This window comes from Pongo pygmaeus, chromosome 1, assembly GCF_028885625.2.
Source record: "Pongo pygmaeus isolate AG05252 chromosome 1, NHGRI_mPonPyg2-v2.0_pri, whole genome shotgun sequence".
NCBI lineage: Eukaryota > Metazoa > Chordata > Mammalia > Primates > Hominidae > Pongo > Pongo pygmaeus.
Window position 1 is genome coordinate 79,914,290 of NC_072373.2, and position 244,807 is coordinate 80,159,096.

General features: G+C 35.4%; 2 protein-coding genes across 5 annotated transcripts in view; one reads left to right on the forward strand and one right to left on the reverse strand.

Moving 5' to 3' along the window:
• NTMT2 (N-terminal Xaa-Pro-Lys N-methyltransferase 2) overlaps positions 1-20,009 on the reverse strand; it is a 21,686-nt gene extending 1,677 nt beyond the window's left edge. Inside the window, 2 exon segments of the mRNA XM_054454926.1 lie at positions 5,212-5,387; positions 19,856-20,009. Coding sequence (XP_054310901.1) covers positions 5,212-5,387; positions 19,856-20,009 — 330 coding nt within the window.
• Positions 20,010-70,125: 50,116 nt separating this feature from the next.
• Positions 70,126-235,478, forward strand: KIFAP3 (kinesin associated protein 3). Of its 4 annotated transcripts, none has more exons than XM_054495339.1 (20): positions 70,126-70,324; positions 101,812-101,943; positions 110,287-110,441; positions 117,861-117,916; positions 118,717-118,858; positions 121,609-121,708; positions 122,665-122,789; positions 125,211-125,309; positions 132,587-132,765; positions 140,460-140,622; positions 164,975-165,075; positions 172,100-172,208; positions 173,404-173,516; positions 173,922-174,087; positions 174,698-174,823; positions 178,554-178,652; positions 184,279-184,364; positions 195,641-195,830; positions 202,765-202,864; positions 235,025-235,478. In XM_054495339.1, the coding sequence occupies exons 1-20, from the start codon at positions 70,248-70,250 to the stop codon at positions 235,128-235,130; spliced, it is 2,424 nt and encodes an 807-aa protein (XP_054351314.1). In that variant the 5' UTR covers positions 70,126-70,247; the 3' UTR covers positions 235,131-235,478. The 4 variants fall into 4 exon arrangements, 3 of the variants coding, with proteins under 3 accessions (XP_054351314.1, XP_054351322.1, XP_054351330.1); XM_054495347.2 differs by lacking the exon at positions 70,126-70,324 and adding an exon at positions 82,466-82,811; XM_054495355.2 differs by lacking the exon at positions 70,126-70,324 and adding an exon at positions 82,868-82,958.
• Positions 235,479-244,807: the final 9,329 nt, after the last annotated feature.

The following is a 244,807-nucleotide window of genomic DNA, read 5'->3' on the forward strand; positions in this document are numbered from 1 at the left end:
ATCCAAAAAAAAGAATTATAAATGAGATTTAAAAAAATAATATCTTAGGTTTAAACACTTGGTAATTTTCTCCAAAAAAAAAAATGAGCCATTGCTAGCCCTATGAAGATAAAACTTTAATGACTAAATTTGAGACAAATCCACAGGTAAATGGTTCTACACTACAGATTATTGCCTTGTAAGCAAAAAAGAACAAAATAGTGAGAACCTTTCTGAGTTTTAAAATTAAAGATTCATTCAATGGAAACATTTCAGTTTGGAATACTTGAATTTTATCTTTTCTAGGCAAATTTTGAAGGCTCTGAATTATCTACTCCTCTTAGGTGGATGGTAAGTTTGAGAACCTGAGGTGAACAATGCTAACTGTTCCATTCTCAGGCCAGAATTTTATTGCAAATACAGCCCTGATGGCACACAGCAAGTTCACATGGATAAAGGGTAGTTTCGGCAAAGTTTCCTTGTGTCTTTTAGTGCTAAACATTGTTTTCTGGGTTTTTTTGGTACCAGAAACGACATGATTTATTGGGCATAAAACTCTAAAACTATTTTTTAAGTAGGTCTGTGCATTAAATTAACTGGGAGTGAGGGGATGGCAAGGTGGTGGAGATAGGGAGAAATCAGCCTATGCAAACTTTCTCAAACTTGCTTCCGTAAAATTTAAAAAACTTTTCTGATTTATGAAGATTCAGCTGGTCTAAATTATTTGGTCGTAATTGGGATGGCCGCTGAAGCGGTTTTGTGCTAGAAATTATAGTAACAAGATACTTGAAGTTGCCAATCAAGATCTTAAGGGAAAAGCCTACTCTTGATTTCTCAGGAACTAAGAATAAAAAAAAAAAAATTGGCTAAGGATCAAAGGTAAAATACAAACAGAGGGAAACATCAGAAAAGCAGCTTTCCAGTCCACCCAAATGGCCTTCGTTATGCTAGAAAAGTACAATGAAGAACAAAAAGTGGAGGAATTGTAACTTCTTTCCAAATGGAATAATAATAGCCACAAATATTATTTTTACACAGCAAGCTCTTAGCTATAGTAATTATAATAAGAAAACTCCACAATATAGATTATTATCCTCATTTTGGAGATGAGAAAACTCAGATTTCTAATATTTCATAGCTAATGGCAGAATTAGAATTCGAACAGGAACGGTCTGAATCCAAAGACAGTTCTACATTAGGGATGTCACCTGTGATTCCCTTGGTAATATCTGTCTAATTCTATGTTAAAAAAGAATTATAAGGCTTCATTTAGACTCAGCAGAAAAGAGATCTATGATTGATTAGTGATGTCTGCCTCAAGCATGAGAAGGGGAAGTGGTAATATACTGCCATGTGTTTGCCATTTTTACTTACACTATGCCACATGTCACATTCAAATATAATTTAGACTAAACTAATTCAGAAAAAGGCCTAGGCATGAATGCTGTGAAAGAAGCATCTTCTAAGTAAATTCATAACAAAAAGATGGGCAGTATATGGAGAAATTATGTCATTATTAGAAATGACTTTACTAAAAATGTGTATGCTCAATAAGAGAGTCTCATTTCAAATTTTTCTTATTATTACTTGGCCTTAAAAGCCTCTATTGGTCATGCTGCTCCCATTAGTGTAGTAAGTGGTTTCAGAAGTAGAATCCTGGAACAATAAAGCACCATGAACTTTATTGGACACCATGGCTGCCTGAAACTGTGATTTTATTGAAATCTGATGCCCTTGAATGTATATGTCTAGAACCACATGCAATGTGTGATTTCAAAACAAGACGGTCTTTTTTTTTTTTTTTTTTTTTGAGATAGAGTCTCACTCTGTCACCCAGCCTGGAGTGCAGTGGCACGATCTCAGCTCACTGCAACCTCCACCTCCCGGGTTCAAGTGATTCTCCTGTCTCAGCATTCTGAGTAGCTCAGATTACAGGTGTGCACTATCACACACCACTGATTTTTGTATTTTTAGTAGAAATGGGGTTTTACCATGTTGGCCAGCCTGGTCTGGAACTCCTGACCTCAGGTGATCCACCCACCTCAGCCTCCCAAAGTGATGGGATTACAGGTGTGAGCCCATTTCGTTATTTTGATTTTCATTTATTATGCCATGTTTATACTTATGAATCCATATAAACTAGTAAAACACTATTAGGAATTTCAGTTTAGTTTTGATTCTGCCTATGTATTTTGTTTTGAAGAACATTATTTTAGGTTTATCCAGTGGAGTTAAAAAACTAAAATGAAAGGACCTCATGTCACTGTATAAAAACTATAAAATATAACAAGTTAGTAGACCCAGATTTTTTAGCTATCCAATCTCTGAGAAATGTCAAAAAATAAATACTATCAAAAAATACTGATTGCTTTTTATGAATTACTACTTTCTCCCACTAGAAAGCTAAAACAGGAAAGTTATCAACTATGGCATTGACATCATCTTGGTATCATTTGTTTATTTGCTAAAGTAAATACATTTGCAACTAGTTTAAACACCTTTTCCCACTGTCTCATGTCATTAAGTGTTGAAAGGAAAACAAAACTTTAAATTAAACAATCTTCTTTTCACAGTTGACACAAGAATAAGTCGTGTCAGATACTCATATTCCCTAACTGTTTGTATCTTGACCTGAATACTAATCTAGTAGATTACAGTATGAAGGTCAAAGTACCAAAATATCAGTCCTTAAAAAGGACTGCATTTGTACTTAGAAGTCACAGCTTTACAATGAGCCTTGTGTACTAAGAAGGACTCCTTATATTTGTTTCAAAGGAGCAGGCTGCCTCTTTTCCAACATAAATATGCTAGCGCAAGACTGTTTCCTTTCCCAGGTCTGTGGGCGTGCTTATGGGCTCTGTCTGACCAGCATCCCTGTGGTCAGCTTGGCATTCCACACGGAGTGACAAGACAGCTGGATTACTAACTAAGCTTCTGAAATACTTTGGGATCAAAGTCGGCCTCACCACGAGGCAAGCAGGAGGGATTGCTTTCAGCCAGACTGGAGGAGAGTCGAGTTCTATGGTCCACCAAAAAAGTAAATGAATAAATAAATAAATAAATAAATAAAGCAGGGATTTTTCAGTTTCATGAGACAAATGGAAAAAATATGTCATGGTTAAGAGCAGAGAGTTTGGTGTTAGGCAGACCTGGCTGGGCTTAATTCGCCGTTCTGTCTTTTACCAGCTATGTAATCTTGACGACTTATTTAACCTCTTCAAGCCTCAGTTTCCACAACTATAAAAACAGAGCTAATAATAGCACTTACCTCCAAGAATTGGCATGAAGAGTAAATGAGACAACGCTTCTAAAGTGCTTAGCAGATTGACTCTTTCAGAACCAGCATTCAGTGAAACCAGTCAGCAGCACTGATTTAGAAATACTCCAAGTTAACCTAACCTATAAATATCCACGGTCTTCATCCCTAGACTCTCTAGTCTTTTATGGCTGAAGCTGATGTCCAGACACTTTGGCCCCAGTAAATACATCATCCTGATCACATTTTTATCTACTGTCAGGCTCTGGACTCACACACTGGTTGCTCCGGGAAGATTGGATTTGAAGTGAACCTCACCTCAACACTAGAGATATTAATGTTTTGCTACTACATCGGTTGATGGCCTAACCCCACGGCCTAATGTTTATGTTTCCTTTATCAGAATAAAATGGGCACCAAATCTCAAACCAATGACTTTGTAATGTATTGGAACAAAACGTGTTACCGATTAGAACTGTGCATCTTTAATAGAACTAACAGCAGCTTTATCTTGGGGGTTAAGTCTTTTCTGTTGTTGCTTTGTTTTGTTTGTTGTTTTGTTTGTTTGTTTGTTTTTTTGAGACGGAGTCTCGCTGTGCCACTCAGGCTGGAATGCAGTGGCACGATCCCAGCTCACTGCAACCTCCGCCTCCTGGGTTCAAGCGATTCTTCTGCCTCAGCCTCCCCAGTAGCTGGGACTACAGGCGCGCAACACCACGCCCGGCTAATTTTTGTATTTTTAGTAGAGACAGGGTTTCACCATATTGGCCGGGCTGGTGTCGAACTCTGACCTCGTGATTCACCCACCTCAGCCTCACAAAGTGCTGGGATTACAGGCATGAGCCACCACACCCAGCCTTTCTTGGGGATTAAGTCTTTTCTAACAACTAAATGAAGTTCCTTAAAATACAATGAATACATTATATGAAAGCCTGTTAGTAGTAGTAATAGCAATAAATTAGATTTATTGGGTACTAATTTTGTGCACTAAAGCAGGTACCTGACATGTATTATCTTGTTTGATCTCCACATTATCCTGTGAAGTAGCTTCTATTGTCATGCCCTAGTCACAAGAGAGAAAACTGACACTTGGTGCATTTAAGTAACAAGCTCAAAGTTGCTTATACATTAAGCAGAAGAACCATGATAGACATAAAGCCCAAAATTTTGACCCCTACAATATACTGTCTGTCTTCATATGACATGACGGTAAGGAAGTAATAGGGGTTGACCCAATGCAGGACTAAAAAAGGATACCAATCTTTCAAAGTAAAATCAAAACTATGTATAAAATAGTATAAAAATATTCTACCTTCATTGTTTTTAAACAGAATATAATCATGTATTTCCTTCTAACATTTTTTTTTTTTTTAGATGGAGTCTCGCTCTGTCGCCCAGGCTGGAGTGCAGTGGCGCAATCTCGGCTCATTGCAAGCTGTGCCTCCCAGGTTCACGCCATTCTCCTGCCTCAGCCTCCCAAGTAGCTGGGACTACAGGCGCCCACCACCACGCCCAGCTAATTTTTTGTATTTTTAGTAGAGACGGGGTTTGACTGTGTTAGCCAGGCCAACATCTCATTTTTATTACAGGGAATCAATAAGTCAACCCAAGATCCCAAAAGGCATGATCTGTCATCAATCATTTGGGTATGAAATGTTTATGAGACTCTAAAAGAGATGTCTTCTTTATTCCCAAATTTTATATCAACACTGCTAATTCACCTTCCTCTGAAGCATGTAAGATTAGTTGGCGATAGGAGAGTGAAATGCCAAGTGGGAGGATAAACCAATGTTATTATATTTATCATATCAAAAATGGCTCATCCTTTCTGAACATCTTAAAATAGGCTTGCAGGCGGCAGAACTCTTGGCTGGGTCATATGGCTTAGTCGTGACTTCAATAACAACACAGAGGCATGCGAGCTCAATATTTGCAAGGACTTTGCCTTCTCATCAAGGTGCAGTTGAATAACTCACCCCAACAAATTTCCTAAGAAATTTCTGAGAGGCCTGGATGTCTGGGCTGGACAGTTCAATGAAATTTCCCATCATACCCTCTTCTGTGGCTGGTACTTCTTGCTAGAAAAGTTTAGCTCTGGCATAGAACTGCATCTTGCCATTGATGACTTGGCTTGTTAAAGCATACAATTTCACTGCAAATGAAACATTATTAATAGTTATTAATAAGATTAAAAAAAGCTCAGCTTTATGCATTGCATTTCCTTTTAAAAGCCTGTGAATCTGTGCTGTGGAAAAAAGAGCACTGGTTTGAAGTCAAAAGATTTGGGTTTGAGTTTTGGCTCCATGGTTTACGTGCTATGTAATGCTGGGAAAACGTCTTAACTCCTCTGATCTTCAGAGATCGCATCTATGGATTATAATCATGTGGCATTTTCATGACTTAATAACTCTATAGTTGAATAAACTCATAGCTATATCACTGTATTAAAATTTTTAACAGTGTTAGCTACAATAATGTAAAGAATGTCATCAATTTTGCAGTGAGTTTTATCTCTGAGTTCCAAATGTTTTCTGAGAATTTTCTCATTAAGCTTATAATAAAGTTTAATGAAAAAATTACTTCTAATCGCAAGGTAGGGGTAACAGTTTTTTTATCTTTTTCAAGCAACACATATCCAAATATGTCTTCATACCAATATTACAGAAATGTGCTTGAACTCTACATTGTGAAAATAAAATAATAAAGGAGACATAATATTTATTGTGCAGCCATTCTGTCCTAGGTAGTGTGCCAGGCACATTCACATATACTTTGTCATTCATTATTTTCAAAAATGTATAAGAAAAATATGTGTTCCAACTTCTGAGGAATAAATGAGAGTACATGTAAGTGTACTAAAATTCACCCATGCAGATATAAAATATTTTCATCATAAGACATTCATGATAAAATGATAGATAGTAGATTAAAGGATGGAACTTCTGGTTCAAGATTATAGGCTGAGTACATGCATTTGTCTTCTCTCCCTCCCAATATTCCCTAAGAATTATCTTAAAACACTAAACCCATAATAGTGAGGAAAATGAGAGGGTATCACTGACGGATTCATGATTCCAATAAATTTCTGGACAATAAAAAGCAGATGGAACAAAGCTAAAGAATTTGCAGGCCAAAATATTTGCAAGAGTAAACTACATTCCAGACTTAGAATCAACAGGAAGGCAAATGTACAAATGAGAATGGAAGCCAAAAAAAAAAAAAAAAAACAGAGCATAAATCAAAACTCTGTCCAGAGAACAACCAGGTAAGAGGACAAGTGCACCCTCCTAAAAGCAGCAGACAGCAGAGCTGTAATCCTAGAAAGGGAAAATGTGTCTGTTGTCTTAAAAAAGAATAAATAGACAAATTGCCTAGGAAGAGCTAGACCAGTTAGCATTAAAATGTTAGAACACTACTCATTTTCACATATAGAAGTCTCCAAGTACTGTCACTTACTCCCACTCATCAGAGTCTGGTAAAATCTACCTGCACATGTAGGGCTTTTTGTCTTCCTCTCTACTTAGGGGACAAGTACAAAACAAAAGAAACCTTATCTATTGCCTAGAATTATTTACCTTGTTTTTTGTTTCTAAATGTGGATAAATGATCTCCAAACACATGAGATGCCTGAAAAACAAAGATTGAGACAAATAGTCAGAATTGACCTCAAAGAAAACAAAAATAATTCAGGAAATGGATGAGAATTTAAGCCAAAACAAAATGAAAAACTCATTAATCTTTGAAGAGATATGAGAACAGGCACATCCTGTTCTTGGAATCTTAAAGATAAGATTCCAAGAAAATTATAATTAAAAGAAAAATAAAGAATTCTTAGAAATTAAAGTTTTGATAACCAAAAACTTTAAGATATAAAGTTGAGTAAATTTCCAGGACATACAACAAAAAGATAGATATGCAAAACAGAAATAAGAAGACTAGACTTATATAAGCAATTCAGAAGGCCCAAGATCAAGCTAATTAGAATTCTAGAAAACTAATAAAATGAAGGGAAGAAAATTATTAAAGAAAGTAACAGAAGAAAATTCCCTGAAGCTGAAAGAGATTGTAAGATCTAACAAAGTGCTGAGGTGCATAGATTTTTTTTTTAAAGCCACATTTGAGCACATCTTTAAGAAATTTCAAAACAGAAAGAGTAGTAAGAAGATATAAAAGTCATTTAGAGAAGGAAGAGTGGTTGACCTTCAAATAGGGTTGCCAGATTTAGGGAAAAAAGAAATACACAACACACAGATTTGAACTTCAGACAAATAATGAATAACTTATTGGTATGAGTATGCCTGAAATATTGCACATTCCAGGGTAAATACTCACACTAAAAATTATTTGTTGATTATGTTAAAATTAAACTTAGCTGGCATCATGTATTTTATTTGGCAACTCTATGTTCAAAAGACTAGAATCAGGCTTATATCACAGATCTCATCAGAAACACTAGAAAACAATGGCACAGTGCCACCAATATTCTAAGATCAAATTTTTGGAAACTAAACTTAATATCCAGTCAAATTATCAAAGAATATTTACCTCCTATAGATTCATTCTTCAGAAGTTTCTTGAAGCTATATTCCAGCCCAATGAGGATTACAATCAAGAGAAGATGCATGAGGAAAGATGATGTAATTAACCAGGAATCCAATGAAAAGAAATCCCAAAATGACAGATATGTATCAGATCTGGAAAGAAATTAGTTTATATTACAATACAAAATATAGACTTCAAAAATAATATCTTTAAGTAGAATAAGCTAGATCCAAGGCAATGGAGTAGGCAAGAAGCAAGGAGATATTAGAAATATTCTAAGGAGGACATACTTTTAATCTAAACCACCAAAAATAAAAGATAATTGAAAGCTCCAAGAAAAATATACAATGGTTCAAAATGTTATGATCAGGGAATGAAACAAGCCAAAATGTGACATAAATTTGAGCAGAAGAAATCAAAGAGAAAAATACCTATTTCACTTTAACTAAGAGCATTTTTCGTCAGATAACCCCAAGACTGAGACATTGGATAGTGTTCAGAATTGAACAATTACATAATTCCAAATTTTGATTCTGAAAGTTAAAAATCCAAAAAACACTACTTGTATTACTATGACTATGTTCCATCTATGGAGTTACATCAGCATTTTCCAACTTGGAGACACTGGAGCCAGTGTTTGTACCCTGAATCACCATGAATTTGCTGAAAGGGATAACGAGAACAAGAATCAGTTTCTATGTAGTACATCATTTTCTGGAGGCCACCAACATTATTTATATCCTCCATACACATTAACTATTATACATAGATTATTATTTCAAAAATACAAATCTTTTAAAAGTTTAAATAAATACATAGAAGCTTTTTTGCTATTTTATACACAAATTAGCCACTGATTGAGAAAATACATTAAAAGGATGGTCCTTATGTTCAAAAACATTGAGAACTATGGACCAACACCAATCTCCCTTCCCTAGCACTTGGTAAAGTGTTGCATACACAGCAAGTGACTTAATAAGTGCTTATAAATTCAACAGGGATGACAAAAACCAGGCATCACCAATAATATTACTGTTCCAAATTCTTCTGGATGTCTCAGAAAATCAGGCTAGGAACTCACAGCTCACAGAGGCTGACCAGGGTTGGATGCTACTCTAGGATTATTGGCAAGCCATAGCCCAGGGCTCTCTTGATCCAACCAAAGCAGCAAAGCAGCCACACTCATCATCACCTGCTTAAGTCAACTGGTTTGTGCAGTCTATTAAAACCCTTAATCTAGAAATAGGAATGTTCCATTATGCCAGCAACATTTAGATCATAAGTGAATGCCAATCTCAGCAGGCATCATACTCAATAGGTGGGCTTTTATGGTTATAGGCTTGAGTTCTCATTTTCACCTAATTGACAGCAGCATTTCACTAAAAAAAAAAAAAAAGATATATGAGGTGTCATGTTCGGCCCCAGGTTCTCCCCTCCTGTAAGCTTCTGCAATTGTGCATATTGACTCAGATAAGTAAATCAGTCACCAGCACATGGCTTTTTACTATAGAAATATATATACTGGCAAATTAAAGAATTGCAATGTCTCTGTAAAACTTGGGGTAGTTCAAGACAAAAACTAGACACTATTTGTTTTTTATTTAATGTAGTATTTATTTATTGATCTACATTATTAGTTGAATTCCCAAGGACCTTCCACTGTTTACTTGTGGTGAAAAGAAAAATAGAATACAAGTTTGTTTACTCTGAGGAGAATAAAGATGAAATTTCTAGGAAAGGTTAATATCCAAGAGAGTTTACATTGAAAGACAGTTCATTCATGATTCAGTTATTAAGCCCCAATACAACATTCAGGAAATAAACATAAAGCTCAATCTCTCTCATGGAGATTGCACCCTAGCATGGAGGAGTTAAGTCATACAGCTGCATGTCCAAAGAATAGTACCAAAAAATGCCTTGGGTACGCAGCAGATGCCTGCAAGTAGCAGCAAGAAGATTCCATAAGACCTTAACCATGAAGGATACTTTTTACTTGGGTTAGCAAAAAATGAGCAGGAAAGAAATGTCACATGGCATGAATTATCTGGATAAAACTCAGAATTTTCAAATGCCTCCTTGAGAAAATCTTTTGCAGGTAGCAAAACAATTTTGTGGCTTAAGGTCTCAACTTCTGACTCTAAGAAGCAAATAAGTAAGTTTACCTTGAGGCAATGTGCCATTTGATGACTTTTGCTGTCTTTCAATATAAAAATATGGAGAAAAACAGAATACTCACTCAAAATCTTAATCTAGACCTGAAAGGAAATATTGATCCAGTATCAGAGATAGGGACAACAAGTCAAGACAATATTATCCAAGTTGGCAATAAAATGAAGACTTTCTGACAAACAGGAAATTTTGTTGATAGCTAAGTGCTTATGTCTGCTGAGTATCCTCTTTTCTTTCTTCTTTTTTCAAGTGGTTGAATATAGCTCTTTTAAAATGCCTCTTTATTCCAGCTATTAGAACTGTTTGTCAATTAAAAAGTGATCTAAAATTCTTCAGAAGATATATAAGCTAGGTTTAGACACTAATTTTGAAATGAGTTGAGTCTGATAATATTTGATCAAATTAGCCCTTTGTAACAGAAAAAAAAAAAAAAGCCCAATTAGGAGATGCCCCTATGAAAAGTAAGACCTTCCATAAAAGAGATTTGCAGATGAGTACTTCTCAATTTAGCCATTAAAGAAGTAATGGTAAAATAGGAAAAAAGGAAGGAAGGAGGGAAGAGAGGGAAGAAAGAAAAAGAAAAAGAGAGAGGAAGGAAAAAGTTGGAGTAAGACATCCCTGGATTTGTTTGCCAGCTCTGACACTAATTAGTTTTATGACCTTGAATAGCCTCAGCTATTGTTATTGTTAGCCTCAGCTTCTTCCTCTATAAAGAGGTAATGATACCTGTGTTAGGCTGTTCTTGTGTTACTATAAAGAAACACCTGAGACTGAGTAATTTATAAAGAAAAGAGGTGTTTAATTGGCTTACGGTTCTGCAGACTGTACAAGAAGCATGGTGCTGGCATCTGCTAAGCTTCTGAGGAGGTCTTAGGGAGTTTTTACTCATGGCAGAAAGTGAAGCCAGAGCAGGCATGTCACATGGCAGAGCAGGAGCAAGGGGAGGGGTGGGGTGTCACACACTTTTAAACAACCAGATCTCATAAGAACTCACTCACAGGACAGCACCAAGCCATGAGGGACTTATCCCTATGACCCAAACACCTCCCACCAGGCCCTACTTCTAACATTGGGGATTATATTTTAACATGAGATTTGGATGGGACAAATATCCAAACCATATGATCCTGCCCTGGCCCTCCAAATCTCTTGTCCTTCTCACGTTTCAAATTCCCTTCTCAATAGTCCCCCAAAGTCTTAACTCATTCCAGCATTAACTCAGAAGTCCCAAGTCTCAAGTCGCAAGTCTCATCTGGAGATGAGTTCCTCCACCTACAGCCCCATAAAATCAAAACAAGTTATTTACTTCCATGATACAATGGGGATACAGGTATTGGGTAAACATTCCCATTCCATTCCAAAAGGGAGAAATAGGCCAAAGGAAAGGGGTTAAAAGTCCCTCACGAGCTTGAACCCCAGCCAGCAGGGCAGTCCTTAAATCTTAAAGCTCCAAAATAATCCTTGACTCCATGCCCCTCATTTGGGCACACTGAGGTGTGGGCTTCCAAGGTCTTAGGCAGCTCCCCTCCTGGGCTAGTCCATACTGAGGTTTTAAACTGTAGGTGGGTCTGCCATTCTCAGGTCTGGAGGCAGTTGACCCCCTTCTGATAGCTCCACTAGGCAGTGCCCCCAGTGGGGACTCTGTGTGGGACTTCCAACCCCACATTTCTCCTCCACACTAGTAAAGGTTATCTCAGTGTGGGGGCTCCACTTTTGCAACAGGCTTCTGCTTGAGTGCCCAGGACTGCCCATACATCCTCTGAAATCCAGAGGCTTGGCAGCCTCCACCACTCTTGCACTCTTTGCACCCACAGGCTTAACACCATGTGGAAGCCAACAGGCTTACAACTTCTGCCCTTCAGAGCAGATGTCTCAGCTGTACTTGGGCCCCTTTGAGCCACAGCCGGAGCTGGAGTGGGATATGGAGAACAGTGCTCTGAGGCTACACAGGGTAGCAGGGCCCTGGGCCTGGTCCCCTGAAACCAGTTTTCCTACACTACTGGGTCTGTGATGAGAGGGGCTGTCTCTTAGATCTCTGAAATGCCTTCCAGACCTTTTCCCCATCATCTTGGCTATTAGCACGTGGCTCACTTTTAGTCATGCAAATCTCTCTAGCAAGTGGTTGTTCCACAATCTGCTTTAATTCTTACTCTGAAAAAGCTTTCTTTGCCACATGGCTAGGCTGCAAATTTTCAACTTTTATGCTGTGCTTCACCTTTAAATGTAACTTCCAACTTTAAGTCATTTCTTGCTTCCAAATTTTGGTTAAGCTGTTAGAAGCAGGCAGGCCACATCTTGCATGTTTTGCTGTTTAGAAATTTCTTCCGCCAGATATGCTAAGTCATCACTCTTAAGTTCAATCTTCCAGAGATCCCTAGGTCATGGATACAATGCAACTAAGCTCTTTGCTAAAGCATAACAAGGGTGACCTTTGCTCCACCTCCCAATAAGTTTCTTATTTCCATCTGAGATCTCAGCAATCTGGCCTCACTGTCCATGTCACTATCAGCATTTTGATCACAATGATTTAACAACTCTAAGAAGTTCCAAACTTTTCCTCATCATCTTGTCTTCTGAGCCTTCCAAATTCTTCCAACCTCTTCCCATTACCCAGTTCCAAAGTCAATTCCACATTTTCAAGTATCAGATGCTTCCACATGTCAGGCATTTCAGGAGCAACACTCTACTCATCAGTACCAATTGTCTATGTTAGACCATTCTTGCATTGCTATAAAGAAATACCTAAGACTGCTTAATTTATAAAACAAAGAGGTTTAATTGACTAATAGTTCTGCAGGCTGTAAAAGAAGCATGGCACTGGCATCTGCTCAGCTTCTGGGGAGGCCTTAGGGAGCTTTTACTCATAGCTAAAAGTGAAGCAAGAACAAGCACATCACATGGCAAGAGTGGGAGTAAAAGGTGGGGTGAAGTGCCACACAATTTTAAACAACCAGCTCTCACGAGAACTCACTCATTATTTTAAGGACAGCACCAAGGCATGAGGGATCCATCTTCATGACCCAAACACCTCCTACCTGGCCCCACCTCCAACATTGGGGATTACATTTCAACATGAGATTTGGGTGAGACAAATATCCCAAATATATCAAAATCTATCGTACAACTTGTTGAGATTATTAAATGAGATAATGCATGTGAAAACATCTAGTATGGTGTTTGGTTTAGAGTAGAAGCTCAATAAATATTACCCTCCTCATTATATTTTTCATCAACAATGGTGGTGGGGGGGATTTATCAGTGTTTCAGGTGAAATCCAAGGTTTAAATGTGCCAGGATACTAGAAAGCTGTCATTACCAAGTCTCTGAATTGCCCAGAGGAACCCTCTAGGTTTTATTTGCTCCCTATAGGCTTTAGGTATCTGATGTTTCTTATCTCTAAAATAGGGCACTGCCTATTCTGAAAGTTGTGTGGGATTTTTTTCTTTTCAACTGGGGGCTAGTTTAGTGTTTCCTGCTTCTAAATTGGGGAAAGACAATCTGCTTTCTCAAATTCAGCAAGAGATCTATCCCCTACCTACTTGCTGAGTGCCCTTCTACCTCTATTCTTTCTTGAACTCTCTATCTGACCTACTATCAGATCTGAGAAGGCCAGAAGTCAAGTGGAGATACTGAAGACAGATTTTTCATGATGAGATTTGACTCAGCAGTCCCCATGCTTCCTTTGCACCTCTGTAGAATTGTATAGTGGTCTCTATCACTTTAATACCACATTTTTAAAAAGCATTTGTGTAGGTCTCTCTCCTACACTAAACTCTTCAGGATAAGGCTATATCTTATTTTTTTGTAAACCTAGCACTTAATGTTATGCTAACTTCTTGATGGGTCTTCTTTGAATGTTCATTGAATAAAAGCTAGCTTTTTGTTCTTTAAATAATATGTGGGTACAAGAAAGAGCTGAATGGTTATAGGGATTAACTGACATAAGCACACATAAGTCATAACTTTGGTATCATTTATGAAATACCTGTCCTCCCAATTAGGCATACTCAAATAATTAAAAAATAGTAACTAATTGATCAAATATATTTATATGTAATACTTATGCAAAACATTTATATCAAACTGAATATGTAAGATAAACATTATATATCCATTCTACAGAAGAAGAAACCAAGGCATTAAGAGATTAACTAAATTGCCCAAGGTTAAGCAGCTAGAGAGTGATATATCTGGGACTTGAACCTAGGTCTATTTAAGTAGAAAACCTATAGATCATCCCTCTCATACTCTGCACCTAAAAATATATCTGCTAAATAAAAAAGAAAATTATATTTTCTTCATTGCTTGAAAGAGAAAAATGGTCTTGCAGCATTTGTATTGCACAGGTAATGATAAACATTTGAAAATGTATCATTGGACAACGAGTTGTGCAGCAATGCCTATCACAGGAATGAAATAAATTTTTAAAATACCAATAGCTGTATGGTGAGTTTTATTCTGGAAGTTCCAAGTTCTTTTTAGGAAATGTTGTTATTAACTCTGGCTTTTAACTTTGATGGCAAAGGGGTAGCTAAACAATCTATGTCTTTGCCATCAAAGTTAAAAGCCAGAGTTAATTTCCTCCTCAGAGACTGATTCTTCTGAAAAGCGACCAACACAAGAGAGGATACCTCCTATGTGCCAGGCATTATGCTAGGTACTTTCAAGTCACCTCTTCACATTGTCTCTTTTAACTATCACAATGATTATATAAGACTAGAATTGTAATCATCATTTTATAGATGAGCAAGAGAATCTGAGAGACTTGGTAACTTCATATCACATAGAAAAGAAATGTCATAGCCAGGTCCTAGCACATGCCTATTCAAATGCAAAGCTTCTGGTCTTTCTGTTAAACCACACAGAACCATTGTTCTACACATGAAGTTGGGCTAAGCCTTTAACAATGTCTAGGAGTAATAGACTTTTGCTCAATAATATAATTAATGAATGTTCATTGACTTCTATGTGTTCAGAAATGTGGATAGCACTAGAAGAATCATTGAGTGTTAAGTTATTCCTCAATGATTGTTACTAAACATGGAGATGTTGGGACAACATCTCCAGTTGGGCCCTTTGAGCACTGGTATACACACTGGAGATTTCCACTGACTTGTTTTCCTGTTCTATTTCCTATTTGTTCATGAATAGCCACTTTTGGAAAATTTGTTCACACCAAGCTTCTAACAGAAATTTGGTTGGCATAACTAGATTATTTAAACCTATTTACTGGCCTGCCTATCTTGATTATCTCAACAGAAAGCGAATGCTCTTCATAGGTTTTGTTTGTTCTCTATTCCTGTTAAATCATAAAATATGGTAAAACTTATATTGCTGCCCACATTAGTTAAGTTTTCATTTACATTGTATTATGTAGTAGTTTAAAAAATATCATGGAGTTAGATCACCTGGGTTCTAATCCTGCTACTCCACTCACCACCACAAGATCTCTGGCAAGTTACTTAACTCATCTAGGTATCAGTTCTTCAAACATAATATGGGGAAAATAACAGCACACCTAATAGAGATGTTATAAAAATGAACTGAGATAATATATGCAAAACACTGAGAACAATGATAGGCTTGTTCTGACTTCTTTCTGAAGATCCGTTATGTTCAACAGCATAGCTGAGTCTTCCATTGGAGATTTTTAGTATGTATGTCTTTGCTATTCCATGAATCTCTGAAGCTTGCCAAGGATGTTCCAGCAAATTTCCCCATGACTGAATGTCACCACATAGTGTGCTGGAGTGAGACTGGCTGCCTAATCTAGGCAGTTGGAGGGAGGAAGGAAGGAAAGAAGGGATCAAAGAGTCTGGTTAGTCACCGTTCTTTCCATATAATTACCCCAAACAACAAACTTTCTGTGCAGACCCTACAGGAGAAGTTCCTAGCCTTTTTGAAAGAAGGGCTTTATTTTCATTTCTATGAAGGCTTGAAATTATCAAGAGTAGAAGAAGCTGAGTCTAAAACACCTCAGCAGAGCTGGAGAGGAAGCATCTCTTCTGGCTAAGTTTTATTTCCAAACTGAAAAACATAATTATACTCACTGCAGCCTGAAAACTCTCATATTTTGAATTAAGTTTATCGTTTTTGGTAATGCCTGTTCTAGAGAGAGCTACGTGGTGACTTTAAAAGAGGCCTGGCTCAGAGGAAGGAAATAAAGAAACTAATATTTACTGAGGAGGACTATTTCACATATATACCAACATTTAATCCTTCAATCAACTCTGCTGTAGTTTTAAGAAAAAATATACTCAGAGGCTTTAGTAACTTGCAGAGGTTAGTTTTCTAGTAGTAGCAGTGCAAAAATTTAAATTCAGAACTTTGCTGATCTACAATTAATTATTAGTAAGAGGCCATTTAATTCATTTAACAAATATTTTTTGTGTTTTTCCTATGTGCCGGGAACCATGGTAAATGCTGAATAGATACAAAAGAGGAAAAAATAGGCGAGTCTTTACTCTCATGGGAATGAGAGTCCAATAGGGGAACTAATACATGCAATTGCATTCCATAAATATAAGTTATAATCTCCTGGGACAAAAATCAAAGTTTAAATGAGTGAATCAAGGATTAAGGGAAGCCTTCTAATTGAATAAAAGTCACACTGGCAGATAAGACTTGCATGCAGATTCGTTTCTGAACATTTGGCTTCTGCCATTAGAGGAAAAAGCTGCAAAAAATCTGAGTATTCACAGAACTAGTAGCCTGATTTCCCTGCACCCTTAGTTAAAAGGATTAGTACATAGTTATTTGTAGATTTGCATCCATTGTCACATTATAAAATCCTGAGGAATGGAAACTGTCTTATTAATATTTGAATCCTTTCTAATGCACAGTTCTTTGACAATAATGAAATTCCATAAATGTCTCTTACATTGAATATGACTGAATTGATCAGAAATAAGCATTGTCTGGTATTTTTATCTCCAAAATACAATATTTTTCCCTGTGGCAGAAACATTTTCTAGTGAACAAATATGTATGTGCTCCCTTCATATTGCCCAGCATTCTTGTAGTTCTGGACAATGAATTCTAAGCAGATGTAATAGATGTCCTTTGGGGCTGAAGTTTTTAAGAGATAGTAGACAAAACTTTGGCTGCCCTATTTGCTTGCCTGGTGACTAGTGATGTTCCAGCTGGCAAAGCCTCTATCATCCTGGATCCCTGAATGCCTGTGTGGAATATAGCCTCCCCTTGATGACTCCAATAATGCATGTTGAAAATGATGTAGCAAGAGAAAAAAATATTTTTTATGTATTCAGCTATCAAGATTCCAGAGTTAATTTGTTATTGCAGCATATCCCAGTCCATGTTGACTAACATAGCCCTACACTTCTATCATCAAAGAGGTACTGTGGATGAGGCTAGCTCTGTGACTCTCAGGCAAACTAATGTCCAGGTCAAATCATCAGGGTCCGAGAAAATAAGCAATGCCCATTTATGGAAAACTGCAAATAAGTAAAATGAAGGCAATGTTGGCTTGGGATAGACTAATGGTTTTCAAACTGTGTTTATGGAACCCCACAGGTATTAGAGAAGTGCCTCTGGACGGGCGGATCACTAGGTCAGGAGATCGAGACCATCCTGGCTAACACGGTGAAACCCCGTCTCTACTAAAAATACAAAAAAAAAAAAAATAGCCGGGCATGGTAGCGGGGGCCTGTAGTCCCAGCTACTCAGGAGGCTGAGGCAGGAGAATGGAGTGAACCTGGGAGATGGAGCTTTCAGTGAGCCGAGATCGCACCACTGCACTCCAGCCTGGGTGACAGAGTGAGACTCCACCTCAAAAAAAAAAAAAAAAAAAAAAAAAGGAGTGCCTCAGGAGACAGTGGTAAGTCTAAGAGAATAGACCAAGGAAAGGGCCCTGCCCCCAGTCCTATGCAGACAAGTTTCCCTTTTTCGAACATCACACTCTGGGGACTGTTGTGGGGTGGGGGAAGGGGGAGAGATAGCATCAGGAGATATACCTAAAGCTAAAGGACTTGTTAATGGGTACAGCACACCAGCATGGCACATGTATACATATGTAACTAACCTACACATTGTGCACATATACCCTAAAACTTAAAGTATAATAATAATAAAATAAAATAAAGTTTCCCTTTTTCCTGTATTTTACATTGGGCGTTAGTGGAATATTTTGTCAAAAACTTTGCCTTTTGATAATAATGTTTTTTTAAAAGGTCGAAAATCATTGGTAAAACATTAGCATATTTACAAAGGAGAAAAACACGAAATCACAATGATTTTATTGGACAAAAAAAAGGGATTGAGACCAAATATAAATTATAGTCCATTTGTGCCAAATTAATTTTCATCTGCTTTTCAGAAGAGACTATTGTATTCAACTTTTTAATTCATCTTCAGCTGCCTTCAAAGGTGACTTCTTTTTCTCTCTAGTAAATATTTTTAAAGTTTGACAGTCATCTGCCTGTTAGTGACTCTCTTCTCAGCTGTTGTAATTGATACCTTTCTCCAGTCTAATAAAACCAAGGCTACCAAGCTACGCTTATTGAGGTATGGCCTGAAGAGTGTCTCCAGAAAAGCAATGCTTTGCCAGTATATGAAGTGACTAGAACATCATCACCTTCCAATTAAACTGCTCTTTTTTTTTTCCTTTTGGATATAGATGAGATGTATTATACGTCCTAAAAGAATTACTCATGGGCAGTGTGATCTACCAAAAAAAAAGCCCTGGACTTTGGTCTTTGCTTTGATATTACTCTATCTAGATTAAATATCATCATCTCTGAATTTTATTTCCCTCCTTTGAAAAAGTAAAATGAAAGGAAGAAGGAGGGAAGATAGGTGGAAAAAAATAATGATAACTTACCCTATCTATTTCATAGTGTGACTATGAGAATCAAATAAAGTCATAGATGATAAAAAGTTTTAGAAGGAAGTTATATAAATATGAGATGAAGGTATTTGTATGTTAGAATTGAAGATCCCTCATAAATGGATTTACAAAAAGAGGTTTTGGTAGGCTGCTAACATTCGGTTGCTTGAATGCAATACAAAGAATTGTGTAGCTGCTTCGACAGCTGGAAACCCTGACCACATCAAGTGCACAATGGGGCTTTCAAACGACCTTAAGAAAACAGACTGGGCTGATACATAGCCTTCTTGCTTTCATTGGGGGAAGATATAAATCAAAGGGAGGAGGGTACTTTACTCTTTAATGGTAAGTTAGTTCCTCTTCAGTGCTGTTTAGGGTGCCCTGAAGTAACTACTTTCACAGAGGCTGAAAAAAGTAGAGTAGGCAAACCAGATAAGCTTTTCGTTGCTCTATTGTCCAATTCTCTGAAAACTAGAGGAGATAACAAAAATGGAGACAGACTACTGACTTCTTAATATTCAAAAACCAAGCTAAAATCTTCTTTTTTTAGGCTCTCTGACTATTCTTGTGATTCAAGAAGACCGCAGAGGATTATAAGTGTGTACACAAGCACAGACACAGAAACATGCATACATAACCCAAGCACATTTTGACCTATCATTATTTAGTCTTTCTTTTTAATTCTTACTCAATGCATTAATGCATTAAAACTCTCATCTTTGAATTGTCAAATTTGCCCAATAACAATTTTTTGTAAATATTAAACATGTCTGAGTTTCTACAAGCCTGATACTCACGCAACAGACACCCAGAGAAGCAAATCACAGTGCCTGAGGGTGCATGGAATCCCAAAATAAAGTCCTGAGTCTATTTTAGGCACTTAATCTTTGTATTCTCCATAAAAGAATTCCACTGAAACATTTCAGCCCAGTGACATTGGTTGTGGAGGGTTTTTTTTGTCTGAAAAGTGTCCTTGTTTTAAATTCTCTTCTAGAAGCCCCATGACCTCATGCAATCCCATCAGTCATTTCTTGTTTCTTATCTAGTAGCTCTGACTCACTTACCCAGGGGAATTTTTTCCAGCAGGTAGAGATAGCTCTGAAAGAAGTCATTGCGAATGGCTTTGTGAAGGATAAAAGACATGCTATGTCTACAGAGTTCATCGTCGGTCTTCTGCCAGCGGGATCTAAAGGCAAAATGGGCACCCAGGTGGGCCATGACAAAGGGGGATAATAATGATTCCTACAGAGAAAGGAAGCTTGCCTTGCTGTTTCTTTGAATTAGCCTTCTCTTTCTAAATGAACTTGAGACTGTCATTTTAAACCAGTCCCCTCTCCATCTATATCAGGACAGGCTGTCATGGGGTGTGGGGAGGAGGGGCAGCACACAGTGGGAGGGGAGGGCAGCCTCTTGGCACATCCCCCCATCTGATTGCTTGGGTGACACCACTCCAAGCCAGCAGGTGCTAAGTAAGGATGAAAACTGGCTGAGAGAGATCCTGCTTCATCCAGGAAAAAGCACGCCTCTCTCCTTTAGCCACCACTTCAAACAGGCAAGAGCACAGACTGCTAACACCCTGAATATTTGCCTTAATTTGATTTCTAAATTGGAATAGCCTAATTTCCATTTCAAAGAGTTGTGAATATTTTGCAAGAGATCTTGTTCCCTGATTTCCATCACTCCTCATAGAACACTGAATCCTCAAATTACAAGGACCCTTCAAAGTCATCTTAGCCACCCATGCTCCTTTCATCAGCACAATTTCTCCCAAATAATTTCATAGAAATGTGTATGTGTTTCCTATTTTGAAGGAACTTCAAGAGATGCAATTATTTCAAAGCTTGTTTTGATGTTAAATATCCTTCTCTGTCAGCAAACTCTTCCATCTAGCTTGCTGTAAACAACAACTATTCATGTAAGCCTGTTTCTTCCTCTCTGCCTACCATGAATATGATTTTCCTCTTAAGTACATTTGTTTTCTGTACTGGGTATCTTCTGATTGTCCCTCCGGATCCACTCTCCACTCTTCACACATTACTATGTGTTCCCCAGGAGGCTGACCTACATCAGTGGACTCCATTGCCCTCTAGCTCCTAGTTGGCTTTAGCCAAAAGATAGTGCCAGGAGGAGACTGGAGGAAAGTAAGGTCAAGGTATTTATTCCCTTGGCACCTTCTCTGTGGAAATGCCATGAGCTGACCATATCCTTTAATAAAAGGTCATACATCTGACTGGAGTCTTCTCATACAAATATCCTCTCCTGGTTCTGTTCATTTCTCCTTCACCTGACTGCTTGAGGCCCAGGGGCAGTGATGCACCAGGTGACAAGCCCGATTCCTTGTAATTTTCCTATACTTGCCCACATATTTGTAAATAGTCCCTTTATTAAACCAGTTCTAATTCCCAATTTGTGAATTCCATCTGTTCCCTACAGGGACCGTGACTACTGTTTTCCTCCCCTTATGTTCCTAACAGGAAAATGTGTAAGATCTCAATACACTATTGGCCCTATGCCCTGTGTACCCACAGACCCCCTGCCCGTACATATACACATGCTAATATACACAAATGCACACATTATGGTAGGCAACCTCTAATGTGACCCCTGTCTTAGTTCAGGCTGCTCTAACATATTACCAAAGACTATGTGGCTTAAACAACAAACATTTATTTCTCACAGTTCTGGAAGCTGTGAAGTCAAAGATCAAGGTGCTGGCAGATCCCATGTCTAGTGAGGGCCCTCTGTCTGGTTTGCAGATTGCCCTCTTCTCATTGTGTGCTCACATGGCAGAGAGCGAAATCAAGCTCTTGTGTCTTTTCTTATAAGGGGACTTATCCCCTTCATAACGGCTCCACCCTCATGACCTAATTATCTCCCAAAGGCCCCCATCTCCAAATCCCAACACATTAGGGCTTAGAATTCCAACATAAAAATTTTGATGGAACACAAACATTCAGTCCACAGCAGTCCATAAGAATCCCCATCTTCTTTCTTCCTGGTATTCACCTCTTCCTGCAATCCTCTTTTTTTGAGTATAGGCTGGACTGCTATTATGCACTGGAACCCTTGCAGGTATCCACATGTGCCACACAGGACTGAACCACAACTAATCTGAGTCTTGGCAGAATGCCTTGTGATCCTCCTGAAACACAAGATGATAAGTGGTTTGTGAAGCTATCTCCCACTCATTTCCCTGTATCCCCTAAGAGACTTGCATGGCACAGTTTCTTTTTCTTTCTTTTTTTTTTTTTTTAACTTTAAGTTCTGTGATACAAGTGCAGAATGTGCAGGTTTGTTACATAGGTATGCACGTTCCATGGTGGTTTGCTGCACCCATCAACCCATCACCTACATTAGGTATTTCTCCTAATGCTATCCCTCCCCTAGCCCCCCACCCCCTGACAGACCCCAGTGTGTGATGTTCCCCTCCCTGTGTCCATGTGTTCTCATTGAGTCAACTCCCACTTGTGAGTGAGAACATGCGGTGTTTGGTTTCCTGTTCCTGTGTTAGTTTGCTGAGAATTATGGTTTCCAGCTTTATCCATGTTCCTGCAAAGGACGTGAACTCATCCATTTTTATGGCTGCATGGTATTCCATGGTGTATATGTGCCACATTTTCTTTATCCAGTCTATCATTGATGGGCATTTGGGTTGCTTCCAAGTCTTTGCTATTGTGAACAGTGCTGCAATAAACATAAGTGTGCATTTGTCTTGCATGGGACAGTTTCTTACCACTTCCCAGATACTGATGAAATATGAGGCTTTCTACAAGGTATGGCATCAGGCTACAAAACCACTTAGCTCCAGTCTAGAATTGCATCTTAGTAATGGAGTATCCTGCAACTCCTATGGGCAGTCATTCAGCCCCTTTTGTTTTACTATCATAATTTTGGGTGCATAGGACAGGGATGCATCTACCTGGCATCTTTGGCTACTCTTTATTTCACTCTCTATGGAAATAACAAACTGCCTGAATCTAAAAATAACTCACTGTATCTTAACTGGCTGAATCAGACCTTAGCCTTGTCCTTATCTTGTGTGCTTGAAAACATCTGCTACTCCTCTTCCCCATAAATATGAATGAATCTCAGAAACACAATGTTGTGTGAAAAGCAAATTGCAAAAATATATTTACTGTATATTTCTAGGCATATAAAGTTCAAACACACACTAAACTAAGCAGTATGATTTTAGGGGAAGAGTAAATTCAATGATCAGTACAGGGATCAATCCTGAGAGATAAGGAGAGGATACATCCGGAATGGAATGCCACGGAACTTTGATAGTATTGGCAATGTTTAAATCTTCAGCTAAGCTGTGGGTGCAAATATATTCACCTTATTAGCTTTTTGTACATTAAGATAGTTGTTTGTATGAAATAGTCATGCAAGTGAAGGCAAATGGCCAAATGTCATTTATACGAGACCTCCTAGAGCAGTGCTCATTAAATAAAATGCACAGAAACAGAGTCAGTAGCAGGCATACAATTTCCCATTATCCATTCATTCTACAGCAGGGCACAGCCACCTGTCAGAGCTGGATGTTATATACTGGGTGAGACACCCTGACCCTTGGGTTGGGGATATCTTAAGCTGCATGATTAGGGAAGCAGCTGCTCACGTTCTGGCTTGATGAAGGACCAGGACAAAATGACTATATGACATTGCAGAACCTTGATTTCAGCTTAATTTTTTGACTTGGGGGTAACACCAGCTCTTCCTCTGCCATAATCTGAAAGCTGTGGTCTTAGTTAGGTGGTTGCAGCTATATGATGTAGTAAGTTTGCTGCAGGATTTGCCTGATCATTGTTCATAATTGGGAAGCCACAGCCCTACCCTGTGCATGCCTGAGGCCCGGGGTTCAAGCTTGTGGTTGGCTAGAATTGACTGCCTTAAAAACTGGGCCATAGCAGTGTACATGGAACTTTTAAGAATTCAATTCCTTTTCTGGGTGTCAGCCTTTAGAAGATGCGTTAAGAAAGCTAATCTTTACATCTAGAAATAACTCACAATAATATAAAAATTAATATTTTGTAAGCTGCAAACTATGATCTTGTTGTAAGACCTGTAAATCAGAAATTTTTTACTCACCTGTTTAAAACCCTTCAATGATTCCACGTTGCATATCAAATATGTGACACAACAGTTTTCTCATCCTTTTCTGCCCTTCCACCATCACAACTTATATACTAGGGTAATAATTATTACCCTAGTAGAGAGAGCTTGTATTTGCAAAGATCTTGGAAAAGGCAAAAAAGAAAGAAGAAAAAGGAAAAGAAAGAATAATAAATAAAAAGAAAGAAAGAGAAGAGAGAGAAAGAGAAAGGAAGGAAGGAAGACCGAAAAGAGAAGAAAAGAGGGAGAGAGGAAGGAAGGAAGAAAAGAAGAAAGGAAGAAAGGAAAGAAGGAAGGAAAGAAGGAAAGAAGGAAGGAAGGAAGGAAGGAAGGAAGGAAGGAAGGAAAGAAGGAAGGAAGGAAGGAAGGAAGGAAGGAAGGAAAGAAGGAAAGAAGGAAGGAAGGAAGGGAGGTTGAGGTCTTCCACTTCTTTAATTCACTTATTAAAGACTAGGCTCAGATAAAAATTCTGGCAAGAGTCATTCAAGACTGGAAAGTGAGATAAAGATTTCCAGGCAAGGCTATATTTATCTATAACTTGCATTATCCGAGCATTTTTTTTCTTTCCTAGAGAACACTTTTCTTTTAAGGAATTGTGGTGTGCCTGCTTTTTAACTCAGCAAATGATTGAGCCACTCTCACACATGGTAGAGTTCCATTAGACTCAATGAAAAATAAAATGTTATTTTCTTGCTGAGACAATGACACTAACTTGCCAATTATCCCAGCACCATTTGTTGAGAAGGGTGTCCTTTCCCCATTTTATGTTTTTGTTTGCTTTGTCAAAGATCAGTTGGCTACATGTATTTGGATTTATTTCTGGGTTCTTTATTCTGTTCCCTTGGTCCATGTGCCTATTTTTATACCAGTACCATGCTGTTTTGGTGATTATGGCCTTGTGTGATGCCTTCAGATTTGTTATTTTTGCTTAGTTTTGCTTCGGCTATGTGAACTCTTTTTTGGTTCTATTATATGGTCTATCTTGGAGAATGTTCCATGAGCTGATGAATAGAATGTACATTCTGCAGTTGTTGGATACAGTTTAAATCCATTGTTTCTTTGTTGACTCAGTGGAGTTTTCCTAGGATAAATTTTCCCCATCTTGAGTATCCCCTCTCCCATCTCTAGAGATAGAGATCACATTTTATTGGTAAAATTATACAAAAAGTTGGAAAAGCAACACACATTAGTCAAAGACTACACTGCTCTTACCGCCCTCAGTCATTAGGAACCACAGAAAAGCCAACAGCATTCTCAAGACCAAATTGGCTAACCCATCTGAAAAATTGGACTTTCCATGGCCAAAAGTGCTTTCCATTGCTCTTATGACTCTTACACCTTCACCTCTACATAAGGTATTCACTTTTGAAATTATCATGGGAAGACCCATGAGGATGCCTTATGCATCTCAGCTAGTGTGGGGCTCTAACTTGACTTAATCTGACATCTTTAGATACATCAAAGATCAATAAAAACTATATACTCAATCCTATCACCAACAATTCAAGGTTTCCCTCCCCTTATAACTTCCTGATTGTCCCTTTATAAGTAAGCAATCTGGTATTCTAAAAACACTACCATCAGAAAACTAATCTTGAGCCCAGAAGGAAGTGACCTTATACTGTTTTACTCATTGCTAACATTGCTATCAAATATGTGCTATTCAACATTGGGTTCATGTTTCACAACTAAAGAAATAAAAAAGCTATTTAGACTAGAAAAGTATTCCAACTGGAGACCTCAAACTGAGGTTCTACTGAGAGCCTCCAGAAGCAGATGTAGATTTTTGAGAGGATAAAAGAATGCCTTTTCTTTACTCGAACAAGAGGAGGGACTGACAAGACACCATCCCACTTTACCAAACTTTAATAGGCACCTCTGAGTCTTCTAATCAATGAGGTCCAAATTTTGGCTTCTCTGTCTGTCTCTGTAGAGTCCAGTTTCAGCAAAAATTTTGTTAAGTTAGTGTAGAGAGAATCCTTACCCTCAGTATCTGGTTGCCTTCTATATCTGACCAAATTTTGCATCCTCCACCTTCAGGATCTTATCACAGTGGCCTGTCTCCACCAAGAATCCTGTCAAGTCAGTTGAGCCAGAATCTCCTCTTACCCTTGATGCTTCCTTCAGAGTAATTTTCCATCCACTGCCTCACATCCTGCTTCTTAGCTATAAATTCCCATTTGCCCAGCTGTATTTGGAATTGAGCCCAGTTCTATACTCCGGTCTCTTTTTCCCTATTGCAATAGTCTTGAACCAAAATCCGGTTTTACCACTTTAACTACTGTAGGCTCTGATTTTTCTTTGACAGTAGTTTATCTCCAGGATCTTCAGGGATGAACTTCTACCTTGGCTAAAAACAACTGACATTTTTGTTAATGACCTTAAGAAGATATAGACCAAAGGTTTCTATAATTGGTAGCTAAAACAAGGCTGAAACAAAAGTAATATGTTGATAGTTGAATCAGGATGACCCCAACCTACTACCCAGGATGATAGATTTAGGAGGCTAAAATAATAGGCCAAACTTAGCCAAATTAAATTTATGATAAAATCATCAAAATACATTCCTGGACCGAGTGTGGTGGCTTATGCCTATAATCCCAGCACTTTGGGAGGCCGAGGAGGGTGGATCACAAGGTCAGGAATTCGAGACCAGCCTGGCCAACATAGTAAAATCCCGTCTCTACTAAAAATACAAAAACTAAGTGGGCATGGTGGCAGGCACCTGTAGTCCCAGCTACTCGGGTGGGTGAGTCAGGAGAATCACTTGAACCCAGGAGGCAGAGGTTGCAGTGAGCCAAGATCGTGCCACTGCACTCCAGCTTGGGCGACACAGCGACACTTCAACTCAAAAAGAAAAAATAAAGTAAAAATAAAAAACAAAGTATATTGCCATGTGTAGGTTTTGGTAAAAATCATTATCAAGAATACAAATGAGTAATTCTTGCTTAATAAACTTAATGTGCATTTGTGACAAAGTGGGCATTTAAGTAGACTTTCAGCTTAGCATGAAAGAGCAGTATGAAAAATAGTGCAAACAGGCTTTACCAACAGGCTCATACAGACCACCAGGCCTCACTTCACCCTACATGGGTCCAACTACATAGGGAGTGTTTGCCTGTTTCTTTATCTTTTTTTTTTTTAAAAAAAAAAAAAAAGCAGACACTCAATCAAGCGATATACTGTAACCCCCTCCTAGACCTCTTGGAAACCTTTGGAAGCCATTTGTCTATGTGCAGTAAACTTATATTTAACTGTGCTTTGGAGAGTTCAAATTGGTAGATCCACTTCTTATTTCCAACACCTGCTATTCTATCATTATTTATTGTATTCAAGAAAGCTGCCTATAGAATGGAAAAAATGATTAAAAATCTGTAATACTACCCATAAAGTAGCAAGAAAGTCTTATTTTAGTTTAAAAAAAAGTTATATTTTCTATCTTAAATTATTTCTGTGAGGCTCTTCTGTGGGAGTGGGAAAAAATACCTTTAATTGTGCAAGCTGCCCCAGGCATGGGAAACCAGACATGAAATGGTTGAGATGGCCAAAGGTTGTCACTGGGGACTAGGGATTAGAACCTGGTCAAAGCAGCAAATAAAAAAAATTTTAAAAGCTCTTAAAAGAACCTGACAAGGGAAGCTTAAATCTTATTTTAAAGGGTTGGGTTGTACTAGGCCTTGAAAAATTCAATCCTCTGGAGGACTATATCTCACTAAGAAAGCTCCACATAAGTTTATCATGTATCCCACACTTAGACATTGGGCCTTGGAGACCACTAGGATAATATTTCCTCTGGATTAGCACTGAAGCTTGGAAGTGACATTTGTACGAGGCATACTTTAAACTCCAGGGCTTTTCTGATTATAAAATGATAATTCTGAGGGGAAAAAAGTGCTTACTGCAGAGGGAAGTTGCCATGATTTATGTCTTGGACAATCTTCTTTTTTCACACAGAACAACTTATCAGGCCAAGTATGTTTTGTGTTTCCTTTTGTTTCTAACCACAGTTGTCTCGATTGATGTTAGGGTTGAGTATATTTGTTTTAGTGTGTTTTTATTTTTCCTGTTCAACCATGTCCACATGAACGATTATATAAATTTTTGTCACTAGTGACATCAGCAACTAAGTTGCACACATAGCACAGAAACGTTACTAGGAAATGCCAGCTTTAGGCAAGGGTAACCTCTGGAACTTCACCGACTCATCCTTCTCTGCAGAGACTCAATGGGCCACTCAAGCTCTGGCTCTCAGGCTCTGGCTCACTGATGAAAGCCAGACAATGATGAAGTGAGGCTGAAAAGCTGTCCCTCGTTTACTCTTGGTGCATCTATCAAGATCTCTGGATCATTATGACATCTCCTATCATTCCAGTTATAAAGGGTGCTTCAAATGAATTAAATATCTAGTGACAGCCAAACTCATAAACTACTTGACTCCCTTGGGTCATTTTTTCAGGCTGATTTTAATAGTACTTTGGCAGGTATGTGTGTTTTGTGCAGTTGTGAACATTGGCTTGTTTAGGGGACATAATTTAGAATAGCTCATCTCTATATTTGCATTTATACACATCTATTCAGGGTATCTGGATAATAAGCATAACAGACTTACATTTGAAGCCAAATGAAGCCTACTAACTTTTGTTCCACTTCATAACTATAGGCTGGATTCCTAATTGACTCATCTCTTTTACAAATCCATGAAACCTGCCAGTAGCTGGACTGGGTAACAGATTATGGCTGAATAACAGCAAATCCATCATCTCTGATAGGAAAACAACTAGATTTACTGACTAGGCCAGCAGAATGATCATTATACAGAGAATTCATTCCTCTCAAAACTAAAATGAATCTTGAAACCAAGTGTCATAAGCCAAATATCAGAAGACAATAAATTTTTTTACACCTCTACATATTCTCTGGAATAAAGACAAGAAGTCTAGTGTGAAAAAAATTCCTGGCTTCATTTTGCTCATCCACTGTGGCCTCATCCTGTTTTTCATTTTGCCTTCACTCATTTCTTATTCCCATCCTCATCTCCTACACTTCTTTTACCTAGACCTTGTAAGTTTTTACTGATGCCTGAAAGTCATAGTCAGTTCTTGAGTTGTATGAAAGTTCTGTACACTCGGAGCAGTTTTATGAAATTTTACAAAAGTTTATATATATTTTTAGAACGTATACGGAATGTAAAAGGACAGACACATTTTTAGAAAACAGTGAAAACTGCTGGTTCTTAGAGCTGTAAAACTCTGAAACTACATTTCAAGTCAGCATTAACCAATGTGACACCAGAATAATATAAGATTAATATTCTGCTTTGATGATAGAAATAAAAATTCCGTATTTGAAGAACTACATAAAGCAGTTGTTAAGAACAAGAAGAAGACCAATAGAAGAGTGGGTATGCAAATAAGCTATGACTTTATAGAATTTAGTGCATAGCATCTGAGGGAGAAGGGCCAACCCTAAAGCTTAGTACAATTACAAGGGGAATTATGCAATTATGCTTGAATTAGATCTAATATATAATAAAAGTTGATGCCTAAACAGACTACTTTATAACTATGAATTTATTTTTAAATCACCCATGATCCAGACACTGCACTAGACAACAGAGACCAAATCGAGAAAAAAAAGCTAGTCTCATTCCCTTATCCTCATGAAGCTTACAGTCCAGTGGGAGCAATACAAATTAGCCAGATAACACATGTATGTGTAAGTATGTGTCTCTACAGTAAGTACTAAGGAGTGGAGGTGCATAATGCTGAGAGAGCCTATCAAAGGTGGACAGAATTAAGTTGGAGGAAACTGCCCTGCGAAATTGACCCTTCAGCTGAGATCTGAGAAATACGCAGGAGTTAACTAGAAGCATAATTGAAGTGAAAAAAGGCTACTCCTCCACTACATATGATAGTGTTGCTGTTTTTTAAAGAGGTAATTCATTGACTTAATGGCTGTTAATACTAGGATGAAAAGATGCTAAAGAAAGCAGTATGAATGGACAATGCCTTTTTCTTTCATCTTTGCTCCCCAAGAAATCAAAGGGCTCCCCAAGAAATCAAAGGGCTCCCCAAGAAATCAAAGGGCTCCTCAAGAAATCAAAAGGCTCAAGCCTCTTGGCAGACTATTTCCACTTGCATTCTCTCCCCTTTTAGAATGTGGCTTTGCTCCTGTAGTTAATGAAGAGAGACAGAGAGAGAGAGAGAGAAAAGAGCATTCCAAGAAGAGAGAATAGCTTATGTGAAAACTTTATGGCTCAGGCAAGAAGCAATCCATGCAGGGCTTTATAGACCATATCAAAGAATTCTGTCTTAATCCTAAAAACATAGAAGGCCACTTAGGGTATCTTAAACAGAGTGGAGGAGGGGTGGAGAGGGGGCTGACATCACCAGGTTAACATCTCGGAAGTATTATTCTATCTACATTGTGAAAAACAGATGGAGGCAGTAAAATGATGAAAAGTTTGATTGTGCAAGTAACCTTTGCCCCAGAAATATTACTAAAATAAAGTTTCTCTGTCATATTACATGGAAGAATAATATAATAATCACTTTTCAGTTTATTCATTCAAACATTTATTGTGCACTGTGTGCTGCTTTGGGCACTGGGGCAACATTCATGACAAAATAGACAAAGATCTCTGCCCTTCTAGAGTTTACATAATAGACAAGGTATAAACATAAACAATACAGTTAGTTGAAAGCTAAGTGCTACATAAAAAGAAAAAACAAATCAGGATAAGGGGAAATTGGAGTGAGAAGAGAAGATGGCATGTCATTTTAAACAAGATAATAAAAATAGTCCTCTTGAGAAGGTATGTTTTAAGCAGACTTGAAAGAAGTGAAGGTGTTCATCTTCCAGGTGTCTGGGTGAGGAGCCTTCCGACCGAGGAGCAGCCAGTTCCAAGTGTCAAAGGTGGTAACATATCACACATGTTCACGCAACAGCTGGGAGGACAGTGTGCCTAGAGCAGAGTAAACATGGGGGAGGAAACTAGAGATGAGACCAGAGAAATAACAGGGCTCACAGCATGTGAGGCCTTTAAGAACATTGTAAGGGCATGAGAGGTACCGTAATCAAGGTGGGGAGTCATTATGAGGTTGGGAGTGGAGAAGTGGCATGATCTGATTTCTTTTTCAAAAAGTTCACCCTGCTGCTGTGTTAAGAATGGCCAATAGTAAGGCAAGAGTGGCAGCAGGGAATTAGGAGGTTTCTGCAGTAATGCATCTGTGAATGACAATTCAGATCATCAGCACTTAAATGACAGCAGTGGCGGCTAGAAGACAATAGAGAAAAATTTTCAAAATTCTGAGGAAAAAAATGATTTCAATACTAAAATGCTAGCACTCAGCCAAACGATTGTAGAGTATGTGAAGAATAATGACATTTTTCAACATGAGGAAGGCCCGAAAAATTACCTCCTGTGCACCATTTCAGAGGAAAATTCTGAAGAATGTGCTACACGAGAAAGAGAGTGTAAACCAAGAGGGAGATTAATGAGAGTATAAATTCCAAATAAGACAAAATACCTATAATTTTGTTTCAGTAAAGCACACAGCAGGGTCATGGATTATTTTTCTTTTTTTCTTTTTTTTAATTTTATTATTATTATACTTTAAGTTTTAGGGTACATGTGTACAATGTGCAGGTTAGTTACATATGTATACATGTGCCATGCTGGTGTGCTGCACTCGTTAACTCGTCATTTAGCATTAGGTATATCTCCTAAAGCTATCCCTCCCCCCTCCCCCCACCCCACAACAGTCCCCAGTCCCCAGAGTGTGATGTTCCCCTTCCTGTGTCCATGTGTTCTGATTGTTCAATTCCCATCTATGAGTGAGAACGTGCGGTGTTTGGTTTTTTGTTCTTGTGATAGTTTACTGAGAACGATGATTTCCAGTTTCATCTATGTCCCTACAAAGGACATGAACTCATCATTTTTTATGGCTGCATAGTATTGCATGGTGTATATGTGCCACATTTTCTTAATCCAGTCTATCATTGTTGGACATTTGGGTTGGTTCCAAGTCTGCTATTGTGAATAGTGCCACAATAAACATACGTGTGCATGTGTCTTTATAGCAGCATGATTTATAGTCCTTTGGGTATATACCCAGTGATATGATGGCTGGGTCAAATGGTATTTCTAGTTCTAGGTCCCTGAGGAATCGCCACACTGACTTCCACAAGGGTTCAACTAGTTACAGTCCCACCAACGGTGTAAAAGTGTTCCTATTTCTCCACATCCTCTCCAGCACCTGTTGTTTCCTGACTTTTTAATGATTGCCATTCTAACTGGTGTGAGATGGTATCTCATTGTGGTTTTGATTTGCATTTCTCTGATGGCCAGTGAAGATGAGCATCTTTTCATGTGTCTTTTGGCTGCTGCATAAATGTCTTCTTTTGAGAAGTGTCTATTCATATCCTTCGCCCACTTTTTGATGGGGTTGTTTGTTTTTCTCTTATAAATTTGTTTGAGTTCATTGTAGATCCTGGATATTAGCCCTTTGTCAGATGAGTAGGTTGCAAAAATTTTCTCCCAATTTGTAGGTTGCCTGTTCACTCTGATGGTAGTTTCTTTTGCTGTGCAGAAGCTCTTGAGTTTAATTAGATCCCATTTGTCAATTTTGGCTTTTGTTGCCATTGCTTTTGGTGTTTTAGACATGAAATCCTTGCCCATGCCTATGTCCTGAATGGTAATGCCTAGGTTTTCTTCTAGGGTTTTTATGGTTTTAGGTCTAACATGTAAGTCTTTAATCCATCTTGAATTAATTTTTGTATAAGGTGTAAGGAAGGGATCCAGTTTCAGCTTTCTACATATGGCTAGCCAGTTTTCCCAGCACCATTTATTAAATAGGGAATCCTTTCCCCATTGCTTGTTTTTCTCAGGTTTGTCAAAGATCAGATAGTTGTAGATATGTGGCGTTATTTCTGAGGGCTCTGTTGTGTTCCCTTGATCTATATCTCTGTTTTGGTACCAGTACCATGCTGTTTTGGTTACTGTAGCCTTGTAGTATAGTTTGAAGTCAGGTAGCGTGATGCCTCTGGCTTTGTTCTTTTGGCTTAGGATTGACTTGGCGATGTGGGCTCTTTTTTGGTTCCATATGAACTTTAAGGTAATTTTTTCCAATTCTGTGAAGAAAGTCATTGGTAGCTTGATGGGGATGGCATTGAATCTATAAATTACCTTGGGCAGTATGGCCATTTTCATGATATTGGTTCTTCCTACCCATGAGCATGGAATGTTCTTCCATTTGTTTGTATCCTCTTTTATTTCATTGAGCAGTGGTTTGTAGTTCCCTTGAAGAGGTCCTTCACGTCCCTTGTAAGTTGGATTCCTAGGTATTTTATTCTCTTTGAAGCAATTGTGAATGGGAGTTCACTCATGATTTGGCTCTCTGTTTGTCTGCTATTAGTGTATAAGAATGCTTGTGATTTTTGTACATCGATTTTGTATCCTGAGACTTTGCTGAAGTTGCTTATCAGCTTAAGGAGATTTTGGGCTGAGACGATGGGGTTTTCTAGATATACAATCATATCATCTGCAAACAGGGAAAATTTGACTTCCTCTTTTCCTAATTGAATACCCTTTATTTCCTTCTCCTGCCTAATTGCTCTGGCCAGAACTTCTAACACTATGTTGAATAGGAGTAGTGAGAGAGGGCATCCCTGTCTTGTGCCGGTTTTCAAAGGGAATGCTTCCAGTTTTTGCCCATTCAGTATGATATTGGCTGTGGGTTTGTCATAGATAGCTCTTATTATTTTGAGATATGTCCCATCAGTACTTAATTTATTGAGAGTTTTTAGCATGAAGAGTTGTTGAATTTTGTCAAAGGCCTTTTCTGCATCTATTGAGATAATCATGTGGTTTTTCTCTTTGGTTCTGTTTATATGCTGGATTACATTTATTGATTTGTGTATATTGAACCAGCCTTGCATCCCAGGAATGAAGCCCATTTGATCATGGTGGATAAGCTTTTTAATGTGCTGCTGGATTCGGTTTGCCAGTATTTTATTGAGGATTTTTGCATCAATGTTCATCAAGGATATTGGTCTAAAATTCTCTTTTTTGGTTGTGTCTCTGCCCGGCTTTGGTATCAGGATGATGCTGGCTTCATAAAATGAGTTAGGGAGGATTCCCTCTTTTTCTATTGATTGGAATAGTTTCAGAAGGAATGGTACCAGTTCCTCCTTGTACCTCTGGTAGAATTTGGCTGTGAATCCGTCTGGTCCTGGACTCTTTTCGGTTGGTAAGCTATTGATTATTGCCACAATTTCAGAGCCTGTTATTGGTCTATTCAGAGAGTCAATGTCTTCCTGGTTTAGTCTTGGGAGGGTGTATGTGTCGAGAAATTTAACCATTTCTTCCAGATTTTCTAGTTTATTTGTGTAGAGGTGTTTGTAGTATTCTCTGATGGTAGTTTGTATTTCTGTGGGATCGGTGGTGATATCCCCTTTATGATTTTTTATTGCGTCTATTCGATTCTTCTCTCTTTTCTTCTTTATTAGTCTTGCTAGCAGTCTATCAATTTTGTTGATCCTTTCAAAAAACCAGCTCCTGGATTCATTAATTTTTTGAAGGGTTTTTGTATCTCTGTTTCCTTCAGTTCTGCTCTGATTTTAGTTATTTCTTGCCTTCTGCTAGCTTTTGAATGTGTTTACTCTTGCTTTTCTAGTTCTTTTAATTGTGATGTTAGGGTGTCAATTTTGGATCTTTCCTGCTTTCTCTTGTGGGCATTTAGTGCTATAAATTTCCCTCTACACACTGCTTTGAATGTGTTCCAAAGATTCTGGTATGTTGTGTCTTTGTTCTCGTCATTCATAATACTTTTCTAGCTCTACAAACCAACCTCAGAAAAATACATCCATTTGAATTTTATTGTCAGTGCAACAAATTATTATGACAACCAGTCTGATCTGCAAATTTTATGAAGTAACCTATTATATTTCATAGGTCATAGCAACAAATTCTAATGTTTAGGTGTCAAAAATGTTTCTTTGCACAAATAATACTTCTAAGAACACTTTTAAACAAAGAACATATTAGGTAAATATATCTTTAAATAAATCTTAAGCCTGGACAGGAGAATAAAATTGATACTTTTCTAAACTTTTTCAAATCACTTTTGAGAAAGTTTTATGATGCAGAAGACTATCTGCTTTATGCAAGAAATGACAAAATATTTTCCCTCTTGATTTTTCTCAGATTTCTTTCACCAGCTCTTAGGAAGGCCTGAAATGTTTAAGGCTGAGAATTGGAATTCCATTAGCACTGAGAAAAAAAATAGCAGACCCCTGAAGCCCAAAGCTTATACTATGAAAATTAAAGGGTGGAATGTGATTAAAAATGGACTATTGCACATGTAGTATTTTGAATCTACAGGATCCAAGAAAATAGGGAATGCATCTTAAAAATATTTAAAATCCCCAGGATGTTAGTGAAAAGAAATCTCCATAATGGCAGCATGCAGCATTTCTAGAAAATCACCAATCCAGCAAAAGGATGGTGGTCTCTAAGAAGGGCCATGTAGATAACCTGATATTTTGAATATAGCAGGTAGAGATTAGCAGAGTGGAGGAATGTATTTATGATAGATAAGTAGAAAATTAAGGAACCAAAGAGGAGGTATTCATTGATTTCTGGAAAAACCAAAAGTTATAAAGAATAAAAAATGTAATTTCTATAACTACATGGCACAGCTATAAATACTGTTCATATAATCATAATATTACAAATAATATGAATTTAACAAAAATTGTGATATAACATCTTGAAAAAATGGGAGAAGTGATGTGGGGATAGCAGGCAGGGGTGTAAGAAACCTAAATCTTCATTATTCCTACCAAGATGTCAATAAAACCTAAAACTATGTCTTGTCAACATCTGCTGACAAGAATGTCAATAGAACTTAAAACTGAAAAATATCCAGAAATAGCCATAGAAGCCTATTATTTAGAAATAAGCAGGTAAATGCAGAAAAATAAAACAGCTAAAAAAGTTGCCTGTGGAGAGCAGGAATCAGAAATGGGGTGGGTGGGATATGGCAGAGAACCAATGAACTTTTCATCACCATTTTCTCTACCATTGGAATCTGTCTGATCTCAGGGTGTAAGACAGTAGAAGCAAAATAAGGGCTGTACGGAGGCAACTATACATTTCGCCATTGTAACAAAAATAGGACTGGAAAGGAAATTAGTAGAGTAGGACATGCAAGTACTTAAAGGCCTTACTTCTATTCCTTTTCCATGAAGCTTCATGGAAACAGGCAGGTTGGAAGCAAGGCAGGGTAAGGAGCAGGCAATGCTACTTCCAGGTGTAGCCAACTATTCTGGGCTCCAAGGCATTCTTAGTCTTACTGGTGACCTACCTCTTTGACTCTACACAGTCCTTGGCTGAAACCTGAATCAACAGACTTTTTCGTTCTCCTTGATGTTGACCTATGCAGTTCCTGATCTCCGCTAAATAATTCACCTCAGTTGTCCTGTGTTCTGATTTTCTGTGGTCCTCTCCTTGCCTTAACAACTTGACTCTTATCTTTAATGTTCCTAACTTTGTCCTGGAAATTTAATCTGATTCTCTGCATTCTTGATTTTCTTCCAGTTTGCTGCATCTGTTACCTATATCACAGGCCAGCCTGGTAACCTAACCTTGATCTTTGGTTGCCCCATTTGATTGAGGGTTTGGTTTAGCCCTCATGATACTATTTCTGATTGATGCTACCATATGGTCAATCTTTTCTCCTGACAGTAGTGTCACTTTGCCAGTATTGGCGAGTTACTGCTTAAAAGTAATAGTAGCCAAACTGTGTTTATGCAGCTAAAATATGAGACTGGACAAATTAGATCAGGCATTGGTAATAAAGGAATTAACATATGCTCTTGGCATAAGAAAATCACAGTTGAATACCCTTAGACCCAAACAGAGCCCCTCCTCGATTCCTGACACCCCTACTCCAGAGTCAATAAAGAGATTTTCAGAGAAGAAAAGGAGTCCAAAGGAAAGGTTGGAAAGGTCATATAGAGACTTCAGCTCGCAGAGGAGTTTTCTGAGTTTGCCTTAGAGTTAGAAAGCATAACCCTCAGAACTCCCTCTGTGCCTGTAAACCTAACTTCATGTTGGAATTTTAGAAACAAAGAATATTCAGGACTCTGGGTAGCTTCACAGCCTCTTTATATATCAGCACCATCACAAAGTGGATGAAATCATTCTTGTCTGATCAAATTTCAGTAGATTAATATTGATATACTCATATTTTACTTTAAGGATCATTTGGCCCGGCGCGGTGCACTTTGGGAGGCTGAGGCAGGCAGATCACGAGGTCAGGAGATCGAGACCATCCTGGCTAACATGGTGAAACCCTGTCTCTACTAAAAATACAAAAAAATTAGCTGGGTGTGGTGGCGGGTGCCTGTAATCCCAGCTACTTGGGAGGCTGAAGCAGGAGAATGGCGTGAACCTGGGAAGCGCAGCTTGCTGTGAGCCGAGATTGCACCACTGCACTCCAGCCTGGGCGACAGAGCCAGACTCCATCTCAAAAAAAAAAAAAAAAGGATCCTTTGTTGGCTCTCTCTGCCCCATTTTGTTCAATAACCTTTAAGCAAATGAGTTAAGAAAGATCAAGAAAAGTAAAGAGGTGTGAAAAGCAGCATTTAATAATACACTGGATGCAGGGGAAGGAGACATGCATAATTGCTTGTTCCTCTTTAGACAGCCTTTCTCATTCCTTCTCAAGAAAACAACAGAGAAGGGACCAAAAAGGAGTAAACACAATAGTAAATACTTATTAAATATCCAGTAGGTCTTTGTACATATTAATTCAATTCATTCTTATACCAACCCAATGAGATGGATGGTATTATCTCATATGATGAGTGAGGAAAGTGAGATTCTGAGGGATTAAGCAATTTGTCCAAGGTCATCAGCTACTAGTTGAGAAGATGGGACACAAAACAAAGAATATGCAGTGGCAGAGAACATGGTCCTAACTTCAAAGACATGTAGCCTTCCCAGCAATACTGGAAATGGAAGGAGATGATAATTGTTTTACACCATTAGTGGACACAGGATTTAAATTGTATCATTCACATCGAAAAAAGAAATTATCTCCCTCCCTTTATCCTTCAGCTGGGACTTCAAAATGCCTCCCAGGAAAAAAAGTGAGAATTTCAATTCAATTCAACAAATATTTTCTTCAGTGCCTATTAATACCAGGCTCTGCACTAGGATTTGGGATATATAACAGTGAGTGGAGACAGGCATAATGCTTGGCTTCAAGAAAGCTGCAGACATTTTAAAAGTAAAAGTATGATAACTCATAAACAGGAAATGGAAGCAAAACGCTGTGGAAGGCAAAAGCAAAAGCATCTTATGATCTAAAACTCAGGGGAGCCCTTACCTAGGAAATAAAAGTTGAGGTAAAATTTAAATGGTAAGTATGAGTTAACAAGATAAGGGCTTAATTCTGATGTCACAAGGTAACTCAATGAACTAATATTGAAGAGTGACAAGCTTCTCTCAAGAAACAGTACATATGACTGTTTTATCTTTGACAGAATAGCCAGAGAGAAAGGCAGCTACCCCAGCCATGGGAAAGAAGAAAAACAGCTGAAGTTTTAATAAACTTCTAAAGGCTGCATGTAGAATGGCATGACAGTATCGGAATCCTGAGAGCCTTGGATACGGAAGAGTCTGTAGCGTTCATCAGCTCTTTCATGGTCCTTAAATGAGAGCTCATGAGAAAGATTGAAAGCAGGGCAAAACCACTGAGAGAGACACCTACAGGTATATGGGGCATGCCTAAGCCTTAGGACAGGGCAAGGAGAACTGAGAGAAACTCCTCTGTGCTCTAGACCCTGCAGTGACTAAGACAGCAGTTGTCTGCCACTGGGAGAGGAAGAGGATTGCTAAGAGCGATTCCTTCTGAGGCTTATGAAAGCAAGGGTTGCTTAAGTCTGAGGGCAAAGACAGAAAACCCAGTGGAATTCCCCTCCCTCTTCTTTATCCCACATACATTCCACCAAGCACGAGGTAACAGCAGCCTGATGCTGAGGAAAGTGAAGGAGCACTGAGAGAGAGACAGAGGAATACCTTAATAATTATGAGTCCAGAGCAAGCAAACTGAAATATATGTCTGGCACTCCAGGCCTTACGGGAAGTACAATACAGCAACAATGCACCACTTGAAATACATGAAGCCAGTCTGTGGGGGCATGGACATAATTTAAGCCATCACAAAACCCAAACCCAGTTCAATCACAAACCAGTTTAATTTAATCATGTAACTAATGACTTCACAGAAGAGAAGTATATTTTTCAGAAAGTAAATATTATTTACCTCCTTACCTACTATACTTACTCAAAGTATCCTGCAGTCAAACAATAATTATAAGATTCATTCCAAAAAATAAGAAAATATGACCCATTATGAAATGATAAAATGGAATAAATTCAGAGATAGACTAAATGTTAGAATTATCAGACAGGGACTTTAAAGTAATTATAATTTTAAAATGTTTTTTAAATATAATGAAAAAATGGACAATCGACATGAAAAGATGGGGAATTTTAACAGAGATGAATATTGTATAAAAGTAAAATGAACAATCTAAAAATTAAAAACCCATGATATTGGATTATAGATAATATGTTCAGTAAGTTTATCAGTAAATTGGACACAGCAGAGAAAAGAATCATAGAAGAAACTCAGAAGGATGTACTGGTGAATTCTACCAAATATTTAAAGAAGAAATAATACTAAGATTTTATAAATATTTCAGAAATAGAGGAAATACTTAACAGTCTGAGGAATACTGTTATAATAAGTAATAAAGAAATACTTAACAGCTATTTTTTATGAGGTTAACATTCTCCTGATACTAAAGCCGTACAAAGAAAAAAAAAAAAGAAAACTGCAGACCAATATACTTTATGAATATAGATGCAAAAATCCTTAACAAAATGTTAGCAAATTAAATCCAGTAATACATAAAAAGCATACCAAACCGTAACTAATTGAATTTGGCACCAAAATACAAAGTTTACCTAACATTTGAAAGTTACTCAAAATAACTCACCACATTATATAATTAAAGAAGAAAAATCTTATAATCATTTCAATAGATATAGAAAACATATTCCACATATTTATGATAGAAACTTATAGCACACAAATACTAGAAGGAAACTCCTGCAAAATATTTGTAATGCATCTACAAAATATTTACAGTTAATAGCATATTTAATAGTGAGTGCTTTCTAAGAAAAAACAAAAACGTCCACTCCAATCATTTTCTTTTATTTATTTATTTTATTATTATTATACTTTAAGTTTTAGGGTACATGTGCACAATGTGCAGGTTAGTTACATATGTATACATGTGCCATGCTGGTGTGCTGCACCCATTAACTTGCCATTTAGCATTAGGTATATCTCCTAATGCTATGCCTCCCCCCTCCCCCCAAACCCACAACAGTCCCCAGAGTGTGATGTTCCCCTTCCTGTGTCCATGTGTTCTCATTGTTCAGTTCCCACCTGTGAGTGAGAATATGCGGTGTTTGGTTTTTTGTCCTTGCGATAGTTTACTGAGAATGATGATTTCCAATTTCATCCATGTCCCTACAAAGGACATGAACTCATCATTTTTTATGGCTGCATACCATTCCATGGTGTATATGTGCCACATTTTCTTAATCCAGTCTATCACTGTTGGACATTTGGGTTGGTTCCAAGTCTTTGCTATTGTGAATAGTGCTGCAATAAACATATGTGTGCATGTGTCTTTATAGCAGCATGATTTATAGTCCTTTGGGTATATACCCAGTAATGGGATGGCTGGGTCAAATGGTATTTCTAGTTCTAGATCCCTGAGGAATCACTACACTGACTTCCACAAGGGTTTAACTAGTTCACAGTCCCACCAACAGTGTAGAAGTGTTCTATTTCTCCACATCCTCTCCAGCACCTGTTGTTTCCTGACTTTTTAATGATTGCCATTCTAACTGGTGTGAGATGGTATCTCATTGTGGTTTTGATTTGCATTTCTCTGATGGCCAGTGAAGATGAGCATTTTTTCGTGTGTCTTTTGGCTGCATAAATATCTTCTTTTGAGAAGTGTCTGTTCATATCCTTTGCCCACTTTTTGATGGGGTTGTTTGTTTTTTTCTTATAAATTTGTTTGAGTTCATTGTAGATTCTGGATATTAGCCCTTTGTCAGATGAGTAGGTTGCAAAAATTTTCTCCCAATTTGTAGGTTGCCTGTTCACTCTGATGGTAGTTTCTTTTGCTGTGCAGAAGCTCTTGAGTTTAATTAGATCCCATTTGTCAATTTTGGCTTTTGTTGCCATTGCTTTTGGTGTTTTAGACATGAAGTCCTTGCCCATGCCTATGTCCTGAATGGTAATGCCTAGGTTTTCTTCTAGGGTTTTTATGGTTTTAGGTCTAACATTTAAGTCTTTAATCCATCTTGAATCAATTTTTGTATAAGGTGTAAGGAAGGGATCCAGTTTCAGCTTTCTACATATGGCTAGCCAGTTTTCCCAGCACCATTTATTAAATAGGGAATCCTTTCCCCATTGCTTGTTTTTCTCAGGTTTGTCAAAGATCAGATAGTTGTAGACATGTGGCGTTATTCTGAGGGCTCTGTTCCGTTCCATTGATCTATATCTCTGTTTTGGTACCAGTACCATGCTGTTTTGGTTATTGTAGCCTTGTAGTGTAGTTTGAAGTCAGGTAGAGTGATGCCTCTGGCTTTGTTCTTTTGGCTTAGGATTGACTTGGCGATGCAGGCTTTTTTTTGGTTCCATATGAACTTTAAGGTTGTTTTTTCCAATTCTGTGAAGAAAGTCATTGACCAAAGCCTGGCAGAGACACAACCAAAAAAGAATTTTAGACCAATATCCTTGATGAACATTGATGCAAAAATCCTCAATAAAATACTGGCAAACCGAATCCAGCAGTACATCAAAAAGCTTATCCACCGTGATCAAGTGGGCTTCATCCCTGGGATGCAAGGCTGGTTCAATATACGCAAATCAATAAATGTAATCCAGCATATAAACAGAACCAAAGAGAAAAACCACATGATTATCTCAATAGATGCAGAAAAGGCCTTTGACAAAATTCAACAACTCTTCATGCTAAAAACTCTCAATAAATTAAGTACTGATGGGACATATCTCAAAATAATAAGAGCTGTCTATGAGAAACCCACAGCCAATATCATACTGAATGGGCAATCATTTTCACTGAAATTTATACTAGAGATCCTAGCTTGTACAAAAGAGAAAAAAATCATAGAAATTGGGAAAAAGTGATGTCATCTTTATTTGCAAATGACATAATTCTTTATGTAAAGCCTCCTAAGGTATCTATAAGAAAACTACTGGACTTAATATATGATTTTAACAATGTATGCTATAAAATCAGTATATAAAAATCAATAGCATTTCTATTACATACAGTAGCAATTAGAAAAAAAGAGTTAAAAATACCATTTACAATAGCATCAAGAAACATAAATTCTTGGGGATAAATTTAACAATTTATTTAAAGATGTTATAATACCGCTTAACTAAAAAGTATAAAACATTGCTGAAAGAAATTAAACTAGACTTAAATAAATGAAGCAATACTAAATAAAACAAAGCTATCAATCAATTCCCTCCTCCCTACCATATTGATTCAGATTCAACACAATCTCAATCAAAATTCCAGCTCCCAGCAGGCTTTTAAATATACATTGACAAAGTGATTAGAACATACATATGAAAATCACAAAGGATCTAAAATAGCCAAAACGATCTTCAAAACAAAGAATAACATTGGAGAACTCATACTACCTTATTTGAAAACTTTTTTAAAGCTACAGTAATCAAAAGAGTGTGCCACTGGTGAAAGGATAGATAGAAAATAGAACAGAAGAGAGAGTCCTGAAATGGATCCACACATGTACGGTCAAGTTATTTTTACAAACGCACTGAAACAATTCAACTGGGACTGAAAAATGTCTTCAACAAATGGAGCTAGAATAACTGGATAATCATATGAGCAAAAAACCTTGACTCCACCATTTCCTACAATGCACAAAAATTAATGAGATTCATCATAGAACTAAATAGAAAAGCTAAAACCATCAAGTTTCTAGAAAAAACAGCAGAAGAAAGTATCTTTATGACTTTTGTAGGCAAAGATTGCTTGGAGTGGACAAAGAAAGCATGAATTACAAAGAGAAGAAGTAATAAATTGGGATTCATCAAATTTTTAAAACCTTCTGCTCATTGAAAAATTCCAGTAAGTAAATGAAAAGGCAAGCCATAGACTGAAGAAAATATTCATATATATATATATCTGCAAAAGAATTACATCTAAAATATATGAAAAACACAACTCTATAACAAAACAAAAACAACAAAAAAATGATTAAAAGACTTGAGCAGACACTTAACTGAAGATATACAAGTGGTATATAGCACATAAGAAAGTCTTCAACATCATTAGTGATTAGAGAAATGCAAATTACAACCACAATAAGATTGTGGTTCTTATACAAGAATGGCAAAAATAAAAACAGTTTACAACATCAAATATTAGAGAAGCTTACTAGCAACTGGAATCTAATACATTATTGTTGAGAATGCAAAATGATACAATTTCTTCAGAAAACTGGTGTTTCTTAAAAGGTTAAATATGTATCTACCATGTAACACATCAATTCAATTCATGGGTACTTAACTAAGAAAAATGAAAGCGTATGTCCAAAAAACCCTTGTTTATAGAAATTCAGTTTCTAATAGGCACAAAATGGATATGGTATATTGAAAGGAATATTATTCAGCAATAAAAAGGGACAAAGTAATGATACATGCAACAACATGGATAATTTTCACATTTTTCTGTGTGAAAGAATCCCTCATACAAAAACTACATACTGTTTGATCCTACTTATAAGAAAGTCTAGGATAGACAAAATGAATTTATGGTGGTAGAAATCAGATCAGATTATAGGGAGGAAACTGATTGGGAAGGCGCACAAAGGAACTTTCTGAGGTGATGATGAAACTGTTCTGTCTTGATGCAGGTGTGACTTATGTGAAACCATTAATCAAAACCGATTGAATGGTACACTTAAGATTGGAGCATATATTTGTATTATACCTCAAAAAATTAAAAGATCACCCCCAAACCTCCATACATTTGGAAACTAAATAGCTTGTTTCTAACCACATTGTGGGTTCACCAATAAGTCATTTTGAAAATTAGAACATTTTAGGATTAAGCAACAACAGAGTCACTTTGAGACAAACCTAAAGCAATACGGCATGCAATCCCTCATTTGTGATTCTGAATTAGCAAAAGCTCTGAAAAACAATTTTTAGAAAATTTGACATGAAACCCTGACTCAATCTTATATGAGAAAAACTATAGTCTTTATTGTCTTAATGTAAGGATTGGTGCAAAAGTTATTACGGTTTTTGCCATTACTTTGTAATTACTTTGTAATGGCAAAAACCGCAATAACTTTTGCACCAACCCAATATATGGACAGAGTATTGGCACAGATACCATGGGAGATTTTTATAATATAGAGTTTATAAACCATATTGCCACTCTAAAATCTAAAATCAGTGAATTCTGAAACACATTTGACACCAAGGGTTTCGGATGATGGATTGTGATCCATGTAATGAATAATCTTAATTAGATACATTGCTAAAAATGGTTGAAAAATAATGAACTAAACATTCTACATATAACGGCGGAAAATATAAAGATAAAAACAGAAATTAATGTAATAAAAAACAAAGAAACAATAGAAAGAACCTTAGAATTAACAACTGATACTTTTAAAAGATTAATAAAATTGTCAAATTCCTGGAAATACTGATAAAGAAAAAACAGAAGTTGCAAATAGTACATCAAGAATAAAAAATGGGGCAAAACCACAGAGGCAATAGAGAATCTAAAATTTATATTTTGTGTCAATAATTTTGAAAACTTAGACAAAGGGACATATTAGAAAAATAAACACAAAAAATAAAGAAAAAACAGAAAACCTAAATATTCATTTTAACTGATCTTTTTTCTTGTCTTACTGCGTGAATGAATAGATGTTTTGATAAGAGATATCCTGGTATTTTAAAAGGGAAAGCTTTTTAAGTGGTTCTGTTAGTATTCTCCAGAAAAACAGAATGAATAGATGTGTGTGTATGTGTGTGTGTATGTGTGTGTGTGTGTGTGTGTAAGTAAAAAGAGGTGATTTTAATGAAATGACTCACATGATTATGGAGACTGGCAAGCCCAAAATCTGGAAGGCAGGCCAGCAGGCTGGAGACCCAATGAAGAGCCAATGCTACAGTTCAATTTTGAAGGCTGTCAGCAGAACTCCCTCTTGGTCAGGTCGGTCTTTCATTCTATTCAGGCCTTTCACTGTTTGGACAAGGCTCACTCACATTACAGAGATAATCTGCTTTACTCAAGTCCACCAATTTAAATGTTAATCTCATTGAAAAACGCTCAGACAGAAACCTTCAGGATAATGTTGGACCATCTATCTGGGCACCATGGCGCAGCCAAATTGACACATAAAATTAAGCATCACAGTTAACTTAGCAGGATTATGAAAGAGTGACATTATTTAATGTATTTTATCGAGATGATTCTGGTTATTGATTGAAAATAGACTATATGGTGAGAATTGCAGACTCAGGGACACCAGAGAAGAAACTACTGCATTAATTCATATAAAAGATAATGGAGGCTTGAGCCATTTTTAGCATTTTTAGTATTTTTAGCAGTGGGGTAGCGAGAGTTCATTAGATTCCAGATATAGTTTGAAGGTAAAACTCATGGGATTTCTTAACAGAGTGAATGTGGGATATTAAAAAAAAAGAAGAAAGAAAAGAAAGTAATCAAGAACAGTGTCAAGGCTCAGGGACCAAACTACTGGGAAAGCTGAGTTTCCCTCAGCTAACATAAAAAGCTGTTGGTAGAGCAGGTTTGGAGGAAACCTCAGGAGTTTAAGATGTCAGACATACAAATGGAGATGTTAAGTGAAATAAGCCAGGTACAGAAAGACAAACATCACATATTCTCACTTATCTGTGGGAGCTAAGAATTAAAATAATTGAACTCATGGAGATAGAGAGGAGAAGGATGGTTACCAGAGGCTGGGAAGGGTAGACAGAGTCGGGGTGGAAGGTTGCTGGGGAAGAGGGGACGGTTAATGGGTTCAAAAAATAGTCAGAAAGAATAAATAAGGCCGAGTATTTGCTAGCATAACAGGGTGACTATAGTAAAAATTAATTTAATTGTTTAATTAAAAATAACTAAAAGAGTATAATTGGATTGTTGTAAACCAAAAGGATAAATGCTTAAGGTGATGGACACCCTATGTACCCTGATGTGATTATTACTCTATAGTAAAAATTAATTTAATTGTTCAATTAAAAATAACTAAAAGAGTGTAATTGGATTGTTGTAGACCAAAAGGATAAATGCTTAAGGTGATGGATACCCTATGTACCCTGATGTGATTATTACTCATTGCATACCTGCATCAAAATATCTCATGTAACTCATATATATGGTACGTGTGTGTGTGTGTGTATATATATATATCTATCTACTTTGTGCTCACAAAAAATAAAAATTTGAAATGTTTTGAAAAAGAAGAGGAGATGTTGAGGAAGCAATTGGCTTCATAATTCTGGAGTTTAGAGGAAGCTTAGAGATATGAATTTAGGAGTTAGTAGCATACTAATGGAATTTAAATCCCCAAGACTATTTGAAATTTAAAGAACTGAATTTAGATAGAGAAAAATAATCAAATAACCAAGGACCCTGATCACTCCAAAATTAAGAAGTCAAAATATCAATATTTTTTCAGATTTGATAAATAATTTTAATAAAATTAAATTTTTATTGGAAATACATTTTTTTCTTTTAAGTTCAGGGGTATATGTGCATGTGTTTTATGGGTAAACTCATGTCATGGGAGTTTGTTGTACAGATGATTTCATCACTCAGACATTAAGCCTAGTACCCATTAGTTAGTTTTTCTGATCCTCTTCCTTCTCACACCCTCCGTTCTGAGTTAGGCCCCACTGTCTGTTGATGCCTTTTTGTGTTTGTGTCATTTAGTTCCCACTTATAAATGAGAACATGCAGTATTTGGTTTTCTGTTCCTGAGTTAGTTTGTTAAGAATAATGGCCAGCAGCTTCATCCATGTACTTGCGAAGAACAGGATCTCATTCTTTTTTATGGCTCCATGGTGTATGTGTACCACATTTTCTTTATACAGGCTATCATTAATGGGCATTTAGGTTGATTCCATGTTTTTGCTCTTGTGAATAGTGCTGCAATGAACATACACATACGTGTGTCTTTATGGCAGAATGATTTATATTCCTTTGGGTATACACCTAGTAATGGGATTGCTGGGTTGAATGGCAGTGCTGTTTTTAGCTCTTTGAGGAATCTCAACACTGCTTTCCACAATGTTTGAACTAATTTACACTCCCACCAGCAGTGCATAAGCATTTCCTTTTCTCTGCAAACTCAGCAGTGTCTGTTATTTTTTGACTGTTTATTAATAGCCGTTCTGACTAATGTGAGATGGTATCTCATTGTGGTTTGATTTGCATTTATCTAATGATCAGTGATGTTGAGCTTTTCTTCATATCCTTGTTGGCCACATGTATGTCTTCTTTTGAAAAGTATCTATTCGTGTTCTTTGCCATGGGTTTTTTTTTTAATGGTTTTTTTTCTTGTAAATTTGTTTATTTGTTTAAGTTCTTTATAAATGCTGGATATTAGATCTCTGTTGGATGCATAGTTTGCAAAAATTTTCTCCCATTCTTTAGGTTTCTTGTTCACTCTATTGAGTTTCTTTTGCTGTGTAGAAACTCTTTAAATTCAATTCGACTTGTCAATTTTTGCTTTGGTTGCAATTGCTTTTGGTGTATTCATCACGAAATCTGTGTTCATTCCTATGTCCAGAATGGTATCGCCTAGGTTGTCTTCCAGGATTATTATAGTTTTGGGTTTTACATTTAATCCATCTTGAGTTGATTTTTGTCTGTGGTATAAGACATCCAGTTTCAATCTTCTGCATATGGCTAGCCAGTTATCCCAGCACCATTTACTCAACAGGGAGTCTTTTCCTCATTGCTTGCTTTTGTCAGCTTTGTTGAAGATTAGATGGTCATAGGTGTGTGTCCTCATTTCTGGGCTCTCTATTCTATTCCATTGTTCTATGTGCCTGTTTTTGTACCAGTACCATACTGTTTTGGTTACTGTGGCCCTGCAGTGCAGTTTGAAGTCGAGCGGCATGATGCCTCCAGCTTTGTTCTTTTTGCTTGAATTGCCTTGGTTATTTGGGTTCTTTTTTTGCTTCCATATGAATTTTAAAATAATTTGTTCTAGTTCCATGAAGAATGTCATTGGTAGTTTGGCAGGAATAGCATTGAATCTATAAATTGCTTTGGGCAGTATGGCCATTTTGATGATATTGATTCTTCCTATTCATGAGCATAGGATGTTTTTCCATTTGTTTATGTCATCTGTGATTTCTTTGAGTTTTGTAGTTCTCATTGTACAGATCTTTCACCTCCTTGGTTAGCTCTATTCCTTGGTATTTTATTATATTTGTGGCAATTGTGAATGGGATTGCCTTCCTGGTTTGGCTTTTGACTTGACTGTTGTTGGTGTATAGGAATGCTGGTGATTTTTGTATATTGATTTTGTATCTGAAATCTTGCAGGAGTTGTTTGTCAGCTGAAGGGGCGTTTGGGCATAGACTATAGGGTTTTCTAGATATAGAAACGTGTCATCTACAAACAGGGATAGTTTGACTTGCTCTCTTCCTATTTGGATGTGCTTTATTTGTTTCTTTTGCCTGATTGCTCTGGCTAAGACTTCCAGTACTATGCTCAACAGTTGTGAGAGAGGGCATCCTTGTCTTGTGCCAGTTTTCAAGGGGAATGCTTCCAGCTTCTGCCCATTCAGTATAATGTTGCCTGTAGGTTTCTCATAGATAGCACTTATTATTTTGGGGTATGTTCCTAGAAATGCATTTTTAATAAGATAGGTGGGGCTTTATATTTTTGATTAGCAATGTATTTGTGGATAAATAACTTACTACTATAATGAAACAGCGTTCACCATAAATTCTATTATAATTTGTTTTAATATGTGGATACTGATAAACATTTCTTATACTATGGGAAATGGAAATTTTATGACAGTATACCTATACATGTACTTATATTTATTAATGTGCATGCCAAAGTTCTATATGATTGATCATCAAAAATTATTTTAATGCTATAGGAGCTAACAACTTGACTGTTTCCCTCAATTTTGTTGAAAACAAAGAAGTGAAATTTAATTTGCAAATACATTTATTATCCAAAAGCAATCCTTTCCTGAATATCACATTAATATTTAAAATTATCCCTTTATTTGAAGCCATAAATATTTTTGCCCCCAGAAAAATATATCACAATACCCTGAATGGGTAAGAAAGAGGTATGTCCTTCTTTTGAAAAGTAAGGAAAGGACAACTGTGAAAAGAGTGGTGGGAAAGTAACAGTCTCCCCTCCAAAACAGGTGCTTTGTCAGACAGATCAGTCTGAGGACCAAGTATACGTCAAAGTCAAAGATCTGGAAATTTATTCCTTTAGTCTATTTCAGGCATAGTATCCCTGAGAAACTCTTCACATACCGTTCAGAGTATGTGTATCTTAGTTTGAATAGTAGAATAAAATTTAGAAAGGCTTAGAAACAAGTCCCAGCTCGACATAGCAATAGCAAAATCTTACATTTGCATAAGAAGTTGTAGTTTACGAACTGTGTTTCTATTCACTACCTCAATTCCCTCCCTCAACAATCATGTGGGATAATTAAGGCAGAGTTACAGGACAAGAAAAATAGTTTTTCGATGTAGAAAAACATTGTCTTTAAAAATTTTCAGCAACAATGTTTAAAAAATTTATTCTTTCATTTCCTCTCCTCTGTATTCAGACTCTATTATCCACTAATCTTCACCCAAACAGACTTTGAAAGAAATTTGCATAGTGACATTTCGCTACTTCCACATTGAGTTTCCATTTAGTCCTAAGCTACATACACATAAAAATTTCATCTAAAATTAATGCTAACATAATGGGAAAAATGTATGCTTAATCTATCTCCAGATTAGTGTCGTCATGTCTGCCTAATTTAGAACTTCCCTGTTCCAAACATCTTTCTTCACCTCTTACTATAAGTATTACAACTATGTCTGGAAGCAAAAAAAATTTTAACGTTTATTTTAGGTTCAGGGGTACATGTGCAGGATATGCAAGTTTGCTACATGGGTAAACTTGTGTCATGGGGGTTTGTTGTACAGACTATTTCCTCACACATGTATTAAGCCTAGTACCCATTAGTTATTTTTCCTGATCCTCTCCCTCCTCCCACCCTCTGAAATGCCTTAGTGTGGGTTGTTCCCCTCTATGTGTCCATGTGTTCTCATCATTTAGCTCCCACTTACGACTGAGAACGTGCAGTATTTGGTTTTCTGTTTCTGCATTAGTTTGCTGAGGATAATGGCCTCCATCTCCATCCATGTCCCTGCAAAGGACATGATCTCATTCTTTTTTTATGGCTGCATAGTATTCCATGGTGTATATGTACCACATTTTCTTTACCCAGTATATCAATCTAAATGCACTTTTAGATATTGTAGGAAACATCTACTCAAGACCTTTGGATGACAGAGACTTTTGAGGTTGTTTCCATGGATGCTGCTCTGGTGTTTATGATAATCCTGGCACATAGCAGATGTTCAGTAATACTTGCTGAGTGAGTCTATGAATACATAATACATAACTCAATATCCTTCTTCCATCAAGACCATACAATGAATACACACAGCCCAGGGTGACATTTAAGACTGAGCCTGAATCATTTTCAAGACCTGGATAGGCAGGGATGGGGAGAGAAGGGCATTTCAGGAGAAGGAACTACACATGCAAAGTCTCAGAGTCACAGAGGCTTGGTCCAGTGGATGTGGGAAGACATTGGATGATGCAGGGAGAAGAGGGATCAGGAGCAGAGTCTAGCAGGGGACCGACCCTGCAAGGCCTTCAGTCCAGGCTGTGGCGTTTGCCCCTCATCCTCCAGCAATGGAGAGGAAACATGGCCATTCAGATTGTGGAGGAGCTGGACAAGTAGGCATCTGGAAACACAGTCTGGACGCCTGGGGGATTAGCCTGTGACAGTGTTTGCAGCCTCCACACCCACTGCTGCCCTCATCACCTTCCTCCTGTAAAAACTGACACTGAGGAAGGTGAAGCAGATGCAGAGAAGCAAGATCTTCACAGCCCCCTCCCTGATGGCCACCAGAACCACCTCCTCCATGGGCCCTGATTTCTTGGAGGAAATATGGGATGAGGCCAATTCAGTTGGTGCGTTGTCATAGGAAATGCTGATAACAAGGTACCTAGAGGTATAAGCCACAAAGAGTTGGAAGGTCCACCGTGCACTCACACCCATTCTGGAGAAGTCTATGCAGCAAGTGTGGTAGGTGTCATGGTCCTGGGGTCTGAGTGTGAGGTTGAGCACTGAGAAATGGGAGGTTGTTGTTCCAGTTCCTTGGGAGGAGAAGGCCTCCCCCATCCAGGAGAAAGATGGGGTTGGACATTCCTCAAAAGTCCAGTTAAACACACAGATGACTGTCACTGGCTTCCCATGCTCTAGGGCCTTGGGGATGTAGACATCAGGCTTCTGAGTCAGGGCTGTCAGTTCCAGAAATAATGTATTCATGAAATTGTATCTCACAAAGCTTCCTCTCTTCACCCGAAAGAAGTACACTGCCGTATCCTCCATCTGCACATCTCTGATCACCAAGGAGCAGTTCTGGTAGTGGGGATCCCCATTGAGCTGGAATAGGCCCTAGGTGCTTATCTGCACTACTTGTTTTGAGTTGTTTGTTGCCACTAGAGCACTCATGTTTGTGTTGGTCCCTTCTTTGAACCAGTAGCCATGGGCTGAGGTAGACTCGTCCAGCTCCTCAGTGGGTAGGAGAAGGAGCACGTCACAGAGACACACAGTCCCTCCTGCGCCATCACTGACTCCTGCACTTTTAGCCAGAATCTCCCATCCAGAGCCTGAGACCTGCCCAGCAGCAAAGACAGCAGCAGCAGCACGGGAGGCACAGCAACATGCCTGAGACAGGCCTATTCCCTGGCTGTGCTGTGAGTGACTCAGGAATCTGGAGGCAGAAGTGGAAGCTGAAGGCAGGAGCTGAGCCCTGGGGCCTTGCCCATTTGTCCTCTTGGCTCTCCTGGGACCCAGCCTGATCTTGGGCTTGTTAAGCTGGTCCTTCCAGAGCCCCCTCTGGCACTGGAAGCAAACATTTATCCAATAAGGAAACTTGAGGATAAATGTCTATGCAGTAAATCTGATTTTTCTCAGTGAATGGACCTGGCTCTCATGAATGTTTATGGGTACTTGTATCTTGTATTTCAATGTACTCTACATTGAGATACACCAGTTAGAACTGATCATAAAAGTTGTGGGCTTTGATAGCAGTATGTAGAAGCACACATCAAAATATAACCTATCCAATAAATTATACTTGTGCTAGTCTGGCACTGATTGATTTTTGTGATGTGAAAGACCATGTGTCTAAGAGCTCATTACATGCAATTCAAATCTTCAGCACCATGGTCAGCATCTACTTTGCCCCTAAGTTTCAGAACAGGCCGGTCATGAATATCATGTTTCACTGGATTTTGGAGATTAAGGAGCCTTTAAGTCAACCAATCTACCACCCATTGAATTCCTGCATTTTTCTCTACTGCCATCCAGACTCTGCCTTAGGTGGTCAGCATCATCTTATGGTTACAGTAACATGTATAGTTCATTTGATTAATGCCATTTACATGAATGAAACACTGAGGCTAAAGCAGCTCTATAGCTCAGAAAGAAATGTTTCTTATAGATAAATTGCTTATTCCAGATAAAATGTTTATTCCAGATATAGAACTTTATTTTAGCGTCCAGTATATGCTGGTTCATTTGATTTACTGACTTTATTTACTACAACAACCCTTCATTGAGTGTAATGCAAACTTTTTCTAGGAACTGAAATGAGGTGAGAATGAAATATAAGGAAGACAAAATCCTTTATCTCAAAGAATTCATACTTAAGTAGGAGATAGAGACAAGAATATAACAACTTATAATATCACAATAAAGTCTACAATCTAGACAAATGTGCTGGGACAGCATAGAAGAAGCAATTAATTATATTTTGAGTGGCAATTACTGGGAGAGGTGACACTGAAAAATAAGTCAACATTTCGAAGGGAGATGAGCAACAGAAGAAAACCAGAGAGAGTAAACTATATGGACTAAGTCACAGAATAGTGAAAATACATGGTGTTTTGAATTTTGTCATATGGGATTGTCAAAGAACTCACAATGAATACATCTATGGAGTTCCCAAGATGCTTAGTAGTAGCAGCAAAAAATAATAGAAGGTAGTGGCATACTTAATGTGATTTAACCAGAACTGGAAAATCCTATGCCCTTCAAAATATATCTTTTCTACTCAGGTGTTTTTGTGTCTAAAATTACAAAATTCATTCCTTTAGTATAGCCCTAATAACATCTTAGTGTTAATGACTGAACCAGACATATTCTTAACCATGAGAGAAGACTGCTGTAAAAGCATGAGAATCATGGAATAGGTACTGCAAGTTAGGAAAGGAGATTGCCACAAAAGAGTGCAAGAGACACGCTTCATATTTCTGCCTGGTTGCAAACCATAAACATACATTTGGCATACAAAATATATTAAGCATCAAAATACAATAGTCAATAAACATTTATTGGGTACACACTGTGTCAGAAATTCTCCAATAAAATAAATGAATAAAACACATATTCTTTCCTTGAAGAGCTACACTCAACTGGGAAAAATAGATGGTAAAAATATAATTTCAATATAGTGTGGCATGTGCTCTGATAAAGATTTTAAAAAGAATTCTGTGGATACTTCAACTGTCAGGAGGCTTGAGGAATGCTTCATGGAGGAGAAAATAGTAAAGCTAATTTTAGAGTGGTTTTTAAAGGAGAATAAAGAGGAAAGTATAGTCTAGGCAAAGAAAACAGCATAAGCAAATGCACAAAGTTGTAAAATAGCATCTTTCATATGGAGAACAATGTGCGGGAACATACACATAAAAATATTTCTAGATACATGGTTTAAATGTGGGGCATCCTGAAACATGAAGAAATTCAGGATACTGTTTTCTTGCCAATAATAATTGCTTTGGTACAGTGATCTAGAAATTTTAGCTTGAAAATTTGTTGGGAAACATTTCTAAATCAAACTTAACACCACATTTATTGATTTAATTATTTCAAAAAGTATTTATTAAGCTAGCTACTAGAAAAAAAAATCCAGAGAAAGCAGCAATTGGAAATATCAAGTTACAAAACTATTTTAGGTTTCAAGAATGGCAAGATGTCAGTATCTGTATAGGAAAAGTGTATGTTATTCAACTAATAGGCAAAAAACCACATAGCATCATAATGACAGGATCAAATTCACATATAACAATATTAACCTTAAATGTAAATGGGCTAAATGCCCCAATTAAAAGACACAGACTGGCAAATTGGATAAAGAGTCAAGACCCATCAGTGTGCTGTATTCAGGAGACCCATTTCACATGCAAAGACACACATAGGCTCAAAATAAAGAGATGGAGGAATATTTACCAAGCAAATGGAAGCAAAAAAAGGGAGGAGTTGCAATCCCAATCTCTGTTAAAACAGACTTAGATAAAACCAACAAAGATCAAAAGAGACAAAGAAGGGCATTACATAATGGTAAAGGGATCAATGCAGCAAGAAGAGCTAACTATCCTAAATATATATGCACCCAATAAAGAAGCACCCAGATTCATAAAGCAAGTTCTTAGAGACCTACAAAGAGACTTGGACTACCACACAATAATAGGAGATTTTAACACCCCACTGTCAATATTAGACAGATCAACAAGAGAGAAAATTAACAAGGATATCCAGGAATTGAACTCAGCTCTGGACCAAGCAGACCTAATAGACATCTACAGAACTCTCCACCCCAAATCAACAGAATATACATTTTTCTAAGGGCCACATGGCACTTATTCTAAAATTGACCACATAATTGGAAGTAAAACACTCCTCAGCAAATGTAAAAGAATGGAAATCATAACAAACAGTCTCTCAGACCACAGTGCAATCAAACTAGAACTCAGGAATAAGAAACTCACTCAAAACCGCACAACTACATGGAAACTGAACAACTTGCTCCTAAATGACTACAGGGTAAATAATGAAATGAAGGCAGAAATAAAGATGTTCTTTGAAACCAATGAGAACAAAGACACAAAGAACCAGAATCTGGGACACATTTAAAGCAGTGTGTAGAGGGAAATTTATAGAATTAAATACCCACAAGAGAAAGCAGGAAAGATCTAAAATTGTCACCTAATATCAAAATTAAAAGAACTAGAGAAGCAACAGCAAACAAATTCAAAATGTAGCAGAAGACAATAAATAACTAAGATCAGAGCAGAACTGAAGCAAGACACGAAAAATCCTTTAGAAAATCAATGAATCCAGGAGCTGGTTTTTAGAAAAGATCAACAAAATAGACCATTAGCAAGACTAATAAAGAATAAAAGAGAGAAGAATCAAATAGATGCAATAAAAAATGATATAGGGGATATCACCCCTGATCCCACAGAAATACAAACTACCGTCAGAGAATACTATAAACAACTCTACACAAATAAACTAGAAAATCTAGAAGAAATGGATACATTCCTGGACACATACACCCTCCCAAGACTAAACCAGGAAGAAGTTGAATCCCTGAATAAACCAATAACAAGTTCTGAAATTGAGGCAGTAATTAATAGCCTACCAACCAAAAAAAGCCGAGGACCAGACAGATGCACAGCCGAATTCTAACAGAGATACAAAGAGGAGCTGGTACCATTCCTTCTGAAACTATTCCAATCAATAGAAAAAGAGGGAATCCTCCATAACTCATTTTATGAGGCCAGCATCATCCTGATAATAAAACCTGGCAGAGACACAACAACAACAAAAAAGAAAATTTCAGGCCAATATCCCTGATGAACATCGATGTGAAAATCCTCAATAAAATACTGGCAAACTGAATCCAGCAGCACATCAAAAAGCTTATCCACCACGATCAAGTTGACTTCATATCTGGGATGCAAGGCTGTTTCAACATACACAAATCAATAAATGTAACCTATCACATAAACAGAACCAATCACAAAAACCACATGATTAAATCAATAGATGCAGAAAAGGCCTTGGACAAAATTCAACACCTCTTCAAGCTAAAAACTCTCAATAAACTGGGTATAGATGGAACGTATCTCAAAATAATAAGAGCTATTTCTGAAAAACGCACAGTCAATATCATACTTAATGTGCAAAAACCAGAAGCATTCCCTTTGAAAACCAGCACAAAAAAAGGATGGCCCCTCTCACCACTCCTGTTCAACATAGTATTGGAAGTTCTGGCCAGGGCAATCAGGCAAAAGAAATAAATAAAGGTATTCAAATAGGAAGACAGGAAGTCAAATTGTCTCTGTTTGCAGATGACATGATCGTATAGTTAGATAACCCCATCTTCTCAGCTAAAAATCTCCTTAAGCTGATAAGCAACTTCAGCAAAGTCTCAGGATGCAAGATCATTGTGCAAAAATCAAAAGCATTCCTATACACCAATAACACACAGAGAGCCAAATCATGAGTGAACTCCCATTCACAATTGCTACTAAGAGAATAAAATACCTAGGAATCCAACTTACAAGGGATGTGAAGGACCTCTTCAATGAGAACTACAAACCACCACTCAAGGATTTAAGAGAGGGCACAAACAAATGGAAAAACATTCCATGCTCATGGATAGGAATAATCAATATCATGAAAATGTCCATACTGCCCAAAGTAATTTATAGATTCAATGCCATCCCTATCAAGCTACTACTGACTTTCTTCACAGTATTGGAAAAAATACTTTAAACTTCATATGGAACCAAAAAAGAGCCCTCATAGCCAAGACAATCCTGGGCAAGAAGAACAGATCTGAAGGCATCACGCTACCTGACTTCAAACTATACTACAAGTCTACAGTAACCAAAACAGCATGGTACTGGTAACAGAGGCCTCAGAAATAACACCACACATCTACAACCATCTGATCTTTGACAAACCTGACATGAACAAGCAATGGGGAAAAATTCCCTATTTAATAAATGTTATTGGGAAAACTGGCTAGTCATATGCAGAAAACTGAAACTGGAACTCTTCCTTACACCTTATACAAAAATCAACTCAAGATGGATCAAAGGCTTAAATGTAAGACCTAGGACCATAAAAATCCTAGAAGAAAACCTGAGCAATACCATTCAGGACATAGGCATGGGCAAAGACTTCATGTCCAAAGCACCAATAGCAATGGCAACAAAAACCAAAATTGGCAAACGGGATCCGATTAAACTAAAGATCAGCACAGCAAAAGAAATTATCATCAGAGTGAACAGGTAACCTACAGAATGGGAGATAAATTTTGTAATCTATCCATCTGACAAAGGACTAATATCCAGAATCTACAAGGAACTTCAATAAATTTACAAGAAAAAAAAAACAAACAACACCATCAAAAAGTGGGCAAAGGGTATGAACAGAAACTTCACAAAAGAAGACATTTATGCAGCCAACGGACATATGAAAAAATGCTCATCATCACTGGTCATTAGATAAATGCAAATCAAAACCACAATGAGATACCAACTTATGCCAGGGGCAGTCATTAAAAAGTCAGGAAACAACAGATGCTGGAGAGGATGTGGAGAAATAGGAACGCTTTTACACTGTTGGTGAGAGTGTAAATTAGTTCAACCATTGTGGAAGACAGTGTGGCAATTCCTCAAGGAACTAGAACCAGAAATACCATTTGACCCAGCAATCCCGTTACTGGGTATATACCCAAAGGATTATAAATCATTCTACTATAAAGACACATGCACATGCACACGTATGTTTATTGTGGCATTATTCACAATAGCAAAGGCTTGGAACCAACCCAAATGTCCATCAGTAATAGACTGGATAAAGAAAATGTGGCACATACACACCATGGAATAGTATGCAGCCATAAAAACGGATCAGTTCCTGTCCTTTGCGGGGACATAGACGAAGGTGGAAACCATAATTCTCAGCAAACTATCACAAGAACAGAAAACCGAACACCACATGTTCTCACTCATAAGTGGGAGTTGAACAATGAGAACACATGGACATAGGGAGAGAACCTTCACCCACCGAGGCCTGTCAGAGGTGGGGGGCCAGGGGAAGGATAACATTAGGAGAAATACCTAATGTAGGTGACGGGTGGATGGGTGCAGCAAACCACCATGTCACATGTATACCTATGTAACAAAACTGCACGTTCTGCACTTGTACCCCAGAACTTAATATATAATAAAAATAAAAAGAAAAAAAGAAAAATATGTCATTTTAAGCCCAGCTTTATTAAAGATTGATCATTCTTTTATTAACTAAATATGTGAGAAGTGATTCTGTAAATTGTGAATCACTGTGATAAATGCGCTCCATAAGTAGTTGCATCTTTATTAAACAGCTTTCTTGGTTAAATGCAAGGCCTGAGTTTAATGGATAAATGGCATCCAAACATCAGAAGAAGAATAATCAAATAAAAGGGGTCAAGTGCATTGATCTCAGCGAGAAGAAAAAAGATACTTGTGAAAGGCTGAATTCAAGTTAATTTAGTATGTATCTACTGAATACCAGTATAAAATATCGAAGGGCTTGAGAAATACATAGTCTATCTAGGGAAGCAGTTACATAAACAACATGAATTGTGACAAGCTACAAAACAAAGACAAAAAAGGCAATTAATTTTATTTGAGAAACTGAAAGGTTAAGAATATTTTCATAGTAATGATATTAAAAGCTGAGTTTAAAATGAGTTCATCGAGTAGACAAATTTAGGAGGAAGAAACAAATTCACAGAAGTTTAAAGTGCGTTTTGTTTGGGAAATGGCAAGTAATGTGGAGTGACTAAAGGCATCCCACACAGGGTTATGGCAGATAAGGTGATCTAACATACTGAGTTTGGACTTCATTCTGTAGGTAACAGGAATCCATTAAGAGTTCTGAAACAGGAGTGTAATAGCCAAGTTTGTGTTGTAGAAAGAAATGCTTGTCAACAGACAGAAGATAGAGTTCCAGGAGAGAGAGGTGGAGGAATCACGTAGAAGGTAGCTGAAATTATTGAAGTTGGTTACAGCTCACTAGCAGGCATTGTTTCTTTTCTCCTGGGACTTTGCACCTATGGTGCTCCCTTTACTCCCTTTGCCCTGACATTCCCTTCAAGACCATGAGCTCAGAGCACCTAGTGCTTCCCCAGTCAAAGAAAATTTATTGTCCGTTAGACTATAAAACTAATGAGAGCAGGGTCTTGGCCAATCTTACTCACCATCAAATTCCTAGTACCTGGCATATAAAAAGTTCTCAATTAATGCTTTTTGGGTGAATAAATGAAATTAGAGGTGTTATGAGTGGAGCAGAAAGAAAGCGCAAAGAGAAATTTTGGAGTAAATCAAAGGAGGAGCTGATAATAACTGGTGGCAGCATCTAGGAAATATTATTTCAAAAGATCCATGGTGTAAGAATCTAGAAGGACCAGATGACTAGCTTGAAGTTCTAGTGATTAGCATGGGAAGGCAATTTTAACTCGAATTGAATTTTTTTTTTACCTAATACTCACCAAAAAGGAATTTGTTTGTTTTGGTTTTGGTTTTATAAATTTTTTTAAGTTATTTTTTAATTCTTTGTGGGTACCCAGTAGGTGTATATATTTATGGGGCACATGAGATGTTTTGATACAGGCATGCAATGTGAAATAAGTACATCATAGAGAATGGGGTATCCATCCCCTCAAGCATTTATCCTTTGAGTTACAAACAACCCAATTACACTTTTAAGTTATTTTAATATATACAATTAAGTTATTATTGACTATAGTCACTCTATTGTGTTGTCAAATAGTAGGCCTTATTCATTCTATATTTTTGTCCCAATTAACCACCCCCACACCTCCCCCAGGTCCCCACTACCCTTCCCAACCTCTGGCCAAGCCATCTGAGAAAAGAATCTAAGAGACAGTCTAACAGATGTAGATGGACAGAATAGAATTTACTGTAAAAAAAAATACCAAGTGGAACAAAACTGGCCTCTAAAAAATATGTGTATTTATAAAATGCCTCTCCATATTTCAGCTAGAATTCTGAGATTTTCATACTAGAGTGTGAAGCTAGGCTGACAGTGTGAGGAATAAGATAATTTCTCTGGAAAGATTTAAAACATTTATTTTTAGAGATAAAGAAAATTTGACACCAGAGTCCCTTTTGCCCTAATGTGCAATGGAAAGAATCAGCTGCAAAAGCCTTTCTAAAAGCTGAGATTCAACTTTTGAAACCTGAAAAGTTAACATCAAGATTTCAGGTGACATAAATTTACTTCTCATCCTGCAATATCAATTTCATAAATACAAATAATAAAATTGTTTACTTAAAATTCAATGCAATAATTATTTTTCAGCACTTAACATGATTCAGACCTTTGGTAGAGTTTGGGAAGAAATGCTGGGTAGTATTTTCCTCATTTTCAAATGTAAAAATATTGTTGTAGTCATTTGGAATGTTTATGCCCTCCAAAAATTTGTATGTTAAAGCCTTCACCCCCAATGTGGGTGTTTTTAGAGATGGGACTTCTAGGGAAGTGATTAAAGTTAGGTGGGGCCCTGATCCTATGAGATTAGTGTCCCTATCAGAAACATCGGAGAGCTCCCTCTTGTTCTTTCTCTTCATGCTCATACACCAAGAAAAAGATATGTGAGGACACAGTGAAAAGGAAGCCATCTACAAACGAGGAAGAGAGCCCTCACCAGGAACAGACTCTGCCAGACCTTGATCTGGGACTTTTTGCCTCTGATACTATGAGAAATAAATCTCCATCATTTAAGTCTATCACAATGTGGTATTTTGTAGAGCAGCCTGAGCAGACTAATGAAACTTTTAAGTAATTGAATCAGGATATGTGTTCAAGTCTTTCAACTTCCAATTTCAAGCTTTCCTTACAGTGCCAAGTATTTTTAAAGCTGGGGATCCAGTTATATAAGAAAAATGTATGTGAAATGAAGAGAAAATGACAACAAATGAGAAAATATTCAATTAAATATAATCAAATTCAGAGAGAGGAGTTATTATTGAAGAAGATTTTATAGAGGACTTAAGGATTGGTAGGACTTTGGATGGATGGTAGGGAGATGGTTGGGTGGAGATAGTGGAGAAAATATACAAGAAAGGACAGACATGAGCTTGGAAGAGTGGGCAAAGGGGTCTTACATTTTATGGGGGAATTGGGATCTGAAGAATGATTAGTAAGGTAAGCCTAGTCATGGGCTTGAAATGGTAGCAGAGCCTGGAGCAGCTCCAGCGGGAAAAGTATCTCACAGTTGAACTCATCTCCACTCCTGAGGCAGCAGTGGAGACTGGGTTGGGCCTGTCAGGTTGGAATATCTTCACCATAAAGGCCAAGAGCTATGATGGTGCTTAACTACCTCTAGACCAAACGACTCCTCTGGGATTGGAGTTTTACAGGAGTACACCTCACCAAAAAGGGCTGTCTAAGCATGTCTGTCAATAGAGTCACAAAGATCTTTAAGAATAGAAACGAAGATGGGTAGAGATTGGCCAGGAGTCTATGATAGAGAAGAGTGCCAAAGTGTGCTAAAATATACCTAGGATTTGTTTTAATCAGGCATGATGAGGCCAATAGATCAGGAAATTATTCCATTGAAAAGATAGTTTATTACTTACAGTTCCCAAGAGGAAGGAACATGCCATGCAACACAGGGCCACATGGGGAAGTACCCGGTCAGTTGGGAGGCAGAAGGAAAGAAGGGGAAAATACGGACCAGGGCCTGTATTAGGTTTCTGTGGGAAGGAATGGGTGAGGTAGGGTAGATACACCGAGCAAGCTTACGATTGGACAATTTGAATAATTTCAAAGGGCTCTGGCACCTAGGGTGGTACTCAGTTGTCTGGTACCCAGTCCTTGGGTAATTTAAGGCAGGGAAGTATTGGCTTGGTGTATGAGAATTTGAGAAAGGAGGTTAGTGAGAGTCTGAGCTCTAGTTGGTTGGCTTGCATATCAAAAGCATGCTCCCAGGCAAGTTGCTTGCAATGTCTAGGAATTAGCAAACCCTGGGAGGGGAAGTCCCTCCCTAAGTCCCCATGACCTCCCAATATGTCAAAACATTATAAACTATGGGAAATAAAAAACAGGACTAATACACAAAGCATTATTCAAAATGAATAGAATGAAAGAGTGAAATAAAAGGATAGGTAAGGAGTCAGGAGGCAATATCAACCTGATACCTGGGTCTCAAAATATTTGACTTAGCCTCTTAGATTCAGATATAGAGATAGATAATGATAGATAGCTATATAGATGATAGCTAGATAGCTAAATGATGATAGAAGATAGATAGATTAGATAGATAGATAGATAGATAGATAGATGATAGATAGATAGAGATAGATAGACAGATGCATACATGCATACATACATACATATATACATACATAAGCATTTTTTCCTTTTTGTCTTAAGAGGACCACAGCATTACCAGGTTGAGTTTGGAGACAGCCCTTAGGTTGTTAGGTAAAATAAAGATAGATTCAAATAACTGCACTTTTAGAAATGTATGAAGTCTTCTTGGTCTAAGTATATTATACCAGGTCTGATAATTTACCAAATCATGGCCTTATGGGTTGAAACAATTACAGTTATTATATTCAGGCATCAGCTTACTTAACTTTCCACTTCTGGCCCAGTAACTTTTAATTTTGAACATATATTTAAAACAGACATGGTTTTAAATCACATTTCATTAATGGGCTGTTTTAAATGAGTTTCTTTGTGTAAGTAATGCTACTTTGTGCTTGATTTGTTCAAAAGCTATTTAAAATCCCTTGAACCTCAAATGTATGACTAGATCTTAATGCCACTCTCATTTACGGAAATACATGTAAAGAAGCCAAAATATTTCATCTCATTCTTTCTTTTCAGTTTACTCCCCCAGAGGGACCTAATTGGGCTTCTTTAATGCAAAGTGACTATTTTTGATACAGGTTTATTTAATTTTTTAAAAATTACTTAGAACAATCAAACATGAGCGTTAATGAGAAACATATGTGCCGTTCCAAATATTCTGGAAATAAATGCAAAGCAACGTTCCAATCAACATGGGGTCAGGTTTCCTGGCCTGCTTGTGCACATGCAAAATCAGAGAGAGTGAGAGTAGGTGTGCAACCGTTCATGACTAAGTGTGTTTGTCAGTGTGTCTCCTGAAAGGTCTGCTTCTGCTGCAGCTCTCAGCAGCCTAGAGAAGCAATCTTTTACATGTAGCAAGACACACTCCAGGATATTAACACTCTATCATTCTAAGATCCTCTGTTCACCCCAGCTCCAGAGTAAACACTGTGAAAGAAGGAGCCTCGAGCTGCTAAAAAGCACACAAAGCAGCAAGCAGTTCCAAACAGTTCCAACAGTTCCAAAACTCATAAAAATGGAAAATGTTTCAAGAACAACTGCCTGTTTGTTCAGAGAATGCCCACAGTGCAGGAGGGTAAATAAAACTTAGTACCTGTTAGATTTATAGGCAAATAACCATTATCTACTACGTGTAGATGAGTGAAGGATAATTTTATGCAAACCACAATAAGTAAATTCAAACAGTGTGAACTAAGCCTGCACAGTTAGAGCAGGAAGTTCAAGGGGGAAAGAAATAAGGAAATGGCATTTTCTGTGTGGTATATCACCAACCTGGGAAATCCATTACAGAGCCAAAAGCTGGAACAGGATTTTATAAAGGGATTGGCTGGAAATAGAATCCCTTAGGTTTTGTGCGGTGATTTCATACCTTAAGCCAAACTCTTCTCCCCAAGATCTAATTTCTAATTAATCTTTTGTAGAAGATTATGGAGAATTAGTAAATTGTAGTTTTTACATTACAGGGTATACAGTATAAATTATTTGGGAGCCTTCAAAGTGCATTCAACTTTTGAATGGATCAGTTTCAGTCAAGTATTATCAGGAGCCAAGCTTCCTAACTAACGCAGCTTAGTATTTTGTGGACTTGTGTCTCAAAGCTGAATAGTTAACTAGCAGTTTTATAAGATTTTTCAAAAGCAGGGCATTTGACTTTGCCCAAACTTTAAAATATATTTAAATTCTGTGGATTTTAAATTCAGAAGTGAAGTCAAGCCTTTTCAGGTTCAGATTTCATTTACTTTTTGTCAAATGTGGTTTCCTGGGTGATGGTAGAAGATTTTTTAAAAAGAGAGAAGGCAATTGAAGGATTATATATAATGCCTGTAAGTGGATTCATTGAACTAGGGGCATCAATTTATTTCTAACACGCCACGTTTTGATGAGGCATGTGTCAAAGAATTTGACATTTGTGGATTTTATTAGAAAAGTATATAAGCTTAACAGCAAAGAAGAAAATGTTCTTAGAGCAAGACGGGTGTAGGTTTTAGTGAAACTAATTTTGTTTCAAAAGTTCTGTTGAATTAAAAACTCCAGTGATTTCACAGTATGGGGTAGAAGTACAGCACATTTAATGAATTTGCAGAGGCTTTGAAGTCAGAAATAACTGGGCTTAAATATGGGCTCTGGAGAAAGGGAAGGAGAATTGAAAGCAAGGAAGGAAGAGAAGAAGGATTGGGAAGAGTGAGGGAAAGGAGGAGAAAGGAAAGAGCATGCATTAATCAGTTTCTCTGCAACAGACACTAATTAAGGTGCTTTACTTACAGTTATCTCCTGCTGCTAGCTGTGGAATCTTGGGCAAATAACTTTAATTCCCTGGGCTTCAATTTTCTCATCTATAAAAACATTAACTGTTGTAGTATCCTGGGAAGATGGCAGTGGCAGCATAGTTTTTTGTTTCTCCCAGATCACCACATTAAAAAGAGCAAGCAACTAGACAGCAAAACCAAAATTCCAACAAATCTGTGTAACAGGATACCATGCAAACCTCAAAATACAAATGGATAGAGACAAACTACTAACAACCACAAGGGGAAGTAACAAGGCATTTGATGGTCCTGAGAACAAAAGAACCAAAAACATCCAACAGATAATCCTTGGAAAGTACAAGTTCCAATCCTTGGAATCTGAGAAGAATGGCTGAAACTGAGCAGAGTTTGTTCATTCAACAAATTTTCACTGAGGGTAAAGTATCTGCTGATTTACAGCGGCTCTGTAGCAGTCTATTCTCTAGGAGCTCTCAAACCTGATCCACCAGAGTTTCCCTCCAGGACAGGGCTCCATACTGAAGAGAAAATCCTCAGACTAGAAGCATAATTTAGCAGGAAAGAGATAATAGACAATATTTTCTTTCCTTCTTTTAAAGGAAAAAAAATACAGATAAAAGTGTCAAAGAGGAACAAAGCTAGGAAATTTCAGAAAGCAAGATGCTATATTTTTTAAGACGAAATACAAACAGCAGAAGAGGAGGGTATGTGAAGTTAGAAAAGCTGCTATTTTCTAAACATTCAGGAAAATTAATTTGATAAAAAATAAACAATTAAGTATATCAGGGTCAAATCTCATACAATCACAATGAAATCACACCAGAAGGACATAAAAGAGAGAGAAAGAAAGATCAAAAATGCAAAATATTATCTCAAAAGAAGCCAAACTATATAAAATGATACACAACATGAAATGATAGAAAAATCAGAAATAAGCTGATACAACTCAAGAAAGAATTAGAAATTTAAAATCATTTTAAAATGTAACCTATATTACATGAGTAAATAAATGTCAAAAAACTATTAAAAACAGAAAGTCAAAAGAGGAAAAAATTAAATCATAAAGAAATGAAGAATTAAAAATAATTTAAGAGAAAATGACAAATATTGAAGATAGGCAAAGAAAACCCAACATATCAATAATTCTGTCTGTGATGAAAACTCAAGCAAGAAAACAGAATACTAAAACTATATTTCAAGAAAATTTTCCTGAAATTAAAAAAGGATGTGAATCTATATATTGAAAGAACGTACCATGTAACTGAATCATCCATGCAGAATAACTGACATTAAAACGTATTCTAGTAAAATTACTGAACTTTTTTAAGGAGTAAAAAAAAAATCTTTGGTCTTCTAGGCAAAAAAAAAAATATGATTATAAGGGAAAGGAAATTAAATTATCAAGACTGTTAAACAGCAACACTTTCTGCCAGAAAAAAAAAAAAGAGTAGCATATTTAAGGTACTTAAGGAAAGAAAATGTGAGCCATGGATTTTATATCCAGTTAATGCTGATCTTCAAATATAAAAAGCGCAGACAACTATTATCCACATGAAAGACCTCAAGAAATATTATTCCTCTGAGTACTTCCTAAGGAATAAACTAGAGAATGAGCTTCAGACAACAAAAATGACCACAGAAACATTGCATAAATACTGGTGGCCTTGACCATTAGTGGTTGCTGACACCAAAAGGAAGTAAACATCAGTTACTCTGTGTTCCCTGAGTAAATAATACAACACCACTTCTTATATTACCCAAATCATCATACATGAGTCTAATTGAGCCGTTGGATTCAGCTGATGATTAGCATAAAACACATATTTGCAAGAAAAATATAATAAACTCCATTATAAGCATGCAATCAGCACATCCAGAATTTGGAAACATTATAGGTCAAATAGAGTTGGTTCTTAAACAGATTTATTCTAAAGAAAACAAAGGGATAGAGGAGAAATATTTAAATTAAAAGAGACTTAACAGACATATCAAGATTAAAAGGAGCAAAATTAAACTGTAATTTCTAGAGCTATACATATGGGTTTTAACCTAAAGAAAAACAGAGATGTCACTGGTATCAAAGTCAGGATAGTGATTACTTTTGAAGAGATAAAAGGGGTTAACATTGGGAGGGGCACATGAAGGTGTTTCTGGGGTGGCTGATACAGTTCTATGTCTTCATCTGGTTACTAGGGTGTTTGCCTTATAAAAATTCACTAACTTTGCCTCTGACTTGTGTGGTTTTCTGTATTGGTGTTTTACTTTATAATAAAAAGGTAAAAGTAAAATAAAATTTTATAAAAAATAAACTAAGCACTAATAACTTGTACAAACTATCTCTGTTTTCTCATCAGTAAAATATGGATAATTTTCCCTCTTACACTTTTGTTTCTGTTAGTGCCTATCCCATAGTATGCTATCAAAAAATATTTCTCCCCTTTCCCTCCACACAAGTACATAAAGTTTTTTAATGCAATAAAGCATATTATTCTTGAGCCAGCAGAAACCAATAGAATAGAAACAAAGTATTGTAGAAGTAAATAAAAAGCTGTCATCCAATCTTTCCTCTTGTCAACTACTATATCCATGAGGAATACTATCATTTAAGAGAAAAAATGCAAAAGCCCCAATTTTTGTATAATCTTCACTCTATTGGCCTACAAGCAACAATTTAAATGCAGACCTACTACTATATAACAAAATACCATAAAATTTCCATTTATTTGGTTATTTCTCTTCTCTATAAATGTCCATGCAAAACTTATTTAGTGAGCACTTTCTGTAAACTGCTTTGTTTTGTTTTTCTTTGCTTTGAATAAATTGGCCAGCAAAATAGAATAAATGTGTTCCTTTAGTTTGTAATTGACTTTCTAGTTCAGACTTTTCTTATTTGTTCAATTTTATGGTATTATAAATGCAAATGAACTGGCAGCAAAATCACCTTGGAATCAATCCTAACCCAATACCTCAAGGTCTGAAAACAAAAAGTATTCTGGAACCTATGAGAATATTTTAATAAGGTAAAATAAAACCAACCTTGCTAAAAATGTTTATGCTGTGAATGCTTCCTTAGTTCATAAGAAATAATTTTCATCAGCATATCCACTTGGTTACGGTGGAAATTCTATGATAAGTTTCAGTCAAGAGACCATTTAAAGAGAAACACACATCACCATGTCCTGAAGAGAACTAATGTGAATAAATGTCTTCAAATGTGAGGAGGACAAGCAGCATTTTGTTTACTTTGTTTTGGTTTTTTTTTGATAGCATACTAGCATCTTTTATTCAGAGCAATGTTGACGTCCTCTCAAATGTCTGACTCATTTGGAAAGAAAAATTCGCACACCAATGAGAAGGATAGGCAGGAAGAGGACTGAGTTGCAAGTACCAGCATTTTATTTTCTACCTCTCCCTTTAAAAAATAAAATAAAATAGGCAATGTGAACAAGGTAATGAGGTGTGAACTAAAAATGACTTTTAAATGTTTCATCACTAACAAACACAGGAAAAATTCTGATTTATTTCCACCATTTCTCATGATCCTTGATATACATCTGCTTCCTTTCCTGATATAGTGATGACAATATTTAAGAGACATGGGTTTGGGAGAAAATTTCCAAAATTGGAAACAATTCTATTTCCAATACGCAGTTATTTCTATAACACATGTGCTATTGGAAGGAAAGGAAGGAATAAAGGGAGGAGGGAGGGAGGAAGGAAGGAAGGAAGGAAGGAAGGAAGGAAGGAAGGAAGGAAGGAAAAAAGGGAAGGAGAGAGGGAGGAAGGGAGGGAGGGAGGGAAGAAAAGGAATACAAAAGGTAAAATTTTTAAAGTCAAATTTTTTAAATGACATGATTTAATTTTGGCCCCATACTTAAAAAGCTGAAATTATGTCACCCATTAAAACAAAATATATTTCAACCCTGGAAGCATAGATCATATTTTGTATCCAACTTCAAAGTTATTATCGCCAGTTGGCGGTTACCAGGAACTAATCTGGAACAAACCAGCAGCTCTGGTTCTGAGGATATGTCACAGACACTTTTGTTATGGCAATACCTCTTCTTAAAGTGGTGAAGAAGGAGCTCCTAAGATTTTGCAGGAAACCCTGGATGCTACTAATATAAAGCCATTGCCTGAATTTATTCCATCCTGTCAAATGATCTTTGGGGCTACTACTTAACTCCAAATTGTGCCTGAAATGCATAATATGCACCAAACACATGTGTATTGAATGAGAGATCTGATCCCCTTCATATCTGTAACTCAAATGAAATTTCTATCACTGTGAGTTTATGAGTTGTGAGTTTATAAATTGAAAAGAGATGATATACCATCTTCTTTATAAGAACAAAATTAATAGATAAGAACTGTTGAAAATAACAGAGTCCAGGAAGAAAATAAACTTGACTAGGGATTAGCTGTGTGTGGGAAATATGGCTGAGACATCAATTACATGTTCCCTGATTGCCTATTCTTAGATCTGTAACTCCTGTAGGATAAGATCTGTATCTTATGCTTCTTATAGCTTCAGTAATTAGGAGAGTGCCTTGTTGCTAATCAGCATTAAGTATCTAACAATTCCACAGTCATCTCCTTGATTTCTATGGAGACACATTATAGCTCTACCACAGAATACATGACTTTAAATTTCATTTATCTGTTCACTTTGTGTGTATCCCTACTGAATTTGGGTACAACTATTCAAGTCAAAAACTGTGTCTATTTACTCTTCCATACCCAAATCTAAAGCAATACCTGCTCATAAATTTTGTTTAAATTAATAAATACAGCTGGTATGGCTGGATACACTCAGATGGTAGTCCTTCCTCACCATGCTATGTGCATCTCTGCAAAGGAATACACATGAAAGCATAACAGTAGCTATGCTCTCCTGCAAGGAACTTCCACTTGAACATATATGTATAAATCCACATATACAAATTCACAAATATAGGGGTGTGTGTGTGCACATATGGGTGTAAGTGACTAAATACACCTCTATTATTCATACTGAATAACACATTCATTTGACTGTGTCTTTAAGGTTCATCAGTTTGGCATATTGCATGACTATTTTCTCAAAGTATTATTCGGACTATAAGATAATCTGGTGAAAGAAAAAAGCACAGGAATTCATTATCCATTATCCTAGTGGGCCACGCCCTATTCCTGATCCTACGAGCAACCCAGTGATGTCATAGTTGTTGTCTTATGTCATACTAGTTGAAACAGTGGTTACCACCACCAGGAAGAGAATTATTTTAAAGGGTCCTTTTAACTGAAATCTCCTTTGGATTAAGATGTGCTACATGAGCTCAAACTAATTGGAAAGGTGGAAGGATAATGGCATTGATAGCCAGTGGATATGGGCTCCTTGGGCCCCACTGGCCATTTGATGGCATCCCAAAGGCAATCACAAGGTAAGAAAGATTTTCTATGTACTGTTGAAGCAAATCAGGATTGAAATTTATAAACAACATATTTGGAGTATTTTTAAAATGTAATTCTTACCCCCTCTGTTTTCCGTTGCTGTGTGGATAAAATATAGAGCAATGAATATTGCTGAAAATAATAAATCTTAGCATATGACTTTCCTATATTAAAATTCTTCAGTGGGTCCTCATGCCTGCAGGAAATATTCAAATACCATGTTCTCGTATACCAGGTTCTCCATGATCTTGCCCCTGCTGTCTTTTCCCAACTTATTTTTCATGCCAGTCCACCTAAACCTAATTCTGTCTCAAACTATGTACGGTTACCTAACTGTACCATGATTTCATACTTTTGTGTCCTTGTATATACTATTGCCTTTCTCTATAATATCCCTGTTATGCTCTCTGCTAAGCAAAATTTTATTCAGCTTTTGTGAGTCCTACTCTGAGTCTCTATCCTCCAAGATAAGTGGATTATTCCCTTTTCTGCCAACATCCTACTTGTGTCATGCTGCTATTATGAAAGCATTAATATAGTCAATAATTATTTGTTTATATACCTAAGGACTAGTTCATGTGCTCCTTGAAGGCAGTAACTGTATTTGATATAGCAGCAGTTGCCATTTATTGAGTTAGTACTATGTGCCATGCACTGTGACTGGACATCCATGATTTTATGCCTTTTTAATCCCTCTTATTGGAGAGGATAGAGGTATAAACAAATAATGCACATAAAGTACAGTATATGCAGTAGAACAGAAAAGGCACTGTACTGCATCTGAAGCTTACAAAAGGCTTCTAGGAAAAAGAGTTTTGCTTGATGGAACAAACTGTGGTATTAACAAAAGGCTTCCCAATGCAACCCAGACTGACTCCTATATCTCTAAAGCCCTCAGAAACCATCCTTAGCATGTTGGTGTATCAATGGGATTATTTGTATTTAAATGATTCTGTCATTGGTGTTAGGCATCTTTGTACTCTTTCTCTCCTGTCAAATTATAAAATTGTAAGGCAGCAATCACTTTTCTCAGTACTTTTAAACACCCCGCTGTGGCTAGTATTCAAAATACAGTTGACAAATTTAAGAATTAAGTTGAAATAATAATAACATCATAGTTTTCATGTAACTTTAAAATTTATAAGATTCTAACAAAATATCAACTCTTCGTATCCTTGCAATAATCTTTGGCAATATGGGTATTTCCCCCAATTTTTCTAAATGAAGTACACACAGAGTGCTTTAGTGACTTGTCCAGAGTCATATAATTAATAAGGGATATGTGGGTGAGTAGTCATATGATTAATAAATGGCAGGTGGTCATTAATAAATGGTAGGTAGGTAATAAATTAACTAAGTTTGCAAACACCTGGTCCAGCTAATATCAACTGCTGCCCTTAATGTGATAAATACACTGGTACAAATTTATGTATGCTATCTCATTTAACATTACAATAATTCCAGGACATAAAGACTATTACCCCTATTTTACAGATGAGAAAATTGAACATTACAGAGTTTAACTTGCCCAAGCTCAAAAGTAAATAAGTGGTAGAACAGGCACACTAACCAAGTTCTTACTTCAGAAGAATTCAGGTTCTTAGCCACCACACCACAGAATAATGGGATTCCAAGTGCTGAATGAGATTGATTTCTTCACTCAACAATTTATAATCCGTTTGGGAGATGAGAACAAAATAGAAATGCAAAATTAACACACAAAAAAATTACTAACTGATGATGGCTTCTGAGATCTCTATCTTTGGAATTCTCTAATTTCAGTAATGAATTTGTTTTATTTATCCTGCTTGGGATTCACGTCTTTGATTAACTCAGGATGTTTTCCAATCTTAAATATTGGCTTGTCTCTAGTCTCTCTATTCTTTTTTTCCAGCAGTCATATTAAAAGCTTATGGATCTTTACATGTTATCCTTTCCATTTCTTAACCCCTTTTTAAGAACTGGTTTTCTCTATCACGCTGTGTTGTATTATTTCCTCTTAATATTTACAAATTTTCTCTTCAACTGTGTTTATTTTATTATTATTTTTTGAGACAGAGTCTCGCTCTGTTGCCCAGGCTGGAGTGCAGTGGCATGATCTCAGCTCGCTGCAACCTCTGCCTCCTGGGTTCAGGCGATTCTCATGCCTCAGCCTCCCAAGTAGCTGGGATTAAAAGCATGCCCCACCACACCTGCCTAATTTTTGTATTTTTAATAGAGATGGGGTTTCACTATGTTGGCCAGGCTAGTCTCAAACTCCTGACCTCAAGTGATCCTCCCACCTTGGCCCCCCAAAGTGCTGGGATTACAGGTGTAAACCACCGTGCCCAGCCAACTGTGTTCAATATGCTATTTAATCCACCCATTTGGCTTACTACTTTTTTCCTTGCTCATTATATCTTTTAAAAAATCACATTGGGAAATAATTTATATAAAACAAAGAGAAAGTATAATTTATTTTTATACAAAATTTTTAAAATTTACATGCAATAAAATGAATACAAATATACAGCTTGATGAGTTTTAATAATTGTACTCACATGGGTAACCATTATCCTAAAGTTTCCTCCAGCCTGGCTGCAGTCTATCCACCTTCTATCACTAGCACAAGGCAACCACTTATCTACTTTCTGTCATAATAGATCGGGGTGTGCTTTTTTTCTATTCAAGAATTTCTTATAGACGGAATCAAACCATATGGTTCTTTCGTCATAATGAGTTTTTTTAAGATTTATTCATGTTGCATATATCAGTAGTTTTGGTTTTTCTTAATGCTAAGTAGTATCCATTGTGGGAATATCCCACAATTTGTATCAATTGACATGTTAATAGACATTTGGGTTGTTTCAAGTTTTCTGTCATTATTAATAAAGCTACCATGAACATTTGTGAGCAATTGTTGTGGACATATGTTTTCATTTTTCTTGGGTAGATACATAGGAGTGGAATTGCTGGTTGTATTGTAAATATGCATTTAACTGTTGAGGAAACTATAAAACTGTCTTCCAAAAGGTTGTACCATTTTGCATTCTCACAAGTATTAGAACTCCAGTAGCTCCACATTCTTACCACCAATTGGTATTGTCTGACAATTTAATATTAATCATTATGGTGGTAGGTATTGTGGCAGGTAAAATAATGCTCCCACCCCTCTCACCCCCCTCCCCCACAAAAAAAAAGGTGCTCACATCCCATCTCTGGAACCTGTAAATATATTACCTACATGGCAAAAGGAACTTGATAGATGTGATTAAAGTTAAGGACCTACTTTAACATGGGGAGATTATCCTGAATTATTCAGTGGGGCCCACATGCATCCCTAAAAGTGGAAAACCTTTCCTGGCTATGGTCATAGAGAGATGTGATAAGAGAAGAAGGACCTGTGAGAAGGCAATAATGAGAACGACTTGGGCCACTGTTGCTGGCTTTGAAGATGGAGGAAAGAGGCCATCAGTGAAGGAGTGTGGATGGCCTGTAACAGCTGAAAATGCCAAGGAAACCGACTCTACTCTAGAGCATCCAGAAAAAAAGAAAGCCCTCTTGGTATCTTGATTTTAACTCAGTGAGATTCATTGCAGACTTCTGATCTACAGAACTGTAAGACAATAAATTTAAGTTTTAAGTCACTAAGTTTGTTACCATTTGTTATTGCAGCAATAGAAAACTAATATAGATGTATAATAGTGTATTTCACAGTGGTTAAATTTCCAGCTTCATGATGACTAATAAAGTTGAGTCACTATGTGCTTATTAGCTAGCCATGTATCTCCTTTTATGACATTTTTGTAAATTAATTGCTCATTTTTAGTTAGGTCATTTAGATTTTTTATTGACTTGTAATAGTTCTCTTTATATCATGAATACAATTATTTTGTCATATAGATTTATGGCGAATACTTTCAGTCTGTGACTTACCATTTCATTTCTTAATGGTGTCTTTCAAAGGGAAGTTTTAAATTTTGGTGATAGACCTTCCTTCTCTTACGTTTTCTAAATTGTTTTATGATTAAAGCAAAATGATAACACTGATATAGTTCTAAATGTATGTAAAGGAAATGTTAAAGATAATTTTATTAAAACTGGAAGAGAGTAAACTGACTTAAAGGGAGATGCAGTTTCTACACTTCATTCAATCCAATGAAATGTAAATTTCAGTAGATCTTTGTGGTGACAGAATAATTCTAGATACTAATTGAGGTAGTGGTTACAGAAGTTTACACACATGATAAAATGGCATAGAATTATATACATACATTGTACTGATATCAGTTTTTGGGTTTCTGATTACAATACATTTATGGAAGATGTAACTACTGGGTGAAACTAGGTGAAGGTACCTAGATATCTCTGTACTGTTTCTGCAACTTTCTGTGAATTTAAAAAAGTTTTAAGAAATTATCTGAAAAGTTAACTGAACCATAATTGAGTCATTCTCTTTCTATTCTTTATTTTTTATTCTCTTCTATTAATCTATGTATATGTATATCCTTATGCCAATACACATTGAATTGGCTAATAAAGTTATAGTAGGTCTTTTAATCATGATGTCCTTCAAATTTGTTCTTCAAAATTATGTAAACTCTTAGAGGTCCTTTGCATTTTCATATAAAATAATCAACCTGTCAATTTGTAAAAAAAATATATTGCTGGTATTTGATTGGAATTTATAGAATCTATAGATAAATTTGAGTAAAATTAATGTTCTAATAATATTGAATCACTCAATCTATAGACATGACACACTTTTCCATTTTCCTAGGGCATCTTTAATTTCTCTTAGTGCTGTTTCATGGTTTTCAGTGCATAGGTCTTGAATAAATTTTGGTAGATTTATCCCTACATATTTATTGCTCTCTGGTGGTATTATCAATGGTGTTTATAAATTTTTTTTTTCAATTTTTCATTGCTAGTATAAGTCAATACAATTGATTTTTGTAATAACTTTGTATTCTGTGATATTACTAATTATTAGGTCTAGTAGCTTTTTATTTGTAAATCAAAATAGTTTTACTTTTCCTTTCCAATCTATATGGTTTTTCAAACACCACTGATAATATCACCTGAAAACAATAAATACCTAGGGATAATTCTACCAAAATTATTCAAATAAATGGAAAGACATCCCTTGTTTATAGATTGGAAGACTTCACATTGTTAAAAAAAATCCATACTAGCCAAAGCAATTTACACATTCAGCGCTATCTCTATCAAAATACATTGGCATTCTTTTAATAGAAATATTAAAAAAAAAAAACCTGGAGTCCGTATGGAACCACAAAGAACTCCAAAAAGCCAAAATGATCTTCAGAAAGAAGAAGAAAGATTGAGGCATTACATTTCCTGATTTCAAAATATATTACAAAGCTATGGTAATTAAAACAGTATTATACTGGCATGAAAAAGACAGATAGACCAATGAAACAGAATAGAGAACCCAGAAGTAAACCCATATAAGTATGCTTTATTAGGGTGAAGAAGTCACTTTCTATTCTTAGATTGCTAATAGTTTTTTAAAATCATGAATTCCATCATATTAATTTTCTGCTTCTGTTGAGATGACCATATGATTTTTTACCTTTACATTGTTAATATGTGTCTTTGTTCATATGTGTTGCTATAAAGGAATACCTGAGATTATGTAATTTATAAAGAAAGTTTATTTGGCTCATTGTTCTTCAGGCTGTACAAGAAGTAGGGGGCCAGTATCTGCTTCTGGTGAGGGCTTCAGGCTGCTTCCGTTCAAGATGGAAGGGGAAAGGGAGCCAGCATGTGCGGTGATCACATGGCAAGATAGGAGGCAAGAGGTGGGGGAGGTGCTAGTCTCTTTTTATCAACCAGCTGTCACAGGAACTAATAGAGCAAGAACTCACTCATTACCACAAGGACAGTACAAAGTCATCCATGAGGGATCTGTCTGCATCACCCAAACATCTCCCATTAGGCCCTGTCTCCAACATTGGAGATCAAACTTTAACATAAGGTTTGGAGGGTCAAGTATGCAAACTATATAGCAATATGGCAAATTAATTATTGGATTTTCATGTGTTAAACCAACCTTGCATTCCTGGGATAAACCCCATTTGGTCATAGCATTCTTTTTATGTATTGCTGGTTTGATTTGCTAATATTTTGTTAAAGACTTTTGCACATATGTTCACTAAGGATATTTGTAGCTCTTATTTTGTAATACCATTTTCTAATTTTGATATCAGGATAATGCTGACCTTTTAAAATTAGTTGGTAGATATGCTTTCATTTTATATTTTCAGAAAGTATCTAAATTGACATTATCTTAATTAATTGCTTGGTAGAATGCATAAGTGAAGCTATTTGTGTCTGAAGTGTATTTTGTGGGAAATATTGTCATTAGGTATTCAATTTCTTTAAGAGATAAAGAGCTTTAATATTTTCTCTTTGTTCTTGTCGCCATCTTAATAAATATCACTGAAGGTATTTGCTTATTTCATTTAAGTCATTAAATTTAGTAGTATAAAGTTGTTCATAATTTTCAAATTATCATTTTCATACCTGTAGAATCTGAATGATGTCCCTTCTTTCATTTCAGATATTAGTAATTCGTCCTCTTTATCTACTTATCTGTTGATATCTCTGTGCTCAGTTTATCAGTCCGGCAAAAATATAAATTAAAAATGGACAAAAAATTTGAAGAGAACTCAAAAATGGTATAGAAATGGTAATTAAACATATGAAAATATGCTCATACCATTAATAATCAGGGAAAATTCAATTAAAATCAAGTGAGATAGCCCTGCACACTTATTAGAATGATGAGATTAAACAGACAAATAAAAAAAAACAAAATACCAAGTGCTGGAAAGGATGTGGCTAAATCTGAACTCATACATTGTTGGTAGAAATGCAGAATGGCATTCACTTTGGAAAACAGTTTGGCGGTTTTGTACAGTCATTCATATATTTACCATACAACTAAGTAAACCTATTCTTAGATAATTGAACAGGAGTAAAGAAAACTAATTAACACAAAAATCTGTATGTAAATTTTTTTAGTAGCTTTATTCATAGTTGCCAAAAGCTAGAAGCAACTCAAATGTCTTTCAACTGGCAAATGAATAAACTATGGTACATTCATACCATGGAAAAGTACTTAACAATAAAAAAAAAAGGACCGAAAAACAACATGGATTGTCTTCAAATGCATTGTGCTAAATGAAAGAAACTAGATTCAAAAGGCTACAGCTCCTATCATTACATTCAGATGACGTTCTGGAAAAGGCAAAATTATAGGAACAGAAAACAGATCAGTCTTTACCAGAGCCTCGGATTGTGGGGATAAGGCGACTCCAAGGAATACAAGGGAATTTTGGAGGATGACAGAACTGCTCTATATTTTGATTGTGCAGGTAATTATATGACTTATGAGTTTTTCAAAACTTAAGAGAACTGTAGGCCAAGAAGAATGCATTTTATTGTTTTTAAATTATAGTGCAATTTAAATAAAGCATCATGCTGTATTTAATCTTCCACAATTTTTCACTCAGTATCATGTTTCTAGTATTCATCCACGTCATATGTAAAGTTCTGGTTCATCAGCTTTCTCTGCTGCATATTATTGTATTGTGTGAATATTTCAAATGTATTCATTCATTCTCCTGCAAAAGTATTTTGTTATTGTCTTTCCATTTTTCATTTTCTACTAAGCTCAGTACTTCTCCAATGATTTTGGAACAATTTTATGAAGCATAGAACTAGAAGTAGAATTGCTGAGATTTAGAGTATGTGCCTATTCAACTTTACAAAATAATCTGACATTTTATTCTCAAGTGGTTGTCCCGGTATATATTCACGCTTGAGGTGTTCACTGAATAGTTTCCAGGGCTTCACATTTTCACTTGCACCTGGTATTGTCAGACTTATTTTTTACACCCTAGTCAATATAAAATAGTATATTTTTATGGTTTTAATTGGTATCTTCCTCATTACTATTGAGGTTGAGCATCATTTCATGTTTTATTTTGTTGTTCTCTATTAATCCTTTGTTAGTTTTTATGTAATGTAAATAGGTTATATCATTTTTGACTTGTCTTTCCACTTTATGGTGTTGTGGTTGAAATTAGAAGTTAATAATTTTAGAATAGTAAATGCATTGTTTTTAGTGTTTTTTGTTTTGTTTTGTTTTGGTGCATCTCGGCTCACCGCAACCTCCGCCTCCTGGGTTTAGGCAATTCTCCTGCCTCAGTCTCTCGAATAGCTGAGACTACAGGCGCACGCCACCACGCCCAGCTAATTTTTGTATTTTTAGTAGAGATGGGGTTTCACCATGTTGGCCAGGATAGTCTTGATCTCTTGACCTCATGATCCGCCCGCCTCGGCATCCCAAAGTGCTGGGATTAAAGGCGTGAGCCACTGCTCCCGGCCTGTTTTTAGCATTTTTATACAAAGATCAGTTGTTTTAAAAGTGTGTGCTTAACTGAAGGTTATAAAGATAATTTAGATTTGTTTCTAAATGTTTTAAAGTTTTTCATATTTACATGTTTATTCAATTAATTTTTGTATATGGCATGAGATAGGCATCCAATTAATTTTGCATAAAACCAATTGTCTCACAATGATTTTGTCAGGCCTCTGAGCCAAAGCTCAGCCATTATAACCTCTGTGACCTGCACATACACATCCAGGTGGCCTGCAGGAGCAAATAAGTCTGGAGCAGCCAAAAAACTACAGAGAAGTAAAACAGCCAGTTCCTGCCTTAACTGATTAACCAAAATTAAAACATTTTACCATTGTGACCTGTCCCTGCCCTACCTTAGCTGATCAATCAACTTTGTGACATTCTTCTTCTGGACAATAAGTCTTATGATCCCCCCACCATGTACCTTGTGACCCCCTCCTCAGCTAACAATAGATAACCACCTTTTACTGTAATTTTCCATTACCTACCCAACTCCTATAAAACAACCCCTTCCCCATCTCCCTTTGCTGACTCTTTTTGGACTCAGCCCACTTGCACCCAAGTGAAATAAACAGCCTTGTTGCTCACACAAAGCCTGTTGGTGGACTCTCTTCACATGGACACGCTTGCCAGATTTATTGAAAATCCATTTTCCACAATGATCCAAACATTCACCTGTGTTATATTTCAAGTTTACATACATGCATGGGTCTGGATCTCTTCTTTGTCCCATTAGGATTCTATTCCTCTACCAATAACATACCTTATAATTATTATTCTGTTGTAATACATCTTGATATCCTATTAAGTATGTTTACCACTTTTCAGAATTATCTTTTTATTTACTACTGGACATTAGATCTAACAGCTTGGTTAGAGTCAGGTTAATTTTGGGCAAGAATACTTCATAGGTGATCTTGCATGCTTCCTATTATATATACTATCAGGTAGCATCACTACTAATGTGTCCAGAATTTATTCCCTCTGGTGGGTTCTTGGTCTCGCTGACTTCAAGAATGAAGCCGCGGACCCTCGTGGTGAGTGTTACAGCTCTTAAAGATGGTGTGTCCGGAGTTGTTCCTTCAGATGTTCAGATGTGTCCAGAATTTCTTCCTTCCAGTGGGTTTGTGGTCTTGCTCACTTCAGGAGTGAAGCCATGGACCTTCGCGGCAAGTGTTACAGCTCTTTAAAGGTGGTGCGGACCCAAAGAGTGAGCAGCAGCAAGATTTATTGTGAAGAGCGAAAAAACAAAGCTTCCACAGTGTGGAAGCAGACACGAGTGGGTAGCTGCTGCTGGTTCTGGTGGCCAGCTTTTATTCCCTTGTTTGGCCCCGCCCACATCCTGCTGATTGGTCCATTTTACAGAGTGCTGATCGGTGCATTTACAATCCTTTTGCTAGACACAGAGCACTGATTGGTGCGTTTTTACAGAGTGCTGATTGGTGCATTTACAATCCTTTAGCTAGACCCAGAGTGCTGATTGGTGCGTTTATAATCCTCTAGCTAGACAGAAAAGTTCTCCAAGTCCCCACCCAACCCAGAAGTCCAGCTGGGTTCACCTCTCACTAATGATGCTGTCTGCTTGTCTGTTTAAAATGCTGACAGCCAGATCTCCTCATTGTAAAGTAACATTTCTTTTCCTTTAGGATTATCAAGAAATATGTGGGGTAAAACTTTGCCTCACTTTAAATTATTTTAAAGTAAATTAATAGGGCTTATTTGAATCCATTGTTTATTGGGGCTTGCAAAATAGTAACTATCATTATTTTTCTCCATTCCTACCAGGTATTTTCTGTTAAGAAGAGCTTTTCCTTGTTACAAGGAGGTGAAATCTGGTTTATTTCTAAAAGCATTAGATTAAATCCTTCTTTCTTTTAATTACTAGCTTTCAGAGTAAAGATCTGACGTAGTAGTTGCCTCCAACTGAAGTGGGGTTCTTTTTTCCCTGTTTTTCTGTGTTGTTATCATTATGGATTTCATTTTTTTATTTATTTAATGTCTTAAATCAGTCCCAGTAATTCCATTTGATTTCCAAATTGCCTCAAATTCACCAGTGTCCTTTTTACATAATCTTATCTTATTAGTCTTTGACTATATCCTTACTGTCAAGCATAAAATGTTCCAGGCTCATCTTGTACTTTTCCTGCCACAGACAGACAGCTTATCTAGTTCAGTCCCAGTTTCAGCTATCTATTTATTGCTCTGGTTTCCAGCTCTCTCTTTCTTTCTGGCCTCTGGGCATTTTCTCCAGGTTTTTTTTTTGTTGCTATTGTTTTTTCAAGCTCAGGTTTGCATTTTTTCAACACCAAATATTTGTTCAGTGACAACTATGGGCTGAATGCAAAAGTGAACAAAATAAGTTCTCTGAGCTCAAGGAGCTAACTTACATTCCAAAAATCATTGTTATATTATCTACGCATTTTAATGTATATTTTGGTCTTCCAATTTTAGGTATTGTGAAGATTTTAAAGTAATCTAGCCCGCTATATTACCATTAAAGGTGTTATAAATGATAATTTGTAAAATTTTACATTAGCTTGCAGAATTAATATTTAGAAAAACAAAAAATAGGAAGTCCAATGAGGAAGGAATTGCAGTACTCTAGGTATAAAGTGATTAGACTATTGGTAGAAGTAAGAATGGAGAAAAAAACTGGACTACCTGAATATCTTGAAGGAAGCAAAGATAGAATTTTGTAACACTTTAGTAAGAGGGCATGATACAGAGGAAGGAGTCAAAATTAGCTGCAAATTTTCTTCCCTGGCAGAATGAAAGAATGACTATAACATCTACAGAAATAGTGTAGCTGGTGTGAATGGGTGGGAAGATAAAAATATATTTTGTTGGGTAAGGACTGTATTTCTATATTTAATATACCATGCAGTGCCATAACAGGGTGTTTTACACATAACGGATAATCAATAATTGCATCAATGTACTGCATTTGAAAAAAGCAGCAGAGCAACTACGTGCACGTTTCAAAGCAACTGGGAAAACAGGACTAGAAGACAGTGAATAAGTGACAAGATTATAGATGAGCAGGGGGAGTGGAGGTGCTTTCTTTGCATCCCTAGAGCCTGGTTTGGTGTTTGGCACGCAGCCAGCCCTCAATTCACATTTATCAAATAAATGAACCTAAATCATTTGCATAGACGTAATAGCTGAACCCATGGGAATAGATCTTAAACCAGAGAACATGCAGTTAAAAAAGAACCCTTCTTTCCTATGCCCTGCACTGCTAACAATTGCCTGCCTCAGAAGAAGCAATTGTAAACATACCTTGAGTTAGGGATAATTGGTGGAGTTGGAATTTCAGGAACTGTTTTTTGCTGTTGTTGTTTGTTTGTTTGTTTGTTTTGGTTGGGGGAGGTGTATTCTAGATTTAAGACATCAAAGTGACAGACTTGCCGCCTTCAAAGTTGATGTTAATTATATCCATTTTGTACAACGGTCAGATTATCTCCACAAGTTAGAGCTTGTAAGTGCAATCAGGGCCATTCAGGCCCCCAAATAGGAACCTCCCTTATTAGCTGGACTGCTCTATAGCATTCGCTAACTAAAAGGTTATCGGATTCCCCTCCCTCAAGCTGACCTGACAGCCCTTTCTATTCCCATCCTCAAGGGGGCGGTGACTACGGAGCCACTCCTTATACACGGACGCTCAAATCTGCACCAAAACTTCCCTGCTTGGCTCCCCGGTGCGTCAAACTCTGAGGCCAGCGCCTCAGACTGAGCCTGCGCATACTAGTGGTGCAGCGCAAGCGCATGCGTCCTGACGGCCCGGCATAGGCGACTCTGGGCGGGTCTGGGCCGCTCCAGTGTTTTGGGGCACAGAAGCTGTGGGAGGAGCTGGAGGCTTCACCGTGGTAACCACAGCGCCGCTGCTGCCCCGCCTTGCAGGCCTCAGGACTGTCATCGCCTCTGGGTGTGAGGGTACTTTGGCCACTGTCCCCGGAAATAGCCACGCCTGCCTCTCAGATACCCCATCCTCCCCACGCCGCTGCCGCTGCCGCCATGCAAGGGGAGGACGCCAGATACCTCAAAAGGTGACGACTCCCCAAGGTTCTGTCCTACCCTCCTTGCCAGGGCCCTGAAGATGTTCTTGGGTTGGCTGTGAGATGTCACTGGTCAACGCTAGTTTAGAAGACGGGATGGGAAGCAGGGAGAGAAGTCACCGAGAGGAGAGGGAAAAGGTGAAGCGGAGAAAAAAGGGGAGAGCTCTGGGGGGGCTTCAAGGTCCTTTGACCTGACTTGGTGGAGCCCTGACAGCATTGAAAGATGGTTTCTTCGCTACATCACCTTATTCCAGGGGGAGAGGGAGGTAGGGCAAGGTAAACCGCGTCTTTGTTTTTTTTTTCCCCTTCTTCCCAGACTCTCTATTTTCCCATAACAGATAAATCCCATAAGAGCCTGGGAATAAAGTCTGGTGCATCCGCCCTCAGGCCTCAGTTTGGGGTTCATTGCCATGCGCTTTTGAAATGATGAAGGGGAAAGAAGTGGTGGATTCTGCTTTTTGGAAGGTTGGATTGAGATGTTGATTTCCAGTCTCTTTCTGCTTTCCGCATCCTTGTCATCCATTTGACTCCCATGTATACAACATAATTTTTGTAGGACATTTAGTAATTATTAAGAGGTTTGTTCAGAAGTTTGATGACAATAAAATAGGCCATGATTTCTTTTAAATATAGTATCAGTTACTCAAAAAAATTGTAGTCTGTTGGGATTATTTGGCTGCTGGCAAATACTCAGATCATTCCTGATTTGGAAAAAAAAAAAAAAAAAAAGTTACTTCCCACTGGACCAAGAGTAAGCAGTGATCCAATAGAAAAAAATTTTAATTCAGTACTGATTCAGTAAATACCCTGAAAAAGTCGCATGTATTCCTTTGGGCACGGTTTCCTCATCTGAAAATGGGACAGGTGTTACCTTCTGAGAGATACAAGGACGAAAGATGAAATACTTTTAAAAAATAAAACATGAATGTAAGGTGGTGGTATTATTTCAAGTCATAATACACTTGTAGTGAATATTTTTATTCTGGCTTGGCTGAGCTCTCATCATCACAGAAAGATCTTCCAAGTGTTAGTAGACTCATAAAAGGGATTCAAACAATTGTATAATAAATAAATCAGCTCTATTGTCCTGGCAAGACAGGCATGTATTGACTGTCTATTTCATTTTATGTAAATATATCTGAAACTGGCAAATAGCCAGACTTTGTCAGTAAAAAATTTTAAAGGAATATATAAGCCTACATCAGTGTTTATTTCCTCACTGAATTTTACTTAACGTTGGTTTTTAAAATACCTTGGTTAAAAATTTTGTGACAGAAGAAAATAAATTGTCTTTTAACTTTAAATTCAAAATTGTTCTGGAACAAAGAGCCGCTGTTATACCATTAGCTGATTTTCATGTAATATATTTGTGTCAGAGGTAGTTTTTCTTAACATTATCGTACCAGTATGGACACTCAGGCATACTGTGACTTATAATTCTCAACCTGTGGTTTGCTTTTAAATACATACTATCTAGAGTTCCAAAATTAAAACCAAGCCAGTCAATGTAATGTTTGAAGTAAAATAAGATTAGAATCTGGAAAGGTTGAAAAATACATTTCTCAATTTCATCTAATTTTTACTATAAATAGTAAAAAGTTTGAATTGTCTGTTTTCAGACTAGAAATATACAGGAGACATGTATTTATACAGGCCTGATGGAAAACATTTGTGATGTCTGATAGAACCTTCCATTTTAATTATTGTTTTTTGACCATGATTACATATATTCTTTAACAATATTTTTACTTTTATGTTTTGTTTTTAACAAGACAGCAGATAGCAGTATATTTTCAGTCCCTTCCTACCTGAGTAATTCCATATTTTGGTCTTACAAAAATAATTTTTTTTGGATCCCTATGTGTTTTGGTGTATGAGTCTTACATGCTCTTCCCTTTATCTGGAACTTGCCCTGTTCTTTGCCCGGCTAATTCCTCATCTTTCCTGTTTTGACATAAATACCACTTTTTCCAGAAAGCTTTCCTGAACTTCCCTTTCCCACCTCACAATCCAGGTCGGGTATACCTGTTAGGGTCTCATGATACTTAATACCTTGTTTTTCCCTAAACTTACTACTTTATATTTCCTTCTGGTTTATAAAGTTCCTAAAGGTAAGGTGCTATGTGTCTATCTTACTTCCCATTGTATTCCCAGCACTCAGCAAGGTGCCTGAAACATAGATTATTAAGTAAAGTCAGAATAAGACTAGAAAGAAATATGAGCCAAATCATATGGGACTTAAGAGCTTTAGTAAAGAGTTGAGACTTTATTTTGAGTGCATTGGTGAACTATTGAAGGATATTAAAAGTGAACATTTGTTCATTTAATAGTTGAGATTCTACTGTGTAAAAGTCATTAAGCCAAGTGATAAAACATATTTGGTAAATGAAACATAAATATATTCCCTGCCTTCATGGCATTTACACTCTAGCAAGTAATACAGACTTTAAAATATACTGATATTTATTGTATTTGTGAGTGCTATATGAAAAAAGTGTGTGGCTTTTGTGTCAAGCATTTCTCACGTAGTATATCAAGGTCCATCTGTGTTGTAGCATGTATCAGTACTTCATTCCTTTATATAGCTGCATAATATTTGCTGTGGTTTGGATATAGTTTGTTTCCACCAAAGCTCATGTTAAAACTTGGTCCCCCAGTGTGGCAGTGTTGGGAGCTGGAGCCTGGGAGGTGTTTCAGTTTTGGGGGTGGATCCCTCATGAATGGCTTGGTGCTGTACTTGCTGGAGTGAGTGAATTCTTGCTCTAATGAGACTGGATTAGTTCTCTTGGGAATGGATTAGTTCCCTCTAGAGTTGGTTATTATAAAGCCAGGAAGACCCTTGGGTATTCTCTTTTCTCACTTCCCCTTTGATCTTGTCCACTGTGTTATAGTGAAGCACAAAAGCCCTCACTGGAAGCCAGGGTCATGCCCTTGAACTTCCCAGCCTGCAGAACTGTAAGCTAAATAAACCCCTTTTCCTTATAAATTACCTAGTCTCAGGTATTGTGTTATCGCAACATAAAATTGACTAATTCAGTATTCCATTTTATGGATATACCACATTTTGTTTATTTATTACTCATCTGGTGATGGACATTTGGGTTGTTTCTACCTATTGGCTATTGGGAATAAAGCTGCTGTGAACATTACTGTAAAAGTTTTTGTTTGAACACCTGTTTTCTATCTTTTGGTGTATACCTAGGCCTGGAATTGCCAGACCATATGGTAATTCTATGTTTAATATGTTGAGGAACCACTAAAGTGTTTTGCCTAGTGACTGCACCATTTTACATTCCCACCAGCAATGTATGAGAATTCAGTTTTCCGTATCCTCACTAACACCTGTTATTTTCTGTTCTGCAATTATTACTATACTAGTGGATATCAAATGGTATCTTATTTTGGTATTGATTTGCCTTTCCCTAATTACTAATGACATTGAGCTTTTCATGTGCTTCTTGGCCATTTGTGTTTATTCTTTGGGAAAAGGAGTTCTTTGTAATAGAACCTTGTCAGATACATGATTTACAGATACTTTGTCCCATTCTGTGGGTTTTCTTTGCACTATCTTGGTATGTAAAACTTTCATATGCAAACATTTTTAATTTTGATGAAGTCTGATTTATTCTCTTGTTGCTCATGCTTTTGGCATCATTATTTAAGAAACCACTGCTAAATCCAAGGTCATGAAGGTTTGTCCCTCTGTTTTCTTCTAAGAGTTTTACAGTTTTAGCTCTTACATTTAATATCCTTGATCCATCTCGAGTTAGTTATTGTCTATGGTATATGGCAAGGGTCCATCTTCATTCTTTTATATGTGACTATCTAGTTGTTCTGACATCATTTGTCAGAACAAATGTCAGAAAGGAACAATTGACTGTTCTTTTCCTCCATGAATGGTTTGGGCAATTTTTTTGAAAATTAAATGACCAAAAATGTTGGGGTTTATTCCTGCACTCTCAATTATATTTCATTGATCTGTCCGTGTGCTAGTACCTCACTGTTTTGATTACTGAAGCTTTGTAGTGAGTTTTGAAATCCAGAAGTGTGAGTCCTCCAACTTCGTTGTTCTTTTTCAAGGTTGTTTCAGCTATTTAGGGTTCCTTGTATTTCCATTTGAATTTTAGGGTTGGCTTTTTCATTTCTGCAAAAAAATCTATTGAGACTTTGGGAATAGAATGAATCTATAGATCACTTTGGGGAATATTGCCGTCTAAACAACATTAAGTCCTTCAGTCCATGAACATGTGATTTCTTTTCATTTAGTTCATATTAATTTCCTTCAGCAACTTTTTGTTTTCAGTATACAGTTGTTCCTTGGTTACATTTACTCCTGAGTATTTTATTCTTTTTGATGCTATTGGAAATGAAGTTTTCTAAATTTCCTTTTCATATTTTTCAGCTCCAATATATAGAAAAACAGTGGATTTTTTTGGTGTGTTCTGATCTATTCTCTAACTTTGCTGAATTTGTTTATTAGCTCTAGCCAGTTTTTTGTGCCACTTTTAGAATTTTCCGTATGTAAGATTATGTCTTCTGCAGATAGAAATAATTTTACATCTTCTTTTTCAATCTGGATGCCTTTTTATTTTTATTTTTTTTCCCATGCCTCATTGCTCTGGCTAGAATTTCCAGTACTGTGTTGAATAGAAGTCAGGAAAGTGGATTAACATTCTTGTCTTGTTCCTGATCTTAGGGGGAAAGCTTTCATTCTTTCACCATTGGTATGATATTGGCCGTAGATTTTTCCTATATGCCCTTTATTATGTTAAGGGACTTTTCTTCTATTCCTAATTTATCAAGTACTTTTATCATGAAAAGATGTTGGGTTTTATCAGATGCTTTTTTCTGCATCAATTGAGATAATCATGTACCTTTTTTCCTCATTCCATTAATGTGGTGTATTGTATTGAAATGCACATGTGGCCATGTTGTATGGTCCTTTTAATATACTCCTGGATTCTGTTTGCTAGTATTTTGAGGATTTTCACATCGACATTCATAAAGGGTATTGGTCTATAGGTTTTCCTATAGTGTCTTTGTCTTGCTTTGGTATCAGGGTAATGGTGGCCTCATGGAATGAATTAGGAAGTGTTTCCTCTACTGTTATATCTTTTGGAAGAGTTTGAGGGGTATTTATGTTAATTTGTCTTTAAATGCTTGGTAGAATTCACCAGTGAAGCCATCTGGTACTGGACTTGTTGAAAGGTTTATGATTACTGATTCAATCACCTTACTTCTAGTTCTGTTCAGATTTTCTATGTCTTTTGAGTCAGTTTTGGTAGTTTGTGTGTTTCTAGGAATTATTCTTTTTCATGTAGGTTATCCAATTTGTTGGTGTTCATATTATTCTCTTCTAATTTTTTAATCATCAAAAGAGCAGCAGTAATGTCCCACTTTCATTTCTGATTTTAGTAATTTGAGTCTCTTCTTTTTTAGTCAGTCTAACTAAAAGTTTTCCAAAAACGTTTGTTGATCTTTTCAAAGAACTAACCTTTGGTTTCATTTTCTCTATTCTTTTTCTACTCTCTATTGCTTCTTTTTATTATTTCCTTCTGCTAACTTGGGGTTTTCTTTGTTCTTCTTTTTCTAGCCCCTTAAGGTGTAAAATTAGATTATTAATTCAAAATATTTATTTTTTTAAATAGAGTGTCAGTATAGAGTGTCTTATTGTGGATCTCTTTGAGTTTATCTTTGAATTTCATTGAGCTTCTTGGATGTGTAAGTTTGTCTTTGGTCTAATTTGGGAAGTTTTTGACTGCTTTTTTTCCCCAGTATTCTCTGTGTTTCTTTCTTCCTCTCCTTTCATACCCTCATTATGCATATGTTGGTATACTAGATGGTGTTCCATAAGTCTCTTAGGTTCTGTTTATTTTTCTTCATTCTGTTTTCTTTCTGTGCCTCAAAATGGACAGTTTCATTTGACATATCTTCAAGTTTGCTGATTCTTTTCTCTCTCTGCTCAGATCTGCTGTTAAAAACCCTGTAGTGATTTTTTTATTTCAGTTATTGTACTTTTCAGCTCTAGTATTTTTATTTGGATCCTTAAACTATTTATTTGGTGAGACATTGTGTTTCTGCTTTTTCTTAGTTATTTGCACTGGTTTCTTTTTGCTCTTTGGACATATTTAAGACAGTTGATTTAAAGTCTTTGATAAGTCCAGTGTTTGTGCTGTAGCATGGACAGTTTCTGTTAATTTTTTTTATTCTGAGAATGAGAATGAGTTTCTTGTTTCTTTGCATGTTTCATATTTTTTTGTTGTTGTTGAAAACTGGGTATTTTGAATATTATGATGTCCAAAGGAAAAAAGAAAAGAAAAAAATACTCTTCAGATCTTTGTAGGTTGACTCAGTGTTTGGATAGGCCTTCAACACTTAGCCAGGCAATTTACAGTTTTACCTTAGCCTTCATTTGCTGCCTGCACAGCCTAAAGACCAGCCAGAGGTAAAAGCTTATGATCTTCCCAGGTTTTTTCTGGGTATGTATTCTGCCCTGAGCATGCTCATGGATTTCTAGATTTCTCTTTATATGCAATAGCTTTTCAAAGCATCTATTCCCCCAAAATGTCTGACTCCCTGCTTGGGCTTTCAGCGTGTGTTTTGTTTGACCCAACTATTACTGTTTATCCCAGGGGCCAGCAGCTTGTATGCTTGGCTTTCACTGATTTCAGTGACTGCTTAGCTGCACTATCCTGATAAGAGTTTAAAATTAGTCAAAACAAAGGAAAGCCCCTTGCAGCAGACCTCAAAGGAAACTTCAGTCAGTTGCAAAACAATCAGACAAAATTCCTTGGGAGCAAGGTCCACTTGACTCCTCTAGAACCAAGTATTAACAGTGGGAACATGGGCTGCCATCTTTAAGACTGCCACTGTGCTTGAGAGTGGGGTGGATGTCTAGGGTAAGTGAAAAGACCATAATGTTCGCCTACCTTGTTTCTGTAACCTTTCTTCTGATTAAACATTCACTTGGTTGCTGTAAACCTTTGACTATCTTCCAGAGTCCTGATGAGGTTGATTGTGATAGGTTTTTTTTGCCAAGTTTTTAGTGCTTCTGGGGAGTGCCAGCCTCTAGAGGTCCCTACTCTGCCGTTTTCACTGATGTCACTTAGCCATTATCTTTTCATGTATTGCTTCTGTCCCCATTCTCTCTCACCTTTTTTCTGGGACTTCAAGTACATATGCTAGACCTACTCAGTATGCATTGCTGAATTATACTTTTGCTTGTATTTTACATCTTTTTGTCTCTATGTTTTATTCTGGGTGTTTTCTTCTGACTTATATTTTATACCACAAATTATCTCCTTACCTGTATCTAATCTGCTATTAAACCTATTTATTTATTATTATTATTAATTTTGCTTATTGTATTTTTAACTCTAGAAATTAAAAAAATAATACCTAGTTTTTTCTGAAGATGACTATTCTTTGAGTATCATATATAGGAATATAAATGTATAAATAATCATTTGAGGCTCAGGATGATGTTCTCTTTTTCCAGAGAAGATTATAGTTTGTTTATGTTAGTAAGGACTACTGAAAATTTAGGGTCACCTTAATTAGTTCTCAGAGATTCAACTACATTAAACTGGGCTTTTTAGTCTTGTTGGTGACTGATCTGCATCTGTTTCACAGTTACTCCTAGGAGGTAGTCCTCCTGTTTCCAGCTTAAAGCTTGGAGCTTTACCAGAGCCACTGTTGTTTAGTACAGTCTAGAATCCAGTTTTTGTGTCTCTAGCCTCATGTGATTATTAAAAGATTCTCAACCTCTCAGCCCTCTCTTTTCAGTTAGCAGATACCTCTAGGGAAAAGTAGCCTCGAATTCAAGATTTACCTCTCTTCATTTTATTTTTCTCCTGCATATTGGCACTGTAATTTTTTCTGCCTTTTTAGTTCTCTTATGGCCTCAAACAGATACACACGTATGTGTTTTTGCCCCCAGCTTTTAAGATTTTCTTAGGTGCATTGATTTGAATTACCTTAATCCTCTGTTTCTCTATTACCAAGTCTAATGTTAGTAATAGAAATATAAAACTTGTTTTGGTTTTACCAATATGAAAAGCATCAGGAATTGTAAATATTTGAGTACATGTAAGAGATTATTTCCCTCTTAATTTTTTAAAAATACATATGACTTGAAAGCAAAAATTATGAAATTTTTGTGTGAGTTTATGAGGTATGTACACATAATGCATATGACAGCTATAACATAAAGAATGGGGGCGGGTTGTAGATAATAGACCTGCAATTTGTGAAGTGTCACAGCATTAACTCTTAAATATCTTGTGGAAAAAAAAGGTAACTAAAAGATTGTTTTTCCTAAAGCAACCACCAAAAATTTTTAAAAGTATAGCGAAAACATCTACACAAAATGGAATTTAAAAAATGATAATTCACAGGCTGTTAGGAAAATAATCAAAGTATAGGTGGGCCAAACAGGAAATAAAAATGAAGTGATAGATCTGAATCTAAGTATGTCAGTAATTGCATTAAATGATCCAAAACAGTAATGTCCAATAGAACTTTCTTCCCTGATGGAAATGACTTACAGCTGCATCATCAAATACATAGCCACTGGCTGTATGGCTAATGAACACTTTGAACGTGGTTAGTACAGCTAAGGAATTGCATTTTTAATTATTTTTAAAATGTAATGTATTTAAATTTAATTTTAAATAGACCCATGTAGCTAGTGACTATTGTATCAGACAGCATAGGTTTTAATGTTCCAATGGAAAGGCAGGGATTACCAATATTTCTTTTTTCTTTTTTTTTTTTTTGAGGCAGAGTCTTGCTCTGTCCCCCAGGCTGGAGGGCAGTGGCGCGATCTTGGCTCACTGCAAGCTCCGCCTCCCGGGTTTACGCCGTTCTCCTGCCTCAGCCTCCCAAGTAGCTGGGACTACAGGCGCCCGCCACCATGCCCAGCTAATTTTTTTGTATTTTTTAGTAGAGACGGGGTTTCACCATGTTAGCTAGGATGGTCTTGATCTCCTGACTGACCTCATGATCCACCCACCTCGGCTTCCCAAAATGCTGGGATTACAGGCGTCAGCCACTGCGCCCAGCCACCAATATTTCTTTTATAAAGAAAAAAGAAAAGCAAGACCCAAATATCTGTCATACCCAAAAAATATACTTTTAAGTATGGATATGGTAAGTTAATGGTAAATGGATGCAATCAAACAGTAAGCATAAGAATGCTAAAATGACCATATTAATGTCAGATAAAATAGGCTTTAAGAAAACGTATACTGTAAAAACTACAGAGGAGTATTTCATACTGATAAAATCTGCTACATCCAGACAGTTTTAAAGTCAAATTCTAACAAAATTTTTGGGAAACAGATGCTTCCAATTACGTACAACTCTTCCAAGAAGTCTAGAAAAAAAAGGATACTCCTCAACTAATTTATATTAAGATTTTAGAATAATCTCCATATGAAAGTCAGAAAAAGGACATTAGAAAGGAAAATTGCAGGCTGAATGAGCAAGGATGCAAATTTAATCTAACAGTGCTTTAAGACAGCATTAATAAGTTGTGCTTATTCTAAGAATATGAGTATGGTTTTATGTATTTAATGAATTTGATGTAGTATATTTATTAATTAAAGAAGAACAGTACATGATCCTCCAATGGATGCAGAAAAACATTTGATGACATTCACTACACATTCATGATTTAAGGAAAAAACTAAAGCCATAAATAAAAGGGAATTATGATATAAACATATTAAATGAGGAAACTAGCCAGGTGTGTTGGCTCATGCCTGTCATCCCAGCACTTTGGGAGGCTAAGGCTGGTGGATTGCTTGAGCCCAGGAGTTCAAGACTAGCCTGGGCAATATGTTGAAACCCCATCTCTATAAAAAATACAAAACTTAGCTGGGCATGGTGGTACATGCCTGTAGTCCCAGCTACTTGGAAGGCGGAGGTGGGAGGATTGCCTGAGTCTGAGAGGCAAGGCTGCAGTGAGCTGTGATCACACCACTGCACTTCAGCCTAGGTGACAGAGTGAGACCCTTTCTCAAAAAATAAAGTAATATCAATAAATGAGGAAACTTTAGAAATATTTCCCTTAACATTAAGGATGATCCAAGGATACCTATGTAACCACCTCAACATTTCACCAGGAGTCCTAAACAGGTAGTAAGATAAGAAATAGAAAAGATATAAAGATAGGAAGAGAAGAAATGAAACTGATATTATTCACAAATTATATATTAGTCTGTAGAGAAAACCTAAAATAATGTTCAAGCTATTGGCATTAATATCAAGGTGTTAAGCAACAGTTGCTGGATATAACATCTATATACCTCCCACTCCCAAATTGAATTTTGATATAGTTGGTTAAATATTGTTAGCAAAAAGTTATTTACAAATGCAAATAACAATATAAGGTACTTGGGAATAAATCCTATAATAAATGATGGGCATCACCTTTCTAGAGAAATTTATATCATTTCATTAAAAGAAAATTATATCAAGTAGATTTATCATTTTCATGGATAGATGCCTTAATCTGAAAATTCATTATGTCAGTCATTATCCCAAAAGGGATTTTACTGAATTTGAAACACAATTTTAAATTTTTAAGTGGACAGGCAAAGGTCCCACAATACTGAGAAAAATATGGAAGAGCCAGGTTGGGAAAACTTCCCTCAGGTATTAATGTAAAAATAGCTCAGTAAACCAACTGAATAAAATGAAAAGCCTAGAAATAGACACACATGGGTGTGTCTATGGGTTATTCTTGCCCACTACAGAGAAAAAAACAACTCACTGTGACAGCGGTATTGCAGTAGAGTAAGAGTTTAATAATTGCAGGGCTAGCCAAGCAGCAGTGTGGGAGTGTTACTCATGCAAGCCTCCCCCCAAACTTGGAAGTTAGGGTTTTTCAAGGACAGTTTGGAGGGCAGGGGGCTAGGAAATGGGAGACACTGATTGATTGACTTGAGGATGATATTGTAGCAGGTTTAGCTATCTTCTTGTGCTGAGTCAGTTCCTGGGTGGGGATCACAGAACCAGTTGAATTAGTTCAGTGGTGTGAGTCACAGGTCCAGGTGGAGTCAGTCAGTGTCCAGAATACAAAAGTCTGAAAAATATCTCAAAGACTACTCTTAGGTTTTGACAATAGTGTTGTTATCTATCAGAGCAATTAGGGAAGATACAAATCTTGTGACCTCTGGAGCAGTAGATTATTATAGAAAGGCAAACTAGGGAACAATGGCTGGTTATCGTTTAACTGCATTGACTGGCTTAGTAAAATTTAGGTCCCTCCCATAATTCTAATATTGGGGCCTTTCATTAGTCTTACAAAGATGGTTTCAAGGCTAGTTTTGGGAAGGGATTGTTATGATTTTTGTTTTAGAGTCAATAGAGGCAGGTAGCATGTGAGGTTGGAAGCAAGATGGAGTAAGGTTAGATTTCTCTCACTGTTACAATTTTTGCAAAGGTGGTTTCATTCCCATTTTTGCAAAGAGGTAACATTGCCAACCAGTGGTAAAAAAAAAAAAAAAAAGACTATAAATAAATTTTTATTTCTAAGCTGTAGGGTCACAATGTATCAGTGGGTTGTGAATAGGATAGAGTGCTTTTCACATGGTAAGAATAGGCATGATTTCATGAATTTTTTGTTTCATTTATGTGTGTAGTAGGTACATACTGGTTCCAGATGCAAAATGTGCTGGACTGTGACTTCTACCAAAAAAAAAAAAAAAAAAAAAAAAAAAAAGTTTAAAAGACACAGCAAAACCTGCTCATACAATTGGTTGTTTCTATGGAAAAACGTTAAAATTTATCCCCACAAAAATACAAAAATAATATACAGATAAATCAAAGACAAAAATGTGAAAACTTTAAATATTTAGAACATAGAAGAAATTGATGACCTTGGCGAGAGCTTTTTTGGTAGGGTAGGAGTAGAGTTTAGAGCCAAAGTCTAATTGGAATGGGTTCACATGTGAGTAGACTAATTAGAGTGACTATCAAAACAAAAGAAGTTTTGTAAGCTTTGGGTCTGTTTTTTTTTTAAAAATGAAAAAACCAAACACAAAAAGAGTTTTGTAACAATGAAAAGCAGTGTTAATAGGATTAATATCAAGGTGTTAAGCAACAGTGGCATTAAGCAATGTAGGGTTTGGGGGGGTGGGTTTTTTTTTTTTTTTTTTTGCCTTTTAACCTGACACATTTTCTTTTTTTTTTTTTTTTTTTTGATGGTATCTCATTGTGGTTTTATTTTATTTATGTATTTTACTCTTTTTTTAAATTATACTTTAAGTTCTAGGGTACATGTGCACAACGTGCAGGTTTCTTACATAGGTATACATATGCCATGTTGGTGTGCTGTACCCATTAACTCGTCATTTACATTAGGTATATCTCCTAATGCTATCCCTCCCCCCTCCCCCTACCACATGACAGGCCCCAGTGTGTGATGTTCCCCATCCTGTGTCCAAGTGTTCTCATTGTTCAGTTCCCACCTATGAATGAGAACATGCGGTATTTGGTTTTCTCTCCTTGCAATAGTTTGCACAGAATGATGGTTTCCAGCTTCATCCATGTCCCTACAAAGGACATGAACGCATCGTTTTTTATGGCTGCATAGTATTCCATGGTGTATATGTGCCACATTTTCTTAATCCAGTCTATCATTGATAGACATTTGGGTTGGTTCCAAGTCTTTGGTATTGTGAATAGTGCCACAATAAATATATGTGTGCATGTGTCTTTATAGCAGCATGATTTATAATCCTTTGGGTATATACCCAGTAATGGGATGGCTGGGTCAAATGATATTTCTAGTTCTAGATCCTTGAGGAATCGCCACACTGTCTTCCACAATGGTTGAACTAGTTTACAGTCCCACCAACAGTGTAAAAGTGTTCCTATTTCTCCACATCCTCTCCAGCACCTGTTGTTTCCTGACTTTTTAGTGATCGCCATTCTAACTGGTGTGAGATGGTATCTCATTGTGGTTTTGATTTGCGTTTCTCTGATGGGCAGTGATGATGAGCATTTTTTCATGTGTCTGTCGGCTGCATAAATGTCTTCTTTTGAGAAGTGCCTGTTCATGTCCTTTGCCCAATTTTTGATGGGGTTGTTTGATTTTTTCTTGTAAATTTGTTTAAGTTCGTTGTAGATTCTGGATATTAGCCCTTTGTCAGATGGGTAGATTGCAAAAATTTTCTCCCATTCTGTAGGTTGCCTGTTCACTCTGATGGTAGTTTCTTTTGCTGTGCAGAAGCTCTTGAGTTTAATTAGATCCCATTTGTCAATTTTGGCTTTTGTTGCCATTGCTTTTGGTGTTTTAGACATGAAGTCCTTGCCCATGCCTATGTCCCGAATGGTATTGCCTAGGTTTTCTTCTAGGGTTTTTATGGTTTTAGGTCTAACAGTTAAGTCTTTAATCCACCTTGAATTAATTTTTGCATAAGGTGTAAGGATGGGATCCAGTTTTCAGCTTTCTACATATGGCTATCCAGTTTTCCCAGCACCATTTATTAAATAGGGAATCATTTCCTCATTGCTTGTTTTTGTCAGGTTTGTCAAGGATGAGATTGTTGTAGAAGTGTGGCATTATTTCTGAGGGCTCTGTTCTGTTCCATTGGTCTGTATCTCTGTTTTGGTACCAGTACCATGCTGTTTTGGTTACTGTAGCCTTGTAGTATAGTTTGAAGTCAGGTAGTGTGATGCCTCCAGCTTTGTTCTTTTGGCTTAGGATTGTCTCAGCAATGCGGGCTCTTTTTTGGTTCCATATGAACTTTACAGTAGTTTTTTCCAATTCTGTGAAGAAAGTCATTGGTAGCTTGATGGGGATGGCATTGAATCTATAAATTACCTTAGGCGGTATGGCCATTTTCACGATATTGATTCTTCCTATCCATGAGCATGTAATGTTCTTCCATTTGTTTGTGTCCTCTTTTATTTCATTGAGCAGTGGTTTGTAGTTCTCCTTGAAGAGGTCCTTCACATCCCTTGTAAGTTGGATTCCTAGGTATTTTATTCTCTTTGAAGCAATAGTGAATGGGAGTTCACTCATGATTTGGCTCTCTGTTTGTCTGTTATTGGTGTATAGGAATGCCTGTGATTTTTGCACATTGATTTTGTGTCCTGAGACTTTGCTGAAGTTGCTTATCAGCTTGAGATTTTTTGGCTGAGACGATGGGGTTTTCTAAATACACAATCATGTCATCTGCAAACAGGGACAATTTGACGTCCTCTTTTCCTAATTGAATACCCTTTTTTCTCCTGCCTGATTGCCCTGGCCAGAACTTCCAACACTATGTTGAATAGGAGTGGTGAGAGAGGGCATCCCTGTCTTGTACCAGTTTTCAAAGGGAATGCTTCCAGTTTTTGCCCATTCAGTATGATATTGGATGTGGGTTTGTCATAAATAGCTCTTACTATTTTGAGATACGTCCTATCAATACCTAATTTATTGAGAGTTTTTAGCATGAAGAGTTGTTGAATTTTGTCAAAGGCCTTTTCTGCATCTATTGAGATAATCATGTGGTTTTTGTCTTTGGTTCTGTTTATATGCTGGATTACATTTATTGATTTGTGTATGTTGAACCAGCCTTGCATCCCAGTGGTGAAGCCCACTTGATCATGGTGGATAAGCTTTTTGATGTGCTGCTGGATTCAGTTTGCCAGTATTTTATTGAGGATTTTTGCATCAATGTTCATCAAGGATATTGGTCTAAAATTCTCTTTTTTTGTTGTATTTCTGCCCGGCTTTGGTATCAGGATGATGCAGGCCTCATAAAATGAGTTAGGGAGGATTCCCTCTTTTTCTATTGATTGAAATAGTTTAGAACTAATGGTACCAGCTCCTCTTTGTACCTCCGATAGAATTTGGCTGTGAATCTGTCTGGTCCTGGACTTTTTTTGGTTGGTAGGCTATTAATTATTGCCTCAATTTCAGAGCCTGTTATTGGTCTATTCAGGGATTCAACTTCTTCCTGGTTTAGTCTTGGGAGGGTGTATGTGTCCAGGAATTTATCCATTTCTTCTAGATTTTCTAGTTTATTTGCATAGAGGTGTTTATAGTATTCTCTGATGATAGTTTGTATTTCTGTGGGATCAGTGGTGATATCCCCTTTATCATTTTTTATTGCATCTATTTGATTCTTCTCTCTTTTCTTCTTTATTAGTCTTGCTAGCGGTCTATCAGTTTTGTTGATCTTTTCAAAAAACCAGCTCCTGGGTTCATTGATTTTTTTGAAGGATTTTTTTTGTGTCTCTATCTCCTTCAGTTCTGCTCTGATCTTAGTTATTTCTTGCCTTCTGCTAGCTTTTGAATGTGTTTGCTTTTGCTTCTCTAGTTCTTTTAATTGTGATGTTAGGATGCCAATTTTAGATCTTTCCTGCTTACTCTTGTGGGCATTTAGTGCTAGAAATTTCCCTCTACACGCTGCTTTAAATGTGTCCCAGAGATTCTGGTTCTTTGTGTCTTTGTTCTCATTAGTTTTAAAGAACATCTTTATTTCTGCCTTCATTTCATTATGTACCCAGTAGTCATTCAGGAGCAGTTAACCTGAGACATTTTCATATGTTTATTTGCGGATGGGAATGGACTACTAAATAATTACTGAAGAGCACCTTTGAGTAGGCAAGGAAAGATTAGATTTGGTTAGGGTCATCATTTTTTGCTTCTTTGCCCTAGACAGTTCTGGTTTTCAGCTGTTCCTCCCCCGCACCCCCCTCAACCCATCTGATTTAGCATTTGTCCCAGTTTAAAAAAAAATGTTATGGAGGTATCATTAGTAATTATATTAAAACAAGCTGGGGTGGAGGATTTGGTAGATTTACATTTTGTACTTCAAGCTTCTGCTAGTGTCTTGTCTAGTAGTATATGAGACATATGAGCAGTTAATAGAGTTCCCCATTAAGCAGCCTATTGTGCCATACCCATGCTGTAAACTGTGGAAATGAATTCATATGCTCTGACAGTTGGTAAGGTCGTTTGGAATTGTGGACACTTATATATTGGTATTTTTCAAGTAGATGCAGGAAATAGATGCATAGCAGTCCTGCCAGAGAGCATATGGAGAGTAGACCAAACACTTCCTAAAATGGCTATGTTATTTGCTGTATGGCATAAATCTACAACTGTTTTTTATTTTATTTGATACAATTTTATTTTGCAGTAAATCCTTTTGAAAAGAATAATTTTTTAAAAGTTCTAATTTAATGAAAAGTTGAGGACTGCATTTTTGGTTTCTCAAGAAAATTGATAATGAATGGGTGGCAACACAAGGTTCATCAGCATTTATTATCTTTCTTAAGGGTCACAATAATATCTCTAACCACATGAAATCTAGGAACATAAGGATGTACTTCAGAAGTTAATAATTAAGAACACTGTCCCAAAAGGTGACAGTTTATCACATGCAGTTATAGAAGGTATATTTTATATTACTCTGTGAAGTATAACTTCTCATTGAGATTAAAAGAAAATCATTTTTCTATGTCAATTTAGGACACTTTTGGTTCGAGTTTTCTTATACATGTACAAAAACAAAGTGAAGCAGAACTGTTATTGAGAAGACTCTATTAGTAGAAGAAATTTGCAACCAGCTAAAAGTATCAATTTAATATCAGTGTCGTAGGATGCTTCAAATAGAAATTCATTAATTTCTAATAATAGCTCAAATTTTTTTCATCTAATTAATGGAATTCAAGTAGAACATTTGGAAATTAATTCTCCCAGTAGTTAAATATCTGACATCATTGTGAATGCTATTCAGCTTGAAAGTTCGGCATTTAAGATAAAATCATAGTTTCACCCCTGCTAGATTACTACCCTTAAGCCTCTTCTGTTAAAAAAAAAAAAAAAAGCTATAGCTGTCATTCTCTCTTTGTATATTATTTAGTATAGATAGAAAAATATCTGAATGTATATGTGGTAAAATAACAAGTGACTACTTCTTGTAAGTTTTTGAATTTATTTTTTCTTTGCTCATTTCTGTTTTAGTTTTTCTATAATAAACATAAGTTGATTTTGTGATAAATAAATTGTAATCAACTTACTCCTCTAAAACACACATACACAGCAAAAAAAAAAGGCAAACAAAAACTAAAAAGGAGTGGTGAAGCATTTCACTTTTTTCCTTTTTAATTATTTGATTGCTTTAAGGAAAGGCAAGATATGAGACAACAGAGGACAAAAATTATGCAATTCCCCCAGCTGCCAATATGTAAAAGACCCATTTTAAAGTGGTAATAGGAGGCTAGTCTAAGGATCTGCATTTATATTTTATCCTTACTCTTTTCTTCCCTTAACTGGATACAGTTATAAAAAGTCCAGTACTGAGATTGCTTTTCATGTTATCAGGAAGGAAGTAACTAGTTTGCCTTATGTAATTAAGATAGTTTCTTATGTTTCTTATAGTGATGCTACATTATATCTGTTTTCAGCTTTCCTTAGATCTTTTGTTTCCTGTGACTTCTATAGCTTTTGTACATATATCTGTTTATCTTACCTTTTGGAATCTGTACCACATCTCATTTCCTAATTCCTCGATTTTTGCTGGCCTGCCTGGCTTCTGTTTTCATTCTTTACTTGTCCTATATGTCTTACTGTCAGTTTAGTTGCTGACCTACCTAGACTCTATGCTTTAGTGTACTTAATTTCCTACCCTATCACTATACTTGACTGTTAATCATAACCCTAATACTCACTCCAGATACATCTCCTTTTCATATGGAATTCTGGTGAACAGATCCGTTAAAAATTACTTTAAAAATATGCATAATTAGTCAAAGTGTTATTTCCAACTGAAAGAAAAGCTTTGAGTTTCTAGTTATTGGAATTAAATTTAAGGTGTTGTCATATTTTTGTTTTTTCTTATCAGGCTAAAAGACCCCACTGGTCAGCTAACTGCTGGCTAGGACTAAGAATGAGAGATTTTGCTTGTTTCTGTTGCTTAATCTCTTCCAGCACAACCAACTTTATCGCCTTCTAAAATGGCCAAGTGGCAAATAGTGATTAATTCATCATTGGTTTACTGCAATTAAGAATTCATTTTGCAACTTTATGGGCTTGAAGAAAGAGTATATACAACCTTTCCATAGAACCTACTATTGACACTATAATTTGAGATATGTGACTATACAGCCTACCTAACCTGTAAATGCTTTTTTGTTATGTAATTTGGGTGTGACTCAGTGATTTTATTTAGGTACTAATGCTATAACTTGTACCATTATGTTAGATGATACATGACATATATTGTAATATAGACAATTTCTTCCTGTCTTTTGGTCCAGTTAATGGGGTAATTAATGGACAGGTTGATTTTTTTTTTTTTTTTTTTAATCGAGACAGAGTTCCGTTCTATTGGCCAGGCTGGAGTGCAGTGGCACCATCAGAGGGCTCAAGTAATCCTCCCGCCTCAGCCTGCAATTAGCTAGGACTACAGACACCTGCCACCATGCCCGGCTAGTTTTTAAATTTTTTGTGGAAACAGAGTCTCGCTATGTTACCTGGGCTGGTCTCAAACTTCTGACCTAAAGCATTTCTCCCATGTTGGTCTCCCAAGTCACTGGGATTACAGGTGTGAGCCATCATGTCTGGCATGACTTTTTCTTTTAATATAAATTTTAAGGCAGTTGTCTTTGGTTTTGAATAACTGACTTTTAGTTGAGGTCGTTCTCTCCAAAGCCATCTTACTTGTTTATGTTTCATTCACTTGCTTTTATGCATGATTCTTTGGTAAATGTATTTTTTTCTTAGGTAGAGCTATTTATAAAGATACTTTATGCATGACAAAGTTATATATATACATTTATATGTGTATATATACACACATATATACATATATATATATATATAAAACAGAGAAAAAGAGTTATCTCTAATCCCATATCAAGAGTAATCTGATTCAAATGCACATGTTAATCCAACCCACATGTTATAGACCTAAAAATAGATAAAAACCATGGCCACTTTGAGAGTTTTAATCTGGTTATACATTTCAATTTTGTATTATAGGAAAGTTAAAGGAGGGAATATTGATGTACATCCATCAGAAAAAGCACTCATTGTTCACTATGAAGTGGAAGCCACCATTCTTGGAGAAATGGGGGACCCCATGTTGGGAGAACGAAAAGAATGTCAAAAAATGTAAGTTCTTTATTTGTGCACATTTTGAAAGTAGTGAACATTATATAAACTTTATACAAATCTGATATTATTTTGATCCGCATAGGTGATTAATTATGGCATTCTTCCAGGCATACTTCATCTTAGTGAAGGAGAGATTATATTAAACTGTAAGTATGGAGTATATTAATCCTAGGAAAAAATGAGATTTTTGTAAGCTTAATAGGAACCTGTTGTAACATACATATTCTAATTTATCCCATTTAGAAAATGAATATAATAGATTGTGAACTACTAACTTGTGAAATCAACCATAAAAGATGTGTTTCTGGGTTTGTTTGTTTTTTTAATTTTACTTTAAGTTCTGGGATACATGTGCAGAAAGTGCAGGTTTGTTACATAGGTATATATGTGCCATGGTGGTTTGCTGCACCTATTGACCCATCATTTAGGTTTTAAGCCCTACATGCATTAGATATTTGTCCTAATGCTCTCCCTCCCCTTGTTCCCCACCCCCTGACAGGCCCTGATGTGTGATGTTCCCTCCCCTGTGTCCGTGTGTTCTCGTTGTTCAAACCCCATTTATGAGTGAGAACATGTGGTGTTTGGTTTTCTGTTCCTGTGTTAGTTTGTTGAGAATGATGGCTTCTAGCTTCTTTCATATCACTGCAAAGAACATGAACTCATTCTTTTTTATGGCTATGTATTATTCCGTGATGTATATGTGCCACATTTTCTTTATCCAGTCTATCACTGATGGGCATTTGGGTTGGTTCCAAGTCTTTGCTATTGTAAATAGTGCTGTAATAAACCTATGTGTTAATGTGTCTTTATAGTAGAATGATTTATAATATTTTGGGTATATGCCCAGTAATGGGATTGCTGGATCAAATGGTATTTCTGGTTCTAGATCCCTGAGGAATCACCACACTGTCTTCCACAATAGTTAAACCAATTCCAATTTCTCCACAGCCTGAGCAGCATCTGCCGAAACTTTTTAATAATACCATTCTAACTGGCATGAGATGGTATCTCGTTGTGATTTTGATTTGCATTTTTCTAATGACCAATGATGATGAGCTGCTTTTCGTGTGTTTCTTGGCCGCATAAATGTCTTCTTTTGAGAAGTGTCTGTTCATATCCTTTGTCCACTATTTGAAGGGGTTGTTTGTTTTTTCTCTTGTAAATTTGTTTAAGTTCCTTGTATATTCTGGATATTAGACCTTAGTCAAATGGGTAGATTGCAAAAAATTTTCTCCCATTCTGTAGGTTTCCTGTTCACTCTGATGATAGTTTCTTTTGCTGTGCAGAGGCTCTTTAGTTTAATTAGATCCCATTTGTCAATTTTGGCTTTTGTTTCAATTGCTTTTGGTGGTTTAGTCATGAAGTCCTTGTCCATGCCTATGTCCTGAATGGTATTGCCTAGGTTTTCTTCTAGGGTTTTTATGGCTTTGGGTTTTACATTTAAGTCTTTAATCCGTCTTGAGTTAACATTTGTATAAGGTCTAAGGAAGGGGTCCAGTTTCTGTTTTCTACAAATGGCTAGCCAGTTTTCCCAGCACCATTTATTAAATAGGAAATCCTTTCCCCATTGCTTGTTTTTGTCAGATTTGTCGAAAGTTAGTTGGTTGTAGATGTGTGGTGTTATTTCTGAGTCTCTGTTCTGTTCCTTTGGTCTTTATCCCTGTTTTGATTACAGTACCACATGCTATTTTGGTTACTGTAGCCTTGTAGTATAGTTTGAAGTCAGGTAGCATGATGCTTTGGGGTTTTTTTGTTTTGTTTTGTTTTTTGCTTAGAATTGTCTTGGCTATATGGGCTCTTTTTTTGTTCCATATGAAATTTAAAGTATTTTTCCTAGTTCTGTGAAAAAAATCAATGCTAGCTTGATGGGAATAGCATTGAATCTATAAACCTTGAGCAGTATGGCCATTTTTTTCTTCCTATCCATGAGCATGAGATGTTTTTCCATTTGTGTCCTCTCTTATTTTCTTGAAAAGCAGTTTGTAGTTCTCCTCGAAGAGGTCCTTCACATACCTTGTAAGTTGTATTCCTAGGTGTTTCATTTTCTTTGTAGCAATTGTGAATGGAAGTTCACTCATGATTTGGCTCTCTGCTTGTCTGTTGTTGGTGTATAGGAATGCTTGTGATTTTTGTACATGGATTTTGTATACTGAGAATTTTGCTGAAGTTGCTTATCAGCTTAAGTAGTTTTTAGGCTGACACGATGGGGTTTTCTAAATATACAATCATGTCATCTGCAAACAGAGACAATTTGACTTCCTCACTTTCTATTTGAATACCCTTTACTTCTTTCTCTTGCCTGATTGCCTTGGCCAGAACTTCCAATACTATGTTGAATAGGAGTGGTGAGAGAGGGCATCCTTGTCTTGTGATGGTTTTCGAAGGGAATCCTTCCAGCTTTTGCCCATTCAATATGGTATTGGCTATGGGTTTGTCATAAATAGCTCTTATTATTTTGAGATATGTTCCATCAGTACCTAGTTTATTGAGAGTTTTTAACATAAAAAGATGTTGAATTTTTTCGAAGGCCTTTTCTGCATCTATTGAGATAATCATGTAGTTTTTGTCCTTGGTTCTGTTTATGTGATGGATTACATTTATTGATTTGCATATGTTGAACCAGCCTTGCATTCCAGGGATGAAGCTGACTTGGTTGTGGTGGATAAGCTTTTTGATATGCTGCTGGATTCAGCTTGCCAGTATTTTATTGATGATTTTCACATTGATGTTCATCAGGGAAATTGGCCTGAAATTTTCTTTTTTTTGTTGTGTCTCTGCCAGGTTTGGTATCAGGATGATGCTGGCCTCATAAAATGAGTTAGGGAGGAGTCCCTCTTTTTCTCTTGTTTGGAATAGTTTCAGAAATAATGGTACCCACTCCTGTTTGTACCTCAGGTAGAATTCTGCAGTGAATCCATCTGTTCCTGGCCTTTTTCTTTTTTTGTTTGGTAGGCTATTAATTACTGCCTCAATTTCAGAACTTGTTATTGGTCTATTCAGGCATTTGACTTTTTCCTGGTTTAGTCTTGGGAGGGTGTATGTGTCCAGGAATTTATTCATTTCTTATAGATTTTCTGGTTTATTTGCTTCAAGGTGTTTGTAGTATTCTCTGATGGTAGTTTGTATTTCTGTGGGATAAGTGGTGGTATCCCCTTTATTATATTTTATTGTGTCAATTTGATTTTTCTCTCTTTTCTTCTTTATTAGTCTAGCTAGCAGTCTATTTTGTTAATTTTTTTGAAAAAACAGCTCCTAGATTCATTTATTTTTGGAAGAGTTTTTTGTGTCTTTATCTCCTTCATTTCTGCTCTGATCTTAGTTATTTCTTGTCTTCTGCTGGCTTTTGACTTTGTTTGCTCTTGCTTCTCTAGTTCTTTTAATTTTGGCATTAGGGTGTCAGTTTCAGATCTTTCCACCTTTCTGATGTGGGCATTTAGTGCTATAAATTTCCCTCTACATACTGCTTAAGCTCTGTCCCAGAGATTCTAGTATGTTGTCTCTTTGTTCTCATTGGTTTCAAAGAACTTCTTTACTTCTGTCTTAATTTTTTTATTTACCCAGGAGTCATTCAGGACCAGGTTGTTCAGTTTCCATGTAGTTATGCAGTTTTGAGTGAGTTTCTTAATCCTGAGTTCTAATTTGATTGCACTGTGGTCTGAGAGACTGTTTGTTATGATTTCCATTCTTCTGCATTTGCTGAGGATTGTTTTACTTCCAATTATGTGGTCGATTTTAGAATAAGTGCCATGTGGCACTTAGAAAAATGTATATTCTGTTTATTTGGGGTAGAGAGTTCTGTAGATGTCTATTAGGTACACTTGATCCAGAGCTGAGTTCAAGTCCTGAATATTCTTGTTAATTTTCTGTCTCGTTGATCTGTCTAATATTGACAGTGGGGTATTAAAGTCTCCCACTATTATTGTGTGGGAATCTAAGTCTCTTTGTAGGTCTCTAAGAACTTGTTTTGTGAATCTGGGTGGTCCTGTATTGGGTGCATATATATTTAGGAGAGTTAGGTCTTTTTGTTGCATTGAACCCTTTACCATTATGTAATGCCCTTCTTTGTCTTTTTTGATCTTTGTTGGTTTAAAGTCTGTTCTATCAGAGACTAGAATTGCAATCCCTGCTTTTTTTTTTTTTCCATTTGCTTGGTAAATATTCCTCCATTCCTTTATTTTGAGCCTAAGTGTGTCTTTGCATGTGAGATAGGTCTCCTGAATACAGCACACCAATGGGTCTTGATTCTTTGTCCAATTTGCCAGTCTGTGTCTTTCACTTGAGGCATTTAGCCCATTTTTTGGTGTGTTTTTGCAGTGGTTTATATTTTGGTGTGTTTTTGCAGTGGCTGGTACTGGTTTTTCCTTTCCATATTTAGTGCTTCCTTCAGGAGCTCTTTTAAGGCAGGCCTGGTTGTGACAGAATCCCTCAGCATTTGCTTGTCTGGAAAGGCTTTTATCTCTCCTTTGCTTATGAAGCTTAGTTTGGCTGAATATTAAATTCTGTGTTGAAAATTATTTTCCTTAAGATTGTTGAATATTGGTCCCCACTGTCTTCTGGCTTGTAGAATTTCTGCAGAGAGATCCGCTGTTAGTCTGACGGGTGTCCCTTTGTAGTTGATCTGACCTTTCTCTCTGGCTGCTCTTAACTTTTTTTCCTTTGTTTCAGCCTTGGAGAATCTGATGATTATGTGTCTTGGGATTTATCTTCTTGAGGAGTATCTTAGTGGTGTTCTCTGTATTTCCTGAATTTGAATGTTGGCCTGTCTTGCTAGGCTGGGGAGGCTCTCCTGGATAATATCCTGAAGTGTGTTTTCCAACTTGGTTCCATTCTCCCTGTCACTTTCAGGTACACCAATCAATCATAGGTTTGATCTTTTCACATAGTCCCATATTTCTTGGAGGCCTTGTTTTTTCCTTTTCATTCTTTTTTCTCTAATCTTGTCTTCACGCCTTATTTCAGCAAGGTGATCTTCAATCTCTAATCTTTCTTCTGCCTGGTCGATTTGGCTATTGATACTTGTGTATGCTTCACGAAGTTTTCATGCTGTGTTTTTCAGCTCCATCAAGTCATTTATGTTTCTCTCTAAACTGGTTATTCTACTTATCAGTTCCTGTAACCTTTTATCAAGGTTCTTAGCTTCCTTGCATTGGGTTAGAACATGCTCCTTTAGCTCAGAGGAGTTGTTACCCACCTTCTGATGCCTACTTCTGTCATTTCGTCAATCTCATTCTCCATCCAGTTTTGTGCCCTTGCTAGAGAGGACTTGCGATCATTTGGAGGAGAAGAGGTATTCTGGGTTTTGGGATTTTCAGCGTTTTTGTGCTGGTTTTTTCTCATTTTCATGGATTTGTCCTTTGATCTTTGAGGCTGATGACCCTTGGATGGGGATTTTTTTTTGGGGGCGGGTGTTTTTTGTTGATGTTGTTGTTGTTGTTGCTCTCTGTGTGTTAGTTTTTCTATCAACAGCTAGGCCCCTCTTCTGCAGGTCTGCTGCAGTGTGCTGCAATTCCACTCCAGACCCCGTCCTCCTGGGTATTACCAGTGGAGGCTGCTGAACAGCAACGATTGCTGCCTGCTCCTTCCCCTGGAAGCTTCGTCCCAGAGGGGCACTGGCCTGATGCCAGCCAGAGATCTCCTTTATGAGGTGTCTATCAACCCCTGTTGGGAGGTCTCTCCCAGTCAGGAGGCATGGGGGTCAGGGACCCACTTGAGGAGGCAGTCTGTCCCTTGGCAGAGCTGGTGTGCTGTGCTGGGAGAATTTCCCTTGTCAGGATCAGCTGCTCTCATCAGAGCCAGCAGGCAGGAAAGATTAAGTCTGCTGAAGTTGTGCCCACAGCCACCCCTCCTGCCAGGTTCTCTGTCCCAGGGAGATGAGAGTTTTATCTGTAAGTCCCTAAGGCTGCTGCATTTCCTTCATAGATGCCCTGCCCAGTGAGGAGGCATATAGAGAAGCAGTCTGGCCTCAGCCGCTTTGCCACACTGTGGTGAATTCTACCCAGTCCAAACCTCCCAGTCTCCTTAGCACTGTCCGGGGAAAACTGCCTACTACAGCCTCACTGATGGCAGACCCACCTCCCCCCACCAAGCACAATCATCCCAGATCAACTCCAGACTGCTGTGCTGGCAGTGAGAATTTCAAGCCAGTGGTTCATAGCTTGCTGGGCTCCATAAGAGTGGGACTCACTGAGTGAGACCACTTGGCTCCTTGGCTTCAGCCCCCTTTCCAGGGGAGTGAACAGTTCTGTCTCACTGGGATTCCAGGCACCTGGGGTAAGAAAAAAACTCCTGCAGCTAGCTCGGTGCCTGCCCAAACAGCCACCCAGTTTTGTGCTTGAAATCCAGGGCCCAGGTGGTATAGGCTCACCAAGGATTCTCCTGATCTGTGGACTGCAAAAACTGTGGGAAAAGCATAGTACCCGGGCCAGGTAGCACAGTCCCTCACAGCTCCCCTTGGCTGAGTGAGGGAGGTCCCCCAGCTCCTTGCACTTCCTGGGTGAAGCGATGCCCCCCCCCACCCCGCTTCTGCTTGCTCTCCATGGGTTGTACCCACTGCCTAACCAGTCCCAGTGAGATGAACTGGGTACCTCATTTGGAAGTGCAGAAATTACCCACCTTTTGCGTTGGTCTCACTGGGAGCTGCAGACTGAGGCTGTTTCTGTTCAGCCATCTTGGCCCCTCCTTATGCCTCTGGATATCTACCCAAATGAGTTGAAAACATGTCCACACAAAAAGCTGCACTTGAATGTTTATAGCAGTTTTACTCGTAATTGCAAACAATTGGAAGCAAACTAGAGGTCTTTTTAGAGTTTTTCTCTGTATTGACCTTTCTTTCTCTCTATGCCTTCTGATGTGCAGCTAAGACTATATAAAAATATAATACAATTAAAAGACTTAAAAGGTAGGAACCAAAAAAAAAACCCAAATAAATTAAGGAAGAAATAAAGGGACAGAATACTGCTAGAGTTCTTCTTATAAACATTAGAAGGCACTCTAGCAAATTTAAACAGAAAAGGAATTTATTAAAAGCTATTACATAGCTTGTAGAACCCTAGGAGAACCAGATTTGGGGTTGAATATATAGCTGGGAATAATATCTAAGTCATTCTGCTGGAATGGTTTCGGGAGAAATCATCTACATATGGATAATAAGCTTACAGGACATTGCTCTGCGATCTCCACTCCTGCCCTTCTAATTCCTTGATGTCTTCCAACAGAAATTAGCCATCTTTAACACAAAATAATTCTACACAGTGGCTGCTTGTTCATCTTTCTCTTTTTCAAAAGAACCTTGCATGGGAGCATCTGCTTGACAGTCTTTTGACACCAGGTTGACTCTTCACTTTGAAGAGTCAATTTTATGTCTTTATACCTCTTCCTGGTACCCTGAATCTGTGTAACTAGGCAATTGTTTCCAAACTCTTAATAATGGTTTCTTAATGGGTTCCCAGTGAATTTCCTGGGCTAACTTTAAAAGGAAGGAGGTGTTGGCTAATTATTGTTTTTTAGTGCACTAACTTAAGTATAAAATGTATTCATTTGTTCCTCAAAATTCCTCATATAGATCTTAAAGTGGATCTCACTTTTTTTTTTTTTTTGAGACAGAGTCTCACCCTGTCGCACAGTACAATGGTGCGATCTCAGCTCACTGCAACTTCTGCCTCCCAACTTCAAACAATTCTGCTGCCTCAACCTCCCGAGTAGCTGGGATTACAGACACGCACCACCACACCTGGCAAATTTTTTGTATCTTTAGTAGAGACGGGGTTTCACCATATTGGCCAGGCTGGTCTCAAACTCCCAACCTCGTGATCCCCCCGCCTCGGCCTCCCAAAGTGCTGGAATTACAGGCATGAACCACCATGCCCGGCCGGATCTCACTTTTTTTTGCTTTTACCTTCTATATAGTTACCACCAGAACAACTGAATCTGAACATATCAATATTGTGTCTTGTCCCTAGCTGAAAAAAAGCTAGCATTTGTGGGTATGGTCAAGAAAATGATTTATTTATGATGGTATGGATTCTTACATTTAATAATGCTGAAGACTTCATATATTTTATACCAGAAATACTGTTTTAAAACAGAATCTCTGAATATGCTGTCTTGCCTAGAGAGTCTGAAAAAGATTTTATGTTCCTTTTGTTATTTTGTTTGTCTAGTTCACAGAAAATTACTGCCTTGTATTTTTCTAAGCCTAATTATATCTAATAGTTTATTTTACTAAGAGTCTATGGCCAGGCTCTCCATAATAATTTATAATCTATAAATTATTTTAAAGTAGTAGTATTGAAGTTATTACTTTTATAATACGTGAATTGAAAAATTCTGTTATACTTACAGCATTCGACTTAAGAGTCTCAATGCCAACACAGATATAACTTCCCTGGCAAGGAAGGTGGTTGAAGAATGTAAACTCATTCATCCTTCAAAACTAAATGAGGTAGAACAGCTGTTGTACTATCTACAAAACCGCCGTGATTCATTGTCAGGAAAAGGTAAGTAGTAGAATTCCTGGCTTCCTAATGCAAATCCAAAGTTGTTTGATTATAGTTCATCAAGCAACTATAAAAAAAAAAGTTTATCAAACTATTGATATTTGATGTTGGGTAGGTTTTTTTCACCAATGTTATGAATGAGTAAACAACAAAGAATAAACATTAATTGCTTTCATGGTAGGCTTTATATTAGATGCTTCCACATAAAATGGTCTAATTATTTTTCATGTTTTGTGTGTGTACACATACACTGAAGTAAGAATAAAAAAGGAAATGTCTGTCATATTGATTCTAGAATAATTAAAGGAGAGAATTTGGGGCAGAAAACCTAATTTCACTGCCCCAACTAGACTGATATTTTATAAACTTATTTTTTATATTTGCTTATCATTTGGATGGATTATGTAAGTGTTAAAATATATATCATATGCCTTAGACTATCCTAAAGATATAACTTTCATGAATCTTTATTTTGTCTTTGTTTCTTTTTTTTTTTTTTTTTTTTTTTTGCAGCAGAGAAAAAGGTTTAATCTGGGGGTCACCAAACTAGGAGATGAGAGAAAACCTCAAATCCATCTCCCTGAGAAGTTTGGGGCTAGAGTTTTTAAGGGTTTTGGACTGGGCTGAAGTGTGGAGATTGTTGATTGGTCAGAGTGTAAAGTGAAGTAATGGGACAGGATGATGAAGAAGCTGTATTCTCATGCTGATTTCATTCCTCTATGAGGGTCTTCTGACTGGTTGGCGTCAGCTGTTTCACTGCAACTCAGGGTCTGAAAAACATTTTAAATGATCCTTAAGCAAAATCCTTATGATTCTAACGTCAGAGATCCTGTCTGTAAGAACAATGGGGATGTAAATGGTCAGCATGTAGTGCTATGTGACTTTAGCAACAAGGAAATGGGCCAAAGTATAGCCTATTAATGCTTAGTTATAACTATATTTCTGTCTGGAACAGAGTTCAAGTCAGAAAAATGGAAGAAATTTTTGAAAATCTTAGTTTGAAGACTTGTAGCCAGGGAAGAATTCAGGTTTAGTTCAAATTGTAGAAAACAATAAAAACTCAAAAGTAATAGACAAGACTAGAATCTAGTAACAGGTATACTGTAGTTTCTTTTGAAACAAAATTTTTATCTCTAGTATTCCATTTCTACCAAAGACAAATTATAGTAGGACCAATTTATTTGCAAAATAAGTGTTATACTTTGCCTATTTGCATAAAGTATGGCAAGAATATTCATTGGCCATATAGGCTCTTTTAAGTTGACTTGGCAGGAACTTTTCCATAAGGAATCTTAGTTTAGACTTTTTAAAGGCCTTAAGGTTAGCTAAACCAAGGATTTATCCATGCCGACAGATACCTATATGAATTGGGTTATTTTGGGACCTCCACTCATCTCTTGCGGAGGTCCCAAAATAACTTGAGGTTTCTGGATCTGTTGAAAGTAACATTTTTTACTTATCACAGGTGAGGAACACTATAAAGAAACTACATAGACAAGGTAGAAGGCTAGTCTTTCTGAGTTGCTTTTATTGGCTCTATAAAGTCAATGTCAACTCCTCAAAGCAGTCTGGTCGTATCTAAAAATATGCCAATCCAGTCAAAGCCTTGGTAAAGTAGCTAGCATCTCCAATTGTGTCCTGCTACCAAAGAAAGCAGATTCTTATTGAATGTATACAAATAACTGTATTGCCATAAAATAAGAATACTTATGAATGAAGTTTCCACGTTTGTGAGAACTCAGGCAGAAAGGCAAATTTTGCTCATAAAGATATACTTTACTTGTCATAAGCTATAAATAGCTCAAAAGAAAAAAAAGTTTTCTTGACTCCTCTTCAGTCAGAGTAGCAGACTTCCAAACAGATTGTTGTCTGTTCACCTTGGAATTGCCATTCATAAACCAGGCAGCTCTTTGTCAGTCAGGTAAGAGCTGTTTAATGGGCACTGTAGAATCCTGCACCTTCTCACACAGTTTCAGAGTCAGTCCTGGGGAAAAAGAGGCTCCCTGCTCATGAGTATCTCCTCCTTGAATTTCCCAAGTAGCATGATCATATACAAAGTATCTCCATTTTATTATGGAACTCTTCTGGGCACTGCTGACCACAATTAGACTGTTTCTGACATTGCCCCAAATAGCATGGGTATTTCAGATGTCATGATCATTTTATGTCCTTCCGTCATAGAATGTCTTCAGTTAATGTCCTATAACAAGGCAGTAAATGCCTCTTAAGTGGAAATTCTCTAGTCCAGAGTCACAGTAGTCATCATTGGGATGTGCTCACAGACTTTTGCTATAAGCCTCAGTAAGCATTCCAGAAAAGGCTATCACATGGAGAATTTGTTCCTACCAGCACTCCAGCTTCTATTCTGTATTCTGTGGGCTCAGGCAATCTTATTGGTTCCCATTTTAGTATGTCCAGTTAATTGTAGCTTGAAGGGCAGATTTGTGTGCCTTCAGTTTTATAGTACTAGGTAGAGGAAACATCCCCTAGTCAGATACAGTATCCATTTTCATAAGACATTTAGGTAAAGAACACACAATTGCTTTACAAAACTCCTATATAAACATTTCAACTTTGATAATCCTGTCCACCCTTACATTTTATGTTCTGGTCCTGGGAATTTCTCTTCACTCCCAGACCATTTTACCCTCTCCTTTGAAAAGGGATTTGTGTACCCAGCAGAGGGTTTAGCTAAGGGACCAAGGCTTTTTAGTCAATCTTTATGTTGATTAATCACCTCAACATCATCCCCAGGCAATTTTTGGTCAGTTTTCTCATTCTGATCTTTGTCTTCTGATTTTTTTAAAAATGTCTCCAATTGGGGTAAGTACAGAAAACTGATTTGGTACCCTTTAATATTGAGGGAACCAGCAATTAAGGCCTTTATTTCAACCCCATCAATTTCCATTTTATTCATTCAATTTCTTAATAACTGTCTAAAGATTTTCACTCTGCTGGGATGAGACCCATGACTCTCCCCTTTTCTTTTCCTCTTATTTTTACTCCTATCAATGTTTTCTTCATTCATCATATTTCTTGATAACTGTTAAAACTTCCCATCATCCTGGGATGAGTCCTTTGATCCTCCCCTCTACCCTTCACCATTCCCTTGTTAACTAACCTAATATTTTCTGTTAGCATCTGTAAGACCCATGAGAAGAAGCTGACCATGACCTGGGTAATGGGCATATTCAAGGGGTGAATATTCCTGTCATCGTAATGCCAGTCCCATATGGCTTGCATACAAACCACATTAGCTGCTTCATCTGGGATACTCCACTTGGCAGTTATAGGTGGAGTCGGACAGTCCCCTTTCTCAGGTTAAAGAGACCTTAAAGTGGCTTTTATCCAGTTCATTAGGCTAACTCTTTCCTCACTAATAATGTCCTGTTTTTCTGGATCATGTATAGCCATTTGCAATTGTTTAATAGTGAGCAGTGGGTACCGTACCAACCCAAACATGTTCTTTCACTCTGCAGCATTTTGAAACCAAAGACACTGCTCCCAAATTACTCTCATAATCCATTTCAGTACAGGTTCCTTAGGGAGCTGATGATATTAATCTATAAAAGGATGGAGGATGATTCCTGGGTGACCATGTGGTCATCCATGGCATGGAACTGCAGCTAGGCTATGCCCAGTTACTAAAGGTAAAAGTTACAGTGAATTTGGAGATGGATACAACTTCTGGGGAGCTGGTTCACTGGATGCATAAGGAAATGCAAACTAATATGAAAAAAGTATAATATTCAATTCCTTGGTTATTGTTACCTATAACGGCTAAAATGAAAGTAAAAGGGATTGTTGGGTTGGGCCTTAAGGCTAGAGAAAGCTCAGATGTGGGTCTGTGTGAGCTCAGATCACTAGCCTTGAAGCTACCCACAAAAGTGGAAAATTATGTCAGGACAATATAAAATGCCTCTGCAAGCTGTGGTCTCCAAGAAGGTAGCCAATGTAGAAGAAGAACAAAATGAAGTAACTGTTGAAACCAGAGTATATAGTATAAAGGAATTGTTCTGTTTCATAGAGCTCCCACTCAGTCACAGGTCAAGTTTTCAAGGACGTAAAACAAGATGAGAGGAACCCTCAATTAGTACCTCCCCTTTATGAAGAACACAGAAAGACAAAGAAAAGATTATTTCTGGAAAGAAAGGGAACAATATGAATATTCATAAACCAAAAAGTATACTACAGTCAATATTTCCCAAGACTAGTCATACACATCTTTTTCTCCTATTAATCAAAACCTTGCAGGAGACAGTGATTTTTTACCTTTTGCTCAGCCAGATTTCACACAGAGAGATCAGGAACCTGACTGGTAAATGATTCTTACTACCCTGTTGCCAGCTTGTCAGGTTCCTGGATTCTCTTAAACTGTGGCTTCCAAAAGAGCAGAGCTCTGATCACCCTGCTTGCTGATTATGAAAAGAAAACCATTTTCTTTATTTTCATGGGTTCATAGGTGAAAAGAAAGCTGCCCAGTTTTGCAAGATACAATCCAAGGGGCTGCTTGATGTAGGAGGGATTAAGTTAGCATTTCCCGTATCGACCGAGACAAAATTACAATATACACATAACAAAGACAAACACCAGTTACTTGGCTCAATATCCAAGTTTTAACCTAGCAAAACAGATAAAACAGACCCCCTTTTCCACCCATTAGGCACATTGAACTTCTGCTAATGTTTCCTTCTGGGTTCCCCACACACAAACAGGACGAGATAAGAACAGACATGAGACCCTGATAAGTCAGAACTCTAAAGCCAGGTTTCATAACCGAAACCAAATCGCCCAGGAGTACTTCCCCCAAACATTGCCCTTTATTCTCCTTCCAATTGGGGAAATTCCCCTTAAACAGGGCCCTTTTTACAGATTGGGAAGGGTCAGCAGGACTTGTGAAGAGGGAACAGTACCTTTAAGGAGGCCAACAGATCAGGAGAAGGCAAAAGGGATGTCGATTGCCCTTGGCAGTACTTACCGGAGAAGTCTTTCAGATTCAGAAACTGTTTCTGTACTCCAAGAAAGCTTATGTGAAGGTCGGCAATGCCTTGCTGGCAAGGGAGACACCAGAGACAGCTCCTGGCTTAAAGAAGCCAGGCAGCCACTTGGATTCATCTCCGGGCCTCTGAAATGTCAAGAGGTCACCGAGCCACAGGCAGATGCCTACGAGGGGTATCCCTTTATGAGTTCACCACGAAATTGTAACCATACCTGGCTAATTTTTTACATTTTTTGTAGAGACGGGGTCTCACTATGTTGCCTAGGCTAGTCTCAAACTCCTGGGCTCAAGCGATCCTCCTGCCTTGGCCTCCCAAAGTGCTGGGATTGCAGGCATGAGCCACTGTGCCCAGCTGGTGCTCTTAAAATAATGTATCAATGCTCAAGTTTTGATTGGACTAAGTGGGAAAAAAAAAGAAAATTTTGTTTGGAATTTTTTCAAATTAGACTCTCTTCATCCACAGCAAATAAAATGCCTTGTACTTAATATATACTTTTATTAGCTGTGAATACAGTATCTAACATAGATGTTCAACATATATTTGTTGAATGAATTAAATGGTTGTAAATTTATTTAAAAGCAAAAAGGGCTGGGTGTGGTGGCTCACACCTATAATGTCAGTACTTTGGGAGGCTGAGGTGGGCGGATCATGAGGTCAAGAGATCGAGACCATCCTGGCCAACATGGTGAAACCCCATCTCTAGTAAAAATACAAAAGTAGCTGGGCGTGGTGGTGCGCGCCTGTGATCCCAGCTACTCAGGAGGCTGAGGCAGGAGAATTGCTTGAACCCAGGAGGCAGAGGTTGCAGTGAGCCAAGACCGTGCCACTGCACTCCATCCTGGCACAGAGCGAGACTCCATCTCAAAAAAAAAAAAAAAGCAAAAATAGACATTTTGAACATGATTGCTTCTAATCACATAGCTGGCATTCAGTTAAGTACTATGTAGATAACGAAAATATTATCAAGGGAGATTTTTATTAAACAAATATTTTGTTGGTAGAATATTCTTGTTAAGATGTCTGTAAATGGTGAGAGATCGCGTAGTCCAGTAAATCCAAGTAGTAAAGCAAATCTGGTAGTCTTTTAAGATCTGTGTCTACTTATTGTAGGTTGTATAGTATAGTTGATATTTCCTAGTGCCACATTAATGTAATTCTGAAGGCATTTAGAATAAAATATCTTTGAACTAGTAAAAACTCACTGAGTTTTCAGGGCAAATCAGTGGTTTTATCTTGCTCCCCAGAAATTAGAGGAATATGAAAAAATTTCCATGTCATCATACATGGATAAAATAATTCAAATCAGTATTTTCTCTACCCGGGTAGAGTATTATTAATAATTGAAGATATAGGAAATGCTTTAGGAAATGTATATTAAATATATACTTTTTAGAAAACTATTGGTTTTCTTTGTTAAAACTCTTTTACTTGGTAAGCAGTATTCCAAAGCCAGAAACCTTATCTTAAAAGTGATTGAAACAAAATAATAATACTTATTTGATTCATTACATTCAGTGATTTTTTTTGCATAATTAAAACCACTGTCTTAGTAAATTATCTGTTTGAAGCAGAATTAAGCTGTTGAGAATGTATGAGCTTATACAGAATGGGTACTGTCCTCTGAAAATAATGACTAATTCTATCATATATTTATTTGCTAATTGTGGAATCAAAAATTTTGATAACATTCTAACTTACTTTAATTTACATACATTACTTAGACTTATGATCCATATCCATAAAGTATATTTGATAGATTTTTTGTTAAAAAAATGAAATTATGCCATTAATCAGATAATTCAATATAAATGAATGGCTCAAACTTGTGTTCAACACCTTTGGATACCTGTTTATTTGGGAATAAGTGAGGATTTAATTAACACACGTAATAAATGTTTGCCTTTTAATTTATGATCTTAATTTTACTTGTTAAAAAAGAACCAGTTAACAACTATTCTATGTCTTAGGTTTTAAATTTACCAATTTTTATTTCTTTCTGCTTTGTTAATTTTCATTTTAGTTTTTATAGTACTCAAGTCGTACTTTTTTCTTTGCCTTATTGATTTTCCTATTCCTACCTTAAATTTGAATTAGGAAGGGAAAGAGAAGATACTTAGAACAGACTATTTTGCTTCTTATTGGCAAGTCTGACTGTATACCTTACATACCCAAAAAGTTAACCAAGGAGGAAGTTGGTAATTAGTTATAGATTTTATTAATTTATACTCTCCTTGATATCCTCATTAAATCAAGTGGATTATATATGAGCATTTTTATACATTGAGAAGAGATTATTTCATAAACTATTTAGTTTTAATATCCCCGGTTTAGCTAGAATTAAACTCAGCTGCTGAAAATAAAAATTACCTAGAAACCCTAAAAACCTAATTCTCCTTATTAAAAAAAAATCTTTTTACAGAGAAAAAAGAAAAATCAAGCAAGCCTAAAGATCCACCTCCTTTTGAAGGAATGGAGGTAAGACTGCATGCATTTTGATCTAATAGAAGACTGGATTGTAAGATTATTGCCTTTTTCCATCAATAATACACACAATCACATTAAGCACATGTGGTATTTTAAAAAAATGACTGAACTCAGAGGTACCTGAAAAAGGTAGAAAATCATTATTTAATTGAAAAAGACAAAAAGTATTGGTTCTGCTTTTTTTGCTCCATCTCATCTCACCACAACCTCCGCCTCCCGGGTTCAAGCGGTTTTCCTGCCTCAGCCTCCTGAGTAGCTGGGATTACAGGCATGCGCCAGCACGCCCAGCTAATTGTTGTATTTTTAGTAGTGATGGGGTTTCACCATGTTGGTCAGGCTTGTCTCAAACTCCTGACCTTGTGATCTGCCCGTCTCAGCCTCCCAGAGTGCTGGGATTATAGCTGTGAGCCACCGTGCCTGGCTAGGTGTGCTTTCTAGACAATTAATTTTGATAAATGATGGGTAAAAATGTTTACATATTCTTATTGTAATATGTTTTGAAATATTGTTTAATCTAATGTAGATACAAATATTTTCTATTACATTTAAGATACTTTATATTGATAGACAATTTTTAAAGTTTATATACATCTCATTTTATCATGGGGTTTTGTATTAGAGTCCTAGGTCTAAAGGTCTAAAATTTCCATATCCAAAAAGATGGCTACTATGAGTTCTTTGGAAATTTGTGTGTTGTTATAAAGGCCAGTATATTGATCACAAAATATCATTTCTTTGACAGTGGATCTGTTGAGCATTGTTGATGAGTACTTTCTGCCTCTTCGTTTCAGATTGATGAAGTTGCTAACATTAATGACATGGATGAATATATTGAGTTATTATATGAAGATATTCCTGACAAGGTTCGGGGTTCTGCTTTGATCCTGCAGCTTGCTCGAAATCCTGATAACTTGGAAGAACTACTATTGAATGGTGATTACTATAAAACATGTTTAATTATAATAGAGGAATAAGTTACAGTTATTTATACAAAACTTAAGACTTCATATATTTTCCAGCTCTTTCTTTCTTTCTTACTCAGATTTCTTAAATTGAGAGTGTAGCATTTAAGTATTCTCTGGAGAATTCACAAACCATTTAATGTAAACAAGGAAAATTAAGCATTAATGGTACTATACGTTTTCTTTCTTTTACTCTGGGAAGCTTTTTTATTGTTTCAAGTAGGATATAAGATCAAACTTTAGACATTTGCATAAATATATATATCGTGTTTTATTAAATTGAAGTTCCAATATTAGTTTTTCTCCGTAGCACAGGGAAAGCTATTAATCTTTGCGGTTTCGTTGAGATTGAATTTCACATCAAGTATTTGCTTTCCTTTCACTAAAAGTACTTGATAGTAACAAGAAAAGGGGATAGAATGTTTTTAACACCCTTTTCTCAGTAACACCACTATAGAATCATTTTTGTTTTGTTTTGATTTTGTTTTTGAGACAGGGTCTCCCTCTGTTGCCCAGGCTGGAGTGCAGTGGCACAATCTCCGCTCACTGCAACCTTCGGCTCACTGCAACCTTCGGCTCACTGCAACCTTCAGCTCACTGCAACCTCCACCTCCCGGGTTCATGTAATTCTCCCACCTCAGCCTCCTGAGTAGCTGGGATTACAGGCGCGTGCCACCACGCCCTGTGTGTGGTTTTTTTTTTTAGCAGAGACAGGGTTTCACCATATTGGTCAGGCTGATCTGAAACTCCTGACCTCAGGTGATCCACCCACCTCGGCCTCCCAAAGTGCTAGGATTACAGGTGTAAGCCACCAGGCGCCCTGCCTATAGAATCATTTTAAATGCATAGTTTTCTGATTATACATTTGCCAAAAACAAAATAGGAAAGATGTGTTTATTATCTGGTTTGCATTACGTGAGAGAGAATGCCTTTCTGGTTGTTGCCAAATACCTGGATAAGATAATTCAAATCAATAGTTTTTTTCAATCAGTACTTTCAAATAAGTATTTCAAATGCCTTTTCTGCTGTATGCTTGCCATTCTTTTATGAAGTAGATAATTCTTGAAAACTTATTCTGTGACAGGTACTGTTTCATATTTTCATGGAATTGTTTTAGTGTTCCCTCTCCTTCTGTTCCATTGCTTTATTTGATGATTTACATACCAATACCACACTATTGCTGTGTTGTTTTGTATTTTGATTTGAACTTTAGAATATGTAGGAAAAATGTTCCAAATTGCTTTCTTTCACCCCAAAATTGGCTTTACTGGTCTTGCACATTTGTCTTATATATTTTGAGATTACTTCATCATATTCTGTGAAAAGACATAATGGGATTTTGATTATGATTGCATTCAATGTAGAAATTAATTTTGTGTTGTCTTTTGACCTCTTGTAAACTATATTTTCTTTTAGCTGTTTCTCAGTAAACTGTGTACAACTCCTGTAACTATATTTTAATTGAGATGTTTCTCTATTCTGTTTTAAGAAGAAAAATGAAATAAAATTTTGCAAATAGGTCACTAAACCTATGCCTAAATTTATGACATTATAGAACAGTTCTGTATAGGCTAGTATTTAAAGAAATACTATTTTCTCTGGATTATAGTGGTCAAATACCTTTGGAAATTACTAGATTGAACAAAGCTACACCAGATTATTTATTAAATAGGACTTTTTGGAGGCTTTGCTGTTAATATGCATTGCCAACCTATTTATGTGACTCCAAAATAATTTTTTTCAAAGCATGTACTATTCCAGTTCTCTACATTGTGAATGTGAATAATACTCTGAAATGCTATCATAGAATGATTTTTAATTTGCTAAAAAATTTGTCACTACGTGGATTCATAACTAATACAATCAATTTTTGTTCATAGTTTGAATAGCCAGAAAGCTCAAATATGGAACATTTTCATTACCATAATAAATACTCATAATGCAGTCCATAAAGTACTATTGTAAATCCTGAGTATCTATTAAGAACAGTGGAATTATAATTTCTATATTTTAACATACAGATATTTTATTTTATTTTAATTATTTTAAGAATTAGTATGCCATGTACCAACCTGATTTGAAACTAGTGTCATTACTTTATAATTTTCATTTCCTCAAGAGAAAATTTTAGCAGAAATGCTTATTAACCTACCTGAAAGTTAATTTTGTGAAAGCTTTTTGTTTTATTTGTGGCTATTAGCATAAATTCAGTGTGACACTGAAATATTAAATTTATTTTTCTGTGTATAGATTTTATTTGGTTTTTAATTTGCTTTAATGGAATGAGTGTTAGTCTCCTAACCTGCTCATTTTTTCTAGACTTATTCAAGTTTTTTTCATATTATCAAATACATTAAATCAGATGTTAAAAAAATCAGTACTGCAGTAGTAAGATTACAGTTCTTAATTTAAGGTTATTAAATTAAGAAATGAAAGCCTTTTTGATTATTTTATTGTCACCATAACATATGTCACTTTATCTAAATCATATTTGATTACTTCTGTGTATAGTACATACCTGAAGCAGCATGTTACGTATCTTTAAGTAAAATTACATTTTAGTTTTAAAAGTAGCTGTCTGTGTTGGAAAGAAGCATCCTACTTTTTGTCCCAGTTCTATCTTAGCTTTGTTATTTATTAATAACTAGACATTTAAAACCAATCACCCTTTATACCAGAGCAAGGAGAATGATCGTTTCGGTACCTCTCCTTTTTCTTTAGAAACTGCCCTTGGTGCATTAGCAAGGGTCCTGAGAGAAGACTGGAAGCAAAGTGTTGAGTTGGCTACAAACATAATTTACATCTTTTTTTGTTTTTCCAGGTAAGTATAAAAATTATTAAATAAAAAGACTCCTGTATCTCTCTTGTTCTTTGTCTGTGTCATTGATTCAATTTGTAGATCACTTGTTCTCTCAGTTTTTCTGTGTGTCTGCCTATGCTCTACTGCTGAATTCTTATTCCTGTTTCCCATTGTCTTGCTATCTGTTATTCTATCTTTCATTTAGTCTATAACCACTCATGCCTCCATTTCCTTATGAGTAAAATTTGGATAGTAATAGTGGCACCCTCTTTGGATAGTTTTTTGGATTAAATGAATTAAAAATTAAAATACTTAGAATAAAGCCTGACCCAGAGTAAGTGATCAGTAAATGTTATTGTTATATATACGCATGTATGTGCAAACACATACCTGTCATGTATTCGTATTTATTATTTATACACATATATCCTTAAGAAAGAAGATACTTATTAAGACATTATGAAAAGTTTCTAGCCAATTCCTAGAGAATTGCTGCTTCTGTTCTAAAAATGTGCTAGTATTAGCAAATAAATATTTATTGAATAAATACTTGGATTAATGTATTGTCTAGAAAACATATATAAAACCTGATTACTAGTACTTTACTAATTCTCTGATGTCAGTTTTATACAATAAATAAAATGTATGTCTAGTATTGCTACATTATTAGTTTTGTTAGACAATAATCTAAAAATCTATTGTGAATATCTGAGTAGTTAATATGGTGGTTAGTTACAAAAAATGTCTACTTTCTAACTTCTTAAAAATAACTGTATTTTAGGTAAGAGTAGTGTGATATATTTAAAGTAATTTTATAGTCGCAAGTCTTCCTAGTGTATTGTGGATATATTCATTTATTAAAATATGTATATCAAATTTATTTTCTACCTGGTTTGTACCAGTGATCACCAAAAACAAATTTCCTGTACCCATAAAATGTAATCTTTTAAATATATATTAAAATGTCTTCTTTGAAGCTTTTCTCAATTTCATGGACTTATTACTCACTATAAAATTGGAGCTCTGTGTATGAATATTATTGATCATGAGTTAAAAAGACATGAGCTTTGGCAAGAAGAACTCTCAAAGAAGAAGAAAGCTGATATCCTTTTAGAGTGGCATTTGAACCCTCTGTTGCCTTTTGCTTTAAGTTTTGGATGGGTGGGATGGTTTTGTTCTTTTTTCTTTTTTAAAAATTGTTAATTGCATTAACAATTTAATTGTTAATTGTTAATTGTTAATTGGAAACAATGCAGGAGTGTGTTATTGAAGGTTAAGAAGTAGATTGAAACTATCAAAATGAATACAGTTTGACATTCACTTTTTGTCTCTTCACAACCTTTATTAGTTAATGAGGTAGAAGGAGCAGGTAATAGTTGTGTCGGGTAACTTAGTAGGTGAGCCTGTAAGTGGTTACGTCATTACATCCACTAAGATCCTTTGGTTAGTTGAAGCCTGGCCCACCACTGCTGCTTATATACTTCTGTGTGAGTACTAAGGTGACTTTGATTAGAATGGGTGTAAATTTGGTGATGAACCTAGTTAAAGGTTCTATTTTTCTAGGAAAGTGCAAAAATACTGTTCTTAATAAATAAAAATTTGAAAGGCCTATAGAAAGATAGAACCTGTGAAAGGAAACTTAGGTATCTGTTTTAACCTATCTTGCAAATATAAAAATATTCTGCAACTTCCCTGGCAAATGTTATTACATAGGCTCCTCTTTAACAATGTCAGTGTTTATTTATTTCACCCATTCTGTGGTTTAGCATTCTGTTTATTATAATAGTCTTTTGCTTAGTGCACTGAAGTCCATTCCCCAATAACTTCTATCCATTAGTTCTAGTATTGTATACTAAAGCAATATGGAATAAGGCTATTCTCTTCAACATCACAATTATTCTCATATTTGAAGATATTTATCATATTTTAGCCTCTAAACTCAATGCTTCTAGATCAAAGGCCCCTGGTTTATTTGTATCTGTTCAAACATGATGTGTTTTGCAGATCAACTAGGCATGCTGGTAACTTTCCTTTGAATCAAGTGTTTATTATGTCTTTTAAAAAGTGAAAACTTTATTTCTGTTTTGCAGAATATCATACATTTTTAACTCTGCTTTGTGCAAAAGTGGACCTTACTTTTATATTAATTTTGGCCTCTGGAAACCCTGAGGCTTCAATTTAATCTATGTTGTAACAGGTTAATTCAGGTTATTGTGTACAAAATCTCTTAGGCTTTTATTATTGTCACGTGGAACTCCAAGATACTATAAAATCCACACCCACATCCAAGCTTTGACTTTTCTTAATTAGAATCTTTTCAGGTTTATACATTTTCTATGCATACCATAAACTTCTGGCATCTAGATTGATAGTGACTCAACTACATCAACAACCCAAGAATCCTAGAGACTTTACATCAGTTCTGGAGTCACAAGACTCCTGAATGCTTCAGTGGTACCCAAAATTTATTTAAACTGGATAAGTATGGAGGGAACCACTAGTGGAACTCTTTAGCAATCATGAATTTGCATTTTGTTATTGTTTGGTGACAAGAACTGATATCTTAGGACATATTGTATTTCTCTATCAGACACCATTAATTTTAAGATTTACTATTGTTTAATTAAGTGAAAGGAGAGGAACATATGCTTTCAATTAAACTATGACACATCAGGGATTATAAGACACATCCAGTTTTGGAGATGTTAAGGTGTGAGGAAAATGTATCTTAGACTCAACAGATTATGGTAATTGAAGGGATATAAAAATGACATCAGCATTCTGGTCATTTCTCCTGACATGTTGCTATTTTATTGTGTCCTAAATTTCTTTGTATTTTGATACAAGTGGTATTCAACAAGGTCAGCTCATTGACTCATATTCTGGGGTCATATGCTTGACTCATATGCTTGGGGATACTGAAGTAACTGATTATTTTTGCAAGAAGTCCAGGGGACGATTTGGGACCAAAAGATGTGATTTTAAAAATTTGTTTACCTTTAAGTTTGGGTTAATTCTTTCTTGGCATCTCTAGTCTGAAAAGTCTGCTACAAAAGCTTTAGATTTAATCTATATCCTTTGAATATTCAGGGCATCTGTCTGAAGTAAAATCCAGTGTTCTTAGTAACTAAATCACTCTTTCTGAGGCAGTAATTTTTTTGGTTCGTGGACCAACTTGATAATCTGTTGAAAGTTATAGACTTGTGCACCTATATAAAATATTCACATATATTTTCTGGGAATTCAAGTATTTGGTGAGGTTCAAACATCTATAATGATGTTAGCTGTGGGCTACATAAAGAAGTTTGTTCACCCAAAGACTCCCAGGGAATCCATGAGCACTTAGATAAGAAGTGCTGTTACAGCACAATTATTATGCAGATAACATTTTAGTTAAACTTTTGGTGAGAAAAATAACTGGATAAAGTTGCACATAAAATTTAATAGTGCCGTTGCTCATAGAATTTATCAGTAGATTTTTTTTCCTTCAATGAGTATGGATGATCCTTAACAAGTTGTTTACTTGATGAAGACCCTGAAAACCAAACCTTGAGAAAGGATTATGAAAAAACCTTTAAAAAGTACCAGGGGCTTGTGGTAAAACAGGAACAGCTATTACGAGGTATGAATTCCTAAGCAATGAGGAAAGCAACAAAGTACTTACTCCAAATACATTTGTTTTGTTCACTTTTTATCATACCTGTAAAGCTAATGTGAGAATAGCTGAAAGTTCTATAAATGTTAATATGCTACAAGTTCGTCTGTCTTTAGCATGGGTAATGTTTTAAATTTCACTCTACTGTTTTTCCCCATTTAGTTCCTAAATGTTTGTATACTTATTATTTATTTCCTAAGAAAGGATTTTTTAATCCAGCGTGTGACCTTTTCAATGATATCAATCTTTGTCTTTTCAGCCCTAACTTACTTGTTTTATAAAGTGAATTATTTTGTTGCTTTCCTAGGAAATTGACTTAAAAATTTTAAAATATTTCTCTTGTTTAATAGAAAAGAATTCCTTGTCTCTAGCTTTATTAAGATATTTAAAACTTCAATAGTATGGTTTCTTGGTTACTGATAAGATGTAAAATCTTATGATGGTTAGTGATAATGACATGGGGCTTTTAAGTGTGAATTTAAGTCCTGATTTATACTTGACTATTTGATGATTCATGTAGTTTATTGGTGTTTGACTAACTTTGTACATGGAAATACTTGTTAACTCCCAAAATATTTTCATCCTGTGAAGATTATTAGCAATTTTAACTACACTGAGTTTTTTAAATATTTGTAGCGAAGTAATTTAGTTCAGCATGTTGGAGAAAATGTCAGATTTTCAAAAGTTCATTTTAAAATATGCTAGAAAATAATAGGTATTATCTATGTTAGCATACAATCCAAAATGCATCAGATCTCAAGAAAGCAATTGTTTTCATGTAGAAGTTTCAAAGAACTAATTTGACTTTTTTAACATGCAAAATTTTAAGCTCTGTTTCTAACCAAATACTTTATTTATGCAAATATTGTATACTCTCTTAACAGCTTTATTGAGGTATAGCTGATAGACAATAAACTGTATAGTTTTAAAGTATATAATTTGATACGTTTTAACATATGTAAATACCCATGAAATAATGACCATAATCAAGATAAGGTACGTATCCATCGCTCCCAAAATTTCCTCATGCATCTTTACAGTCTCTCCCTTTCCTTCTTCCTTCTGCCTTCTTCCTCATTCCCAAGTCATCACTGATCTGCTTTCTGTCACTTTAGCTTAGTTTGCATTTTCTAGAGTTTTATATAAGTGAAATCATATAGTATGTATGCATTTTTGTCTTTTACTCAGCATAATTAAAGATTCATCCATATTATTGCATTTATCAATAGTTTATTCCTTTTTGTTATTGAATAGTATTTCCTTGTATTCACCTGTTGATGATCATTAGAATATTTCCAGTTTTTGGCAATTTTAATGCTTCTGTGAACATTTTTCTACAAGTCTTTGTATGGACATACACTTTCTTTTCTCTTAGTTAAATACCTAATGATGGAATGGCTGAGTCATAGGATAGGTGTATGTTTAACTTTGTAAGAAACTGCCAAATGTTTTTCTATAATAGTTGTTTTTATATTCTCACCATGAATGTATATGGTTTTGATTTGAATTTCCCTAGTGGCTGATTAATGTTGAGCATCTCTTGATGTACTTATCTGCCATCTCTTTATGTTTATTGAAGTGTGCCTTCATAACTTTTGCCTTATTATTAAATTGGATTGTTTTATATCTATTCTTTATATGTTTTGGATATAAGCATTTATCAGATATGTGATTTGCAGAAATTTTTGTTCTCCTAAAGTATCTTTTTAAGAGCAGAATTTTACATTTTTATGAATTCCAACTTAGTGTTTTTTGGATCATGGTTTTGGTATTGTATCTAAGAAATCCTTTCCTAACTAAAGGTTACAATTATTTTCTAATATATTTTCTTCTAGAAGTTGTATAGTCTGAGAGTTTAGTTAAGGCTATAATACATTTTGAGTTAATTTTTGTATATGGGGTGAGGAATGGATCAAAGTTCTTCATTCTTTTTGCATATAAATAGCTAATTATTTAAGTACTACTTTTGAAAACACTCTTTTATCTACTGAATTGATTTATATCTTTGTCAGAACCATTTGTCCATATGTGTCATGCCTATTTTTGGGTTTCTATTTTGTTCTATCCATCACTTTTGTGTGTTTTTGATGCCAATAGCACAGTGTCTTCATTACCGTAGCTTATAGAAAATGTTGATATTGGGTGCTTTTAGCCCTACCAATTTTTTATTCCATTGATTTCTACTTTGATCTTTATATTTTTTTTCTTCAGCTTACGTTGGGTTTAATATGCTCTTATTTTGTTGTTGTTGTTGTTGTTGTTGTTGTTGTTTAGGTGGAAGCTGAGGTCATTTACTCAAGACCTTTCTTCTCAAATACAGATATTTAGTGCTATAAATTTCCCATTAAGCCCTTCTTTGATGGCATCCCACAGATTTTCATATGTCCTGTTTTCATTTTCATTCAGTTTAAATACTTTCCAGTTTCTCTTTTGGTTTCTTTTTTGACCCTTGGGTTATTTAGAAGGGAGTTTTTTTTTTTTCCCAAATAATTGATGATCAAGTCTTTACATGTGTTGATGTTTTTCTGTACTTTTTCTATTATTGAGAGAGTAATATTGAAATCTCTGACTATAATTGTGATTTATTTATTGCTCCTGCACTTCTACCAGTTTTCAGTACATGTATTTTTGAAGTTCTGTATTCTTGGGGACATAAAGATATAGGATGTAGATGTGCTATTGATGAATTGTCCTTGTTATCAATATGAAGTGTTCTTCATCATGGCTGGTAATATTTTTTGGTCTGAAATCTACCTTATGTTAATCTACTTCTTCTTGTGACTAGTGTTAGCATGGGATATATTTGTCTATCCTTTTATTTTTAATATATTTATGTCTATATTAAGTGTGTTTTTTAATGAACAGCATTTAGATTGGCTTTGCATGTTTGTGTGTGTATGTGTCTTTTTCCTCCTTTTTCCTTCTTGTCTGCCTTCTTACGGATTTGAGATTTTTTAAATTCTATTTTATTTCCATTGTTAGCTTAGCTATAAGTCTTTTGTTATTTTATTGATTGCTTTAAGGTTTATATTATACATCTTTAATCATGGTTGTCTACCTACAAGTGATACATGTTTAACTTATCATAAGTTAACTCTGCTGTCAAGTATTTTGTGCCATTTCATGCTTAGTGTTGCAATCATTTCTTCCCTCTCCCACCTCTATGCTATTACTAACATTTATTATACTTATACATATGTTATAAACCCTATAATAAGGCCAGATGTGGTGGCTCACACCTGTAATCCCAGCATTCTGGGAGGCCTAGGTGGGCAGATCACTTGAGGTCAGGAGTTTGAGACCAGCCTGGGCAACATGGGGAAACCCTGTCTCCACCAAAAAACAAAAATTAGCTGGGTGTAATGGCACATGCCTGTAGTCCCCAGCTACTCAGGAGGCTGAGGCAGGAGAATCACTTGAACCCGGGAGCGGAGGTTGCAATGAGCCAAGATTGCACCATGGCACTCCAGTCAGGTGACAGAGCGAGACTCCGTCTCAAAAAAAAAAAACCAAAAACAAGCAAACAAAAAACTGTATAACACATTGTCATTTTATATACATAATTTTATTTTAAAGATATATTTAATAAGAAAATAATTTTATATATTTACTTGTAGATTTACCATTTCTATTGATGTTATTCCTTTGTGTAGATCCGTATTTGTGTCTGCTGTCATTTTATTTTTGCCTGAGCAATTTACTTTAATGTTTCTTGTAGGACATATTTACCAGTGGTTAATTATCTTTTGTGTGTCTAAAAAAGTCTCATTTTTAAAATATTTTTATCTTTTTGAAATATTTTCACTGGGTTTAGAACTCTAGGTTGACAACTTTTTTTAATACTATAAGGATGTTTCTCCACTGTTGCCTTGTTTGCATTGTTTTTGATGAGAAGTCTGCTGTCATGCTATCTTTGTCTATATATTAATATAAGGTCTCTTTCTCTTGGACTGCTTTTAAGATTGTCTCTTCATTATTCATTTTGAGCAATTTATTACACCGGGCCTTGGTGTAATTTTTTTTCTATTTCTTGTTTTTAGAGTTTAGTGAGCTTATTGAAACTCTGGGTCTATAATTTTCACTAAATTTGGAAATGTTTCTGTTATTATTTTTTCAGGGACTTCAGTTAAACATGTATTAGGCCATTTGAAGTTGTTCCACAGTTCTCTGATACTCTACATTTTTGCCATGTTTTTCTGTCTGTTTAATTTTGGATAGTTTCTGTGATTATGTCTTCAGTTTCACTAATCCTTTTTTCTTCTATCTCTAAACTGCTGTTAATTTCATCTAGTTTACAGTCTCAAGCATTGTAGTTTTCAGTGATAGAAGTTTGAATATTTTTTATTATATCTCCCTTGTCTCTACTTAACTTTTAGAAGATCTGGAATACAGTTATATGACATAATGTTCCGTTTTTATAATTAAACTCTAGGTCAATTCTCGGACAGTTGCAATTGGTTCATTTTTCTCTTCCTTTTGAGTTATATTCCCTGCTTCTTGTATGACTGAAAATCTTTGATTAGAAGCAAGACAGGGTCAGGTGCGGTGGTTCATGCCTGTAATCCCAGCACTTTGGGAGGCCAAGGCAGGCAGATCACCTGAGGTCAGGAGTTCGAGACCAGCCTGACCAACGTGGTGAAACCCCATCTCCACTAAAAATACAAAATTAGCCAGGCATGGTAGTGGATGCCTGTAATCCCAGCTACTCAGGAGGCTGAGGCAGGAGAATTGTTTGAACCCGGGAGGTGGAGGTTGCAGTGAGCCAAGGTCGTGCCATTGAATTCCACCCTGGGCAACAAGAGCAAAACTCCGTCTCAAAAAAAAAAAAAAGAAGCAAGACAGTGAAATTTACATTGTTGTAGGTGGATTTTTTTATTCCTAAAAATATCTTTGAGTTTTATTTGGGGACATAGTTAAATTACTTGGAAACAGTTTGATCCTCTTGGATCTTAATCTTATAATTTGTTAGTCTGGACAGAAGCAGCATTTAGTATAAAGCTAGTTATTTCCCACTACGGAGGTAAGACCCTTCTCAGGGCTCTACCCACTAATGCATGAATTATGAGATTGCCAGTATGGTTGGTAGAAGCAGACATTATTTTCAGCTTTGTTCTTCTACTCCTCTCATTTTGTTCTGTCCCAGCCTCCCTTAAATTCCTATGCTCCAATCAATACTCAACTCAATATTTGAGGAAGACCTCTGTTAGAACTCCAGAGTTTCTCTCTGCTCGGCTCTTTCTTCTTTAGTACTCTTTTCTGTGAACTCTTTGGCATCTCTGGATTCTTGGCTTCATCTCCTTAACTCAGGGATTCTATCAGGTTCTGCCTGGATTCTCCTTCACTGTTTTGTGACCTGGAAACTCTCAAGGCAATATTCTAGGGCAAACATAGGACTATCTCATTTATTTCTTATCTCTCAGGGATTACTGTCCTTCATTGTCTGGTGTCCACTATTGTGAAAATCTTTGTTTTGTGTATTTCAGTCAGATTTTTTTGTGGTGTTGTCAGGCAAAGGTTTAAAACCCCATCCTATTAATTTTCTGCGGTGCTATAACAAATTACCATAAACCGGGTGGCTTAAAACAACAGAAATTTATTCTGTCATAGCTCTGGAGGGTGGAAGGCCAAAGTCAAGGTATCATCAGGCCCATGTTCTCTCTGAAGGCTCTGGAGAGGAATATTCTCTTGTCTCTTTGTAGCTTTTGGTGGGTCCCAGCAATCCTTAGTGCTTCTTGGCTTTTAGCTACATCACTCCAGTCTCTGCCTTTGTCTTCATATGGCCTTCTTTCCACTCTATTGGTCTCTGTTATGTCATCTCCTCCTCTTAAGACACCACTCATTGGATTCACAGTCCACCCTAATCCATTATTACCTCACCATAACCGATTACATCTGCAAAGACCCTGTTTCCAAATAAGGCACATCCTGAGGTTCTGGGTGAACATAAATTTTAAAAGGACAATATTCAACCAGCTATATCTATCTTGGCTGTAAAGAGAAGTCTGTTTGTTTTTTCAATGTAATTCTAAAACCTTTTGACAGTGCCTTGCACAGAAAGTCAGCATAATGTAATAGTGTAAATATGTGAGCTTTGGATTCTGATAGGCTTGAATTTTAATTTAGCACTACCACTTTCTAGCTGTATGGTAGAGAAAGTTATTTAATTTCTTTGAATCAGAGGTTTCCAATCTGTAAAATTTTTATAATACTTCTTTCCTCATAAAACTGTTTTAGAATTTAAACAGCCTTTATACATCAACAGGCCTGGCATACAATAGGTACTTAATAAGTGTGATTTAACTTTCCATCTCTAATATTTGTTAAATAAATAAATTTTATATTTATCTATTTATGTATATACATATGCATGTATTTCTTCTTTTCATAAGTGTTGAGAGGTAGTTTGCAAGAATACATGAAGTGAAATACTAAAACAATGAGGCCACGAGAGCAAAAAGACTATATTGACCATAAAAGCCTACATAATTCTTACAGAAATTGAACTCTGAAGCTCCCTGTCAATCAAGGAAAAATTGAAAGCATTATCTATTAATATCGTTTTCACTATAAAAAGAAAATAAGTTTCTTTTGAGAACCTAAGCATTTTTATTACACAAATCTGAAAGAAATTTTACTTAAAACTAGCGAACAATGGCTTCAACTCTGTCTAGTGCAATAATTGTATTACTGAATTTCATAAGGTCTTTTCTTATAGTGACTAACAGAAAATCAGTTTGCATATGAAAAGTTGATTTTAGTAGGCTCAAGTTTAGCTGTAGCTATACTGTATATTTTGGATTACTGCACTTTTTAACACAGCAGACTTTAGTTGTTAAAGTTTTATAATATGTTATCTTGTTTTCTATATGTATAAAAACTATTTTCCTCTGTCTGCTTTATTTTTTCCTGACTTATCTACCTTTAATTGCCATTTGATTTCTATTAAACTCTAAGCTCCAAGAGGGCAGGAATCGTTTTATTTTGGTTATTGTGTCCTTCTCAGCATTGTATGAATTATTTTATATGTATATTTTGTTTTAGATAACACACACACACACACACACACACACCCCATTCAGTAAAAATAAATGTTTTTTAATTAACCAATTATTAACCAGTTAAAATTTTCAAAATAATATATTACCTTTTTAGGGCTATCTCTGTTGCCTTGGTGAGTAGAAATGATTTTCTAAATTATTGATTCAGTATACTAATTCTTTAACTCATATATTTTACTTTTCTAGTTGCTCTTTATTTGCTTCTGAATCTTGCTGAGGATACTCGTACCGAGCTGAAAATGAGGAACAAGAACATAGTTCATATGTTGGTGAAAGCCCTTGATCGGGACAATTTTGAGCTGCTAATTCTAGTTGTGTCATTCTTGAAGAAACTCAGCATTTTTATGGAGAATAAAAATGATATGGTAACTTACAAAGCTTTTTCTTGAAATAGTTCATGTTTGCCATTTTCAAGTTAGAATATTTTGAAAAAAAATTAAACAGTTTATTCCCCTACTGAGATAATTCTGAATAAAGATTTTATAATAGCAATAACTCATTGATATTGCTTCATTAAGAAATGTATTCCATATTAGTTAATATTCCAGATGATTGAAGCTTTCTGAATAAAAATCATTTCTAATATATAGAATGGATCTTGCCATATTAAACATAATATATAGAAAGTTTGTTTAAATTTAAAATTTTACTTCAGAGTCACCTGGTCTTGTTATTTTACCCTAAGCTATTTTGCCTTCTGCATCTCTGACTTTAGTTTGTGGAATTAAAATTTAGCCAAATCTCTTCGTTGTTACCTACACTTCCACTTTGTTACCTACAATTCTTCTTTGTTACCTGCTGTTCTACTTGGCAGCCACAACCTGTTGATTGTTTCTTAAAAATCTCTTGAAACTATAATATTTCTTCTTTTCATTCTAGTGCCATTATATTAATTGATACCCTCTTTATTCATACCTTCTTTATTTCTTGCTTGAATTATTATACTAGGCTTTCATTTGCCATCTTTTACTGTGTTGATACAATGATCTTTGGGAAATACAAGTTGAGCATATATCATTTTCACCTGTGTAGAATATACATAATATAGAAATACATAAAGATAAAATAAAAATTCTCATCTGCTTTTTACCATGTCATTAAAAAGTCTTTGTTATGTACAATAATATAGTCAATATATCATATATTAACCTACCTTGTTTTCAGATAACTAAGCTGTTTACAATTTTGTCTATTACAAATAATTCTTCACTGCACGTATTTGTACATACGTATTTGTCTATATTTCTGCTTATTTTCTCGGAGCAGTTTCCTATAAATGAAGTTATTGGATCATTGCTTAACTCCATTGAGGATAATTTTTAGAACTGTGTATCATTATGTGGCTGTGTAGTACTGGCAAAAGTGGCTTCTCCTTTAGATAGTCTGAATGTATAGTATGTCTGCCTACTCTATTTTAAAATCAAATGAACTAGGAAGTAGCTAATACTATAGTGAATGATATGGCAGGCCCTTTGAAAACCTGAGACTTATTTATCAGATTTAATAAGTACCTTAAATTATAATTATTGAATGTATGAAATTTTATTTTTGCCCTATATATTTAGTATCTGTCATTTTTGTTATCAGTATATAATTATTTATGTTCATGATGTGCCTGATATTATTTTGGGATTGAATATTCTTAGATTAATCAAACACGTTTTTTGTTTTCACTTATATCTAAGAAGAATATGATAACATGGTAGTATATAAACAGTCCTGAGTAGTTAGAGTATGGCTAAATAATTGCTTCCCCTTGCTATAAGTTAAAGTATGTTCTTCCATTTATGTGGTCAAATTAAGTTCACTTTTAGTAAGTTTTCAAAATTCAAATTGATTTGTATCAGCATGTATCTATTATGTATGTATTAGAGTTAGATTTAACTAATACAGTTATGTGTCTAGTCTATCAAAAAGATCTTGACTATTAAAAGTTATTTTCTGGTAAGATCATAGAATTGGAATATATGATAGAAATTATCTCATTAAACCTCATTTTTTATTGAGGAGGAAAAACTGAGGTTTAGAAAAGTTTGTTATTCTTCTAAGATTAAGTATTTGATTAGCCAGATTTTTACTAGAGATGATATGGATTTTACCTTTTATTGTGAAATAAATACACTTTGTTTAAGGACATCTGCAGAATCAAGATTTTTAGAATTTGACTGGACCTTAAATCCAAGGCCAGACTTAGTGAATCTAGCCTCCCAGTTTCACAGATGAAGTAGGAGAGGACCAGAGACATTAATTTGCTTAAGGAAGCAAATTATCTAGAGTATCTAGAGAGATACTCAACTTCCTACTCTTCTTCTTTGCCTCCTGGGAAAAATATTTTAGGTCTTTTTTTTTTTTAAAGACATTTTTAGTAAGATTAACAATAAGCAATTTTTAAATGCTAATTTCCAGAAACACTGAGAAAGGTGCAATTAAAGGCTGAAACAAACTTGCTGATAGATTATTGGTAAAACCTCACTTTACATTGACTGTGTAATAAAAATACTAATAAGTTGTGTGTTATAGAAATAGACTTGAGGAGGGCCGGGCAGGATGACTAATGCCTGTAATCCCAGCACTTTGGGAGGCCAAGGCAAGTGGATCATCTGAGGTCAGGAGTTCGAGACCAGCCTGCCAATATGGTGAAACCCCGTCTCTACTAAAAATACAAAAATTAGCTGGGCATGGTGGCGCATACTGGCTGTCCCAGCTTTTTGGGAGGCTGAGGCAGGAGAATCACTTGAACCCAGGAGGTGGAAGTTGCAGTGAACTGAGATCATGCCACTGCACTCCAGCCTGGGCGACAGAGCAAGACTCTGTCTCAAAAAAAAAAAAAAAAAAAAAAAGAAAAGAAAGAAATAGACCTGAAGGCATTGAGGCAATTACTAAATTTAGCTCTCAGGTTTGGGTTTTTATCAACCAAAAAGACATGACTAGAAGGCTGTGTTAAATACCAGTCTAGTGTTTAAACATCTGATTGACTAATTGCACATATTTCGCATTCTAATCTGTGCAATAGAAATACAAATTAATAATGGGCTGGGCGTGGTCGCTCACACCTGTAATCCCAGCACTTTGGGAGGCCAAGGCAGGTGGATCAGTTGAAGTCAGCAGTTCAAGACCAGCCTGGCCAATATGGTGAAATGCCATCTCTACTAAAAATACAAAAACTAGCCAGGTGTGGTAGCACACACCTGTAATACCAGCTACTCAGGAGGCTGAGGCAGGAGAATTGCTTGAACCCAGGAGGTGGAGGTTGCATTGAGCAGAGATCATGTCACTGCACTCCAGCCTAGGTGACAGAGTAAGACCCCATCTCAAAAAAAAAAAAAAAAATTAATAACAAACTCTCCAAGTTTTTTTTTAATTAAGTTTTGCTGTAACAACCAGGGTATGCATACACTGTTGCTTTTTCAAAAGGAAAATACTACCTGATATAATTTGTGATAATTGAAGCTTGTGGCAGTTTTATTTATAAAAGGAATAAGGAGATGGCTGAGCTATTTGTGAGGTAGTATTATTTATTTAAATAAAGTGTTTGTTTTACTCTTGGTGTGAACTAATATCAGCCTGGCTTTTAGACAGTTTTTTAGAGGAACAACAGAGAGGATATATGTTGCCTAGTTTGCTTAATTTTCTTACTGCTAACTTTTGAGAGTTCTTCCTGTGTTTGGATACAAGTTGTTTATCAGTTATACGTTTTGCAAGTATTTTCACTTTTCCGTGGCTTCTTTTCATTCTCCTATGAAAAGCAGAAGTTTTTAATTTTCATGAAGTCAGCATATAAAAAAAAATTTAGTGGACTGTATTTGGGTGTCATATTTAAGAAATCTTTGTCTAACCCAAGTTCACAAAGATTTTTTCCTATGTTTTCTTCAAGTTTTATAGAGGTTTTTGTCATTGTTTTAGTCTATGATACATGAGTTAATTTTGTATATGGTGCAAGATATGGACCAAGATTTATGTTTTTTAATATGGATGTCTAGTTGTTCCAGCACTATTTGTTGAAAAGATGCATTGAATTGCTTTTGTACCTTATTGAAATTGCCTTTGCATGGATCACGAGGTCAGGAGATCGAAACCATCGTGACTAATACAGTGAAACCCCGTCTCTACTAAAAAATACAAAAAATTAGCGTGGCATGGTGGCGGGCACCTGTAGTCCCAGCTACTTGGGAGGCTGAGGCAGGAGAATGGCGTGAACCCTGGAAGCAGAGCTTGCAGTGAGTCAAGATCATGCCGCTGCACTCCAGCCTGGGCAACAGAGCGAGACTCCGTCTCAAAAAAATAAAAAAGAAAATTTGGCCATATATGTTTGCTTCTATTTCTAGACTCTGTTTTCTGTTCCATTAATCTATGTGTCTTTGCTTTCATTGATACCTCTTTCTCTTGATTACTATAGTCTCTTAGTAAGTATTGAAATCAGGCAGTAAGAGGCTGCCAATGTTGGTATTCTTTTTCAGAGTTATTCTATTCTGTATTTTTCCATGTACATTTTAAAATCATTGGGGTTGCATTGAATCTGTTGAGGGGATCAATATATTGACCATATTGGATTTTTCCAATCCATGAATATAGTATAGCTTTCTATTTATGTGGGTCTTTTTTTATTTCTTCCATCATTTATAGTTTAGCACACATATTTTGCAAGTATTTTGTTAGATTTATACCTAAGTATTTTACCATTATAAGTGATACTTTAAAAAATTACCAGTTTCCTGGTTTTGGTTGATAGTATATAGAAATATAATTGATTTTGCATATTTACCTTATGTCCTGTGACTTTCTAAACACACTTTTTAGTTGTACTGACTCTCTCACAGATTTTGGAGGTTTTCTAAGTAGACAATTGTGTTATCTGCAAATAGAAAGTTTTGTTTCTTCCTTTCTAATCTGTATGATTTTTATTTCTTTTTCTTGCCTTGTTGCACTGCGTGTGCCCTCTAGTATGATGTTGAGGAGGAATCATGTGAGCGGCTATCCCTGCCTTGTTACTGATCTTATGAGGAAAGCAATGTCTTTCATTATTGAGCATGATGTTAACAGTAGGGTTTTTTAGATACTTGCTATCAGTTTAAGGAAGTTATTCTATTTCTTGCTTACTGAGACTTTTTATCATGAATGGATGTTAAATTTTGTGAAATGCCTTTCCTGTATCTATTACTGAGATAATCATATGGGTTTTTCTCTTTAGACTGTTGATATAGTGAGTTACATTGATTGACTTTTGAATGTTTACCAGTCTTGTATTTAGGGGATAAACATTACTTGGTCATGATATATTGCTCTTTTATATATATTGCTAAGTTTTATTAGCTAATTATTTTTGAGAATTGTTATGCTTATGAGACATTATTCTATAGTTTTCTTTTCTCCTAATGTCTTGGTCTGGTTTTATTATTAGAGTAACTGTGTCCTCATATAATGAACTGGGAAGCATCCCTTCTTCTTTAATTTTTCTGGAAGGGTTTGTGTAGAATTGGTATTATTTCTACATAAATATTAATAGAATTCACCAGTAAAAAGTCATCTAGGCCTGGAATTTTCTTTCTGTAAATTGGTTTAATAGATATAGGACTGTTTAGGTTGTTTCTTCTTGAGTGGTAGCTCTGTAGTTTGTCTTTCAAGGAATTTAATTCATTTGTATGTTAGCAGATGTAGGGGCATAAAATTTTTGTTACTGTTTCCTTTTTATCTCTGTCTGAAGGGCTGAAGTGATTTTCTCTGTTTTATTTCTGATATTGGTCATTTTTTTCTAGATTAGTGGTTTATCAGTTGCTTTGGTATTTTCAAAGAATCAGCTCTTATTTTGTGTTTGATTTTTGGAAGTCTTTGGCAATAGAATTATACTCTGTAATGAACAGCTCTAGGGTATGACTACAGTGTGGCCGTGGAGTGTAGATAGAAGTCTGAAGGAAAAACCAGATGTTAATTTGTCACTTTAGCAATTTAAAAAAATTTGTGTTTATTCCTTGCATAGAGTGAAAGGAAAAAAGTATATCAAGGGCTCAGTTATTAATGTGATTTTTATGAGGTCAGTGAAAGATTGCAGCAAAAATATGAAATGGGTGGTATAAATAAATATTTTAGATCTCCAATAAAAGGAAAAGTAAAGCAAGATTAATCATAAATCCTTTGATTAAAAAATCATAAATTTTTTTCAAATTTCTTTCTTTTTTTGCCATTGCTTTGTAACTAAAAGGTGTGAGATGTTTTTATGACCAAAGTTTTCCGATTGCTACCTTAAAAAATCTGAATGCAGGGCTTCTCTTACTAAATAAGTTGTGTCCTCTGTGACTATAAAGTAAGTTCTCTTAATGCAATTTTATAATCTTCTAGAGCAGGGGTTTGCAAACCTTTTCAAAGGGCCAGATAGTCAATATTTTAGGTTTTGCAGGCCATATGATCTGTCTTGCAACTACTAACTCTGCTCTAGTTGTAGCGTGAAAGCAGCTGTTGACAGCCGGTAAACAAATGAGCATGGCTGTGTTCCAGTAAATATTTATCAGAACTGAAATTGGAATTTCATATGATTATTGTAGGTCATGAAATATCATTCTTCATTTGATTTTCATTTCCAACCATTTAAAATTGTAAAAGCCAAAAGCCATTCTTAGCTCATAGGTTGGATGAAAACAGATAGCAGGCCAGATAGGCCCACTAGCCATAGTTTGCTGATCCCTGTCCTAGAGTTTCAACTATTGCTTTTAGTCTAGCTTCTCTCCTGAGTTGTATATGATTTTTAAATATTCACTGAGTACCATCTCAAATTAAATGACAAAAATTAAAATAATTTTTTGCCTTCATTGTCCTAAACCTCTTTTTCCATTTGTCAGTTAACAGAAAATACATCTACCTTATTGACCATACAGAAAAGGACTCTGAGACTGCTCTTTTTAAATAGGCCTTTTACAAGTTGGTGTTTGGTGTTTGGTTAGTGTCGAGGACTTTGGATTTTAGGAGTATTCCTGGTCTAGGAACACATCTGACCACATCACCTCCTGGACTTAAAATCTTTCAGAACACTTTACTGCCTGTGTAATAAAGTTAAACTTCTTAGTGCAGCATTAAAAGCCTTTATGATTTTATGTAGATCTGTCTTATAACCTTCTGCCAGTCTCCAACATGTACTTTATGCTATGATTATACTAAATCACTTGCAATTCCCTAACAAGCTCTTTTATTCCTAAATGCCGATCCACTGGCTTTTTCCTCAACTTGTATTGCCATTGCCTTTCTGAACCAGAGAACAAATTCTTAGTCATTTTTTTTTTTTTACTTTGTTCCTAATTTGAAGTCTTCTGTTCTTCCAGGTGGGTTAGTAGTTCTCTCCATGCTGTTTTCAGAGCATTTTATTCATTCAGTTTTTATCACATTGTATTTTCATTATTCATTCTATTTGTCTACCCTATTTTTTTTTTTTTTTTTTTTTTTTGAGACAGAGTCTCTCTCTGCCACCAGGCTGGAGTGCAGTGGCATGATCTCGGCTCACTGCAACCTCTGTCTCCGGGTTCAGGTGATTCTCCTGCCTTAGCCTCCCAAGTAGCTGGGACTACAGGTGCATGCCACCGCGGCCAGCTAATTTTTGTATTTTTAGTCGAGATGGGGTTTCACCGTGCTGGCCAGGATGGCCTCAATCTCTTGACCTCGTGATCCGCCCGCCTCGGCCTCCCAAAGTGTTGGGATTACAGGCGTGAGCCACCGCGCCCAGCCTCATCTCCTTTTATACTGAGGAATCCTTGAAGGCCAAGGTGAGATCTTCTTTGCGTAGGGCCTGGTACTTAGCAGGTGGTGTTCAATAATGCAGAGTGTTTTCAAGGATCAAATGTAATTTGTCTTCCAGTTGATGCAATTAAATGAGGGAAGGAGGGGATGGTGTGGCATATGTATTTTCTCCTCAAAAGTTTGGTTTCAGGAAAGTTTACAGATTGAAATGGAGTATGAGATTAACATATAATTATAAAACAGATATACATTAGGGTAAAAACAAAGAAAAAATAATTATATTCTTTTTGTCCTATTTTGCAACAGAGCTTCACTGTATTTGTATTATTATTTTACTTAGGTGGAAATGGATATTGTTGAAAAACTGGTGAAAATGATACCTTGTGAGCATGAAGACCTGCTAAATATCACCCTTCGACTTTTACTAAACCTATCCTTTGACACAGGACTGAGGAATAAGATGGTACAAGTTGGACTGCTTCCCAAGCTCACTGCACTCCTAGGTATGCTTTTTAGAAATTAATGACAGTGTTGTCTGGAATTTCCAACATCACTGGAAAATTGAGCTCTGTCTTGAAAAGCCTCCTGAACAAAAAGCATTCTGTCTGTATTCTTTGATTGGAAACTAAATAATAAAAATAAGCAGAGTAAGTAAAAAATGAGCTGTACCAGGATTTCCATGGTGCTATGGAATGAAATAAAATAGCAACTTTTAACCCTTTGACTTTATTTATCCATACTAAGCCAAAATGAAAGTAATGATGCAAGGAAAAATAAGGAAGCAAGAAGGAAAAAAAATATTTTATCTTCAGGATTTTTCTTAAAAAAAAACGCAGGTATCATTTAAGTTCTTATATTCTGCTATACTTTTAAAATACTACTTAAAAATGAGCTAATCTGTGGAAACTTTTTGTTATAAAGTTAAAAGGGGTATTTTTTTTTAATAGAGATAGTCTCACCATATCACCCAGGCTGGTCTTGAACTCCTGGGCTCCAGTGATCCTCCCACCTCAGCCTCTAAAAAGGGTATTTTGTATAGCATGACTTAGAAAGTACTGTATTGGAGACTTCAGTTTATAAGTTATTTTGCTTTAGCTGCCAGCGAGATACCTGTCTATGACAAGGTGAGTTGAAGAGTTAACATTGTGCGGTCAACATAATGCTAACTTTCTTAGTAGGGCATTAAGTCTCTTTACAATCTATTCAATTTCCATCTTTATGGGCTCCTGCCACTTCCCAGCATATACTTTACACTATGACCATACTGAAACACTTGCAGTTTCCTAAATAAGCTCTTTTATGCCTAAGTGCCTGTCTACCTGTTTTACCTGCTTTTTTCCTCTACCTGCAATGCCATTGCCTTTCTTAACCAGAAAGTAAATTGTTACTTATGTCTTAACTCTTTGTTCCTTTGTTTCGTTACTGCAGTTTCATTCTTTTCAACAGCTTTCTCCATATATTCAATACTGCACAACAATGTTGTTATACATTTTAGAAGTTACTCTATTAAAGAGCACTTTCAAAAATTGGTTTTGGAGACCCAAAGCAATGTAGACATTTGAGGAGGAATAAGAAAAACTTTAAGAGTAAAGTTGATTGGTCTTGAATTTAAATCATGTGACCTTTCACTTATTATAAATCTGACATAATTATGAGTCACATATTAGGTCAGCGTCTCAATGTATGAAGATAAACAATTTACAGCCATTGGCCTGAAGGAATTCATAGTCTATTTGGTTTGTTCAGTTTCTGGTCATGTACTTTTATTAAATAATTGCCTTGTAACATATGATAAAATGTATGATTTAAAAGAGATTTTTAAGAAATCACTCATGTGATACCCACTTCATAATTTGTTAACAAGTGGTAAATTTTGGGATATAAGACGTAATATCCAATGTATAAATTAATGTTTCATCTCTTTTGGAGCCCAGTTTCTTGAGTGAGACTGTTTTATTAGAACTGTGACTGTTTACATCTAACCATGTGACCTTGGGCAAGTTATGCAAACTCTTTGTTACTCAGTTTCCTCATATCTTAAATGAGGATAATAACTATATTCAACTTAGAGTTTTTGAAGATCAAATGAGGAATTGCCTGCAAAGTACCTGACACATTTTCTTAGTAAATATTGGCTACTGTTATTTTTCTAATCAACATCATCATCATTTGTTATGAAGTAGACATTCTATAAATGTTGCTGACTTACGTTACTCTGAGTACAAATACGTTTCTCATAAGTGTTACATTTTTGTTGACAAACTAGGTAATTTTTTTTTTAAAAAATTTACTCTCTTGAATATGCACTTCAATTTATTTCAGTAAAATGTTGATACTCTACCATGGCAAAGCACAGCGCTAAGCACTATAGAGAAATGTTTTTCAACCTACGGATATATTGGGATTCAAAAGAGAGGATGTTCCTATATTAATACTTTATAGATAAGATTTCATTTGAAGTGGATATTGAAAAAGTTGTCATTTTCACAGGGTGATATTTATAAAATAAGAGTTGAGGCTATAGAAAGTAATTCAGATAAAGCAATAAACATTACCTAAGGCATAGCTAGAGCTAGGCCGGTAGGAGGAACAATAAGTTGCCATTTCAACTTGAGCATAGAATATGACTAAGAATAAGTGAAAGATAACATTTAGAAAAATGGATTTATGCTCTTAAGTGGTATTATGAAGTTTAAAGCATTGCTAAGAAGTTTATACTTACAGCTGATGATGGGAATCATTGTAGACTTTTGAGCTTGGTAGGTTATAATCAAATCTGCTCAAGGGAAATTGATGTATTCTATTTGATTGACTCACATTAGAGTCTGAAGATGAGATCAGTAGCCTACTGTAATAGGCAAGACAAGAAGTAAAGAAAACCTCGTTTAGAGAAGACGTAGTATGTCCAGTATAAGGCAAAAGGAAAGGGCAGAAGGGATATATCATAGGTGAAATGAATGTTATAGTTACTGTTTGGACATGGGTAATGATAGAAAAAGATGTCATAAAATCTATGACTATTAGAATGCTAGTACCAGGAACAGAAATAGAGAAGTGTGAAGGAACAGGGATATGGAGAATTGCGTGCTTTTCTTAAAGGCTTCCACTTTTGAAGTGACAAATTCATATTGCTTACATTCTGTTGATAAAAGCAAATCACATGGCCATGCCTAACTTCAAGGGAGTGGACAAATGCTTGGAATGAGTAGAACTGGAGCATTGATGAGCAAGAAAATGATCCTGAAAGTTATTTTGGGGTTTTCAGGATTACCAGAATCTCTTAAATATCACATCCTGACACATCATAGCAAATCCTACAGGATGTAGTCCATCTGGCAACTGTGGTATTCCAGAGCACATTGATTAAAGCTAGGATTGTGGAACCAGGCTATATGCCTTTGAATATTGGCTTCATCAGATACCAGTTATGTGGTATTGTGCAATTACCTAAAATATATATATATATATGTATTTTATATATATATATATGTATGTATGTCAGTTTTCTCATCTTCAGTGTGTAGATAATAATAGTATATATGAATAGGGAAAAGTTAAATGAGATAATGCAATATTACAAAATTACAAATATGTGAAATTATCATCAAAAGAAAAATACATAGAATCCGAAAACACTAGATATCTAGAAAGGATCTTTTTTGATAAGTTCTCCAGGCTTATATTATTGAGGGTGTTTAATCATTTCATACAGTTATCTTAGGTCGTTCAGGTTTCTATAAGGGAATAGACTGGGTGACTTACAAACAACAGAAATTTATTACTCACAGTTCTGGAAGCTATAAAGTTCAAGATCAAGGTGCCAACAGATGCAGGCTCTGGGGATGGCTTGCTTCCCGGTTCATAGACAGCTGTCTTCTCACCATGTCCTCACATGGCAAAAGGGGAAATGGAGCCTTTGAGGTGTCTTTTCTAAAGGCACTGTATGGTTTGGCTGTGTCCCCACCCAAATCTCACCTTGAATTGTAATAATCTCCACATTTCAAGGGCCAGGCCAGGTGGTGATAATTGAATCATAGGGGCATTTTCCGCATACTGTTCTCATGGTAGTGAATAAGTCTCACCAGATCTGATGGTTTTATAAATGGGAGTTCCCCTACACAAGCTCTTCTTGTCTGCCACCATGTAAGATGTATCTTTGCTCCTCAATTGCCTTCAGTCATGATTGTGAGGCCTCCCCAGTCTTTTTTTCTTTATAAATTACCCCATCTTGGGTATGTCTGTATTAGCAGCATGCCAACAGACTATCACAGGCACCAATCCCATACATGATGGCTCTGCTTTCATGACGTAACCACCTCTCAAAGGCCCCAGCCCCAAATATTATCACATTCAAGATTATGTTTCAACATAAGAATTTTGGGGGAACATAGACATTCAGTTTATAGCAGAAGGTCTTTTGAAAATCAATTATATCTTTGTTTTTGTTTTCTAAAGTATTTTCTGAAATTTACTTTAATATCTTGAACGTAATTTTAAATTTTAGTGAGAAGCAGTATAGTGTAGTGGTTAAAAGCATGGGATTTGGAGCCAGAGTCCCTAGGTTCAAAGGCTATAATGTGTGTAGCTATTATTGTTCTTACTATCATTTATTAAAGTTTGCAAGTCTGAAGATAATTTATTATACAGGGCCATAAATATTATTACCATGCCCAAGGATTTCTCCTTGGTAAATGGCCCCAGAACGCCGTGTATTTTTCATTTTTATATACAATTTTTCTGTTTTTCCCCTGGCCTTGGCTGTCACTTCACATTTCTTCTGTACCAGCAGCATTTCTATAGCAGCAATTTTTCTCTTCTATAATAATCTATTTCTATTCTCTTGCGGTCTTGGAAACTGACAACTGAACTTATTTGAATTGTATATTTTTAAAAAATGAATTACAAATGAGTTCCCCAAGGGTTCTCTTCCTAGTAATGTTCTTGAGTTTTACTGTGTGGACCTTGTAACATTTCTTTTGACTCTGAAGAAACTGATTTTGCTTAATTGTATCTCTCTGCTATGTTCAAAGAAATTGCATTTAGTGTATAATTGATTTGCTGATATTACTAGAATGGTCATTTTTACATTTGTTATTATATATGTTACATGTGTGGATAATTAAATCATTAACTCCTAACACAATAAGCTAAACTTCTCAATTGAGTAATTCAGTGATACATTTAACATATGTGGTCTTTGGCTACAATGCTTATACAAAAGATATAGTAAGGAAACTGTGTTATAAAGGACATGAATTTGAAAGGGACAAGAAAAATTTATTTAGAGCACTGACTTTCACACATTTTTTACCTCAATCCATAGTAAGATATATTTTTCCTAAGGTTAAAAAAGTATATTATTTTAAATGTATATTTTACAGTGTAGCCCAACCCTCACATGTGTACGTGATGTGTATATGTTTATATACATGTATATTCACATGTCAATATATGTCTATATATTACATATTATATTTGATATATATTTAAACATTTGTTTAATATATGTAATTAAACAAAAATGTTCACAAAACAGTATTTACCTTTTCTATTTGCAATGGACACTTTGTATTTTACTGTATTCCCTTTTTTATGCTAGTTATTAGCTACTCATTGATTTTGTCTTCCTGGTTGGTTTGATGAAAAATAATGAACTAGAGGAGGTGGTTAGACTTGTTTTCCTTCAAACCTTCAGAAATATCACTGTTTCTGATGGATTTTTTTAAGTTTTATTTTTAGTTGATTTTTAATGTGTTAAATAGTAGACAATCTAAATTATTTTAGATTATTTTTTGGCAAATAACTGGAGTGATTTACATGGAATTAAAATTTAAAGAAATTCAACGGCGGAAACCTTCTGTAAATCAAATATTTAAAGTATTTGGGGTACATTTTCTTCCCTGTGGAGAAAAGAATTTAAAAGTATGCAGTAGATATGAATGGTCAGTTTGCTTTTTTCTTCAGAAATAAACTCACTGTTTAATATATGTTCAAGTTGACAGTTGACTGAATTAAAGAATTACCTATTTCATATATAGAAATTACTTATTTTTTAAGAGGTGTAGAAGCCTCTCTGTGGAGCTAATGCATATGGTAGAACTTAACATAAGTGATTTTTATGCTGTTTCAACTAGAAATGCTATCAGCTTTTAAATAGATTTTCTTTATTATAATTTGGGGACCCCCACAATAGAAAAATCTTTTTTATATTTAATGATAGATTATTTTCACTAGAGTACAATGAGTTGTGAATCTTTCGTGCTCTAATAAATCTATGCAATATGAACAGTTAATCTGCTTCTCAGTTTCCTGAAACATTTAACTAGTACATTGCGACCCCTGCTGTTGTGAGATTGGTGTTAATGACTGAATAACTTCACTCAAAGTTTACTTAGAAAACAAACTGAAAAAAATATATATAATTAAGGTTTTGTGATTTGAATAATTAAAGGCAAAGGAGAAATTGTGTTATAGCTCAGCCCTTTTTCCATGGAAGGCTCTAAGGGAAACTGTAATTCAATAGAACCAAAAATTATTTTAATATTGTTTTGTCACATAAAGCATTTCATTTAAGAATTTTGATTTTAGCTTTTTCTGTTAACACCAGAGACACGAAAAGGGATTTGTAAAGAATATTATAAATAATTATTTTAAATTTTCTATCTTATGCTGAAATTGATTTGAGTAGTTTTGATCTTTCCCTAAGAGTGCAGAAAATCTAAAATTTTAATTGGTTCCATAGAAAACCTTATATCTGAATATTCCTTTGTTTTCCTTCTCTTAAATATTACCAAATTTATTCATTTCTTATTTTTTAATATGTTAATTTCCTGAGATTTCATAAGGATACTAAATTTATTTCTGCTTAGTTTCAGTATCAGTTATAAATCATTTCAGTTCTATCATTCCTATACTTTGACAGACACTTTATGTCTGGTAACTTAATGCTACCATCTGGGAGATCTATCATAGCCATTGGTTTCAGCAAATGTGATTATCTGCAAATTGAATTGGACCTACAAAACTTGGCTTTACTTAATTGTTAGATGCAGTCTTTTTGGGGATTTTTATAGTGTTACCTTTTTAAAAGTGTTTAAAGATTTTTTTGGCTTATCCAAGAATCAGATCTTCAAAAACATTTTTTCCTTGTCAAAACTTATTAAGCCATTTGACCTTGATATGTCTCAAGGGTTGCTTCCTTACCTCAGACTATCCTGGGTTGGAAAATGGCAAGGAAATTCCTTGTCATAGTGTATTCTTCAGTACCCTAGAATATGTACTGATAGTGTTTCAAAAGTAACTTGAAAAGTTAAATTTTCCTAGCTTTTTCTCTGATGTATCATGCACATATTTTGTTGCACCTCTCATTTGCTTTGGTTTAGAGATTTCATAAGCTGAGGATTGTTTGATATGCTTGAGGATGGTTTTAGCACAAGAGCAAGCATAAATACGCAATTGAAATGTGTTCTTTGGAAGGGCCTTCATTCTTGGATAAAAGTTAAACATCACATAGTGACAGATGACAGTGTTTTACAGAGTGCATACATAATAATAATAATAATAGTGGCATTTCACTGTTGAACTCTTTTGGACAATTCTGAATTTTTGAGTTTATTCACACTTTTTTTTCTGTTGTGTGTGGTATTATTGTACATTTTAAATTGAGTAATGTTCCAAATTTTTATGTCAGCTTTTAAAATGTTAACTAAATTTTTTTAATTATAGTTTAAGTTCTGGGATACATGTGCAGAATGTGCAGGTTTGTTACGTAGGTATACACGTGCCATGGTGGTTTGCTGCACCCATCAACCCATCATCTACATTAGGTATTTCTCCTAATGCTATTCCTCCCCCTTCCCCCCACCACCCGACAGGTCCTGGTGTGTGATGTCCATGTGTTCTCAGTGTTCAGCTCCCACTTATGAGTGAGAACATGCGGTGTTTGATTTTCTGTTCCTGTGTTAGTTTGCTGAGAATGATGGTTTCCAGCTTCATCCATGTCCTTGCAAAGGACATGATCTCATCCTTTTTTATGGCTGCACAGTATTCCATGATGTATATGCGCCACATTTTCTTTATCCAGTCTATCATTGATGGGCATTTGGGTTGGTTCCATGTCTTTGCTATTGTGAATAGTGCTGTAATAAACATATGTGTGCATGTGTCTTTATACTAGCATGATTCATAATCCTTTGGGTATACCCAGTAACCGGATTGCTGGATCAAATGGTATTTCTGGTTCTAGATCCTTGAGGAATGGCCACACTGTCTTCCACAATGGTTGAACTAATTTACACTTCCACCAACAGTGTAAAAGCGTTCCTATTTCTCCACATCCTCTCCAGCATCTGTTGTTTCCTGACTTTTTAATGATCATCATTCTAACTGGCATGAGATGGTATCTCATTGTGGTTTTGATTTGCATTTCTCTAATGACCAGTGATGATGAGCTTTTTTTCATATGTTTGTTGGATGCATAAATGTATTCTTTTGAGAAGTGTCTATTCATATCTTTCTCCCACGTTTTGATGGGGTTGTTTGTTTTTTTTCTTGTAAATTTGTTGAAGTTCCTTGTAGATTCTGGATATTAGCCCTTTGTCAGATGGATAGATTGCAAAAATTTTCTCCCATTCTGTAGGTTGCCTGTTCACTCTGATGATAGTTTCTTTTGCTGTACAGAAGCTCTTTAGTTTAATTAGATCCCATTTGTCAATTTTGGCTTTTGTTGCCATTGCTTTTGGTGTTTTAGTTATAAAGTCTTTGCCCATGTCTGTGTCCTGAATGGTATTGCCTAGGTATTGTTCTAGAGTTTTTATGGTTTTAGGTCTTACGTTTAAGTCTTTAATCCATCTTGAGTTAATATTTGTATAAGGTGTAAGGAAGGGGTCCAGTTGTAGTTTTCTGCATATGGCTAGCCAGTTTTCCCAACACCATTTATTAAATAGGGAATCCTTTCCCCATTGTATGTTTTTGTCAGGTTTGTCAAAGATCACGTGATTGTAGATGTTTGGCATTATTTCTGAGGCCTGTGCTCTGTTCCATTGGTCTATATATCTGTTTTGGTACCAGTACCATGCTGTTATGGTTACTGTAACCTTGTAGTATAGTTTGAAGTCAGGTAGTGTGATGCCTCTAGCTTTGTTCTTTTTGCTTAGGATTGTCTTGGCTATATGGGCTCTTTTTTGGTTCCATATGAAATTTAATGTAGTTTTTTTCTAATTCTGTGAAGAAAGTCATTGGTAGCTTGATGGGGATAGCATTGAATCTATAAATTACTTTGGGCAGTATGGCCATTTTCACAATATTGATTCTTCTATCCATGGGCATGGAATGTTTTTCCATTTGTTTGTGCCCTCTCTTATTTTGTTGAGCAGTGGTTTGTAGTTCTCCTTGAAGAGGTCCTTCACATCCCTTTTAAGTTGTATGCCTAGATGTCTTATTCTCTTTGTAGCAATTGTAAAAAAGATTATTTTTCATTCTCACTTCTTTTACCTTCTAGTTACCATGTTGTTTCTTTTCTTCCCATTTCAACTCTCCTCAAAAGAGTTATCTTCATTTCCTGTCTTCATTTTCCCTCTTCCCTTTCATATATATTAATATGCCCTCTCTCCCTATTCTCTATCTCTTTCTGTTTCTCTTTCTGTATCTGCCCATCTCCCTCTCTGTCTCCCTCTTCCCACTTCCTTCTTTCTCTCCTCTTTCTGTCCCCTCCCCTCATTGTTTTACACACTACTGAATCTTTTCCAATCAAGCTGTCACTCCCACCCTTCACCTCCCACACAAACACCCCATCACACTACTCTGGTCAAGTTCCACTGACCTGCACATTGCCAAAGCCAATGGTCAATTCCTAGTACTCATATTACTCAACCTATGAGCAGTATTTGTTACAGTTCCCTCCTTCTTTAACTTTTTCCATTGGTTTTCCAGGACTCAGTACTCTTAATAGCTTTCCTCCTAAATATCCAGTCCTTCTCAGTCTCCTTTTCTGCTTCCACCTCTTCTTTCCAATTTCTAAGCGTTAGAATGCCCCCAGGGCTTAGTCCTTGGACTTTATCTATGCTTACTACTTTGCTGACTTCATTCATTCCATTTAAATACTCTGCCTATACTGATGACTCCTAAATAGCAATAGAAATAATCTCAGCCTCGTCCCTGATTTTGTTGGTCCAGATATTACTACTTGGATGCCTTACTAGCATCTGAGATTTAACAGGTTCAAAATTAAGCTCCCGATCTCTACCCTACCCTCACCTCAATTTACTATTTTCACAGTCTTTCTCATGTCATTAAATGGTAACTTCATCTTTCTAGTTAACTGGACCAAAACTGGCAGAGTTATCCTCAGCCCTTCTCTTTCCCTCCTGTGCTTTATCCAAACTCTTAGGAATCCAGTCAGCTCTATCTTCAAAATATAGCTGCTACCCCATAGTACTTAATCATCATTGAATATAAATTCCATATAATCATCTTGTTTACTACCTGTGCACCACCCACCTCCCATGTCCACCCTCCAGGCCCCAACAACATAAGCTTTATGACAATATGGAGTTCCATCAGTCTCAGCCAATGTGTAGGAAGAGGCAGATGAAGAATATTGAAGCACCATTAGCATGGCACTTCTTTACTTCACTTCTTTACTCCTAATACGTAGAACAATGTCTAGCACATTGTATGTTCTCAGTAAATATTTGGTGGGTGGTTAGAGGGATGAATGGATGAAAGGATGAAAGGAACACATGAAAGGAAGGAACATCAAAGGAGCTGAGCTTGAGTCTTCCCTTTGCCTTTTATTACCTGAGTGACTTTAGGCAAGTCAGTTGATCTTCACTGAACCTTTCGTCTTATTTAGAAAATTAGGGGATAAAATAGGTCCTATTCTGATAAAATAGGTTTGTTCTGAGAATCAGATAAGAGAATAAACATATATTTACTTGATAACTAGAAAGTCGTATACAAATGTTAGTCATGATAAGGAGGGAGAAAAGGAAGGGAAAGACTTGAGGGGGCTAATGGTTGCCAGATGAGAGATCAGGGACACAGAAAACAGTTTTCTTCACAGTTTTGAGTATTTCTAGACCTGGGTATAGAGGGTTTTTTTTTTAAATTTTATTATTATACTTTAAGTTTTAGGGTACATGTGCACAACGTGCAGGTTTGTTACATATGTATACATGTGCCATGTTGGTGTGCTGCACCCATTAACTTGCCATTTAGCATTAGGTATATCTCCTAATGCTATCCCTCTCCTCCACCACCCCACAACAGTTCCCGGTATGTGATGTTCCCCTTCCTGTGTCCATGTGTTCTCATTGTTCAATTCCCACCTATGAGTGAGAACATGCGGTGTTTGGTTTTTTGTCCTTGCGATAGTTTGCTGAGAATGATGGTTTCCAGCTTCATCCATGTCCCTGCAAAGGACATGAACTCATCATTTTTTATGGCTGCATAGTATTCCATGGTGTATATGTGCCACATTTTCTTAATCTAGTCTATCATTGTTAGACATTTGGGTTGGTTCCAAGTCTTTGCTATTGTGAATAGTGCCGCAACAAACATACGTGTGCATGTGTCTTTATAGCAGCATGATTTATAATCCTTTGGGTATATACCCAGTAATGGGATGGCTGGGTCAAATGGTATTTCTAGTTCTAGATCCCTGAGGAATCGCCACACTGACTTCCACAATGGTTGAACTAGTTTACAGTCCCACCAACAGTATAAAAGTGTTCCTATTTCTCCACATCCTCTCCAGCATCTGTTGTTTCCTGACTTTTAAATGATCGCCGTTCTAACTGGTGTGAGATGGTATCTCATTGTGGTTTTGATTTGCACTTCTCTGATGGCCAGTGATGACGAGCATTTTTTCGTGTGTTTTTTGCTGCATAAATGTCTTCTTTTGAGAAGTGTCTGTTCATATCCTTCGCCCACTTTTTGATGGGGTTGTTTGTTTTTTTCTTGTAAATTTGTTGGAGTTCATTGCAGATTCTGGATATTAGCCCTTTGTCAGATGAGTAGGTTGCAAAAATTTTCTCCCATTCTATAGGTTGCCTCTTCACTTTGACGGTAGTTTCTTTTGCTGTGCAGAAGCTCTTGAGTTTAATTAGATCCCATTTGTCAATTTTGGCTTTTGTTGCCATTGCTTTTGGTGTTTTAGACATGAAGTCCTTGCCCATGCCTATGTCCTGAATGGTATTGCCTAGGTTTTCTTCTAGGGTTTTTATGGTTTTAGGTCTAACATGTAAGTCTTTAATCCATCTTGAATTAATTTTTGTATAAGGTATAAGGAAGGGATCCAGTTTCAGCTTTCTACATATGGCTAGCCAGTTTTCCCAGCACCATTTATTAAATAGGGAATCCTTTCCCCATTGCTTGTTTTTCTCAGGTTTGTCAAAGATCAGATAGTTGTAGATATGCAGCATTATTTCTGAGGGCTCTGTTCTGTTCCATTGGTCTATATCTCTGTTTTGGTACCAGTACCATGCTGTTTTGGTTACTGTAGCCTTGTAGTATAGTTTGAAGTCAGGTAGCATGATGCCTCCAGCTTTGTTCTTTTGGCTTAGGATTGACTAGGCAATGTGGGCTCTTTTTTGGTTCCATATGAACTTTACAGTAGTTTTTTCCAATTCTGTGAAGAAAGTCATTGGTAGCTTGATGGGGATGGCATTGAATCTATAAATTACCTTGGGCAGTATGGCCATTTTCACGATATTGATTCTTCCTACCCATGAGCATGGAATGTTCTTCCGTTTGTATCTTCTTTTATTTCATTGAGCAGTGGTTTGTAGTTCTCCTTGAAAAGGTGTCCCTTCAAGGGACTTCATGTCCCTTGTAAGTTGGATTCCTAGGTATTTTATTCTCTTTGAAGCAATAGTGAATGGGAGTTCACTCATGATTTGGCTCTCTGTTTGTCTGTTATTGGTGTATAAGAATGCTTGTGATTTTTGCACATTGATTTTGTATCCTGAGACTTTGCTGAAGTTGCTTATCAGCTTAAGGAGATTTTGGGCTGAGACGATGGGGTTCTAGATATACAATCATGTCATCTGCAAACAGGGACAATTTGACTTCCTCTTTTCCTACTTGAATGCTGTTTATTTCCTTCTCCTGCCTGATTGCCCTGGCCAGAACTTCCAACACTATGTTGAATAGGAGTGGTGAGAGAGGGCATCCTTGTCTTGTGCCAGTTTTCAATGGGAAAGCTTCCAGTTTTTGTCCATTCTGTGTGATATTGGCTGTGGTTTTGTCATAGATAGCTCTTATTATTTTGAGATACGTCCTTTGTCCATTCCGTGTGATATTGGCTGTGGTTTTGTCATAGATAGCTCTTATTATTTTGAGATACGTCCCATCAAGCTCGAACTGGGTGGAGCCCACCACAGCTCAAGGAGGCCTGCCTGCCTGCCTCTGTAGGCTCCACCTCTGGGGGCAGGGCACAAACAAACAAAAGGCAGCAGTAACCTCTGCAGACTTAAATGTCCCTGTCTGACAGCTTTGAAGAGATTAGTGGTTCTCCCAGCACGCAGCTTGAGATCTGAGAATGGGCAAACTGCCTCCTCAAGTGGGTCCCTGACCCCCGAGTAGCCTAACTAGGAGGCACCCCCCAGTAGGGGCGGACTGTCACCTCACATGGCCGGGAGGGTTTGTTATAGAGGGTTTGTTTTAAACATTGAAATAACACCTTAATTTCACTTATATTTTATAGCTTTCTCATGTATCAGTGAATTCAGGGCAGGAATCTTCTAATACAGTGATACTCAAAGTATGATCCACAGGGCAATACTTGGTCTATTTGTTATTAGTTGTTACTGGTCTATAATGAGCAAGTCCAAAAATTGAAAGTAAGCACTTAGACACATATAGCAGTTTGACTGAATAAGATTTTGTCCCCTGAATGTAATAATAAAAATTTGCGTCTTCTATTTTATATATCTTTTGTTTAATTTCATTTTTATTATACTTTAATAAAAATGTTAGGGGAAGAAATAAAAAAACCTGGCTCACCACCACAGATAGTTTGAGAACCACTGTTGAAATAGATGAAATGACAGTCTTAATCCTAGGTTAGTAAACTGTTCTTTAAACGTATTCAGAAGTCCATATAATTAGAACCCAGTATCACAGAATTACCCTGCCTTGGGATACCTCCTTAGCTCGTTTATAATAAGCAGAGATGAAAATGTTTCTCATCCTTAAAAACTGAGGAATTAGTAGTGTTACCAATAGATGTTGCTAAGCTTTTCTATACTTAGAATAATTATAATAGCTATAAATTGAGCCAATGAATATTCATCTGGTGTACCTAACTTGTGTTAAGCATTTTCATATATAATTTATAAACCTATGCAAATTAACTAAAAAAGTTAATAGCTCTGACATATTTCTTAAAGTTATCTTTTAATCAGCAGAGCCACCCTGGTCAGTGATAAATGTATGGCACTGAAAGCTACTAGTATGAAGGTTTGAGCCATCATTTAAATTTTGATTCTGAGTTCTACCTGTGTAAATTTTGATTCTTCGTTCTACCTGTGTAAATTTTGATGCTTCTAACTTTAAGAGTTTTAAGTCTGTGCCAGTTTGCATGGCTGGCTTGTGCAGAAACTAATGTTATTGGTTATGACAGGAAAATTGGGACTCCTAAATTCAATAGCACATTGGGCCTGTTTCACAATTTTATGTGAATAATTTCAAAAGGTCTAATTTTTAGTCAGTAATGTTAGACCATATTGTCTTCATTGGAAGACAAATTAGAGTTTCTAAGGTGTTCCAAATTGATGTAAATGTTTCTGTATTCTGTGAGTAGACCCAAAATTGATTTTGAGAGTAAGAATGGCACCTGATTCATTTTTGTCTAGATTACATTTAGGTAATATGGGTTTGGGGCATTTTACAGAGCTGTAGAATGGTTTCATCAGCATGTAAGGAGTCAGACCAGGTCAAGAGTTAAGTGATAAATGTTTGATTTCTTCCGGTTTAGACAAATCTGATTTCCCTTATTTTTGGAGATTACCAGAGCAGATACTGTTGAACTCTAAACTTTGATCATATAAAAACTAAGGGTTATTTCCTTTGACCATTCTGTCATATGTCTTTAAAAGAAAATTGACAAAGTTAACTTCTGAACACCTTTGAAATTTTTCCACAATGTTAAATTCACTTACTTTATATTAATATGATCTAACTTTTAATTTACCAACAGCATCATAAAGAATGAAAAAATGAAACTTTATTTTGTGAAGAAAGCAACATTTTGCCTTTTCTGACTTATTAAAAACTGTTTGGAAATGGTCAGAATAATGATTTCCAAGCAAAATGAAGTGTTTTCCATTTTTTTGAAACTAGGTTGCCTTTATGATAGTTTCTTTAAGAAACTTAAAGTAGATTTTTAAAAAAATAAATTGGTTTGGTTGGTCTGTTTATTACCGAACTGTTATGGAATTTCACACATCTGTTTCAGAACGCAACTCCTCATAGACTACTACACTGTTTCTCAATTTTAATAGGCCTCATTTATCCTATAAATAAACCTACATTTTCTTACCCGATCAAGTGAGCAAACAATAGGGGTCAGAAGTGGCAAACAGTTTAACAGAAAGCACATGTCTGGCCGTCAGGGTGAGGTAGACTCATATCAAGATTGCTTGAAGTTATTAATGGCAGTAAAATTTATGCTTCCTCCTGTTTTCCCAATTAAATCAAGAAGCCTTTTTTCTTAAGATTCTTCTGTCACCAGCTGGTTCCAATACTGTGTGTGTGTGAATATTGCCTAGGGTGTCTCCATTTCTAGATGGTAAAATTTGGCCAAAGCATATTAAGTCAATGATTTGGACATATAGGCTAGAAAGCAGTCATTGTTAAGGGTTTTATTTTGGTCCTTATCATTTGTACCACAAGTATGTGTATTCTTTAGATCTTATTGCAAATAACTTGTATTCTATGGATGTAATAAAAATTCTACAGAGGACATAATAAAATAATTGAAGATATGTTGAAAAATAAGCTGCATGGCAAAATGTACAGTTGTACATACTAAAATGAAAATCTATCAAAAATGTTGTATATAAGAGTACTAATTTAGTGACTGTCTCTAAAAACAGAGTGTTTAGCTTACTGGTAGATCTGCAATGTTAGTTTCTCATACTTTTAGAATTAAATAATTGGACATAAAAAATTACTTATCCATGAATCACTGTACCTCAGAAACTATTGTTGTCCTTAATGTTTTCATACTGATCTTTGTAACCTATAAATTATGTTATTTTTTTCCCTTAACTGTTGGTTAACAACTGTTGGTTTTTATCTGTTCATCTCAAATCTCAACTATAGACAAATCTATTATAAAAGAGATCATCCAATATAGTTACAGTCTTAAACATTGGTCTGTGCAAATTCAAGTTTAAACTAAGGCTATCTGTTTATACTGAGTATATATCTGCAGTATATGCTCTAATAAGTTAAGCATAAAATTATATGGAAACGTATCAAAGCTGTTCTGATATAACTTCAGTGTGTTTTTAGTCTGTGTCAGTGTGTAGTTAACATGTTCAATAATTGTTGCAATTATCTTTTAAGTGGTGGTTTTCGCCTGTGGCATTTTCACTGTATTGATAGAACTTTAGAGGCCCTAACTCCATAATAAATGTAAAGACACCTGCAAATTTTGAAGCATGTTGTATTCATATAGACTTTCCAGGGGTAATATATCACCTTAATTCTATTCTATCCTAATATAGATGTACTTATATTCCCACTTCTCTTATCTTTTCATGGAGCCTCTGTGACATCAAAGGGAGTGTTCTACTTTGAAAGAAGACATAGAGTATAGAAGGGAATGAGAATCTGGCTAATAATGTGGCCCATAACTTGTGTTCTCACTTTGTTTTCACAGTGTTGGGCTGGATCTACTGCAGAAGCGGAAATTTGGCTTTTGAGTTCTCGTGTTCAGAACTCGTATTTCTGCTTGACTGAACTGTGAATGAAAAATCTCAACTGTCTTACAAAATTAGTAATTGAATGGTGTTTTTACTGATCACTTCAGAGATGAAAAAACTGAAGACATTTTAAAATTCAAAACCCATCAGCATGTGTTTTGCCCTTTAATTGGCAGAAAATCGATTGTGAGAGCAGCCCAGAGAGCTGATTGTTTTTTCTCCTTCAGCAGCTCCAGCTGAACTACAGCTGTAAATTTCTTTAAAAAGAAAAAAAGACGCAATGTTTCTTATAAACTCTTGAGTGTACTTTATAAGTGCAATAATTCCCACAAAATCAGTTACTGGAGTTAATGACCAGTTTGTTAAGGCATTAACTGCCCTCAGCTGGGAATGACCAATTTGAGGGGAATGGCTGCACAAATGCTAAGATAATTCAGTAACACTTTCAAATAATGATCCAGCTAATTAACGGTGAATTCCTGTGGAAATCCTATCGAAGTACTTATGACCTCTGTGTTTAATAGCCAGTGAGTTCATCATGATTCATGTTTATTACCATAAATACCAAAGGAATCATAATGACTAGGCCATTTTTTTTTCTACCTTGCCCTTATTACTTGAACAGATTTGACTAATCCACCTCCAGTCATTAAGAACCTAGTTCTCAAGATACTCAGTCTTTTCACTGCCCTTGCTTAAAATTCACAGTCTTTGGTGCTGTGCCAGCATGCTGACTGTTGGCAGCCTGTTTTTACTTGGGATGCCGTTAGGGAATAATTGATGTCTTTATGTCTTAAAGGAGCCTTTTTGAAATGTCTGCCATTTGTAGCATGTAGAGGAATCATAGCTGGTTAGCTACAGTTTATGGCTTCTAGTCATGAATTCTTATGAGAAAATCATACCCTCCAATCCTCATTTCTTGTAGGAATTCACTTAGGGTATATAAGATTTTTTTTCTTGAGCTTTATTTTGTAAGAACTCAGATGTTCTTTCTTTCAGTGAATGAAGAAGACTATTAGTTTACAATAAAAGATAAGCTCTTTATTTTACTTAGACCATTTAATCTCTCTAATAGCTGTTTATTGCTATGTGATCTGCAAATTAGCCTTTAAGTCGTAATATTAAATGTTGGCTGCCAAAGAGCCTTTACTTTCTTTGCAGAGCTGTGTTTGAATAGATGAATTCAGGTTATTGCCAGACATCTTCCCACTCCACATACTCACTTTTGTTCTAAAATGCCTGTCTTTTTTGTTGTAGGTGTCCGATATCTGCTAGATGCCGTGAAGTTCTAGGCTGCATTTTTATTAAGTATTGATTATTTATGTAATCATTTATGATTCAGTGAATAAGATACATATGGTTTATATACTGTAGTCTTCATATATTGAAATTATTTAGAAGAGAAAGAAAATACGTGATTTGTAACTGTAGGATAGAACTAGAATCATCAAGATAATATGTGGGTAACAAGACCATTTGTAAAATATTTACGTATTTTTCTGAATAAAAGGCCAAATGCCAGTTTATATCTTTTTCATTCCCTAACTAAATACAAAAAGGGGGAAAATTAAATTTGTAGTTATTTGTAAATCAATTGTTTAAATTCTAGGGGAACCTTTACTCACATAAAATCCAGAAGACACATTAGCAACTTGAGTTAGAATATTATAGTCCCTTAGCTCTGTCATCACCTCCTTTCACACTGTTTCCTCAAGAAAAAAAAAATGTGTATATGTGTGTGTGTGTGTGTGTGTGTGTGTATATATATGTATATATATCTGATGCAGCACTAGTTGTAGTCCGATTTCTTTTGTTCAGTTGTGTTCAGCTAAAACATGGGGAAAACACCTCTGCTCATATAGGTTTTATTTGCCTGGGACATGCTGTTTAAAGGTAAATGAAACAGGGTAGCTAATTGTGAGGTTTGTCTTCGGTGTCCTCAGACTTCTGTCTGTTCTTTCGTCTGCTTGATAGTCCATCACCTCCATGACTGTTCCCCACTTTAGGAGTGAAAGTAAGTTCCATTAAAAGAAGGAAACCTGAAAGGATAAGAGATTTCTCAATGTGTGTGTGGAGGGGGGGATTGAGAGGGGATCATTTTCTTTGCTAAAGTTTTTTTTTTTTTTCCATTAAGGGATTTATAACTCTATGAGAGTGAGAGAATGATGATGGGTTCTTATTACATATGGGTCACTGAGTAGAGCCTCAGGTATAAGATGATTCTCCTAAGCCTAAATTTTATGAACAGCAGAATTTTTTTTTCTTTTTTCTTTTTTTTTTTTTTTTTTTGAGACATCTCACTCAGCTGTCCAGGTTGGAGTGGAGTGGTATGATCTCAGCTCACTGCAACCACCATCTCCCAGATTCAAGTGATTCTCACATCTCAGCTTCCTGAGTAGCTGGGATTATAGGCACCTGCCATCATGCCTGGCGAATTTTTATATTTTAGTAGAGACAGGGTTTCATCATGTTGGCCAGGCTGGTCTTGAACTCCTGACCTCAGGTGATCCACACGCCTCAGCCTCCCAAAGTGCTAAGATTATAGGCATGAGCCATTGTGTCCGGCCAAACAGCAGAGCTTTATAGGAAAGTGACTAGGTAGAAAGGTAAGTGGCTCAGCCATAGGCTCAGAGTATACCTCTGAACTGTGTCTAGCTTATCTCAGAAATCTCGGCTGCCTCTCCAACTTACTTTACTTCTAACTACAGTTCAAGTCTTGAGGATAAAAAACACAAAGCATCATATATATTAGGAACACATGATAGTACTGTTGTATTAGTAAAATAGAAAAAATGTTATCATCAACATAATAATGATAATAAGAAATGATATTTATTGAATTGATTTATTGTATGTCAAACTTAGTGCTAATTGCTTTACCAGGATTCTCTCATCTAATCCTCACACAGCAACCTTTTCAGGTAGGTACAGTTATTATCCCATTTTTACAGATGATGAAACTGAAACACAGAATTTAAATAACATTCACAAGGCTATATGGCTAATGAGTGGAAGAGCCACAGATTGAACCCGAGCATTCTGCCTCCAGAGCCTGAGTTGTCAGCCAATGTTAGAGTATTGCTTTTATCAGTCTACCTACGTTTTAAGCTTCTAGCACCTTGTTTTTCTGATAAAATCACAGATTGATGCAGTTATTGTCCAATTTAGTGAGAGTGAGTTTCAGAACTTAGGCTGCTGTAGGTCTAGTCCTCAAAACTGCTTGGGGGATAATGCAGTTTGCCCCATCAAGAAATTCTTTCATCCATTGGAACCTGCTATATCTGGGCACAGGTCCTCTGAGAAATATCTGATTGCATTTCTCCATTTCATCTCTTCTCTTCACCACTGCCAATCTTCTCACCCTTTTCCCCATGAGTCCCAGGTCCACGGAGTCCCTCTAGATGCATCTCCTTCCTGTACTTTGCCCTAAGGAATGATGATGATAACTTACATTTATTTGGCATTATTGATTTCACTCCCTCTGCTGCCTCCTAGAAGGCTCGGTTAAAAGTACATGCATGACCTTTATAGTCAGACCTAGGTTTAAATCCCAGATTCACATCTGTGTTTCCTTTTGAAAGGGTTATAGCCTTCGTGAATGTCATTGCCTCATCTCTGAATCAGAGATAATACCTACCCCTTTAATTACTGTAAGGTCTAAATGAGAAAAACTATGTTCAACATGCAATAGGAACAATACCATTGTTTGTTTAACCCTTTCTCTTTAACCTTCTCTCAGAGAATTGTGGTATAAGAAAGATTAGTTATCCGTAGCCTTGTGTCCCTAGAGCTTCTCTTAACTTCAGTCCTTTAGTTTTTAGCAAACTTTTGGATATGATGATCATTTTAGATGAATATTATAGGAAATTGGAAACGTATTCAGAGTTTTTTTAATAGAGGATCACAGATAGAGAAGTAGGAAGGTGTGGGAGAACTGCAAGAAACTTTCACCTTTGACCATAAGTGTGAAGAGAAAAGGAAAATGAGAAAGTACATAAGAGCAGAATTAGGACTGGCTGCAAAATGAATCATCCTACTTTTGGAAATTAGACATTTAGTTTTACTATATAAAATTAATATAAATTGTTATATCTGAGAACTGCTTCTTATCTATATTATTCATCTGCCAGTAGAAATTATTATAATTTTTGGACTCTTCTCTGTACTTTCTATTCTAACAGATACCCTTTATCCTGAGTTTGCCTTTGGAAGCTGCACACACACACACAAGCTATATGTATACGTACATGTATATAAAATTAATTAGAGAATTTCCCTTGTTATTCTTTTATTTATTTTAATTTTTTTAGCTTCTCCCAATGTTCAGGAATTTCTTGTTCTTTTAATGTAGTACCTATGTTTTAAAGGTGAGTCTTTCCTTCCTCTCACCTTACCTGAATGATGTGCCACCTCAGGACATTGCTTTTTAGAATTTTTTCATTGACATGAGCAGCAGACAGATTCTCCTAGAGTATAGAATAGCTTCCTGTTTCATTCCTAGCCTCACATTGAATTTTAATGTTTGATTATTTACTTTGTTGTTGAAGAATCTTTTATATTGGTTATTGATTTCTCTTTGTTTCTTTTACCATTTAATAAGTTGTATTACTTGGAATCCTACTTTTCAGTGAATCCATTACTAGAGAAAATATCTTCAAATATTTTTTAAAAATTAAGTAGGACTAGGACTTATCCACAGCTGAATGACAGATAGAAAATAACTAGAATCACAGGGAAAGAGAAACTTTCCTTCAGAATATAAGAGTTTGCTTTAAAACTCTGTTTGAAAAGATTTTCAAATATCTCAATTTCCGGGGGAAAAAAATAATGTAAAATACAGTCTGACCAAGACTAAGGGATTCCTTCCTTCTTGGGGAATAAAGTTGGAATTTTTCATGTTTAACCTACGTATCATGAGAACCTGTTTAAACGTTAAGTTTTGCTATGGCAAATGTGCCTTATACTAGAATAAGTATAAATTGGTACCTTCAACAGTATAAAAATGTGGTCTGTTAAAATCTAACATTAAAATTGATAAATCTTACATATTTAGATTGCTTCAAACTCAAGGACAAAATTGTTGGGGTTAAGAACATTTATTTGTCTGCACTTTTCTCTTACTTGGAGCGATTTCACAATTTTTACCTACTGCCCGCCAAATAAAATTCTTACCCCTAAACAAAGACTTTAAATATTATTTTCTCCCACATTACTTTATCTTAGCTTTATTTTAACCTTAGTCAATAATCATTATCCTTAGAGCCTAACTCTGACTCTAATTCAGCTTCTCTCTTCTTTATAAATTTTGTAGTAAAGCTCTTCAAACAATAGAAGAAATGTGAAATTTACCTTAAATGATTTGACTCTCTATTCTGTAAATTTTCTATAAATTTAATTTTTCTATAAATAATGCCATAGGGAAAAATTAAAAATAGATGAAATAAATAAATATTATTTCATATAAATAAAATGTATTTCCTGTATATGTTGTATCCCAAGTAGTTGAATTAGTGAATTTATAGATTTTATTTAAGGTGAAAATGCTTACTGGTGTCCGTTCATCTGAAAAACATATATTGTTTTTATCTTATCCCAAGGAGTTGTTCTTACTGCTATTGTAAGCAATAGGAAATAGGCTTTAGCCAAACAATTTTGCAAGATGCAAAATCTAAAAGCCTGGATTTAAAAAGCAGTATATTTTTAAAACATGTTTAATTCCCTCATATATCAGTGTTTTATCAGTCTTTTATACCTGATAATATCTTACTTAGAAAACAGTTTTACCTTGTGATATAAAAATGTTGAATACCAAAAGCATCAAATGAGGAAGAAAAATGTTTGAGAGTAGTATTGTAACATAACCTGGTAAAGATTTGGGAATCAGAGAGACCTGTGTTTAAATCCCCGCTCAACCACTTACAAGGCTATTTGGCAAGTATTTATTTTTCTCTAAACTGTAGATTTCTCATCTGAAACATAGGGATGATAAGACCTATTTGACAGATTGTTTTGAGATTCAATGCCATGCAGTCTGTTTAGCATGGCTCTTGATATGTAGTAAATGTTTAATAAATGATTATTATTAACCAATCAACAATTATTAAATACCTACTCTGTGCTAGGTAGTATTCTTGCATCTGGGGATAATGCAGTGAATAAAGTCCTTGCTTTAATGGAGGTTATATGTTAGATAAATATATCAAATGGTAAGGAAGTTCAAAGTAAATTTGAGAGATGGAAGATCACTATATTTTTTGCTTATTTTTTTTGAGACAGAGTCTTGCTCTGTTGCCCAGGCTGGTGTGCAGTGGCACGATCTGGGCTCACTGCAACCTCCACCTCCTGGGTACAAGCAATTCTCCTGCCTCAGCCTTCCTAGTACCTGGGATTACAGGTGCACACCACCACATCCAGCTAATTTTTATATTTTTAGTAGAGACAGGGTTTCCATGTTGGCCAGGCTGGCCTTGAACTCCTGACCTCAAGCGATCCGCCTGCCTCAGCCTCCCAAAGTGCTGGGATTACAGGCGTGATCCTTAAAAGACCTCTTGAAACTGAATACTTCTGTCTCAAATCTTATCTGTCGCAAATTCTGAACCCCTTTTAGAACTAGTAATTTCTATCTTTGATTAAATGAGTTTATTTCTTCAGCTTTTATATTTAAATATTAAAAACAGAATCAATCAACAGATACTTACTGAAAAACTTCCATGTTCTATGCTAGGCCTTGTGAAAATACCAGTTTAGGGCCAGGCGCGGTGGCTCACGCCTGTAATCCCAGCACTTAGGGAGGCCAAGGTGGGCGGATCATGAGGTCAGGAGTTCGAGACCAGCCTGGCCAATATGGTGAAACCCCGTCTCTACTAAAAATAAAAAAAAAAAATTAGCCAGGTGTGATAGTGGGAGCCTGAATCCCAGCTACTCAGGAGGCTGAGGCAGGAGAATCCCTTGAACCTGGGAGGCAGAGGCTGCAGTGAGCCAAGATTGTGCCACTGCACCCTAGCCTGGGCAACAGAGTGAGACTGTGTCTCTATAAAAAAAAAAAAAAAAAAAAAAGAAAAGAAAAGAAAAGAAAATACTAGTTTATTTCCTCTAAAGAATTTCTAACTACCTTGGGAATATCTTCAGGATTTCTCATGGCCCAGAATTTTCAAAAAGGATATTGTTTTTTGGATAAAATTTTTAGTTAAGCAACTTTTCTGGCTCTAGTTTTATCACTAACTTTGAGATCGTAAATAGGTCCTTAAAATATGTTCTGTCTGAAAGCAGGTAGGATTAAATGATATATTAAAGTCCCATTTTGTTTTTCAAATCTTGATATGAAAAACACTTGATTCACTTTTTTTCAGTTTCAAAGCATATAAAACCAGAATAATCTTACCTTAGAAATTCTGAGACATTCTTCATACTATATTTTGGCTATGTTATAGCCTATAGCATTTTATAGTCATATATTTTATTTTTTTGTTGTAACTACTACTTTACTTCTTTTATCATTTGGATGATATTTTCAGTTTCTGATTCGTAGAAAGATGCTTTTTTATTTACTATATCAAATACATCACCATTGTCAATGAACTGTATTAATCACATATTTTGATAAAACAGTAAAGATGGGGAGGCTAATGACCCAATTGTTTTTATATTGGACTCATGAAAATAATTACTTCCTAGGGTTAATTTTCTTTTTCAAAACTATACCTTGGAAAATAGACATTCTGTCTTGGAAATTAGTGGTGTTTCACATATAACATGAATATGCTTGCTCTAAACTTTGGATTTGAAATAGATAGCTCAAAATATTTTTCAGATTAAGTTTATATAAAGATTTTATTCAGTAGTTTAAGTTGTAGTACATTAATGTGAGTGTGCTATATAAAAAATATGTATTCATAGCATCATCACCATGGTGTTTTATTCCTAGGCAATGACAACTACAAACAAATAGCAATGTGTGTTCTTTACCACATAAGCATGGATGACCGCTTTAAATCAATGTTTGCATATACTGACTGTATACCACAGGTAAGTGTTTTAAGTGTTTTAAGAAAAACATTTAAGAAATATATATATATTTTACTCTTTTCTCTTGATTTGTCAAGATTTTCTCTCTAAAAAAGTTCTCTTCTTAATAATACTACAAATTTATTATAGAAAATTGAGGAAGTACTGAACTGTATAAAAATGAAAATAACTTTCCATTATCCCAAACTTAGAGATAACTATTTAACACTTTGGTACACTTCTCTCTACATACTTAAAAAATAATATATTGAGATTATATGATATATATAATATTTACATATTGCTTTATTAATATATCATAATTATACTCCCATGTCACTGAACATTCTTCAAAAATTATTTTTAATTGTATAATATTCTATTACATGGATGTACCATAATTTAAATATTGTTAAATTGTATGTTTAGATTTTTTCCCATTTATCACATAAAAATATATGTAAGCAAATGAAAATAATGTGAGATATCATATTTGTAAATGTTTCCCCACATCTCTGAATTTTTCTTTAGTTTACATTCTTAAAAGTAGGATAGCTAAGTCAAAAGATAATAAACACTTGTGTTTTTGTTTTGGCCAAAATATCTTCTAAGAAAACATAAGTTTTTATTTCCAGCTAGCATTTAATTTTTAGCAACACTGGGTATTATTGTTCTTCTAATATGCGGTGGTTCATTATTTCTTTTTATTTGCATTTCCATGAATATTGGTGAGGTTGAACATTTTTTCATGTGTTTATTATCCACATTCTGTTACAGATCATTAATGTCTCTTGCCAGTCTTTCCTTCCTTCCTTCCTTTCTTCTTCCTTCCTTCCTTTTTTTTTTTTTGAGACAGGATCTTGCTCTGTTGCCCAGGCTAAAGTTCAGTGGTACAGTCATAGCTCACTGGAGCCTTAATACCTAGGCTCAAGCAATCCTCCTGCTTCAGCCTCCTGGGTAGCTAGGACTACAGGTGTGCACCACTATGACTGGTTAATTTTTTTATTTTTTATTTTTTATTTTTTATACAGACAGGGTCTGGCTTTCTTGCCCAGGATAGTCTCAAACTCCTGGCTTCAAGTAATCTTCCCCCACTTGTCCTCCCAAAGTGCTGGGATTGCAAGTGTGAGCCACCAAAATGGGCCTTCCCAATTTTTTAATTGATTTGTTAATATTTTTATTATTAACAAATAAGATCGATGTATATAATAACTATTTTAATTTTATGTTACAAATATTGCTTAAGTTTGTCACGTGTCTTTTAATTTTGTTTATGGTTAATATTAATAGTTTTAATTGCTTTGCATTCTCTGATGGGAAAATGTTTCATCAGAATTCTTTCATTTTTATACAACTGCTCTCAAGAAAGATTTTTGCTATGATTCAGTGGCTAGATATGTATTATATGTTAGGTCTAAATAGACCTAAATAAATATCTGTCCTAAATGTCTTGAAGGAGTTTATTGATTTTTTTTGTAACATGGACTGTATGTTATAAGGGTAGAGATTCTGTACATCGTAACAATTTTACTCTTAGGGAATTAACATTCATAGAATCACTATTATGTCATTACTCTTTATTAAACTACCTTCCACTAATTTGAATTATGATGATTGTAACACTAGTTGGGCTGATTTTTAATATTACATTATTTTTTATAAAATAGTTTTCTAAAACAAAAATTGTAGGATGTATGATATACAATAAACATACTTTTAAAAACATATTAGAAGAATGTGAACAAATTGTACTTATGAAAGTAATTCCTCTTGACTCCTACTACATAATTCTTTCTTCGTCTAAAAAGGATTATTAAATGCATGTTACTTGAAAAATAATATATAGTAAAAAATAGACTATAACTTTTTATTAATTCTAATTGACTGTTCTTTCATTCATTCCAAGTTAAATAAAACAGTACTAAAAGTGAATTTGCTATTCGAGAATTTTAACATTTCACCTACATGTATTTAAAAAATTGATAAACTCTCAAGGGTAATTTCTTAGACTTTTATATCAGGGGATAAACTAATTACGCTTGTTTATAGGAAATAGACATCCCTGAAAGAATACACAGCATATCTTAATCTAGCAAGGCAGGGTGTCTTATAGAGATAATGCATGTCAGACTATACTCAATGCAAAGTGTAATCAAACTCTTTGTCAAACAAGTTTTCAATAAAAGAGTAGCCATGTCAAAGTGAGATTACAGGTGATTTACTACAGTCTCACTCCATATGTTCTAAAGGTTTCTGCTTTGCAGTTTCAAAGGGTGTTCCTTTTCCGATTCCATTTAGAGTCAGAACTTCATTGACCACTGGATATGAACTGGAAAGCAGCCAAAAACATAATATTCTTACCGAGATTGACTGTTTTTATCCAGATTTAGATTTTAAAGAGAATAGCATTAAATAAAAGATAAATAAATGCAAACCAAGAAGGATAGGAAACTTACTTATAGAATTTTGAATTTGGAGTTATCCTATTCTTCTAGAATGTATAATCTCAAATATAAAATGTAAAATTTTATTTTAAATGAAAGAATCAGAAATAAGAGTCTGTCTAGGTTACTTTTTAGATACTGTTATTATTGCAATTTAAAACTTTGTATACAGAAAATTCTCCCATACCTTTTCAGGAACAATATCCATGCATATTTTCTTACGGGACAGTTTTCTAACATCAGACATGTATGCAATGAAGTTTTCAGAACATGTGTAATCTGTATTTTGTGAACAATATTTTCCAAATTTAGGAGGTCAAGGATTTTCAATGTTTTCTTTTTCCCATTTTTTTCTTTTTGAAATTTCAGCCCTTAAGTGAATAAGGTTATGTTACCCAATTATGTTGTAGACATCCCAAAGCTTCTATATGAGCTGGTATTTTGAGAAAACCAAATGATACTGTACAATGTATTTGCTCCTAATGTGATATCCAGCCTATAACTTTTAACTTATAGTGCCAAATTTTATGTATTTAAAGAGAAAAGTTGACATGGTTTTATTGCCACCCAGTGCCAAGTTAATTGCAAAATAAAAGAATCATGGAAAACAAGTCAGAAATTAAATGAAATTTCCAAGTTTCCTTCGGGAATTAAAAAGGTACTCCTTTAGAGGTATTGGCTACTCAAAGTAATGTTTATAATATCAATAAGGCTTTAAACTCATTCATGAGTTTAATCAGCCACTGATTAACCTACTTACTGAAGTCATAACCCCGGTTGGAATATCTTAGAGTTAATACAATATTCTGTTATTTTGTAATTATGCATATTAATATTTGCTGGTAAAAATCCTCATGTATTGCAAATAACACCACTTTGAATGTAGGAAAGCGGTGGCTTAGTAGTAATTCATATTCATTTGAATGATGAAAAAGAAATTGAGTATAGTCATCTTCATTAATTACATATATTAAAGGAGCTTTATAAACTGTAAACTATTTGAAAGTAAGATATTCTTAGTAAAATATTTGTCACCATTTTGACCCATTTATAGTCCATTTTAAATACTGTCTATCATATATGTGTTTTATAGACTAAACCTATAATTAGATTAGAATTCACTTTTAGAAAATATTTAGCATCCAGAATGGGTGATTATATATACAACATGTCTCATAATCTCTCCCAATATTATATTGCCTTGCTTCCTTTGTACTTTATTACCTCTAGTTATCCAATGTATTCTAATTTTCTTACCCTATTGTATCACTGTTCTGTAAAATTTAGGGGCCAGGTCAAGTCTTTATACATGATCTTAATGGTCTCAGTGGGTAGATTGGTTCAGATAAGCATACTTGAGGATAACCGGGAGTTAATGGTTGTATTCTAATAATAGTTAAAAGTACACATTAACAGTTCATTGTTATTTAGACCTCTGAGATGCATGTTTTGTTTAAATGGGTGCAAATGCCATCCAGATGCTTATAAAAGTATTTATTGGTAATAGAATGGCCAATGAAAGTACATGGTTAGGTAGTGATGTCATGGTGTTATTTAATATTTTATCCTAGAACAGTGCAAGAATCTTCATAGTGATCCACATGTTTTCCACCACAGTTGTCCTATATTGCCCCCTTTGATCTACATGCTTCTTTTTAGCTGAATGCTGGTAAACGTCCTTTCTGACAGCCCCCTTTGCTCTTGCCTGCCATTATCTGCTGAAGTTCAGAAACCAGAGCATCACTTCAAACAGGAGAGTTAGGGAGTAGCCAGTCAGAAGAGATTCCGGAGGCATGCAAAGTTCTGGTATAATCATTCAAAGATGTTTGGGTAGGGGATGGGGGTGGTAGAGTTATATGTGAATACAGAGAGCTGTGGGGGTTGGCCTCTGGTCACTGGTAAATAAGTGAAGTCAGGTGCCAGAGAGTCTAGACACAGTGATTTCAGTCATGGGTCTTTGGTATCTGATACTCAATATGGGACTTGTCTGATTGAACACTATTGCCTCTTCATCGCACAGACTGAAGCCCTTTTAGTGCTTTTCTGGTAAATTAGTAAAAGATGACAATGGACATAGTTAAAACAGAACAAATCTAGTTTTAATATTTTCTAGTTGTCAGCAATTACACTTACTTTTGAAGTGCCATCATAGCAATCAAATTAAAGACATACTCTTTCATGTGGAGTTTGAACTAAACCATTGTTTTTTTAAATTTGAAAGCTTTAATTAAAATTGAAATGTTTATCTCTCTTATTATGAAAAACTAATTCTATATCATTATGCATTCCATTTATATTTAGTCCTAATTTAGCTCAGTATGGGGAATGGGAGTTGAGTAAGTTTTCGAGCCATGCATTATTTTCTAAAAATCTAGTTTCTGATTGTTCATTTCTAGGTAGAATTTAATATGGAAATTACTTTAAAGAAAATTTACCTTCTAAAATAATGACCTGTAGCCCTGTGTTTAAGGCTAATTTTCATACTACAAAGGTTGATTTGAAGTAAATACTTTTTGTTAGCAATAAATACTTTGCTTGAAACATTGCTTCAATGTAACCAATTCTCAGATTGAAAAAAATCTATGGTAGGTTTTTAATTACAGTTTAGAAAACATAGCAATTAATTAGAGGATTTTCACCTACATTTTTGGTAATTTGTAATTTAATTTTTATTGGCAATTTTATTTGTAATTTAATTTTAATTGGGCAGATAGGTAGTGAAATCTGTTAAATATATATCCAGTAAATTAAAATTATTTTACTTTTGCCCTTGAATCTTTTTTTATTCTGTGGCATTATTAAGTATTAATGATTCTTACCCAGAGGTGCCATCAGTGGTAATATTTGTGATTAAAGATCTGCCCTCGGGGAGCATATGATACATGCCAGCCATTCACCTGCTACAGTGTTTTGTAGTTTTCAGCATACAGATCAGTGTATTTGCTTAGAATTATACCTAACAATTTGAGTGGTATTGTGTTTTTTATTTAATTTAATTTAACCAAATTTAATTCTGGTTTTCAGCTGTTCATTGCTAACACATAGAAATTGATTGATTTTTGTATATTGACCACATATCATTTTTGAAATGCAGAAGTCATCTTGAACTAACAGTAATCAAATCAAGATTTAACAGAAAGAGGTCTAAAATAAATAAATATTTATTATTCGTTGTGTTGGATTCATGAAGGCATGTTTTTCTAAAAAGGTATTGCCCTGAGATAAAACATAAGAAGTTTTTATATTATAAATTTTAGGAATAACTTCTATTTGTTGTTAACAATTTCGGCTGAGAGAAAACTCTCTTTTTGTACTATACACTAAGTTAATTTGCTGATTTGACAATAATAGAAGACTAGCTTCTCCAAAACATAGCATAAAATTTGTTCATTTGTCCTTTATTATAGCAGCTGTCTCTCACCATGACAAATCTAGATTACTGCTAAATGGCATAGGTAGCCTACCTTTTCCTTCTTACCTTTTTGTCTGCTGTTTTTCAGACCCTGCTTCTCTTTCTCTTATCACTAAAAATGTTTTTTTCTCATTTTATACCCATGCCCAAGTGATTGGATTTAGCCTGCAGCTTCAGTTTTCAACCATATATGCCAGTTCCTAAAATTCTACCTCCGGTCCAGACATTTCTTCTAAACTCAGGCCTGTGTTTATGACTTCCTACTGAATACCTGCACTAGACTATCACATAAGCAGCTTAAACTCAACATATCTAAAACCAAAATTACTATCTTTCCTTTAAAGTTTTTTTCTACCCTAGTTTCTCCTTTTCAGTAGATGTTGGCATCACCATGTATGTCATTTCTCAGTGCATAAATCCAAAAGTCATCTTTGACTCCTCCTCTCCTTTAACCATAACATCTAGTCAGTTACTACGTTCCATTTTGGTTCTCTTTTCTAAATATATGTCTAATCAATCCTTTTATCTTTACGTAGTTCAGACACCCATCTTCTTACTTGGACTTTTCCTCTAGCATCCTACCTGGTTCCCCATATTTTCTTGCAATTTTATTCTATTTTCTACACTGGCTAAATCTTTTTGAGACACAAATTTTATCCTGACACTTTCCTATTTAGAAGCTTTTAGCAGCTTCCCATTATCCTTAGCACGAAAGCCAAAATCTTTAACTTGTACTTCAAGACCCTGCATGATCTGGTTTTTACCTTCTTATCTCTTGAAACTGTTGTTTCCCTTTCACCAACAATGCTTGCTTTCTTTTAATTCTTCAGAGTACTGTTTTTTCCTGCATTGTGACCTTTGCATAAGCTATTTTCTTTGCTTGGAATGCTCTGCTTCCAAACAATATGTTTAATTATTTAAGGACAAATGTTTTATCTAATATTTCTCTTATATTCTCCACTGTACTTAAAAGTTTATATTTAATGCTGAGCATCTAAGAGTTCATTAACTGTTTATTCATCCAGTTGTTGAACAGTGAACGCCTGCCAGTTTTATGTGTTGAAATGTAAATAATTATATTATGCCCAATGTACAATCTAAGATAACACATTATGATAAAAATATTGCTTCTGTCTTTGGTTTTTTGTCTTTGTTTCTTGAGTAAAATGTGCCCTGTGCTTCTTGCTAGTTAATGAAGATGCTGTTTGAATGTTCGGATGAACGAATTGACTTGGAACTCATTTCTTTCTGCATTAATCTTGCTGCTAACAAAAGAAATGTACAGCTTATCTGTGAAGGTCAGTGCCTTTGAGTGTAGGTAACTTTTTTAGCATATGGTATTTGGTATATGATGGAAAATAGATATAAGGAATTAAGAATTATAATGATTATGTAAGTCCTGTTTTCAAATAATTTCTTCATTATAGCTATAATCCTTAAAGGTCAGATAGAATATTCTTACGTCATAAATGCAGACACTTACCTTCCAGTAACATTTTACAAACCATGGTGAGTTAGCCTTAATTGAAATTTGATTTTTAAAACATTTTCTAGATAAAATGAAACTTTTTCTTTGCAAAGCAGTCTATTACAATATAAGGTAATAAAATACAAATGTATTAGATTATTTCTGTAATATCTTTGTAGAATAGCCTGTGATACATTATGATGTTTCAGAGTCTGCCCAATAGTTTTTGCCTTATTTGAAAAGTATGTGTTTGTTATAAAAAGCACAAATGAGCAAAAATGAAAACATTTAAATCTTTATTCATACCATCCACAGATAATCATAGGTAAGATTTTAGTGTAATACTTCTGCATATTTTTAAATAAAAATGTGATTGTCTATATATCATGATACATTCTTCTAAAATTAGTAATATCTTGAAATAATATTTTATGTGATTAAATGTTTTTATAAAGCATATTTGTTAATGACTGCAAAATTGTCTATTAAAGAATTTTGCCATAGTTTACTTCACTATTATGGATATAGTTCATTGCCACTTATTTTCCATTACAAACAGTGCTATAGTAATTACGCATTCTCTGAATCTTTACACATTTTCATTTTTATATTGTTAGGATAAATTCCCAGAAGTACAATTTTTCTGAGTCAAAAGTATTTTTGTTTTTAACATTTGTAGTAGATATTGTAGACACAGAAGAGCACGTATGGTATGATTCTATTTATATGAAGTTCTATATCAGGCAAAATTTACACATGTTTAAAAATGAGACAGGGAAGAGGAAAAGTGATTATATCTGGGAAACAGGATTGACTGGGAAGGGGCACAAGTGAACTTTCTGGAGGGAGTGAAAATACTCTGTATGTTGATATATGGTATGGGTTGCATCTAAATTAATCAAATTGTACCCTTAAGAGTTATGCATTTTACTAGATGTAAATTGTTGTAGCTTTTTTGAGAACTAAACAAAAAATTATTAAACTTAAGTTAACCTTAATTTTATTGGGGGACTTTTCTGTTTCAGGAAATGGGCTGAAGATGCTCATGAAGAGGGCTCTGAAGTTTAAGGATCCATTGCTGATGAAAATGATTAGAAACATTTCTCAGCATGATGGACCAACTAAAAATCTGTTTATTGTAAGCATCATTTTGGCTTTCTATTAAAATAGACTGGGAATTGAAATTGCTACATTTGGAAATACAGCTCTTACTGAGGTCTTGTCAAATATTAATTTATAATCCAAATTACTCTTATGTTATCAACTTCTTTGTTAGTTTAGTACCTAGAAATCTCAACCTACGTTTCAATGTTGTTTTTTGTTTTGTGACCCTTACCCCAATCCCTCCACCCCACTACAGTCTTCTTGCCTTAAACCGGTTCACCATAGGCTTCTTTAGCAATTTAGCTCAAGATTATTAAAACAAGAAAATCACATTTGATATTGACTTTTTCTTTCAATGAGTTAAATTGTTAGATTCCTGTGGGTTATTAGATTAAATAAAAAATAATTTAAATTTATATTAAAATTATGTTTTATTCAGGATTATGTTGGGGACCTTGCAGCCCAGATCTCTAATGATGAAGAAGAGGAGTTTGTGATTGAATGTTTGGGAACTCTTGCAAACTTGACCATTCCAGACTTAGACTGGGAATTGGTTCTTAAAGAATATAAGTTGGTTCCGTACCTCAAGGATAAACTAAAACCAGGTTTGTGCTAAGTATTTCACTTTTGCATAATCACGAAGTTATTTCTTTCTGTTATGGATAAGGCTGCTAGAGCAGTATTGTGTGACTATTGTATTATTACGTTAGGAAAAGCCATTTCTTCTCACAGCTCTCTTCTCCCAGAAAGGTAGTCACTGGATCTCCTCTTACATATATGTTCTCTTTTTCCTAAAAGTGTGTTTTCTTAGTGTTAGTTTCTATTTCCTATTCTACCTTTCTTGTGGTCTTTTGGTATTTTTTTTATTCTGTCTCTTTAAAATTACCAAATACCATCCCTCTACATATACATACTCACACACAAAGGTCTTTGAGGCATTAAAATGAGTCTTTTATTTTCTGTGTCTATGTTGTCATTCAGTTGTACTCTCAAAGGCTTATTTCCACTTTTCTACTGCCCCCCGCCTCCATTATCACAAACTGTCATCAGCAAACATGGAAATTTGGAAAAAGGACAAATTTATAGCATATCGAAGATTCATATGACTTGATTTAATAGCTTTCAGTATCCTTTCTGTGTATTTACATTTTGATACTCTAAATGAATTTGATCAGGACATTTCAGTGAAAACTTTCTATGGTTTGACTTCACTAGGTGCCGCAGAAGATGATCTTGTTTTAGAAGTGGTTATAATGATTGGAACTGTATCCATGGATGACTCTTGTGCTGCATTGCTAGCCAAATCTGGCATAATCCCTGCACTCATTGAATTGCTAAATGGTAAGTAACCTTAATTTATTTTTATGTTCATGTCTAAACAGCTTATTGATTTAAATACTTAAATATAAAATGCAGAGTCTGTAATCTGTTTTTCTCACTACATTAATTGTTTTATGGCAACTTATATAATAAAGAAAAATGAATTAAATATACTGCTAACTGGGATTGGATAGAGTATTATCAAAGATCTTTAGCTTTCAAAGTTAAGAATGTTGCTGTAAAGCAATTCAGGACCAATTTTACAGAAGTACTCTCCTCACCAACCTTGAACAACCAATATAGTAGTCACAACTTAATCAAGGGGAATACATTCCAAGACCCCCAGCAGATGCCTGAAACTACAGATACTACCAAACCCTATATATACTGTTTTTTTTCTAAACATACCAATGATAAAGTTTAATTTATAAATTAGGCACAGTAAGAGATTAACAACCATAATTAATAATAAAACAGAAAAATTATAGCAGTATGCTTAGCATCACTGCTCTTATACTTTGGAGCCATTATTAAATGAAATAAGAGTTACTTGAATACAAGCATTGCAGTACTGTGCTGGTGGACCTGATAACTGAGATGGCTACTGAGGGACTAATGGGCGGGTGGCATGTACATCCTGGATACACTGGACAAAGGGATGATTCATGTCTTGGATGGGATGGAGTGGAACAGTGGGAAATTACATCACACTATTAAGAATTGTGCATAATTTAAAACTAATGAATTATTTCTAGGATTTTTCATTTAATATTTTTGCCCATGGTTGACTGCAGTTAACTAAAACCATGGAAAGAAAAACCACAGATAAGGGAGGACCACTGTATTATGTCACTTCTTTTTGTTTGTTTGTTTGTTTTTGTTTTGATTTTTTGAGACAGTTTTGCTCTTGTTGCCCAGGCTGGAGTGCAATGGCATGATCTCGGCTCACCGCAACCTCCGCCTCCTGGGTTCAAGCAATTCTCCTGCCTCTGCCTCCCGAGTAGCTGGGATTACAGGCATGCACCACCACACCCAGCTAATTTTGTATTTTTAGTAGAAACGGGGTTTCTCCATGTTGGTCAGGCTGGTCTCGAACTCCCGACCTCAGGTGATCCGCCCACCTCGGCCTCCCAAAGTGCTGAGATTACAGGCGTGAGCCACTGTGCCCGGCTATATCACTTCTTTCTGTTGAGATTTGTGTTGGTTTGAATTGGATCTCTTCTCTTGTGCAAATCTTATTTTTTAAAACTTGAATTCCAAGTTGGAAGGTTCATTTGGAAGCTGATTCTAAACATCATATTCCCTTCTAGATCCGAATTTATTGTCCTCTGAAATTTCTTAGTTGATGAAAATGTTCTGTATATGTGGTGTCCAACACATGTAGCTGTAGAACACTTGAAATGTGGCTGTCACAACTGATAACCTGAATTTTTGAATTAATTTAATTAGCTGCGGTGGTTTATGGCTACAATATTTGACATTGTAGGCCTAGAGTTTTCCCCTTGCATTTATATTGCTCTTAAGGGGCAGGGCTCATTCTTCTCCATATTGCATACAAAATTTATCTGAATCTTATTAGGGCCAAGTTCTCTAGGATCTTACACATCATAACTAGCCAATAGTATAGAAGTTAAAAATGCTAATATGAGATCCCTGAAGAAGATACTCTCATCTCAGTTCATCTTGTACTAGGCATAATATATATGCATTTTGTATTAATTTTAATAGACTTTTCGAATATGTAATAACATACATAAATTGTAAGTATAGCTCAATGTATTTTCAGTGTAAGCATACCCATGTTATTATCACTCATGTAAGAAAATAAAGCATTACCAGTACCTTAGAAGTGCCTCTTCTCCCTCCTCTCAGTCATTACCACCTCCTTCAAAGTGGTTATAAGTGGAATCTAGTTTATTTTGTTCTACCTTATATTTGTGACATTCATCTATGTTGTATACAAAAGTTTGTTCATTTTCATTGTTGTATATAATATTTTATTATATAAACATACCACCGTTTATCCTTTCTACTATTGATGGATAGTAGAGTTAGGTTTTTGTGGGGGGGAGGACTATTATAAATAATGCTCCTATGAACATTTTGAAACCTTTCATTTGGTGAACATATGTACTCATTTCCATTAGGTTCACACGTAGGAGTAGAATGGCTGGGTCACAGAGTTTGTATGTGTTTGGCCTTAGTAAACTGTGTCAGTCTGTAGTTGTGCCGGTTTTCATTCTTACCACTAATGTAAGAGAGCTGCAATTTTTCCACATCACCTCCAATACTGGGCATTGTCAGTCCTTTCAATTGTAGCCATCATACTGGTATTTCATTGTGATTTTAATTTGTATTTCCCTAATGACTAATGAAGTTGAGCACCTGTTTGTGTTTCTTGATTATTTAGGGATAGCCAATAAAAAGATGTGCCTATTTAAGCCTCTTGTGCATTTTTCTCTCTTTTTTTTAATTTAATTTGTAAGTTCCTTAATATAATTAATTTTAATAGGTCATCTAGAAATAATGCCCCATATTCGAAGTATTCCTTCCCAGAATTTTAGCATATTTGTTTTTACTTTGGTACACTCTTCTCACAGTCAGAAGTTTTCAGATCAGAAATAATTAAAAGAAAGACTAAGTAGTTGAGAGGTAAAAGTAAAGACACGTAGTTGACAGAGTGAGAATGAAGATTTTGTGGAGAGCCGAAGAAAGTTGAAGCAAAATGACCTGCATCCTGGAATTGCTGTCCCATAGTGATTATAATCAAGAGAGCTAAGATATTCATAAAGTGATCTGACACAGCCAGCTCAGAGTGTTTTACTATGTTTTGGTGTTCTCTGACATGAGATTATCACAGGCAGAGGCTTTATAATACTCTTTTTAAGAAATATACAGATTTTCAAGATTAAAACCATTGGTATTGAGGGAATACTGTATACCAAGATAGTAATTAATAATGAGAAATTTAGCCCAATTTGTTTGGGAGAGTAGTACTTTGGCAAGTTAGTGAGGGAGATCATTTGGGACAAATTGATCTTTAAGGGACCCACAATTTATTCTACACAACTGGTTTGATACTCTGTTGACCTGAAACTCTGTTTCTAAAATGTCATTGAACTTTTACCAAGAGTTGATAGCAAACTATACTATTAAATCTAATTTCATAATCATTACTTAAGGTTAGATTTCTATAAGCAATTGTACTTTTTCCATTACATATTAATCAGTGGACATCAGCTGTTATATAAATTACTCTTTGTGTGATATTAAAGATTTATTAATTAGCCTTTATGATTATGTAACTTTTTTACTATTATAATTAATTAGATGGAAACTAAATTACTTATTATTTCATGCAATCTGTAAAGTTTAATTTTGTGAACATTATTCAACAAAAGGAAATGCCATTTTATAATAGTTCAATTTCCACCAAAAACTTAAGAGTTTAGAAGGTATGATAATTTTTAAGAATTATTTTTCTCCTGAGAAGTCAACATTATAAAGACAAAATAGAACCAGGTTTATTTTACAAATTAGAATTCTTTAAAGAATTCTTATGATGAATAAAACAAGTGGTGATAACTGTTACTACTTTACATTAGGAACATAGAAGTTAGTTTAATCCATTTCTGCTTACTTGTCTCCTTATCACTTTTAGTTTTTCTCATTCTATATTATTCCCCTCAATTATTTTAAATTTGATATATAAACATAGCATTCTTTATTTGAATTTTTTGTTTATTTACAGCTCAACAAGAAGATGATGAATTTGTGTGTCAGATAATTTATGTCTTCTACCAGATGGTTTTCCACCAAGCCACAAGAGACGTCATAATCAAGGAAACACGTATCCTTTCAGTGTTTACTGTAGATAACAATATTTCACATATTCAGAAAAGATGCATCTTTGAGTTTTTTTTTTTTTTTTTTTTGCAAATGTTGAAATAACGTAGAAAACACTAAGTTTTGAGGAAAATTTACAAGATAACCTATTTTCCATGGAAGCTGTTGACCCCAAATCAGTATATAGGTAGAATATAATGAGAACAATTTTATTAACTCATCAGGTTGTGATTCCTAAGAAACTTAACAAACATATCAGAACTTCCTTCTCTATTAACATAGCTTAAGCGTCAGAGGTTCCTAAGACTATCCTTGGTTCTTTTCTAATCTTACCTTATTTACTCTACTTGGGAAACCACATCTATTTCCATGAGTTCAGCTACCAACTATATGCTAACTATTTAATCTTTATAACCCCTATCTTGAGCCCTAGGCATTTGTTGCTAACTGCCACTTGGATACCTTCCACCTACCTAAAGGGGCATAGCATGTTGTAGCCTAAAGAGCATTGTAAATCAATTAGCCCTAATTTTAATTACCTTTTGCTACTTACTAAGCTGCAGGACCTTGGAAAAGTTACTTAACCTCCCTAGGATACAATCAGGTACCTGAAAAATGCCCGTAACATTAATATTAAAATAAAAAGACCTCCTACCTTGTAGAATTGTTGTAAGTACTAATGGATTTAAATTGCCTATAATAGTTCCCAATACACAGAGGTACTTATACCTGGTAGTTTATCATTCTTGCATCCAAAGGGTACTCAATATTGGTAACATCCTCTCCTGATAAGCAAAACAGTCCTGCCATCTGTATTCATTGTGAATAACAACATTGTCATCTATACAGCCTCTTAAGCCGAAAATTTTGGTATCTGCTAACTCTTTTACTACATATAATTAAACATTCATTTATTCACACATTTCTCAAGCTTTAACCATCTAAACAGATACTGGCTTATGTGTTAGATATATAAGAAGGTCCTTGATGATTGTATACATATGTAACTTACCTGCACATTGCGCACATGTACCATAAAACCTAAAGTATAATAATAATAATAATAATAATAATAAAATAAATAAATAAATAAATAAAAAGAAAAAAAAAAAAAAAAAAAGAAGGTCCTTGACCTCTATAGTTTAGTTGGAGAGATAGACAAGTATAATATACAAGAAATATAAAATTATAATCCAGTGTGATTGGCCAGGCACAGTGGCTCATGCCTGTAATCCCAGCACTTTGGGAACCTGAGGTGGGAGCATCACTTGAGCTCAGGTGTTTGAGACCAGCCTGGGCTACATAGTGAGGCCTCATCTCTATTAAAAATAAAAAGATAAAAAATGAGCTGGGCATGGTGATGCATGCCTGTAGTCCCAGCTACTCGGGACACTGAAGCAGTGATTATCATGTGAGCCTGAGAGGTCAAGGCTGCAGTGAGCTATGATTGTGCCACTGCATTCCAGCCTGGGTGGCAGAGGGAGACCCTATCTCAAAAAAAATTAAAAATTCTGGAACCATATAGAGTTTCCAAGAGTCAAGTCTGATAAATAACAAGTCTAATTTGAGAAATGTTAATATTAATATGGGCTATCGAAATACAAATGCTATTCTGCCTTAACAGCTAACAGTACAGAAAGTAATAAATATTTTTAATATGGTTTATAAACTGACTTTCCCAGAAAGATAAACTCCAAATATGCTCTTAAACAGTGTTAAAATAATTGGAATAAATTCGTTTTTCCCCAGCTGTATTCCATGGAACATAAGTATTAACAGCTGCTTAATGGAAAAAAAGGTTCTCTGATAGTAAATAAGTTTGGGAAACACTGAGTTAAAGTTAACAAGTTTTCTTGCTACAGAGTCTTCTTGGAACCTTTAATATGCTTTTTTGGGTTGAGAGTCTCTGAAGGTGTATTTTATGTGTAGAATTACTTAAAATTTACATAACTATAGAAGCCACTACAGAAAACAGTAAAATGAAAATGTAGTTTTTCTAGGTAACTTCTTTGAAATACCACCCTATTTACAGGTCATCTCATAGGGTTTTTTGTGAGGACTAAAAAGTGAAGTATTTAAAGTACCTACCAGGTACCTGTACACAGTGAATAAGTGTTACTGCCTCTGTTTTGGGATGTCTGTTTAAAATGTACACTTCGTACCTTTTTATCAAAGCCCACAGAATTAAGAGAATTCCTATTTGACCTTTCTTTTCAGTGTAACTTTCTTTGCATTTTCCCCCAAGTTTAATTTTTGTTTTATGTCACTGAATCTGGAGTCAATACTTTTTGAATAGTTGTCCTAAAGATTATAACATGTTGATAATGGTGCAACAGGGAGATAAAAGATCTGCTGAGTTAAAATTTTTATGAAAACTTTGTGTCTTAAAATTGGATAAAGATCACTGAAGTGCTTTTCCAAAATAGAAAACTCAGAAGTGTTTTTTAAGCCAGGCATTGTGATGCATGCCTATAGTCTCAGCTACCTGGGAGGCTGAGGTAGGAAGATCACTTGAGCCCAGGAATTTGAGGCTCCAGTGAGCTATGATCACGCCACTGCACTCCAGCCTGGATGACAGAATGAGGCTCTGTCTCTAAAAAAAAACTGAAAAATAAAAAAAAATTTTAAAAATGTTTTGGAGTTGAAAACACAGAATTTTTGTTGATGTCAATGACATTTAAATCTGTCATGTTACAATGTATTACATATTAAAAATTATTGAAATATTTTATTTCATCATAACCTTTAGCATTTTATTGTAATTCTCCCTATGAATCCAATATGAATATTTAAAATAAATCTATTAGGCAATATTTTATTCCTTTTCTTATTTTTTGTTAGAAAGTTTGATCAATATTATTTGATATAATTTGAACAGAATACTTGATATATGAGATAGCTAGTATAGACTTATTTTAGATAAATATATGATTTATATTCAGATGTTTAAAATATTAAACTGACTCTCAACCGTGACTCAACCACATAAGAATTGAGAACTAATGCTGATCTCAACAACTGCAGTATGGGAAATAAAATACAGTTGGCCCTCCTTATTTGGGGGTTCCTCATCTGCTGATTTAACCATCCATAGATTAAATTTATTCAAAAAAAGTTCTAATAGAGAATAGAAATGCAACAATAAAAAACAGAAAATACAGTATAACAACTATTTACATAGCATTTATATTTTGTTAAGTATTGTAAGTAATCTAGGAAGGATTTAAAGTATACGGGAGGATGAGCATAGGCCATATGCAGATACTACACCATTTTATATAAGAGACTTAAGCATCTGTGGATTTTGGCATCATTGGGGGATCCTAGAACCAGTCTCCCATGACTGCTGAGGGAAGATTATAATCCACATTTGTCTAGATTATTTTAGATTCCCCTTGAGAATTTTTAAGAGTTTTCTAATAATTTTTATTCTCACAAAACCGTGTGAAGTATGTAGAATAGATATTATTTATTTATTCATTAAATAAAAATTTATTGAGTACCTGTTATGATCTAAAACCTGGGGTACTATAGTGAATATGATAGGCAAAGTCTCTCCCCTATTGGAACTTACATTCCAATGGACAAAAGAGACAGTCAATACGTATTTTTTACATATTTTTTAAAAAATGAGTTTCAGAATGCACAAATACATTATTGTATGTATTTTTTCTACATTTTAAATATATCTTTTTTATCCCTAAAAAAAAATAGTAAGAACCACTATGCAATATAGCCACGTAGCAAAACCGCACTTGGGTCCCCTAAACCTATTTTTAGAAAACAACTATTTAAATAGTAAGTAACACTAATGAGCTAAGTCATCACTTTGCCACTAGTCATGATACTGTTGATAAAATTTTTTGGGTGTAATCAGTGATACAAAGAATGGTATGTACTTGTGTACATGTGCTAGAGTTTCTTAGTAGAAATTTGTGGACTCTGTTTTCAAATTGTTTTAACTAAGACCAATTAATAGTATTGATGCGAGGTCACAACTTTTTTCTTCACTTCCTCTTTTAGATTCACCAAGGTTTCTTGATTAATTTGAATTTGCTTTATTATCTGCCTTCTCTCTTACTTATTTGTAATTATACATCCCATTTTTTTTCTTTTGGGATGCAAACTTAAATTTCAACATTCATGTTCACCAAGTTCTAAAGGAGTATGTTTCTATTTGACAGTCTAATATCTCCACTTCTATTTTCCATGTTATTTGCTATCCAATATGATAATTTCACTTCATTTTATAACCCTTTTGTAACATCTCAGAATTAATCACTATTTTAATTATTGGTTTTTAAATAACAGTGCTTATCTAAAGTTTACAGTATGTTGACCAATTTCCTTATTTACTGTCTCCTGAATTCCATTTCTCTATTTGAGTTGACTTTCTTTCATAATCAAGTATATGCTTTTATACTTAGTGAATATTATCTATGGATAATAAATGTCTTTATCTGAAAATAACTATTTTTTCTCTTTGATAATAATTTAACAGAATATAGACTTCTAGGTTGACAGTTATTTCCCCCAGCAATTGGAAGATGTTTTTTCACTTTCCTATGGACTGCCAATGAGAAGTCTGTAGTCAGTCTAATTATTGTTATCTGTGATAAAGTTAGAGGAAAATTTAATTTCCTTTTCCTTATAAGTAACTTGGCCTTTCTTCCAGAAAGACCAAAGAAGTATTCTTTTTTTTTAATATCAAGTTTTTTTTACTAGAATTTGACTTGGTATATCATCCTCCATTGATTTTTCCAAGTATGCAAATGTGTACCTTTTTTTTAATTTCAGGAAAGTTTTCTTGAATTATAGTTTTTAGTATTTGTTTTGTTCTGTTACATTGGTTTTCTTCTTTGGGATTTCTATTGTGTTGGATCTTCTTAGTCTAATATCTGTCATTTTCTAATCTTTTTATCTTTTTTCACTTATTTTTATTTTAAAATTTATTCCTTTTGCCTTCTGTTTCTCTTAGAATTTTATCTGTTGTGTCTATTTACTCTTTTGTTATCTTAATTTTTATATATCCAAAATGATTTTTACTTTTGTTTTTGGTTCTTTTCTGAATTATTTTATTTCCCTTGGTTTTCTAATCCTGATTTGTGGTGTGTGTATATATATATACACAATTTTTTAAATTATTTTTATCTCTTGAAATTTTAGGTTACGGCTTTCTTTAATGTGAAAATGTTTTATCATGCCTTCTCTTTTTGACCGTGAATCTCTCTTGTTAGTTTTGTTTGAAATTAGTTTTCCTGAATTTTTAGGAGAGCAGGATAGATCAAGAAGCATGTATAGCTACACAAGTATAGAGCTTCCTCTTCATTTATGTTTATGATCCTGATGTATTCAGAAATGTGGTCTTGTACTTTCTGAGATTTACTGTCTTTGTTTTCCTTACCCATTTTTATCTAGATTTTTCTCTTTTTTATGTCCCTACTATCCCTGTTTTTCTAAACAAATGAAATATTAAGTGTTTTTGGTCATCTTGTATTAATGATTTTATTTTAAAATTTGGGTTATATTTCCATTTAGAATTTAGATTTAGAAAAATATGAGATTTTTCTAGTATTATTGACTAGCCGCAATATCAAATGTAGTTTGTATCTTTAACCATTTTTATTCAGAGGCTCCAGCATATCTCATAGACCTGATGCATGATAAGAATAATGAAATCCGAAAGGTCTGTGATAATACATTAGATATTATAGCGGTAAGTAATTATTTTTTCTACACAAAGTATAATTGACTTCATCTTGGGGTAAAAAGACATTGTAAACCTATTTTAAACAATGCATTCAGTGTAAACCCAACTTTGTATTTTGGTAAGATTCAGGATATACAATGATACTAAATTTACTTTTTAAACATTAGTAAGTTCTTTAGCTTTCAATTTTTAAGTCATTGGCTCCTTACTTAAAGATGTTTTATAGGTATTCAGAGTTCTAAGATCTACATGTCATCGCAGAGTCACTTGTTTTTCAGATAAATTATTGTATAGGAGTGGGGAGTTGGAAGACAGTTTCTGTCAAAACATTATCAATTTTGTGGTTTGGCCATTAAATTTTTTTAATAAATCAAATCTTGTATCAACTATTTTTTTCACTTAATTGATAGTTTTATTTTATACATACAGTTGTCCTTTAAGTTGCTTTGAAATGATAGGAAATACAAAAATCTTAATGTTATTCATAGTTTTGGAGGTTTTTAAAGGATACATGACTAGAGGGATATGATCAAAGGGATGATCTAAGTGTTGAGTTAGAAACTGTGAACCATGCAGACTTATTGCCAGCCATTTTGCTGCCTACCACAGTCTCCTGCCTGGATTTGGGCCTTGCACCAGGGCTGTACCAGATACTCGATTATTTTGAGTATTTTTTTATATATGGCATATACTGCTACGCACAACCAGGTTGCTTTCTTTTTTGAACTGGATTTGGCTCACCTTTAGAAAGTTTATTGAATGTAGCCTACTCAGTAGTTTTAGAAGTTTAACTTTAGCTTTTTAAACAGATCAGAATAACTTTTGTTTTAAAAAAAATCAATAACTCAGTTGGAAATCCGCTAAGTTGGATTTTCTGCTAGTGATGTAATCAGGAAACTAGACAATCACCGTTAGGAACTTCATTGTCACTTTCTCACATTTTATTTCAGAAATTCATCTTAATTTGATATCATCTGTATTTTGGATTTGACTAAGTATCTCATTACTGGTGTAGAACTAAATGGATATGTTGACATTTTAGCTTTGATTTCTAAGTCAGAATAGAGAAACTGTACATATTAAATCCTCATTCTACGAAGACATTTCACACATAGGTCACTGATCACAGGGCTTATGAATATAGAATATTTAATGTGCCTAAAGAATAATTTCATGGCTCATGTACCGTTTTCTAATAGATCACAGTGCCATTGTTGTATATAAAGTATATAGTATAAGAACAGAAACTTCTTATAGTTCTATATGTGATTATCTTACTTGAAGCAACGAGGAAAGGAGGGAGTTGTCAGTCTGTTATGCATTACATTTAGCATACTTTTTATCTACCTTCTGTCTAGGAAAGGTAGCTAGAAGATAATAATGTTTAGATTTACATATTAAGTGTATGTGGTTTAGAATGTAAGTTGATAGTTCCCAAAGGCCAACTCAGCCTTCATCTAAAAATATTTTGTATAAAATACAAATGTATTTATTATAAAATAAAAATTTTATTTCAAATAATTTCTAAACTCTGAGCTTAAGTCTCTCATCTTGAAACTGGAGTCACCCCCAACCCTGTATCTTTTCTCTTCTAGATACTGTCTTAGCTCGTCTTCTTTCTAGATCCAAAGTTTCCAAACAGTTGTCTATATTTTACTTCCTTCATTTCCGCACTTTAAACGTATGAAAATTCTGGCTTCTGCTTCCATTGCTGCATTGAAATGGTGTTCACTAAAAAGTCCATCAAGGGAGAATGTGAAGTTTTTGTTCAGTTAGCATTAGTAATGGCTAAATAACAAACTTTTTAAATTATTAGAAACCTGCTTAGCAGAGGAGTGGATGATCTCTTAAAATTCTTTTTACCTCTAGATAATGATTTCCTAGTATTCTCAGCATGACTGTATTCTATAATAATAAAAAATTCAAAAAATATATAGACAGAATGGGAATATTTGTAGCTTAAAGCAATTTACCTGTAAGAAAACAAACTTATCTGCCACTGAAGACAGACAGTGCAGAATAATACTAAGAAAAATTAGATGCCTTGAAAGCCTTGGGGAAATATACTTTCTGCAGTAAAGTACTTGTCCCCCAAATTATGCAGATACTATACTAGTGAAGATTTGTTTAATGTAGTTGGGCCCAAGCCCTCAACTGATGAATTGAAACAGATGTGCGGTGGCAGTACTCTGGATACCAAGGAGGATTACATCACTTGTTTACATGATACAGTCTCTGTGGCCTCATCAGCACATTGTCACCTGTGTGACTACGTTACTTATAGCTTGGGGAGGCAGGGAATGGTGTAGGTACAAAGAGGAGCAGGGAGGCAAGGAGAGAGAAGCCTATAGCTAGTTGGTCTTCCAAGGGAATTATAAGTCAGTTGACCATTGCCTTTTTCTCTTCCATGAAGGCAATCATGGGAATCATGAAGGGAAGAACATCACCTACCCCTCCGATGTAGAGAGCTTCTAAAACTCAATTAGATTTGTATCCTTCAGTACATCCTCAGCTTTGTGTGAAGTATTTGAGAACCTCAAAAATCCTCACCTGATATTTCTGGTTTGTCAGACATTTAATACGTGTTTATTAAGCACCTATTATGTGCCAGACACTGAGAACACAAAACTCAACAATACAAAGTTCCTTGAATATAAAAATTTACAATCTAGACCCCAGAGAACACTGAGATACTATTCTCTAAACATGTGAACTGGCGTTCCAGAAGCAGTACTACTACATGGCCTATCACTAGATTATTTGTACTAATGGCACACTGTATCTATAGGGTGTTTATAGGAAAAGGGATATAACTAGGTTCTCTGGTGAAAGACTGATTTCTGTCATCTTTCTAGCCAGTGTATGATTTAGTAGTGACATAGGTTTGTGTCACTGAGATTTTGAATGGTACGTCTTCCTTTTTTAATAACTCTTAATTATGATCATGGGCAGATTGTTTTTATTTTAATAATCTGGAATTAATAGCAAGCTCTAATATTCTAAACTTGGAAAAGTAGGTGCTACCTTCATTCCAGACAGACAAAATTGTTCTTAATAAGGCTGGTTTATTAAAATGAAAGAAACCAATATAGCTTTAAGTGTAGCTTCTACGTCACCCGTTGTTATGGTCTTTGCAAAGATAACCAAGGAAGCCTGTGTCAGAGAAAAGGTGGGCTTATTAATAATCTTGTCAGTAAGGGAGAGCACTTTAAGAAGTATCTCACAACGTCTTGAAGAGAAGTTACAGAGAAGGTTTTATAGGGTTAGGGTTAGCATTAGAACTCAAGCTTTCAAGAGCAGGGCATGGGTAAATGCTGGTCACTTTTAATTGGCATGCAAGTTGGATGTGGGAGTAATGATTTTCAAGTGAATTGCTGGCAGAAATGCCTAAAATTTTCTCTTTCCAGACCAAGCAAAACTGGTTCTTGCTTGTTTTGCAGTCTTGGTAAATTCTTTTATTTCTCAGTGTAAGTTTGATTTTTATTTCTTAATCCCATATAGTCTAATTGGGTTTAATGAGATAAATTTAGTTAGCCTTCTTTTATAGTTAATTTTTATATTTATTGCATAAACCAAAAGGCAGACATTTAGGATATTTTTCCAACTTGTTAGAATTTAAGCATATACACACATAATTTTATACATAAATGTGTGTGTCCTACCTGTTATGCATGTTACTTTATTTTTTTTTAGTTGGCAACATTTGGACTTAAAAGAACCCACACATAGTATGAAAGAAAAAAAATTATTTCTTAAATAAATTTTATTTAGTTATTTCTTTTACTTTGTGGTCAAGACTAACGGTCAACACTTGGGGCAGTCTTATTGAGAAATAGATAGTATGTGCATAAAAATCAACAACTTTATTATGTATGTTAAATTATGTGTATGTCTATCGATATTATTGGGATAAATATTTTTTAAGATATAAAAAGTATCTTGTTAGCAGCTACCACTGTAATTTTAATGAGCAACTAAATTACTCCAGACTTGCTTTAATTTAGTATGAAAAATTATATTAAATAAACCATATTACAGTCTCAATTAGGGGGCTGCCACATTAAAGGAAAAAGGAAAATCTGTTTTCCATCAGTTATGTTAGAACACAAAGCAGATCTATGTAGCTCTGTGTTATCCTATAGTGTGTTAATCAGATACAAGGTGTGACGGAAGCCAGTGACAAAGAGTTTTCCTGATAGTGAACAGGCTCTGATAATAGGCTAGTTAAGGCTTCATAATGTTTCGGTGGTTAACTAGTAAACAAAATAATGTAGGACTTCAAAAAGGATGGCACATTCCATGTAAAATCAAACCATCAGTCTTTCACGACACTCTAGAATTTATGGATACTGAGTGCTTAAAATCATAATGTCAGGAGCTAAGAGAAGGAAATAAAAAACAAAGCATGTTTTTCTTTAAATACACAATAAACTCAAGTCTCAAAGCCAAGACACCAGGGTGTACTCCTTGTGAAAAGAAGTATTTCAAAAATGAAGAAAAAACTATAATCCTAGAGTATTTCCACAAAGGCTTTGGATAGGTTTTGATGACATACCTTAGCTGTGATTCAGCTGTGACATCCTTGAATTCTCATAATTATTTTCTGATATGGGGCTGGGGGTATAGGGGAGTGAATAATAAGAAGGGACTAGAGATTGGTGGATGGAGTTAGAGAAAATTTATTTTAATGATGTATGTTGATTAAAATTTTTTGACATTGGGTTTTCATTTAAGAATTGCTTGTTAACTTTTTAAAAGAAACTCCTGTCCTACCAGTATTTTTCAGTTATTTGGGATAGTTATTTCAACAGCTTTATGAATTCATGGTAAAAATCATAGGTTTTTATTTAGAATGTTAGAGCTTAAGTAAGTCTTAGTTTTGTTTAATTTTACAAATGAAGAATCTGAGACCAAGAGAGATTAGAATACCTTTAGAAGGTTGTGTACTTCAGTTAGTAGCAGAGCTAGAACCAGAGCTCAGGTCTCCTGACTCCTAATCCAATGTTCTTTATATTATGCAGTACCACATTATTAATAGCTATAAATGCAGACGCTGAAACACAAAGAAACTCACTTTGCCATGGCTACTAAACTGTATTCATTGAGGATTCCCAGAGCACATAGAGAAGATAGAGATTCCCGAATGATGGTCCATAGGAATATGATAGAGCAAATTGTCACTGAAATGGAAAAGGGAAAAAAAATAAAAAAGGAAAGGTTTGTCCAGGAGGGGGATATAATGTTTTTAACATGTTTTATTTTGGGAAAGTACTGTATATCTTTACTTTGAGATTCTTTCTCACATTTTTTAGTCTGCAAATGACTCTTCTTTAATAAAACAGGTATAGTAGGTGGCAGTTGATTTAGTTTTAATATTTGTCCCCAAAGTGTGCTTTTGAACCTTTCCTGAAGTCTAAAACCATTGTCTTAGCCTATTAATTTACTGTACTTGGTAAATAGAATCTCAACAACCATAAGCTAAAATATTTCATTTTCAAGAAATCTGGTAAACCTTTTCAGAAACATAAACATAAATGGTCAGCATTATACAGCAAAACAATGCTCTTTCATTTGATTCTAAGTAATGTTTACTACTAAGGAAAAATAGAAGTAAAAATATTTTAATGAATATTGTGTTCCTTATGGCATATTTCATTCTAAGATGCTTTATTTGGTAAACAGTTGAAAACCTGAGGCAACATTATCACAAACTAGAGCAAACTTTTATGGCACAAGTCCAATATCTTAATAATGTTTCATACTTAGCCTGCAAATTTTTTAAACACATATTTTAAAATATTTTCCAGTTATCCATTAATATTGGAGTTAAGATAGTCATTGAAAACTGGTGGGATATAGTATTGTGGTTCTATCTTGCTAAAGTTTTTATAGGTATTTTTCCTGTAATTTTCCATTTTCAACAATGAAAATATTACTTTTATAATCATGAAACTCCAAATATTATTTCAAAGTTATGTTATGACTCTTTAAGACTTTAAACGGAAAAACTTTTAAGGCTTTCATACTGTTAAGCCAAGGTTTTTTTTTTTTTTTTTAGCCATTTTCCGTCTATGATCTATAACAAAGAACCATACACACATATTTAATTTCAAGGCCACCTCTTATGAAAACTCTGCTTGCCAATGTAGTAGATTCATCATAGTAGGATTCTGGAATCATTGTTGGATCTTTTGCAAGATATAATTTTCAATATCCTAAATACACAGTTTGATATAGAATAAAATGTGCTGTGTCGTATTTCCTGAGAGAAGAGCTGTTTTGCTTCTTTTTTAGAGCTGAGAAAATAATTATGGTATTTTTACTGTGATCCTGTAAACAATAATGCATGTTAATTAGTATGTTAGTCATAGAAATTAAACCTATTGTTTTATAGTACGAAATGCTTAAAAGTTAGAATACAATTATTTTAAGTAAGAAAATGATAGTACAGTCTATATCATTGCTACCATACTTTTTAGGCTTATAATGTCAAGAGATGCACTGGTTCTATACAATAATTCAATCAAAAACTGATAAGGTGAAAATTTTAAAGGAATGTGTAAGGGCAGTCATTACATTTGGTGCTAGGTTCTGTGCTGACTCACTGCCTTGGAAGATCAGTTTTACCAAGAAAATATCAAAAGTTAGTCATGGATGCTCATGGATATTTTTGGTTTGTGTGTTTGGACTTTTGTCAAATAGATTTGATAATCTCTTTAAACTGAGCCTTGTATGTATAAGTTTATTAATAAGAATAATGATGTGAGCTCGTAGGGTGATAAGAAGGCTAAAGTTAGAAGGGCAATTGTTTATGAAGAAACTTCTTTGTTACACATTTTTACATTTATTAGATATATTTTTGTTATTGTTAAATTAGGATAATCTTAACAGAGGGTGTGAAATGATAACTCGGAGTAAGCAGGATTTTTGTTTGTTTTTGCAAAGCATTACTTCCTAGGCTAAATACATTTTGTGGAAATGTAGTTTAAGGATATTTTTATTTTAGATATTACCTACCTCTGTAACATTTCACAGGTATTAGCAGGAGTCAAGTTTTACTCTCACTGGAATAGCAGACTGCATATTTTATATGCTTTGGGCACTTGACTGAATTTTAACTCCTGTTCTTACACCAGGAATGAATATGCTTGAAATTTAAATTACAATGAAATCATCAGATCGTATGATTTTTCTTTTTCCTTGAAGGAATACCCCTTCGTTCAGATAATTCAATCAGATTTAAATTTTCCTACCAAAATGAAAAATTAGTTTTATGCCTCTTCCCAAGTGAAACAAGCTACTTACTATTCTTTAAAAAAATAACATTCAAATTAGTTCTGTATTTAATGTGGACTTACTAGGATTTCTAGTATTTTATAAAGCATATTCTGAGAGTTTTGGTAACCTGCAACCAACTTATTTTTTAGAAAAAAAAGCCAATTAGTATGGACAATTTGTCCACATTATCATTTTGCTTTTTAATGTATTAAATGTCTTACCCCAATGGAGATAATAAATTTATCCTTTCTTTCTACTGTATGGTTATGTGATCACTCTTTGTAAATTATCTGGCCATTTCTAATATGACAATATCCTTCTGCAGCTAACTTTAATTGAGCACATACACAGACACACATATGGCAACAAAAAGTGTACTCTTGTGAAGTTATATGAATCTTAAAGGGGTTCACAGTTATATTTAGCATTTAGGCTAAATTACTTTGAAGCTGATCATATGCCGATATTACATAATGAGGCATCGCTTGGTATTTTATTTAATTTTGGAAGCCCAAAGTGAACCACAAAACTGCTTGTAAACAACATCTCTGTGCATATTATTTTTCAACTCCCTTTTTTCCCAATACCCACCCAAGTATGGCCAGCTCAGTAAGAGCATGATTGAGAATATGATAGGGTAATATACTTACCAGACCAGAAGCTACTTCTTTCAATATCACTCCTTGGTCAACAACTTCCTCCCATATCACTGCTTGCTTACGAAATCTTAGAACTGAAAGTTGTCCCTGGGGGTTATTTGTTATATTCTCATTCAATAAAGAATCCATTCTGCAGGATCCCTGACAAATGTTCATTTATCCTCTGTTTAACTGCCTCTTCCACATTGCTGGCCCGAGGCTTACAGTGCTGTAGTAGCCACAGCCAGCTATGTACCCTGGATCAAGTTACTTCAGTGTTCTGGGCCTCATTTTCTCATTTGTAAGATGTTGATAATTATAGTACTTATGTCGGAGAGCCGTTACTTGAATTAATTAAGGTAATGGCTAACATTTATTAAGTGTTCTCAATATAAGTTATCTAAATGCTTTATATGTATTATCTCCTTTTGGCAGAATAATTTGTGTGTGATCAGTGATTGGGTGGTTGTATAAATTACCATCACATTCAGTCACTGTGACCACATCAATAATACTAAGGAGGTATGGCATTTGGATTTATTATTTATATCTGAATAGTCTATTTCAAGTATAGTTTAATATCAGATTTAACTGACGTAAAGATCTTCAGTTGTTTAATTATTAAAACTCTATCAGTTGAATAAAAAATGTTTATTATTTTTACATAATGTTTATGATAGCTCTTAATTTTATGCAACTTAATTTTAAAAAATAATATTAGGAAATAGATTGATGACTAATAGAAATGTTAATAGATAACTATTAGAAAAGAAGTCCCGGCCAGACACAGTGGCTCACGCCTGTAATCCCAGTACATTGGGAGGCCGAGGCAGGCAGATTACCTGAGGTCAGGAGTTCAAGACCAGCCTGGCCAACATGGTGAAACTCCATCTCTACCAAAAATATAAAAATTAGCTGGGTGGTGGTGGCAGGCACCTGTAATCCCAGCTATTCTGGAGGCTGAGGCACAAGAACCACTTTAACCCAGGAGGCAGAGGTTTCAGTGAGCTGAGATCGTGCCACCACGCTCCAGCATGGGTAACAGCAAGACTCCATCTCAAAAAAAAAAAGGAAAAAGAAAAGAAGTACCATTATTGGGTATATACCCAAAGGAATATACATTGTTCTACCATAAAGAGACATGCACGTGCATGTTAATTGCAGCACTGCTTACAATAAGCAAAGACATGTAATCAACCTAAATGCCCATCAACAGTAGACTGGCTAAAGAAAATGTTATACATATACACCATGGACTATTACACAGCCATAAAAAAGAACGAGATCATGTCCTTTGCAGCAACATGGATGGAGCTGGAGGCCATTATCCTGAGTAAACTAACACAGGAACAGAAAACCAAATACCACATGCTCTCACTTGTAAATGGGTGCTAAACATTGAGTATACATGAACACAAAGAAGGGAACAAGAGACATCACGACCTGCTTGAGGGTGGAGGGTGGGAGGAGAGTCAGGACTGAAAAACTACCTATTTGGTACTATGCTTATTACCTGGGTGACAATCTGTACACCAAACCCCCATTACACACAGTTTACCTATATAACAAATCTGCACATGTATCCCTGAACCTAAAATAAAAATTAAAAAGAAAATCAAGTTTAGTAATTTGGTAGCAAAATTGTCACTAGCAGTACTATAGTCAAAAAATATCCTCTACCTTCCCCAACTTCAGTTGAAAGTGAGCATCTATATATTTTTTAAATGTACATTATAGCACATGCAATCTGACAACTGACACTGCTGGGATTTGCTGATAATGTGAAACTTGAACAAGTTATAATTTTAACAAAATTACAATAATAATTACATTTATTATAAAGTCTCAGATTTTATTTTTATATCCCAGAAATGTATTATGTGATAGTGATTTTGATTTGAGTCTCAGCTTGAGTTGAAAAATTGCTTAGCATTTAACTAAAATATGTATTTGGTCTACCTCCTGGTTTTTGTGATCACCTTAATAGTGCTATTACCCTGCATCCTTCTAACTCCTTTTTAGACAGCTGTAACCAAATGTGTTTAAAGATATGACAGAGGAATTTAAAACCAAGAACTCTAACAATGACATGAAATATCTGAAGCCTTTTATTTTCTATCCATGCTATCATTTCTGCTATCCGTTGTTAAAGCAATACACTACTCAGTAGTAGCTGCAACCTATGGGACAAGTAGTAGATGGAGAAGTTCTGCTGTAGCTTACAGTAATTTGCCTATTTGTCCTTCAAAACCATTCACCAAGAACTTTATCTCTGACAAGTGTTACAGATACACCTGTCAGTGACTCTGACAAATGTTACAGATACACCTGTCAGTGAATAACCCAATCTTGCTCCATAGGAGTTTATGATCAAAACAAGAAGCATTTAAAGAAATAATTACAACTAAATAAGATAAGATCATTAATTTGTGGTTGGAACAAAAATTAAATTCAATTCTGATATTTGTTTTCTGTAGTAAACCATTTTAGCAGCTAAAACAATACTTTAACAGTACTTCCCCCAGTGTTATCTAGACTAAAAGATACAGCAAAATATGTTATTTTATGCTAACTACCTGTCATTAGTGCCACAAATGCAGTTGACTCTTGAACAACACAGGTGTTAGGGGACCAATCCCCCTACGCAGTTGAAAATCCATGTATAACTTTTAACTCCCCGAAAACATAAACTAATAGCCTACTGTTAACTGGAAGCCTTACTAATAGCATAAACAGTTGATTAACACATATTTTGTATATGTATTATATACTGTATTCTTACAATAAAGTAAGCTAGAGAAAGGAATATTTTTAAGAAAATCATAAGGAAGAGAAAATATATTTACTATTCACCAAGTGGAAGTGAATCATCATAAAGATCTTCATCCTCATTGTCTTCACATTGAGTAGGCTGAGGAGGAGAAAGAAGAGGAGGGCTTGGTTTTGCTGTCTCAGGGGTGGCAGAGGTGGAGCAAAAATCCGTGTATAAGTGGACCTGTGCAATTGAAATCCATTTTGTTCTCAGGTCAACTTTCATTATAGTCACAAGAACTCTTTGGAAACTGAAGTCTTACTGCTTGCTTAAATTCTGGCAATATTTATGTAATATTAAATAAGAATTTATGAAATTTAAACTTTTCTAGTGTTTGCCATTGCCATTAGTGATCGATAATACAAACACAGACTTCTTTATGTACGTAATTGCTTTTCGTTGGCTATTATATAAAATAATCCTGAACAGGTATTTTTAGTGCTTCCTCTGACCCAATGAAGGCCCCCCAAAATTCTCAAGAGATAAAAATATTGCCGTCTGAGTGCCAAGTGAGTTAGCTTATATAATAACAGTTGACTGTTTGTTTTCAATAGGAATATGATGAAGAATGGGCTAAGAAAATTCAGAGTGAAAAGTTTCGCTGGCATAACTCTCAGTGGCTGGAGATGGTAGAGAGTCGTCAGATGGATGAGAGTGAGCAGTACTTGTATGGTGATGATCGAATTGAGCCATACATTCATGAAGGAGATATTCTCGAAAGACCTGACCTTTTCTACAACTCAGGTGATAACCAAAGCGAAAATAAACAGGTTATATGCTATGAATAGAGATTTTAGTCAGCCAGCCTTGCACATTCCCAAGCTTAATAAGCACTTCTTTTAGTTTATGAATTGTCTGCTAATGATTTTAGATGTAACATCTATATATAATAAGCAAACCTATTAACTTACCACTTTTTTTCCAAGTTAGTCTTTGATGGAATCTCCCTAAAACACTGTAGCCAGGAAAATTAATTGTTCTTAGAAGTTTATTAATTGCTAGAATGTGTAACTTAAATGGACAACTTCAAGATTTCTGACTTCTGTTCAAAAATGTAATATTCATTTTTCTTCTGCATTTATTAAATGCATAATTTATTCATCATTTGTTTTCCAAGGTATTTAATCTTAACAGTTTAATTTTGTCATGGTTTTGCTTTAGTTTCAAACTACCAAACTCTATATGGTAACTTTGGGGATGATTTAGGCACTTTAGAGTAATTGTTTATTCTTTCTAAAGTATGCTAATGTTTTTAAGGTAAAATTTAATATTTATGTAAATCTTACATGTATTATAACCTTTTTGATTCTGCATTACTACCTTTTTCCAAGGATGAGTTTGACACAAAGATTGGTAAGTTTTTGCATATTCCAGCTCTCACTGTTGTGTACTGTTGCCAACATTAATATTACTTCATTGAAGTCATTTAGTTGAGGAGAGGAAGGAAAGGATTTCTATAATAATTAAAATCTCTAGCAAGTTGAAGATAAAAATCATTAAGGTGATTATATATGAATTAGTGACTCACGTTTTTTTCTACTATGTTGTTTCTACTATGCATTTAGTGTTCTCAGTATATGTTCTCTAAATATTTTGTGTATTATCTCATTTTATCTGAACAATTTGATCAATGATTGATGATTATGTAAATTACTATTACATCTGATCACTGTACTCACATTAATAATACCACTCACATTTTCATTCATGTGTTTTCTTAATTGCGTATTGTGCAAATTTTCCATAGATATTATGTATTATTTTTTGTATTTGGTATAGATATTTAAATCATGGAAAACTTATGCTTTACTCTGAAAATCAAATAGATTTCTTCCTAACTGAACTTTACAGTAGTTATGAAATGCTGCTTTGTGTTTCAAACCAGATGGAGTAGATCATTAATTTCAACCAAACAGAATTTCTTAGTTCGGTAATGGCAAACAGCTGTTCCTTACATATTCAGTGTTCATGAAGTAAGATGATGTAAAATATATATGATGCGAATTTTTTTAATAGAAATCAGAATATTCTTGGAATCAAGTTTCTTGCTTTGAAGATTGATAGCTACCTTTCATAATGAATCAATTACCAGTTTCCAAAACCAGATAAAGCTATTAACCACCTCAGTATTCATCATTGTTGTTTTAATACAATTAAAATTTCAAAACAGATTTCTAAACAGTTATACCACATTTCCAAAATTAATTTAAATTAACCTCTTAAAGTGAAAATCCTAAATATTTTTCTGATACTTTATAATTACAATGTATAAGTTATGCTTTTGTGAGAAAACAGTTATGTATATTTTCATACACCAAACTTAGAAACATTTAGGTTTTTTTATCTGTAGCCTGATGATATGATAGACATTTGACAGTAGAAATTACATGCTGTGAGTCTAAAACTAAATTTCTTATAGCAAGCAATTTTTTTTAGTTTAGTAATTGTTTTACCTACATCATTTTCCATGGATAGTCCGTGGACTAAATGAATCCCTGTAGCATTTCTTGATGTGTCTCATGGAAATCTAGATAATATCAGCCTCCTCCTTTCCTTTATTGTGTATGATTGTAGCTTCAGAAAACATCAGATAAATTTGTACTACTGCAGATTTGTTTGAATGCTTGAGCCATGTTTTTAAGCCTCTGGGTCTCCCTGAAAATTTAGGCTGTTTCTGATAAGAACAGCTTTAGCAGCTTTTCAGCCACAGAGGTTAAACTGAGAGGCTCATAATTCCCTGAGTCTTATCTTTTACTTTAAAATGAAATGGCATCTGCTATTTTCTAGTCATTAGCATCACTCTCTGTATTTTCAGACTATTTAATAGTCAAATGTATATGATTCTCCCATGTTTTTAAAAAAACAATCTTAGTATTATCATGTGAAATACAAAACTAGCATCTCCTTTAGTTACAGTATTTTTTACTTAGTCTAAAATTATTGTGATTGTAGTCACTACTTAGTATCCTTTGCTATTATGAAAATGAAGCTGTTTGCTTTAGTACTTTTACCCATAGAGGAAATATTTTGTCATTTATAAAGCCGTATTGCTACTACATATATCTAAATGACTTTTTATTTTTTAATTGTTCTTCATTAATTGTAGTGAATCTTATTCTTAGTATGTGAATGTATTACTGGAATATGAAGCTTAAAATAGTTTGTTCTATCTCAGGAATATTGTAAAAAACATAGTTTTCATACTACCTATGTATTTCTGTGATCTGTCTTGTAAAGTATAGTCAAATAAATTATTAATAAGATTTATCATTTTAGTTATTTCTTTTTCTCATACTCTACACTATTGACATCTATTTTCTCCCATACAGTCACAATTTCACCTTTAGCTAGTTCACCAAAGAGCCCAATATTATGTTTTCATTTGACTTTAAGAAATAAAAAGAGGTCGGGCATGGTGGCTCACAGCTCTAATGCCAGCACTTTGAGAGGCCAAGGCAGGAGGGTTGTTTGAGGCCAGGAGTTCAAGACTAGTCTGGTCAATGTAGTGAGACTTCATCTCTACCAAAAAAAGAAAAGAAAAAGAAATTACCCAGGCATAGTGGCATGTGCCTGTAGTCCTAGCTACTCAGAAGGCTGAGGTGAGGGGATTACTTGAGTTTTAAGAGCTCTGGATTATAGTGAGCTATGCCAATCAGGTGTCCCCACTAAGTTGAGCATCAGTATGGTGACCTCCTGGGAGTTGGAGACCACCAGATTGCCTAAGGAAGGGTGAACTGGCCCAGATCCAAAAGGGGTTAAGTCAAAACTCCCATGCTGATCAGTAGTGAGATCATGCCTGTGAACAGCCACTGCACTCCAACCTGAGCCAATTATTAATAGCAAGACCCTGTCTCTTTAAGAAAAAAAGTTGGCCTGGCACAGTGGCTCATGCTTGTAATCCCAGCACTTTGGGTGGCCAAGGCAAGTGGATCACTTGAGGTCAGGAGTTCGAGACCAGCCTAGCCAACATGGTGAAACCCCGTCTCTACTGAAAATACAAAAATTAGCCAGATGTAGTAGCACACGCCTGTAATCCCAGCTATTCGGGAGGCTGAGACAGGAGAATCGCTTGAACCCGGAGGCGGAGGTTGCAGTGTGCCAAGATCATGCCACTGCACACCAGCCTGGGCAACAAAGCGAGACTCCATCTCAAAAAGAAAAAGAGTTAAAAAAAAAAAAAAAGAACTGTATTTCAGTAAGAATATATGATATACAAGATAATATATAAGAAGATATTGAGTTTTTGTATTTTTTTAAATTCACAATGTTTATAAGCCAGTTTTTTAAAACTGGCTTTCAGAAATCAGAAGGTTGATAAATTACCTGTGTTGACAACAAATTTGCTTTGGTTTCATCACTGTTCTAGTATATGCTCTGTTTTGTTCATAACTGTCTTTATCATCTTAACTTGGGGCATCTCAGAAAGGCGTGCTTTATAACTGTGGTCTAAAAGGTTTTATATAATTGAGTACTGTAAATGTGTATAATACTCTATAGCTTAGAGTGTTATGGTGTATATCATCTGTGTACCCTGTTTGTTCTCTGGTCATTTAAATGTTACATGAAATACTTTAGTTCCTTGTTAGTATCTTTGAAACCACAAGTATAGAGTAGGAATTTAAGACACTCCTAGATTTATTTGGAGAATAAATAAGAAGCTATGATTCTTTTTAAATATTTCCCTAAAAGAATTAATTTTGGTGGAACCATGTTAAGAAAAAATTAGATGTTTCCAAAGAAGTTGAGGTGCTTGAGATGAGAGGCTTTAACGGAATTTTTATACCTCATTCTAGTAAAGAAAGATTACTCATATGTCAGAGCTGCCTAACTTTTGTCAAGCCATAAAGGGCACTGTAGAAGCTGCAGTTTACTGAATCAACCACAGTGTCCTAGGAAAATTAAAAATGAAGTTGGGCACTGTAGCTCACACCTATACTCCCAGCACTTTGGGAGGCGGAGGCAAGAGGGATCACTTAAGGCCAGAAGTTCAAGACCAGCCTGGGCAATACCCCGTCTCTACAACAAATTTTAAAAATTAGCCAGATGTGGTGGTACACATCCCTGTAGTCCCAGCTACTCAGGAGGATCACTTGAACCCAGGAGTTTGAGGCTGCAGTGAGCTGTGATTGTACCACTGCACTCCAGCCTGTGCAACAGAGCAAGACCCTGTGTCTAAAAAAAAAAAAAAAAAAAAAGAACTTCAGACGTATAAATTTACTCTTTTTTTATTCACATAAGAGTAGACATATTATTGAACTAGTTGTATTCTGGATTGATAAAATTTCTGGCTGAATCTTTAAAGTAAAAAATTTTTAATTTGATCACTATTTGATGATTGCCCATTTTCTAGTGCCCTGTATTCTATTTGTCCTTTTGCTATTCATTGTTCCCTTTGAAGACAATAGGCATTCTGAATCAAAAATAAGATGTTGAGAATTTGGTCAGATTTTTACTTAATTTCTACCTAATCCGGATCACTTCACTATGTCATATTTTATAAACTTTTTTACATAATTCACGTATCTTTTTATTTGGCTTTATTTATGAAAATTTCTTAGTGTTAAATTCTTTTATTTTATTGGCATGCCAAATATCTTTGTGTGTGTTTTCCACGTGTGGCATATATTTTATTTTGGCATTTTACTTAGCTTTGTTCCTCTAAAATTGGCAGGTTTCTTAAACTCTGATTCTCAATTCTTTGGTTTTAATTTAACAGAGGAACTTGTTGATTTTTGTGTTCTTAACCTCGTTAGTTTTAGCCACTTTCACAAAATCCCAGCCATTTTTAAAAAGTTTACCATATAAAATCACAAATTTTTATATGACTAGAATCCACATAAAATTGATTTTTTTACATTGCTTTACTATCAGTCTGTGGTGTCTTGTCATTTTCCATGATTTCATTTTTTTGTAACTTTTCAGTGTTTAGCTGGTCTTTTTGATTTATAGAAACTTTAACTTCTAGTGGACATAAAAACTGGATTAAATATTACTGACACTTTCAGTATAAACTCAAGCAATCTCTTAAGTATTTTAAATTAGTAAAGTAGTAGGACAAATACCAAAGGCGTCCATTAACAATTTGACAAATAATAATATGTCATTAATATATGATGTGTAACAAATGGATATATGTATCAAATGAGTAGTATGGGAGTCTTATGGAAATACAAATTACCCCACTTAATTCGTTTGCCAACTGTATTACTTAGTTTTACCATTCACTCAATTTTTAAGACCCTTATTCCTCAAACAGATTTCGTCATTTAACTATTACCTGTCTTTCCAGACTCAAATCTGTTACACTTCTGCCTCCTCCCCTCAAAGTAGAATTTTCTGACCCCTCTATAGCTTTTACTGCCTCCACACTTATTTGGTACTTATATCCATTCCTTCTGTATATCATTTATTATAAATTACATTTTAATTGCATCTTAAGTGTCTGTCTTATATTTCACTTAAACTAAAATTCTTAAAAACAGAGGTTATGTATTGTAATTTTATACATTTCCCACAGGACCTAGCACAGTATTATGCATGTGCTAAGTATAAAATAATCATTTGGTGATTGAATAATTTGCCTATACTGTGTGCCAAATGTATAAACAATGTGGTGGGTATGACCTAGCTAATGTTTATCTGCAGGCTACTCAACAACCCAGCATACTTTCAGAAAAGGAAACTTTGAAAGGCCTCAAAGCTATCCAAATAGTTATTACAAAAGCAATATACTAACGTATTTGTTCTATTCATTGAACAGCTCTGAAGCCATCACTTAGATCTTTTTTTCCTTAGATTCTTTTTATTCTTAACTTATTCATAATTCTATCAAAAATAGGTTATCTAGATTCTTAGATTGGAACAAATGAGAAAGTAGTATAACTCTATAATCAGGAAAATGTCTTAACAAATACTTAAATTTAGGTAAAGAAGCACTTTATAAGCAAAGAAAAAAAGCATACTAGTATAGAGCTATTTAGCATAGGTAATCAGATATATCTCACAACCCTAGGGACTGTACAATATTTAGTATTTATAATGAATATTGAATAATCAAGGAATATTTATGTATAGTATATCCTTTTAAGAATATAAGGAGTGTAAACTATATGAAGATTTCTAATGTAAGTTTGTGCGTGTGTTTTAATGTCTGGCACTTAAACTGTCAAGTATTGCTTATTTAGAAATTCACTTATTTTATTTGGTATATCTGATTCCCTAATCATGCTACACTAATAAAGCTATGAAATACAATAAAGTATTACCCTTTACCAATACCAAACTATTTAATACCTCCTTGCCTTTATTTGTTCTATTTCCTTAGCCTGAACCATCCTTACTGTCTGTCCCCACCTTGCTTCCCTTCCTTATCTTTTTCTTCCTTCTCCATACGAGACCATAAGCCTGCTTGAAGGCAGAGACTAATTCCTCTCTGTACTCATATAATGCCAAATACATAGTAGATTCTCAATGAATGTTCAGTTGTTGTGCTGCATTATTGTGAACCAGTACTTAAGGTACATACAGTTGTCTGTTCATACTCCCAGAGAGAACAGCATGTCATGCTAACATTTTTCTTTATAGATTAAATATACAAGTTATTTTCTTATTGTATTGCTTGATAGACTGGTTTTTCCTACACATGTGTTTTACTGGTTACCATTTTTTTTCTTTCTAGATGGATTAATTGCCTCTGAAGGAGCCATAAGTCCCGATTTCTTCAATGATTACCACCTTCAAAATGGAGATGTCGTTGGGCAGCATTCATTTCCTGGCAGGTAAACAGTTTTCCAGGAAAAATCTAATGTGTGGTATCTGTTGCTTTTGGAAAACTAAAATCCTCTTCACTCTCCATTTCCCTTCTTTTTCATTAAGAGGGGAAAAAAAACCCCTCAATCTTTTCAAGGGCATGTTTGTTTGATTTTAAATTAACTTACGAAGTCACATTTTCTGTATTTAAAAAATGGAGATCACAAGGCCGGGTGCGGTGGCTCACGCCTGTAATCCCAGCACTTTGGGAAGCCGAGGCAGGCAGATCACGAGGTCAGGAGATCGAGACCATCCTGGCTAACATGGTGAAACCCCGTCTCTACTAAAAGTACAAAAAATTAGCCTGGTGTGGTGGCGGGCGCCTGTAGTCCCAGCTACTCAAGAGGCTGAGGCAGGAGAATGGTGTGAACCCGGGAGGCGGAGCTTACAGTGAGCCGAGATCATGCCACTGCACTCCAGCCTGGGCGACAGAGCGAGACTCATCTCAAAAAAAAGAGAAAGGGGATCACAGATCTAAAAATATGCTCTTCAAGTTGGAAAATAGAGATTGTCTCTTGACACAAACAATACTTTTGCCTAATTAATGGATGCAGATTGTTTCTGAGTGTTTTCCAAAGCCATTAGAATATAAAATGAGAACAGAAGACGTGTATTTTAACAATTACCCAAGACATAGCTGTTTTTAAAAAGTTGGTGCTTTTATTAAATTGAAGACTTTTCCTCCCTAGATGGCATTTTATTAAAATATTTAAGAGAAAAAAAAAGTCAGGCCAGTATTGTTTTGCAATTATAATAAAGTTCCCCACAGCATATATCCAGCTTTATTACATAATAATATAATAGATTTTAAAAATCTCGCCAGAAAGTATAAACAATATTTTTCTCTTCATATCATTCCTAGAGGTGTAATATTTTGATTAAGGCTGACCGTTGACATTTCACATTAAGCTAGTCCAGTGAACAGTTACAGTGTTATTTTCCCTTAAGCCTATTAATTTTCATTAAATTATTAATTTTTTTCTTCTTAAATTCTACTTTTCATTAGGATAAGCTATTTTCTATGTGTAAGATATGTTCATGTATTTTTTAAATGAACAATACAGTTGTGACCAATGTGCAATAACTCTTAATGATCACTTGTAATGTTATTTTAATACTAATTAAAGTAATTTCAACCATTATCGATTATCCATTGTATATAATCTGTTTTACAAATATTCATCTTATTTATTTTAACTTGCACAGCAACATTTTAAAACAAGTATTATTGTATGTTTTACTGATGAAATCACAGCTCTAAAAATTCAAGATTAACTAACCAATTCACACAAGTAGGATGATGGAGCAAAAATTTGAACTCAGGTGTATGTATCACCAAAGTTTATGTTCTTTCCAGTATAACATGCTGCCTCATTTGGAGGACACAAAACATACTGTAGTGATTTTTCAGCTTTTTGATCACAACCCGTATTAAAAGAAATACCTTTCATATTTGAACTTAATGCATACATACATATTTGTTATATACATATACATGTATCTACCTGTACATATATATGTAAATTGTTTACATATCTTTATCTACCTATATATACATGTAAAACAAAAATTTCTTAAAATGGTACTCTACCTGTAATACACAATTATATTTTATTATATTCCATTTCCTGTTTTAAATGCAAACTGCAACTCACTAAATTGATTTTACAACTTGCTGATGGTCATGACCCAAAGTTTAAAAGTATAGTGGAAAATCATAGGAGTATTACATGAAATGTAATAACCTTATGTGTAGTTCAGTGTTCTGTAGTGTACTTTAAATAAATAGTAGCCCTTTAAAAATTGTTTCATCTGTGTACTAGATTGTCATAGTAAGAAACACCTTGCCTTAGGAAATAAAAGCTAAACATGGTTAAATACTAGAAAGCATATGGCTTTTGATTACTTCTGATGCTTCTGGCTTTATTAGCTATAATTATTTAAATAGAGGCTCTGTTTAATCATTATAAATACTGTACTCTATCAGGTGACAATTCACTGTACAAATGTTTTCTGAAACATAATTGGGAAAGGAGGAAATGATTTAGATATGTGATCTTAATATTTATATTGAAAAATTTTGCTTATAGCATTTATAAGATTAATTATTCTGCCATTTATGTTTTACTTTTAGCAAAACATTATTTTTATATCTCCTGCAGATACTGTGAATCTAAAGAAAACCAACTGCTATAAATCATGCATTACTTATTTGAGAAAGACTTGCTTTTTTTAAATTTAATTATGTGACTTTTAAAAAACTAAACATTTTCACTAAAATATAGAAAACAATCCTTTTTTGCTCAATTCAGCAAAATCTGTAATTTCTAGTATTAAAAAATGATTACTTTATAAAATAATAAAAGTTTTGAGAGAGATAAATGTATTCCACAAGTTATGTACTGGGTCCAAAGATTTCAGGATTTTATTCCTCCATTCTGTTAATAAGATTTTTTTATATGACTTTGGGAAAATCCTTTTACCTTTGTACCTTTACTTTCTTTTCAAAAGTAAAAATATTTAAGTAGCTTCTTTTACTTCACAAAAGACATATCCCAGTAATATTGACTTAAAAGATTAGTTAATAAAACTTACTGTAGACTATTTTTCACATCAAAAGAATGATAACAATTTTATAATTATTTTCATTTGAGAATTGTTTGCCCTGTAGAAAGAACTTTCCCTGAGAAAGTTAAGACTTTCATCTCTTGTCTTTTGTAATTTTTAAGGCCTTCAATCACATTTAACTATATCACTTTTTTCATATTTAGAAGAAATAATTCACAATGAATTTCCTCAAATTTTGTGGTAGGTAATAGAACAAATGAAAAGGGACCCTAAACTGTTATCAGCAGAGCCACAGATGGATTACACAATATAGCCAAAGATTCATAGTCTTCTTTTTCACATTTCGTTTTACTGACTTACTCTGGAATCATTTGCTTTTTTGCTTTTATTCAATCATTTGTGGTTGGTTAAGATTCTCCTTTTAATAGGACCTCTAAGCTCTTTTTTAACAGTACCTAGGGATCTGAAAGTGGCATATTTTTCAATTCAAAGATTTAAGTATTTTAAATCGTTACATAATTATTCACATATTTTAATATGATAATTTTGCTGCATAATGTGAAATTTTAAACTATGGCTACATTTCAGCTCCTGATACCCTATAGGTGAATTTAAATCTCATTAAACTAAATAATAGTCATTCAAAAATATTTTTGAAATTTTTAATTTTAACTGATTTTAAGCAAAGTAGGAATCTTTTTCAAGAAATGCAAGTTAATTAAAGAGAAGTTGTTGAACTGTTCTTCATCTCTACTGTAAAGATGAGAATAAGCAGACTTAATGGACAACATGAAGAATTTGTATTAACTGTGAAAGAATAATAGCTGAATTGATCTTTACATATTGAAAAAGCTGATTCTCTAAATATCTTAAAAAGATGAAATTATCTATTTGGAGTTGTTGGGTGTTTTTCCTTTAAATCAGGGAAATGGTCCAGATGATTTATAAATTCTTTCCCTGCTTCTTCTTCATATGTCTTTGATAAATAAGCACTGTCAAGTTATCTGGAGAAAGAGTAATACTTGATTAATGTATAAAAGGTGAACTTTTATCATTGTTTTTAATGATAAAACATTAATGGTAAAACATTGTTTTACCATTGTTTTTAATGATTTAAGTATAACAATATGTGGGATAAAACACGAAACAATATGACAGTGCCAAGTGGCATACTCTTCAGCCTGTTCTCATGGCTTTTCATTCTCTGTTTTCTTAATATTTCAGTTTGAGTGGATTCATGTAATAAATAACAAATTGCTAATTTGTATGACACAAGGGTTTTTTTAATTGTTTAAAGAAAAATTATTTATTTCTTCATAAAATGACAAGGTTCAGTAATAGGATGAATGTATTAAAATCTGAGAAACTAAGCCAGATTTAGAGAAGAATTTAAATAGTTGAAATTGGTATTTTTCTTAAAATCCAAGTCAGGGGGTCCTTCTTAATCTGAATACCTGCATTTTTGTAAGATAGCAAGGCAGTTTAATTGGAAACAGTGAAAACTGTCAAACTCATCTATCCCATTCTATAAGAAGACTGGATGTTTGATAAAATAGATATTGGCAGTTGGACAGTGAATCCTGGGTTTTAGACATGTGTCACTATCGGTTTGAATCTCTTGGCGCCAGAATTTCCCAAGGTTTAGAGCTAATGCAAAATGCATTAGGGCTCTAAGGCATTAGCTACGGAGTTGCCAATCCCAGAGCGTCAAATGTAAATCTTCCCCTCCCAAAATCTGAACTGGTGTTAGAAAGTAAAGTGGAACTTGCTTTTGAAGCTAATTAAAAATAATAGGAGCAAGACTAGCTTTTTTTCCAGTTATGTATACCATGTATCTGCACCATATTTTTGGACCATTTTTTTATTATAACTTTTCAAGACTAACAAGAACCGCATGTTAAGGGTATTTTTAAACCGCTTCCAGCTTTTACAAATCAGTTTTTGTTGCAGTAAAAATGGTCCATTTTTCTTTTATAGGAATCCAATTTTCATAAACTGGAAAAAAAATTGCAGAGACTGCTTAGGTTTCCTTGGGGCTTTGAAAAATATTTTTCAGAGAGCCTGGAGTTCTTCTTTGTGGTTGGCACAGTGATGTCATTTACTGACCATTTCAGTGGGGTCAAAGACAAACTAGATGTATGCATTATCTGAGCCATCTGACTCTTAAACTTTCATTTTCTATGTGTGTGTTATAGCCTGCCTCTTTTTCTTTTCTTAGAGTACTTTAATATTAACTTTTTTATGCATTATATGTATTATATATTACATATACATATGCCTTCTATTTTGGTCTCTTTTTTTTTTTCAAATATTAAATCACAGTTGGATATTAGTTGTACTTTTAAAAATCATACTGAGGAGAACTAACAAATTATTTCTTTAAAATATAAGAAATAATCTTTTACCCAAATTTTTAAATGTATGATTTTTTAATTCTAGAATTCTACATATAAAAAAATTAGACTTATTGTTTAGCTGTAAGGCTGCTTTAATTATACTCAGCTATTTAGTTTACTGTTTTTTCCCTTGAGAAAGCAACCTCAAAATTACATATTCTCTGTCTAAAAGGCATTGTGCAGTGTTTAAAGAACTACATATTACTAGAACTATATATTATTAGTTTGTTTCAAAGCAGTTATTCAAAAGAGAAACTAAGTTGTCTATTTTACAGCCCTTAATTTGGCCAAGCAAAAAATTCTTTTATATTGAGACAAAAGTAAATATGCCTGCAAAATTCCTTCTTTGATAAGTCCTTTATCAATTTTTAATAATTTGTTCTAATAATTCAAGTTCTAATAATCTTCATTACTGTGGCCATAGCATAGCAATTAGATGAAAGGATCAAAAAAGTGAAAAGAACCTCTCAGAAGCATTTTCTTTGATAGACATTGACACCAACCATTTGTTCAGCATTGTAAGAACTAACCTAATTGCTAAAACCCTATAAAATCTTTTTAAAATAATCATTGACTAAAATACTGCTTTATTTAGTGTGTTATTACTTTTTTTACCAAAGATGATCATAGTTTTTCTATTATTTGTGAATTTTTTATTACTTTTTCTCAGCAGAAAACATGCTTTATGAAGCCTTTCAAAAAAACTGAGCCATTTTTCTAGACATGGTGGTTACAAAATAAAGCAGACATAACATTTTCACCTGTCAATTGCCAAATAATTTCTAATGCTAATACCCATACATCAGAGCAAAACAGTACTCCTAAAACACCTCTTGTGGAATTTAATAAAACCTTTATGAAAGGCATTTGGTAATAAAGAACAAGAGCCTTAGATTGTTTACTTCCTTTTACTCTATAACTTTATTTCTAAGAATTTGTCCTTATGAAATAATCAGAGATAAGCATAAAGACTGATAAATAAGTTATTATGTGTCAAAGAAAATTGATACATTGAGGATAGTGGAATAAACATTTTTACAACATTATTTTTGTGCCATGAGATTTTTGTCTACATACTAGATTATATTACACTGGTACTCTAAGTAAACTTTATATGTGAATGTCAAAATAAGTCAAAATAGATACATTTAGCAATAAATATCCACCTTTCATAAACTTCTTCACTTTTTAAAGGATTTACCACAGTGAACTTTTAATTTTCCTCTTCCTTATTAAAAATGTTTTTTATAAAAATTTTATTCACATATGATGTTTTGATAGCATAAAATTGGATACATCACTGCCACATCTGTAATTCTAGTAACGGATAGCAGACAGTATGGTTGAGAATATTTGCTCAATCCATTTATATTGATTTTCATGTATTAAAACATTATAACAGATTTGTTGACTTACTCTTAATATGTAAACATATTTTAAGGTGAGTCTATTATGAAACATACAATAATATTAAAAAAAACAAAAAGTCATTGAATGCAAGTCACTGTCATACATTTTATTTACACTTTGTTCTTGACATGCACATTTGCATAAGTCCCTAATACTTGTTCTTAGCTGGATCCAGGTTGGGATATTTGCAAGGGTTGCTTCTCAATTTAAATAGAATTTTAAGTCATGATTTAAACATATTCAGTAGAACCTCTTTATAGCAACAGTAAGGTTGGATAATAATACAGTGTCGTGTTTACTTTTAAAAGTTGCTGTGATTCGGGCATGGTATATGATTTGATCTAAAAATACTCAGATCTGTGCAAATTTTTGTTATAATTGTATTCAGTTATCTAAATGACATTATTTTCAATATATGTAAACATCTATTTCAAGCCAAGTAATAAATGACATAGGTAGGTAAAACCAATAGAAATAATTTTAAGTTATTTCCACCTTCTTCAGTATTAATGAAGCAGAAGTGTACAGTAAAATTTTTTGAGTAAAACCATAAGAAATAGTATATGACAAGTAAAATTATTCCTAAGATAATTAAGTGGTCATTTTACTCTTAAACTTGTGGGATGGTAAAAACAGGAGAACAAGAGTGCAATAGCCATGTTACAACATAGTTCTAATTAATGAGAAAAAAATCAAAGCAAATAAAAAATTTTTATACTACAGCAGTCTTTATCTTACATAATCTTTACATGAAATCCCTTTTTTCTTTCTGTATACTTTCATAGCAGCTGTCCCAATTACTTTTTTAGTTAAGAAGGTGGAATACCTTAGGAGCCTTCTAAAAGATTCAAAGAATAAAATGTTTAAGCCTTTTTACTCTAAATCTAAGTATGTGAAGACTAATAACTTACATTTATCTTGCATTTAAATCTTCATGTATCTTATTTGATCATTAAAAAGTGTGTGAGGTTATAGGGCAAAGAGTAATATTGTCCCTATTTTCACAATGTGAAAATTAAGGTTCAGAGATTTTTAAGAAACTAGCCTAAAACCAGGTAGCTAATAGTGAAGCCTTTAAGCTTGGTAAGAGCCAACACTCTTACTATTACATCATTATTGCCTCCAGATGACAAGCAGATATATTAGTCTTATCAGTGAACTGTACTTTAGAAAGTTTAAAATAAATGTTATTAAAATTCAGAGTAAGATATGTAGGTTTTGTTGGGCAACACGACATACTGTTTACCCAGTTTGATTTAATACATTTGACATGGTTTACTGGAAATTGGTGATTCAGATTTGCTTGGAAGCAAGCAGCTAAGGGTTTATTAACACATTAAGTAATTAGTTCACTACCTTTAAATTATCTTAAGTAGTTAGTTCACTAAATTCTCTACAGATTAAATCCAGTTGTATAAAAATGGGAATGGAATAAGTGGGATATTCTCAGTCTAGAAGGGTAAATGCCTCTTAAAAATCATTTATTCAGCTAATTAACCAGTTTAAATTTTTGCATACATGATGGTATTATTTTATAAATGCTCATAAATGAATCCTCCTGGGCTTGTTAATATATTAGTCTGATTTATTTGTTTAGACTTCTTAGAGAGACAGCTTCTTTCTAATATTGAAAAGGTAAGGAAATTCAGTTCTGCTGCTTGGACACTAATGATTTGCATTTCCCAAGGAGAATTGAATTAGGTTTTATTAGTAAATTGGGCCTATAACCTTTAAGGGCAGATTTTATTAGATTATCACACATCGGCATGAGTAAATTGTAAACTTAACTGAAATATAGACATATGAGCCACAAATCAAGGCTTAGAATCCTGGAAACTTGGGAAGATGTTTTATCCTAGAGAAATTATAGTCCTGAGTTGAAAAAATATTTCAAGTGGTTCGCTTTCTTTTGAAACTTTAGAAACAAGAGAAGTTGTGACAGAACTACCCTCTTCAAGTTAGTGTTCAATTTAAATCTGCTAATCTGAGCAAAAATTTTGAAGGCATGCACATTAGCTGTATAGAAAGCCCAAAGATGCTCCCAAATAAAACCAAATTTATTGTAACTTTATTAGTGATGGCGGCAGTGGCGCATCTGGAGCAGCTGCTGCAGGGATGCCAGCTGCAGTTGGGGAGGCGCAGCTGACACTGCGAGCTACACAGAGCTGTCAGGCTGGGAAGAGGCATGAGCCCTGCGCCCTGCCAAGTTGGCAGGGCAGGAGCCCCGCGCTCCTGGGCGCAGCTGCAGCCGCCCAGCCACAGCTTGAGACCAGGTCATCCCTGTGCTCTTGGGGTCCTGGGGAAGGCCCCCTGCCCCTGCAGGTTCGGAAGTGCCTGCTTCCGCTCCCTGGCCTCTCCCTGCTGCCGGCGCCTGCTCCAATTTTGCAGCAAAGTTGAAGCCAAGCCCAGGCACTGTCATGACCTGGCTGGGTGTGCCTGCACTTGGGGCAGTACTGACACACCAGACCCCCCCCCCGCCCCCCACTGCCTCAGCCCCCTCTGAAGCTTTGGGCACCTACAAGCTCAGGGAGAGGGGCCAGGGGGTGCTGAAGGTGGCTTAGTATGGGCTGCCTGGGTGCCCTGGATGGCATGTTGATGGCAACAGGCAGGCTCCTGGGCAAAAAGGAGTGAATCCCCAGTGAAACCCCACCTTCTAACCAGGGATGGCCTGAGCCTGGGGACCAGGCTGCCAGTTCCAGGTAGAGTCTTCCACCCAAAATGAGAACTTGTACTTTTTCTGGCCCTGTCCATGTCCAGCCATGAACCAATCAGCATGCACTTCCTCCCTCTGAGCCTATAAAAACCCCAGGCTCAGCCAGACTTGTACAGACGTGGGGATTACCTGCTTGCTCTAAGGAGCTACGCACTGCAGATCTCCTCTCTGCTGAGAGCTGGACACTCATCAGGCTGCCTGCAGAAAGGAGCCACTACTTTGGGTCTCCTGAGAGCTGTTCTGTCACTCAATGGAGCTCCTCTTCCCCTTTGCTTACCCTCTAGTTGCCCACTTACCTCATTCTTCCTGGATGGGAAGCAAGAACCTGGGACCTGAATGGCAGGACTCAAAGAGCTGTAACACAAACGGGGCTGAAACACGTCGCCCCCACTCACCATGTTGTGGGAAACGAGAAGGAGGGAAGAGCTGTGGCTCTTCCAAGAGCCCAGACCTAGTTGCTCCTGAGCCAGGGATGTGACACCTTCTGTGGGCTCTGCGGTTCCCGATTTCTCCAGGTTTCTGGGCGTCTCTGTGTTCCCCTCATCCAGACGCAGTTGCTCAGAGCAGAAGCTGCGTGCAGTACATCTGGTCCATCTGCAGCCTCACACAGAGCCAGCACCTGTACCAGTGCCTGGAGCTGCCCACCCTGCCATAGCAGCCAGTCAGCCAGCATGCCTGCTGTGTGTGGTGACCAGACCCTGCGCTTGCTCACCCACACAGCCCTCACCGTTCCACACCTGGCTAACCCTTGGCAGGTGTGGGATCCAGGTTGGTAGCTCAAGCTTAGCACAGCCTACCAGGCCTAGTGGGCAGAACGAGCCCAGCGGGCACAAACAATACTCAGAGAGAAGGTGCCGCCAGCCACAATGGTTTCTGGGTGGCAAAGCAACACCCCAAGGATCCTGTGACATTAGGACTTTGACTTAGTAGAAGAAATTCAGCATAATTGAGTCTATAAATTTAAAACGTAACCCGAACATGACTGGAACCTTTAAAAATGTTAACATGTCAATTATGGTACAGCTTTGTACTAGAAAAAATGACACGGAAGCTAATCCAGTTGTGTCTGGCAAGTTAATTATATCATCATCATTTAAGAGTGATTATCTAGTGTTAAAGGTCATATACTTTTCACATGTATTAATTGCATTTTTGTTGGCTTTACAGATAGAAATTAGTTGTAAATTTAAATGGAAAGAAAGTAGAAAGTCTTTAAGCAAAGATGACAGCTCTTATGACATATTTGACCTAGAAATGCTCTTATTTTAAAAAAACAAAAATGATTTTTAAGGTAATATAATGCAAATTACCGTCATAAAGGCTTGCTCCTTCATATTATAATGAGAATAACAAAATTGTATATAATTGGTTAATAAGTATTACTATTCCCCCTAAAAAAAAATAAGGGAGAGAAATAGAGCATGTCATCTTTTATTTCCTTTAAATATGAATGTAATGATATTGAGCTTACTCCTTAACTCAGGGATATTTTCTAATTTAAAGTAGATTTAATCTAGCCTATTGGTGTCTTGATTGATTTAACAATGTAATTTAACTATTTGTGAACAGTTGTTAGATTTCTTACATTAGAAATATTAAACTAGATATTTTTTCTAAGATATTTGTTTTTTAAGAAACAGCTAAAACCTAGGGCCTACAGGTTTTCAAATGTAATTTTAAATGTAATATTAATTCCCATAATCTCCATATTGCCCATAGTCTTTACAGATGTGCTATTGCAAATAGCTCACTCCTCAGATATGAGCCATATGGGCTCTGTTAACTGATTTGCCTTATTCTGAATAGGAATTGTACAGATTGTAGATGAATTATTAAGTAAATTTATATTACCAAATAAATCTAAGAATAAAATATTAAGCTGTATTAAATGAGAAACGAATCTGCAAATGAAGACCTACCTGCGTTAATAAGTTTAGTGGTTACCTTCTTGGTTTCAACCAAAAGAAATTAGTTTTTTGTTGTGTTTTTTAAAGTGGTGGGGGGCGTCTTTAAAACCGCTTACAGAAGTATCTAAGACAAAAACAAGGAAATATAATGTTATAAACTCAGCCAGTCCAAACCACTTGAACTGCTATGACAGCTCATAAAACTGAGAGTAGTTTTTAACTGGGCTCTGTTTTACGTTGCCAAAGTGAATTTTCCTTGCAGGAAGTAGCCAGAGGGTTTATTTAGTTTCCAGTCCATGGCTTTGATCTTTCTGTACTGTCACATCTTGGGTTACATAGCCCTTTTTCACTGCAGTAAATCTGCAGCAGTTAATGAGAATAAAATTTCCTCCTTCTTACTGATCACATTCTGTTGAATGCCAAACCACAGCCAACTGCATATTTGCAGAATTTCAGCTACAATGTATGAAAACAGCACAATCAGTTTAATCTTGTTGTCTTTGCAATTCATTTTATTGGGCTTTCTTCCTTTTCAAGTGACCTGCTTTATCCAGTCAAGTGGTTGCAGGCCAAACTTGGAAGATTTAACATGTGAATAAACTAAGAGGAGAAGGTGTGCAGGAGGTGGGGCAGGGGAGGGCGAGTGGAAGTCCGTCTGCGCTGCCGTGAAGATTCCAAGACTCCGTAAATTGAGTCTATTTTAATCCTTTTAAAAGACCAAGCCTTTTTTCTTTTTTCTCCTCAAATAAAATAAAATGCTTTGTTATTTCTTTAGTTATTTTGTATGTTTAGTTTCAACATAAGTTTGTACTTACTGAGTTTATTTAATGAGTCATAATATTATTTTTCAGTTTTCATTATAGAGAAGACACCACAGTACTTAAGGAAATTTAAGGGAATTTCAAGGATTTCAAAAAATTGAAGTTCCACTTTATAAGAGCTCTTCTTAGAGTAAAAATAACGTTGTTGTTAACATACACTAAACCATCTTATCAAATGGGTCCTTACACACATAAAGGAAATATTATGCATATGTTGAATAAATCAATAGAATTTCAAAATCACATTTAAGCAAGCTGAATTTTATACATTAATATGTGCATCCTCATAGTAAAGGACATAAAGAATCATATTTATTTTCTTTTTTGTTACAATGAAACCTCTCAATTGAGGCATTAATTACCTGATTCAGTTAATACAGGTTAAATATATTTTTTACTTACACCTCTTATCTTTTCTACTGCTTTGTTTTTGTGGTTGGCAACTGGAAGTTAGCAACTTCTTTGTCAAGAAATTCACCCTCGGGGGGCCATCTTGGGTGATAGTCATTGATAAATATATTTTATTGTATATTTATATTAGGTCAAATTTACATATGGAAATATGAAATTTTATAAAATAAATCAAGGAAATCAGCTTATATTTTCCCAGAAGATTGAAGTCACAGTTACTGTTTTAGCCATCCAATTTCACAGAAAAAATTATTCCCATCCTCATAAAAATCAAAATGTTGAGATAAAAAATATGTAATACTCATTTATTGATTTAGACAACTATCATAAAAGCAATAACCAAAAGTGTATTGAGAACTCAGAAGACTGTTTCTGAATTGAGGACAGTAAAGTCGGATCTCCTGATAAAAAGAGGATCCACTTTTGGGGAAATGCCTGTTGTTAAGTTACCCCAATACAAGAGGAGGGTAAGAGGAGTGGTTTGAACATTTTAAAGGAAAGAGGTGCAGCACTCACAGGGCCTTTTCAGAAGGTATTAGGTATAACGTTAGAATGTTGAACTTTCAAAATGTAGCTTATACTCTTAGAATTGTTTTCAAATAGACCTATGTCTACTTAAATTGTAACATAATAGTTTGCATGTGAAAAAAAGATGAAGATGAAAACAGAATTTTAGACTTTATCTGAGGGCCTTTCTATAGTTTGCTTCTTTGTTTCTTTGCAACTTTAAATCTGCCCAAAATTCTAACCTTGCAAGTCCACAGAAAGTTTCTGCATGAAGTAAACATTGTTTTCTTCAGTTTTTGTTGTCTTTAAACACACACACACACATAAATCTTAAACAAGTGCAACTGCTCAATAGAATTTGTTTTGGGGACATGAACAGTCCAGTAGAGTTTTAAATGAAACTGCTGGAAAGGAGTAGAAACAATGCTGACTTCAGTGACATACACAATCTTTATTCTAATTGTATTATTTTAAATGGTATTCTCTAAATCAGGGGTCCCCAACTCCCGGGCCAGTACCTGTCCATGGCCTGTTGGGAACTGGGCCACACAGCAGGAGGTGAGCAGCAGGCCAGCAAACCTTACTGCCTAAGCTCCACCTCCTGTCGCATGAACAGCAGCATTAGATTCTCATAGGAGCACAAACCCTATTGTGAACTCTGCATGTGAGGGATCTATGTTGCGTGCTCCTTATGAGGATCTAACTAATGCTTGATGAGCTGAGGTGGAACAGTTTCATCCCAAAATCGTCTCTCCTCCCCCATCTATGGAAAAATTCTTCCACACAACCAGTACCTGGTGCCAAAAAGGTTGGGGGCTGCTGCTCTAAATGGTTTCAGATCTATGTACAATATGAGATAGATGGACCAATAATGATGATGGCAATTATTGAAATATATTTAGTGAGTGCCTGGCAGCATATGAATTGCTATTTATTACATCCCTTATCTAATTTACTCTTCACAACAGCTGAAGAAGGGAGACACTATTATTAAGAAAACTGAAGCATGTAGGTTTAAGCAACTTACCCCAGGTTATCTTGCCACCACTCAATCAATAAACTATTCTTACCTTTGCCCACCTTTCTTCTATTACAATGAAATAAGTTTTTTCAAAATCCAATCAACCCATTTTTACTCTAGACCCCATTCTTGTCTTTTCAAGGACTTCTTTTATGTTGTCACTCTTCCCCTCTACTGGATCATTCCTGTCAACATATAAACATAAATCAGAATCTACAAAGTTAAACTCTTTGGCCCCACATCATATTCCAACTACTTCCTGTTTCTCAATTCCCTTTATCCATAACTTCTCAAAAGACTTGCATGTGCTCTTCAACTTCCCCACTCTTGTCAAAATCACCAGTAGTCTTCATATTGCCAAATCTAATGGACCATTCTCATCTTTACCTCTCAGCTGGTTTTGACACAGTTGACCAGGCCCTGCTTTTTGAAACTCCCTTCTTTCAGCTCTCAAGATACCCCATTTTTCTCATTTTCCTCCTAAGCCCTTTGCCATTTCTTCCCAATGTTCTTTGCTGGCTATTCCTTCTGTTTTCCACATTTAAATGCTGGTTACTTCAGGGCTATATTCCTGTTCTCTATCCATATCCTGTTTTGAGGGACCCTCTTTTCTAACTGCACCCACCACACCTAGGATTACATCCAGATCCATGGCTTTAAGTACCATTTGTAAACCTATATTTTTAGCTTAGACTTGTCCTCTCAGCACAATCCTTATTCCTTATGCTATCCAATTGAATGTTTAATAAAATTATCAAACTTAACTTTTGATTTCTCACATATAAACAGGTTCCTCCCTTAATCTTCTCGTCTCAGTATGTGTCACCACCATCCACCTAGTAGTTCAAGCTTTAAACTTTGGAATCTTCCTTATTATCTCCCTTTTCTTCACCATTAGCCTCTCTCTCCACTGTAAACCATCTGCATGTCCTGTTGTGTTCATTTCATTTCTGGAATAGGTCTGAAATTTGGCTATTTATTTCCATTTTCACTGTTAGTACCCTATTCCATGGCACCATCATCTGCCACCTGAACCACTCAATAGCCCAATTAATTTTCCTGCTTCTACACTTCCCTTCTGCTTCATTTTTTCCACAGTAGCCATCATGATCTTTTTCAAGTATGTCATATCACATCTCTCACGTGCCTTCAATGGCTTCCCATACTCCTGTAATAAAATACAAATTTCTTACCATATTCTATAAAGTCCTGCATTATTTGACACTTATCTACATCTCCAGCCTCATCAAATATCCCAGTTATAATTGCTTGTTAATTCTACCCACTCTGGACTCCCTTCTCTTCCCCAGACATTTACCAAGTTCTTTCTCAATTTGTCACCTTTGTGCTTAACTTGAATAGTCTTTTGACTTTTTAAATAACTGCTTCTTCTTACCTTTCAAGTCTCAGTTCAAATATTACTTCTTCAGAGAATCTTTTCCTAAGAGAATTATCAAAGAAGCTGCTTCTCCCTCATCTAACCTAGTAATTTAATTTTTGTTCACTTGTTTATTCTCCCTCCTACCACAAGAATACAGTCTCTAGGTGGGCAAGAATTTTGACTGTCTTTTTCAAAGTCGTATCTACTGGCACACACTAGGTTCTCAATAGACGTTTGTTTAATAAAAGTTTTAAAGGTCAGAGCCAGTATTCAGACATAGATGTCTTACTCCATTTCCCATGCTGTTTTATTCTCAATGTGAACTTTTTTATAATTTCTTAATTTTAATTTTTACTATTTCAGTATCCTTTCAAATGTACAATGCATACCATCTATTAAATATATAATCAAGTAGATGTGTATTATATATCCTGCTTATAGTATCATATGCTTTGTATTATAAAATTGTTGATAGGAGCCTATGCTATATGGGAAAATTTTTTAATAACCTAGGTAAGATAAAAACAGACTTTAAGTAGCTATATTTTACATAGATGAAGATGCTTGCCTTCATAATTAAGATCCAGTTAAGGGATTCTTAGTGTACTTGTATTATACTACTACAAGTCTAATTAAATATACTGAGAAGCACCCATCTATACTGAATATAAGCACAGTCTCTATCATAGAAAAATTTTCTTTTATTTTCAAAAGCAACTCTTATAATGTCCCAATATTACAAGTGTGTAAAATCATATTTCTAGTCCATCTACTTTAATCTAGCCTAAAGAAACATTATAGGTTTACCGTAACAGAGGAAGAAATAATATGATTAGTATTCAATTTCTCATTAATAATAGCAATAACCAACTGACTAGAATTGCAAAATAATTATTTTCTTGGAGTTATATTTTTCATGGAGAAAGATCAGTAGAATACATGCTTGGAAGTCACATAATTTCAGTTATAGTCAATTTCATTGCTGATTTGCTGTAAATTTTTTGTTGTACCTGGAGGAATGGCTCCATGTTTAAACATCAGGGAGTATTTGTATTAAGAATTTTTACGGCTGTATCTTTAGAGGATAGTGTAACTTTAGAGGATGGTTATGACTTTAGAGGATCTTAAAGTTGGTTGTATCTTTGGAGGATCTTAAAGTTGTATCTTTAGACTTGTATCTTAAAGTTGTAACTTTACTTGGTTGTATTTTTAGAGGATCTTTAGAGGATAATCAGAATATTTTAAAAATCAGTATTAGTTTTCATAGTCCAATAGCTTAAGTTCTGTAGCAACAAATACTACTCCATACTTAAAATGAATAGAGTTTCCTTGTTCATGTTTCTTTCCTATTACCAGGTTATAACTAATGGTCTGTTAGCAGTCAATAAATCATAAAAATAGCATATATACTGTTGGGATTTTTTTGTTGTTATTGCTATTTCCAAAAGATACTTAGAATTTTACTTAAAGTTTCTGTGATGACAGGTGAAATTAACTTTATAAAGCACAAAATATAGGATAAAATATAGAATCATTTAATGTTTGCTTTTAACACTTAAAATTTCCTTTATTCATAACCTTTTTAGTTGACAAGCACTTGGATGAGGTCTAGGGATATAGAGGTCGGTAAGAAATAATCTCATTCCGTTTAAGAGGCTTATATATATAGTTCAGGGTTAAAAGTATAATTTTTTGAGATGAGTTAAAGCATTCTCTTTATTATTCTTTCAGCTTTCTGTTTTGAAAATATTTAAGGGTAATAGTATTATCAGGCTTATAAAAGTAATACTACATTGTCAGTATCTGGACATCAATGGTCTTTTACCTGTTTCTGCCCACTTTTATGTTACTCTAATATCTTGAGTAATATATATATAAAATATATATTCCTCTAAAAATTAAGGAGAACTCAGATGTTTAAGATGTTTATTCTACTGGAAATAGAATAAATAATATTTGTCTATTGGAAATATTTCCAGTAGAATAAACATCTTAAACATTTCTGAATTCTCCTTAATTTTAAGAGGAAACAGAATTAATGATGTTTAGAAAAGAATGCCACATTATCTTAAATAATACTCCCCCTCATTTTTTGTAAAGAGCATGCTATGTGGAGTGTGTCATTCATTAACTTACTTCTGGTACAAAAACACAGACCTTTAGTATCTTCTTATACACACACACAAAATCTAGAGAATGTGAATTTTCTTAGAAAGAAAGTAAATAGGTTCAGATTTTATAGCATTCTAAGCTAAGCAGTACAATATTTGACAAAGAACCACATTATTTTTGAAATACGACTTTTTAAATTATATATGCTATTTCATAAAACATCGTACTTTGACGGTCTGATAATTCACTAGTGTTTAATTACTTCTTTAAAACAATAAGTAGTTTGGAAGGATTAGTCGAAACAGCAGCTTTTCGTGTCTTTGTAATAGAGATATTGCCTCTTTAGAAACACATCAGAGTCCTAAAAAATGTAATTTGAATAATTACAGGTTTGAGGAGAACCATTTTATCAAGGAGCTTGATATAAATGTTGATTTTCTATGACTCCCATCTCATGGGTGAAAGTTTTACTGAGTTAAAACTGACTTCATTTTACATAGAAATGTAAAATGTTCCCAAGGGAACAAGAGACAAAACATTTTAGGCTTTGAACTTCTTTTAACACTGACATCATAGCTATTGATGAATTTTTAACACTTTTAATTGGAAGAGTTTTAAATTATAAAGGATTTGTTAAAATGCATCAGGTTTTCTAATTTTAAAAAACTGGTCATTTGAAAATGGAGGCGATGTCTGGAGTTAAAGGATTGATTATGAACTATAATCTTATAGAATTTACCTGTAGGAATTTTAGGCTAACACACAGTCTTCCAATATTAGCCCAAATTACTTGGTAATCTAACTGCTCAGTTCCTCCATGAATTAGATAGAACTCAGACCTGCTCCTAAGAGACAAGTGTGGGCCTCTGTCATATAATTTACTTTCAAATACTGCTTTGTTTTGTATTTAAACATAATTATTAGTAATTTTCTAATCATTTTTCTAATATTAAAGTTAATTATGGGTATATGTAAAATCTGTGTGTATTTATCTTGATTCTTAAGTAAAAGCTACATATTTCTATGGTCTCAGAGTAGAAAGGCACAATTAACAAATGCTGTCTTGCACCCTTTGAATAAGCTAAAGATTTTAAATAGTCTTTTGAATACACTTAAACAGGAACATAATTTCCTGAATATATTCTCTTTTTATGAACATAAGTCAACATTACATTTTATGAAATATAATGTATCTTATATATTTTAAGCCTGTTTTCTTTGTTTAGCTTTAGAAGAAACTATATCTAAAGTTGATACACCCCGCTTTTTCAGGGTTTTCCAGCCAAAAACAAAGCACCTTCTTACTGGGCTGTCAGAAATTAAAAGGCAAAGTGATCTTAAAAAGGAATCCAGATTTGTGTAGACAGTATCAAGTGGCTAATTTAGAGCCCCTCAAATATGAAAGGATGGCAGGAGGCTTCTATGAACATAGTTAGGCAAGTAAATTTTTAAAATGCAACTGTAGCTAAAAATTTACATCTTTTCAAATTTATACAAAAAAATTATAAAGCTATATTGATATAGGTGCCCAAACTTCATGCTGAGATAATTTTTGAGGTGATAAATATGCAAGAGCTCTTAAAAGTCAAAAAATATTTTTAAAAAACATTGTAAAATGCATTAATATTTTTAAAAAGCATTTTAAGAGTTCTTAAAAATCTCAAAAAAAATTTTTAAAAAGCATTCAAATATTTTTTAAAGTATTTTTTAAAATGTTTTCAAAGCCTTCATAAATATTAAGGCTGTTATAATTTACCTCATTCTTTTTATACACTATGGGGAAAAAGAAACTATTACAATTTTATGCAGTTGCATGTTACCTTATCCCCCAACAAACTCTAGGGAAGGGAGATACTGTTTGCCATCAGCAAGTAGATACCATAGTTATTTTAAATTGAATCAATTTGTCCCTGTTCCTGCATACTTGAAATAACTAATATAGATATACCTATATGCTCATTCAGAATACTGTCTAAAACCCAGATAATCTCAAAAATGTATGGTGCATTCCATCTCCCTAAAGAATTCTCATAGTTGCCCAACTTTGCTTATAAGTGCCAGATTGTCAGGTTGGCACAAGCCCAAAGACAACACACATCGCAGAATGAAAATACTCCACCCTAAACGTTTTCATGACCTGTGTGCACTTTTCTAAGAGAAGCCAACACTGGCAGTAAACCTGAGTATAGGAATGCGTACAATGTGGGAAGTGATGATTTGCATGAGATAACTAAAAACCTTACCCTTGATTTACTACTTTCAAAATAAACTCACTGAGTATAAAATAAGTTGAAAAAGCATGTAACTAGAATCTGTCAGTAAGTTTCATCCCTAAAGGTGTTGTTATTTTCATCATCATGACATAGAATCTAAAGGGTTTTGATTGAATAACCTTATTTATACAAACAGTCCAGTCTCACTATGGTAAAAGGAAAGAACGATTGGCCACGGCATTATTTTAGTGCAACAACAATTAGTATGCCTATGTGTAGGCATAAATATCTATGAATTATGTAGGAGCCCTATAAAGGCAAACAGAAAGCATGTGTATGAAGCATGCCAAGTATGATAGAGTATCCCTTAACTGTCTAGATCGTTAGGCAGAAGCCAGAATTTCCTAAGCATTTCTAGGAAAGTATTCATCATTTTCATTTGTCATAACAATAACACCACCAAATACATACTATATGTGGGTCCTTTTCTTGGAAATATAATAATCTCAAGACATAGAGATATTAAAAGATATAGCGATTATTCTTATTTTACAAAGAAAGAGGTCATGTCAAAGTTAGTTACAGATATAGACTGAAACAAGTTACATCAGTAGAGACACAAATCCCTTTCAGATATTCTAGTTTTGAAGTAATTGCACCCTACTAACTTTAAGAAAATTTAGGAGTTATTGATAAGTTCATAGTTTGTACTTCAGTTAGTTTGGGTGAATTTCATAAACTTAATTGCTAGTCCTTAAATTAAGAGGGGAAATGCTCATGTACATGAGTGACAAAGAAGAAAAAAGATAGTGTTTCCTTAGGCTAATTTAAGAATAATTTTAACTTAAAGTATGACTCTTACAAGTCATATTTTCTACATCCAGTCTACACTGTATTTGTTTATATCAATGCAAAGTGTGACCAAAGGATGCTTAGCCCTATTCTTTGAAGATGATATAGAAATGCCATGCTTCATCATCAGAAGACATGTAATCTTATAATCTATAGTCTTATACCTGAGCAGAAAATGAATTTACGTTTTTTAAAAAAGAAACCCATAATGTAACAGTTAAATATAGTCTTAAGGACCAAGAAACCTTATAATGGTAGAGATTTACTTTAATTCCTGTTCTTCTAATACATTTCTGGTATATTATACAGTATTCTGAGATCCTAAATGTTCTAGAGGACATTAAATAACTGTGAAATATTTTTCCAACCTGTATTTATTACTGAAATTACTGAACTAATGGCTGCAAAACATCAAATAATACTGCCCAATATAAATCTTTTGAAATATCCATATAAAGCAAGGAAATGCCTTTGTATGTGTGTATATTTGCATTTATAAGTTTAGAATCACATTTTTTAAGTTATCATGCTTAGCTGTTTAAAAAGATGCACTTTTAATGTGTTTAAATATAGTTTCTATTATCTATATGTTTGCCCTCAATTTTGCAAAAAGGTTAGTTTGATTTAGCTTTCCAGAAACATCTTTATCAGTCATTACTCGATTTTTATCATCCAAATGTAATTTGACTATTATTTTAGACTAAAGAATATTGACACAAATGAATAAGTAGATTATGAAATAAATAAGAGATTTTGTATTAAGCATCTTACATTTGATAAGATTTTCAGGATTTTTTTAAGACAAACATTTGTCTGCTTCCTTAAACTGAAAAGTTTCTAAACTATTCCAAAATGTTCCCAAACTGAATGATTTGTTTAAGGATTTTGGAGACATGAGTTTTAACAAAAAAAACTTAACATTAATTAAAAAAAAAAAAAAAGGCTGGTGTTATGTCAGTAGTGTTTTTTGTTCATATAAGAGAGACTAGTATTATGTCCGTGGGGGTAGCATGCATGTTAGATGGCTGTATTAACTCTTTGATTTTTGTTGATATGTCAGACTTGTCTGTTTTATAAAGAAAGATGGGGAGTTGATATAGCCCATTTTGTGTAGCACTTGTGATAATTTTATGTTCCATTTTTTGAATTTGTTCATTTCAATAGTGCATTATCACTTTAAGATTCTGGTTGGCGCTTAAACTACAGTAACTAAAGGTTATTTTTCATATTTTAACTAGTTTAGCCAGAGTTTTTAGTACTAGTATTAACTTTTGAATTATGTTTGAGGTCTTAGACTTTACAGCATGTTTAGTTTCTTTTCATTTCTTATTAGTATTTTTCAGTACTTAATAGTCTCTTGCCCCCACCTCCAACAAGAACTTTCCTCTCTGTTCAACATCAGAAACATTTTCCTTTTGGCATGTGCTTTCTAGTTCCCCAAACACTATAAGCAAATTGGAAAGTTCAGCTGTCATTCTTGGAAGGTTACAGATCACACTAGCAGCCTGAGTAATCCAAGAGGTTTTAAGTATCATAGCATTTAGTTTAAAGTGAAATTTGCTCTGACAGGGCTGGCAGACCAATAGGAAAAAGAAATATTTGTGCTTGGAGAAGTGCATATGTAGAGACCAAAAGTATAACTGATGGCTGGAAGTGATTTCAGTCTAAAAAAACAAATCATTAAGAGAGTGCATAGGGGTAAAATACACAGTTCATATTTTAAAGAGTCTCAAAATGAACCAGCAACTAAGGTTAGCATTACATAGTAATTAGTTGTGGTGTTCAGGCTTTAACTCACTCAGTACCAGACAGTATAGTTAAACTATCGCTGAAAAAACATTGCTACTTACATGATATTCTCTAGTTTAAACATATAGCAGTAATTTTTGTACCTTAAAAAACCAAAGTATTATGACAGATTATATAAATGTTGAACCAGTAACAGACAAACAATTATTTAAAGGAGGTGCTAATGACTCAGTTTATTGACCTAGGGGTTATTTAAGCCACTCAGCAAGTTCCCTTAACATTTGGTGGTATGAAATGAAGCATTGCTTGATAGTATAGAACTGCCAATTTCAAGAAGTCCTTGTACTTAATGGAAGAAATGTAAGTTAAGGATGACTAGATGGCATACCTTCATTAAAATATTGCCAGAAAAAGCCAGAGACCATTATAGGTTTGAGTAAATATTCCCTTCAACTTGATAATCACATCTGACAACTTCCATTAGGTACCTACTAGAGCATTTTTTCTGTTAATAACTACAAATAAGGAAAAATAAAATATCTTTTAATGGCTCCAGTTATTTCTTGCACGTCATTTTTCTCTTCAAGAAAGCCTATTATGGGCCAGAGGAATCTAAAATTTGTATTTTTTTCCTTGAATATGCAGATAAATAATAATAAAATGGGTCAGACAAGGTGGCTTATGCCTGTAATCTCAGCATTTTGGGAGTCTGAGGCAGGCGGATCACCTGAGTTCAGGAGTTCGAGACTAGCCTGGACAACATGGCAAAACCTCATCTCTACTAAAAATACAAAAATTAGCCAGGCATTGTGGCACGGGCCTATAATCCTAGCTACTTGGGAGGCTAAGGCAGGAGAATCACTTGAACCCAGGAGGTGGAGGTTACAGTGAGCCAGGATTGCACCATTGCACTCCAGCCTGGGCAAGAAGAGTGAAACTCCACCTCAAAAAAAAAAAAAAAAGTAATAATAAAATGAAAAGGACTTCCAGCAAGATGGTAGACTGAGCTAATTTGGAAGGAACCACTCCCATGCAGATAATATGTAAATGGTGGACAAAAACGTAACAGAAATTTATATGACCAAGTTCATAAGAAAGATAGGGAATACCCCAATGACAAAAAAACACCCACCGGAATATTGAACTAGGTACGAGTTACTTGGTAAAGGAAGATGGAACTGAATTCTCTAAATAAAGCCTGGAATTTCAATTTTTTCTCATCAGTTGAAAAGAGGACTAAATGATGTTAATTCACCAGCCCAGAGAAGTGGCCAAAACCTGTCTGTGCTCAAAGACCCTAGGTAGGGGAAGATAGTCACCCATGTGAAAGAGAAGTCACAAGCTTGTTTCATGCACATGAGTGGGTTCAGAATTTACACCGTATACTTAATTCAGGGAACCTTAGTCAAGAAATTGCCATTTAGATTGTTTCAGGACAGCCATCTCAATGAAAACATAAAAAGGACCATCATGAAAGAGAGTCATCAGAATGCAATGGAAATCCCATTTTATCAATGTTCAATATGCCATGGAGTTTAAATTTGATAAGCCTTGTTTTAAAGCTTTGTAAAGTACATGACAGTACAAGACAGGCGCTCTAACAGCAAGAATGTTAGGATGCCCAAGAATTAGAGTTAATAGAAGAATCTCAATTAGACTATATAAAATGTAATAAAAAAGTAAATTAACAAAAAGGAATAGAAAACTTAATGCAATGATATAGTATCAAAAAGTACAAGTGTAACATCTCCACATTAAAATATAATCACTAAAATATTACTCTGGAGGCAGGTTAATCAACAGATTGAGATGTATAAGAAAAGTCTAACTTGAATGAAATTAGAGGAGAGTCAATGAAATGGAATTTCTTTACCATTTAGAATAAATCAGTGTAACTATTTTACACATGTTCCCTTCATCATTAGTACAAATTAGTTTTTATCTGAAGTATCTCAGGGTAGTAACTAAATTGAAAGGATTTTTCCCCAAGGTGTTGTTTTTCACCCTTAGAACTGACAGATATCCTTCAAAAAATGTTTTTAATAAACTCCAGATGAGTATTTTAAATACAGCCTCCCACTACTCATATAATTTGCCCTTGATTTTTGAAAAAAACTACTAGTTTGAATTCATTAAGAATAAGATTCTTTAAGATGCTGTAGCCATTTAGTTTTATTATAATAAAAGGAAAATTTATAATTATGCATATAAAAGATTAAAACTAAATGGAAAATGACAACTAAACTTGATATATGCTGGTGAAACTCATTAGAAGACTGCTTAACCATGCTCTTGGATTTTATTTTCTCAACAATACAAAAGTTCAAGTCCAAAGAAATGAGTAATACCTTTGAGCAACTTAAAATATATATTTATTACATATAGATTTATAGAAACAAGATGCCATTAATATTGGTTCAATGAAAAATTTTAGAAGCTATGTTATAGTAATAGTACTTTAACATGCATGCATGTTACATTTTTCAGTGTTCAAGACAATTAGCATCTTTTCTTATAACCTATTTTCTTAGGCACCCAACATTCACAAAACTTTTTTTGCATGTAACTGATAGGTATTTCTATTTAGCTGTAAATTATTTCATAATCATAAAACTGGACATTAATTATCTGCGAAAGCAATGGATGCCACATTCTATGAATGTTAAATGTGCTGAGAAGTTTAAATTTAATAATCCTTGCTTTGAAATTTTGTAAAAGTACCTGATACTCAGTGGTAAGACAAGCTCTCCATCTAGTGGTTGGTCTATAAATGACAAACATTTAGACCTCGATGTAGTAATACATCATTTTACTAGTGTTAGGTATTGTTTTATGCTCGTTATTTCGTTCAACCTGCACATCTCTTCTTATTGTAAGAATTTCAAGGAGAAAATATTCTCTTTTCCAAGAATAGTTCATCCCTGTAGAAGATAGGGGCAAGCTTCTTCTACAATCTTAATTTCATCTCCATGGAATACCACAGCATCTCAGTTATTTGATGAAGCATATTCCCATACTAAGGGGGCAAAATTTGCTCCATTCCAATGAAATATAACCTTTAAAATTTCCAGCCAGTTTTCAAATTCTTCTCCTTTAGTCTCAGTCCCCAACTTGTAAAGGTATAACTTTAATTTTTTTTTTTTTTTTTTTTTTTTGAGACAGGGTCTCACTCACTCTGTTGCCCAGGCTGGAGTGCAGTGGTGGTCATGGCTCACTGCAGCCTCAACCTCCTGGGCTCAAGTGATCCTGCTGCTTCAGACCCATGAGTAGCTGGGACCATGGGTGTGCACCACCATGCCTGGATAATTTTCTGTATTTTTGTAGAAATGAGGTTTTGCCATGTCTTGAACTCCTGGGCTCAGGCAATCCGCCTACCTCAGCCTCCCAAAGTGCTGGGATTTCAGGCATAAGCAACAGCACCTGGCCTAAAAAAAAATCTATTTTAAAAGAGAAAAGATGGTCCAGGCACAGTGGCTCACACCTGTAATCCCAGCACTTTGGGAGGCCAAAACGGGTGGATCACAAGGTCAGGAGTTCAAGACCAGCCTGGCCAAGATGCTGAAACCCAGTCTCTACTAAAAATACAAAAATTAGCTGGGTATGGTGGCACACACCTGTAATCCCAACTAATTGGGAGGCTGAGGCAGGAGAATTGCTTGAAGCTGGGTGGCAGATGTTGCAGTGAGCCAAGATCGCGCCACTGCACTCCAGCCTGGGCAACAGAGCAAGACTCCATCTCAAAGAAAAAAAAAATGAGAAAAGATAACATTGTTGTGAATTGTAGCATATTTGATCATTGTTATTTCTGCCAGTACCCCTCTGTAGGTTCTCATTACTTCACATTTGGACAGCTGTAATAGGTTCTTCAGTGTTCATGATTTTGCCTCTCAACCCCCTTTCCTACTACAATTATCTTTCTAAAACATAGAATCTGGTCATTCTCTTTCTTAGCAACCATTGACAACTCTCCAGTAGCCACCAGTTCTTAGCAGGGTTTATGAAAAGCTTCAATATCTAGTCCTAACCTCCCTTTCTAGCCTTATCTCCTGCCATTTGCTTATATCATAAATCTAAAACTTTAACCATAACAAACCATTTGCTCTTCATCAGCCACTCCTCTCTGTTGCTCAGGCTGCTCCACCATCAGGAATTCTGTCTCTCTTTGCCTGTGAGATCTTACTTGACTTTTAACACTAATTCATTCATGAATTCATGTATTTTTTGAATGCCCACTCCATGTCAGATACAATACTAGAGGCTAGGGATATAGCAATGGCCAAAACAGTCCTTGCCCTCCATGGTGTTTATTTTCTAATGGGAAAGAAATACAATAACAAAATATGCCAGGAGGTAACAGATGCATTAAAATCAAAGTATTTTGTATGAAGACTTTCTAGCTGCCAAGATTCTCCTGTAGCAATTTTTAAATGTCTCTAATATACTCTTATATTAAATAGCCCCCCTCTTTTCTTCTGTAGCAGTTTATACATATGCTACAGTAGTATGACATCAGGTTATTATCAGAATATTTCTTCCATGTTAGGTGCCTCCAATCCTTATAGTCAAGGACTATGTCTTATTTGTTATTGCCTTCCCAGCACCATGTTTTTTCCTTGGCTTCAAAAACTATACTTACCACATTGTAGGAACTCAATAAGTGTTTATACTATTTGTATAGGTGGATGGATGGGCAAATGGTATATAGAGTCACTATTACAATAGACCTAAATTTCCCATGACAAATCATACTTAAGCTGAAATTACCCTGATGATCAATTAACAATCTACTTAGATAAACATACTGATTTTGATTCTATAATCAATATATTAGAGAAATTGATAAAAAGAATGAAGTATTCCAAAAAATTATGAAGAAGTAATTTCATACAGTTTTATAATATCCTGGAAAGTTTCTTCCTATAACAGCTCATGTTAAATTCTTTCATTTGACAATTCCAAAAGAATTCCAGCCTTCAATATTACCTGATGGATCACAAAGACTGGTTTGTTAAGAAAAATCACTGCTGCCTATTTATAAATATGTAGTCATAAATGATTTTGTCTTGGGAAGAATAGAATTCCTAAAGACAGACTCAGACTAAAAAGATGAAATTTAGCATAGTAGTTATAAGTAAAATTTTGAATATGTGTGTGTGTGTACACACACAACTGTACATATATATATATATAAAACTTAATGTTACATATAACTATAACTCAATATTATATAACTATATACAACTCAATGTTATATATATATATACATATATACACAGTCAATTATAAGCAGTCAATATTAGGCAACTTTGTGATAATGTCTTCTTAAAATTTTTGTTTAAGATTAATACAGTTTTAGCCTACAATAGTATAAAGTCAGATATAGGATCTTTTATTCTGTACTGGTTTCAGATCACATCATAAGTATCATGTTAATTTTAGCTTCTTCATTTTAAGACAAACACTACAAAATGGAAGTGGTTTTAGAGAGCAACTGAGATGGTAAAGATTCGAGACCATGTAATGAGGCTTGAGTAAACGAGGGTTGTGAAGCAGTCATATCAAAGAAGAATTGGACACCTTGTGTGGTTTCAGAGGGTAATTCTAAGACTAATTGAACTGGATTTTAGAGCTGTGTAATAAAGAACTTTCCAACAGTTTTACATATCCATAAATGGAATGAACTACCTTGACAAAGTAGTGAGCACTTCCTTCTGGAGGTGTTCAGATGAGAGCTGGATAGACCCTGTCAAGGATGTCGTGAATAAAAGTGTAGCCAATATTATTTCTTAAAATGTTCCCAAGTCAAAGACTTCCATGAGCCTTTGAAAAAATAATTTGGCCTGCATTTATTCTTTTTGTAGCCATTTACTAATAAATTCATTACTTGCTCTACATTGATATTGCTGACCTAGGAATTTAAAAGAAGAGAAAGGCTTGTGTTGCTTTTATCTCATTTTAATAAAATAATGATACTTTTCACTTATGCAGCACTTTTCATCCAAGGATTTCAAAGTGCTTTACAAATACGCACTAATTAAGCCTCACAAACAGCCAGAGGTAGGTGATTTTCTTCTCTTTCTACAGGAATGTCAACTCTGGCCCAGAAATTTAATAAGAGCCTGTGAGTGCCTGGGATTCTTTACTGGCTGCCATTCCCTTGTAATGTGCTGCATGTGAAGCATCACTTGTCATTTCCAGATTTCTTTGTTCCTGCTCCGAATCATCTCAAGTTTAGAATTCTAATGATTGCTATTACAAATGTGTTTGAAGTCTTGCAAATATTAGCAAAAATTCAGTCTTCTGCTTGCTGAATGCTAATTAGATTTCTAAATTTGTTTATTTAAAAAAAACACACTCTAGATATGGTTTTCTATTTGTTGTTGGGTTTTAAATATAATTTTTCTCTTTTAAAGAATTTGTCATTTTTCTTTCTAGGTACCCAGAAATAATTGTTCTTGGGAGATAAAACTTAATGGCAGATTGACTTTTTGGTCTTATCATTCCTAGTTATCTATTCACAATAAACAATAACCATTTTCTTTGGACCAGAATTATGTATTTTCAGGAAGAGACACTGTATTTTGGTGATTCAAAGGTCCAAAATATGTTATCTGAACACTAAGGAAAAAGGTGAAATGATACTAAATAAGTAATCCTGTAAAGAAAAAGTACTATAATAGTTGCATATACTAATCTAGAGGGATACACCACTTTTTATGTGGGTTAGGAGTAGCAAGAAGAAACTATGTACATACAGAGACACGCACCCTACAAGATTGGATTGAATTCCAGTATACTTATAAATAGCCACATATTCAAACTATTATCTGAAGCAAAATGGCCACACAAGGCAAGAGCAGATGTGGCATATCACAGCTTACTTTTCCTTGCTTCTCAGGGCCCCTAGTGAGGGCATACAAATTCCTGTGATACACACTATTGAAGTCAAGTCTTTCCAGATCAGGAAAGCACAATTTTTCCTGCAACGTTGCCTTTTTATATTCATAGTTTCTATCTCTTTCAAGAACTTACATGAAGACTCTATCTGCTTCTGTTTAAAGGAAAACTCTCCGAGTTTTGAACTAAACTCAGCATTAGCAAGGCTGTATCCTTTTCCCAAGGAAAAAAGTAAAGTGTCTACATATTCCAAAAGAATGTCTCCAGGTTTTAGCATCCTAGAAAGCCTGATTTCCCCCACTATATTAGAAAGAAGCAAATGAGAGAGTTTAAAGCAACAAACTGTTCTGTTTCACAGTGAATTTAATTAAAAATGTATGTAGATATAGTTGATTTTTCATAATACAAAAGGACCTAGGACCTATGTCAAAGTACTCTCCAAACTGATCATAAATGTTTTAAATATTTTTTGCTTTAAACAGCAAGTTCATCTGTGATACATAATGGAGAATTCTAGAAAAGATCATTTTAGAGTTTGGTTTCAAATTTTATTCCTTTTTCCCAAAACAATATTTGTATATAGAAATTCAAAAAATTAAATGATGTCCTCTACACTGTAATACACACAGATGTCTCTGGGTGAACTGCTGACTGCATAAATAGATCTTTACCATAGTAACCTAAAGACCATACTGTTCAAGACCAGAGATTTACAGGTTCAGAAACTCGGACTCATCAGTGCTTAAGGGCCAGTCTTTCACTGACTTGGGACTGCAGATTTTTATCAACAATGTGCATGACATATTTTAAAAACAAAAAAATTCCATTTGTTAATGTACAATGAAAGTTATACCCATCAGGTGGATTAGGTAATATCTAAGTTTATTATTTAACCTGTTGGCAAATTACATGGGAAATTACAATGATCAATAGCTTGCCTATTAGTCATAGAAATTAAAAAAAAAAGGGAGAATTTTGCAACTTGAATGTAGAATGGCCTCAGACTCTGAGAATGTTAAATTCCCTTCCTGATTGAGGACCAAACTGCAAAAAGGCCAGATATTCCTTATGGTATTATAGCTTACCAGATCACCACACAATTGCTTAGGTTGCTACAACCAGCATTGTAGCTGAGAAGCTCCTTGTTCTGTGCCAACGACTGGCGAACTCCCTTCTGAGGACCATCTTCTTTTAGGTAGAATTACAGTGATATTGCTAACAAGTCGTCTGTGAGATACTCTGAAGGTGCCTTTGCATGTTTCCTCACTGTCCCACATAATGCCTCTTGTTTTCATATTACTGAAATAGATCTTGCCATAGCCCCTAGATTGAGAAACAAGCATAAGATTAACTTGAGTTTAACCTAAGTCTACTGCTATTTGGCCTCAGAGGAGCTGCTAAAAAAGATAAGGACTGGTTGAAGACAGGTAATAGGCAGAAAGATGAAGAAGGAACAAGTTGAAATCCAAGCTATGTAATCAACAGTTATATAATTGAGAGTTCTTTAGATACATGATTATTTGTTAGCCTTAGTGCTTGCAGAGAACAGTTTTCAATAACTTCTCTAATTTTAAGCTGATACCAGTGTCTCTTAGTTCACTGACTCCACTAATTTCTGAAGCATCTTTTAAGCTACCTCTTGATTTCCTCATCACAAAATTTAGTCTCTCTTCCCATGAGATCAAAGTTAGAAAAAGTGCTTATATTTTTACCATTTAAAAATAAAATGTAGACTTAAAAATTTCAACCAACTTTGAGAAACTATAGACAGAGTTTTTATATAGAAGGAGCCCAAAACAATAAATTTTGTCCAGGATCGCTCAGTACAAATGCTAACCTGAAACTTGTATTTCAGAACTTCCATTCTCCTAAAGGGTAGAGTCACTGGACCAGTATGTGTTATATGTATTTTGGCTCTTTACATTTACTCTTTAGTTCCATCTTAATACACACAAGCACGCATGGACACACACACACATTCACACATTTATTTAAAAACTTAACATTTTAATAGTTACTTCTAAAGTGTGTCAACTTAATCTCACTATGAGTGTGACAGGGAGTTAGTGCCTGTGTGAATATATTTTTTCATCACATTCAGTTTTTGCTATTGAGGGAAAATTATCTTTCCATCTCCTCATGTAGTGCAAACTTAAGTCTTAAATCATTTAAATATGTTTTATTTTTCTAAAGCTTACATTTCTGCATTACAAATGGTTTCCATTGATTGGAAGTCAAGCTCACTAGCATTCACTGCATGAGCTATGCATGAGCATGTTAAGGCCACCATGTTCTGCCTGGCAAAATAAATACTTTGTCATTTTCCTAAGTGTTGGATAATTCCCTGACCTTTAAAAAGGACTTTGGAGAACAGATATTCCTCTAAATAATGTATTAATAGACCAACAAGTAATTTTTTAAAAATAATAATCATGAAGTTTAACATACTTCAAGCTATCTTTACAACTCTGAAGGTTATCTTTGGGTTTCTGTTATTCCCATAGAATAAGTTGAACCAAAATTTGTAATTGTCTTGCTGTCACTCAAAAGAAATAGATACGTTTTGTAATTGTTTGCATTGAGAAATCAGAGGAAGGATTTGCAGATCAAATCTGACTAATTTTCAAATTTTGTCAAATTCCTTATCTTGTTCTTTTAATCATAGGCTTATGGTATGATTTGGCCCTGCATGAGAGTTCACTGATATAACTCAAACACATGTTTTTACTAAAAGTGGAATTAGCCCTATATCTTCATATGAAAAGACATTATAAACAGCAAAACTCACTTTACTACAGTTTTATTTTTATCATTCCCCAGCAATATATTACTGATCATTGCTAGCATGTAAAATCTTTTCATATTTTTGCTTAAGAGCCATATATAAGTAATTTATTAAATAAAACTTTTCTGATTTGATTCTTCCACTTTGTTTCGAATAGTACCTACTGACAGAGGTTTCCCATACTTTTAACACACATTGTTAGAAGTATTTTATTATATATACTTTTAATGGCTCTATTAACCTTAAAAAAAAAAGTTAATGATATCCACCTAAATCACTATCCCTGCTAGGAAGAGAATCTTGGTGGTGTAAAAATGTAGGCCTCTTAATCTGCATTGTGGATGTGTTATGAAAAACATAGCTTATCATTCTTTTCTCTTTTTTAGCCTTGGAATGGATGGCTTTGGCCAACCAGTTGGCATTCTTGGACGCCCTGCCACAGCATATGGATTCCGCCCTGATGAACCTTACTACTATGGCTATGGATCTTGATAAACTATCTGTTTCCAATGTGTAATCTCAGCTTAGAAGAAATCTGTGTGGGTTGGGTTAATTTTGGATCTTTGCCTAATAATGCATGTTGATGTTATTGTGGGTCTGTGTTTGTTTTTATTTTTATATGTTGTTAGCTGCAGATTAACCCCAGCCCCTTCTGTCTTCTGTTAAGTACAGTTGATACTGACATTGTTCACTCATCAAACCACATCTTGATGCTAAGTAACATTTCCCATGAGCCTCAAAACTGAATGCTGAAAAGCTACTAGACTGGAAAACAAACACTGCATTATGTATGTTAAGTGACTAATTTAATTTCAATTAAAAAGCGTAAAGTGAAAATGAGTAAGTGAAAGTCATGTGTTTATATTTCACATATTTCACTACGAATTACATGTTAATATAGGGTGCACATGAATTTTATTTTTTCTCCTTTTTTCTGCTTGTAAACTCTTGAGTAATTTGTATAATATATGCTACCTTTAAAATTTATAAAAAGAACATCACCTTCATATTCCATGCCATGTGCCTGAAAGTTTCCTTCCCAAAGTTTATTAACTGAGTTTTCAATTAATAATGGAACATATGTCATAAGTTATTTATGGTTATAGTCTCTTTGGTGGTTTTAATTCATATCTTCCTAGTTGTAATATAGAAATCCTAGGACAACTAGTATACAAGACAAGCAGTGATACAAGATTAGCATTTGGCTTTTAACTTTTATTCTTCATAAATTTAGTATCTAAAGCATGGGAAAGCTAATTAAAAGTCGCATTAAGGAAAACTAAGGAACAGAATATTTCACTCACTTGGGTACCCAGTTCCCAATTGTTCACTTGTTTTTATAACGTAGATTTAGATAGCAAAAAATGGAGAGACATTATATAATTCTTAATGGGTTTTGAAAATTGTTCAGTGTTTTCATATTTAAAAAATGTTCAATTCTACTTGAAAAGCTGAGCAAACAAATAACCATAATAATAACTATAATCAGAGATAGTTCCATGATCACGTGCTATGGGAGGAAATATGAAGCTTCAAAGGGAATACGTAGATGAAAGATAAGACTTCTGTTCTTGATGTAAATCAAGATCAATGTAAAATCTCATTGATCTAATTACACTACTTATTTGGCTTAAATTACATTTTAAGCAGAGGATAACATTTGGAAAAGGCCTTTGAAATAACTCATTCCATCTACTTATTTAAGAAACCAATCACATAAAAAATTTAAATGTAATCAACAGATATTTTCCTGACTACCTGCTATGTGTAAGGAAGTATATGATGCCCCTTAGGGGATGTAAATCTGAGGTATGTTTATGCCTTTGATCTTTCTGAAAACATACATTTATTTGTCTTAGTTTCTATTTTAACCATAAAATATTACAGCTGGAAAAGGCCTTAGAAGCAACCCTGTCCAACTCTCATTTTTGCAGTCAAAAAAACTGTGGCCAGGAGAGGTTAAGTGACTTAATCAATGACATAGCCTGTCTCTTTGCTTCCTACTCAGCAATCTCAATACTAAATAGCTTGTTTTATTATTTGTCACGTGTACAAAGTATAAATACACATAAGTGACATTAATAGGAAAATGATGCAAACATCCTATAGCTTTAACTTCCCTCATGTTGTTATAAACTGCATTAGGAAGAACACCCGCCAAAATTGATAACATTCCCAGGGCTATGCTCACTGAATTTTATGTGCACATGCTCACTCTCCCTAATTTTTTTTTCATTAGTATAGGACTTAACAAATTTAGAAATTGTAATCTTTCCACTCAGGCATGAACTGGTTTACCATTGCATTATTTATGAAGGAGTGTTTTTCTAAAGAGATTAATAAGGTAGACTATGTAAAACAAGATTTGTTTTAAGACAAGGTCTTGCTCTGTCACCCAGGCTGGAGTGCAGTGGCACAGTCACCATTCACTGCAGCCTCAGCCTCCCAGGCTCAAGCGATCCTCCCACCTCAGCCTCCCAAGCAGCTGAGACTACAAGCACGTGCCACTGTACTCGGCTAATTTTTTGTTCACTTTTTGCAGAGACGAGGTCTCACTATGTTTCCCAGGCTGGTCTCGAACTCCTAAGCTCAAGTAATCTACCTGCCTCAGCCTCCAAAGTGCTGCGACTACAGGCATGAGCCACCGTGCCCAGCCTAATGTTTTTACATACTTCAGAGAACAAAAGGTTTTGGCCTTGGGCACTTTTAGAAATACATTTTATGTTGTAAGACAAATATCCTGTCCTCACCAGATTTTGACTACAAATTTAGGTCAGATTTATTTTAATAACTAAATTGCCATGGCTTCAAGCCCTGATTTATAGCTGAAAATTATTTCTTCTCCAGAGTTCTTTGCTCTTTCTGAAAGTTCACTAAGGTGCTTTCTCACATAGGCCCAGGAATAGGTTTCTCATATTATGATTCCTCCTCTTCCCCCCACACAGCTTTCTCTGTGTTCGTGATCCTCATGAGATCACAGCTGCCCTCTACATGGGAGAACCACTGCTCCCTCCACTTAGGACCTGGGAAGATGACGCTGCTCCCCCCTTTCTTATTCCCTTCCATGTGTGTGACACACCTGTTGCTTAATTCTGCACAGCATAACAGAAACTAAAGCTGTATGTTTCATCATGATTTTACAGAGATTTAAGTAATAAAAGGAGAAATATCACACAAAATAACTTGCTATTATTACAAGAGCCAACAGTCGCAAGGCTCTCACTTGGCCTGCATGGCAGGGCTAACTTGCTCTATGCCACCAGAAATACTCAGGAATCTTTAGAATTCTAAGATAAGGCCAAACTATCAGAAGGTCCCACAGAAAAGAAAGTGTTTTTTCTTCAACCCAACTGAAGACCTACTTTCAGAGTGTTTCTTCTTCCAAGATTAATTGTTATTAGCTACATGATCTTCAGGATTTTACAGATCCTGTATATTTTAAGTCACAAAACAACAAGAGAGAAATAGAAAGTATCTGCCTACTTTTTCCTCAAGTGGTACCTGGAGGTTTTTCTTTTTTTTTTTTTTTTTTTCCAGCCACCCTTTCTTTTGAGACAGAGTCTCTCTCCATTGCCAAGGCTGGAGTGCAGTGACACTATCTCGGCTCACTGCAACCTCCACCTCCTGGGTCCAAGCGATTCTCGTGCCTCAGCCTCCCGAGTAGCTGGGATTACAAGCACCCGCCACTATGCCTGACTAATTTTTGTATTTTTAGTAAAGATGGGGTTTCACCATGTTGGCCAGGCTGGTCTCAAACACCTGACCTCACGTGATCCACCCACCTCGGCCTCCCAAAGTGCTGGGTTAACAGGCATGAGCCACCGTGCCCAGCCTGTTTTTCTTTTTTAACCTAGTCAACTGACCTAGTTATTGGCAAGTCTTCCCAAATTCTATCATTGAGGATACACTGAGGTTTTTAGTGAGGTGAGTTACTGTGTTCTTCTATGTCTTTGTTGCTAATTTAGTGGAAAATTTGAAAATACTGATTTCTCCTCAAATATCTGAAATCCCACATAGACATTCGTAGTACTTAGGTTTCTCCAGAGAGACAGAACCAACAGAAGGGAGGGAAGGAGATAGGAAGGGAGGGAGAGAGAGAAATTAAGAGAGAGAGAGAGGATTTATTAGGGCAATTGGCTTACATGATTGTAGAGCTTAGAAGTCCCATGACAGGTCGTCTACAAGCAGGAGAACCAGGGATGCCAGTAGTATGGCTGTCCAAGTCTGAAAGCCTCAGAACCAAGGACGCCAATGGTGTAACTTATCAGTCCAAGGCTGGAAGTCTGAGGACCTGGGACTGCTGGTGCAAGTCCTAGAGTCTGAAAGTCAGAGAACCTGGAGTTCTGATGTCCAAGGGCAAAAGAAGGGTGTCCCAGCTCTAGGAGAGTGAGAACAAATTTGCCCTTCCTCTGTCTTTTGTTCTATCTGGACCTTCAGCCAATTGGATGGTGCTCAGCCACATCAAGGATGGGTCTTCCCTATTCAGTCCACCAATTCACATGCCAATCTCCTCCAGAAACACCCTCACAAACAACCAGAAATAATGATTTTCCAGCTGTCTTAAGTATTTCTTAACTTTTCTTAATTCTAAAATTAATTATCACAACACTCTAGGTAGGTAATTAAAAGGCTAGAAAACTGAAATGATAATGCACTAGGCTTTGTGATATGTTCTTGGAGTACAGCAGAACAGCTCTCCTATTTGGGATAAAGACTGGTCTGAAGCAGGCATTAAAGAAGAGAATAATACTGAGGAAAAATCAGTGATATGGAATAAAAATTTGAGAAGCTCTCTGAGAAGGCAGAGGAAAAGAACATATATAATAAATGATAAATAAGAATATAGGAAGTAAAAATCAGAGCACCAACGTTTGGCTAGTAAGTTTTCCAATTAAAAATTTTAAAGCTCCTTTTAAAAAAGTACAAGAAGAAGACAAGAAAACATTCCTGAGCTAAAAAAGGATGTTTTTTCCTACAATATGGTCATCCTTTTTTGAAAATAGAGACTGGCATCTATCTTGACATATGCTGGGAAAGGTCTTATGAAGAATGAGTTAAAACTTCCATAAGAATCTTGGAAAGAAAGACAAAATATCTTCAAAGAAACAGACCACCCCCAGAATTTTGACATTAAGTGGCAGAAAACAGTGAAGTGTGATCCATAGAGTTTTTTCTTTTTATTGAGGAGATAGATTTAGAACTCAAAAATACTACACCTGACCAATTTATTTTTTAAAAAATGTTTATTTTGTGAGGGAGATGGAGATTCTTAAAGAGCTCAGAAAATATACTTCCCATTTAATTTTCATAAGAAAAGGGTGGCTGGGCGAGGTGGCTAACACTTGTAATTCCAGCACTTAGGGAAGCCAAGGCAGGAGGATTGCTTGAAGCCAGGAGTTCCAGACCAGCCTGGGCAACAAAGCTAAACCCTGTCTCTACAAAAAGTTTAAAAAATTAGCTGGGTGTGGTGGCTCACACCTGCCTTCCAACTTCCCAGGAGGCTGAGGTGGGAGGATCACTTGAGCTCAGGAGTTGGAGGCTGCAGTAAGCTATGATCATACCACTGCACCCAGCATCGGCAACGGAGACCAAGGATGAGGAGGGGGAGGGGGAGGAAAAAAATAAATTGGTGCTATCAGTTTTTTAAGTAATGCAAAATTAGCTCTAGAATTAGCAAGTCATAAAATGACAGGTGTGGGCATTGAAAGCAGTTAAATATTTGCAAATATAGGTAATTATTACAAAACAAAATGCAAATGTACTTCTGAAAAAAATATATAAGGCAAAATAATTCGAGGATGATGACATGGTTTTGAAATTCAAGAATTGGACTGAGGAATAATGCTTTAAAGGCTTGCAGAAGAAAGTAAGGAAATTGTTTGGGGATCACTAAAGAGGACGGAGGAAGCCAGAGCCCTAAATGAGCTCTGAGGCACCCCCTCACCACCCCACCGCCCGCCACAAACACACACACACACACACACACACACAAACTCTACACCTACCCTGAGGGCATTACCAATGTCAAGTACATAAAGCCCTGGGTGTAGAAGTCTATGCAAGAGACAGGAGATGGGGGCCTTGGATTCATGTAAAGTGAGCAGTTGGAAGCATAAAGCAGGGATCTCTAAGAAAATACATTATTTAAAAAAAAAAAATTATTTGCCACACAGGCTGGGCTTTGGGTGAGAAAGGAGAAGTGTCACCTGAGAATTCAAACATATGTTTGAACATCTTTGAATTTGGAGTTTCAGATTTACCATATCTGTATAGTGGTGTAACCTCAGGAGCACCTGGCAGAAACTAACACAAATCCTCCCTAGAGAAATGAAACTTCAGTTTTCACAGGATTCTCACAAATTAAAATCAACTGGACAGGAGCTTACAGGAAAAAAAATTACAAAACCCACCAGGAAACAAGCCCCAGTGACAGCAGAAAGAACACAGCAAAATGAGGCACCCTCCTTCATCAGGGTTTTTTCATGTAAAGAATATAAAACAAATATATTTTTTATATATTTTCATGTAAAGAATATAAAACTGGAATTTTCATGTAAAGAATATACAACAAATATGTTTAAAATATTTAAAGAAAGGGGATAAAAACATAAGAAGTAAAGGACAAATGGGTAAGGTCAGACATAAAAATTCTAGATATAAAATAGATAAATAATTTCAATGGAAGAGTTAAACAGATGGGATACAGATGAAGAGGAGATAAAGCTAGATTTTTAAAAGTTAGCCAGAATGCAGCACAGACATAATTAGAAATGTAAGGAATTAAAAGACATGGAGAGCCGGGGGGTGAGGTCGCTGGCGCTGGGCTCCTTCCCCTGCACATCTGGGCCTCACAGGCACCAGGAGAGAAGCATGGGAGCCACGGGGGTCCCGGACCAGCGCGGAGGAGAAAGCTGAAGGAACAGACCTGTGGGCATGGCCCCTGGGGGATGCGGGGACTCGGCCTCCTTCTGCATCTCGGGATTGGAAACCACACTCACCCGCTCAGCTGAGAAAAAATTTACTTTGCCAGTTAAAGGGTAAAAAGGAAAAGGCCGGGGCAAGTCTCCCAGGTGGAAGCAAAAGAAACCAAGAGTGGCCATTCTCAGCCCAGCTGCAGTGCTGAGCGCTGCTACCCTGCCCATGGACGCCTCCGATTGCCCGCACCTGCAAGGCTTGCTCCCGCCCGGTGCTCCCACGGCAAAGAAAGGGAAAAGTGAGACTTTGGAGGTAGCCCTTCACAACACATCTATCTCTATTACAGAGAACAGAAGTCGGAGAAGAAAATCAGGAGAATACAACTATTGCAAGCAAAAGAGACTTTACTGAAGACAACTAGAAATGCAAGCTAAGTGTGCTTTTCTCTGGTAATTATTGATAAGGAAATGCATTTTATTTCCTCAGCTAAGTCCAGGAATGGTTAGTCACTTTGGTTTTTCAGAAGTTAAAGGGGTAAAAAGTCTGAGTAATTCCTATACAGTGTGTTGGAATTGGTAGTACTTTAAAAATGATTATAATCATAATTCTGAGTCATCATTAAACCTTGCTCTCAGAAGACAAAAAGGGGGTGGGGGAGAGAGAAATCAAATACAGAGTCCTGGAAGAAGAAAATAGAAAGGGTGAGGCAATACTTAAAGAGAAAATAGAGAATTTCCTGACTTAACAAAAGACACACATATCTTCAGAATGAGGAAGGAAACATTTCCAAGACAGGACACACACATCCCCTGGATGCATCAGTGTGAAACTGTAGTGTATCGATAAGAAATAAATATTCACAGAGAAAGAATACTTACAAAGATATTGTAATTAGTCTGACATCAGATCTCAGCAACTGTGTTAGCACATAGTAGAAAACTGTCTTCAGTGAACTGATAGAAAATGACTGCCAACTTATGATTGTATATTCAGCCAAACTCATTCAAGTACAAAAAGAGAGAAAGTAAATGCATTCATGTGAGAAATATACAAATATTAAAGCAAGCATTATTACAGGGCTCTATTATCTTTTGCTATGTAATAAGCCATTCCAAAACACAGTGACTTAAAATAACAACCATTTATTTAGTTCACAACTGGAAAGGTTGGCAATTTGGCCTGGACTGAACGTGGTGGTTCCCTGGTTTCAGAGACCAGTTGCCCCTTTGAATTAAAAGCTCACTGAGGCAGCAGCCACCATCTGCCAGTGGTCAGTCTAGCAAACCTCGCAATTTGCTCAGAAAACAGGGCACTTGATGAAGTGGCATAATGGAGAGCCAACAGGGCTCCAGACCTGGTATGCTGTACCCCTAGTGTGGATTGCTGGTCCTGATGGATTCTTGTAACTTGTTTGTGCAGAGAGAGATTGAGTGATTGGGAACTGTGCAATGCTCCAAATCAAACACATGTATGAAACACACATGTAGTCATTTCCTAGGGTTGCTAAGCACCAAAACCAGATGGTATAAAACATACGAGTCAGGCATGGTAATGTATTGTCTCACATTTCTGGAGCTTAGAAGTCTGAAATCAAGGTATGAGCAGGGCCCTACTCCCTCTGAGACCTGTAAGGGATAAACCTTCCTTGCTTCTTCTTGGCTTCTGCCTTCCTGCTTCTTCCCGGCTTCCGGAATTTGCTGGCAATCCCAGGCCTTCCTTGTCTTATACATGCAGCACTCCAGTGCTATGGCTGTCTCTTCGCTGTGTGTCTTCACATCTTCTTCCCTCTGCATATCTGTCTCTGTGTCCGAATTTCCCTTTCTTATAAAGATACAGTCATTGGATTATGGCCTACCCTACTAGCCTCATTTTAACTTGATTACCTCTGTAAATATCCTATTTCCAAATAAAGTCACTTACTGAGGTGCTGAGGTACTGCGGGTTAAGACTTCAACATATATTTTTGGGAAGGGATACAATTCAAACTATAATGCTATGCACACGCTGAGCATAGAAATGAGTTTACTTGTGCATTCATGCAAAATTACAATGTGTTGGCCAGGCACAGTGGCTCATGCCTGTAATCCCAGCACTTTGGGAGGCCGAAGCGGGTGGATCACCTGAGGTCAGGAGTTGAAGACCAGCCTGGCCAACATGGTGAAATCCCATCTTTACTAAAAATACCAAAAAAACTAGCCAGGTGTGGTGCTTGGCACCTATAATCCCAGCTACTTGGGAGGCTGAGGCAGAAGTTGCAATGAGGTAAGATCATGCCTCACTGCATGGGTGACAAGAGTGAAACTCCATCTCAAAAAAAACAAAAAAATTTACACTGTGTTCTACTGGTGTCTCACAATTCCTGCTGGCCCAAATACTCAAAATAAGTGATAAAAAAGAAAATTTTAAGGCCGGGCGCGGTGGCTCACGCCTGTAATCCCAGCACTTTGGGAGACCGAGGCAGGTGGATCACAAGGTCAGGAGATCGAGACCATCCTGGCTAACACAGTGAAACCCCATCTGTACTAAAAAACAAAAAATTAGCCGGACGCAGTGGTAGGCGCCTGTAGTCCCAGCTACTGGGGAGGCTGAGGCAGGAGAATGGCGTAAACCTGGGAGGCGGAGCTTGCAGTGAGCCGAGATCGCGCCACTGCACTCCAGCCTGGGTGACACAGTGAGACTCCGTCCCAAAAAAAAAAAAAAGGAAAATTTTAAAAGCAACCAGAGGTTGCAATTTTATAAAGACACATTATATACAGAAGAAAACAACAAGGATGTTATCAAATTTCTTATTTTTCTATGGAGAAGATAGTAGAACAGTATCTTTAAAGTACTGTAAAAAAAAAAAAAAAAAAAAAAACCTGTCAATCTAGAATTCTATACCCAGTGTGATGGTTAATTTAATGTCACAAAGTTTTAAATGGCTACAGTAAGGGATGCCCAGATATCTGGTAAAACATTATTTATGGGTGTGTCTGTGAGGGTGTTTCTGGAAGAGATTAGCATTTGAATCAGTAGACTGAGTAAAGATCTGCCAGCTAGGTGTGGTGGCTCCTGCCTGTAATCCCAGTGTTTTGCGAGGCTGAGGCAGGAGGATCACTTAATGCCAAGAGTTTGAGACCAGCCTGGTTAACATAGCAAGACCCCATCTCTACAAAACATAAAAAATTACCTGGGCATGGTGGTGTGTGCATGTAGCCTTAGCTACTCAAGAAGCAAGGCAGAAGGATCACTTGAGCCCAGTTAGTTCAGGGCTG

Coding starts and splice junctions, on each gene's coding strand:
- KIFAP3 (XM_054495339.1), top strand. CDS start 70,248: ATGGCATTGATAGCCAGTGGATATGGGCTCCTTGGGCCCCACTGGCCA. Junction 165,076..172,099: donor ATACTGACTGTATACCACAG/GTAAGTGTTTTA, acceptor GCTTCTTGCTAG/TTAATGAAGATGCTGTTTGA. Junction 178,653..184,278: donor CGTCATAATCAAGGAAACAC/GTATCCTTTCAG, acceptor ATTTTTATTCAG/AGGCTCCAGCATATCTCATA.